General features: G+C 45.4%; 1 protein-coding gene across 8 annotated transcripts; it reads right to left on the bottom strand.

Annotated features, from left to right (window-relative positions):
- Nucleotides 1–3,927: 3,927 nt before the first annotated feature.
- On the bottom strand, nt 3,928–205,251 carry YIPF7 (Yip1 domain family member 7). 8 transcript variants are annotated; one of them, XM_063920987.1, is made up of 7 exons: nt 205,179–205,251; nt 196,883–197,071; nt 196,652–196,797; nt 153,012–153,157; nt 132,236–132,417; nt 121,988–122,070; nt 61,733–62,809 (listed from the first exon to the last, which is right to left on the bottom strand). In XM_063920987.1, exons 2-7 carry the CDS (start codon nt 197,035–197,037, stop codon nt 62,586–62,588), a joined length of 936 nt encoding a protein of 311 aa, XP_063777057.1. In that variant the 5' UTR covers nt 197,038–197,071; nt 205,179–205,251; the 3' UTR covers nt 61,733–62,585. The 8 variants fall into 8 exon arrangements, with proteins under 8 accessions (XP_063777059.1, XP_063777060.1, XP_063777057.1 ...); XM_063920986.1 differs by lacking the exon at nt 205,179–205,251 and adding an exon at nt 204,321–204,405; XM_063920988.1 differs by lacking the exon at nt 205,179–205,251 and adding an exon at nt 204,321–204,405 and having other exon boundaries at nt 196,934–197,071.
- Nucleotides 205,252–243,793: the final 38,542 nt, after the last annotated feature.

Genomic DNA, 243,793 nt, shown 5'->3' with positions numbered 1-243,793 from the left:
CATAATATACATTATATATATATATATATATATATATAATCATCATCATCATTGTACAAGTGGGAATTATGTAGATTTCCCAATTTAATGATTCATTTGTTGCATCATTTACCTACGATTTCATTGTAAATATGTGTAATCAAAATATTACTTGTCATTGTACATTGAAATGTGAAACCTATTCTTTGAAATGCATACAGCTTTCCTATTATACATGACATTATATGACTGTGCCTGTGTGACATTCCTACATATATGCTGACTGTTATACTGTATATATAATACAACTAAGTGCTATTAAAATTACGGAATTACTGTATTACTAAAAGGGTCAGAAGAATGTTTTTGACAGCAATAGGACTTATTTGCCCATTTCATCAAATTAGGGAAATCCTGTTGGCAGTAACAATTGTTGGCTTTTGTGCCTTTGAATGGTGAAGTCAATTTAATAAATATTGAGGCGCTAGTTGTACAACTACAATACCTGATATCGGTTTATTCTTTGAAGAAAATAATCAGACATATTGCAGTGACCATAAACATTTTGGCAAATGTGCCCTTATGTAAGGGCACAGACAATAGAGAGAAATTACTCTGCATATCTTTTATCCTTGGTAAAGGATATCATCTCCTTTGTGGACATTTTTTCATGTATTCAAAGGTTTATAATTATACTGTAGATAAGAGGAATTTAACATACAGCATTTCAGCTGTTTTGCAACTACACATACCAGCATACCCAGCCATAGTTTTGCTATTAAGGCATGTTAAAACTGTGTGCAGGGCATGCTGATATGTGTAGTTTCACAAACCTGGAGTGACACATGTTCAATACTCCTGCTGTACAGTCTATGTTAAAGGGATGTAATTATGGCATTGACAGTCACTATATATAATATCAACAGTTACTCTGTTGATTCCAGATTGCAGGATCCTGCATGTCGACACAATATTTATAGCATGTCTGTCAACAGGGTTGACAGTACAACTTTGAAAATGCTGTTTTATTAATTTAATGCTGATCCAGTTAACATGCATTAGCCTGTTAATCATGTCGGCATGCCGGAACCTGCATTACAGGATTGATAGTCAATATTCATTTTGTAAATGTTATTCCTATCCCATCTTTGGTCATTGATTTTATATATATATATATATATATATATATATATGTAAAAAATGAAGTGCAATAGAGCGCCTACTGGTGTTTAACAGGATTCTGGATTTATAGGATTTCTATATAGCCAGTTCACCATGTGAAAAGTGCAAAGTGTAAGTTAAGAAGGATTGACTTAGCTTCCTTGGGAACAGCTTCAGTCTGATGACACTTTTAGGACATGTAAAACAGAAATAAAAACCAACATAGTGTATACTGTTTGATTATATACAGTGTTCAACACTTTAGGGACCTTGCTAGTCCCAATATGGGTAAATAAGCTGGATGGTGGGTAATATTTCCAGTAAACAAAGGCTGGACGAATTTATAAAACAAACAATTTAATATAACAAATCCTGAAGTAAATGTAGGTAGCACACGTACAAGAATAAAATTGTATATACAGCTTATCTGTCCACAAACGGAATCACCAGGTGAGCATCAGCCCAATCCTATTGGTGGATATTAAAAATGTCCCGAAGCAAATGCAGGTAACATACGTACAAGATATAAAAATAAATACAGCTTATCTGTCCATTCAGAGAAGTCACGGGTGAGTCATAAGTCCCGGTCCCGACGCGTTTCGTCCTGTGGCATAGGACTTCATCAAGGGGATGATGAAGTCCTATGCCACAGGACGAAACGCGTCGGGACCGGGACTTATGACTCACCCGTGACTTCTATGAATGGACAGATAAGCTGTATTTATTTTTATATCTTGTACGTATGTTACCTGCATTTGCTTCGGGACATTTTTAATATCCACCAATAGGATTGGGCTGATGCTCACCTGGTGATTCCGTTTGTGGACAGATAAGCTGTATATACAATTTTATTCTTGTACGTGTGCTACCTACATTTACTTCAGGATTTGTTATATTAAATTGTTTGTTTTATAAATTCGTCCAGCCTTTGTTTACTGGAAATATTACCCACCATCCAGCTTATTTACCCATATTGGGACTAGCAAGGTCCCTAAAGTGTTGAACACTGTATATAATCAAACAGTATACACTATGTTGGTTTTTATTTCTGTTTTACATGTCCTAAAAGTGTCATCAGACTGAAGCTGTTCCCAAGGAAGCTAAGTCAATCCTTCTTAACTTACACTTTGCACTTTTCACATGGTGAACTGGCTATATAGAAATCCTATAAATCCAGAATCCTGTTAAACACCAGTAGGCGCTCTATTGCACTTCATTTTTTACATTTTATCTACTTACTGGGCACGAGCTGCCACCCATTGATCCATGGGGGGTGTCGAAATATATTTTTTATTTTGATCACATTTATCATATATTTCACTTTGTGTGTCTAAATTTAGGATTAGCCTAGGCGCTGTTCTTCATTTTTTTATATATATATATATATATATATATATATATATATATATATATATATATAGGCTGGTGCAGAGTTGGCAATAATTGAGCTCCAAAATTAATCAAAATATGCATTCACTAAAAAGCTGCAGCTGCAACTATACTGTGTATGCAGACACCAGTACACCCATACACCTAGATTATGCCAATTGTTTTGTCTGCAGAATACTTATTTCCTCATTGCTAAAACTTCAAATACTTTGGTGGTCATTCATATCTGATCACTGCTGTGTGTTTTCGCACAGCGCGTGATCAGGTCATAACTACGCATGCATTTGCACCGCAATGCGCATGTGCGTTGGACATCAACAAAGGGCATCGCTGGTCAGTGACAAGATGGTGCAAAAAATCTGATCGCATGGGCGTCCACAAGGTGATTGACAGGAGGAAGCCGTTTGTGGGTGGCAACTGGGTGTTTACTTGGAGTGTCTGTAAAAATGCAGGCGTTCACAAGCGTTTTCAGGGAGGGTGTCTGACGTCAGCTCCGGCCCCGATCAGCCTGATGTGATCGCACTGTAGGAGTAAGTCCTGGGCTGTGCACACACTGCACAAAGTGGATTTTAACAGCTTGGCGTACACATAGGATCGCACACCTGCACGGTGAATATACACTTCCTTCTGGAGGCAGCGACTATCTGAACGCAGGACAGCAAAATTAGCAGTCCAGCGATATGATCTGAATGACCCCCTTAATTTATACATCAGGCAGGGGCGTAGCTATACCTTTGGAGGCCCCATAGCACAAACCCCACAGTGCCCCCTTCAGCGCAAATCCCCTCCCCCCAATACTACTTAAAGCTCAATCTCGTGCCCCATTCCTCTCTCTCCCCCCCATCCCCCGGCAGCAGACCACTTTTGACTCAATTGCCCTCCCTCCCCTTCCCCTGGAAGACAGAGCGGACGGAGCCAGTAGGTGCGCACCTTCAGAGTCCCCTTGGCTGCTGTTTTATTTATGTGCACTGCAGGCATATCTCTGCTCTCCCAGGCTTACCCAGTCTTTCCACACTGACTGAAACATGGAGGAGGCATGGCCGTAGTCCAGGGATGTACCTACAGGCTCAGCCACGCCTCCTCCCAGCCAGAGCCAGCCCTAACATATTTGATGCCCTAGGCAAGATTTTTCTTGGTGTCCCCTAGCAGATAATCCCATCACCAAGGTTAGTATCATTATACTTCTTCCGGCTACAGGACCCTTCATTACGGCGGGTGGCGGTCAATGCCCCAGCTGCATCACCACTAGTACCCCTCTCCTAGCACACCACCCATCACCCAGCAGCTCAGATCACAGCAGCAGCCAGCAACACACAGCACCCCTCTCCCACATCAATCCTCATCCAGCACCCCTCACCCATACAGAACCCCACCCCACCCCAGCACAGCACCCCTCCCCTAGCAGCACAGATCACAGACCCTGACCTCCTTCCCAGTGCTATTCATAGCACACAAAATGTAATCATCCCCAGAGTGAGATAGGAGCAATAAGGGAAGACAGTGGAGAGAGAGAATGAATTGGGGAAGATGAGTGAGAGAAATAAAAAGAATGGGGGAATAAAAGAGGAGGAGGCAGAGATGAGAGCTGATTGAAGAGACATTACTGTTAGAATATTCATGGGATGAGTAAATATTATTCAGTTATTGTATGCTTGCCTAAAAGGTGTCAGTTGTTGCTCCCAATTCATGTGTTTTTTTTGTAATTAAACATGATATTCATATTAACTTTACTGTGAACTAGTAAAAATTAGATGTACAGCTGCTAGCGCATTAATCCCTTGTGTACCTGCATGGGGCATGTCAATAGACCTGATTTCAAAGGTCCTGGAGAGATGGCCTGATGAAGCTGGTGCTGGCTCACTTGTAGATCTGACTCAGATGCTGATACAACACGGAGTTTGAAGGCTTCCATGAAGGGGAAGCGGTTTCCATACTAGTCGGGATCCCGGAATCCCAACTAGCGCTGAAATACCGAGGCCGGAATCCCGCCGCCACAGGCTTTTCTCCCTCTATGTGTGTACACAACACCCATAGAGGGAGAATAAATCCTGTGGTGAGCGCAGCGAGCCACCGTGCATGCAGCGAGCCCGTAAGGGGCTTGCTAGTGCTCACCTCACTGCCTAATGTGCCTGGTGGCTGCTGCTCACAAGGAATCAGTGGAGATGGAGGAACTAATTGGATCCTTCCTTCCTGCAGCAGTGCACAAATCGCAATCATAGGAATGCACCGCAGGGTTGGTTGGAAGTTAGGAAGTGGAGACACGCTGCAAGCTGTTATAAGTTGGCTGGTCCCTCCTAGGGCATGCAAAAAGGCAACAAATGCCCGATCACAACTGCCACAATTACAGTATGAATCGGCCCAGCTGGGGAGCATGGGGGGGTATTAAGCAACCAAGGGGATTGCAGGGCACGGACCAAAGTCCTGCAGAAGTCTCAGAGGCCCAGTTGGGGGTGTGATTGTAATGCCAGTGTCACATTCACAGATACTGCATAGTATTTTACCCTTCTCCATCGCCCCACACTGCGCACCATCAAAGTGCCCCAAACCTCCGCCGGCCCTAAGATTGAAGGCCGGTCCCCGGAGGTAGCATGGGCCCCATAGCACCCGCACTCCCTGCACCTATTGTAGCTATGCCCTTGACATCAGGCACTGATTTCACTCAATTCATTTTAGGAAAAAATTGCTTAAACATGCATACAAGAGCACAATATATGCCCAAATTAGAAAGAAAACACTAACAAGCATCAGTAATGTATTCACAAACAGCCAATGGCGACAGGTTTGCTAGTGGTGGCAACCGTAATCATCATCATCCACTATTTGCATCTGCCCTTGACCAAAGACTGCAGCTTTCTCAGGCATAGATGCATCTGTGCCTCAAGCTGCATGTGTTCACAATTGCATGAACAAAACCTTACTATACTCAGCTTATGTGGGGACACCCCTTCCATCCCCATCATGCGTCTCTAGATGAAGGCTGTCATGAGTGCCAGAATTATGTTAATCTGCATGTGCTTGTGTCATTTATCTGGCTGAGAATAGTTTGATTTTACATAAATTGAGCTAAGCCAACTAAAGTAGTACTTACTTTGCATTAGAACCCTAGCAGAGCACGTCATCCTCTGTTGAAATCACTAGTGTTTTGCTGAAACGCGTCTGGTCTTGAGTGAATTTAAGCAGCTACAATTGCGTGGTCATCTATTATCCTAATATGGCTTTCTGTCTCTAATACTTGATTACCAGTAAGGAATCTGGACATTTGATTTTGTGAGGGCACTGAGCAGACATCCCCTATTTGGGGGAATCTACTAATTCTTGGATGTACCCCAACCTCAGATACATGCCTCTGCTAGTATTAATACCAATTGAACTATTTCTCCCACTAGTCATCACAAGGGTTAAATGTGTAATACAGTAGCCTTTCTGTAACGGTAGATAATGTCAATTTAGCAGAACACATCTACAGTGTTAGTGCTGGGTTCTCTCTTTAAGGACTTGGTAAATGTAAATCCATTACATACATCTGACCCCGATTGCAGCATCATGTCTGACAGTGGGTTTAAAGATGCTAGTGTTCTCCTGGGACAGTGTAATGTCATAAGCCGTATACTGTTGGGTACATTTAAATAACATTTATGATGTCATATACTGTACATAGAATATCATGTTCTCTTAATTTTGTTTTCCATTTTATCTGAGGCCAAAAAAATGTAATCTACTGTATGTTAGCCTTAAAAAAAGTTAAATAATATATGCAATATTGTATGTGTGTGGCAGGGAATATAGATTGCAAGCTGCACTGAGGCAGGGACAGTTGTGAATTATTAAATATTCTTTTTAAAGCACTGCGTAACATGTAGGTGCTATACAGGGGTGTAGTCAGAGCTTTATGGGCCCCATAGCAACATTTTGAAGGGGCCCCTGTCCCAATGCTTCTAGAGAGATATCTCTCTGCAGCAGTTGTTTATTGTATGCCCTATAATAGTGCCCTATTATTTACTGAACTACAATAGTGCCTTTGTTAATGTTAAGCCCCATAGTACTGCCCTTGTTTATTTTATAAACCATAATGTGTTACATTGTAGGGCTGCCAGTACACATTGGTGGTCATTCCGAGTTGTTCGCTCGTTGCCGATTTTCGCTATGCTGCGATTTGTTGCTAAATGCGCATGCGCATGGTACGCAGCACGCATGCGCTTAGTTATTTAACTAAAAACTTAGTAGATTTACACAAGCTCGAGCGACGTTTTTTCCTCACTCGAGTGATCGTAGTGCGATTGACAGGAAGTGGGTGTTTCTGGGCGGAAACTGGCCGTTTTCAGGGAGTGTGCTAAAAAAACGCAGGCGTTCCAGGTAAAAATGCAGGAGTGGCTGGAGAAACGGGGGAGTGGCTGGCTGAACACAGGGCGTGTTTGTGACGTCAAATCAGGAACTAAACGGACTGAGGTGATCGCAATCTAGGAGTAGGTCTGGAGCTAGTCAGAAACTGCAAATAATTATTTAGTAGCAGTTTTGTTAATCTTTCGTTCGCACTTCTGCTAAGCTAAGATACACTCCCAGAGGGCGGCGGCCTAGCGTGTGCAATGCTGCTAAAAGCAGCTAGCGAGCGAACAACTCAGAATGACCACCATTATGCAATACAGTACCCCTAATTCACATTACTATATACAGTGTCCCCAGTCCATATTATGCCACATTAAAGTGCCCCCACTTCATATGGTGCCACATTACAGTGCCCCAGTTCATACTACTATATGTAACATTATGATGCCCTCCAGATCATTTTAAACCACAGTACAATGAGCAGATTCAGGGGCGTAACTAGGCATGTTGGCCGAAAGGCAAAAGTTTGTAAGAGCCCCTATGTACCACCCAATGGTGAAAAATTTATATAACACATGTAACTGTGACAGGAAAGGTGGGCCCCTCTCAGCTCTGGGCCCCATATCAGCTGCACTCCCTGCACCTATGGTAGCTACGCCCTTGGTGCTATATAAATAGCTATTAATAAATAATACTTAAAACCTCCTCCACTACATGCATATACATCCATTAGCAGCACTAAGAAGTATTAGATACTCACCTATGATATTATTTATAACCAAGCTGAAGCAGCTACTGCTTGGCACTTGCTGGGAAGACAAAAGGCTTTGTAGTCCTAAGACTGATTAGCAGTGTCTGTTACCCAGAGCCAGGGCCACCGAGATCGGCCAATGGCCTGTGTCCTAAGAACTCTGTGGCCAAATCTAGGGAGGCATGACCAAGCCACCTAAAAAGAAAATGTAAAACCCTATTTGTTTATGCCCTGGCTGCACAGTGGGCACCGGCGGCCACACAGAAAGACATTTGTATTTCTCAGCAGTGCTGCAAAGAGGGTCAATGTCCTCCTAGCTGACCAAGGCAGGCCTCTGCCAGGTCTCTCCAACAAACCCGGGCCTAGGTAACTAGTACCCACTACCCATCTCCTCTCGGCGCCCATGCCTAGTGCAACTGTATAAAACTGGAATACTCCCAAAGAAGTCTAAACATTACTGTTGTTCTAAACTAAAGCTTACATGTACCATCCTATATCGGCAAATATGTATGTGTGGGATTTTACTCATCATACAGTATGGTTATAATAAAATAATATACTAACAGATAAAGATAACAAAAAAGGCCAAGCCTATCAGCGTTATTCAATTACCGTAGCTTATTGGACATAAAGATAGACATTTGTGATGTCTTTTGCCTTTTCTTTGCTCATTGAACATAGACATTTCAAAATACAGTTAACAATGCAAAAAGTCCATAAAGCAAAGCACAGGGATATGCAACAAGAAGCTGCTGTCCTTCCATTCCCAACGTAGTGATGAATATTTTTGAAGCTGAAAAACTGCACCACCCGATTATAGAAGCTGCTAAGATTGTCCCAGCAATTCCCCTAAAAATAAAGAACACAGACTTTAATGTAGGCTCTAAGTGAAAAACAGCATTCATGTTAAAGAATAATTACGTTTCAATTTTCAATACAAACTTTCTTCGTGTTGCGGTCAAGATCCCAGCGGTCAGGACCCCGGCAGTTGAAACACTGATGCCGGGAACCCATCACTACTTGGAATGCTTGGATCAAGTGCCGGGACTCTAGAGAGGTAAGCCACGGGAGTTGGGGATTGGGTGATGGATGTAAAGGTTAGGTTTAGGCTGCGGAGGGAGGGTTAGACTGCGGCCTGGGGGGGGGGGGGTAGGTTTAGGGTGGGTGGAGGATGGTTAGGGTTAGGCTGCCGGAGGGGAGGTTTAGGTTTCGGCTGCAGGGAGGGGAGGGTTAGGTTCAGGCGCCACCACCGGGTGTTAGGCTGCAGGTGGGGGGGAGGTTTAGGCTGCGGCGAGGGAGGGTTAGGAGGCCATGTGGGGAAGATAAGTATACTTACTTTCCCCTGTCGGGATTCTGATCGGCGGGATGCTGCGATCAGTATTCAGACCGCTAGCAGCCCGACTGTTGGCATTCCCTACCGAACCACTTTCTTCAGGTATTAAAATAACAGCCAAGACACTGGCCTTAACTATACAGTCAAGATCCTGCTAACCATATCCTCTCTGCCACACTAATATTGCTCCTCTCCCACACTAATAGGGCATTTCACTGTTAGTGACTTACAGGAGGTGTCTTGCATTTTCTGTATAATCCCTGAATAAACATGCTTGGAACAGACATAAGGATATCCTTACACATAAATAAGGATCAAATAGGGTTTGAGATAACAATATGGTTAAAAAATAGGCAGATTAGATGGGCCAAGTGGTTGTTATCTGCCATCAAATTCTATAAAAATTTCTATTGAAAACTACAGTATAACATTGGAATATGTACTGTATGCCGAAACACTGCAGGCAAAACAGAAAAATAGTATTTATGCCTGGTGCACACAAGGCATATAAGGGTGTAGAATTATACCATATAGTGTAGAGTTGCAGCTTGGCAGTGTTAGGAAATGCTAGCGTGACATTACCCTATTTGTACATAATATAATGATGTAATGAAGTATCATATACACAAACTGAATAGTGTCTTGACTGCTCTTTATAAATGCAAAAGTGTAATTTTAAATTTCCAAATAAAATGTAATAAAATATAAACACCTATACACCATTGTTTGACAGAAAAATAATTGGTGCCCCCTCTCCCACCATTTTTAAAGTAGGGACAATGGGGGTAATTCAGACCTCATTGATAGGGTGCATTTTTTGCATCCCTGCGATCAGGTAGTTGCCGCCTACAGGGGGAGGGTATGGAGTGTGTACAGGTATGCGATCGCATTTGTAGCAGAACTGCACAAACATAAGTTTGTGCAGTTTCTGCTCAGCCCAGGACTTACTCAGCTGTTGCGATGATCGGGCCGGAGTTAACGTCAGAATACCTCCCTCCAAACGCCTGGTCCCTCCTGCGTTTTTCCGGACACTCCTTGAAAACTTTTAGTTGCCACCCACAAACGCCCTCTTCCTGTCAATCTCCTTGCGATCGCCTGTGCATTCAGAAATTTTGCACCATCCCGTCGCTGACCGGTGCTACGGTCCGTTGTGCCTGCGCATTGCGATGCATACGCATGCGCAGTTCAGATCTGACCACAGGCTGTGAGAAAACGCAGCCTAGCGATCAGGTCTGTATTACCCCCAATGTGTTCCAAAAATATAGCGGTATGGCTTTATGAGGAAGGGGCGTGGCCACAGAATAGTAATTTAACACACTACACTACAGTAGAGTCTCTTATACACATTACACCACAGTAGAGCCCTTGATACACATTATGCCAGGTAGAGACCACATTATGCCAGATAGAGCCCCTGATACACATTATGCCAGGTAGAGCCAACATTATGCTAGGTAGAGCCCCTGATACACATTATGCCAGGTAGAGCCCCTGATACACATTATGCCAGGTAGAGCCAACATTATGCCAGGTAGAGCCCCTGATACACATTATTCCAGGTAAAGCCCACACTATGCCAAGTAAAGCCCCATATACACATTATGCCAAGTAGAGCCTACATAATGCCAGATAAAGCCCCTGATACACATAATGCAAGGTAGAGCCCACATTACACCAGGTAGAGCCCCTGATATGGATTACGCAAGGTAGAGCCAACATTATGCCAGGTAGAGCCCCTGACACACATTATGGCAGGTAGAGCCCCTGCATGTGGTGGTGGTGGTGGTGGGTGGGTAGTCTGCCTCCCTCCCAGAGCACACAACTTTACCTTACAATGTTGCAAGCACAGAACGGGAAGCCAAGGCAGTCACACCATGTGAACACAAGCTGCAGTGCTACCTGGATATCATTCTATGTAATATTGTAAAAAGTAGCCAGGCACTGCAGCTAACTAGCGCAGACACACAGGGTGGCACAGACCTTTGGATGGTGCTGGCAGTTTTGCGCCCACAGTTCATATGCGCTGTGTGCCAGGTACCGCTGGCACGGGTGTGGTTCGTTTTATCGACAGTATCTAGGTCGACAATGTTTAGGTCGATCACTATAGGTCGACAGTCACTAGGTCGACATGGATGGAAGGTCGACAGGGTTTCTAGGTCGACATGTGCTAGGTCGACAGGTCTAAAGGTCGACATGAGGATTTTTTTTTTTTTTTTGGTGTCGTTTTCTTCGTAGAGTGACCGGGATCCCAAATTAGTGCACCGCGTGCCCTCGCATGGTGCCTTCGCTCCGCTACCGCTTCGCTCGGCACACTTTACCATTCCAATCGTAGTCCACGTGGATCGTTAAGTATGAAAAATCCAAATGAAAAAAAAAATGTGAAAAACTCATGTCGACCTTTAGACCTGTCGACCTAGCACATGTCGACCTAGAAACCCTGTCGACCTTCCATCCATGTCGACCTAGTGACTGTCGACCTATAGTGGTCGACCTAAACATTGTCGACCTAGACACTGTCGATCTTCAGACCGGATCCCCGCTGGCACACACCTAATTACAGCACTGGAAACACGACTCACTGTGAACTAAAAATGCTGGTCTTTGACTTTAACTGCACAACAATTAGTTGTAACATGTATAAAGTCAAAGACGAAGAACAACGGAACTTGGCGTGAGAAAAAGCCGTGGCCGCGGCATCGTAGCACTTCATATACAGTCAGAGAAATATTGCACATGAAACTGATCCATGCAAGCAGTTGTTTTGTTGCTTCCAGTTATTTATTTCTGTGAATGATACAAACATTTTTCATGAGAAAGACGCTCTCGTGGCCGGGTCACCTGGAACCTGAGTGCCGAGAGGGGCTGTTTGCTGTGACTGAAGCCACAGTGTATGAGGACACATCTGTATCTGGAAATTTCAATACAGTTAAGCAGAAGCAAGCTAATGCCATACAGTATGTAAAGGAATCCTCCCAATCTAAAGAGCAAACATTCTATTAAAGTGGGCGATTGTTACCTGATCGCTGGGGTGCAAACTTTGCGGTCCTGCGTTCAGATAATCGCCGCCTCCAGGGTGAGTGTAAATTCACCGTGCAAGTGTGCGATCCCATGTGTACGCCGAGCTGCAAAAATCCACTGTGTGTAGTCTCTGTGCAGCCCAGGACTTACTCCTTCAGTGCGATCAGAACAGGCTGATCGGGGCCGGAGCTGAAAAACGATTGGGAATGGCTGCATTTTCCCGGTCAGTTACCACCCACAAACGGCCTCTTCTTGTCAATTGCCTTGCGAATGTCCGTGTAAATGAAATTTTCGCACCATCCTGTTGTTGACCAACGATGCCCGTTTGTTGGCCAATGCGTGTGCGCATTGCAGTGCATACGTATGCACAGTTATCACCTGATCTCCAACTGTGCAAAAACGCACAGCAGGATCAGGTCTGAATCAAGCCCAAAAACACAATATTTAAAATAAAGAAAATGGTAAATATGTATTTTTTTACTTTGATATTTTTTTGTGTCTTGGGAAAGGCAAAAAATGCACCTTGTGCTGGCCCCATCCTTGAACATGTGATGTCATGAGGGAAACAAAGACAAGCTAAGTTTCTGAATTATGCTTTGGGCGGCTGTGCGGTGGCTTGCCACCAGGAGAAGCTGAGTAAATGGAGCCTCCTGAAGGTGTCTAGGTGGCAGCTTTCTAACTTGCAGGGTACCATTCCAGGCACCAGGTACCTTGCATGCCAAATACAGGTGCCACATGGCAGTGATGGTGCTGCCCCTTATGCCCTGGATGGCGGCACCACTCGCTCACCACTATTTATAGCACTGAAAACATGGCACAAGGAGTGTAAATGAGTTTTACTCCATTATTAATGGTTGATCAGGCGCTGTGGACAGACCACTTTTATGGGGAAGTGCATAGCCAGATTAAGGGGGGGCCAATCCCCACCCAGCTGGAGTACACCGACATCACTAGCTCTGTCTCTTTTGTGGCAGCATAACCAAGTAGTCCTCCTGAGTCCTGTCCCAGTGTGTGAGTAATACAGAGGCTGCTGCTATTCTTGCAGTTAAATTATAAATGTTAATTTTCTATGTGTATTTTAAGTTTGTTTAAGTTTACTTTGTTCCACTACAAGAAAACTTAGTTGTCTCTCAGTTAGATGGAACTAAAATCAGTACCCAGGCATTATTAAACTATTAATTTAAATATAATATAGACCATTGGTTTAAATTAAATATACACAACCCATACCTCCCAACATACCCATTCCAGGAGGGACAAAATGATCTCTACCAGGACTTCCCTTGCAGATTGCAGTCACCTGTGTTGAAATACCTTTCTTATCAGTTAAATTTTGTGTGCAAAACCCAGCGCTCACATAAGCCACCAAAGTTAAATTGTTCAACACAGGTGACACCAATCATAATATTAGGAAGGAAGTCCAGTAGCAGAGCATTTTGTCCATCCTGGAATGGGTCATGTTGGGAGGTATGCACAATCTAATACGCCCCCCTTACCCCTTATTTTAAGTGCCCCGGGCCCCCCTAAGGCTTAATCCGGCCCTGGGGAAGTGAGCAGGATCTGGGAGGCTGGTCTACTGTACTATCCAGTGTCTCCTGGAAATTCCAGGTGAATAAGCAAGTAACATATTAGTAAATAATAAATATGCTAGTATTAAGGGATATTAGTAGACACACTTTGATCTGTGTATAGAGGCAGTACAGTATTTCCTTTGCCTAAATGACCTACAGTCCCTTAGTACAGATGCACGCAGTACTGTCAACTGCTCTCTGAGTAGTCATTCATTATGTGGCACTACTATGATCAATGCCTCTGTACTGAAGCAGACTTATCCAGCCGAATCCTGTGTTTAACTATCAATCCTTATCTACAGTATATGAATCAGTAAGCAACACACGTCCTTTTACACTACTCCAGTCCAAACATGTGGTCTCTCTGTGACCCTGAGGACTTAAGCATTACATTTTCATTAGTTAAAAATCAAGATGAATCATGTCTTAAAACAATGTTATTTATGTTGGCCATGCCTAACATTTATTATAATGAAGACATCTATGGTAATGCCTTGTGGAAATCATTCTCAGATTTACTACAAACATTACATTTGCTGATGCTCAAAGTACCACATGAAAGTGCTACATTTCTATGTCTCATCAAAGTCCCTATTTCCATAAGATCTTACTGCTAGGGAAATAGTCATTCACATTAGTTAGTATAGTATGGCTCTACCAGTACGTCTCTCTGTCTGCTTACAGTGCATGGCTAAGTTGCTCCAGTCACTGAATAAATGATAATGGACCTGGAGTCGCATGAAAACAGCACATGCAGCAGCGAGTATTGACGGTCGCCCATCTGCAAGTTTATGTAGATGGCCTACAATCTACTTGTGCTATGTACATACATGCGGCTGAATATGCAAAGACTGATACACCCACTAGATTGGTATATCCTTATATGCCACCATCGGTCGCACCATAGAAAATTGCACCAGCTCTATAGCAGGCGCAGTTTCTCCTTCTGACCACGACCTCCTATGCCTGCAGCGGGGCATCTGGAAATGCAGCTGCTCGCATCGACATGCTTGTAGTACTCCTATAATACGCCCACTGAATGGCTTAGTTTTGCCACTGTCCATAAAGGCCCATCACTTTCCCACCATCTCTCTGATACTGTCTGAATCAACTATAACAGCAGCTTTATGCGTACACTCTGTGTAACACATGCACCATGGGGGTTTTCAGAACTTTTTGTGGATGTATAGTTGCAGGGGTGTTTTAAGAGAGGAGGAGGCCTGTGTGCAGCCTCCTCCATCCGGGCCCCCTCCTCTCTAGCCAGCAGCGCTGTAGAGTCTGAGCACTAGGGCCTCAGACTGTAATATGTATGCGCAGATTTCTCTACTGCACATGCGCTCTTGTTGCCACCGACGGGGGACTTCAGAGAGGTATCAATTAAATGAGTGCAGTGTGGGCCACCATGCACCACACAGACTGCACTAATTATAAATACGCCAGTGCATAGTTGCAAGTAATCGCTTAGCTACATGAACATTGGCATTGAGTGTGACTCAGTATCAGGCCCTGTATGTTGTGCTTTACACAAATGGACACATGTGGAGTTATACCCCTTTTCCACCAGCCAGCATACAACATGGGTTATTGCACATGAACGCGCATAACCCGTGTTGCTGGCTGGTATAAAAGGGCTAACTTGGAATAATCCGGGTCGAGTGACCCGGTATTCCAATTTGGGTAGCATGCAGGGTTGGACACGGGTTCAACCCGAAAAGATATGCTGTGTAAACGTAAGCCGGGGCGATGCGACAGGGCTCCCATTCACACTGTATGGGAGGGCGGCGCTGGGAGATCATGTGATCTCCCAGCGCTGTCCCCACTGCGCCACCGGCAACGTCACCAACCCAGTAATATGCCGGGTTGGAGACGGCAGACGGAAAGGGGGCTGATGCGAATCGCAGCCGGGTAGCATACGTGTCAGACTCCCGGCTGTGACCCGCGTTATTAGATGGAAAAGGGTTATTAGTGGAGTTGGAAAAGATGTAGGCAAATATGCAATTAGTGTAATATGGGGAGAGATATGCCCCTTAACATGCTGCACCTATGCATATTTTGTAAAATACATATTTTTTATTATGTAGACAAATTGTGTAAGATTAGACAAATAACATCAAATATGTTAATAGCATAAGATGCGCTGTTATCAGAATTTACACTAGTAATGCATCCCTTTAGTGTATTACATAAGGGAATCCCCCTGGTCTGACATGAGACTATAGGAAAACCCCACTGTTAAAATACAAATGTTATGGCACGTATTACTCATCTTTGTCACAGGTCTGTAATGAGCAAGTCGCCTTTGTTAAGGCTTTGTCATTTTGGCGTTGATGCCTAATGGACCAAAGAGGAGATACCCTGACCCCAGAACATAGTTGAGCAGTCAGTTAGATAAAAAGGATAAATAAGACCTACATAATTCTAATAACAAAATAGTAATAATACAATGTCCATGTGTTTCTTCTACTAATATTCTTTTCAGACAGTAATGTCCAAAAATCCCGGCTTTTACCCGGCATTTCAGTGCCGGTCGCTTTGCCGGTCCCTGCCTGACCCCCCTTTCACACAGACAAGCAAATTACTGGGTCAAGAATTTCTACCCGCTAATTTGCGGATCAACATGGGTATTTCGTCTGTGTGGAAGGTTCAACCCGGGTCGAAATTCCTGGGTCTCTGACCCCGGTAAATTCCTGGGTCGAAGTCCCGGGAATTTCAACCCGGGTTGACCCTTTCACACAGACAAAATACCCGTGTTGATTGGCAAATTACCAGATAGAACTTCTTAACCCAATAATTTGACTTTCTGTCTGAAAAGGGACATTACATTTCTCCTTGGAACTAGAGGCTCCATGGTGCCCTTGATGCATTAATGCAAAGATTACTTACTTTTACGTATCCATCACCATACTAATATATTATAGGATTTTGTACATCCTCTGAAGACTGAACAATAAAGTCTTATTTTGGGGATTGGAGTCAGCATGTCTCTATGCAATACCCTCCTTTAGAGACTGGAAATAGCAAATGATCATTTCTGGATATCAGCCTAGCAAATTGTAGGGTTGCTATATTTAAAAAATTAAAAAACAGGACACATTCATGGGGAACCCACCAATGCAGTCAATCCACACTGCATACTATTACATAAACCCCATAATATGGGAATTATATCCCTGTGAATGCAAAATACCGGCTGTACAGGCCTTCATTTTAGGAAACACTTCCTATCGCCGCCCCTTCCCAGCCCCTAAACAGCCGCAGCCTAACCCAACAGGCTACAGCTTAGGGGGCCACCCAAGACCCGTTCTGTACATCCTCAGAACAGGTCCTGTACATGTGCTGTTCAGCTAACATTGGATATGTACCTAAACTATCAGTTTGCATACATCTGTGAATTAGCCCCATTGTCCTCATTGACTTATAAAGAAAAAACTTTTTGTATTGAGTATCTCAAACTGGAAGCACGGAAAAATCTTACAGTTTCTAAAAATGTTTTGCTAATGTCCAACTGAAACTACAGTTTTTTTTGCCCTTCAGAACATTTTTTTGCTGCTGTAACCACTTTCAACTTAATAAAATATGTGCCTAATTTTGCGGGGATGAAAACACAAACACTTCTGATAAAACTGATGACCACAAAGATGAAAAGGACTTCAGCAATACCATTCCTCCTGTCATCTTTATCTTCTTTTTTCAAATAACTGGTTTACAACAGGGAGTGAAAATTCAATATACAGCATTCTCCAAGCCTATATATTTTGATGCTCCATTAAACAGTCAGATACTATAGTATGTTGTTCCTTTGAAAGGGATTTAAATTAGCTTTTTTGAGAAAGAAATAAGCTAGCTCTGCTAAAAAAAAAAAAGTTCCTAATTTATTTTCTTCCAGTTTTAATAATGGCAGCGTTGTTATAAGTATTTATGATTTACAATAACTAAGAACATTTTAGATCTAAAGCCGGCTACTGCCCTCATTTGTTTTCCACTGTAAATATACAGTACAATTGAGTTTTTAACATTACAATCATATTTTTATCAATATGATTGTTTTAAGCCAAACTAGTGACTATATCACAGACATCACAATTTTGAGTTATCAGCATAGGAACATGGGCCTAATTCAGACCTGGTTGCTGCAGCGGCAGTGATCGCAGGCTGAAGCCATATGCCATGTGCACACGCGCCACAGCCGCACTGCGCTTGCACACACAGTGAGATGCAAAGGCATCTCACTTGTGCCATCGCCTCTGATTGACAGGCAGACACGGTCGCGGGCGGTCGGGGGCGTGTCAGCGGCATTGGGAGGGGCACGGTCCGGATACTCCTGCGTTTGCGGGGTGGGCCACGGCGGCTGCATCTCACACGCAGCCACAGTAAAAAAACATGGCTAGTAGCCACCTGCCTTCACAGCGCCTGCCTTCGTAGGGCCTGGCATGCGGGGCAGACTAGCCCTGTGCTGGACATGCCCCCGCATGCTTAAAATTTTGATTGTAAATGTGCGTTTGTTCGCACATCTGCAATCAGGTCTGAATTAGGCCCAGTACTGTATGTTGAGTCATTTGTAGTTGGCTTGTTGGACTACAATACACACATGTTACTTTAAATCAATCACCTTATCAGAGCCAGCCCTAGGCATAGGCAAACTAGGCAAATGCCTAGGGCATTTGGTATGCCTAGGGACACCAGCAGCTTCTGCTGATTAAAATGATATGCTGCATGCCTATATTCTGTGTGTAGCATTTCGTCTGCAGACACAGCCACAGTTGCAAACAGTATATAGGCATGCTGCATATCATTTTAATCAGCAGAAGCTGCTTGTGCACCCTAGCCACATAGCAATGCAAATAAGACGCATTTTCATCAAAAAAAGGTGTCCAACGTTATCAGAGCTGCCAGCTGACTCACAGTATCTCCTGCTGCATGGCGCATTGAGGCAAGACTAATGAAGACACATCTATATCCGAGCAAAGGCAGAGGTCACAGTGTTAGCGGCTGTGTGAGTGCTGTGTGTGAGTGGGTTGGTTGTGCAATAGTGTTTGGCATCCATAGGCCCCTTTTTAGGTATGATAAGGGTCATTGTGTGTCATTATGTGTATAAGGGCATTAATAATGTGCAGCAAATGTGTAAGGGACACTATGTGTGTCATTTTGTGTATAAGTGCATTAATAATGTGCTGCATATATGTAAGGGACATTATGTGTGTCATGTGTACAAATACATTAATAATGCGTAGCATATGTGTAAGGGACATTATGTGTGTCATGTGTATAAATGCATTAATAATGTGTGGCATATGTGTAAGGGACATTATGTGTATCATTATGTGTATAAGGGCATTAATAATGTGCAGCAAATGTGTAAGGGACACTATGTGTGTCATTAGGTGTATAAGGGCACTAATAACGTGCAGCATATGTGTAAGGGACATTATGTGTGTCATGCATATAAATGCATTAATAATGTGAGGCATGTGTGTGTAAGGGACATTATGTGTGTCATTATGTGTATAATTGCACTAATGATGTGCGGCATATGTGTAAGGGGCATTATGTGTGTCATTATGTGTATAAGTGCATAAATAATGTGCGGCATATGTGGAAGGGACATTATGTGTATAAGGACATTAATAAAGGTTGGCATAATGTGTAAGGTGCATTATGTTTATAAGGACATTAATAATGTGTGTCATATTTATAAAGGGCATTACTGTGTGGTATTATGTGTATAAATGCATTACTAATGTGTGGCATTATGTGTGTAAGGTGCTCTGCTGTGTGGCGTAACATGTAGAAAGAGCACTACTGAGTGGTCTAATGTGAATAAGGAGCAATTCAGTGTGATGTAGTGTAAATAAGGGGCACTACTGTGAGGAGTAATGTATATAAGGTAAAGTTGGACTACTGTGTGATGTAACATGAATAAGGGACACTATTGCATGGTAAAATGTGAATAAAGTTGCAGTACTGTGTGGCGTAATTTGAATTGGGGTACTATTGTGTGACCAAGCCCCTTGCCAGCAAAAACAAACCCCTTTTTGGGCTGCGCGCCGAATGTGCACAGTGTTCCTATTTAAAATACAGGGGGTAGGAACACCAACATAAGGACTGCTATGGGTGAGGGGTGATGGTACTGGGAAAGGGGTGGAGGGTCAGAGGCGGAACTAGCGGTGGTGCTAGTGGGGAACCAGCCAAAATCTTGCCAAGGGCATCAAATTGGCTAGGGCCGGCTCTGTACCTTATTAAAGCATATTTTCTGATATTGAAGTATCAATCAATCTTGCCATTCTCATGGGATTGCTAGCTGTAATGTTTCCCACGCACAGATTGTTTTTTTTTAACAAATTTAATACAAACTGATTGGACTGAAGAAATTATAAATATATGGCAGTGGTACCCAAACTTTCTTGAATTGCCCTAGAGTATAAGCATTTTTTACAGTACCTTTAGGATAAAAGTTTTTTATTGATATATTTGGAAAAAAAATATTAAGTAACTTGTGTCTACCTGTCATCCCAGAAGGAACAAAGGACCCAATTCAGCTTCTAAATAGCAGAATCTGCTACTGTTGACGATAGTATGCTGGGGGCCACCCAGCCCAGGGCAAGACCACCCAGCATGCTAATCTTGTTCCTGCGATGTGATCGCAAATAAATTGTGATCGCATTTCAGAATCAGAAATTACGTTTAACCCCTGCATACACAGCTAGGCTGCGTATGCAGGCGCAGAGCTGCCATTTTCATCATTGCAGTGGCTACGTGTGATGTCTTGCGGCCGCCCCTAAAATGGTCTGGACACGCCGATGTTATCCGGACCCCCTCCCCCAATAATACTGTGTCACCGCCCTCTTGCTGCTGTCAATCAAATTACGATCACATTCTTCAGGGATGTGATTGGAATGCGGAAGTCTGCGCACGCACACTGCTGACTTCGCACATGTGCAGACGGAATTTTAGCAATTTAACGATTGAACCTGAATGAGGACCCAAATGCTCTGTTCCTGGATTTTTCTCTTAATGTATGATTGCCATCACCTGTTTTAAACTAGTTAATTGATAAGTAAGATGTTTCAACAGAGGTGATGGCAATCATAATTTAAGAGGGAAGTCCAGTAACAAACAGGTGATAGCAATAATAAATTAAGAGGGAAATCCAGGAATAAAGCATGTTGTCCTTCCTGGAATGGGTCGTGTTATGAGGTATTGTATGTCCTTAGGTTCGGTTATGTGGTGGTGTACAGTTGTGCTTCTGATTGTCCCCATGTTTTATAATTGGCAGCCACTAGCACTTGTTTTGTTTATCACTTTGATCATAAACATTTTTATTTGCTCCTAGTCCACCAACCTGATGCACCCCTGCAAGATCCTCCCACAGTTTGGGAGCCACTGGGATATGGCAAACATAACAGTAACTACAGATGTAGCCAACTTTATCTTGACTGTTTCTCCGCCGAGACGGGCGTTTAGCCACGCTAAGGCGATAGCTGAGTTTAATCACAGGCAGGCGCGTTGAGACGATCTAGATACTCATCATGCATTACACATCTCCACCACTGTGTGGCTAATGCTCCACTAATCCAGTACTTTCGATCGTACAGTATAGCGGCGGATTGATCTACAGCTCTGGCAATACTGTAGGCGTAACGGGAGGCGGTGGAAAAAGTATGGAGTACAGTACTGTATGTGTATGGAGACGCAACTACAGTAATTGTGTAAAAGGAAGAATGTACAGTACAATGTATAAACACCGTGCTTTTAAAATATATGAGCGTCTGAGTTCGCTAATGCATAATGGGAATGGAGGACTAGCAGAAGGCGGAGGAAAACACCGTGCTTTACAAATGCGAGCGTCCGAGTCCTCTAAGGCATAAACCAACAGCAATGGGGCGGGGGCCGGGCGCTGTTTGCAGTACTTTCACACATGAAACTGGAAATCTCTCATGAGGCGTCGTGGGCTAGGGGTGAAGGCTCCCACCTCCCTCACTGGGGGTCCAGGGTTCGAGACATGATGTGCTTTCTTTCTTTTTCTTTTTTTTTTCTGTAATAATGCACTGTATTATTTTATTTACATTGTAAGACAGTCAATGGAAGGATGCACACAGGTTTCACATAAATCAAAGTACATCTGCAGGAGCGATTCTTTACGCTAAATGCAACCTACAGTACGGTACTGTAAGTGAGCAAAATAGTACTACAGTGGGCGTTTGTGTATTGCACATGACCTGCATTCCCTCCCTGTCTACTGCATGATCTGTGCAGGCTCCCATGGGGGAAGGGCAACAGGCTAGCAGGAGGCGGAGGAAAACACCGTGCTTTACAAATGCGAGCGTCCGAGTCCTCTAAGGCATAAACCAACAGCAATGGGGCGAGGGCCGGGCGCTGTTTGCAGTACTTTCACACATGAAATTAGAAATCTCTCATGAGGTGTCGTGGGCTAGGGGTGAAGGCTCCCACCTCCCTCACTGGGGGTCCAGGGTTCGAGACATGATGTGCTTTCTTTCTTTTTTTTTTTTTTTTCTGTAATAATGCACTGTATTATTTTATTTACATTGTAAGACAGTCAATGGAAGGATGCACACAGGTTTCACATAAATCAAAGTACATCTGCAGGAGCGATTCTTTACGCTAAATGCACCCAAACAGCGTGAATGAAATGAGTGTATTCTGGCGCTACCAACTAAGCAAAACAGTACTGTAGATCTTCAGCGTTTGTGCATTGCACAGGACCTGAATTTCCTCCCTGTGCAGGCCCCCAGGGGGGAAGGGCGATGGGGGTAGGGGGGAGACGATGGAAAATACTGTGCCTTTGAAATGCAATTACATGAGCGTCCGAGTACACTACGGCATACTGTAAACCAACACCAATGGGAAGGAAGTGCCAACCTTATTTTTAATGTGTTCCCGTGACATTCACTTTAACATTTTTTTTTCTCTCCAATACAGTACATCCAATGGAAGGATGCACACAGGTTTCACATAAATCAAAGTACATCTGCAGGAGCGATTCTTTACGCTAAATGCAACCTACAGTACGGTACTGTAAGTGAGCAAAATAGTACTACAGTGGGCGTTTGTGTATTGCACATGACCTGCATTCCCTCCCTGTCTACTGCATGATCTGTGCAGGCTCCCATGGGGGAAGGGCAACAGGCTAGCAGGAGGCGGAGGAAAACACCGTGCTTTACAAATGCGAGCGTCCGAGTCCTCTAAGGCATAAACCAACAGCAATGGGGCGAGGGCCGGGCGCTGTTTGCAGTACTTTCACACATGAAATTAGAAATCTCTCATGAGGCGTCGTGGGTTAGGGGTGAAGGCTCCCACCTCCCTCACTGGGGGTCCAGGGTTCGAGACATGATGTGCTTTCTTTCTTTTTTTTTTTTTTTTCTGTAATAATGCACTGTATTATTTTATTTACATTGTAAGACAGTCAATGGAAGGATGCACACAGGTTTCACATAAATCAAAGTACATCTGCAGGAGCGATTCTTTACGCTAAATGCACCCAAACAGCGTGAATGAAATGAGTGTATTCTGGCGCTACCAACTAAGCAAAACAGTACTGTAGATCTTCAGCGTTTGTGCATTGCACAGGACCTGAATTTCCTCCCTGTGCAGGCCCCCAGGGGGGAAGGGCGATGGGGGTAGGGGGGAGACGATGGAAAATACTGTGCCTTTGAAATGCAATTACATGAGCGTCCGAGTACACTACGGCATACTGTAAACCAACACCAATGGGAAGGAAGTGCCAACCTTATTTTTAATGTGTTCCCGTGACATTCACTTTAACATTTTTTTTTTTCTCTCCAATACAGTACATCCAATGGAAGGATGCACACAGGTTTCACATAAATCAAAGTACATCTGCAGGAGCGATTCTTTACGCTAAATGCAACCTACAGTACGGTACTGTAAGTGAGCAAAATAGTACTACAGTGGGCGTTTGTGTATTGCACATGACCTGCATTCCCTCCCTGTCTACTGCATGATCTGTGCAGGCTCCCATGGGGGAAGGGCAACAGGCTAGCAGGAGGCGGAGGAAAACACCGTGCTTTACAAATGCGAGCGTCCGAGTCCTCTAAGGCATAAACCAACAGCAATGGGGCGAGGGCCGGGCGCTGTTTGCAGTACTTTCACACATGAAATTAGAAATCTCTCATGAGGCGTCGTGGGTTAGGGGTGAAGGCTCCCACCTCCCTCACTGGGGGTCCAGGGTTCGAGACATGATGTGCTTTCTTTCTTTTTTTTTTTTTTTCTGTAATAATGCACTGTATTATTTTATTTACATTGTAAGACAGTCAATGGAAGGATGCACACAGGTTTCACATAAATCAAAGTACATCTGCAGGAGCGATTCTTTACGCTAAATGCACCCAAACAGCGTGAATGAAATGAGTGTATTCTGACGGACTGTGCATCTTCGGTATTTGTGTATAGCATAAGACCTGTGAAGGCTCCCAGGAGGGAAGGGCGTAGGGCAAGACAGTGGAAAATACTGTGGTCAAAGAAAGGGCATATGTAAAACTAAGGGAAACTGTCACAAAGTACAGTAACTACAGTACTGTACGTTGAATGCCTGGAACGCACGACGTCTGAGACGCACGACGTCTGAGACGCACGACGTCTGGATCGCTCATTGAGCATAAGCATGGCTGCTGTACCTGTAGTACGTGACCGTCCCTATGCTCTGGGTGAGCTGCGTCTCCTCGTTCGCTGGCGGGACAGAACTCTCGCCAGCAACGAGGAGAAAGTTAGGGCATATAGGAGGGCCAGCAGGGATATCCTCCGGACCTACAACCGGAGGAGAACGGTGAGGTCTCTCCAGAGGAGATGGAGCGACCTCGTGAGGAGGACCCCACGACGCCTGCAGGCCATAAGGGATTGTAAGTACAGTACATTACTGTAGATTACTGTACTTTAAGTTACTGTAGTTACAGGTACAGTACATTATAGCAGGGGCTGCTGTAGCAGCAGGTATCCGGTCTATACAGCACTGTACAGTATTTGTGGTAAACAAATGGTTAAACAAGGACCAAACATTAACCCGGGTCAAAAGGTCAATTTGTTTTTTTGCGTCGACCTAGATGGTGCGGCTTTTGAAATTGGTTGACACCAGTTACTGTAGGTTGACATGGTCGTTAAGTTGACATGGAAAAAGATCGACATGCGTTTTACAAAAACAATTGTTATTTTTTTAAACTTGTGTATATACAGTAGTTCTTTACAATCCAGGTGGTCTACGATTGTGCAGTGTACAGTATCATGCAGTGTACAGTATATGCAATGTATCACAGTGTATCGTGCTGCGTAATTGCAGCGTGTCATGCAGTGTACATTCAGTATATGGTATTGTGCAGTGAGTGTAATACATAGTGAATCACATCGTGCAGCAGAGCCGGCCTTAGGCATAGGCAAACTACAGTAGGCAAATGCCTAGGGCATTTGCTATGCTTAGGGGCACCAGCAGCTTCTGCTGATTAAAATGATATGCGGCATGCCTATATTTTGCGTGACTGCGGCTGTATCTGTACCTGGCTAGGGCCAGCACTGTCGTGCAGTGTACTGTATACACATGTGGTAATTGCAGTTTTTTGTGTAGTGTACATTGTATCATATTTTGCAGGGAAATGTGCAGTTTGTCATATCACGCAGTCGTGCAGTGCATTGTGTGGTTTAATTGCAGTGTGTCGTGCAGTGTGCCGAAATTTGTGTTTCAGATAGTACAGTGTTCTAAGGGATGTTACTTTGGCAGAAATTATTCTAAGGGATGTTACAGTGGCCTAATGTGTTCTGACGTGCATTACTCTTGCATAAGGTTCATGACTGGCAGATCTCTACTTTGTGACGTAATGTGGATATACTACTGCACTACTGTGACGTACAGTAACGTGAATAAGGTGCTCTACTGTGTGACACAACGTGAATCAAGGACAGTACTGTGACGTGAATACGGTGCTCTACTGTGTGACACAACGTGAATCAAGGACAGTACTGTGACGTGAATACGGTGCTCTACTGTGTGACACAACGTGAATCAAGGACAGTACTGTGACGTGAATACGGTGCTCTACTGTGTGACACAACGTGAATCAAGGACAGTACTGTGACGTGAATACGGTGCTCTACTGTGTGACACAACGTGAATCAAGGACAGTACTGTGACGTGAATAAACTGCACTACTGTGACATGACGTGAATAAGATGAATTCAGGTGAGTACTGCATCATCTGTCATGAAATCAATTTGTAATGTAATGAACAGTACTGAGATGGTTAAGGGTGGGAGGGCTGCATGCTGATGTGTGTCATAATGTTTATAAGGGCAATGCTTATGTGTGTTACAATGTCTATAAAGGTAGTGTTCTGTCTAATACCCTGGACCTACTGTACTGTAGCGATACTGTAAGTGTACTGTATGTCACATTTAGAAATGTGCCCCTTAAGTTTTGAAGACAGTACAGTACACTATGCCCTCCTGAGTGATTAGGTGCAGGGTACTAGAATGAACAATTCCATTTATTGTGATGTCATAAAGATGCTGTCAATGTTGAATTTCATTGGCTGTACAGTATGCTGCCATTATACTGTATATATATTTTTACAGGGCTGGTAGCACGACGTCACAGGAGGCGGGACAGGCGCCGCCAAGCTGGTAAGTATTGTCAAATACAGTAGTGTACAGTACATAGTGATTTCTATAGTCCCAACCCCCTGTCCTGACCATCACAGATAACTCGCTGCAATCCGTTAATGTTAAGAATGTCTGTTTACAAAACTAAATGTAAATATTAAACACAAAGTATAAATAACATTGTAGATAGCTGAATACCCGTGCTTCGCTACGGGATGAGGATGGTAAATTCCAGTGATAGTTGTTTGTTAATTTACGTTTGTTGGCGATCTAGTATATAGTACTGTATACTTTAAGCATACTGTATCTTGCTTCTCTGATGCAGATTGTTTATTGGCCGGACCCCTTTTTGGTCCTGGATACTGTGCAGTACATGTTTCAAATTGACAGCTTCACTTACAGTACTGTTATTTTTTTTCCCACAGTACCACCACCACCACCACCTGCTGCGCTGCCAGGTATTGTGTAACGAGAATTCTGGTGCTACTGTCATCGTTGTTACACTACTGTACATGTGTCCTGGATACTGTACAGTACATGTTTCAAATTGACAGCTTCACTTACAGTACTGTTATTTTTTTTCCCACAGTACCACCACCACCACCACCACCACCTGCTGCGCTGCCAGGTATTGTGTAACGAGAATTCTGGTGCTACTGTCATCGTTGTTACACTACTGTACATGTGTCCTGGATACTGTACAGTACATGTTTCCAATTGACAGCTTCACTTACAGTACTGTTATTTTTTTTCCCACAGTACCACCACCACCACCACCTGCTGCGCTGCCAGGTATTGTGTAACGAGAATTCTGGTGCTACTGTCATCGTTGTTACACTACTGTACATGTGTCTTGGATACTGTGCAGTACATGTTTCAAATTGACAGCTTCACTTACAGTACTGTTATTTTTTTTCCCACAGTACCAACAACACCACCACCACCACCACCACCTGCTGCGCTGCCAGGTATTGTGTAACGAGAATTCTGGTGTGACTGTCATCGTTACACTACTGTACATGTGTCCTGGATACTGTACAGTACATGTTTCAAATTGACAGCTTCACTTACAGTACTGTTATTTTTTTTCCCACAGTACCACCACCACCACCACCACCACCTGCTGCGCTGCCAGGTATTGTGTAACGAGAATTCTGGTGCTACTGTCATCGTTGTTACACTACTGTACATGTGTCCTGGATACTGTACAGTACATGTTTCCAATTGACAGCTTCACTTACAGTACTGTTATTTTTTTTCCCACAGTACCACCACCACCACCACCACCACCACCTGCTGCGCTGCCAGGTATTGTGTAACGAGAATTCTGGTGCTACTGTCATCGTTGTTACACTACTGTACATGTGTCTTGGATACTGTGCAGTACATGTTTCAAATTGACAGCTTCACTTACAGTACTGTTATTTTTTTTCCCACAGTACCAACAACACCACCACCACCACCACCACCTGCTGCGCTGCCAGGTATTGTGTAACGAGAATTCTGGTGCTACTGTCATCGTTGTTACACTACTGTACATGTGTCCTGGATACTGTACAGTACATGTTTCCAATTGACAGCTTCACTTACAGTACTGTTATTTTTTTTCCCACAGTACCACCACCACCACCACCACCACCACCTGCTGCGCTGCCAGGTATTGTGTAACGAGAATTCTGGTGCTACTGTCATCGTTGTTACACTACTGTACATGTGTCTTGGATACTGTGCAGTACATGTTTCAAATTGACAGCTTCACTTACAGTACTGTTATTTTTTTTCCCACAGTACCAACAACACCACCACCACCACCACCACCTGCTGCGCTGCCAGGTATTGTGTAACGAGAATTCTGGTGTGACTGTCATCGTTACACTACTGTACATGTGTCCTGGATACTGTACAGTACATGTTTCCAATTGACAGCTTCACTTACAGTACTGTTATTTTTTTTCCCACAGTACCACCACCACCACCACCACCACCACCTGCTGCGCTGCCAGGTATTGTGTAACGAGAATTCTGGTGTGACTGTCATCGTTACACTACTGTACATGTGTCCTGGATACTGTACAGTACATGTTTCAAATTGACAGCTTCACTTACAGTACTGTTATTTTTTTTCCCACAGTACCACCACCACCACCACCACCACCTGCTGCGCTGCCAGGTATTGTGTAACGAGAATTCTGGTGCTACTGTCATCGTTGTTACACTACTGTACATGTGTCCTGGATACTGTACAGTACATGTTTCAAATTGACAGCTTCACTTACAGTACTGTTATTTTTTTTCCCACAGTACCAACACCACCACCACCACCGCCGACACCATCCGAGAGCTCCGGAAGTGGTAATAATTACTTTTTGTTACAGACACACTAGTTTCCTACAGTATTACTGTAATTTTTGTATTTTACAATACTTGTCATCTTTTACACACAGACCGCCTCGTAATTGATACAGAGGAGGAGCTCATTCCCATTGATTCGGGGGAGGAAGAGGAGCCAGATTATAGTAAGTACAGTAGGATTTTCTCAAGCCCATTCTTAAAAGTATTGACCAAGTCCACTTTTATTACTTTTCAGGCAGGGAATTCCAAACATGTACTGTACAGTATTTCCCTCACTGTGAAGACCCCTTTTCGCCTCTGTGCGAAATCGCCTCTACTTCAACAAGAGTTACTGTGCACGTGTCCTCTGTGTCCATCTTATCAAAAACCGTTCCTGTGTATTGTCCCCTTACTGTATACAGTATATTTGTAAAGGTTAATCATGTCCCCTCTTAATCTCCTCTTTTCCAATGTAAACATGCCTAGCCTGCCTTTCCTTGTATTCCATCTTCTCAATCCACTTCATCACTTTGGTCGCCCGCCTCTAAACCTTTTGTAGTTCCACGATATCCATTTTGTATTATGGTGCCCAAAATTGTGCATCCGACCCACCCTCCACTAGCCTAACCCTCCAATCATACTCTGAATCCACACTCTGCATTCTGAATGTCGGGATCCAGACAGCAGGTCTTTTAAATACAGTACTGTATGTCCCCTACCGCTGGACAGTCATTCTGCTCCTACTGTATTATGAATATATCTCTGCCTCCTGTAGCACTGTACTACTGTGCAATTTTGTAGTAACTGTACTCTACTGTATTTTGTTTATAATATTTTTTTATTTTCAACTCAGTAATTATTGACAGTGAGGATGAGGATGAAAAACCCTCTCCCCAACTTGGTAAGTAAACTGCAGTATTGTACTGTACTGTACATTGTGTTAAACCAATGGGTTGGGTTTGCGTGACCAGCAGTCAGGATTCTAGCGGTCAGGTGACCGACAGTGGCATCCTGATTGCAGCAATCCCAACAGGGTGAGGTACGGTATCCTAACCCTCCTCCACTACCCCCTGATTCTGGCCTCGACATTCTCGTCTCTGTGTGCGAAATTTACTCTCCTCCTCCAATTCCTGACTGAATTTTTGCTTTACTGTATTCAACACAGAATACAAAAGTATATTTCATGGATTTTTTGCTTTCACAGGCCCTACACTGTCACAGGCGGTGGCGGAGGAGGAGGACCAGGACTCTATCTCTATGTCCATCACCTCACTGCACCCATTAAGTAAGTCCAGTCCGGTACATCGTGCCTCTGTAGAGCCAGTTTGAGCAAGGAGAGATTGATTGCTTCTTTTTTTGGTGGGGGCCCAAACCAACCAGTCATTTCAGCCACAGTCGTGTGGCAGACCCTGTTTATATAACATAAGGGTGGTTGGGAGGGCCCAATCACAATTCCATCTTGCACCTCTTTTTTTATTTATTTATCTTTGCATCATGTGATGTTTGGGGAAAATTGTTATAAGGTTTGATGTAAAAAAAAGGTTAAAAAAAAGAGGCAGATTAGATGGGCAAAGTGGTTCTTACAGTATTTGTCATCAAATTCTATGTTTCTGTATGCAGACCCTCCAACATGACCCGCCGCACTGCTCTGTTTCTAGACTTCCCTCTTAATTTATGATTTCCATCACCTGTGTTGAACTAGTTATATGATAAGAAAGCTGTTTCTTCACAGGTGATGGCAATAATAAATTAAGAGGGAAGTCCAGAACCAGAGCATTTTGTACCTAGTGGGGCGGGTCATGTTGGAGGGTATGTGTATTTCCTGGAATGAACCTTTTTTTTTTTCACATTAATGTTTTTTTTCACAGGCCCTACACTGGAACAGGCCACGGAGGAGGAGGAGGATGATGATGATGCTGCTGCATTTAGTGGTAAGAATTATTACTGACATTGATCTGATGCCATCAGAGTAGCACTTTTCATCAGATTTTTCTGGCAAATGCGTAGAAATCGGATGAAAATTGTTTTTGTTTGAACTGGTGATATTGCCCATACAGTAGCAACCGATCACATCCCACATTAACATTTACAGTATCTAGTTACACTTACAGACGATAATACAGTACAGTAGGTAATATTTGATTGGTTGCTACTGTATGGACAACATCCTGTTCTAAAAAAAACACCCATCTTACTCAATTTCTCTCTCTCTCTCTCTCTCACCCCTTGTCACTGTCTCTCCATTCATCTCTCTAGATACTGTCAGTGATGAATTTCCCATTAGGCACGAGAGGCACGTACTGTACCTAGTGGCGGCATCTGTTTGGGGGCCTCAGTTGGATGCTTACAGTATGCTAATACTGTCATCCCAAAAATTACCACTACAGTAACTGCTAAATATTTTAAGTGTACTGTACAATATGCACATACAGTACTGTACAGTATACATAATTCAAAAGAAAAAAGAGTTGCTACCTTATTCTAGTCATAATCACCGGCATACGGGTCACTCACAAATTTTCTGATGGTCTCGGTGGGGTCCCTTGGAATCACCATGCCTGTCACAAGCATACCTTTTTTTACCCACCTGACACTGGGCCTGGACACTAGTGTACTATTACTATACTTTTTACTGTATACTGTATCTTATAATATTCTTCTCTTTTACCCACAGACGACGAGCCAGAATACATTTTTGGTAAATATACTGTACAGTAGCAATAGTTGGTACTGTAATTACAGTATTTTTTTTTCTCCAACATTATTTTAAGTCAAACTGATATGACTAACTGTACTGTATTATCTTTTTACAGTCCGTCGCCAACCAGTGGAGGAGACACCTGGTAATAAAATAGAAATACATAATGCACTGTACTGTATTCTAACTTACTGTAACATGTATAACACTGAGCTGATCATCTTCACACCCTCTGACATAACCTTACAGTACAAACTGTACTTTCTCTCCTTTTTCACCCTCTTCACTCCACAAATGCATGCTGCGTTTCCTGACTACTGATATAATAGTGTGTAGAGCGTAGCGAGGCACCGTGCCCACCGCGTGGCGAGCGAAGCAAGCATGCAAGGGGCTGCTTTCCGCTCGCCGCCCCTGTCGGGATTGTGTGGTCGGGATTCCGGCGTCTGTATTTTGACTGCCGGGATCCCGTCCAGCGGGATTACGTACTGATCTCCAGTCTGAGCCTGCCCTAGGCATAGGCATACTTGCCAAATGCCCAGGGGCACAAGCAGCTTCTGCTGATTAATATGATATGCAGCATGCCTACAGTATATTCTGTGCATACAAAATGCATTACTAATGTGCAGCATTATGTGTATACAGTACTTTGTTGTGTAACATATACTGTAGCAAGGGCACTACTGTGTGGTCTAATGTGAACAAAGAGCAATATGATGTGATGCAATGTGAATAAGTGGGAATACTTTGAGGAGTAATGTGGTACTATCATATGATGTAACGAGAAAAAGAGACACTATTGCATGATATGTTGTGAATAAAGTTGCAGTACTGTGTGGCGTCATTTCAGATTGGGGAATTACTGTGTGGCCTTGCCCCTTCCCAGCAAGAACATGCACCGTTTTGGGATGCACACCGAATGTGCACACTGTTGCTATTTTAAACATACAGTACAGTAAGTTGGAGGAGCACCAAAATGAGGACTGCTATGGTTGAGGGGTGATGGTGCTGGGAAAGGGGTACAGGCTCAGAGGCGGAAATAGCATCTGTGCAAGGGGGCAGCATCCAAAAACTTGACTAGGGAATCATATTATTTATGGCTGGCTCTGAGTACAGTCCACTATTATGGATAGTACTCCCTACAACACCACCTACAGTACTGTAACCCTCTTTTTTCTGAAGCGGTCATGAAATGTCATGACTGCTAATACATACAGTAAATGTCTACAGTATTTGTACTGTGGTGTTTAATTCCTTTGACAATTTGTTTATGACCTATTGAAGCTAAACTCTTGTACAGTACTTTATATTTTGAATACCAGCAATACAGTATAATACTGTACCTACAGTATACAGTAATAATTGTTTACTATTTGAATGTGACTAAATGTTTTTTTTTCTCCAATATAGTGCCAATTATTTATGGGGGCCCCAGACAGGGGCAAGATAGGTGGGCTGGCCCAGAAGCGGGCAGGCAGCAGCCCACTTATACAAGAGGTAAACTAAAGCAATGTTTAAATTACCTCGACAGCATACAGTAGTGTTTGATTTACTGTACTGACAATACAGTACTGTACATTGTAAATAACAATATTGTCTAATATAGAGTAAAGTACTGTATTGCCATTACTACACTGTAAAGTATTCAGTATTTGTTTTGTAATACTGTCCTTTTTTTCCCACAGAACAGTTGCAGCGTGCCATCCAGCTCCTGCGGGTGGTGGTCCACCTCTTAGTGGACCACTTTTTTAATGTTTTATTAAGATTAATTTAATTTTATTTAATAAAAATTTTTGTTCTTGTACTCCATTGTATAGTATCTTTTTCTACTGTATAAGATAGGCATACTGTACACCATACAATTATCTGGCAGATAATCTGCAAGATCTGGCTGTTTGTAATGAAATTCTCTCCTAATTTAGCTGTGGTGTACAGTACCTCCTGAGTGTGCTGGGGTGCTTTCTGGCCAGTTTGGGGTGATTTGGAGCAAGTTTGGTCGGCCATCTGGCCGACATGTGCTGTCGACTGTTTGGCAAACATGTGTTTTCACTCCAGCATGTGTGTGTCAGGCATTTTGTGTGTGTCAGGCATTTTGTGTGTGTCAGGCATTTTGTGTGTGTCAGGCATTTTGTGTGTGTCAGCCATTTTATGTGTGTCAGCCATTGCTGTGTGGTTCCACAAATGTTAGCGTGTCAAAGTGCTGACCACTGACACCACTATTTCACTTTGTACCGCATGCCTTTTGTGGAACCACACAGCCCAGCATGACTTATTGCTGGGCTGTGTGGTTCCACAAATTTTCTTGGAAAACAAATGAACATGAGTGTCTTTACTTTAATACTTTTTTTTTTTTTTTCCCCCACAGATATCTATATACACAAGAAAAGAATGTAACGAAGAACAAACTACTTTTTTGTTTTAATTAACTTTCAAACTTTATTTAAAAAAAAACACCTTTTTTTTCTTCAATAAACTTTTAAAAATAGAAGTTTCCTGTGGTTTTTATTAAAATATGAAATGCAAGATGCCTAACCAAGTTGTTTTACATACAGTATACCACTCTTAATTGAATTCCCATCATACAGTAGTACTAATTTATACAGTACAGGAAGTTGGGAATACAAACATTGGAAACCACGTCATGTTTATTTTAAGAAACACTTTATTTACGGACAAAATCATTTGGAACATGTAACATCACACATACTGTACTGTATTGTAATAAAGCCAACATCACACATACTGTACGGTACTTTAATCAAAAGGTAACAGCACAAATACAGTAACAATATCAACTTTAACATTTTTATAATTTATTTTTTTGTGGTGGTGGTGCGGGGTAATGGTTTTTGTACTTTATTTTTAGGTTTTGCTTTTTTGAATTATTTTTCGTTTTTGTCTTTTGCTTTTTAACACTGTCGCATACGGACACCAGAATAGAGGACTGACAACAGCAGCCCCTGGATGGAAACGCAGCCCAAGGCCCCAGATGGACACAGCACAATGGACTCGGCTGCTACTGGATAGATACAGCAGCGCCCAAAAAATCAACAGGAATAAAAGGGGCAACTTGTAACAGGCCCTTACATTACCAGGAATGTGGTGAGCCAAGTTCATGCACTCCCCTTTGAGTAACCGAGCTGCTCCAAGTGGATTCAGCACAGTGCATGCAGCCCCAGAAAATGTACAGGTCATACAGGTACATTGACACAATTTTTTAGCTTCAGCTGTGTGAAGCTGATGTGCTGAAGCTAGGAGGTAGGTAATGATCTGGTTTCATCATAGTCGAGCTTCCAAGTCATTTTCCTCTTCGTTCTCAGCACAGAGTTTATGGTATCCCTTATCTTCCTCTTTTCTGGATCACCAATCCTCACGCGGCGTTCACACCTAGCCATGATGTCATGTACCAGATTTTTGGGCAGCGGAAGTTTGCCCTTGGAACCATCAAAGTTCACACGATTGGCCCACGTCAAGTATTTGTCGTACCGTACATGGTGCTGGAACAGAGAATATGCATATTTCTGAATATGTCCATTTGAAGCTCTGTACAGATGGTCGTCCAGGGAAGTTGAGATGACAGCCAGGGCAATATTGTTCAGAGAGCCTCCGAATGTATTGCGAAGTGGCCTGTGAGCAGGTGTGCTGGTCATCATTGGTGTTCCTGGCAACAGCACACTTGAATCCAGGCCTCTGCGGTCGTCCAGCCCTCTGCGGTCCTCCAGGCCTCCTCTGCGGTCCTCCAGGTCTCTTCTGCGGTCCTCCTGGTCTCTTCTGCGGTCCTCCAGGTCTCTTCTGCGGTCCTCCAGGCCTCCTCTGCGGTCGTCCAAGTCGCTGACTTCGTCCAGTCCGCTGCTGTGGTCCAGGCCTCTGCGGTCCTCCAGGCCTCCTCTGCGGTCCTCCAGGCCTCCTCTGCGGTCCTCCAGGCCTCCTCTGCGGTCCTCCAGGTCTCTTCTGCGGTCCTCTAGGCCTCCTCTGCGGTCCTCCAGGCCTCCTCTGCGGTCCTCCAGGCCTCCTCTGCGGTCCTCCAGGCCTCCTCTGCGGTCCTCCAGGCCTCCTCTGCTGTCCTCCAGGTCTCTTCTGCGGTCCTCCAGGCCTCCTCTGCGGTCCTCCAGGCCTCCTCTGCGGTCCTCCAGGCCTCCTCTGCTGTCCTCCAGGTCTCTTCTGCGGTCCTCCAGGCCTCCTCTGCGGTCCTCCAGGCCTCCTCTGCGGTCCTCCATGTTTCCTCTGCGGTCCTCCAGGCCTCTGTGGTCGTCCAGGCCTCCTCTGCGGTCGCCCAAGTCGCTGACTTCGTCCAGTCCGCTGCTGTGGTCCAGGCCTCTGCGGTCCTCCAGGTCTCTTCTGCGGTCCTCCAGGTCTCTTCTGCGGTCCTCCAGGCCTCCTCTGCGGTCGTCCAAGTCGCTGACTTCGTCCAGTCCGCTGCTGCGGTCCCCCAGGCCTCCTCTGCGGTCGTCCAGGCCTCCTCTGCGGTCGTCCAGGCCTCCTCTGCGGTCGTCCAGGCCTCCTCTGCGGTCGCCCAAGTCGCTGACTTCGTCCAGTCCGCTGCTGTGGTCCCGGCCTCTGCGGTCCTCCAGGTCTCTTCTGCGGTCCTCCAGGTCTCTTCTGCGGTCCTCCAGGCCTCTTCTGCGGTCCTCCAGGCCTCCTCTGCGGTCGTCCAAGTCGCTGACTTCGTCCAGTCCGCTGCTGCGGTCCCCCAGGCCTCCTCTACGGTCGTCTAGGCCTCCTCTGCGGTCGTCCAGGCCTCCTCTGCGGTCGTCCAGGCCTCCTCTGCGGTCCTCCAGGCCTCCTCTGCGGTCCTCCAGGCCTCCTCTGCGGTCCTCCAGGCCTCCTCTGCGGTCCTCCAGGCCTCCTCTGCGGTCGTCCAAGTCGCTGACTTCGTCCAGTCCGCTGCTGCGGTCCCCCAGGCCTCCTCTACGGTCGTCCAGGCCTCCTCTGCGGTCGTCCAGGCCTCCTCTGCGGTCGTCCAGGCCTCCTCTGCGGTCCTCCAGGCCTCCTCTGCGGTCCTCCAGGCCTCCTCTGCGGTCCTCCAGGCCTCCTCTGCGGTCCTCCAGGCCTCCTCTGTGGTCGTCCATGCCGCTGACTTCGTCCAGTCCGCTGCGGTCCTCCAGGCCTCCTCTGCGGTCCTCCAGGCCTCCTCTGCGGTCGTCCAGGCCTCCTCTGCGGTCGTCCAGGCCTCCTCTGCGGTCCTCCAGGCCTCCTCTGCGGTCCTCCAGGCCTCCTCTGCGGTCCTCCAGGCCTCCTCTGTGGTCGTCCATGCCGCTGACTTCGTCCAGTCCGCTGCGGTCCTCCAGGCCTCCTCTGCGGTCCTCCAGGCCTCCTCTGCGGTCCTCCAGGCCTCCTCTGCGGTCCTCCAGGCCTCCTCTGCGGTCCTCCAGGCCTCGGTCGTCCAGGCCGCTGACTTGAACCGCTTGGTGGTGTGTTGCAATGATGGTGCGGCAAACTCCAACTTGCCATTCTTCCCTCGTTTGTTCAATGACTTTCTTCATGGCTTCTACCATCTGTTCCTTTATGCCTTCTTTAAGGCCAGCCACATCGGTCTGCAGCTGATTGACCTGTCCACCAACTTCTGACTCCATATTGGTCACCTTACTGAGTAGCTCCTTTAGTAAAACAGGACAGGTACACTGGCAGTCCTGCACTTTGGTGTTCACATCTGTGAAATGCAACCTTCTTCGTGGTGAATGTGTCATGTCTTCTTGTCCAGGGGTGGCTACATGGTCCAAAAAAGAAGCTTCCTGATGCAGCGTGTTTGTCACGTCCTCTAGCACCGGTATTTCCAGATTCATTGGCTGAACACTGTGATCTGCAGGAGATGGAACAATTACATCATTTGCCACACCACATATCATCTCCAACGTATTATTCTTTGCCTTGGCATTTTTTCGTGGTTTCACCACATTTTCTTTCTGAGCCGCCTTGGCAGTTTTCTTCTTCTTTTGTGGGACTAATGCAGCAAGTTTCTGTGCCACTGATGGGTGGGTTTTGGCACTCCCGTAAAATCTGGTAGTCTGCATTCTTTGTCTTTTGTCTAAAAATATAAAAACCACAATAAGAAAACATGTAAAGCACAGCATGCTAAAAATAGCAAACAACTGTACATTTTCAAATAAAGTGCACAACAGTAAAGTGCAAATACTGTACAGTATTTGCCTTTTTTCCCTGTGCCTCCCAACAAGAACCTCTGCAGGAGGGACAGAATGCTCTGTTACGGACTTCAGTTTAAATATACAGTATGATTACCATCACCTGTGCGAACAACTATACTGTACAGTAGTTACTGTATTTGATAAGATAGGTGTTTCACCACAAGTGATAGCAATCATTCAGTACTACTGCACATACCTGTAGTACACCGGGATAAGCAAGGTCTATGTACATTACGTTATACCGAGCTGGATCGCTTAGCAACCTGACAAAATGGCCACCGACCGTGAACTCCCAGCACGTGGCAGCGCTTGGATATGGAGTGAGATACAGTATGGTACAGTCCAGGGGCAATGCTGAAGGAGCGTCACAATCCCCTAGCTCAATTACTAGAGCCATCTTAACAGCAGTGTGGGCCCCTGGACACAGCAATGCACTGGGGCCCCTACCCACTCACCAGCGGAAGGGGTGGGGGGAGCTATCAGCGGCAGCTTTGATGCTCCGCGGGGGATAGGGGGGGTTCTATCTTTCGCTCAGTATGTACAGTAGGACCTGGAGAAATAATTTCTGCTAATTATTCCTTTACTGCACAGATGGGGCAGGAAGGAGAACACTAAACTGTAGAAGGGGGCATTGTGCTGAATGAAGGGGCCCTGGTACATGACTTCCAGGGTGGTAGGGGGTGTTTAATACACAGGGGAGGAGTGGATAATGGAGTGGGCTTAATATTAGTGTTATGGACTGCAATTAGTTTCCTGTATGAAACAGATACAGTACAGTAAATAACCCTCCTTGGAAGTGCATGGGCCCTGTGAGACTTACAGTAGTGTACAGCATAAGGGTCGACTGACATGATGTACAAGCATTACATACAGTACATGTCAGTACTGTATGTAAATTCTTCAATTATTGCCTAACAACAATGCTGCTTACTGTATATTAAATACTGTAGGCCTAGAAATGTGCATCTCAATATAGTAGTTAAAAACACAGGGGCCTATGTGGATAAGCGAGTTCTATGCACACTAAAAATGGCCACCGACCGTGAACCCCCAGCACGTGGCAGCGCTCGGATATGTAGTGAGATACAGTATGGCATACATTTCACAGTTCAGGGGGCAATGCTGAAGGAGCGTCACAATCCCCTAGCTCAATTACATTGGGATAAGCGAGGTCTATGCACACTACGGTATACCGAGCTGGATCGCTTAGCAACCTGACAAAATGGCCGCCGACCGTGAACTCCCAGCACGTGGCAGCGCTCGGATATGTAGTGAGATACAATATGGCATACATTTCACAGTTCAGGGGGCAATGCTGAAGGAGCGTCACAATCCCCTAGCTCAATTACATTGGGATAAGCGAGGTCTATGCACATTACGGTATACCGAGCTGGATCGCTTAGCAACCTGACAAAATGGCCGCCGACCGTGAACTCCCAGCACGTGGCAGCGCTCGGATATGGAGTGAGATACAATATGGCATACATTTCACAGTTCAGGGGGCAATGCTGAAGGAGCGTCACAATCCCCTAGCTCAATTACACTGGGATAAGCGAGGTCTACTGTATGCACATTACGGTATACCGAGCTGGATCGCTTAGCAACCTGACAAAATGGCCGCCGACCGTGAACTCCCAGCACGTGGCAGCGCTCGGATATGTAGTGAGATACAATATGGCATACATTTCACAGTTCAGGGGGCAATGCTGAAGGAGCGTCACAATCCCCTAGCTCAATTACATTGGGATAAGCGAGGTCTATGCACATTACGGTATACCGAGCTGGATCGCTTAGCAACCTGACAAAATGGCCACCGACCGTGAACTCCCAGCACGTGGCAGCGCTCGGATATGTAGTGAGATACAGTATGGCATACATTTTAAAATACACCGGGATAAGTTGTACAGGCCATGGAGCAATGCACAGGGACATTCATCATTTACGTACAGTATATAAATAATTGTAAACCGTAAATGAAAGAATTACCGGTCAAATACTGTATGACGAAACTGTGTCAATGAGCTGGAACAGTATGGCCTGTGAAGAAGTTTTCGAAGGCAGAAACGGAGAGCAAATTATCAGGAGATTTCTGAAAGGTCGGAGAAGATCCACACAGCAAGTCTGCCTACGAGGAAACAGATGTGCAAAGTGGGTAGCGGGCGGTGACTGAGACGCTCTTTTATTCACATTCAAAAGTACAGTATGCTCTGTGATTGGTGTAAGGATGAATGCGCCTATATTGGCACCAATCACAGCGGTAAGAATTCCTTTTGTGTGAATGTGAATAAAAGAGCGTCTCAGTCACCGCCCCGCTACCCACTTTGCAAAGCTGTTTCCTCGTAAGCAGACTTGCTGTGTGGATCTTCTCCGACCTTTCAGAAATCTCCTGATAATTTGCTCTCCGTTTCTGCCTTCGAAAACTTCTTCACAGGCCATACTGTTCCAGCTCATTGACACAGTTTCGTCATACAGTATTTGACCGGTAATTCTTTCATTTACGGTTTACAATTATTTATATACTGTACGTAAATGATGAATGTCCCTGTGCATTGCTCCATGGCCTATACAACTTATCCCGGTGTATTTTAAAATGTATACCATCTCTCACTCCATATCCGAGCGCTGCCACGTGCTGGGAGTTCACGGTCGGCGGCCATGTTGTCAGGTTGCTAAGCGATCCAGCTCGGTATACCGTAATGTGCATAGACCTCGCTTATCCCAATGTAATTGAGCTAGGGGATTGTGACACTCCTTCAGCATTGCCCCCTGAACTGTGAAATGTATGCCATATTGTATCTCACTACATATCCGAGCGCTGCCACGTGCTGGGAGTTCACGGTCGGCGGCCATTTTGTCAGGTTGCTAAGCGATCCAGCTCGGTATACCGTAATGTGCATAGACCTCGCTTATCCCAATGTAATTGAGCTAGGGGATTGTGACGCTCCTTCAGCATTGCCCCTGGACTGTACCATACTGTATCTCACTCCATATCCGAGCGCTGCCACGTGCTGGGAGTTCACGGTCGGCGGCCATTTTGTCAGGTTGCTAAGCGATCCAGCTCGGTATACCGTAATGTGCATACAGTAGACCTCGCTTATCCCAGTGTAATTGAGCTAGGGGATTGTGACGCTCCTTCAGCATTGCCCCCTGAACTGTGAAATGTATGCCATACTGTATCTCACTACATATCCGAGCGCTGCCACGTGCTGGGGGTTCACGGTCGGTGGCCATTTTTAGTGTGCATAGAACTCGCTTATCCACATAGGCCCCTGTGTTTTTAACTACTATATTGAGATGCACATTTCTAGGCCTACAGTATTTAATATACAGTAAGCAGCATTGTTGTTAGGCAATAATTGAAGAATTTACATACAGTACTGACATGTACTGTATGTAATGCTTGTACATCATGTCAGTCGACCCTTATGCTGTACACTACTGTAAGTCTCACAGGGCCCATGCACTTCCAAGGAGGGTTATTTACTGTACTGTATCTGTTTCATACAGTCCATAACACTGAAGTTGTATTTTCAGTACTGTACAGTATACAATACTTAAATTTGAACATCAGGTACTGGATAGTAAACATGTACAGTATTAACTTCTATCATAAAACTCTTATGCATTTTCAGATGTGTAAATTTTAGACTACAGTATTCACAAATGTTTTCTCTCCATACAGGAATTATAGTTGGACAACATGCCAGTAACTATCAACAAAACGATGAGCAAGATAATCGCCAACATGAAAAAAGAAAATAAAACCATCAAAGAGATCCATGCATGGCTCAAGGAAAGTGGCATTATAGTCACTTTAGAAACGGTGCGCTATCATGCATTCGAGAGAACAACGCCCAGATTTGTATTTCCTACAAAATGCACATGGTACGTACTGTACACTACTGTAATGTTTAAATGACTTGCTTTATACCATAAACAATTTTTTTGAAATAAAATAAAAACTTCATCAATTGTAACTGTGATTGTGCTGTTCATGAATTCATATTTTTCATACTGTATTGTACTGTAGGAGAGTGCAACAAATTGTGGAGGAACTAACTCGTGAGGATGATGAGCGTACTGCTCTGCAAATAAAACGAATTCTCCATTCCAAGTATGACCTGGACATATCGGCCACCAGCATCAGAAGGATGCGACGGAAAATGGGATGGACCTTTGGCGCAACAAGGTAAAATACTGAAAGCAGTATAAACCATACAGTAAATGCACTGTTAATAATCCCTTGATACGTGATATAATAATGCCATAAATCATTATACAGAGTGTGTACTTTATACTATATACAGTATGTGTGTGTGTATATACTGTATATATTCTATCCCAAAAGAGATACCTACTGTATAGGCACTCAGAGACAGCAATGAAGCATTGCCGGCTTATTGTGATGATTACATACTGTATACTGTGTGTGTGTGTGTGTGTTTGTGTGTATGTACAGTATGTATATATATATATTACTCTGTATGTAACTTAATGTACTGTATGTACAGTTTAATGTACACAGTAGGTATATAATACAGTATACTGCACATACAGTCTACTGTATATACAGTAATCTGTAAATCTGTAATTTCATAACTGTATCTGATTTCATTATTTTTGGCTCTTCACAGGATATCTCCAATGATAAGAGATGTGAATAAAGAAAAGAGAGTGGAACAGGCACGGCGATGGATTGAGAGTGGTGAAACATTTGATGATGTCATTTTCACAGATGAATCGTCTGTTGCCCTTGAGCGGTTCTCCAGAATGTCATTCAGGAAACGTAACCATATCTCTTTAAAACCACGCCCAAAGCATCCATTGAAAATCCATGTATGGGGAGGCATATCACGATTAGGAGCTGGTCCCCTATTATTTTTCGAAGGTACAGTACTATACTTTATTCTGTGCCTGTGTTCTGTAAAAATACATGTTGTACTGTAGAGTACGTGTAACTGCACAATAAAAGGAGTTGCTTATTAATGAACAACATTTTTTGATTTCTGTAGGAATCATGGATAAGAAATATTTCCAAGAAACAATAGTAGAGAAATGTATGGTGCCATTTGTGAATAAATATTACCCAACTCACCATAGGATATTCCAAGACAATGATCCTAAACACTCCGCCTCAGCCAAATTTATGGAAGAGAAAGGTATGAATTGGGAACGCACACCACCAGAGTGAGTATTCTTTCAACAGTGTACAAGTAAAATTTTGGATAGCACTCTAGTACTGTAAAAAAAATTTTTGTTTAATAAACAGTACAATATTGTATGTTTAATTTTCTCTATTTACTGTAATGTAATTAATTTTTTCTATACGCTTTTTTTTTATTTTTATATAGATCACCAGACATGAACCCAATCGAATTAGTGTGGGCTCAATTGAAGAGGTACGTTAGGAGTGTTGCAAAGCCAACAACAAAACAGCAACTGGTGGATGGGATAAAGAAATTTTGGCTAGAAGTACTCACACCTGAACATTGTAATAATTATATAAATCACCTGTATAAAGTATTACCTGTTGTAGTTGAAAGAAATGGTCAAGCCACAAATATGTAGTTCTGTATTTTCTGTTTAAAATTTTAAATTGGTGCATTATTAAAAAAAATGATAAAATTGCCTTTGTCTGATTATTGCATAAACTAATGTAGAATATTATACAGTAGTAATGTTATTGATGTGTACTGTATGAACAGTTATTTTCAGTTTTATAAGTCCTGAATAAGAGTACTGTACATTTTGATCAGTGCAGTACATGGAATCGGATGTTGTAATACTTTATTTTTACATTAATATTGATGTTTTTCCAATAAATATTCAATTTTACAGTATGGTACGGTACAGTACATGAGGGTACCTGTACAGTATGATACGTCATTATGGGGGAGAAATACTGTATCCACTAAATGTACAGTAAAATGTTTTTTTCTTATTACAAACACACAAATGCATCTCAGATGGAAATATGCTATACACAGCAGACAGCTTATGGTGACAGAACTTCCCTACTGTATCCCCACCCATAGTCGTGGTATATTTTAGATTGCCTAATGAGACACTCCTGCAGCATTGCCAATGATTCATGTAAAACCTGTGTGCAAACAGTATCTGTATTGAATGCAAAGTACAGTAAGAGTACAGTATACAGTATTATCAGAGCCAAACCTGACCAACATGATGCCCTAGGCTAGATTTTGGCTGATGCCCTCTTGCACAGATGCTACGTAGTTCCGCCTCTAACCCTGCACCCCTTTCCCAGCACCATCACCCATTTTGGCGCTCCTACCCCCTATAATCTAAATAAGAACAATGTGCACATTTAGTGCCAGCCCAAAACAGTGTACAGTATGTTCTTGCTGGGAAGGGGCATGGTAACACAATAATACCCGAAGATGAAATGACACAACACAGTACTGCAACTTTATTCACATTATATCATGCAGTGGTGTCTCTTATTCTCATGACATCATATCATAGTACCACATTACTCCTAACAGTAATGCCCCTTATTCACATTACACCCCACCACATTCATCTTTATTTACATTAGACCACAGGTTCTCAAACTCAGTCCTCAGGACCCCACACAGTGCAGGTTTTGCAGGTCTCACAGAATCACAAGTGAAAAAATTAGCTCCACCTACTGTATGGACCTTCTAAAATGTGTCAGTTAGTAATGAATACATCTGTGCACTTGCTGGTTTACCTGCAAAACATGCACTGTGTGGGGTCCTGAGGACCAAGTTTGAGAACCACTGCATTAGACCATGCAGTAGTGCCCTTTCCTTATGTTACACCAGAAAATATTGTAGTACACCTTATACACATACAGTACAGTAATGCCACACATTAGTAATGCATTTCATATTTAAATTTTCTGATTTAATTTCATAGAGCCGCAGTCACTCACAGAATATAGGCATGTACTGTAGCATCTCATTTTATTCTGCAGAAGCTGATTATTCCCGTTTGGCTAGTTTGCCGCCTCTGTACAGTATATCACAATAGAAAAAAGTTATAGTGTCAGTGAAAAAAGCACCTCATGACAGATACTGTACACAAGCTCATGTCTAAATACTGTATACTGTAAGCAGTGACATTAAGGGGTACAGTACTGTATATGCAATTGCAGTCGAATTCCGGAAGGAATACGGAAAAAATGGACACGGGATCCCCCATCTTTTTAGAACCAGCACCGGGCTCTGCGCCTGGTCCTGGTGCAAAAAATAAGGGGGACAAAAAAAGCGTAGGGGTTCCCCATATTTTTTGAATCAGCACTGGGCTCCACTAGCTGGACAGATAATGCACAGCCGGGGGAGACTTTTATACCGGTCCCTGCGGCCATGGAATTAAATACCCAACTAGTCACACCTGGCCGGAGTACCCTGGAGGAGTGGGGGCCCCTTAAATCAAGGGGACCCCCCTCCAGCCACTCGATTATCTCTATCACCCCTGTGTATTGTAGCTAGGGGATTGTGACGCTCCTTCAGCATTGCCCCGTAGCCTGCAAAATCTGTGCTGTTATTTGCTCCATAGCTGAGTGCCTCCTAGGAGCTACTGTAGGAGTCACAGGCGGTAGCCATTTCAATTGAGTCTGCCCTGCTATAGAATTGTACAGGTATGTGTACATTACCGTACGGTGCATAGAACCTTTACAGTAGAAACTCTCCTGCAGCTTTGGCCTGCTTTACTGTATGTACTGTAAAACTTGTGTTTTGTCAGTTTGCTATGCGACCGAGCCCGGTGTAACGTACAGTACTGTAATGTGCATAGACCTCGCTTACAGTATCTCTGTGTATTTTGGCTAGGGGATTGTGACGCTCCTTCAGCATCGCCCCGTAGCCTGCACAGCTTATGCCATTTCTCATTCCATACCCAACTGCTGCCTGCCACGAGGTGGGGGTTCAGGAAGTGGGGGTTCATGGGTAGTGGTCGTTTTGACAGTGTGCTATGCGATTGAGTCCGGTGTACCGTAATACTGTATGCAATCCTACAGTAGCTTATCTCTCCCCTGTGTATTTTGGCTAGGGGATTGTGACGCTCCTTCAGCATCGCCCCGTAGCCTGCACAGCTTATGCCATTTCTCATTCCATACCCAACTGCTGCCTGCCACGAGGTGGGGGTTCAGGGGTAGTGGTCGTTTTGACAGTGTGCTATGCGATTGAGTCCGGTGTACCGTAATACTGTATGCAATCCTACAGTAGCTTATCCCTCCCCTGTGTATTTTGGCTAGGGGATTGTGACGCTCCTTCAGCATTGCCCCATAACCTGCACAAGGGTTCAGGGGCGGCGGCCATTTTGCCAGTGTGCTACAGTATGTCATCGAGTCCGGTGTACCATAATATGCATACTGTGTATTTTAGCTAGGGGATTGTGACGCTCCTTCAGCATTGCCCCATAGTCTGTACAATCTGGACTATTACTTGCTCCGTAGCCTAGGGCCTCTGTGGGGCAAGGAGTCATAGGTGGTAGCCATTTCTATTCAGTCTGCCCAGCTACAGAATTGTATGTGTACTGTGTACGGAGCATAGTACCTTAACCTGCATAGAACCTGCACATTATGGTACACCGGACTCGATCGCATAGAACCGCTCATGCAGCTACTGTATGCCATGGTTTACAGTATGTGAATAAAAAAAATAATAAAGTGTCTGAAAAAAACTACAGTAACATGCATTCGTACTTAAGGAATCGAACCCTGGACTCTGAGTATAGGAAGCGAAACACTTCACCACTTCGCCGCAGACAAATGTATAAATCCGTTGGTTTTGATTATGCTGTAATGGCTACGGGATTAGGACGATAACATACTGTAGAAAATTCCTAATCTTGAGAGGCAATAGTGAACTTGTAACACACATCCATTTGCGACAGTGTACACTACTGGTTTTACAGTACTGTGTTTTGTCTGCGGGACTTGGACGCTCACATACAGTATTCATAAAGTATTGTAGATGGATCATATACTGTATGCTGTACTACTGTATTTGCGTCGGTGTCGTACTGTATATACAGTACTGTATTAAATAATGCAGCATAATGAGTACAGTATTTGCTGTATGCAGCGTAATGAGACGCCTTAGTAAAGTAGTCCTTATTATGTATGTCAGTATTGTATTTTACGGGAGACCACACGCATGCGCAGTGGTGATTGTAAAAAGCGACATCTGGTGGCTGATCGCAGGTATTACACGTAAAGGTAACGCCAAACGTCAAATGTCTGTCTCCGTGCGATTAGATAGCCTCTCTGTGGCTAGGCGCGCCTCGCTACGCCACAGTACGCTGCGTATGGTCGAACGGGACAACCGCCGCGGCCACTCAAGATAAAGGTGGCTACATCTGTAGTTATAGGGGGCATACCCCTTACCGCTCATCACTAATTTAAACCAACCATTACAGTGGATATTTTCAAAAGATACCCCTCACCCTTCCTCTTGATGGTTGGGAGCAGTAATGGCATTGGATCCTTAAAATGGAGGGCCCAATGTGTGAAGAATCTGAAAACCGAGTCCTATGTTGGTTCATGTTATGCTTTCATCATTCAGTCAGTTCAGACCGATATTCTCTGAGGTTCCAGCAGTGGTACCCAGTGGCGTAACTACTGCCCCCGCAGCCCTCGCGGTGGCTTGGGGGCGAGGGGCTGCGGGGGCGCCACTGATTTACAGCAGACTGACATGCGGACGAGCGTCCGCATGTCAGTCTGCGGTCTCCTTCCCTCCGCCGCTTGTTGGAGGGACACGGAGGGCACAGCGCGCCTCCCTGTGTCCCTCCTGCATCATCTCCGGCGGCCGCGGGTCTAATAGGGGGAAGTGCCGTCCGTGAGCTCTAATTGGCTCACGAACCGGCACTTCCCCCTATTAGACCCGCGGCCGCCGGAGATGATGCAGCAGGAGGGACACAGGAGAGGCGAGCTGTGCCCTCCGTGTCCCTCCAAAAAGCAGCAGCAGCAGCGGCGCGGGGGGGGGGGGGAGGGAATATCTGGCACTGGGGCATATATGGCACTGGGGGGGGGGAATATCTGGCACTGGGGGCATATATGGCACTGGGGGGGAATATCTGGCACTGGGGGAATATCTGGCACTGGGGGGGGAATATCTGGCACTGGGGGCATATATGGCACTGGGGGGAATATCTGGCACTGGGGCATATATGGCACTGGGGGGGGAATATCTGGCACTGGGGGCATATATGGCACTGGGGGGGAATATCTGGCACTGGGGGCATATATGGCACTGGGGGGGAATATCTGGCACTGGGGGAATATCTGGCACTGGGGGGGGGAATATCTGGCACTGGGGGCATATATGGCACTGGGGGGGAATATCTGGCACTGGGGCATATATGGCACTGGGGGGGGGGATATATGGCACTGGGGGCATATATGGCACTGGGGGGAATATCTGGCACTGGGGCATATATGGCACTGGGGGGGGGATATCTGGCACTGGGGGCATATATGGCACTGGGGGGGAATATCTGGCACTGGGGGCATATATGGCACTGAGGGAATATCTGGCACTGGGGGGGAATATATGGCACTGGGGGCATATGTGGCACTGGGGGGGTATATGTGTACCTGGCACATGGGGGGGGGGCTATATTTGGCACTGGGGCATGTGAGTACCTGGCACCGTGGGGGAATATCTGGCACTGGGGACATATGTGGTACATGGAGCACAGTCCTAGCAACAAGGACTACCTCCTAGCAATGAGCATGACACCCAGTGCATGAAACACCTGGCAACGAGCATGACACCCAGTGCATGAAACACCTGGCAACGAGCATGACACCCAGTGCATGAAACCCCTGGCAACGAGCATGACACCCTGAGCATGAAAACCCCTGGCACCGTGCATGGAACCAAGAGCATGAAACCCCTGGCAACGAGCATGACACCCAGTGCATGAAACCCCTGACAACGAGCAGGTAATTGAAAAGTAATTAGAAGTCTTACTGTAGGACTTAATGTGTAATGGGCATTACGGTGTGTGGCATAATGTATCACGGACATTGCAGTGTGTGTCATAATGTGTCACAGGCATTACGGTGTATGGTATACTATATCGCGGGCATTGTGATATGTGGTATAATGTCTCAGGGTCATTGCAGTGTGTGGCATAATGTATCACGGACATTGCGGTGTGTGTCATAATGTGTCAGGCATTACGGTGTGTGGTATACTATATCACGGGCATTGTGGTATGTGGTATAATGTCTCAGGGTCATTGCAGTGTGGCATAATACATAACTGGCATTGCGGTGTGTGGCATAGGGTATAACGGGCAGGGCATTGCGGTATGTGTCACAGGCATTACGGTGTATGGTATACTATATCACGGGCATTGTGGTATAATGTCTCAAGGTCATTGCAGTGTGTGGCATAATGTGTCACAGGCATTGTATGTGCTATAATGTATCGGGCATTGCAGTGTGTGGCATAATGTATCACGGACATTGCGGTGTGTGTCATAATGTGTCACAGACATTGTATGTGCTATAATGTATCAGGGGCATTGCAGTGTGTAGCATAATGTATAACGGGCATTGCGATTCCTGTCATAATGTGTCACAGGCATTACGGTGTGTGGCATAATGTGTCACAGGCATTACGGTGTGTGGCATAATGTGTCGGGGGCATTACAGTGTGTGCATATTGTGTCATGTGCATTATTGTGTGCGGCATAATGTCTAAGGGCCATTGCAGTATGTGGCATAATGTATACTGGGCATTACTATAAGGAGGAAAAATGACAAATAATGTAAGGGGCATGAATCAGGATTATTTTTCTTTCCTTAGGTGGCCAACGTATGGGCGTGCAGGTTGCAAAACTGGGGTATAAGGTAGTCTTTTCCTGCAATGCCACGCCCCTTTATGCGAAACCACGCCCATTCCAATGAAACCACACCCCTTTTTTATCGCGCGCGCCTAAGGCGCGCGCATATTTATCCCTTTCTTGCTCCCAATTATGGAGCATGAAGGGGGGGGGGGGGGGGGCGCCGAAGAATTTTTTGGCTTGGGGGAGAAAAATTTCTAGTTACGCCACTGGTGGTACCTTAAACTTCATTGGCCCAAAGTGTCTCAATGACAAAGTCAGGAGGTGAAGCTGAAATAGGACTCAACTTGTATCTTACATGTATATCAGGCCCTTAAATGTGGGTCCCTCTTAAATCATCATTGTTGAAAGTGGAGTGTGCTACTACTCAGACTCCATGTTGCTACTCCTTCAGGGAAACGTCATTTCCTGTACCAAGATGGCCACTGAAGCTGAGCAAATGAGGAGCCATCTTGAGGCTGTGTGAGGGTGCCACAGTGGTAGACAACAGTCTGCCACTGGCTCCAGTTAGAACTCTGCGATGACCTGTTGTTTAGCTTTTAATTATTTTTTTTACAAAGGAAAAACTTTGTATTAGAAAGCACTTATCTGCCAGAGTGCAAATTGCAAAATACAAAATGCATTTGCTTGGAAATACAAAACATCCTTGCCATCATATTAGAGCTGATGCAAATTTCCAGTCTTTTGCAGAGTGGAATTGTCTGTGTGTTTCTCTACACACAAGGGGCTGAATGTAATAGGGTGTGACTAAAAATGCGAACACAAATGCGCACTTACAGTACTCAATACTAGTTGGTGGGAATTTGTACCGCAACTCGCACTATGTATTAGCCTGCAAGTTGGAGATTTCGTGGCTATTCACAGCCAATCAGTGGACTGTTCCCACGGTAATGGGTAATGATTGGCTGGCGGCTCTGTAAATGACAGAACACACGTGGGTTCCAGCATTAACACATGTATACACATATAGCTCCTCTAGGCTGGCTGGTTTGGGGTTTTTATTTTTAATGCACCGGGATGCTACTGGACAAGTGGACCGAGCACAGCAAGGGATAGGTGATCATGGATGCCCCCCCATGTAGCAGATTCTACTTGGAGAAGAGCAACGGACATTCCAGGGACAATACAGTATGTGTACGTGTGTTTATTAAATTTATACTTTCTAAGGTGAGTGTCCTATATTTATTTTAATATTTCTTTTACAAGGGGACTATAGGTATCAGTGAGTCCTGAATGCCCCACATGCTGGTACTTGTGGTTTGCCAAGTACCAGCATGTGGTGTAAACTTGCTGGGATCTGCAGTCCTCCTGTAAAAGATAATATTATTCTAACTTTCACTGAATTGCTATTAATTTGGCATCCACCATCCAGGGGTTTTGGGGATAGTCCCAGGGTTCAGGCCAGGCCTTGGGTGCCCTGCAGGGGATGGGGGGGCTTTATTGAGGGGGGGGGGGGGGTTCCTGTGACTTCCACAGGAATCCCTGGCTGGAGCTGATTAGTTATAGGAGATGAATGCTTTGGAGACAGGACCCCGTCAAGTGTGTCCCCTGGCCAGGGATGGATTAACAATGGGGCAGTGGGAGCTGCAGCTCCAGGCCCCCATTGAAAATTGGTCCACAGGAGTGCCAGTGTTGACAGGAAAAAACTTTTTTCCTGTCGCAGACTGCCAGCGTCCATTCTCTCTCCCATGCACCTCCTCTGGCTCCATCAGTGAGCACTCTCTCCTAAGATCCGTGCAGGCAGTGTGGTGGCTGCCCCTCCCCTTAAGTCTCTCTTTCATTCGGGGTCCTGAGCCTGTCACTCACAGTCCCAATCTGCACCCCCAGGCTACACGGGGAGCTGCTGCATGAAGCCTGGTAAGTTTAATGGTTTCTTGACTAGTAGCATCGATTAGTGTGTGTATACTGTATGTGTGTGTACTGTAGGTGTGGTGTGTGTGTGTGTACTGTATATATGTGTATTCTGTATGTGTGGTGTGTACTGTGTGTGTATACTGTGTGTGTATACTGTGTGTGTGTGTGTGTGTGTGTGTGTGTGTGTGTGTGTGTGTGTGTGTGTGTGTGTGTACTGTATGTGTGTGTATGTATACTGTATGTGTGTTTACTGTATGTGTGGTGTGTTAGTACTGTGCATACTGTATGTGTGTGTACTGTAGGTGTGTTGTGTGTGTATACTGTATGTGTGGTGTGTGTGTGTGTGTACTGTATATATGTGTATTCTGTATGTGTGTATTCTGTATGTGTGGTGTGTACTGTGTGTGTATACTGTATGTGTGTGTATACTCTGTGTGTGTGGTGTGTGTGTGTGTGTGTGTGTGTGTGTGTGTGTGTGTGTGTGTGTGTGTACTGTATGTGTGTGTATGTATACTGTATGTGTGTTTACTGTATGTGTGGTGTGTTAGTACTGTGCATACTGTATGTGTGCGGACTGTAGGTGTGGTGTGTGTATATATACTGTATGTGTGGTGTGTGTGTGTACTGTATATATGTGTATTCTGTATGTGTGTATACTGTATGTGTGGTGTGAGTGCTGTATGTATGTGTGTGTGTGTGTGTGTGTGTGTGTGTGTGTGTGTGTGTACTGTATGTGTGGTGTGTGTGATTGATTGTGTGTGTGTGTGTGTGTGTGTGTGTGTGTGTGTGTGTGTGTGTGTGTGTTATATGTGTGTGAACTGTGTGTGTATACTGTATGTGTGTGTAGTGTGTACTGTGTGTGTATATGTGAGGGTGGATGTGTACTTTGCATGTATATACAACTGATGCACTGGTGCATACAGCAGGGGGCGATAAGGGTGATCGCCCCCTCCCCCTGTAACATACATCTCAAGCACCCCTCCACCCTGCTGATTCTGTAGGTAGCCATGCAGCCCTGGGCAGAGTACAGGCTGAGGGTGAGCTGCACCGCACTCAGTGGTGGGCAGGATGACATCTGCCCACCAGGCCGGTATATTTTATGCATTTACGGACACTCATAGGGGGTAAATCAGACCTGATAGCTGGGCAGCGATTTTTGCAGCCCTGCGATCGGATAGTCGCCGCCTATGGAGGGAAGGTATTTTTGCTGTGCAAGTGTGCAATCGCATGTGTAGTAGAGCTGTACAAACAGATTTTGTGCAGTCTCTGCGCAGCCCAGGACTTACTCTTCAGCAAGTTCAGGACCGGAATTGACGTCAGGAACCCTCCCTGAAAATGCATGGATACGACTGCATTTTTCCAAACACTCCTTGAACATGGTCAGTTGCCACCCACAAATGCCTTCTTCCTGTCAATCTCCTTGCGATCGCACGTGTAAATGGGAACCCATTGCTGAGCGGCCATCCCCTTTGAACCCGTGCAAAGTGCCTGCGCACTGCGGTGCATACGCATGCGCAATTTGTGCCTGATCGCCAGCTGTGCCAACAGCTGTGCCACAGCAGCGATCAGGTCTGAATGACCCCTTAATCTATCTGACATCCTGCTGACCGGGCTTGCAGCTAGAAGTTACTGGCCAGGCTAGCCAAACAGCAGCTGCAGCATTGTCCCCTATCTCCTCCTCGCCGGTCAGCTATTGCACGGAACCTCTGGGCTCCATCTTCCTTCATGGCTGCATCTGGGGTGACAGGGCAGGCTCCGCAGCCCCTCTTAGAGAGGTGTGGTTACTGCCCCCAGCCGCTGGAATATCGCTGGGCTAAGTGTATCAAGCTAAAAGGGGACTATGTTTAAAAATAAATACAAATTTTCCCAATAAAATTTTTCTTTCTTGCCTAACACGGGTAATTATCAGTCACCCTCGTATATATATATATATATATATATATATATATATATTTTATATTATTTTTTTTCAACATAGTCCCCTTTTAGCTTGATACAGTTGGCCCAACAATATTCCAACGTTTTCAAGCCCGACAAAAAATAGGATTTGTCGAACTCTGTGAAATAGGCTTGAGTTTCGGCGATGACCTTCTCGTTAGATGCGAATCTCTTTCCGCTGAGCCATTTTTTCATGTTTGGAAACAGGAAGAAGTCGTATGGGGCCAAATCTGGAGAATACGGCGGATGCGGCAGCAATTTGTAGCCTAATTTCATTAATTTCGCTGTTGTGACATACGACAAGTGTGCCGGCGTATTGTCGTGGTGTAACAGCACTTTTTTCTTCGCCAAGTGTTGCCCGTTTTCTCTTCAATGCATCGTCGAATCTGCCCAATAATTGAGCATAATACTGCCCTGTGATCATTCTTCATTCTTCCAAATAGTCGATGAAGATTATGCCTTTCGAATCCCAGAAAACGGTGGCCATGACCTTTCCCGCCCTCTTTGGTGCACGTTCGCTGGGTGAAGTTTACTGTTTAAAGGTGGTGGGTGTGTTGTGTGTACTGTATGTGGTGGTGGGTGGGTGTGTACTTTATGTGTGTGTGTATATATATATGTGGTGGTTGGTGTGTGTGTACTTTATGTGTGTAGTGTGTGTGTGTCACGATCCGGGTATCTGGACGCCATTACCTGCCGTTTAGGTATCTTCTGAGACTGGCCCAGCGTTCCAAATCCGGATCTCATCTGTGTCAACACTCTGCACATCCCTCCTGTCATTCTGAGACACTACCACAGCGCCATTTTTGAATCCAACATGGCGTCTCCCGTCCTCCGCGGCCTCCGCCGCCGTTACTGTGTTATTGCTGCAGGTTCTTAGAATCATGTATCATGCCTGCCGCGGCCTCTGCTGCCCTCCAAGTGTCTCAGCATTTAACAGTCATCTGGCGTCTCCTGTCCTCATTTCATTTCAAACCAGTTTTCCCTCCAGGTTCCAGCATGGGCGCAGCCATGTTGGATTTGATCACATGCTCCAATTCCTCCAATCCACCGTCTCTGGAATCTGCATAATTGCCCAGCCAATGCCTGCATAGCAGCAGGTATAAGTATCCTGTGTCTGGGCCAGATAGATGTCAGTGCTTTGAATGTCATACCTTGTTCCAGTCTCTCTCTCCTGTGGCTTGTTTCTCCAGGTTCCAGTTCCTGTCTCCAGCATCCACAAAGAGACCCGCACCTGCTTTCCATCTTGCAGTGCAGCCTGACTCTACAGCCTTCCGTGGCTGTCCAGTTTCCAGCTATCTACTATCTGCTTCCAAGCAGCCAGCTTTCAACTGATTCCAGCTTCTACCAAACACCGGTGCTGATCCAGCGGATCCTATCTTACCAGCAGTATCCACTACCACCGGTAATCAACTATCAGCTATTCTGTTTCTACGCTCACTAGCATCTCACATCATCCATTCTATATTTCATCACCTGGCTGGTTCCATCCAGCACCCACTCCGTGACTTTAGTACCTGGCTGATTCCATTCAGCACCCACTCTGTGTTTCATTACCTGGCTGATTCCATTCAGCATCCACTCCGTGTTTTACCACCTGGCTGGTTCCATCCAGCTGATACAGCAGCTTACTCAAATTACCAGATTCACCTGTTACAACTACTGGCATGTTCCTCGGCTATCTCCACTACTACAACCAGGCCTGGTAAGGATTTCTATCAAAGGACTTTAACATCTGTTCTAACCTACCAGTGCTCTGCAATACCTTCTACGGTTACGTGTTCCAGGAACTGTGTTATTTGCCACTGTCTTTGATTTACTTTGAATGCTGCTTGTCATTTCACGGAGTCTGTTAAATAAACTTTTATTTTGAATTTTAAACTGGTTGTCATGGTCACACCTTCGGGTAATCAATCTGCACTTACATGTCCAGGGGTCTGATTAAACCTCCCAGGTTTAACTTCATCTCAGCCCCTACAACTGAGGCTTCCTCCCGTCAGCCTAAACCCTCAGTTGTGACAGTAAGCACTGACCATATGAATCCAGCTAGTGATCAGGATCAAGCGGCTAGACCTATGCAAGAACTGGCAGCCAGAGTCGAACATCAGGAGGCTGCACAAGGTCACATCATCCGCTGTCTCCAGGATCTCTCTACTCGGCTGGATGGGATTCAGATGACCCTCCGTGGACCTGGCACGTCTGGTGCGTCCACCACAGTGACTCCAGCTGTAACCCCACCCACCTTGCCCATTTCCATACCACGTCTTCATCTTCCAATGCCAGCAAAATTTGATGGATCTCCAAGGTTCTGCAGGGGATTTCTCAACCAATGCGAAATCCATTTTGAGCTTCAACCTGGCAACTTCCCCAGTGACCGTACCAAAGTTGCTTATATTATTTCTCTCCTCAGTGGCTCAGCCCTTGATTGGGCATCACCGTTATGGGAGAAGTCTGATCCCCTGCTGTCCTCCTATACTGACTTTGTAGCATCATTCAGGCGCATCTTCGACGAGCCGGGCCGGGTTTCCTCTGCTTCATCTGAGATTCTCCGTCTACGCCAGGGAACACGTACTGTGGGACAGTATCTTATACAGTTCAAAATCCTGGCATCTGAACTGGCCTGGAACGACGAGGCCCTGTATGCTGCATTCTGGCATGGCTTGTCAGAACGCATTAAAGATGAGTTAGCTACCAGAGACTTGCCTTCTAAGTTGGATGAGCTAATTTCACTATGCACGAAGGTTGATCTATGGTTCAGAGAGAGAGCAACCGAGCGAGGAAGATCATCCGTTCCTAAATCTTCTGCTCCTCCTCCTCGTCAACCATCTCCATCAAAGGATGAGCCTATGCAAATTAGTCGTTCCCGTCTATCTCCCGCTGAGCGCCGAAGACGCCTCTCCGAGTCTCTATGTCTCTACTGTGCAGCTCCGTCGCACACTATCAACGCCTGTCCCAAACGTTCGGGAAACTCCAGATCCTAGCTCGCCAAGGAGAGGGCCGGCTAGGAGTAATGATCTCCTCTCCATCTCCTCATGATTGTAACCTCCCAGTGTCGCTCCAAATTGCTCAACGTTACAGGAACGTCATTGCCCTCCTTGATTCCGGAGCAGCTGGGAATTTCATAACCGAAGCTTATGTTAAACGGTGGTCCCTACCCACCGAGAGACTGTCCTCGTCCATCTCTTTGACTGCCGTGGATGGCAGCAAGATTTTTGACGCAGTCATTTCCTTAAGGACTCTTCCAGTTCATCTGAGAGTGGGAGTTCTTCATTCTGAGTATATTTCTTTTTTAGTGATTCCAAGAGCCACACATCCAGTGGTTTTAGGCCTTCCATGGCTCCGTCTCCACAACCCATCGATTGACTGGACGACTACGCAAATACTGGCATGGGGTCCCTCCTGTGCTTTGACTTGTTTAGCCAAAGTTCTTCCTGTTTGTTCTTCCTTCCCCAGGTCATCTGATGTTCCACCTCCTCCATATCAAGACTTCACGGACGTGTTCAGTGAAGCCTCTGCTGATATCCTTCCTCCTCATAGAGAATGGGACTGCCCAATCGACCTCATTCCAGGGAAGGTTCCACCGCGAGGCCGAACTTATCCGTTGTCTCTGCCTGAGACACACTCCATGGAAGAGTACATCAAAGAGAACCTGGCGAAGGGTTTCATCCGACCATCTTCTTCTCCAGCCGGCGCAGGCTTCTTCTTCGTTAAGAAGAAAGACGGTGGTCTGCGTCCGTGTATCGACTACAGAGGTCTGAACGACATTACCGTTAAGAACCGATACCCTTTACCCCTGATTACAGAACTCTTCGATAGAGTTAGTGGTGCAACCATTTTTACAAAGCTGGACTTGAGGGGTGCCTACAATCTCATCCGGATCCGTGAGGGTGACGAGTGGAAGACCGCCTTTAACAACCGTGACGGACATTATGAGTACCTCGTCATGCCCTTCGGATTGAGCAACGCTCCAGCAGTCTTCCAGCACTTCGTGAATGAGATCTTCAGGGACATCTTATACCGCCATGTCGTGGTTTATCTAGATGACATCCTCATATTTGCTAATAATCTAGAAGATCATCGTTTCTGGGTAAAGGAGGTTCTTTCCCGTCTCCGTGTCAACCACCTCTATTGTAAATTGGAGAAGTGTATGTTTGAAGTTAAAACCATTCCGTTTCTAGGTTACATTGTGTCTTGTTCCGGACTAGAGATGGATCCTGAGAAACTCCAAGCAATCCAGAATTGGCCTATACCCTTAACCCTCAAAGGGGTCCAGAGGTTCTTAGGGTTCGCCAATTATTATAGAAAGTTTATACGAGACTTTTCCACCATTGTGGCGCCTATCACTGCATTAACCAAGAAAGGTGCTAATCCGTCCAAGTGGTCCGAAGAAGCTACGCAGGCCTTTCACCTTCTGAAGCAATGGTTCATCTCTGCACCAGTTCTGAAACAGCCCGACACCGACTCTCCTTTTATCTTAGAGGTAGATGCCTCCTCCGTTGGAGTAGGAGCAGTGTTATCCCAGAGGGCCAAAGATGGACATCTACATCCTTGCAGTTTCTTCTCCCGGAAGTTCTCCCCAGCTGAGCGCAACTATGCCATTGGCGATCAGGAGTTGCTAGCCATCAAGCTCGCTCTGGAGGAGTGGAGATACCTGTTGGAGGGAGCTTCTCATTCAATCACCATACTTACCGACCACAAAAATCTTTTATATCTCAAAGGCGCACAATGTCTGAACCCTCGTCAGGCCAGATGGGCACTTTTCTTCTCTAGGTTTGACTTTAAACTCCAGTTCTGTCCGGGTTCTCAGAATCGTAAGGCCGATGCCCTTTCCCGCTCATGGGAGCAAGAAAATGAGTCCGAGTCTGCAGACAAGCATCCTATTATTAATCCGTTGGCATTCTCCACGGTAGGGATGGACTCTACGCCCCCGCCAGGGAAAAGTTTTGTTAAGCCAGTTCTAAGGAAGAAGCTCATGCATTGGGCCCACGCTTCCCGCTTTGCTGGACATACAGGCATTCAGAAAACCCTGGAGTTTATCTCTAGGTCCTACTGGTGGCCAACTCTGAAGAAGGACGTTATGGAATTTATTGCCTCCTGCCCAAAGTGTGCCCAACACAAAGTCTCCCGCCAGTCGCCTGCGGGGCAACTGGTTCCATTATCTGTTCCCCGTCGACCATGGACCCATTTGTTGATGGACTTTGTTACCGATCTACCTATCTGCAACAAGTTTAATACCATCTGGGTGGTAGTTGACCGGTTCACCAAGATGGCACATTTCATCCCTCTCACCGGTCTTCCATCAGCTTCCAAGTTGGCTCAAGTGTTTATACAAGAGATCTTCCGACTTCACGGTCTTCCTGAAGAGATCATCTCGGATCGTGGAGTACAATTTGTAGCCAAATTTTGGCGAAGTTTGTGTCAAGCCCTCCAAGTCAAGTTAAAGTTTTCCACAGCTTACCATCCTCAGACCAATGGTCAAACCGAGAGGGTGAATCAGGACTTGGAGGCCTTCCTCCGTATATATGTGTCTTCCTCTCAAGATGACTGGGTTCAACTCCTTCCTTGGGCCGAGTTCAGCCACAACAATCAATACCATTCCTCATCTTCTTCGACACCATTCTTCATTAATTATGGATTCCACCCTAAAGTCCCAGAATTTCAACCGCTTCCCGCAACTTCTGTTCCAGCAGTGGATGTCATCTTGCGTCAGTTTTCAAATAACTGGAAGAACGTCCGCGCAGCCCTGCTTAAAGCCTCATCCAGGTATAAGAAGTTTGCCGATAGGAAGCGTAGAGCGGTTCCTGCTCTCAAGGTGGGTGATCGTGTGTGGTTGTCCACGAAGAATTTGAGGTTGAGAGTTCCCAGCATGAAATTTGCACCTCGCTACATCGGTCCCTTCAAGATTGAACAAGTCATCAATCCTGTTGCCTACAGATTACAGTTACCACCCTTCTTGAAAATACCCAGGACATTTCATGTTTCCTTGTTGAAACCGCTGATCCTGAATCGGTTTCATTCCGCACTTCCTCCAGCTCCCAAAGTTCAGACTCAACGGGGAGTCGAGTACGAGGTGGCCAAGATTTTGGACTCACGTTTCCGTTACAGTCAGTTACAGTATCTCATTGACTGGAAGGGCTATGGTCCTGAAGAACGCTCTTGGACCAATGCCTCAGACGTCCATGCTCCTGCCTTGGTCCGAAATTTCCACTCAAAGTTTCCTTTAAAGCCTAAGAAGTGTCCTGGGGCCACTCCTAAAGAAGGAGGTGCTGTCACGATCCGGGTATCTGGACGCCATTACCTGCCGTTTAGGTGTCTTCTGAGACTGGCCCAGCGTTCCAAATCCGGATCTCATCTGTGTCAACACTCTGCACATCCCTCCTGTCATTCTGAGACACTACCACAGCGGCGCCATTTTTTAATCCAACATGGCGTCTCCTGTCCTCCGCGGCCTCCGCCGCCGTTACTGTGTTATTGCTGCAGGTTCTTAGAATCATGTATCATGCCTGCCGCGGCCTCTGCTGCCCTCCAAGTGTCTCAGCATTTAACAGTCATCTGGCGTCTCCTGTCCTCATTTCATTTCAAACCAGTTTTCCCTCCAGGTTCCAGCATGGGCGCAGCCATGTTGGATTTGATCACATGCTCCAATTCCTCCAATCCACCATCTCTGGAATCTGCATAATTGCCCAGCCAATGCCTGCATAGCAGCAGGTATAAGTATCCTGTGTCTGGGCCAGATAGATGTCAGTGCTTTGAATGTCATACCTTGTTCCAGTCTCTCTCTCCTGTGGCTTGTTTCTCCAGGTTCCAGTTCCTGTCTCCAGCATCCACAAAGAGACCCGCACCTGCTTTCCATCTTGCAGTGCAGCCTGACTCTACAGCCTTCCGTGGCTGTCCAGTTTCCAGCTATCTACTATCTGCTTCCAAGCAGCCAGCTTTCAACTGATTCCAGCTTCTACCAAACACCGGTGCTGATCCAGCGGATCCTATCTTACCAGCAGTATCCACTACCACCGGTAATCAACTATCAGCTATTCTGTTTCTACGTTCACTAGCATCTCACATCATCCATTCTATATTTCATCACCTGGCTGGTTCCATCCAGCACCCACTCCGTGACTTTAGTACCTGGCTGATTCCATTCAGCACCCACTCTGTGTTTCATTACCTGGCTGATTCCATTCAGCATCCACTCCGTGTTTTACCACCTGGCTGGTTCCATCCAGCTGATACAGCAGCTTACTCAAATTACCAGATTCACCTGTTACAACTACTGGCATGTTCCTCGGCTATCTCCACTACTACAACCAGGCCTGGTAAGGATTTCTATCAAAGGACTTTAACATCTGTTCTAACCTACCAGTGCTCTGCAATACCTTCTACGGTTACGTGTTCCAGGAACCGTGTTATTTGCCACTGTCTTTGATTTACTTTGAATGCTGCTTGTCATTTCACGGAGTCTGTTAAATAAACTTTTATTTTGAATTTTAAACTGGTTGTCATGGTCACACCTTCAGGTAATCAATCTGCACTTACATGTCCAGTGGTCTGATTAAACCTCCCAGGTTTAACTTCATCTCAGCCCCTACAACTGAGGCTTCCTCCCGTCAGCCTAAACCCTCAGTTGTGACAGTGTGCATACGTGGTGGCATGGATGGACTGGGGCCAAAAAGCGTCCCTAGCATGTGCATGCATGTGTTCACGTGAAAGGGGAGCGCGCGCCCTGAAAGGGGATGCATGGAGACTACTCACGGGGGCGTGCCACGAGTCAGGGGGGCCTGGACTCACTGCATGTCCCCATATTTCTTACAAATGAGCACTTCGGGCATCGGGGGGAACAAACAGAGAGCCGAAAGCTGCGCTGTGTGTGTCCTTCCCGGCCCACCAGCACATCAGCCCTTTTGGCACCTGCCAGATGTGCCTGATGGGCAGTTCAGCCCTATGTGGTGGTGTGGGAAGATAAATATGTTAGTGGGCACTGGGATGTTGATATTGATCAATAAATGGGTATTGAGTGTTAGGTGTGGGTAGTTAATGGGTGCTACTGTGTGTGTAGCAAGGGGTGCTGCTGTATATATAGTAAGGGGTTCTGCGGTGTGTGTAGTAATGGGTGCTGCTGTATGAGTGTAGTGTATTAATGGGTGCATATATATCTTATATCAAAATAAATTAAGATATTGGGCGCAAATAAAAAAATAATATATATATATATATTATATATGTATTTCTCCATAAAACTAGGAGGACTACTGCGTCTCATTCATAGTTAGAAAGGAACACCATTGCTCTGCCCATTCCTTTCTATTGATCAGTGGCCCTGATTCAGTAAGGATCGCTTATGCGATCTTTACTGCAGTTTCGTGCACATGCGCAGAACGGGTCCTGTGAGCACATCTCAGGGATGCATATGCCTCTGCCTGATTGAATTAGGTATTCCGTTTGCAAATGTTACCATCTTGTACCACAATTCCATGCACTCTGGAATAAAACTAGATACAGAACCATTACACTGGTTTTCTGTGTTTAAACCTCTGGATTTTTAGAACAATAGTCGCACATTTAAGAATCTTTTTGTCATAATCACATGACTCAGGGCCTTATTCAGGTTTGTTAGCAAAGCAAAAAAGCCCACAACTGGGCAAAACCATGTTGCACTGCATGTGGGGCAGATGTAATGTGCAGGGAGATTTAGATTTGGGTGGATTTCTGTATAAGTCACCCATATGTTTTATATTATTACACAAACTAGAACCAATAAGCCTAGAAATAATGACACAGACAACTGTATAAATTGGAAAAATGGAGGTCACAGCCAGATTTATTAAATTCGAATCAGAATTGAAAATATTAATCACCGGTGGTGAAAAAGCAGTGTCAACTCGGCCATGGCTTAAAACTTTAATCTTTAAACAAATGGGGCGGAGTTTCCGCCCCTTGCTCAATCCGTCCTAGGTAAAACCATCTCCCCTTAATTGGCACAGTGCTGGTCCCTCCTTAAGATGGTGACCTGGTCCTCCCCTGAGGTAGTGACAACTCACCTTTTCTCTGAAGGAAAATGCTAGCCAAGCTCTGCTGCGCTAAATTAAGCCACCGAATAGCACTGCTTCCCACCCGCTGCGCCTCGCACTTGCTGGAATAATATAATTTATTATTCCAACATGAAATTTCAAAAGAAAAAAACAAAACATTTTTTTTAGCAAAGTTAAATTGCCGGGTGGGTGGCTGGGTGGGATCACAAAATGGCAAGAGGAATTTGAATTCCTCAGCCCTCACTTAAATTAACTAATATAAGCCGCCAACCTAACCCCTTCTCATTGGATACCTTATTTGATTGACAAACGTCAATGACCTATCAACTAATATCAACACAAAAAACAGATCTATCTAGCTTAGTTACATAAACAAACAGGGTACTTATATTCACTCTATCCTATGTAGTCTTTTGTTCCTTTTATTGTTCTGTGCAGGGTGAATACTGGCAGCTTTTGCATGTAGCCCACAAATGTTAGCTTTATTTTTATACAGCAATTTCGATTTTCAGTTTAATTTCAGTTTGAACATTGATTGATTGATTGATTCATTCATTATTAATTGATTACAATTAATTAATTAAATTAGATAAAACAAAATAATACAATGTTTACTGCCAATGTTTCCTGACAAGATTAAAATAAAAGAATATAATGTTGATAGCCAAGGATTCCTGATAACCAAAAGGTTTGCAACTTGAAAGAGAACCCAATAAATTAGCCCACCTGGCAGTACAGGGAAATGGAGGTGGAGTATGTAGTGGCAGGCAGGTAAAGCTTTGATTGATTGATTGATTGGATTGATTATCGGTTAAAATTGATTGATTCGTTAATTCTGAAAAAATAAAAGAACACAGTGTTTATAGCCATGGTTTCCTGACAACAAGATTAAAATAAAGGAATACAATGTTCACAGCCAAGGATTCCTGACAACAACAAAAAAATTAACTGTTGCTCTGTAGAGCTGCAATCTCCAAATCAGCCTATCTCACACTAACAAACATTAGGAGGCTGATCTGCTGTCCATACAAACACCCCCCCCCTCCCCACACCACCACCACCTTTCCTGATTGCATAACACTACTAAATCAAGTCCACAAGGAGAGAGATATTCATCTTATTCATGATCTTCACACTTACAAGCATTCCTATTTGACTGTTGTGAATAATTTCTCTTGTGCATATTACTGAATAATGCTAAATATGCTGCATAATTTTGTTCATATTTTTCTTTCGTGTGACATTATTTCTGTTTCAAAATGTGAGAATAAAATTGCAAATTAGTAATGTATTGGAGAAATAACCAATAAAAATTTTGTCTGTGCAAAAAAGTCAGTCAACTTTGCCTCTCCAAATATTATTCTAATTAATTTATTATGCGCTGCCAGTCAAGCACACACAAGACAGCATGATAAGAGCAAAGCATTAGCTGGTAAATTATCGACTTGCAAGAGACAGAAGACCGTCAACAAGGCCTCCCCAAAATACAGCCCATAACGAAAATAAAAGTGCTGCAAAATGGAATTGTTCTTGGGCCCTCCCAACCACAGATATATGGTATGTTAAAAAGGACATGCACAGTTTAACAAACCAACCACTTCAGTGACAGGAACTGTCACTTTTGTGGCTGAAGTGCTTGGCTTGTTTCAGTCCCACAAACCAAGCTACCGATGAGCTTAAGACGGCTAACAGTGTTCGTATTCATCATCATCACATTTGGAACATTGCAGACTCATCATCAACCCCCTCACTATTGTTAATATCATTGTCACCATCACACAATATTAGCTCATTCCCACTGAAATCCACAGTAACAGAATACATTTCTGTTTGCTGTATTTGGCAGCACATATCTTCCTAATAGAATTTGTAATTCACTTTAATGAACATTTTTTGAAAGTAGCCTTCTACACAGATCGTTCACAAAGTTCCAGGCTGTGCTAAAGAACCTTTTCAAATATACACTGGAGGATGGGCAGCTTCAGTACACAAGAGTGAATTTATACAAGGGGCTAGAAACTGCTTTTTTCCTTCCAGTATTCAAAGGGACTCTGTGACATGATAATTTGTACATTGTCATTAAAATAAACCTCCACCATCCTATTGATGCTTCTTGTATTAGAATGAGTCACAGTGGTAGAGCAGTCAATAATTGTGGGCAGTTCTATTAAGTCTAACCAGATGTCATAATCTTGTTTCCCTCTGGTGCACTAAGTTGACTCCTTATCACCACCAGTGGGTCCCTTGGAAAAAGGTCATATTTTTCCTGGCTGGAGTTGGAGCAGGAGAAGCTGAAGCAGGAGATATCATTGTATCATGTGCCACTTGAGGTGACAACTTAAGATCTGGGTCATTTGGAAAGATATATGTTGAATAGGTTTTAAACCTAGGTTGATTGGCAAAATTGAATGATCCAATGGCAAGATGTTTTTGACAAAGCAAAAAAAGCTTGACTACAAGTCAAACATTCTTACAGCTCTTGCTTCAGCTTCTCTAGATGCTTTTCCAGTAGTTTAATTAAGCCAGCACTATTGAGGTTGAGTCATAATGACCTGGGGCATTTTAAATTATATGTATCTTTTTACTTAGTTATGTGACATTGCTAAACCTCTCAGTAGCTGGACTTAAGACCCCTCCCTTCCCATTCCTTGCTAGTACTCAGTTATCTGGCATCAGCGCAGAGAACTAGATGGGCGCAAACTCCAAAAAGGTTATTATGACCCAACCACAATGTCGGTGTAACAATTTTGTACCATTTCAGTATGTGAAGAACAGAGGCGGATTGGGATTGAAAACCAGCCCGGAAAATTTATGGAAGCAGCCCTAATAGGGGTGGGGTACTGTTGAGGGGGTGGAGTCTATTAAGTGGGAGGGATTACTGCTCAGAAGGAATAATCACATGGATGCATGGAAAGTGCACGCCAAAGGCGCGCAGCAAAATTTTAGGGGCGTGGCTTTGTGGGGAAGGGGCATGGCCAAATAGTGCCAATTCCCATTACACCACACAGTAGTGCCACTTATACACATTGCACCAGGTAGAACCTCCTATACACACTGCGCCAGGTAGAGCATGTTATACATATTCCGCCAGATAGAGCACGGTATACACTTTGCACCAGGAAGAGCACATTATACACATTGCACCAAGTAAAGCACATTATACATATTGCACTAGGTAGAACCTCCTATACACACTGCACCAGGTAGAGCACGTTATACACATTGCACCAGGTAGAGCACGTTTTACACATTGCAGCGGGGAAAGCACATTATACACATTACACCAGGTAGAGGACGTTATACACTTTGCGCCCGGCAGAGCACATTATACACATTGCACAAGGTAGAGCACATTATACATTATGCGCCAGGCAGGGCACATTATACATTATGCGCCAGGCAGGGCACATTATACACATTGCACCAGGTAGAGCACGTTATACACTCTGCGCCAGGCAGAGCACATTATACACATTGCACCAGGTAGAGCATGTTATACACTTTGTGCCAGGCAGAGCACATTGTACACATTGCACCAAGTAAAGCACATTATACACATTGCACCAGGTAGAGCACGTTATACACATTGCGCCAGGCAGAGCACGTTATACACATTGCATTAGGTATAGCACATTATACACATTGCACCAGGTAGAGCACATTATACACTTTGCGCAGGTAGTTTATGGGAGGGTTAGGGGGCTTAATGGGGGGCTGTTGGGATTTCGATGGATGGGATGCCGCTGTCAGTATACTGACAGCTGGCATCCCATCCATCGGCAAATCATACTGAACCTTTTCAAAGAACCAGGTACTATTAATGTTGCATGAGATGACTAATAAACAATAATGACTTCTGGTTTACCATCATCTTATTTAAATGAAGACACAGGAAAAATAATTTATTGTAATATATTAACACAATATATTACAAAGATTTATTCATCCTGTGTCTTCATTAAAATAAAAGGATGGCAAACAAAATGGCCAATGAAAGGATGAGGGGACCCGGTTGGCCAGGATCTGATCCGGGGTCCCGGTGTCCCAATCCGCTCCTGGTGAAGAATCTTCAGAGGAAACACCAGCAAAACTACTAGGAGTTCTAAATAGATGTCAAGTGTGTACCATTAAAAAGATCGTAAGACCACTTAAACATGCCAAGTTACAAATGTATATGCCCGGAACACCCAATTTCATATTGCAGTCATTGTAGTGACAAGCTGGGTGAAACTGATTTTGTTTCTGTATTGCTTAATTTTCATACATCTCATACTTAAGTCAACAACATTTTTTTAATTTTAGACGAAAAGTTTATTTTTTGTTAAGTTATTAGCAATGACACAGAAGTTGTCAATTTCGCTGATTTTTTTGAATACTACTTAAATAAAAAAGTTCCTTCTCTATTCTCTAAGACTTTTTATTTTATCAAAATATCTCATTCAATAGTTAATTATTCCAAATATATTAATAATCTTCTAAAATCATCCTTAAAAGTTCAAAATCAGGCAGAATATATACAAGGGTCATAATGACCCACCTCAACATCCATGTAACAACTTTTCACCACGATGACACTGGGTTAAGGGAATCACCTGAATCAGGCTGGCAGTGTCTGAACTCACATAATTGGTTATAATTTCAAATAGTTTAAGTAGCTTGCATAAAACTGAGAGAATTTTCCACTGTGTTGGACTAAGGTAACATGTCCCCCCTTTCACTATCTCATGCTCTGATATGTACGCTTGGATGGCTTGTTGCTGTTCCTCCAATCACTAAAGCATATAGAGGGTGGAATTCTACTTGGTTACTATCGCTTGCTTGGGTTGGTGGCATGACAAATGAAACTCTACTTGCAGCCGCTGCAATCTTCTTTATGTGGTTGCTGAATTGCAAAAAAATATCCAGAAATGCTTTGGCCACAGATAGCATCTCCTGTATGCCCCTGTCATTTTTTTAGGAAACTCTGGACTACCAAGTATATTGTATGTGCAAAACTTGGTATATGTTCAAATTCATCCACTTGTAATGCTCCTACAGTCTTACTTGCTTTATCATAAATGACAAATCTTGAGGAAAGTCATAGAGGGGTAAACCATTTCGCTATGATATCCTGAATTTATCCAACAGAGTGGTATCTGTACTGTATGCCTCTTAGTGAAGCCAGTGATACAGAGAGTAGATTGCCTGTTAATGAGCTGCCGTGGTGCGTTAGATACTGCTGCTGCTGCTACTGAATGCCATACACCCACCCAGTGGGAATTTAATGTAGATCTTATGATATCATAGCCATTAGGGTTGTGCCACACATAGCGGACAAGAGGGTCCCGTTCAGCGGGACCCACTTGGCCGGAAGGAGACTGACATGGGCGTCTATGCAGGCGCCCACACATGTGCGGCATTCCCGCCGCCGCCGAATCCAACCGGTTGAGCCAGATGACAGGACGGCGGGATTTCAATGTGAACATATACATTTCAATGTATGTGTTCACACAGTGCGGCTGGATCCTGTTCTGCAGCATCCCGTAGAACAGGATCCGTGTGCACACAAAACCCCCCTCCCGTTCAGTGGGACCCGCTTGGCCGCCATGTGTGGCCCTAGCCTTATGGCCTCTGTGCAACAGGATGGCGGCTGTCATACTTGGTTCCTTTTGCAAATGCTTGTTCACAGTCAATTGTTGTTTGCAACTACTAGCCTTCTTGGTCTATTTCACCTACAGCAGCACCTGCCCTAGCGCGCAAGGATTCTTTTTGGGAATACGGGATAGTGCAGGAATCAGTTAACTTTTGAAAATAGGAGACAGCAGGACTACCTCTGCTCATTAATGAGGAAGTTGATGATCAGGGTGTTGGCGGTTGGATTGCATGTGCTGGTCTCCTACTGATCTTTATTTAAATTAAATGTGTTACCTTTGAAACCATCATCTACTATTAGTGCTCAGCCAGATATACTGCATACAATAGGCAGAAAGCACGATATCTATACAGTAGATTACATGGTCTAATTCAGTGTAGTGAAACTAGAATGTATAGAAATGCTTAGTGGAAGTCATACTATGAAGAAATATTACCTGCACATATAGAATCCATATACAGTGGTGCTGCATATAGTATTATAGCATCATATACTATATATTTATAATATCTGGGCACTAATAAAGTGGAGGTACTCTGGATACATTAATTAGTGGTGCTCTCTCGACGGAATTATCAAAATTATGGAGATTACCAACTCTGAGAGTCACTCACTATGAAAATAAAATGTTCTCACTAATCAGACCAATAATCAAACGTGTAGTGTACTCTAGAAAGAGACAAACATTGGACAAATAATAAATTATAACATCTATGTACTAAATATCAGTGCATTATATTATCACCATCAGTCCTATAATTTGATCTGCTTCAATTATAGATGCAGATAAATTCTCTATATTACAGTAAGAAAATCTAATATGAGTACACCTCAGGATAGACCGATACAGGGCAATTAATGAACTATAATATTAGTGTATTGAAACATTACTGTTAGCCCTATAAACCGTTCTATTTCAACACGGATTCATATTACAGTACCCTTGATTATTATCACTGTACTTATGACATATAGAAGAATCCTCTAACTATTTGTGCAGTTATTGGTATACACAGCACAAACAGACATCATACTGTCTATTTGATCATATACATATAATTTGTATATATATTACATCAGTGGACAGGGGATTAAAAGCGCTAATATCCCCAGGTCCGCTTTAAGGCAATAGCAGCATAAACTGACACTTTGCGGGCCATAGGAAAGATTTAGTGAAAAAGGAGGTTATTTAACCGCATAGAGGCCCTCATTCCGAGTTGTTCGCTCGGTATTTTTCATCGCATCGCAATGAAAATCCGCTTAGTACGCATGCGCAATGTTCGCACTGCGACTGCGCCAAGTAACTTTGCTATGTAGAAAGTAATTTTACTCACGGCTTTTTCATCGCTCCGGCGATCGTAATGTGATTGACAGGAAATGGGTGTTACTGGGCGGAAACACGGCGTTTCAGGGGCGTGTGGCTGAAAACGCTACCGTTTCCGGAAAAAACGCAGGAGTGGCCGGAGAAACGGTGGGAGTGCCTGGGCGAACGCTGGGTGTGTTTGTGACGTCAACCAGGAACGACAAGCACTGAACTGATCGCACAGGCAGAGTAAGTCTGAAGCTACTCCAAAACTGATACGAGGTTTGTGATCGCAATATTGCGATTACTTCGGTCGCACTTTTAAGAAGCTAAGATACACTCCCAGTAGGCGGCGGCTTAGCGTGTGTAACTCTGCTACATTCGCATTGCGACCGATCAACTCGGAATGAGGGCCAGAATACGGCCGACACAAGCAATCTGTCAGTATTGAATTCTATTCTATAACTGCTGCAAGATAACAGTATTTATATTTGATTAGAGGATTTGTATACTAAAAGATCACAGTGCAGAATATAATTAGTGCATGCTCTCCTTCTAGCTAAGATGCGATCAGCAAAAAACTATTGTGCTGTAGCAAACATTGTTTCATAATTTGACTTGGCTGACTGCCAAGAACCAGAGCTGGGCTTCAATAGAAACATTAGTTACCAATTCTTTTGAACATACTCAGTAACACATTCAGTATCATTATTTAATAATTACTAATAAAAGGATACAATAAGTATACAATATACAGACACAGTAAAGACACCAAGGCTGTTTTAATTCTTTTTCATATTTATTCTTCTCTGTATTGTCTCACATTGTCGTTATCTTTTCACACATGTTTGTAATAATAAGATTTTACTCACCGGTAAATCTATTTCTCGTAGTCCGTAGTGGATGCTGGGAACTCCGAAAGGACCATGGGGAATAGCGGCTCCGCAGGAGACTGGGCACAACTAAAGAAAGCTTTTAGGTCACCTGGTGTGCACTGGCTCCTCCCACTATGACCCTCCTCCAAGCCTCAGTTAGGACACTGTGCCCGGATGAGCTGACATAATAAGGAAGGATTTTGAATCCCGGGTAAGACTCCTACCAGCCACACCAATCACACCGTATAACTCGTGATACTATACCCAGTTTAACAGTATGAAAACAACTGAGCCTCTCAACAGATGGCTCAACAATAACCCTTTAGTTAACAATAACTATGTACAAGTATTGCAGACAATCCGCACTTGGGATGGGCGCCCAGCATCCACTACGGACTACGAGAAATAGATTTACCGGTGAGTAAAATCTTATTTTCTCTGACGTCCTAGTGGATGCTGGGAACTCCGAAAGGACCATGGGGATTATACCAAAGCTCCCAAACGGGCGGGAGAGTGCGGATGACTCTGCAGCACCGAATGAGAGAACTCAAGGTCCTCCTCAGCCAGGGTATCAAATTTGTAGAATTTTGCAAACGTGTTTGCCCCTGACCAAGTAGCAGCTCGGCAAAGTTGTAAAGCCGAGACCCCTCGGGCAGCCGCCCAAGATGAGCCCACCTTCCTTGTGGAATGGGCATTTACTGATTTAGGATGCGGCAGTCCAGCCGCAGAATGCGCCAGCTGAATTGTGCTACAAATCCAGCGAGCAATAGTCTGCTTAGAAGCAGGAGCACCCAGTTTGTTGGGTGCATACAGGATAAATAGCGAGTCAGTTTTCCTGACTCTAGCCGTCCTGGAAACATAAATTTTCAAGGCCCTGACTACGTCCAGTAACTTGGAATCCTCCAAGTCCTTGGTGGCCGCAGGCACCACAATAGGTTGGTTCAAGTGAAAAGCTGATACCACCTTAGGGAGAAACTGGGGACGAGTCCTCAATTCCGCCCTATCCATATGGAAAATCAGATAAGGGCTTTTACATGACAAAGCTGCCAATTCTGACACACGCCTGGCTGAAGCCATGGCCAATAACATGACCACTTTCCACGTGAGATATTTTAGATCCACGGTTTTAAGTGGCTCAAACCAATGTGATTTTAAGAAACTCAACACCACGTTGAGATCCCAAGGTGCCACTGGAGGCACAAACGGGGGCTGAATATGCAGCACTCCTTTCACAAACGTCTGAACTTCAGGTAGTGAAGCTAGTTCTTTCTGGAAGAAAATCGACAGAGCCGAGATCTGTACCTTAATGGAGCCTAATTTCAGGCCTATAGTCACTCCTGCTTGTAGGAAATGCAGAAATCGACCTAGTTGAAATTCCTCTGTTGGGGCCTTTTTGGCCTCACACCAAGCAACATACTTCCGCCATATGCGGTGATAATGCTTTGCAGTTACATCTTTCCTGGCTTTAATCAGTGTAGGAATGACTTCCTCCGGAATGCCCTTTTCCTTCAGGATCCGGCGTTCAACCGCCATGCCGTCAAACGCAGCCGCGGTAAGTCTTGGAACAGACAGGGCCCCTGCTGCAGCAGGTCCTGTCTGAGCGGCAGAGGCCATGGGTCCTCTGAGATCATCTCTTCAAGTTCCAGGTACCACGCTCGTCTTGGCCAATCCGGAACCACGAGTATTGTTCTTACTCCTCGTTTTCTTATTATTCTCAGTACCCTTGGTATGAGAGGCAGAGGAGGGAACACATAAACTGACTGGTACACCCACGGTGTCACTAGAGCGTCCACAGCTATCGCCTGAGGGTCCCTTGACCTGGCGCAATATCTCTCTAGTTTTTTGTTTAGGCGGGACGCCATCATGTCCACCTGTGGCCGTTCCCATCGATTTACAATCAGCGTGAAGACTTCTGGATGAAGTCCCCACTCTCCCGGGTGGAGGTCGTGCCTGCTGAGAAAGTCTGCTTCCCAGTTGTCCACTCCCGGAATGAACACTGCTGACAGTGCTAGTACGTGATTTTCCGCCCATCGGAGAATCCTTGTGGCTTCTGCCATTGCCATCCTGCTTCTTGTGCCGCCCTGTCGATTTACATGGGCGACTGCCGTGATGTTGTCTGACTGGATCAGTACCGGCTGGTGTAGAAGCAGGGATTTTGCCTGACTTAGGGCATTGTAAATGGCCCTTAGTTCCAGAATATTTATGTGTAGGGAAGTCTCCTGACTCGACCATAGTCCTTGGAAGTTTCTTCCCTGTGTGACTGCCCCCCAGCCTCGAAGGCTGGCATCCGTGGTCACCAGGACCCAGTCCTGTATGCCGAATCTGCGGCCCTCTAGAAGATGAGCACTCTGCAGCCACCACAGCAGAGACACCCTGGTTCTTGGAGACAGGGTTATTAGGCGATGCATCTGAAGATGCGATCCGGACCATTGGTCCAACAGGTCCCACTGAAAGATTCTGGCATGGAAGCTGCCGAAAGGAATTGCTTCGTAAGAAGCCACCATCTTTCCCAGGACCCGCGTGCAGTGATGCACCGATACCTGTTTTGGTTTCAGGAGGTCTCTGACTAGAGATGACAGCTCCTTGGCTTTCTCCTCCGGGAGAAACACTTTTTTCTGGACTGTAACCAGAATCATACCCAGGAACAGTAGACGTGTCATCGGAACCAGCTGTGATTTTGGAATATTCAGAATCCAACCGTGCTGGTGTAGCACCTCCTGAGATAGTGCTACTCCCACCAACAACTGCTCCTTGGACCTCGCCTTTATTAGGAGATCGTCCAAGTACGGGATAATTAAAACTCCCTTTCTTCGAAGGAGTATCATCATTTCCGCCATTACCTTGGTAAACACCCTCGGTGCCGTGGAGAGTCCAAACGGCAGCGTCTGGAATTGGTAATGGCAATCCTGTACCACAAATCTGAGGTACTCCTGGTGAGGATAGTAAATGGGGACATGCAGGTAAGCATCCTTGATGTCCAGGGATACCATGTAATCCCCCTCGTCCAGGCTTGCAATAACCGCCCTGAGCGATTCCATCTTGTACTTGGATTTTTTTATCTATGTGTTCAAGGATTTCAAATTTAAAATGGGTCTCACCGAACCGTCCGGTTTCGGTACCACAAACAGTGTGGAATAGTAACCCCGTCCTTGTTGAAGTAGGGGCACCTTGATTATCACCTGCTGGGAATACAGCTTGTGAATTGCCGCTAGCACAGCCTCCCTGTCTGAAGGAGTAATCGGCAAGGCAGAATTTAGGAACCGGTGGGGTGGAGACGCCTCGAATTCCAGTTTGTACCCTTGAGATACTATTTGCAGGATCCAGGGATCCACCTGTGAGCGAGCCCACTGATCGCTGAAATTTTTGAGGCGGCCCCCCACCGTACCTGGCTCCGCCTGTGGAGCCCCACCGTCATGCGGCGGACTTGGAAGAAGCGGGGGAGGACTTTTGCTCCTGGGAACCTGCTGTTTGTTGCAGCCTTTTTCCCCTACCTCTGCCTCTGGACAGAAAGGACCCGCCTTTTCCACGCCTGTTTTTCTGAGTCCGAAAGGACTGTACCTGATAAAACGGCGCCTTTTTAGGCTGTGAGGGAACATGGGGTAAAAATGCTGACTTCCCAGCAGTTGCTGTGGAAACTAGGTCCGAGAGACCATCCCCAAATAACTCCTCACCCTTATAAGGCAAAACTTCCATGTGCCTTTTTGAATCTGCATCCCCTGTCCACTGGCGAGTCCATAAGCCTCTCCTAGCAGAAATGGACAATGCACTTATTTTAGATGCCAGCCGGCAGATCTCCCTCTGTGCATCTCTCATGTATAAGACTGAGTCTTTTATATGCTCTATGGTTAGCAGAATAGTGTCCCTGTCTAGGGTGTCAATATTTTCTGACAGGGAATCTGACCACGCAGCGGCAGCACTGCACATCCATGCTGACGCAATAGCTGGTCTAAGTATAATGCCTGAGTGTGTATATACAGACTTCAGGATCGCCTCCTGCTTTCTATCAGCAGGTTCCTTGAGGGCGGCCGTATCCGGAGACGGTAGTGCCACCTTTTTAGACAAACATGTGAGCGCTTTATCCACCCTAGGGGGTGTCTCCCAACGTGACCTATCCTCTGGCGGGAAAGGGAACGCCATTAGTAACTTCTTAGAGATTACCAATCTTTTATCAGGGAAAGCCCACGCTTCTTCACACACTTCATTTAATTCTTCTGATGGGGGAAAAACTACGGGTAGTTTTTTCTCCCCAAACATAATGCCCTTTTTAGTGGTACCTGGGTTTATATCAGAAATTTGTAACACCTCTTTCATTGCTTCAATCATGCAACGAATGGCCTTAGTGGACATTAGACTAGACTCATCGTCGTCGACACTGGTGTCAGTATCCGTGTCGACATCCGTGTCTGCCATCTGAGGTAGCGGGCATTTTAGAGCCCCCGATGGCCTTTGAGACGCCTGGACAGGCACGAGCTGAGAAGCCGGCTGTCCCGCATTTGGCATGTCGTCAAATTTTTTGTGTAAGGAGTCGACACGTGCACGCAATTCCTTCCATAAGTCCATCCACTCAGGTGTCTGCCCCGCAGGGGGTGACATCCCTTCTATAGGCATCTGCTCCGCCTCCACATCATTATCCTCATCAAACATGTCGACACAGCCGTACCGACACACCGCACACACACAGGGAATGCTCTAACAGAGGACAGGACCCACAAAAGCCCTTTGGGGAGACAGAGTGAGAGTATGCCAGCACACACCAGAGCGCTATATAATGCAGGGACTAACTGAATTATGTCCCCTATAGCTGCTGTTATATATACTGCGCCTAAATTTAGTGCCCCCCCTCCCTCTCTTTTTTACCCTTTTCTGTAGTGTAGACTGCAGGGGAGAGCCAGGGAGCTTCCTTCCAGCGGAGCTGTGAGGGAGAAATGGCGCCAGTGTGCTGAAGGAGATAGCTCCGCCCCTTTTTCGCGGACTATTCTCCCGCTTTTTTATGGATTCTGGCAGGGGTAATTATCACATATATAGCCTCTGGGGCTATATATTGTGGTATTTTTGCCAGCCTAGGTGTTTTTATTGCTGCTCAGGGCGCCCCCCCTAGCGTCCTGCACCCTCAGTGACCGGAGTGTGAAGTGTGTATGAGGAGCAATGGCGCACAGCTGCAGTGCTGTGCGCTACCTTGGTGAAGACTGATGTCTTCTGCCGCCGATTTTCCGGACCTCTTCTTGCTTCTGGCTCTGTAAGGGGGACGACGGCGCGGCTCCGGGACCGAACACCAAGGCCAGTTCCATGCGGTCGATCCCTCTGGAGCTAATGGTGTCCAGTAGCCTAAGAAGCCCAAGCTAGCTGCAAGCAGGTAGGTTCGCTTCTTCTCCCCTTAGTCCCTCGCTGCAGTGAGCCTGTTGCCAGCAGGTCTCACTGTAAAATAAAAAACCTAATTATATACTTTCTTTTTAGAAACTCAGGAGAGCCCCTAGTGTGCATCCAACCTCGGCCGGGCACAAAATCTAACTGAGGCTTGGAGGAGGGTCATAGTGGGAGGAGCCAGTGCACACCAGGTGACCTAAAAGCTTTCTTTAGTTGTGCCCAGTCTCCTGCGGAGCCGCTATTCCCCATGGTCCTTTCGGAGTTCCCAGCATCCACTAGGACGTCAGAGAAATTTCGCATAATGTTTTTGGATCTAGTATGATAGATTAACTATGTTTTAGGACACTAAATAAAAGTTAAATTTTAAACCTAGTGCACCACCTAACAGATCGCCTTTTTTCTTTTTGTTTGTGCATGTGCTGGTCCATACAGCTGATAGATGATACTGGTTTGCTTTTTATTATTTTACAGGATTTTTCTGATTTTGATAGATAACTTGCATGAACTTACTGTAAATGACACAAAAGAAAAGAGATGCCTAGATGGTTAATGTCCCTACCTCTACTAACTTTGGCATCACAAATAATATAGATGCATTGACAAACATTGTCAGGAATTGGGTAAAAATGGTTCCTCATCAAAGAGGTGGATTTTTTGGTCCTTTTTCTTCTTTTTATCATCATTGTCAAGAACTGCTGCCACTGGTGGCTGACTTACTTTTACACAAACAACATGCTCCTCCTTATTTTGATCAACTTCTTGTCCAATACTTTCATCATTAACAACCTCAATAACATCAGATACAGAAATACACCCCATCATCCTATCACACGTCCACAGAATTTCCATGTCTTAACTAGTGATGTGCACCGGACATTTTTCGGGTTTTGTGTTTTGGTTTTGGATTCGGTTCCGCGGCCGTGTTTTGGATTCGGACGCGTTTTGGCAAAACCTCACCGAAAATTTTTTGTCGGATTTAGGTGTGTTTTGGATTCGGGTGTTTTTTACAAAAAACCCTAAAAAACAGCTTAAATCATAGAATTTGGGGGTCATTTTGATCCCATAGTATTATTAACCTCAATAACCATAATTTCCACTCATTTCCAGTCTATTCTGAACACCTCACAATATTATTTTTAGTCCTAAAATTTGCACTGAGGTCGCTGGATGGCTAAGCAAAGCGACACAAGTGGCCGACACAAACACCTGGCCCATCTAGGAGTGGCACTGCAGTGTCAGGCAGGATGGCACTTCAAAAAAATAGTCCCCAAACAGCACATGATGCAAAGAAAAAAAGAGGCGCAATGAGGTAGCTGTGTGACTAAGCTAAGCGACCCAAGTGGCCGACACAAACACCTGGCCCATCTAGGAGTGGCATTGCAGTGTCAGACAGGATGGCACTTCAAAAAAATAGTCCCCAAACAGCATATGATGCAAAGAAAAATGAAAGAAAAAAGAGGTGCAAGATGGAATTGTCCTTGGGCCCTCCCACCCACCTTTATGTTGTATAAACAGGACATGCACACTTTAACGAACCCATCATTTCAGCGACAGGGTCTGCCACATGACTGTGAATGAAATGACTGGTTGGTTTGAGCCCCCACCAAAAAAAGAAGCAATGAATCTCTCCTTGCACAAACTGGCTCTACAGAAGCAAGATGTCCACCTCATCATCATCCTCCGATTCCTCACCCCTTTCACTGTGTACATCCCCCTCCTCACAGATTATTAATTCGTCCCCACTGGAATCCACCATCTCAGGTCCCTGTGTACTTTCTGGAGGCAATTGCTGCTGGTGAATGTCTCCACGGAGGAATTGATTATAATTCATTTTGATTAGTGATGAGCGGATTCGGTTTTACTCGGTCATCTCTAATTTTGATGAACATCATCTTCTCCACATTTTCTGGAAGTAACCTCGTACGCCGATTGCTGACAAGGTGAGCGGCCGCACTAAACACTCTTTCGGAGTACACACTGGAGGGGGGGCAACTTAGGTAAAATAAAGCCAGTTTGTGCAAGGGCCTCCAAATTGCCTCTTTTTCCAGCCAGTATACGTACAGACTGTCTGACGTGCCTACTTGGATGCGGTCACTCATATAATCCTCCACCATTCTTTCAATGGTGAGAGAATCATATGCAGTGACAGTAGACGACATGTCAGTAATCGTTGGCAAGTCCTTCAGTCCGGACCAGATGTCAGCACTCGCTCCAGACTGCCCTGCATCACCGCCAGCGGGTGGGCTCGGAATTCTTAGCCTTTTCCTCGTTCCCCCAGTTGCGGGAGAATGTGAAGGAGGAGATGTTGACGGGTCACGTTCCGCTTGACTTGACAATTTTCTCACCAGCAGGTCTTTGAACCTCTGCAGACTTGTGTCTGCCGGAAACAGAGATACAACGTAGGTTTTAAATCTAGGATCGAGCACGGTGGCCAAAATGTAGTGCTCTGATTTCAACAGATTGACCACCCGTGAATCCTGGTTAAGCGAATTAAGGGCTCTATCCACTAGTACCACATGCCTAGCGGAATCGCTCTGTTTTAGCTCCTCCTTCAATGTCTCCAGCTTCTTCTGCAAAAGCCTGATGAGGGGAATGACCTGACTCAGGCAGGCAGTGTCTGAACTGACTTCACGTGTGGCAAGGTCAAAGGGTTGCAGAACCTTGCACAATGTTGAAATCATTCTCCACTGCGCTTGAGTCAGGTGCATTTCCCCTCCTTTGCCTATATCGTGGGCAGATGTATAGGCTTGAATGGCCTTTTGCTGCTCCTCCATCCTCTGAAGCATATAGAGGGTTGAATTCCACCTCGTTACCACCTCTTGCTTCAGATGATGGCAGGGCAGGTTCAGGAATGTTTGGTGGTGCTCCAGTCTGCGGCACGCGGTGGCTGAATGTCGAAAGTGGCCCGCAATTCTTTGGGCCACCGACAGCATCTCTTGCACGCCCCTGTCGTTTTTAAATAATTCTGCACCACCAAATTCAATGTATGTGCAAAACATGGGACGTGCTGGAATTTGCCCAGATGTAATGCACGCACAATATTGCTGGCGTTGTCCGATGTCACAAATCCCCAGGAGAGTCCAATTGGGGTAAGCCATTCTGCGATGATCTTCCTCAGTTTCCGTAAGAGGTTGTCAGCTGTGTGCCTCTTCTGGAAAGCAGTGATACAAAGCGTAGCCTGCCTAGGAATGAGTTGGCGTTTGCGAGATGCTGCTACTGGTGCCGCCACTGCTGTTCTTGCTGCGGGAGGCAATACATCTACTCAGTGGGCTGTCACAGTCATATAGTCCTGAGTCTGCCCTGCACCACTTGTCCACATGTCCGTGGTTAAGTGGACATTGGGTACAACTGAATTTTTTAGGACACTGGTGACTCTTTTTCTGAGGTCTGTGTACATTTTCGGTATCGCCTGCCTAGAGAAATGGAACCTAGATGCTATTTGGTACCAGGGACACAGTACCTCAATCAAGTCTCTAGTTGCCTCTGAATTAACGGTGGATACTGGAATCACGTTTCTCACCGCCCAGGCTGCCAAGGCCTGAGTTATCCACTTTGCAGCAGGATGACTGCTGTGATATTTCATCTTCCTCGCAAAGGACTGTTAGACAGTCAATTGCTTACTGGAAGTAGTACAAGTGGTCTTCCGACTTCCCCTCTGGGATGACGATCGACTCCCAGCAGCAACAACAGCAGCGCCAGCAGCAGTAGGCGTTACACTCAAGGATGCATCGGAGGAATCCCAGGCAGGAGAGGACTCGTCAGACTTGACAGTGACATGGCCTGCAGGACTATTGGCTTTCCTGGGTAAGGAGGAAATTGACACTGAGGGAGTTGGTGGTGTGGTTTGCAGGAGCTTGGTTACAAGAGGAAGGGATTTACTTGTCAGTGGACTCCTTCCGCTGTCACCCAAAGTTTTTGAACTTGTCACTGACTTCTGATGAATGCGGTTCAGGTGACGTATAAGGGAGGATGTTCCTAGGTGGTTAACGTCCTTACCCCTACTTATTACAGCTTGACAAAGGCAACAGACGGCTTGACACCTGTTGTCCGCATTTGTGTTGAAATAATTCCACACCGAAGAACTGATTTTTTTTGTATTTTGACCAGGCATGTCAATGGCCATATTTGTCCCATGGACAACAGGTGTCTCCCCGGGTGCCTGACTTAAACAAACCACCTCACCATCAGAATCCTCCTTGTCAATTTCCTCCCCAGTGCCAGCAACACCCATATCCTCATCCTGGTGTACTTCAACAGTGACATCTTCAATTTGACTATCAGGAACTGGACTGCGGGTGCTCCTTCCAGCACTTGCAGGTGGCGTGCAAATGGTGGAAGGCGCAACCTCTTCCCGTCCAGTGTTGGGAAGGTCAGGCATCGCAACCGACACAATTGGACTCTCCTTGGGGATTTGTGATTTAGAAGAATGCACAGTTCTTTGCTGTGCTTTTGCCATCTTAACTCTTTTAAGTTTTCTAGCAGGAGGATGAGTGCTTCCATCCTCAGGTGAAGCTGAACCACTAGCCTTGAACATAGGCCAGGGCCTCAGCCGTTCCTTGCCACTCCGTGTCGTAAATGGCACATTCGCAAGTTTACGCTTCTCCTCAGACGATTTTGATTTAGATTTTTGGGTCATTTTACTGAGCTTTTTTGGGGGGGATTTTACATGCTCTCTACTATGACATTGGGCATCGGCCTTGGCAGACGACGTTGATGGCATTTCATCGTCTCGGCCATGACTAGTGGCAGCAGCTTCAGCACGAGGTGAAAGTGGATCTTGATCTTTCCCTATTTTACCCTCCACATTTTTGTTCTCCATTTTTTAATATGTGGAGTTATATGCCAGTATCAATAGCAATGGCCTACTACTATATATACTGCGCACAACTGAAATGCACCACAGGTATAGAATGTAGATGGATAGTATACTTGACGACACAGAGGTAGGTACAGCAGTGGCCTTCCGTACCGTACTGATATATATACTCGTGGTCACTGTGTCAGCAAACTGCAAAACTTAAATGCACCACAGGTATAGAATGTAGATGGATAGTATACTTGACGACACAGAGGTAGGTACAGCAGTGGCCTTCCGTACCGTACTGCTATATATACTGGTGGTCACTGTGTCAGCAAACTGCAAAACTAAAATGCACCACAGGTATAGAATGTAGATGGATAGTATACTTGACGAAACAGAGGTAGGTACAGCAGTGGCCTTCCGTACCGTACTGCTATATATACTGGTGCTCACTGTGTCAGCAAACTGCAAAACTAAAATGCACCACAGGTATAGAATGTAGATGGATAGTATACTTGATGACACAGAGGTAGGTACAGCAGTGGCCTTCCGTACCGTACTGCTATATATACTGGTGGTCACTGTGTCAGCAAACTGCAAAACTAAAATGCATCACATGTGTAGAATCTAGATGGATAGTATACTTGACGACACAGAGGTAGGTACAGCAGTGGCCTTCTGTACCGTACTGCTATATATACTGGTGGTCACTGTGTCAGCAAACTGCAAAACTAAAATGCACCACAGGTATAGAATGTAGATGGATAGTATACTTGACGACACAGAGGTAGGTACAGCAGTGGCCTTCCGTACCGTACTGCTATATATACTGGTGGTCACTGTGTCAGCAAACTGCAAAACTAAAATGCACCACAGGTATAGAATCTAGATGGATAGTATACTTGACGACACAGAGGTAGGTACAGCAGTGGCCTACTGTACCGTAATGCTATATATTATATACTGGTGGTCACTGGTCAGCAAAACTCTGCACTGTACTCCTCCTATATATATATTATACTGGTGTTCCCCAGTCCCCACAATAAAGCAGCACACTGAGCACAGATATGGAGTGTTTTTCAGGCAGACAACGTATACTGGTGGTCACTGTCAGCAAAACTCTGCACTGTACTCCTGCTATATAATACAGCTGCTCCCCAGTCCCCACAATTAAGCAGTGTGAGCACAGATATATGCAGCACACTGAGCACAGATAAGGAGCGTTTTTTTCAGGCAGAGAACGGATAAAACTGGTGGTCACTGATCAGCAAAACTCTGCACTGTACTCCTCCTATATTAATATAAAGCTGCTCCCCAGTCCCCACAATGATATAAGCAAGCACAAATATTTGCATCAACTCAACAATGAATAAACGGAGAGGACACCAGCCACGTCCTCTCCCTAACATTTACAATGCACGAGTGAAAATGGCGGCGACGCACGGCTGCTTATATAGAATCCGAATCTCGCGAGAATCCGACAGCGGGATGATGACATTTGGGCGCGCTCGGGTTAACCGAGCCATACGGGAGAATCCGAGTATGCCTCGGACCCGTGTAAAAAGGGTGAAGTTCGGGGGGGTTCGGTTTCCGAGAAACCGAACCCGCTCATCACTAGTCTTAACCATCACCATCCTTACTTTTACTAGGACTCATTCTGACATTTGCAGAGGGTTCAGAAATGGTGGAAGGAGGCTTTTCTAGGATTACAGTGTCAGAATTAGACATACAGTAGCTAACATTTACACCTCTAGATTCTCTGTTTTAAAGGTGACACATCTAGGTGTTGAATGAGAGGTTACAGAAGACACCTGACTGTGTCTGGTCCTGGATTTTGCAAATTCCACAATAGGACTAATTTAATCCGAATATGAAGAAAAAAAGGATTACAGACTATTATGAATTTTGAAAGAGCAGGAACAATTGGTCAACTTCAATAATAAGAATTATTTTCTAATAGACAGATATGCAGTATCCATCAGCCAGGCCTGGCACTCAGTATGTATTATGTAACACAACCCAGCTAATATATGATATGCTGCGTCACTTGTTTTAATTTTTAATAACAGCAGCAGGAACAATTGGTCAACTTCAATAATAAGAAATGTTATTACAAATTATAATACCTGAGATATTTTCACTGATATACCAGTTTTATTTTATGAATACTGCACATTGTTTGCCGTCTGCTGTGCTTGAGACTGTCTTGATTTGAGAGAAAGAATTCACATGACGAAAACAGTCTCTCCTTAATATTTTCACCACAGGACGAATTCTACGTCTATTATTTATATAACTGTCTTGATATAAGAGAAATAATTCACATGACGAAAACAATCACATAACGAAAACAATTTTTCCTTAATATTTTCACCACAGGACAAAGTCTACATCTATTATTTATATTCATTTTTATGTGTAATAATACAGTATCTTCTCTTTAAATTACACAGCCACGGATTTTAAAGAAGGTTTAAGAATAAAAGTTATATTTTAATATCATTTCATCACATCAATCAAAGAGTGCTCCACACAAAGATTTTTTTCTTTGCTTTGGCCTAGGCCAATCAAATCCGATATTGCCTGACATTACCAATTCCTGGAGCACCTCCAACCTCACATTGTCATTCCATTTAGGATACATTTATTCTAATAGGTTGGTTACACAATACATTCTGTCTGTAGTTGAGTAATCCGATGCAGGATCAAATCCCAGTATTCGTACCCCTAGATTCTCCTCAGGGGTTTGTGAAGTGTCTGAATTCATAGTTTGTTCTTCAGCCCTAGTATTGTCATTTATTTTTTTCCTTGGGGGGGTGTGGGGGGTGGGGGTTGGGCACTGATTTGCCTGTTCTAAAGGTGACACATCGAGGTGTTGAATGAGAGGTTACAGAAGACACCTGACTGTGGGGGTGATTCAGATCTGATCGCTAGGCTGCGTTTTCTCACAGCCTGCGATCAGATCTGAACTGCGCATGCGTATCCACCACAATGCGCAGCTGCAACGGACTGCAGCAACGGGGATCATGCATTGCGATGGGATGGTGCGAAAAAAGCGATCGCACGGGCGATCACAAGGTGACTGACAGGAAGAGGGCATCTGTGGATGGCAACTGATCACTTTCAGGGAGTGTCTGGAAAAACGCAGCCGTGTACAAGCGTTGGAAGGGAGGGTGTCTGCGTCAATTCTGCTCCCGGACAGGCTGAATGGATCGCAGCGGCTGAGTAAGTCCTGGGCTGCGTGGAGACTGCACAAAATCTGTTTGTACAGCTCTGCTACACATGCGATTGCACTCTTGCACAGCTAAAATACCCTCCCCCAGTAGGCAGAGATTATCTGATCATAGGGCTGAAAAAATCGTTGCCCAGCGACCAGGTCTGAATTAGGCCCTGTGTCTGGTCATGGCTTTCGTAAATTCCATAATAGGACTAATTTAATCCGAATATGAGAAAAAAAATGATGACAGACTATTATAAATTTTGAAAGATCAGGAACAATTGGTCAACTTCAAAAATTAGAACTATTTTCTAGTAGACAGATAGGCAGTACCTATCAGCATGTTATATTCCGGTTTTATTTTTTAAATATATATATATTTTTATATATATTTACATACATCTCAGCATATGTGTAGCAATACTATGGATATATGCAACTTTTCTAACTGGAAATTATGTCCATCAGCTCAGCATCAGGCCCATCAAACCTTCTAAAGAGAAAAGGGGAGAAGTTGCCCATAGCATCCAATTAGCTCCTAGCTAGCATTTAGCAAGTACATTCTATAAATTCATAGCTAAAGACTGATTGTTTGCCATGGGCCACTTCCCCACTTGTCCTCTTTAGAAGGTTTGATACAGCAACCCTAGGGGCCCATTTATTACATCCCATATTTTATATGAGGATGAGAAGGGGTTAAAGTGAGCCAGAATGGGGCGGAACTGCACTTCGTCAGTTCCATTTGGAGACGGAACCAGTTCCACCTCCTCCAGTCTGTCTATCCCAGGATGTAAGCCCGGCGCTGCAGGGAGATGCCGGGCGCCCGCTGAGATTTTGTTACCAGCGAGCACCCAGCTCCTTTCCCACAGTGGCAGCCAGAGGCTGGAGTTCACTTCTAAGCTACGGCTTCCGGCTCCCGCAGTGTGCACTATGGGAGAGACGTCATGATGTCTCTCCCATAGTTCCGAGGAGCAGGCGGCCAGATGGACAGGAGCAGTTGGATGCAGGAGCGGTGCTTAAGGTAAGTGTTGTGTTTTTTGGGAGGTTTTGTGTAAGGGGCTCTACTATTGGGGGCATTATTACTGGGGGCACTACTACAGGGGGCATTACCACTGGGGGCATTACTACTGGGGGCATTACTACTGGGGGCACTGCTACATCGGACATTACTACTTTGGGCACTCTACAGGGGGAATTACCACTGGGGGCACTACTAAGGGGGGCATTACTAATAACTGCTTAGTGAGGAATTCAACTGGCTATGGTAAAATACTGTGGCTAATTGATCCCCAGTGGACTAGCCTGGAAAGCCGGCAATATCTGGGATGGCAAAGCAAAAAAAAATACCCTGATAACTGACCTGTGCGATCACGGCTGCGAAAACACATGGATCCAGAAACTTATGCAAGATTCATGTGTTTTCACCAAAAACAGATCCGTTTTCGGGTGAAAACAATGGTCTTCAATTAAGTTGCCCTATAAACAACATCACAAATCGCAAAAGCAGTGGGGTTTTTGCCCCAAAAATTTACAGGCACAATTGAATTCCCCCCTATATTTACAAAGTGACAATTAAAACTTGCTATATGAATTTAGTATTATTCTCTTGCTAGGACACGAGCTAGAAATAAAGAGCCTGTACTGGCGAAGAGCTGCGCCGTCATCACAGGGGACCCAAGGCCGTGCATAGGCAGTACCTCGAGATTCCACTCTGGAAAACGTTTTCAATGTGTAGACTATAGGATACATTGGGCTAACTCCATCTTCACATGCGTCACATTCCAGAGCTTGGTAAATCTTACAGCTGAGCCACCCCCATAGAAAGTACTGCTTTTGCAGTTAATTCAGGGGATCCTTAATATTTGCAGGTACCCCGCCTCCCTCCCCTAAAAAAGATGCTTTCGGAGGATATCTTACAAGTATTCTTTAATAAATATCCCCCCTAATCCCTATTATTTATTATTTATTTATTTATTAACAGTTTCTTATATAGCGCAGCAAATTCCGTTGCGCTTTACAATTTGAAATAACAATAACAAACTGGGTGATAACAGTCATAGAGGTAGGAAGGCCCTGCTCGCAAGCTTACAATCTATAGGGAAATAGGCATATGTACACAAGGAAAGGTGCTATCTATTGCATAGAATGAACAGACATGTGAGGATATGTGTGGACTGTACAGAGTGGATGTAATTTGATAGGAAGGTTTATGAAAGTTATGTGGGCGGTTCAGGAATTTGATACGCTTGCCTAAAGAGGTGAGTTTTGAGGGAACGCTTGAAGGTTTGGAGACTAGAGGAGAGTCTTATTGTGCGTGGTAGGGCATTCCATAGAGTGGGTGCAGCCCGATGAAAGTCCTGCAGTCGTGAGTGGGAGCGAGTAATGAGTGTGGATGATTACAGACTACACACATGTGTATCCTGATCTAATTAGCCATGCACAGTTATAAAGTTTTTTTTCTCTGCTCCTGTTTATATTGTTTAAAGCATGGAAGCATACTGTAACTTTATTCCATTTGCACCAAGAACAGAGTTTATAGTGAGATGTGACATATTCCAGAAGATCAGCCCCCACCAGAAGCTATAATCTGATTATCCCCTGCAAACTGCCAAAACCTCCTAGTGAGAAGTTTCCATCTACAGTACGTGTATGAATTTATAGTACCTGGCTGATCTGGTAACAGTGACAGAAAAGCCAAGGATGGAGAGAAATGCAGTCAGGATTTTATGCCTTGTGCGCCACTGACTCTGAATGTTCTCTCCTCTTCAGCACATTCACTTCTATTACATCTACTATTTATTTACAACTAATACATTCAAATAAAGGAAGACTAGAACCACATAGGAATATTGACATAAAGTGCATGGTTCTGAGTTGGATGTATTTCCGTTTTCTGACACGTGAACCTTGTGACTGCAGCAGTGAGATGGGGAAGGGAATAGGCAGGCTGACTACAGTAAGGTCAAGTCTGGGTGATTTTAAACAGATTCACACATGCACAAAGAGGCATATAAGCAGGGGAGTCTAAAGAGAGGAAGGGGCCCGTGTGCACACTCTTGGTGGGCCCCCTCCTCTCCACGGCACCATAGGCACCGGCAATATGCAACACGGCGCCATAGGCTCTGGCAACACGCTCCCGCCATGTTTTAGAGACAAAAAATGAACTGCGCATGCACTGCGGACATTTTTTATGTGTTTTTGGCCGCGACGGCTGCCACTGCAGCGCCCGGCGGTGGACTAAGTGAGTATGAAAATATGGGTGCAATGTGTGCGGTGTGGGCCCCCCCCTGGACCCAGTGGCCCGTGTGCACCGCACACATTGCACCCATGATAGAAACGCCAGTGCATATAAGTCTGTAAGTGGTTGTATCACTTGTGGGTGCCTAAAGCCGCATACACACTGGCAGATATGAACTAACGATAACGATACGATGTGATCGATATATAGTTCATAATGGCCAGTGTGTATGGATTAACGTTGCTTAGCATCTACAGGTCATTCTTGTTCATCCATCATCTACCGAACTCACAGCTCAATGTTAACAATGGTGGTTATTCCAATTTCCAAGTTGATCGCTAGCTGCATTCGTTCGCTCTGCAGCGATGAGGCAAAAAAAGGGCACTTCTGCGCATGCGTATGCGGTGCAATGCGCACGCGCGACGTACTATTACAAAGAACGATGTCGTTTCACACAAGGTCTAGCGAAGCTTTTCAGTCGCAGTGCTGACCGCAGAGTGATTGACATGAAGTGGGCGTTTCTGGGTGTCAACTGACCGTTTTCAGGGAGTGAACAAAAAAAATGCAGGCGTGCCAGGAAAAACGCAGGCGTGGCTGGGCGAACGCAGGGCGTGTTTGTGACGTCAAAACAGGAACTGAACAGTCTGAAGTCATCGCAAGCGCTGAGTAGGTTTTGAGCTACTCTAAAACTGCACAAAAAAACTTTGCCCCCGCTCTGCGATCCTTTCGTTCGCACTTCTGCTAAGCTAAAATACACTCCCAGTGGGAGGCGGCATAGCGTTTGCACGGCTGCTAAAAACAGCTAGCGAGCGATCAACTCGGAATGACCACCGATATCTTTAAGCTGCATGTTCGGAGAGTGAGGGGGATGACGTCACTGATCGATGTCGTACATCGATATCGTTCAGTGTGTATGCACTGGCGATCGCCCCTAAGTAGCAATCAGTGATATAGCACTGATTGCTAACTAGCTGAAGTGTAACAATTACTGTATCTTATAGAGATTCTGCTTATACAAACAATGTTTTGTGGGGGGTTTTCGTGAACACGTTTTGCATTATTTTTTACACATATGCATCAAACTTTGCCACAGCCCCTAAATGCCTAATATTCTATTCAGATATGAGTATTTTAGTAATATTTTATCTTTAGTGTTGATTGTAATTTGATAGTGATATTCAATGAATGAGTTAAATAAGTGTCAATGATAAAGTATGTGTCAAGTTAATATCTTGGTAATACTAGCAGCACACAGGTTAATACAGCTATAATCTGGTTTTCCTTGGTATAAATGACATTTTCCTTTAAAATGCAGTTTAATCCTTCTATCAGAAAATGTGTATCTATGACTGCAGTCCTCTGACATGAAATCTCATTAAATAATCTCTTTTGGTCCATTTCCTTTATTTAAAAACCTATCAAGCATCATGTGGTCACAGTCTATGATGTGAAAGTAGATCTTTATCCCCTAATTGAAATGGTGACACACGGGCACAGTGGGGGAATGTATAATAGAGGACAAAAAGTGTTTTCAATCTGCCCATCTTATTTAGTTTCCTACATTATAGCGTAATGTTGCTTTTATATGGCCGCATATTAAAAAGAAATGTGAATCCAATACATTTGCCCATGCCTTTAAAAATGTGTTTGTATAATGTGCCCTAATTACCTTCAAATTTTTTACATCGCAGTTAATCTTCTGCACCACAGTAAAGGTCATTTATAAACATGGAAATATATAGGCCTGCAGCGCAAGCATAATTTTGCTATTTTAGCTATGTTCCTACTTTAGCATAATATTTTTGCAATCATAAGTACAGCCATGGGTTACCATATATATATATATGACATCAACCTGGGAGAACCTGTCTTCTCTGACTATTGTGTACACACACGGTGAGATAAGATTTTGCTATATAGTCAAAATCTTATGAAAAGTTACTGCATATCTCAAAGTGCAGCCTTGTGATACAGATTCCATCCCGATGCGCGCTCCCATGGGGTCGGTATCGTAAGGCTAGATAGACTGTGCAGGCAAGTCAATCTTAACTATCTAGTGTACTATCTAGTATAGTCAAAATTGTCCCTTAGTCAAAATCATACATAGATAAAATACCAAGCACAGATAGTAGAGATGTGCGGCTGGTACGTTTCGTGTTTTGTGTTTTGGTTTTGGTTCTAATTCCACTTTCGTGTTTGGGTTTTGGCTTGGTTTTTCCAAAACTACCCTTTCGGGTTTTGGTTTTGGATCTGGATGATTTTTGAAAAAAAACATAAAAACAGCTAAAATCACAGAATTTGTGGGTAATTTTGCTCCTACAGTATTATTAACCTCAATAACATTCATTTCCACTCATTTCCAGTCTATTCTGAATACCTCACACCTCACAATTTTGTTTTAATCCTAAAAGTTGCACCGAGGTGGCTGTACTACTAAGCTAAGCGACACAAGTGTGCAGCACAAACACCTGGCCCTTCTAGGGGTGACACTTTTCAAAATTTAGGCCCCAAACAGCACCTCATGCAAAGATGTAGAAGAGGTGCAATGAGGTAGCTGTATGACTACGCCAAGTGACACAAACAATTGGCCCATCTAGGAGTGGCACTGCAGTGGCAGACAGGAGGGCTGATACTTTCACAAACCTCTGACACCCACATTTATCTCTTTCTTCTGCTTCTGATAGCTGGTGACATTTCACCAAATCCAGGACCCTGCCACTTGCATCACTCACATTCACCTGATTCACAGCAACATAGAAATCCAGCTAACCTCATAAACATAACATGTCTTCCATTACCCTCCAGATCACTAAAATGTGCCTTATGGAATGCACGCTCTGTTTGTAGCAAATTAACATCCATCCATGACCTCTTCATATCCAACAACATCAATCTGCTGGCTATAACAGAAACCTGGCTCACACAATCTGACACAGCCTCCCCTGCAGCACTGGCACATGGTGGTCTCCACTTTACACACACCTCCAGACCCGATAACCGTAAAGGAGGAGGAGTTGGACTTTTACTTTCCCAATCTTTTGCATACACTGTTCTACCACAGGTTCCATCACTCACATTTACATCATTTGAAGTACATTCCATTAGGATTTACTCTCCTTTCTCTCTGCGTGTTGCAGCTATCTACCGCCCACCTGGGCATCCAAAACAATTTTTGGAAGATTTTTCTGCCTGGCTCCCTCACTTCCTATCCTCTGACATCTCCACCATTATCATGGGTGATTTCAATATTGCTATTGATTGTCCAAAATCTGCTGCGCACGCCTCCAAACTACTCTCTCTAACCTCCTCTCTTGGCCTCTCCCAATGGACTGACTCCTCTACTCATCAGGCGGGCCACTGCCTTGATCTAGTATTCACCAGACTATGCTCCATCTCTGAACTCACTAACACTCCTTTCCCCCTCTCAGATCACAACCTTATCTCCTGCATGCTCTCCTCTGTTAATTCAAACCCTGTGTTGCTGAAGTCCTCCAATCTTCCTCAAACCCGCATAAATATTAACACAATTAATCTTCAAGAACTTTCCACTTCACTCCAACAACTGCTTTCCCCTATTTCTGCATTCACCTCTCCTGAGATGGCTGTATCACACCTTAATGAGACTCTAGAACTAGCCTTTGATGAAGTGGCTCCAGCTACCCATCACACTCCACGTAGGCCTAGATGTCAACCATGGCACTCCAAATTAACAAGACAACTACAAAAACTCACACGAAAACTTGAACGTCAGTGGCGTAAATCTCGTATTTCAAGTGACTTCCTCACATATAAGACTGTCTACCATTCTTATAAAAATGCCCTGGACACTGCCAAACAAACATATTTCCAAACTCTTATCTCTGCTCAAGCCTCTAACCCCAAACGACTCTTTAATACATTTAAATCACTTCTGAATCCTCCCGCACCTACCCCACCTGCCACTATCAAGGCACAGGATCTTGCTTCCTACTTCAAGGAGAAGATTGATAAGATCCGAGATGAAATGGTATGCTCTTCGGCAGCCAGTGACCTGCTCCGTTCTTTACCTGAACCCTCTGGCACTCTTTCTTCATTTGATCCCACAAATGAAGATGAAGTATCATCACTCTTCTCATCCTGCTTCTCTACTACCTCTCCTCTTGATCCTTTACCCTCACAAAAAAGTAAAGCTCTGTCTCTGGTGCTCATCCCAACCTTAACTAACATCTGTAATCTCTCTCTCTCTACTGGTATTTTTTCTTTACTCTTCAAGCATGCAGTGATTACTCCCATTTTAAAAAAACAAAATTCTGACCCTAATGCTCTCTCAAACTACCGCCCTATCTCTCAGCTCCCTTGTCTCTCTAAGCTACTTGAGAGACTTGCCTACACTCGACTCACACACTTTCTTAACTCATACACTTTGTTGGACCCACTTCAGTCAGGCTTCCGTTCCCAACATTCCACAGAGACAGCACTGACTAAAGTGGTTAATGATTTGGTCACTACGAAGTCTAAAGGCCACTACTCACTACTTATTCTTCTAGATCTATCTGCTGCATTTGACACTGTAGACCACTCTCTTCTCATACAGACACTACAATCCCTAGGTCTTAAAGACACAGCCCTTTCTTGGTTCCTATCATAGCTATCTAATCGCTCCTTCAGTGTTCGCTTCTCTGAATCTACCTCCTCTTCGCTACCTCTTTCAGTTGGAGTACCGCAAGGCTCAGTCCTCTGCTTTTCTCTATCTATACCTCATCTCTTGGTAAACTAATCAGCTCTTTTGGTTTTCAGTATCATCTGTACGCAGATGATACTCAAATCTACCTATCCTTCCCTGACTTGTCCCTATCTGTACTGGACCGTGTCACTGAATGCCTTTCTGCCATTTCATCTGGATGACATCTTGCCACCTCAAACTGAATATTTCAAAGACAGAGTTAATTATATTTCCACCGGCCAATAGTAGGTACCAATCTATATCACTGTTGAAAACTCGACTATCTACCCTACCCCACAAGCTGGCTGCCTAGGCGTCATCCTTGACTCTCATCTGTCCTTTGTTCCCCACATTCAGTCTGTCTCAAGATCATGTTACATGCATCTAAAAAACACATCCAAAATACGACCATACCTTACACAAGACACTGCTAAAACTCTAATCCACGCTCTCATTATCTCCCTCATTGATTATTGCAATAGTCTCCTAACCGGTCTTCCCAAAACGAGACTCTCACCACTACAATCCATTCTGAATGCAGCGGCGATGCTTATCTGCCTCGCTAGACGTTCATCGTCTGCAGATCCACTCTGTCAGTCCCTCCATTGGTTACCTGTACTCTACCGCATTCAATATAAAATACTTTTACTCACACACAAGGCCATTAACCAAACTACACCAACGTACATCACTTCGCTTATCACAAAATATCTCCCAAACCGACCTCTTCGCTCTTCACAAGACCTGCGTCTCTCATCCACACTCATTACTCGCTCCCACTCACGACTGCAGGACTTTCATCGGGCTGCACCCACTTTGTGGAATGCCCTACCACGCACAATAAGACTCTCCTCTAGTCTCCAAACCTTCAAGCGTTCCCTGAAAACTCACCTCTTTAGGCAAGCGTATCAAATTCCAGAACCGCCCACATAACTTTCATAAGCCTTCCTATCAAATTGCATCCACTCTGTACAGTCCACACATATCCTCACGTCTTCTCATTCTATGCAATAGATAGGCATATGTACACAAGGAAAGGTGCTATTTCCCTATAGATTGTAAGCTTGCGAGCAGGGCCTTCCTACCTCTATGACTGTTATCACCCAGTTTGTTATTGTTATTTTAAATTGTAAAGCGCAACGGAATTTGCTGCGCTATATAAGAAACTGTTAATAAATAAATAATAAATAAATATAAAAAAAGGCCTCAAACAGCACATGATACAAAGAAGAAAAAAAGGTGCATCAAGGTTACTGTATGACTAAGCTAAGTGACACAACCACTTGGCCCATCTAGTAGTGTTACGCAGTGGTTGAATTTCAAGAGTGGGCCACAATTGTTCGGTCCACTGACAACATCTCTAGGACGCCCCTGTCATTTTAAAAACATTCTGCAATTTGTGGACTTATACGGGAGTACCCCAGGACTAATACGGCAGTACCCCTGGACTCATATGGCAGTGTCAGACAGAATGGCACTTTTCAAAAACTAGTCCCCAAACAGCACCTCATGCAAAGATGTCGAAGAGGTGCAATGAGGTAGCTGTATGACTAAGCCAAGTGACACAAACAATTCCCACTGGAATTATACGTCCAAATCACTGGAATTATACATCCAAATCACTGGAATTATACATCCAAATCACTGGAATTAAATGGCAAAATCACTGGAATTATACGTCCAAATCACTGGAATTAAATGGTAGTACCACTGGACATATACGGAAGTGTCAGACAGGATGGCACTTTAAAAAAAATAGTTCCCAAACAGCACATGTGTTAGGCGCTGGGGTCCGCTCGTCTGCGTGGCCCGGCGCCTAGCAACTAGGGACGCCGTGCGCGTACAGCCGCCGGCTCCCTAGCAACGCTAGACGCCGGGCGCGCTGAGCCGCACGGACCCTAGCAATGGGGACGCCACTGGCGGACCGCGTTCCCCGTTGCTGGGTCCTGTTTAATTAATAGGTGCACCTGATCTCTGGCCGTGCAGCAAGGCAGCTGCACGGCATTCATTCTAATCAGCTCTGTCAGCAGCTGATTGGGGGACTCCTGTTTAAATACACTCTCAGGGCTTCTCACAGACGCCGGTAATAGCTTCCTGCATGCTGTCTTTGTTTGCTGAGAGTCTGTTTTCCAGTCTTGCTGTATCCGGTCGTTCCAGTCCTCTGAAGTCCTGTACTCGGGAGTTATCATCTTGTCCCTGGAGTCCTGACCGATCACCGTTTAACATCCAGTGGTGTTCGTGAGTCGCGGCTCTGCCATGTGTAGCGGCTCGGCCGCTTTACCCTTTATTATTTGTGTTTGGAGCATTTTGCGGAGGGTTCCGCTTCCACGGGTCCACTCTGGTATCCGGCGGTGCCGTGTAGGAGTATTGGACAAGTGGATTTTGGTTGTCCTTTTCCCTGGCGGTTTTTCCGCACATACTTTAGGTTTTTTAGTTAGCTCGTAGCCCCTGGCCTGTTGTTAGCTAAAGGTCCTCTTGTTATCATCCTGCCTCGGATTTCCCTTTGTCTCTCATTAAGACCGGGGGGCATCGGAGTTGGGCAGACATAATCCGCCCTTCAAACGTGGCTGCCAAGGGCTCAAGAAACCATAGTCTCGCAAGGGATTTCCGATAGCACGGGTGAGACAACAGAGTTAGGGCGCCAGGGGTTATTATTCTTTCCTGCTCCCGTTCCCAGCATTCCATTCCAGTGCTCCGGTCATTGCCATAAGATCTCCTCTGGCCAGGAGTGCTGGAATCATAACAACATGATGATAAGAAGAAAAAGAGGTGCAAGGTGGAATTGTCCTTCCCACCCACCCTTACGTTGTATAAACAGGACATGCACACTTTAACAAACCAATCATTTCAGCGACAGGGTCTGCCACATGACCGTGGCTGAAATGACTGGTTTGTTTGGGCCCCACCAAAAAAAGAAGCAATCAATCTCTCCTTGCACAAACTGTCTCTACAGGGGCAAGATGTTGACCTCATCCTCATCCTCCGATTCCTCACCCCTTTCACTGTGTACATCCTCCTCCTCCTCACAGAGTATTAATTTGTCCCAACTGGAGTCCACCATCACAGGTCCCTCTGTACTTTCTGGAGGCAATTGCTGGTAAAAGTCTTTACAGAGGAATTTATAATTAATTTTGATGAACATCTTCTCCACATTTTGTGGAAGTAACCTCCTATGCCAATCGTTGACAAAGTTACCGGCTGCACTAAACACTCTTTCAGAGTACACACTGGAGGGGGGGCAACTTAGGTAAAATAAAGCCAGTTTGTGCAAGGCCATCCAAATTGCCTCTTTTTCCTGCCAGTATGCATACGGACTGTCTGACATGCCTACTTGGATGCTGTCACTCATATAATCCTCCACCATTCTTTCAATGGTGACAGAATCATATGCAGTGACATGTCAGTAATCGTTGGCAGGTTCTTCAGTCCGGACCAGATGTCAGCACTCGCTCCTGACTGCCCTGCATCACCGCCAGCGGGTGGGCTAGAAAATCTTATCCTTTTCCTTGCAGCCCCAGTGGCGGGAGAAATTGAAGGAGGAGCTGTTGACGGGTCACGTTCCGCTTGAGTTGACAATTTCCTCACCAGCAGGTCTTTGCACCTCTGAAGACTTGTGTCTGCCAGAAAGAGAGATACAATGTAAGTTTAAACCTAGGATCGAGCACAGTGGCCAAAATGTAGTGCTCTGATTTCAACAGATTGACCACCCTTGAATCCTGGCAAAGTGAATGAAGGGCTCCATCCACAAGTCCCACATACTTTGCAGAATCGCCCCGTCTTAGCTCCTCCTTCAATTTCTCCAGCTGCTTCTGCAATAGACTGATGAGGGGAATGACCTGACTCAAGCTGGCAGTGTCTGAACTGACTTCACGTGTGGCAAGTTCAAATGGTTGGAGAACCTTGCACAAGATAGAAATCATTTTTCCACTGCCCTTGAGTCAGGTGCATTCCCCCTCCTTTGCCTATATCGTAGGTGGATGTATAGGCTTTAATGGCCTTTTGCTGCTCATCCATGCTCTGAAGCATATAGAGTGTTGAATTCATCCTCGTTACCACCTCTTGCTTGAGTTGATGGCAGGGCAGGTTCAGGAGTGTTTGCTGTCGCTCTAGTCTTCGGCACGCGGTGGCAGAATGTCGAAAGTGGCCCGCAATTTTTCGGGCCACCGACAGCATCTCCTGTACACCCCTGTCATTTTAAAAAAAATTCTGCACCACCAAATTAATTGTATGTGCAAAACATGGGACGTGCTGAAATTTGCCCAGATGTAATGCACGCACAATATTGGTGGCGTTGTCCGATATCACAAATCCCCAGGAGAGTCTAATTGGGGTAAGCCATTCTGCGAGGATGTCCCTCAGTTTTCCGTAAGAGGTTGTCAGCTGTGTGCCTCTTATGGAAAGCTGTGATACATAGCGTAGCCTGCCTAGGAACGAGTTGGCATTTGCGAGATGTTGCTACTGTTGCCGCTGCTGTTGTTGCTGCGGGAGGCCATACATCTACCCAGTGGGCTGTCACAGTCATATAGTCCTTAGTTTGCCCTGATCCACTTGTCCACATGTCCGTGGTTAAGTGGACACTGGATACAACCGCATTTTGTAGGACACTGGTGACTCTTTTTCTGACGTCTTTGTACATTCTCGGTATCGCCTGCCTAGTGAAGTAGAATCTAGATGGGATTTGGTACCGGGGACACAATACCTCCATCAATTGTCTAAATCCCACTGCAATTAATGGCAGATACCGGACGCATGTCTAACACCAACATAAGTGCCAGGGCCTCAGTTATCCGCTTTGCAACAGGATGACTGCTGTCATATTCCATCTTCCTCACAAAGGACTGTTGGACAGTCAATTGCTTAGTTGAAGTAGTACAAGTGGTCTTCCAACTTCCCCTCTGGGATGACGATCGACTCTCAGCAGCAACAACAGCAGCGGCAGCAACAGCAGGCGTACCACTCAACGATCCTCCGGAGGAATCCCGGTCAGGAGAGGACTCCTCAGACTTGACAGTGACATGGCCTACAGGACTACTTACGTTCCTGACTGAGGAGGAAGTAGACGTTGAGGGAGTTGAAGGTGTGGCTTGCAGGAGCTTGGGTACAGGAGGAATAAGGGATTTAGGTGTCAGTGGACTGCTTATGCTCTTATCCAAAGTTTCACAACTTGACGGTGACTTATGATGAATGCGCTGCAGGTGACGTATAAGGGAGGATGTTCCTAGATGGTTAACATCCTTACCCTACTTATTACAGATTGACAGAGGTAACAGATGGCTTGACACCTGTTGTCCGGATTTGTGGAGAAATAATTCCACACCGAACAGGTGGTTTTTATGGTAGTTTGCCGAGTCATCACAATGGGCTTCTTCATCCCACGGACAACAGGTGTCTCCCCCCAAAAAAAGAATAGATTGCAGCCTGGCGCTAATTAGTGCTGCTGGTAACCAAGTAGAGGGAAAACACCAAAAAATCTCCCAAACAGAATCTACACACATACAACAGAATATAACCAGGAACCAGCGCTGTTATAGTGGCTGATAGAGCAAAAGCACGTGACACAACCGGCTGCAGTCAGGTAAGTGTCAAGTATCCGAGCATTCGAATCACCGTCTGACTTCTTGACAAAGGGGAGTGAACTCCCTGAAACGCGTTGAAGCCGTCCTTCACTTTGATGCCAGGACTTGGAGATACGGTGATTCGAATGCTCGGATACTTGACACTTACCTGACTGCAGCCGGTTGTGTCACGTGCTTTTGCTCTATCAGCCACCGGGATTCTTTGTCCTGTGAAGTGTGTTTTTTACCTTTTTATGTATTAAAAAATCCCTTTTCGGATACGAGTTTGCTGAAATCTCCTTACTTGGAAGCGTACCAGTGAGAAAGATAAAGCTACCTTTATGGGAACGCGAGAAAGAAAGTATATGTAAGTGTCCATTATCTCAAGGGGTCTGTTTAGATGAAAATTAGAAGCCCGTTTGCTGTGTAAAGATACCTTTATGGATATGCGAGACTGAAATGTCCTGTAAGTGTTATTCTTAAGAGAGAGACAAAGCAGGATATCTTCTTACTCATAGGAGTTTGTCACCTTCACTATAACAGCGCTGGTTCCTGGTTATATTCTGTTGTATAGGTGTCTCCCCCCGGTGCCTAACTTAAACAAGCCACATCGCTATCAGAATCCTCATTGTCAACTTCTTCCTTAGCGCCAGCAACACCCATATCCTCATCCTGGTGTACTACAACAGTTACATCTTCAATTTCAATATCAGGAACTAGACTGTGGGTGCTCCTTCCAGCACTTGCAGGGGGTGTGCAAATGGTGGAAGGAGCCACCTCTTCCCGTCTAGTGTTGGGAAGGTCAGGCATCACAACCACCTACACACTTGGACTCTCCTTTGGGATTTGTGATACTATCTTAGAACCCACAGTTCTTTTCTGTGCTTTTTCCAGCTTAACTCTTTTAATTTTTCTAGCGGGAGGATGAGGGTTTCCATTGTCATGTGAAGCTGAACCAATAGTCATGAACATAGGCCAGGGCCTCAGCCGTTCCTTGCCACTCCGTGTCGTAAATGGCATATTGGCAAGTTTACGTTTCTCCTCAGACCATTTAAATTTCTTTTTTTGGGTCTTTTTACTGAACTTTGGCTTTTTGGATTTTACATGCCCTCTACTATCACTTTGGGCATCGGCCTTGGGAGACAGCGTTGATGGCATTTCATCGTCTATGTCATGGCTAGTGGCAGCAGCTTCAGCACTAGGAGGAAGTGGTTCTTGATCTTTCCCTATTTTATCCTCCAAATTTTTGTTCTCCATTATTTTATTGGAGTTATATAACACAATATGCGGCACAGGAATGACTGATGGCTGATGGCCAGGACACTACCACTGGTCTGATGCAGCACAACACAGAAACACTGTAAGGGACTTGTTTTTGTTGTTGTTATTATTATTATATGGCAGCAGTGGACATATAGCAGCAGCGTATACCACTGTGACTGCCTGGTCACTGGAATAACTGATGGCCAGGACACTACCACTGGTCTGATGCAGCACAACACTGCAAGGGACTTGTTGTAGTTGTTGTTGTTGTTGTTGTTGTTGTTGTTGTTGTTGTTGTTATTATTATTATACAGCAGCAGTGGACATATAGCAGCAGCATATACCACTGTGACTGCCTCGTTACTGGAATGACTGATGGCCAGGACACTACCACTGGTCTGATGCAGCACAACACAGGAACACTGTAAGGGACTTGTTGTTGTTGTTATTATTATTATTATTATTATTATTATTATTATACGGCAGCAGTGTACATATAGCAGCAGCGTATACTACTGTGACTGCCTGGTCACTGGAATGACTGATGGCCAGGACACTACCACCGGTCTGATGTAGCACAACACAGAAAAACTGTAAGGGATTTATTGTTGTTGTTGTTGTTATTATTATTATTATACAGCAGCAGTGGACATATAGCAGCAGCGTATACCACTGTGACTGCCTGGTCACTGGAATGACTGATGGCCAGGACACTACCACTGGTCTGATGCAGAACAACACAACAACACTGTAAGGGACTTGTTGTTATTATTATTATTATTATTATTATTATTATACGGCAGCAGTGGACATATAGCAGCAGCATATACCATTGTGACTGCCTGGTCACTGGAATGACTGATGGCCAGGACACTACCACTGGTCTGATGCAGCACAACACAACAACACTGTAAGGGACTTGTTGTTGTTGTTGTTGTTGTTGTTATTGTTATTATTATTATTATTATTATTATACGGCAGCAGTAGACATATAGCAGCAGCGTATACCACTGTGACTGCCTGGTCACTGGAATGACTGATGGCCAGGACACTACCACTGGTCTAAGACAAAAAGGAGTGGACCACCAGCGCTGTTTCTCTAACACTATACACGAAGGATGTCTTCAAATCTAGATCAACAGATTTCACTCTTCAATTGACCATCAAAAGGTGGTTTTAGATAAATTGCTGCTTAGTTGGATATACCTTACTCACCGACGCACAGTGAGATTTCCCCATATAAAGGTATCTTTGCTTATAACATAGAAATCGGCATCACAAGGGCATATGGAAATTAACTCACCATTAGCCTGAGCCCTATGTTCATCAAAAGGTTTCTTTATAGCTGCACCACCAGTCTCTTCCAACAGAAACACAAGGTTTCTCCTCCAAGATATTTATAATTGAGATACTGGGTCTTCATAAAAATTGTTTTATTCATAAAACAATGATAACAAACAAATAAAATCCATTAAAAAACAGGTGTTACATCACTCCACTCCATAAGGACCTCAAACCTTATCAGTCGCCAATTTAGTCCCAGGAAAAAAAGAGGAGATAAGATAAGTTTGAAAAAAAGAGAAGATCTTACTCCCTATATGGATCACTGTGTAGCATTGGTTAGGGATCACATGGTTAGGTTTGTTTGGTATAAATGTCTGTACCAGGCTTACACACTTCACACCCTGAGGAAGGAAACATTTCCGAAACACGTTGGCGGTTAGAGGTACAGGTAGTTTACATCCCCATCCATATAGGGAGTAAGATCTTCTCCTTTTTTCAAACTTATCTTATCTCCTCTTTTTCCCCCGGGACTAAATTGGCGACTGATAAGGTTTGAGGTCCTTATGGAGTGGAGTGATGTAACACCTGTTTTTTAATGGATTTTATTTATTTGTTATCATTGTTTTATGAATAAAACATTTTTTATGAAGACCCAGTATCTCAATTATAAATATCTTGGAGGAGAAACCTTGTGTTAATGTTGGAAGAGACTGGTGGTGCAGCTATAAAGAAACCTTTTGATGAACGACTCAGGCTAATGATGAGTTAATTTCCATATGCCCTTGTGATGCCGATTTCTATGTTATAAGCAAAGATACCTTTATATGGGGAAATCTCACTGTGCGTCGGTGAGTAAGGTATAGCCAACTAAGCAGCAATTTATCTAAAACCACCTTTTGATGGTCAATTGAAGAGTGAAATCTGTTGATCTAGATTTGAAGACATCCTTCGTGTATAGTGTTAGAGAAACAGCGCTGGTGGTCCACTCCTTTTTGTCTTTGTTCTAAAGTTTGTCAAGTGTTGGTACCCTTGAGAGTCGGCACCTCAGCTGCAGTTTGTGTCAAGGCGCAAAGAAACATCAGTCTGTTGTATTTTTGACTACCACTGGTCTGATGCAGCACAACACATCAACACTGTAAGGGACTTATTATACAGCAGCACTGGACATATGGCAGCAGAGGACACCACCACTGTGAATTGTCACTGGACTGACTGATGCACAGGACACTAGTACTGGTCTGATGCAGGACAATACAGATAATTATACAGCAGCACTGGGCATATGGCAGCAGATGACACCACCACTATGACTGATGCAGCACAACACACCACCAATGAACTGATGCAGCACAATACACCACCACTGGACAGCACTGGACATATGGCTGCAGAGGACACAAGCACTGTGACTGGACAGATTCAGCACAAGACACGGACACTAAGGAAACTGAGAGAACGGAGACACATCCTATCTCTACACTCTCCAATGCCGGAGTGAAAATGGCTGGGACGCTTGGCTCCTTATATGGAATCCAAAACCCGCGAGAATCCAACAGCGGGATGATGACGTTTTGCCTCGTTCTGGTTTCCGAGTCAGGCGGGAAAACCCGAGCCTGGCACGGAACCAGACTCTAATGATGACGTTCGGTACAGTTCGGTTCTCTGAGAACCAAAACCGCTCATCCCTAACAGATAGTCAAAATCTGTACTACCTGTGCTATATGGGCTATGGGGTAGTTCAAGAGAAATCACATAGTCAAAATCAGGCATAGCAAGGATCTCACCATGTGTACATACCTGTGACTATTCTCTGACATCTTTTGATACTGTATTTGTCTTCTCTGACTTTCTCAGTGATTGAACTCAGAATCATTGAGTACCCCTTTTAGACTGCCAGCTTTAAACACGGGTTATTGCATATAAGTGCGCATAACCCATGTTGCTGTGCGGTCTGAAAGGGCCCAATTAGAACAATCTGGGTCAAGAGCTCCAGTATTCCAACTCGGGCTAGTGAGCTGGGTTGAACGCGTGTTCAACCCGACACGCTGTGTTGTGTGAACGGGAAGCCGGGTCGATGTGACACGTTTCCCATTCACTCTGTGTGGATGGGAAGCACTTGGAGATCATGTGATCTCCTAGCACCGCCTGCGTCAACTCTGACGTCACCAACACGGTAATATGCGGTTTGGAGAGAACGGCGGCAAAGGGGCCTGAGTGTTAGGATTCTGTTCAGTATGTATCTGGTGTCAGCTGATCCATCTGTGTGTTCTGTTCCTTTGGCTCTGTGTACATGCAGCTCAGCAGGTGCACAGGGTTTGTAATTAGAGTTAACACTCTCAGCCTGGCCTTGTTCATTGGTTAGTGTGGCTGTTAAAAACCAGCTAGCTGAGTTCTCCCACAACGGTGATATTATACTACTTTTCTACCTGAACTATCTGCATTGCCTGGTGTCTTAGTCCTAGCTCCTGTTCATGCCGAGAAGCCTGGTCTGCCAGTTCATGTTATCCAGCAACAACCGTTCTTGCCAGTTCATGTACCAGTACTACCTAGCTAAGTATTATGGACTTTTACTGTGCCCTATGGATTCTCTAGTATTTATTACTTGTGTTACATATTACTATGGACTTCCTCTATGCCTGCATGCTGTTCTGCTTTATTGTGCAAGTCCTGCAATCTGAGTTCCGTGGATTATATTACTCTGGTTCCTTGATCAACTATCTCATTACTCTGCTGCAAGTCTCATTCTGGATTACCATTTACTCTCTGCTCATATTGTACCCTGGATTGTTACTGTGATTCCTCTGCCATACCTTATTATACCACTGCTATAATAAAGTACTTAGTATTCCTGCACTTCTGTGGACATTCATTACCTGCAACAGTGATTGTGATACATTCTAGTCCTGTATTCAAGCCCTGGCTCATAGCTGTGTTATTATTACTCATCTGCAGGCCATAATAAGTGTAAAGTGTGGTGCTGCACATCCCAGTATTAAAGGGAGAGTCCATAGTCTGCTAAAACTTTAATTCTGCTACAACTCGCTCAAGTTATTACAGTATTCCACAGTCAAGTCTGGTTAACCATTTCTATGTCACTCTGCATCTGCCTACACCTCCAGTAGTAATCCTCTCCTTGTAATTCACTTAACAAACATTCGAGGCAGGTGAATTGTAACATTATCACCGGCCAAAAACACACACTACTGCAGTAGTATGCTCAGAATGGACCCTGTCATGTCAAGTCCAGTCCAGATCTCAGCCGGTCAGACTCATGTCACAGATCCAGTTCCGGGTCTTCTGAGCAAGCAGCAGAACTTTGAGACTATACAGACATTGCTGTTGCAGGCCTTTTTAGGAATGTCTTCTCGTGTGGATGTGCTGCAGCAGCAGAGGATGTCCTGGATGCAGTTAATCCTTGCCATAATCAGCCTAGTGAGGACAATTTTGTTGGTACATTTTCTTGCAACTGTTCCAGGTCCTCTCAGTCCCATGGTGGGGTGAATCCTGAGCGACTGAGTATATTGTTTGTGAAAATTGAGCAGTTATAAACATTTTTTACTGGTATAACTCAATTGATACCATAAATTTTTGGGAGTTTTCTGGACATTTTCAAAGCTTACTCTCAAGTTTCTGAGACCAACGTGACTACTGACTCTTGGTCTCCCACTACTGAAATTTCCTCGCCAGATTGGAATGAAGGGAGATTTCGGAGTTACCTGCGACCCAGGCTCTCTGAAGCCAAGCACCAGCGGCGTATGGAGAATGGTCTATGTCTCTATTGTGGGAGTGCTGAACACCTGATTAAAGACTGTTCATTATGCAAGTCCAGAAATCATGAAAAACTTCAGCATTCCAGGGTTCAAGCTGATAAATCACTCAATGTTCTTCCAGACCCTATTACTCCCAATAAGCTTGCCCAAAAGAAAACGCTTACTTACAATTGGAGACCTGTGACGAGGGGCTCAGAACTTAAATTTGGGAACCAGCAGGAGATGATTAAGTCTCTCATCAGCAGTGAGGTGTCTGGCCAAGCGACCCCAGGAGGGGTATCTGGCCAAGCGACCCCAGGAGGGGTGTCTGGCCAAGCAACCCCAGGAGGGGTGTCTGGCCAAGCGACCCCAGGAGGGGTGTCCAATGCCCCTTCTGCCCTTGCCTCACGGCATGAGAACCCATCTGCCCTTGCCTCACGGCATGAGGTTGCTGTTTTCCCTTCCATCGGGCAAGTGAGGACTGCCGTGTCAACGGTCAGTCCAAATGTTGTCTTGTCTTTCAGGGTCACTCAGTCATCCAAGTCTGCCTTGCCAGAGGTCCGTGAGGTGTCTGCCTTGCCAGAGGTCCGTGAGGTGTCTGCCTTGCCAGAGGTCCGTGAGGTGTCTGCCTTGCCAGAGGTCCGTGAGGTGTCTGCCTTGCCAGAGGTCAAGCCAAGGCCTGTCCAGCCCCAGGAGGGGGCTCTGCCTGTCCAGCCCCAGGAGGTGGCTCTGCCTGTCCAGCCCCAGGAGTGGGCTCTGCCTGTCCAGCCCCAGGAGGGGGCTCTGCCTGTCCAGATTCCAGAAAGGGTATTTGATGGTCTGTCACCAAAAGGGTCATGTCGAAGTCAGAAAAATGTCTCAATGCACGTTGCCATATTTGCACCGCACACTGGTCCGCGCTGCGCGTGCGTACGCTCTCCCGTGAAGGCGCATACCCGCAATAGCGTGCACTCGCAGGCGCGGTATGCGTATTTACGGTAGAGTTTACGTAGTCGTAGCGTGCGACTCATTCGTTACATATTTTCACAATTAATGTAGTTTATAGATCATGGTCCCTTGGATAGATTCTGAAAGTTTGGTTAAAATAGAATGTCCCTGAGCTGAGGAGTCCCTCTTTGCATCGTACGAAGGGTCTAACAGGAATCATACAGCAGTGTTTGGTACCCATCGGAAGAGTATTTAATTAGCAATATTCCGGTGTTGGTTTGGAGCGTATTAATTGCTCGTGCGAATAGTTATGGACATAAGAAGTTATGTCCATTTATTTATTATTATTTGTTCTTACTTAGTCATGCATCTGAACAGTTGGAGACAGGCATCAGTAGGTCTCAAATGTCTCTTTGACCTCAGAGATCCCCCAAACAATAGTTTGCATGTTAAGAGGGCCTCATATCTACACATGCATAAGGTAAACACAGGAATAGTAATTGAAGATCAATTGTACTCCAAATCAGTATCTTTCCCGCAGACGGAGTACAATAGCCTTTAATTACACTGAGCTTTTGAGACTCAATAAGGAGGGCCAACACCTGTGTTTACAAATGGGGCTGGATTTGTATACAGGAGAATGAGGGCTGAGATGTCATTGTCTCAACTGAAAGTGGACATCATGAATATAGAACAAAACCCAGACAGGATTCTGTTTTGTATTCGCCAAACAATAGCTTCTCACTAGACAGGAATGTGTTGGTCATCACCCATTGTGTTACATAACCAAGGCCACTGATGCAGCTGGCTCACATGCTGGGAGGGACACACACTTCCTGTGGTTGACACACCCCCACAGCTGGAATGCAGGTATGATATACCCACTGGAGATCACAGGGCTGACTGACACTCAGAACTAAGCTAGCATCAAGCAGCATGGCGGCTACATCCCCAGGACAGAATTCCTTCCCAAAGGCTAAGTATAGAATCACATGGCTATAGAAGGAAATATAGACATATTGCTTTCTGGTTTAAATAGGATATTGTAACTTGGCTGTGATGATTGTTGGGTGTTAGTGTTGGTGCCCTGTGGAATCTGTGATGGTAGCTGGGATCTTGTTAATCATAAATACCACCATGCAGTACTTTTGAATATGTGCTGGTAGCAATGGCAGGCTGATACTTGTGAGTACCTGGTGGTCTGGTCTTGTGATAACTCATATGCTCTGGTTATAGAGATACTGTGTTTGCTTGAAATTGTGAAAGGTGATTTAGATTGTTTGGAATTGTAAAATCAGAACATATGCATTGTTTTGAGGCTTGGACATTTTGGAATAAAATGGAGTCTAGCTTCTGCCCCATGCGGCATTGTAGGGACGATTGTGTAGCTGGGTGTTGTGTATATAGGGACAGGCAGCATGGGTAAGCTCAAGTACTTTCTAAACAAAGATTCTCAGCATTGATTAACTGCGCAGCGATTGTTCCTCACATGTGTAAGCTTCGCTGCAACCATATTGTCTTTTAATGTTATTGTGAGCCAATCTCTCTCAAATCTCTCTCTCTCTCTTGTCTTCTCATCTTCTCTTATTTCTCCTTAAACTTAACTGTATTGTATTGTAGTGTGTTTCCTGTATAGTTATCTGGTTAGGTGGTTTATGTTATACTGTAGTGTATCATTTGTACTGTGATTCCTTTTTGCAAGTATATTAGTTATAATACATAGTTAATAGGCTTTGGAACCTAAACCAGTATCTGTGTATTTTCTATAGTGTTAAGTGTTCACTTGAGCGTCGGTGACGCTCAAGCAGCTTTGTAGTTAGTCAGGTTACACAAGGTTGCACTTACACCCTGTACTCACATTAAGGTATTCAGTGTATTTCATTGGTATAAGGTTTTAACATAAAGGTATAGTGTTGTGAGCGTCTGCATCGCTGGTGACCTCCTCGTGGTCTCGAGCGTAGGCTACGCTACAGCGAATCATTCCCCTAGACATAACCAATAACGTGTCCTGTGATCACTGGGCCGTGAGCGAACGTGACGCTTGAGCGTCTCGCCTACGGCTTAGCGATCGTTACGCAGATAGCGTACCCATACGGTATTTCTTAAGCAAACAGCGTACAGTGTTCTTAGCTTCATAAAGGGTTGTTTATACGACAAAAGTATTTAGTATTGTCAGTCATCAGACCCTGAAGCCCCAGGAAAGGTTCCAGTTTTCGTGTCCAGTTCTGAAGTCCCTGGTGGGGCATCTGATCCTGCAGCCCTAGAAAGGGCGTCTGATTCAAGTTCTAGTATTAAACATTGTGCCTCAGAGTTGATTTCCAGTGTGAACACAGCTTTCTCAGACTGTATCCAAAATGCCTCCAAACACTATCATGTCGCATCTGTTAGCTTTAGTTCCAAGAAAGATCTCCATTGTAATACTCCAGGGAATATTGTCTTTGAAGGAGATCTTGCTCAATTCCGTGCCCTGGCTTGTCAGTATCTCATATACATCGAATCAGACTCGTCAATCAGCATTACTCCTGCCAATGCAGTTAATTATTTCCTTAGATCCTTCAGAGGGGAAGCTTTGGACTGGGCCAAGTCCTTCATAAAGTCCAAAAATCCATTGCTCACTGATCTTCCTGCCTTCATTAAAGCGGTACAACAAAGATTTACCCCAAAATCAGACTGTCCAAAGTTATCTATAGATTCAAATTCTGTCGTATCTATTTCCAGTCAAAGTCTGCCTGTTCCGGTCCATAAAGTTAATTTAACTGTTTCTGTTAATGAGTCTCCATGTCTTGCTGATCCTAAAGAGAAATTTCCTGCCCTACCGGTTCCTGGGAAGAACCTTAAGTTTCGTAAGTCTCAAGTAGGGGCTTCATGTCCTGTTGGTCCTGAGAAAGTTCTTCCTTCTGTCAAGCCTGAAAAGAAAGTCCAGTCTGTTGGTCCAGCTAAAGACTCTCATTCTGTTGATCCTGACCAAGACCCAGACCCTATTATCTTTAATGGGGGGATGGAGCAATTTCGAGATCTGTTACTTCAAGTTCGGGAATTGCGTCCATGCCTTTCCTCTGATGCTGAGATAATTCTATTCTTGGGCATGGCCTTCAAGGGGGAGGCTCTGGAATGACTTAAACCACTCATCTCTTCCAACAATCCTGTTCTTCAAGACTTTGAAAGCCTTCAGTAATGCTGTTACTAAAAGATTTAGTGGTCCTGAAATAGATTTTTCTGAATATTCTGGGAGTCCTGCCTTGTCCACGAATGAAACTTCTATTACTGAAGTCGGATCACCTTTGAGGAACCAGCGCACGAATGACTCTTCATCTCAGAAAATATGCAGTCTTCCTAAATCTTCTCCAAAACAACAAACCAAGTACATAACTTCTGGCTGTATGTCATTCTCCTCTCCATACAAATGGTCTTCTGAAAATTCCTGTCATTGGAACCCATCATCTGCTCAGTCTGTCAAGTTTTTATCTCCTGCTAAGAAAGCTGTGGTTTTGCCTTGTGACGTTGACTCCAATTCGGATTATGACTCAGTAGCTGAAGAAGCTCTGTTACTGGAGTCACCTGTAAGCTATGACAATGTCTTTATGCTTCCAGGGGTAAAACCAAAAAAGGTCCCGTAAGAAGAAGCATCGTCGGAGATCTTGAATTTATGATTTATCTGTAAGACTTTTTGTTTCCCTTAGCCCTGTTTGGGTGTAGCACACCATACCCATGGAGGAACCATCGGAGGCAGCAATGTGAGGCGCACTGCATAGGTTGCCGCTGGTAGGGTGTGCATTCAATGGAGGTAAACATTACAGGAATAGCACACAGTGGGGTGGAAGTACGCTATAAGAAGAAAAAGAAGAGAAAAACACAGTAGTGTCTGTTATTCACATTACACAGCACAGTAGTGTGTTATTCATGTTACACCGCACAGGCCATATACATGTTACACAGCACAATAGTACCCTGGCCCTTATACACATTACACCGCACAGTAGTACACCAGCCCTTATACACATTACACCGCACAGTAGAGCCGCTTATACACATTATGTCACAGTAGAGCTCATCATCTACATTCCTCCTCTGCATTTATCCTCCTCCCCAGTGCTTCACCTCCTCATCATCATTCCAATGCCTCATTCTTCATCATCAATCTTCCTCATTCATACACACAGTTCCTCCTCCTCCTCATTATTCCCCCCCCCCCAGCTGCTATGAATCATCATCATTCCTCCTCATTATTGCTCCTTCTCCTCCTCATCATTCCTCTTTCCACAATCCTCCATTTCCCCTCATTTTCTCCCCCAGGAGTTTCTGTGCTACTTGCAGTACCTTGCCTGTTGCACTGTCCATGGAGCAGCTTCACTGCTCACTATTCTCTCTGCTAACTCTCTATTAAAATTTCCCTCCTCTAACTCTCTATTAAAAACTGTTCTACAGGATAGTGTCCTCTAGGGAAATTAAGGCAAGGAAGAGTAATACTTAGCATCTGGAAAGTATTATAGATCAAGATTAAAATCCAGTAAGGGAAGGACAGTAATCTAAACCAGACACTACAAGGCTATTGTCAGGACATGGCAGCCGCGCTGGTCTTTGTTGCTGCATGCCGGCTACAGCGGCTCCGGCTTCCTTTTGTATTTTCCCCACAGTCCCTGCTGCTCTCCCGTTGGCATTCCACATGTGATGATCCCGCTGGCTCCATGCTGTGGGCGCCGCAATCTTGCCATGAGTCAGTTGACCTGAACTGACCAGTCGTAATATAGTAAGAGATCACCTGTCCAGTTTCACCAATCACAGCACAGTAAGGGGTATAAAGGGGCTGCCTGGGCAATCCAATTCGCCAGAGCAATGTAGCTTATTCGGCCACATCCGTAGGCTCCTGACTACTGGCGGTCAGTGGTCCAGAATCCAGGACTTGTGTTTGTGAGAATTCTGTGTCCAGATATCAGTGTTCAGCTCACTCCTTCAGTGGACTCCCAAGCAAGTCTAGGGAATCACTAGCTCAGTTTTGCTGAAGTAACCTTGTGCATTTCCTAATTTACACCAGCTATTAGTATACTTCAGGCCTCAGCCAACTCTCAGCCTTAGCACAGAGGTTCCCATGTTGCCTCAAGAACCATTGCCAGTTCCAGCCTGGTCCAAGAAGCATTGCCGTTCCCAGCCCAATCCAAGCAGCATTGATGGTTCCAGCCTGATCTAAGAAGCATTGCCAGTCTCAGCCTGGTCCAAGTAGCTTTGCCGGTCCCAGCCCAGTCTAAGAAGCATTGCCAGTCCAAGCCTGGTCCAAGTAGCACTGCTGGTTCTAGACCGGTCTTAGTAGTATTGCCAGTCTCAGCCTGGTCTAAGAAGCATTATCCTTTCCAGCCCAGTCCAAGTTGCATTGCTGGTCCCAGCCCAGTCAAAGAAGCATTGCTGGTCCCAGCCCAGTCCAAGTAGCATTGTCCCATCCCAGTCCAAGAAGTATAGCCAGACAAGAACCTAGTTAGTTCCAGCTTAGCACCCGAAGCTCAGCCAATCTTTCCTATCCAGTATCCTAGTCTCCTCCAGTTCTGTTCTTACCTTAGCCTATGATAGAGAGATATATCCTTCTGCCTCAGTTCCTGCATTACAGCACTGCTACCAAAGACTCGCCGAAGTCTACTCCGGGAACACCCAAATCAACCTTTGTGACAGCAATGAAACTAAATGAAACAAATACACAGCACAATTGGACATGTCAGTGGGATAAAGTTGTAAGCTAGTTTTTTCCTTTTTCAAATAGACAATTAAGAATATTCATATTCTATGTTTTTGATGCTAATGAATCATGACAAGAGATTTGGCAGGTAAGATATGACCTCTGTTTGAGCAACTGTCATAATAAATATGCCAAATGTATCCTAAATTATGACATCACTTCAAGATACCCAGATAAGACAAATAAGGGTGAACCCCAGTCAAGTAATAGATGTTTTTTTTTTTTTTAAAGACAATGAAAAAAATACAATGAAAAATAAATGACTGTCTTGTGCAAATGCTGGGAATAACATCATTCATTTGCTAGATGTTATTAAAGAGGCATATTATAGCACAGAGCAGCAAACTCATAATCAGATATTTGTTATTTGTTGAAGTTCATTTTGAATAAACTGTTAATGGAAAGTTCTCAATAACAGAGAAAACACTTGAGGTTCATAAATATCTGCCTGGTTTTAAATATAATAGATTATAGTAGATAATAGATAACTGTATTTATAAATTTATTTTATTTATGTAATTTTATTTATTATCCTTTATTTATATGGCACCACAAGGCATCCAGAGCACCCAATTACAGAGTATATAAACAAATAATCAACACAGGAAAACAGTGACTTAAGGTGGGTACACACTGGCCGATTTATCGGCCGTTCTCTTGAATGGCCGATATATCGCGGGTCCGTCGGCCAGTGTGTACGGGCGATACATCTGTGAACTCCGTCGTTCACAGACGTATCACGTCGGCCCCGCAGCATAGCCGACGGCCAATATATCTACTGATATATTGGCGCATCGCTGTGTGTGTATGGGCGGTCGGCCGACCGCCTGTACACATGCTGCGGCAGCCGGCGGTGATTGACAGCTGAACTGGGTGTGTGTGTGTACACACCCGCCCAGTTCATGACGTCAGTCCCCGACAGATTGGCCAGGGTGTATGCACAGCACACTGCCCGATCCGTCCACACACTACAAGTGTGTACCCACCTTTACAGTTGAAGACAATAGGACAAATACAGGGTAAATAAGCAGCTGCATCAGCAGATGACACTGAAATAAGTATCAGGTGGCAGAAAACCACATGATTTGGTGCAGTCGAAGATTATTAAAGTGCGAAAAGGATAAGCACATGAGGGAAGAGGGCCCTAACCATGAGAGCTTACATTTTAAAGGGGAGGGGCAGACAGAAAGGGGTGACACAGATGGGGTAGACAGAGAGCGTAGAAAAGAGGGTTAGGATGAGATTTGGCTGGGTTTGGTAAAGAAGAAGGTCTTGGGAGCCCATTTGTAGTTTTTGTAGAGAGGTGGAGTGTCTGAGGGGGAGAGGTAGAGAAATCCAGAGAAAGGGAGCAGCACGTGAAAAATCTTGGAGGTAGGAGTGGGAGGAAGTAATCAGTTGGAAGAAGACTGTAGACATACAATGAATTTATCCATTAGGACACTATTGTATCCCAAAAGTGTTCTACAATTAAGGATTAAAGAAGGGTTGTTTAAGAGAGATGGGGGATGTGTACAGTCTCTGGGAGGCCCCTTTTCTTGCCAGCGCATGTTCTGAATTGACTCTGGCACTGTGCCAGAGTCTACTGCTAATGCACAAATCACCAGTAAAATCACACTGCTTCATTTTCTCAGTGATTTCTGTAGTGCTTGGCGGAGAGGTACATATAGTCTGAGTGCAGGGTGTGTAGTATGGGTCCTTCTGCACCCATTATACTAGTCAACAAGGTTTCATCAACATGGAATCATTGGATCTTGTATACAATGGATCCGACAAAATACAAAACATACTGAGTGCACATACCTGACCAGTTTGGATACTTATCACCTCATGGGATATCAGATATACACTTTATTTGCTTTTTAATATTGTACATGCATTTCTTATAATTACTTGGATCATTTCTAATAATGATTAGGATTTTATTATGTTTTATAAACTGAATTACATATTTTGCAGGTGGTTGCGGCATGGAAAGATGCAAGTAAAGCAGTGGTTCTCAAACGCAGTCCTCAAGGCAACCCAATGATCCAGGTTTAAGTTTATCCATGCTTGGCCACAGGTGACTTAATCAGCACCTCACTCAATTTGATTTAACCATCTGTGCTGAGCCATGAATATGCCTAAAACCTGGACCGTTGGGGTGCTTTGAGGACCACGTTTAAGAACCTCTGAAGTAAAGTAATGATCGCAGAGAGATGTAAAGAGGATAGCACTAGAGAGATAGGGTAATGTCACTGGAGAGATGCCTGGAAAGGGAGTACAGCGCTGGACAGGGGTAGTTTAGGAGAGGCGAGATCCCATGTGCATGCTTCATGCAGACCCCTCCTCTCTGGCAGCAGTGCTGTAAACTCTGACAGTCGTGCGCAGGGCACTGGGAGCATGGCACAATGCGCCTTGTCCCCAGGGCACCTCTATTGCCATGCGTAAAGCTCCAGGAAAATGGCTACCATGCCATTTTCATGGTGACTTTTATCTGCAGTGCTAGCATCCGCTGCTGGACTCCAGAGGGGTAAATACAATTATATGGGTGCTGGGTGTACGATGTGGGCCCCCTGGACCCATGTTACCATTCATCCAGCATTAGTGCTGTACTTCATAACCTATCCCGAGCTGACTGGAGTAACGTGCTAGACTCAGCATTCCAACTTCTGCACCAACCTCCCAGATAAATCTCTTTCTATTATTCTCTTATGCGATCCCCCCTCTTCTCGTGAATATAACACAGGTATAGTGTTTTGGCAGGAGCAATTCCCACATCTCCATACTTCTTATATACTGTCCATTCTCTCTAACTCCTTAAATGCTCTATCTGTGACATCATACCGAGAGATGGAGTATAAAATATTTTATAGCAGATACCTATCTCCATCTAGAGCTAATGTGATTGGAAATGCTGAATCCTCTAAATGCCTTAAATGTGACATTACTCCTGCTACGTTATTTTGCTGCCTTTGAAGCTGCTGTTCGATCAAATGGTTTTGGGTTCAAGTCAAACAATATGCTATTTTTCAACCTTCATTGAACTACTCCCATTGACCACTGAGTGGGCAGTTTTAGGCTAAGTGAGTCCTGATAGCTGCATGACTCCAGGTAATCAGAACTTCTCACTATCGTTACTGCAGTCACCTGCAAGAGTGGCTATCCCCTCACCCTCCATCCATTATTCTCTTTAAGCGAAAACTTTTTTGTACATTTAAGATGAATTGGATCAAGACCTCCTTAAACAAGGAAGCTCGGGTCTCAGGTTAAGAAATTCTTTAATATCTGGGACAGATTTATCATTTCTCAATCAGACACCATTAAATCTCAGATACATGCGTGTTTTCAAAATACACAATAGTATGAAACCCGACTATTGATAGGTGATGCTCCAATACACAGGGCCGAAACTAGGATTTTCATCACCCGGGGCAAGGCAAAAAATTGGCGCCCCCCTCCCAAAAAAACACAATCAAAAACAAACCCTGTCAGACTAAAATAATCATATTATCAAAAAATGCGAAAAAAGAGGATACTATTGGACAATATTCCCCTATGTGCCTCAAAAACCCTATGTGTCACATGCCCCGCCAGCGTGTTCAACTACATGCTCCTTTGTGTGTCCCCATACATTGCACTATGGGGGTAATTCTGAGTTGATCGCAGCAGGAACTTTGTTAGCAGTTGGGCAAAACTATGTGCACTGCAGGGGAGGCAGATATAACATGTGCAGAGAGAGTTAGATTTGGGTGTGGTGTGTTCAATCTGCAATCTATATTGCAGTGTAAAAATAAAGCAGCCAGTATTTACCCTGCACAGAAACAAAATAACCCACCCAAATCTAACTCTCTCTGCACATGTTATATCTGCCCCCCCTGCAGTGCACATGGTTTTGCCCAACTGCTAACAAAGTTCCTGCTGCGATCAACTCAGAATTACCCCCTATATCATAACACTTCATCACTGCACTACATTCCCCTATCCACTGCACTACATCACTATACTACATATTCTACACGCTGAACGACATCCCTACATTACATGCCCCTATGCACTGCACTACATCACTATACTACATCCCCTACACGCTGAACTACATCACTACACTACATGCCCCTATGCACTGCACTACATATCCTATATGCTACGCTACATCACTACACTACATCCCCTTATATGCTACACCACATCAGTGCACTACGTGCCCCTATATACTGCAATACATCACTACACTACATACCCTATAAGCTACACCAAATCCCCCGTCTGGGAGGCAAAGTGGAGGTTGATGCTGCTAACTGGGAGCACAGTGCGCTTCTATAGCTTGTAAAGTGCACCGCACGCTAGTCGCAGCACTGCATGGCAAAGAAGAGAGTTTAAGACAGTAGCCGGCATAGGAGATATTCCAGGTAATGGAGCTCACCTGCACAGCACCGGAGACAGCTGCGGGCAGACAGGTGGGTCAGAAACATTGCCCTGGGAGCTGTCTGCTGTCTCACAGGTGCAGCACAGCACTGCCGTTTAAAAAAAAAAAACCTTCTCCTCTGTAACTCCATGGCGCCCCCTCAAATCCTGCACCCGGGGCGCATGCCCCCTTAGCCCCCCCCTAGTTACGGCCCTGCAATACAAGCTGATGACCCTGAGAATGTAACGATCATACGTGTACCAATAAGTTGGAAGTTGCCCCCCCCCTCTTCCAAGGCTAACCGCCTCTCTCTGTTCACTCACTTTTCTATCACTTCTTATCTCTTTTCCCCTCCCCATTCCTTCTTCTTTTCTTTATAACCTTCCTCTATTCCCTTTTCCCCCCTTTCTCTCATTTATAATAATTTCTTTGAAGTATTCCTTATTCAGTTATATTTACAACTTTTGTAATGACTACTATTTTTGACTATTATATACTGATGAAAAATATGGAAAACTGACAGCTGGATCGCAGATACTTATATGAACTATCCTTTGACGCGTATCTGGGACCTTTTTTGTATATTCTTCTTTATAGCACCTCATACCTCTTTTGAAAACCTATATTGTGAAATGTTTTAACACACTTTCATTCTATCCTTACATTGTAATTTCATTGTATGGTGACTCCAAAGCTGTAAGACCTTCTGTATATAAGAACTTTCATTGTAAATCTTGATCACTTTATATGCTCGTCACCTACTGTCTCAATAAAAAAAACAGTGCTAAAAAAATGTGTTATGTGTTCCTGGGTGGGTACAGGATGTTGGCTAATCAGATGCAGCTGTAACATAGTATGGGTGTGTTTTGGAGTGACATGGGCATGTTGCTGAAGGTGGTTATTTGGTTGCGTACAAAGACACTGAATCACTCACATTGGGGGCCAACTAAAACGATGAGCAGGGGCAACATCTGTAAACACAAAGTGGGTGTCTCAGTCCTTGCACATTTGGATTCACAAATGTGCACTAGGGAAGAGTTTTGTAGCAGCATTAGCAAAGAGTTGCAGCCCTAACTTCTACAAAAGACACAAGGACTCAGTAGCGGATATTGCTACAGGCACACAGGATTTTTGCCCAGGGCACCGCCTTCCGTAGGGCACCGCAGTCCGGAGGGCACCGCCGCCATAGCAAGATCTGCTACTGGTGGTGCCCCCCCGTTGCTGTGCAGTGCTGACTGTGCAGTGCGCGATTAAGTCATCGTGCCCCGCACTGCATTGTGGGAGTGGCACAAAGACACTAGAGGTCATGATTGACCTCTAGTGTCTATGCGGTGCTATGGGAGGCACGTCATGACATCTCTCCCATAGATCAGAGGAGTGGCGCCGGCGGCCGGACACGGAGGGCAGCAGTGGTCGGGAATCAGGATCGAGGATGGTGAGTATTAATTTTTATTTTTTTATTTTTTTTGTAAGCGGCACAAACTAGGGGGCACAACTCTACTGGGGGCAATACTACTGGAGGCACAAACTAGGGGGCGCAACAACTCTACTGGGGGCATGACTGACCATGCCCCTTCACGAAGAAACGCCCCTATTTTTTCACGGGGCACCACAAGGGCTAGATCCAACCCTGCAAGGACTGCAGTGACTGCGTAATCAGGCCCTATGAGTAGAAAGTATCCTGCCTCCATTCCAGATATTTCCCTGGCTGGTTTTCCATCCCAATCTGCCCCTGCCTCCACCCCTGGTGAATGCCATCCTGGTCAACCAGTAATGACAATGAAAAGTAGGGGAAAGAAACAACCTAAAATCACAGGACCAGAATTTCTGACAAAGCTAGAAGGACCAGAAGATGAAAATCTAGTGATTTAGAGTACATACAGTATATCCAATGTCTTTTTAAAATCCCTGAAAAAGTCCAAAATCTCTAATCTTTAAGAAGATGGCTAGGCTAAATAAGAATAAGTTATCTATGGTCTGAATATGGAATAGTCTCCATCAAATTATGATTTAAAATGGTAATTGATTAAATGTTTACATTTCAAACTTTACAGGGAAGAGTTACATGATTTACATAAATACAGGAAAAGATGAATAATGTCATGACTGGCAGGAGGTGGCAGCTGCCCAGCTGGTAGCCTCCGGCAGCACTGTGCGCCCCTGAATACTATGAACACTCTGTGTTTATATTATTACTGAACAACTATATCTATTCTATAATCATTCAAAACATATTACAATCTATTAAATATTTGCAGACATGGGGGGGGGGGGGGGGGGGGGGGGTTTAGTTTTGACTGCCCTAATACAGTATGTCTGGTTTGATATAGTCATACACCAGTACATGTACTGTAGTGGAGAAAACATAAAACGATAGAAAACATGAGGTAAATGAGGGTGATGAAGCATGTAAAAAGCAAGAGTCCATGCAGCTATGGCTCATACATTAATTAGGCAAATAACATCCCAGCATGCTTGGGGGTCATGCATAAAAGTGCTGAACTATAATTATGGCTAACATGGCAGCACAAGCAGGCCTCTGTGACACTGAGGAGGAGTGATTGCTGAGGTACATTTAGCAGCAGCTTCAGTAATCATTTCCTAATGGTGTCAGCATGGAACTCAGAGGGCAAATAATCAGTAGCAAAGGGTAATGGCCCTCATTCCGAGTTGATCGGTCGCAAGGCGAATTTAGCAGAGTTACACACGCTAAGCCGCCGCCTACTGGGAGTGAATCTTAGCTTCTTAAAATTGCGACCGATGTATTCGCAATATTGCGATTACTAACTACTTAGCAGTTTCTGAGTAGCTCCAGACTTACTCTGCCTGTGCGATCATTTCAGTGCTTGTCGTTCCTGGTTGACGTCACAAACACACCCAGCGTTCGCCCAGGCACTCCCACCGTTTCCCCGGCCACTCCTGCGTTTTTTCCGGAAACGGTAGCGTTTTCAGCCACACGCCCCTGAAACTCCGTGTTTCCGCCCAGTAACACCCATTTCCTGTCAATCACATTACGATCGCCGGAGCGAAGAAAAAGCCGTGAGTAAAATTACTTTCTTCATAGTAAAGTTACTTGGTGCAGTCGCAGTGCGAACATTGCGCATGCGTACTAAGCGGATTTTCACTGCGATGCGATGAAAAATACCGAGCGAACAACTCGGAATGAGGGCCAATATTAGGTGAAAGTGCAGTACAGACCAATATATCTGTGCATTACTATGAAGTCCAAGTTGACGCTCCCACTTGGCAGTATCCCCCTCCTCAATTACTATTATATACTATGGTACTATATGGCTGTTGGACACTTTACTAAGATTGGTAGATAAGTTACTAATCAGTTTCTTTACTATACATGCATTATTTGTTGTGTTTTTAATGAAATATGTGTTTTAAACAGTATTTTACTATGTGGTATTATAATATATTTCTTATATAGTCCTATGTTAACATCGAAGTATCCCACATCGATTAAGCGTGCACTGGATGATGTTTCTGTTCCTCCAAAGGAGAGCTAAACTACAGTCTTTTCTCATTTCCTGTATGCTGTTGCTCTTTATTATTATCATTATTATTATTATTACTACCAGTTATTTATATAGCTCACACATATTCCGCAGCGCATTACAGAGCCTATTCAGCCATTCACAGCAGTCCCTGCCGTAATGGAGCTTACAATCTAAATTCCCTTCCATCAAATCGTTCCGTGTGTATGAACGAGGACAATGATGATGTGTGCACCTGCGGGTCGCTAGCGACACCCTCAGATCTTTTGTACATGCAAAAAAATCTGAGGCTGTCGCTAGCGATGCGATGCTGCTGAACGCAATATGGCCCCAGATCCACCCCCTGCCATCATTCGTCGCAGCCGACATCGGCAAGTGTGTATGCACACTTTTGAATCATCATGTGTGTACCCACCATTACAGTATATTTTTGGATTGTGGGAGGAAGCTGGAGTACCCGGAGTAAACCAGTTAGGGCCATAGTGGGAATCGAACCCATGCTAACCATTACACCATCCATGTATTGCTTTGTGCACATTAGTATCATGTGGAACCTAATATGTGACAGTCATACACTTCACATCCCTCTTCCCCCTCTATTTATTAACTTTTTAGACTTTTGCAATTCTTTTTTGCTGGTTTAAATCCATGAAACCCACTACCTCTGTGGAAGTCATTCTCTGTTACATTCCCAGATCAAAGCTACTGAACTACCATTGCAGTGATATATTCCATTAAAGGAGATGCAAAAGATACATAGATGAGCTATGTATAATGTTAAAATTGCTGAATACCATTATGTAAACTCCTGAGACTTGTAATTGCTAATCACATGATTTGAATGCTGTAGCAGGTGATTACACATTATACAAATTCTAGGGGTTTACAGCTGCTGATTTTTACTTTGCATGTCACAGCTGATGAATCGTTTCTTTTACAGAACAAGCTTAAATATAGAATTAGTTTATTTTAATAAGTGATCCACTCTGCCAACTACTGTATGGGATAACTCTGAACTTCCTGCATCTTCCAGCAACAGGCATCTGCTGAGTGACGTGTGGTAGAGTCATGTTACATTTTCCTGCACAATTCCATGGTGGCTCATATATATACTTAGTGACTTTGGACCTGAATCCCAGGTGGATGCAAATTCTGTCACAGCTGCATCTTTGTATGCAGCGGAATTGAGTAGGTAGCTAAAGCCGCAGCCACTGTCTTTTGTATAGCAATGCACACAGTCAGCTCCTCAATTCCACCGCATGTGTACGCGGCACTGGTTGTACATTAGTCACACCATCAAAGTTTTGAGAAATCCTATGTCCGTCAGAACTAAGACGCCGGGGCCAATAACAGTAGACCTCATTCAGGTCCAGTTGTTACTATTCATGCCGCAAAGTACTTTGCACATGTGCAGGACCTGTACTGCATGTGGGCAAATGGGTCCTGCGGTGTAGGAAGCAGGACGGCAGCAGTGATTGACAGAATGTTGCTGTTGGGGCAGGGGTGGCAAGGCAGTGCTGGATTTCCCACTAGGCATGTGAGGCACGTGCTTAGGGATGGCACTTGCTGGGGGCGGCATGGCAATCCCCCCCAATTAGAGAAGCTGATGTCCGCCATGTCCCCATTGTGCAGCTGCTGCTAGTGTGCTGCACTGTGGGTTCCGTCCTCCCGTCCACCTCCCCGGCCGACATTGAGCTAGGCTGCATTAGCGCCCCGGCTACCTCTTCTCACATAGGTAGCCGCGCAGCGCTACAGCTTCTGTCTCTGTCTCTGGCTCTGCCCCTGCCTCCCTCTTCACCCCCGCAATCAGCGTCTTCTGGGGAGCCAACCCCATCCCACGCACATTGGCCTGCGCTGCTGCAGCATTAGGAGGACAGAGGCAGCTGGAGAGGATGGAGCCAAACGTAAGAATAACACACTCCACTTCTCTCTCTCGCACATTGTAATATGTGCTCTGCCTGCCACAATGTGTAAAAAGGGGTACTATGCCTGCAGTAATGTGTAAAAAGAGGAACTCTGCTGCTGTGGTGTGTTAAAAAAGGGGACTCTGCCTGCAGTAGTGGGTAAAAAGTAGTGATGAGCGGATTCGGTTTTACTCGGTTTTATTCGGTTCTCAAAACGGCATCTTATTGGCTCACGGATGTCACGTGTTTTGGATAGCCAATAAGATGCCGTTTTGAGAACCGAGTAAAACCGAGTAAAACCGAATCCGCTCATCACTAGTAAAAAGGTGGGCTCTGCTACTGTAATGTGTAAAAAGGAGGACTCTGCTGCAGTAGTGCGTAAAAAGGGGACTCTACCTGCCGTAGTATGTAAAAAGTGGGACTCTGCTGCCGTAATGTGTGAAAGGAAACTCTGCCTGCCGTAATGTGTGAAAAGGGACTCTGCCTACCTAATGTGTAAATAGGGGGACACTTCCTGCCGTAATGTGTCAAAGGGGACTCTGCCTGCCGTAATGTGTTATAGGGGCTCTACCTGCCGTACAGTGTAAAAGGGGACTCTACTTGCCGTAATGTGTGATAGGGGCTCTACCTGACGTAATGTGTAAAATGAGCTCTACCAGGCACAATACGTATATAAGGGGTAATACTGTGTGGTGTAATGTGACTGCTGGACACTACTGTGCGGTGTAATGTGAATTGATACAATTCTGTGGCCATGCCCCTTCCCATGGTGGTGGTGGGGTGCGCCAATATCATTGTGCCTAGGGGCGGCCTGACCCCTAAATCCAGCTCTGTGGTAAGGACCTCTTGTTTCCCAAAATGGAGGCATGTCTCTGCCATTCAGAGGGGGGGGGGGTGATCACTGTTGTTGGATGCAGATATCCAGGCCTCTGCAATGGATGGCTTGTGTGTCCCCATCGGTGAGTGAGTCATCCGATGCTGTATCCTAGGTTGCTGGTGGGATCACTACTATAGCAGTAGGTGGCACATCCTGCTGCATTACCATACAGTGTTATCGCTGTTTCCAAGGAAGCAGCAGCAATAGCCACTCTAACCACATTGGGATTAGGCCCACTGTGCACAAGTAGGAAGTCACTGACTCCGACACTCCCCCCCCAAAACAATTACGACACACCTGCATTCTACTCGCTACCGGTCACCTCCCACAAACACTTACTACCTGTTAATCATTCTGCATCTAAAACCACACTACTATCACCGTCTTAAATCCATAGGGTAGCACGTACGCAGTAGAAAGATATTGTCCAGCTGCAAAACCATTGGCATTGTGTCCAGCTCTCTTAATAAAGTACTATGTATTGGAACTTGTTATAAAATATCTAACTTCTACACTTTTACTGAACCAGGAGATTTATTTCCTGTGTGTCTGTAGATAAGATAGTGCCAGGCGTTTCTTGCTGATTTAATATAACAATATTTCATGTTGCCTTGAAAATATTTTATCCACAAACATTGTTTAGCCGGACAGATGGTGCTGTATGCTAAGGCTCCCGGTTGTGATCGCTCCCTCAGTATAGATAATCTACCTCTGACTCCAGCTGTTTTGTTTTTTCTACAACATCATGGTCACAGGGCACAAATGCCTTCATGTGGCCATAAAGCACTATGTAAAATAAAGCATACCCATATCTTACACACTTGTACCCCTTTCTACTGACGTAATAACCTGGGTTATTGCAGGTCTACCCGGATCACAGCTTGATTTAAAAGAGTGCTTAAAAAAATAACTACTAGGGTTGGACCCGGGATAGACTGGGGTAGCCTGCTGTGTAAACAGGTGACCGGGCTTGGAGAGTTGGATCACTGGCACTTGGAGATGATGTTATCTCCAAGTCCTCACAGAAGGAAGATCCACCGCTAACCCAGGTCCAGCCTGCGGTGTGAATGGAGTTTCAAACCGCTGTGACATGGCTTGAAACCATATTCAATTACACAGGTCGGACCCGGGTTTTTGGTGGATAAGGGGTATTAGATTACCACACACAGGGCCTGAATTAGATGTGCACTGAAATGATGCCTCTACTGCGTCTTTGTACACAACAGCTGTGTGAAAATTTGCAAAAGCCGCAGGAGGTGTCTTGTTAGCATACAACTCAGAATCAGGCCCATTATATCTGAAGCCAGCATTTTGCAATACACATGGCAGCCACCTGACCCCTGGCATTCACATGTGTCCCTGGTAGCTAGAGAAATCTCCCCTCTGTGATGTCCTTCCTAGAGATGCTATTAGAGAGCAAGCAGCCGGCAGATCAGTCTCAGGGTTTCTTACCAGTTTAATCAGCCAAACATGCATTTATTCACTTCTAAAATTGTGTAAATACTTTCTGATGGTTCTAGTATTTTATGACATGATGCTTCTCCCCAAAGGTAACACAGAAACATAGAATTTGATGGCAGATAAGAACCACTTGGCCCATCTCGTCTGCCCCTTATTTTTTTTATTTTTTTTACCTTTAGGTAACCTTAAGCCTATTTAATCTTTACTTATTTGCAGGGATATTCATATGCCTATCCCAAGCTGGGTACACACCTACTGTATACAATTGTTGGTCCGTTCTTTCAATTCCTGACCTGTTCACGAGATATCTTAAAAGTGTGGATGGACCTTCAATCCTGTTTTATTGGAAGAAAACAGATTGCATCTGAAGATCAGGTTTTATGTACAGTTTAATTTTTATCAGATTTGATGGAACAATGGGCCTAATTCAGACCTGATCGCAGCAGCAAATTTGTTCTCTAATGGGCAAAACCATGTGCACTGCAGGGGGGGCAAATATAACATGTGCAGAGAGAGTTAGATTTGGGTAGGTTATATTGTTTCTGTGCAGAGTAAATACTGGCTGCTTTGTATTTACACTGCAATGTAGAAGTCAGTTAGAACACACCCCACCCAAATCTAACTCTCCCTGCACATGTTATACTTGCGCCCCCCCCCCCCCCCCCCCCCCCCCCCCCCCGCCCTCCACTCCTTCTCTGCAGTGCACATGTATTTGCCCATTAGAGAACAAATTTGCTGATGTGATCAGGTCTGAATTAGGCCCAGTGTTGGACAAAAAGTGAAGTGTGTACACACTACCAACCGATTTGTCCGATGCTTTTCCAGCAGAAGCGCTGTCTTTGTTTTTTCAACATATACAGTATTTTAAATGAGTTTCATGGATGGAAAGTAGATTGAAAAGGTGTGTACACATGAATCAGAACTTTAATTGGGACTTAACACATGATCAGTACACAATAAAAGTATACATAATCTACTGTAGATGTTTCATTAATCACATATATTACTATATTCCTATTTGTCCCTATTACCCCCTCTGCATAGTTCATCATTTACTGTTACAACTTACTGATAGCAAGTTAGTTGTTTATGGAGGATAAAGGAGAATGGGAAAGGGATATCTTCTGCACTAGTCAACCATATACTTTATTTTATTACCCTAATTGTCTGCAAAAAGTCCCCAATTTGTAATCATGAGATAATTTTTCATTCATCAACAGGGGGTGATGCCATGGACAATAAAAATAGGTATACAGGAAAAGGATTGTCTCTTGGTTGGCACACTTATGAAGAGAAATTGTATCTAAAATGTAACTTTTATTAACATTGTTAAAATGCCTTAAGATGTGAAAAATAAAGAACAGAAAATAAAGGTGAAAAATAAAAATAAAGTATTAAAAATGATTCACTGTGTATTATTTCGCTTTGGGGTGGTCTTCAGTATGCCGGCTGTCGGGATCCCGGCACACAGTATACCGGCGCCGGGATCCCGACAACCGGCATACCGACACTTATTCTCCCTCGTGGGGGTCCACGACCCCCCTGGAGAGAGAATAAAATAGCATGGCGCGCGTAGCGCGCCACCGCGCCCGCAGCGTGGTGAGCTCAGCGTGGCGTGCTGCGAGCCCGCAAGGGGCTCATTTGCGCTCGCCACACTGTCGGTAAGCCGGCGGTCGGGCTCCCGGCGCCGGTATGCTGGTCGCCGGGAGCCCGACCGCCGGCATACCATACTACACCCTTCGCTTTGAATTTTATTAGTTTTCTCTACACCCATGTAGTTGCCTTTGGGATTGCTTTCAACAATCAATTGGTAGTTGTATCTGAAGTTACTGATAGTCTAAATATGTAAACCTTTACTTTCAACCTTGAAGGTTTAATATATATTTAGACACTGAGATCAATAGGATATATATTCCGACAATCATATTACGTGTTCTCAATATATACACCAATATAGCTACTAGGCAGTGGCGGATCCAGGGGGGGGGGGGGGGGGCACGCGGACCCGTGCCCCCCTGTCATGTCTGGCACTTACAAAAAAATACAAAAAAACAGTCCCTTTAAAAAAGAAGCGGCGGCGCAGTTCACTGGCGCCCGCCGCGATGAAGGGCCCAGTGGCGGCGGCAGCAGTATTAATGAGTCAGAGTCAGGGGCGGATCCAGGAAAAAATGACAGGGGGGGGCACCACTTGCACGCCTTCGGCGTGCGGTCCCATGAAGGTGCGCGTGGCCTCACAACAAGGGCATGACCTAGCAACAATGGTCATGGCCTCAAAGGGAATGTCATATTCGTAAGACGGGAGGAGAGTGACACTTTGGAGAGGCAGAGAGTGACAGAAGAGAGAGGGTGATGGGTTTACAGTGACTCAGGGGAGAGGAAGAGGGTGAGGCAGTGGGTGAAGGAGACATAGTGGGAGACGGAGAGGCAGTGGGTAACAGAGAAAGGGTGACAGTGAGAGGCAGTGTGGGTAACACTGGGGAAAGGGTGACGAGAAAAAAGTGGGTGATGCCAGGGGGAGGTGGCAGTGGGTAATAAGGAGAGGCGGACAAGGAGAGGCAGTGGGTACCTAAGGTCTCTGTAGGAGGGAGTAGTGAGACATTTGTAGTAAGGTTTACAGAAACATGAAGGGAAAGTATCACTGGGGAAACAGACAGTAGAAAACATGGAAGCTTAACACAATAACTGAGAGGAGAGAGAACAAGAAAGAGAGAGAGAGTGGGGGGGGGAGAGAGAGAGAGAGAGAGGGGGGGGAGGCAGGGGCTCCTGAACCCAGCAAACAGCCTAATATATCCTATCTAAAGGTGGGTACACACTGGCCGATATATCGGCCGTTCTCTTGAACGGCCGATATATCGCGGGTCCGTCGGCCAGTGTGTATGGCCGATACGTCTGTGAAGTCCGCCGTTCACAGATGTATCGCGTCAGCCCCGCAGCATAGCCGACGGCCAATATATCTACCGATATATTGGCTCGTCGCTGTGTGTGTACGGGCGGTCAGCCACATGCTGCCGGCGGTGATTGACAGCTGAACTGGGCAGGCGTGTGTACACCCCCGCCCAGTTCATGACGTCAGTCCCCGACGGATCGGGCAGTGTGTATGCACAGCACACTGCCCGATTCGTCCATAGATATATCTGCCTATCAATTGATCGGCAGATATATCTTCCAGTATGTACCCACCTTTAGAATTAATAAAGCACAAGTGCATCCCAGCGCTGCAACTGAGTGCCCAGGTAACTATATATATATATATATATATAAACAGTATGTGTGTGTGTATATATACTATATATATATATATATATATATATATATATATATACATACACACACACACACACACACACACACAGCATGTGTGTGTGTGTGTGTGTGTGTGTGTGTGTGTGTGTATATATATATATATACATACATACATACATACATGCATGCATACATACATACATACATAACTCTATTTATATGGCTGCACCAGATTCCCTCTCATTAAACGCCCACTCACTGACCTTATGCCCATGGGGCATGCTGCTGCCCCACCAAGTCCAGGTGCTGGCGAGTTGCCTGCTTGATTCATGCGCAAGCCGAGCCAAGCACCAGCGGCTGCCGATCGTGGAGGAGGGGAGGAGAGAGAAGGGGAAAGCCTCCCCTCTCCTCCGAGTCTTCCGGCTTTACTACAGCCGGCTGCCGACTGCCTCTCACTGTCACCCTTTCTCTGTTACCCACTGCCTCTCCGTCTCCCACTATGTCTCCTTCACCCACTGCCTCACCCTCTTCCTCTCCCCTGCGTCACTGTAAACCCATCACCCTCTCTCTTCTGTCACTCTCTGCCTCTCCAAAGTGTCACCCTCCTCCCATCTTACGAATATGACATTCCCTTTGAGGCCATGACCCTTGTTGCTAGGTCATGCCCTTGTTGTGAGGCCACGCGCACCTTCATGGGACCGCACGCCGAAGGCGTGCAAGTGGTGCCCCCCCTGTCATTTTTTCCTGGATCCGCTCCTGCCACTAGGTAAATGGTAAAGTATGTTATGTGAATGTGTTTTCGTAACACCAGACGTATCACTTATTATTAAGTATTGTAGCTCCCAGAGGATTGTTAGGATTATGCATTAAGGGGTCTATTTACTAAGCTTTGGATGAAGATAAAGTACCAGCCAATCAGCTCCTAACTGTCATTTTTCAAACCCAGCCTTTGACATGGCAGTTAGGAGCTGAATGGCTGGTACTTTATCTCCGTCCACTTTATCTCCACCCAAAGCTTAATAAATAGACCCCTAAGTTTACTTGGGATATAAATAAATCCACTAGTAGAGTCTACTATGCAGACAGTAGAATGATATGAGTAATAACAAAAAATCAGTGAACACAAACACTCCCTAAAATATGTCTGCTTGTTTATGCAGTCAGGTTGCAAAAACATTTGAGAAATATTATTTAAAGGGAATACAATAACCAAAGGCTCTCCAACATGGGTGTAGCATGGTATACCGGCGGCCGGACTCCCGGCGACCAGCATACCGGCGCCCAACTGCCGGCAAACCGACAGCGTGGCAAGCGCAAATGATCCCCTTGCGGGCTCGCTGCGCTTGCCACGCTGTTTATTCTCCCTCCAGGGGGGTCGTGGACCCGCACGAGGGAGAAAATCTGTCGGTATGCCGGCTGTCGGGATTCCGGCACCGGTATAATGTGCGCCGGGATCCCGACAGTCGGCAACCTGAAGACCACCCCTCCAAGGGTGTAGTATGGTACCAATGCCCTCTATCAGTTCTATTATGGAGTCAGTAAGTACAGAAAGCTGGAATCAATACAGGAGTAAAATAATACCATTTATACCTATATAGCCTTTCCTGTAAGTAGAGAGAAGGAGCGTGTAATGTGCTGTGTCTCTGACTGCATACTGCTGGGGATCAGAAATGTAAGAGCTGAATAAAGATAAACACATTTTCTTTTCAAACATAGTTCTAGCTCTTCTCATTATCCAGCCCATACTATACCTCCATTACCGTCTGATTCATGTATCAGGCTGCCAGCCATATGAACATAAATCAGTCACATTGTTGCCAATCCCTATGAAAAGGTTACACCTGACAGATCTATCAGCTTCATGGGATGTGAAATTGGTACAAATGATATTACTGACAATGCTGAGATTGATGGGGCAGCTTTGTCATAATGTTGCTATATTTATTTTCATACAGAAAAATAAATGTTTTGCTCCAGAACATATTCATATCCAGATCAGTAAATGTAATAATTTATGTAATAAATTAAATATTTCTGAAAACATTCAATTATAATATTTCTATATTTTGGATTGTATAGTAGCAATAAAATATTATATGAGGAACAGCCAGTCCCTGACAGCTCCAAATATTTCTCATCTTTTTTTCAGATGGATTACTAATGTACGACCAAGGTAACAGCAGACTGGGGAGCACAATTACGCTTGTTCAAACCGATTAGTAGTGTGGCAATTGCATATATATATATATATATATATATATATATATATATACTGTGTATATATATAATCACATTATTTTTGTACTTTTTCTTTAAACTAGCATTTCAATACATTACACCTGGATAAATGTTCATCTCCAGATGTTTTCACTTTAATAATAATAAAGTGGTTACGGTACTATGGGGGCAAATGTATTAACCTGGAGAAGGCATAATGAAGTGATAAACCAGTGATAAATGCAAGGTGATAAATGCACCAGCCAATCAGCTTCAATATGCAAATTGACAGTTAGGTGTGTATCACCTTGCACTTATCACTGGTTTATAGATTCCTTATGCCTTCCCCAGGTTAATACATTTACCCCTTTGTGTTTTGGACCATGAGAAAGTGTATTATTTACTGTCAAATGAGGTATAACAGCTCAGCCGACAACCCTGCAATATACTTGCCACAATGGTAAGATATTTTAACTTGGAAAGTGAATGATAAGGTCTGCCCAGCTATTTTCATGTAATTAGGAAATGTTTGTGTCTCTCGTGAATGCACAGCACACTGTTTAGTCACCTTGTGAAGATCTTAGGAAGAGGCTTGAAATGTTATACCAACTACAATCTTAATCTTGGCTGTGATGTTATAGCCTCTGATTCTGCAAAAGTAACTGGTTTCTAGTGCTTTCAAATAGCTATATGTTATAGCAGTGCCGTAACTAGACATTTTAGCGCTGTGTGCAAAAAACAGCACCGGCGCCCCCCATGTACAAGACAGGGCCAGTACGCGCACAAAAAATGTAGGGGTCTGGCTTTATGGGGAAGGGGCGCAGCCACAGAGCTCCCTTTTACACATTATGGCAGGCAGAGCTACCTTTTACGCAAACATAACTTATGATTGAGGAGGGACTCACCACAGCCAGTCCCTGTGTTGAGACGGACAGTGTAGTATGGGGGCTGCGGGTTGTTGTTGCGCTTTGTATGTCCCCCACAGACTCATGTCTGGTGCTGGCGGGAGGCTGGGCAAAAGTATTGCTGAGCTGGCTGGGCTCCATAGAGTGCGCTGCGGTGGGGGACAGGGAGAAGTGTCCGGCGCAGCACAGCTTCCTCGTCATGCCCAGAACCACAGGGAGGGACTGGACTGGGTAAGGGAGAGGAAGCTAGGAAGGTGGTAGGAAAGGTTAGTTCGGCCAGCCGTTTTTTTGTTGACAGTCAACTTTAAAAAATATTAAAAGGCACTGTCCCCAATCCACGGATCCCTCTGTCCCCAGGGACCTATACGTTTATCCCCATTAATACCCGCCCAACCTGTCGCCGGGTCTGCTCCTCACAGGTCTCAGGAGTCTGGACAGAGGGGGCGGAGCGTGCAGGCATTCAGCTGCAGCGCTGCCCAGCTACATGTTATCAGCGAGAAAGGGAGCCGGGGCTTGTGTGCTCCCCTCCTGGGGCAGCCGCAGTGCTGCAGATAACTGTCAGTGATGGCTGGCTGGCAGGCGGTAGTGATGCAAGGCCAGTTGGGTGCATGCAGAGATTTTACTGCCACACAGCGCATTGCACTGTGTGCAACGCACCTCTCGCCCATAGCTAGTTATGGCCCTGTGTTATAGAGTGCAAATAGCTGCAACATTTTTCAAGGTTTAAAGTACAAGTTGTCAGATGCACAGTAATAGGTTACAAGTTTTAAAATTGCCCAAAATACTCCATTTGTGAAGTCCCAGCCCGTTCAACACGGGGCTGGATTTTCTGCAAAAAATATACCACACTTAATTAGAGACATGAATGCTCTACCTTAGTGTGGAACAGCAACTACAGAACATTCGCCAGGCTTTTTCTAATGCATGTTTTTCACTTAGAGTATCCTGGCTGGGTAACACAATACAATATATAACACCTATCCATTAGCCTGGTTATTTTGCTGGGTATAGCCATGTGATGTAGTTGGCATCCCGACATACAGGATACCACTGGTCAGGAGACCAGCACCGGAATCCTGAGACCTTTCTGAATCCCAACACCAGAATCCCGACATCTGGAATCCTGAACATTAGTATGCCTGGGAAGGTTAGCCTTAGGCTTAGTAGGGAGGGTTAGGGATAGGTTGTGGGAGGGAAGTTTAGGCTGTGAGAAGGGAAGGTTAAGGTTAGGCTGTGGGGGGAGAGTTAGGGTTAGGGTGTGGGGGGGAGGGTTAGGCTTAGGTTGTGGGAGGAAAGGGTAAGGGTTAGGCAGCAAGGGGGTTATGGCTAGGCTGCAAGAAGGGAGGGTTAGGCTGCAGAGAAGGAGGGTTAGGGTTAGGATGCAGGAGGGAGGGCTAGGTCTATGCTGCAGGAAGGGAGGGTTAGGGTGGACTGTGTGAAGGGAGGGTTAGGATTGGGCTGCAGGTGGAGGGTTAGGTTAGGCTGCGGGGGGAGAGGGTTAGGGTTAGCCTGTGGTGGGGGAGGGTTAGGCTGTGGGAAGGGATGGTAAGGGTTAGGTTGCTGGAAGGGAGGGTTAGGTTTAGGCTGCAGGATGGGAGTGTTAAGGTAAGGCTGTGGGAAGGGAGGGTTAGAGTTAGGCTGTGGGAAATGAGGGTTAGGGTTACTTTAGTTGCATGATCCCATCGGAATTATGGCAGTTGAGTTGCCGGGGTCAATATTCTGACCATTGGCATCCTAAATGCCGGCATCCTGTACCCAATCCATAGTCATGCAGTCTCTGATGCCTTATTTAACTAGCTATCCCCAAAGAGTTAGGGACACAGGGGCCTAAATATAATTGGTCATACAGATATGTCCTCATTCACCTAGTGTTTCTACACAATATGGTGTGAGATGTTTGGCCTGACTTACACCACAGGCATTATTGTGTACTTTTGCATACATTTTCCATCTCGTCGCACCATAGCTGCACACAAAGCTGCCCTGAGTGTACCAGGGACACTAGATTAGTACTTTTGTTGCCAAAAAAAAAATGGTATAAAACGTGTGGAAAAAGTTGCAGTTTACGCTCAACGATACGTGGCTAAAGGCAGGGTGCAGCCACTCGTATCAGAAACCAATCTTCTGCCTTTTTTACCCAGATTTATGACTACATCGCACACATCAGTACAAGTAATGTCAGCCTCAGTAGTCAGTGTACCCCTGTAATCTACTTTTGTTGCATTAGCAAGCAATGGGCTGATTCAGGTCCAATGGTTCTATAGCACATGTCGCAAAGTACCAATGTTCGATAATTTGCATATGCGCTGGACCTGTACTGTATGCAGTATGGGACCTTTGTTGTCGGATGCAGAATTGCTGCAAATGTCAAGAGACTGACAGTCTGCAGATGTTTGGGGAGGGGGTGGCTATGGCCTCCATTTTCCAAAAATGGAAGTATGTCGCCTCCATTCTATGGGAGTTCTGAGGCCAGGATCACCGTCAGAAGACAGAGATTTCCTGGACTTTTGGTACAAGCTGCGGCAGCTGCCTTGCATGGCACCATGGGTCACTCAGCCAGCCGATGGTGTTGCGGGTGATCCGATACTGCCTCCTTGGATGCAGCACTTGATCACACATGCATGAAAGAGGCGTCTATTTATAGCAGACGCCTCCTGCACATTAGCATATGTGTGCATCATTGTTGCTTCCAAGGAAGCATCAGCGATGCTCCCTCCAACCACATCTGAAACCAATACTCGGAAAGAAAAAGATGCTAGGTGCACCACACCACAACACAAACACACCACACCACAAACTTTGCGACTTAGCTTTGAACAAGTGTTATGTGGACACATCTGTATTTGGTTTTTGAACATATGTTGGTTAAGATATACACAAAGTACAGTGCATTTAGATATACAGCATATTTTCAATTGGCTGGATCGTAAGTCAACTAATCCTTTTTTGTTGCACCAGTCCTCCTTACTACCATGTGTCTAGAGCTAAAAGTGTGCTAGTCCCATCTGGGGAATGCAGGGCATACTCTACCCTGGGCCCCCCTCTGTATAGGGCCCCCCGCCCGCCAGAGCACACTGACATCACTAGCTCTCCCTCTTGTGCAGCAGCAGAACCAGGCAGCCAGATTGTGAGCAGGACAGTATGCATTGCAGTCAGAGACACAGGAGTATCAGATTTCAAGAGATACCGAAGGAGCTTCCTGACCAGAGGAGAGATAGCAGAGGGGAGAGAGCTGGAAGTTACCCAGGGATGCCAGCTTCTCCTCCTTCCGCCTGGGTGTCAGGGTTCTGTGTAACCTCTTATCTAATGAGAGCATTCATGTCTAGAGAAAGACACACACAGATCATTCTCCTGAGTCCTGTCCCAGTGTGTTAGTAGTAAAGAGGCTGCTGCTGCTATTGCATTTTTGCAAGACAAATTGTAGATTTTATTTGTATTTTAAGCTTAAATTGTCTTTGTTCCACTACAGGAAAACATTATAAAATAGTTGTCTCTCTATTAGGTGGAGATATAAACAGTACCCAGGCCTTATTAATCTATTAGTTTAAATCTAATATACACCATTGGTTTATATTTAATATACACAATCCATACCTCCCAACATGACCCATTCCAGGAGGGACAAAATGCTCTATACCTGGACTTCCCACTTTATGTATGATTGCAATCATCCCTTATTTATCAATTAAATAGTTCAACACATGTGATGTCAATCATATATTAAAAGGGAAGTCCAGGTAGAGTGCATTTTGTCCCTCCCAGAATAGGTCATGTTGGGAGGTATGCCCCCCTGTCCTAAGTGCCCTAGTTCCCCCCTCCCTAACCCCCCCAACCCAACCCTAAAGACTTAATTCTGCCCTGCTCCAGAGGCAGAAACAAACCCAAGTAAGGATCATTGTCAGGGCCATACTGGGTGTAAAACCTGCTTCTGGTCCTATACTGTAAGTATAAAGTAAATGATTGCAATTAAGAATTGTAGTGGAATTATTGTAAAACTGGCCAGTGTTGGTGCTGCACTCACAACTGCAATACACACACATACGTTGTAATTTTGTACATAATTAGATATTGCACATGACTTGAATAGCAAGCCAACAGCACCATTTGTAAATATGAATAATACAACAGTACTTACTGTAAAGAAAACACTATGGCAAAGCAGGACAGTATCACCATAGGAAGAAGGCAGTATCCCAAGACACTGGCAACACATCCATGTGTGACACCTGTGACACTCATCAGATTTAATAAAGCATGAATTCCCAGGCAGCCAAATATACTCATCGTGTACACGTAGCCAAAATGAATCTTTCCTGCCTGCAGACAAAAGAGAAATATCACTGAATTGATTTGTTCGGTAATAAAACAAAAAAAAAATGTTCTCTTATTTGTTCCTGGTCTTTCCTGTTCTGACCTACTGTATTGCTTATTGATTGCAATATTGTAGTTGTTAAAGTCTGTTTTCCCCAATATACTGTGCAAATATTTGTGTATACTCAAAATTTAGGCATTAACAAAATGATTTTCCTAAACTGGCATTAATATTAAACATAACTTAGCATGAAAGACTGAATGAATGTATTTCATCGTATAACTTAGCAGAACTTCTTTGATGAATTGTTTCTAAGACAATAGAAATTGTTTATGTTTGATTAGATTCTTTCAAAATGCTAGTTTTCCAGTGAATAAAATAAACCACCAAGCAGGGGCATAGCCAGAACTTTTTTGGCCCCATTGCAACATTTTGAAGGGGCCCCCATCCCAATGCTTCTAGAGAGACACCTTTTGCAGCAGTTGTTAGTTTTATGCCCTATAATAGTGCCCTAGTTCATTTTCTGAACCATAATAGAGCCTTATTTAATGTTATGCCCCATAGTAGTGCCCTAGTTTCTTTTATGAATCGCAGTAGTGCTTAAGTTCTCCCTATGTCACATTTCAGAGCTGCCAGTACACATTATGCCACACAGTACCCCCAATTCACATTATGATATATAGTGTCCCCCATTCATATTGTGCCTCATTTCAATGCCCTGGTTCATATTATATAACATTACAGTGCCCTCCAGTTAATTTTATACCACACTGCAATGAGCAGGTCCAGGTGCATACCTAGATGTATTGCAGGCCCCAAGGAAAAAGTTTGAAAGGACCCCTACATACCACCCAATGGTGAAAAATGTACATAGCACATGTAACTTTGACAGGGAAGGTGGCACCTCTCAGCTCTGGGCACCATAGCAGCTGCACTGCCTGCACCTATTGTAGCTATGCCCTTGCCACCAAGTAGCCCCTGAAGGTTGTATATATTAAAGATGTGAGTAATTCTGCTAATATTTTGTTCAATATCAGTTTTATGGCAGAAGAGGTTGTACCAGGCATAGGAAAACACAGCTGGAAAAACCCCTTCACCACAGCCTGGCCAGCGGCCACTACAAGCAGTACAAGAGGCTGAATGGAGCGACTGCACATACCCAGTGGCAGCAGATATTACTACCAAATCTGCTGTGTGTTTGTGTCTATGGATCTGAGTGCTCAAACATTGCACAAGAGAGAGAATCAGGTAAGTGGCTTGCCATGACCATTGGGCCTGCATATGTCTGTATTACATACACTGCACTTTGTTTGGGGCACACTATATCTTGTTACATGCTGATTATGCATCCTCCATGGGCTGGTGACATTCACTCTAAAATCAAACATTTGGAAACCCCCCTCCAGAATTTATGCGTTTGCCCCTGCCATGGATACAATCTTTGTGTTCCACTTTGAACTTAACATGCCACACTATGACTTTACTAATCTCCTGTTCCACATCTCTGGTCCCACACATTGTTTTTGCAGGCCTTACTCCCCTGTGGAAACCAGCCCTGGTGACAACTGGATGAGGGCTGGTGGAATCATGGTGCAGGAATTCCCATGCTATGGGTCTCCCCTCTAGGGTGCCTCTCGCCCTGGCTTGTGACCCTACCTCCACAATTTTTCCAATATCAGCCTAGGCAGAAGCACTAGTGCTGGTTATGTTTAAATGTGGGAATCTGTCACGGACCTGACGGTCACTTCTCCAGATACGCAAATCTGAGAAGCGCCGCCTGTGATGTGGGGATCACTTTGGACATACGGGGTTATACACATTTGCTGCCACTAGCAAAATACTCATTTAGCACTGTGCGCAAGTTACGCTTTTGCATTTACCTGCAAACACACCACAATACTTATAAAAAATAGGTAGATGTAAGCCACATTAGGCCTTAGGTTTTAAGAAACAGAATCAGCACTAGAATTTAGATTTTAATTCCAAGAATAATTCAGAGCTTTAGTTACAAAAAGTGTTACAAAGATTATTAAGAATATTTTTAAAAATACACAGAGTACAGTACAATCTCAAACAAAAATAAAAGGAGATAATAATTCAGAAGCCTACACTTACACACAAATCTAGGATCTGGCTGGGATGACACATGTGAGTTTATCGGTTCACTTCTAGTCACAGCTACATCCCGTAAAAAATGAATAAACATTGTACAGTGGGTGAGATAGTTATACCCTTCAGCTGCACTCACTCCCCCCCCCCCCCCCCACCCTTTGGATTTTTAATCAGCTCAATGCTGTCTCACAAATACATTGTAGAGGGGGACACAGACACTGCTCTTTGCTTTATTATCTGACCCCAGGTTGGTTAAAAAAGCGAACTGACTGATGCAGTCTTCCCCCCAAAAAAACATTTATGATTGGATGAGAGACCAGAAACTCGAACATACATTTCTACTCCTACTTTATTGATGAGTTTTGAGCTTGTCACTACTAAACACATTTATGGCCTCAGGACATAGTGGCCTGGGGAAATGCACTTAGTGATAACCTCCTAGCCCCCCTGAGGTTACGGCCACAGTTTTTAGAACCTAGCAGGGGAGTATGACAGTCACTTCACAAAAATAACATTTTATATTACACAATAGGAGAAATATCCTATTCTGGGATCTGATCATGTGATGGATCCTGACAGAACCCTATGCATTTTCTTCCTTAAAATTACTCATACTTGTCTATATAGACATCATCCTCTATGGGAGATGCCCAGAGAGGAAAAGCAGATGGGCGGTGATGGGGGATGGGGACAGGCTAATTGTGTCATTAGGCCTCGACCCCACACTGGGAAAAGTCTGCAATTGGACCATTTTTGCATAGGGTGGGGCTAAAACAATGCAATTAGCAAGCATAGAATTACATCATAAACCCTCATCTCCTCCACAGGTAAGTGGATTAATTGTATTTATATCCTTATTCTGGCCACACTTTACTAGGAAGTGGGCAGAATGCGGGACAGGTGCCCACTCTTCTGGGGGTGTGGGGGACTATCCAAAAAATCGGCAGAATAGGCAAATATAAAATTACTTGTTTAAAACATCACTAAAACAGATAAAGTACAGCAAGATAGTTTCATTATTAAGTTATTCTGCATTAACGAGTTATTCTGGCAAATTTACAACTCACTATTACATCCAGTGTGTTGTGTGTTTAACATAATAACATCTGGAGATCATGTTGTGTCTCAGAGAGAACAGTTGGGGAAAGATTCTGATGAGTTTGGCTGTAGTCACTTTCTTTTACACACAGCAACTAGAAACTTGCTAGAATCATGCCGCTTTACTAAACTTGCATGTTTTACATAAAAAAGTAGTTTTTGTTTTGTTTACAGACAGTACAGCACTTGCTAGCTGTTACTTTCAATTAGAGATGAGCGGTTCGGATTACTTGGAATTCCAGCCACCTCGAACTTCTGGTATCCGAGTCAACCTGAGCCACGGCTCGGATGTTCCCACAAGACTCATATTCCAGATTGAGGCAAAACTCCTGGTGTCGGATTCTCATGGGTTTTGGATTCTATATAAGAGGGCCACTGTGGTGATTTGGTGCCATTTCACTTCAGTCTAGACATGCTGCTGTATGCTGTGTTCTGCTCTGCTGATTTAAGTGGCTGTGCGGTGTCCAGAGTTTCTAATACAGGTAGCTGTACTCAACTTGTACAGGGTACGCTGCTGTATGTTGAACTCTGCTCTGCTGATTTAAGTGGCTGTGCAGTGTCTAGACAGAGTGACTAATAAAAGTGGTGTTTTTAACTTATAGAAGGTATGCTGCTGATGTCTGCGCTCTGCTCTGCTGAATTTAGTGGCTATGCGGAGTCCAGACAGAGTGACTAATACTCTGCAGGCCCCACCCACTGTGTTCACATAAGCAGTGGGTTAAAAAAAGTTGTTAAAAAAATTGTAAAACTATATTGTTCTGCGCCCCCAGTACGTTGCACCCCAGTATGCTCTGTATCCCAGTGCACGTGTGGGAAAAGTAGTCTGACTCCATACAGTGTAAGCTGAGCTGCCAGTTAAAAAAATAAGAAATAAAAAAACATATTGTTGTATAATTTGTTTGTACACTGCACCCAAGTATGCTGCAGCCCAGTACGCTCAGTACCCCAGTGTGCATGAAGTGTGAGCCGAACTGCCAGTTAATAAAATGTAAAAATATTATACTGTTGTATAATTTGTACTGCTCTGCACACTGCACCCCAGTACCCCGTACCCCAGTGAGCATGCAGAAAAGCAGTCTGACTCCATACAGTGTTAACCAAGCTGGCAGTTAAAAAAAGTTAAAATAATTTATATTATTGTATAAGTTGTTGGTACTGTTCTGTGCACTGTAACTACCCCAGTATGCTCTGTACCCGTGTGTTTTTAGTCACAATCCATTGCAACTGATGTCAGATACATGGTCCGACAACAGCCATAATCTACCTCTCGGCGCTGCTGGACAGTCCCCAGACTCTCCTGGAGATGGCAGAGTCTGTGGATGATGGGGTACATGTGCCCATCATCCATTCTCTGCTGCTTAAAAATGCAAAGTAGCGGTGTCAGACTTAGAGGGTCCTCCCTAACGTGGCATATTGAGGCAAGATGTATGAAGACACAAAAAATTGTTTTGTGAGGGCCTAAACAAACAAAGCACTTCAACCACAAAAGTAGCAGTCCCTGTCGCTGAAGTGCTTGGTCTGTTAAACTGTGCATGTCCTTTTTAATATCCAACACAAGGGTGGATGGGAGAGCCCAAGGACAACTCCATCATGCACCACTTTTCATTTCATAGATGTGCTATAAACTTCTGTGTGTTTGTGCCTTGCTGCAGCCTATTGCCTAAAGCGGATGAAAACAATATTGTAAGCTGTGAGGTGGTCAAAATTTACTGGAAATGAGTGTAAATTAATGTTATTGAGGTTAATAATACTCCAGGAACAAAAAAAGGCAAAATTATGTGATTTTAGCTTTTTTTGTAACATTTTTGGAAAAAAATATAAAACCAAAACCAATAACAAAACCAAAACCAGTCACGTCAGAAATCCAAAACCGAATCCAAACCCAAATCTGGACAATGAATTAGAACCAAAAGCAGCAAAAATGGTCCAGTGCACAGCTCTACTTTCAATAGCGCTAAAATGTAATTTGAAACACTTACAAAATAGTTTATTCTATGACAAGTAAAGCAGCTACATATCTGGAATACTGGATTTTTAGCAGTATTTAGAACCATTCATAATTGGTTTCATTGGGATATGTAATAGCTTCACACTTCTATTATTTAGTGTTATTTCCTCATCTTTAGCATACAGCATTCATTTCCTGTGTGAAAAAGTAGAATTTGATGGCAAAGAGAGACCAATTTGATGTGTTGCTTGCTTAAAAGACAGTTCAATATGCAGATGCTCAGTGCATTTAAATGCCCAAATGTTGCTTCTTGACTTCCTAGAGCATAAATAGAACACCTACTTCCAGGTTTGGGGAGTGCTCTATTTATTAAGTAGTGATAACATTGGGACTGCTTAGGAGGAAGATGGCCTAGGATCTCCATTCATTGCTAAACTTTCCATATTTCATTTACCTTCCCTATTTTCAACCAAGCAACAATTGAGCTTAGGACATGAGCAGCAGCATGCAATGAGTTCTATAAGAGGAGAGGGGCAGTCTGCCACCTGCGCAGATTCTTTTGTGGTTATCCCAATTTTAGTCAGGACTTTGTTCCCAGAGACTTATATCCAGTACTGCTCTGCTCATGAATGGAGTGCACGGTAGTCTACATAGTGGGATAGTATTGAGGATCTCGGTGCTTGGGATGCCAGCAGTCATAATACTACCAGAGGAATCCCGACGCCCAGGATCCCGACACCTAGTAGGTAAGTATTCTATCCCTAATCCCCAAACCCCCTAACCCTAATCTTCCTTTTCTGCAGCCTAACCCAAACCTCCTCCCGCAAGCTAACCCTAAACCTCTCCAGTGGTGCATAACCCTAACCACCTCTTCTCGCAGCCTAAACCTAACCCTCCCTCCCCTGCAACCTAACCCTCCCTGGAGGTGCCTAACCCTAAGTCCCCCTTTCCACAGTCTAACTCTAACCCTCCCCCCTCGCAGCCTAACCGTACCTCTCCTCCCACTGCCTAAACTTAATATCCTTCCCCTCCCTCTGCAACTTACATGTCCACAGCCCCGGCAAACCCTTGTTCTGGAACCCAGAGGTCGGGATGCTGGCACTGGGATTGTGATCCATGTTGGGAAGCTGGCGTTGGCATTCCGAACAGTGTTGGAATTACGGCATCAGTATTTCTACTGCTAGGAACCTGGCCGGATCCCCACATAACATTGATTGTGTATTTGAAGAGTATAGGAAGAGAAGTTTGCACTTGGTAAAAAGCTAGCCACTCCCCTTACTAGATAATCATTCTCCTTCTTGCTGCATGGCATGGATATCTACATCTAAAATCCTGCCCCACTCTTCATGAGTCCCATGTGGTATGTTGGAAGGAATTGAGTCACCTGAGTAATTATTCTTCCCTGTAACACTGTGCCAGTGAGCACTGGCGCAGAGAGAGGGGCAGGTATTAATTACTCAGGGTCATGGGCATAACCAAAACTTTGTTTACCCCATAGCAACATATTGAAGTGGTCCCTGTCTGAATGCTTCTTGAAAGACACCTCTCCACGGCAGTTATTAATTTTATGCCCCATAATACACAGTGTCCTAGTTTATTTTCTGAATCATAGTAGTGCCCTAGTTAATATTATGCCCCATAGTAGGGCACTGCAGGGCTGCCAGTACACATTATGCCACACAGTATTCCCAATTCACATTATGACATATAGTGTCCCCAGTTCATAGTATCTTACATTACAGTGCCCCAGTTCATATGCCACACTATAGTGCCTCCATTTCATAGTGTGCCACATTACAGTGCCCCAGTTCATATGCCACACTATAGTGCCTCCATTTCATAGTGTGCCACATTACAGTGCCCCAGTTCATATGCCACACTATAGTGCCTCCATTTCATAGTATGCCACATTACAGTGCCCCAGTTCTTATTATGTAACATTATAGTGCCCTCCACATTACAATGAGCAGATCAAATGATGCTACATTACAGTGCCCCCTTACCATCATAACATCCACTACACATTTGGCCCTGCACTCCCCATACAGACCCGCAATTAATGGCATTATTCTCCCCATCCTACCCCCTTCACTAAAAGTGAGTGGGATGCAGGAGAAACACCCACTCTTCTGGGCGTGGGGGAGGGGGGAGCTACCCGGATAATCGTGAATCTCTCGCATGTTCCAGGAGAGTAGGTAAATATCATACAAGGAAGGGCAGAATTTTCCTGATCCTTCAAAGGTGGAAGCCACAAGATTGAGAGATGTGGCGAGTAAAGGAGGGAACAGAGTCAAGGCAGAAGATTTGGGGGAAAGAAAATAGGGTGATGTTATTAACAAGGAGAGAGGGGGATTTCAAGGGACCCTTGAAGTGGAAAACAGTGAGCTCAATGTTAAGTTCCATGCAGAGTTGGAAATCTAGGGGGAGATGACAGAAACACAAGAGAGGACTGAGGGAGAATGGTCGACCTGAGCGCTTCATCTCCAAGTACAAAAATTGTGTCAGTTTGCAGGCAAGAAAGCCTAAACTTGGAATTTACCTCCATGTCCACTAAACTTGGAATTTCCCTCCATGCCCTGGATGTAGAGTTGGATGTATCTGTCTTTGTTTTACATAATATATGTATTACTGTATCCTGCAAGAAAGCTTACGCATCTGTTCATATACAGAGTATGTTAAATCCAATGTGTGCGAATCCTTACAATTGAAGAGGCAGAAGGCGGGGGTAGTCAATCATACGCGAGTACAGTAAGTGCATATTCCCATAGACATTCAACCAAAGTACACCTGGACACAGATACATACATCTGTTAGAAGTAGTATCTCTCGTAGGTGCTTCACACCTGGTGCAAAGTCCACACTGAGGATGATGATGATTATGATCAGTAGTTTCTTTTAATTGCATTTGGACCCCTATCACTGAATCACTTGTGTGGCTGCCATATCATTTGTAGACGCGGACATCAATTCACATTACTCAATTTTTATTTATGTTCAGAATGTGGCAGTTAATTATGGGATGTAAAGGGCAAGACAGTGGATGTTTTTCTATTTAATTGAATTTCATTTGTACTTTTATTTTGTATTTGGGTCTATATTTAATTATATTTCACATGGTATATGTAATTTTCACATTTACCAAGTGATACTAATATTATCTAAACAATATTCTATGTGAGGTACTGTATATGAAAATCTGTTACAGTATTATATTACAATATGGGCAAATTGGTTCCATTGACTTTATCATTTACAAAATATAAACACTGACACCATCAAGCCACATCTGGCATAAATCTGATAATATGCATCTGTTGCAGAGATAGAAGCTTCCAACTCCACATGTGCACACTCTCTACCTTATAAGGGGAGGCAGATGGCCGCTCCAGGGCTTGCGCAAGTTTGTTCTGTGCCCTAGGCACAAGCATCTGCCTATCCCTGCCCTGCAACAGCTCATCTCCATCTTTGTGAGTGTCCTCTGTTGATTATGTGTACCTTTATTAACCTCATTTTTGTTATTGCAGCCTTTTCTTTTTTTCAAGATTGGTTCAATGTTCACAATATACAGGAATTGTAGTTTAACAGATAGAAAATACAATATAAGCAGTGATCAAGTAGTGCCAGTATCAGTGCAGAGGCGCGTCTGTGATAGGAGGAATGAAGAGTGCTGGAGACAGCACCAGAAGGTCACGGAACATTGCCAATGTGAGAACACCTTGCCATCTTAATGTATAGGCACTTTGAGCAGGGGCATATAATGGTCACACAATAAAAAGGGTATCCGTTTGGCTGGTCGACCATGATATGGTCGACAGTCATTGAGTCGACATTGACATAGTCGACATGGACACATGGTCGACACATGAAAATGGTAGACACATGAAAAGGTCGACATGAGTTTAAAAAAAAATACTTTTGTGGAACTTTTCCATACTTTACAATCCACGTGGACTACGATTGGGAACGGTAATCTGTGCCGAGCGCAGCGAGGCACCTTGCCCGAAGCATGGCGAGCGGAGTGAGCAATGCGAGGGGACGCGGTGCACTAATTGGGGTTCCCCGTCACGTTACGCAGAAAACGACACCAAAAAAGTAAAAAAACTCATATTGACCTTTTCATGTATCGACCATTTGCATGTGTCGACCATTTTCATGTGTCGTCATTTGTCCATGTCGACCATGCCAATGTCGACCAATAGTGGTCGACCTAATGACTGTCGACCATAAAATGGTCAACCATTCATACCGGAAGCAATAATAAGCAACAAGGCAGAATTCTCTATCTGCCTCCCAGCCTGCAGTCAGACAGTGAATGGCTGTCAGCACGCTGATTGGTGGATGGCAGAAGGGTTGGGTGTGGTATAGAAGATCTAAAATGTCTGCTTAGACAGTCATTAGGTCGACCCGTAATGGTCGCCATGCATTAGGTCGACACTGACAGAAGGTCAACACAGGAAAAGAACAACATGGGCAAAAGGTTGACATGGCAATGATCGACACAAAAATGGTTGCCACTTTTTTTTGCATTTTTGGGGTTAGTGTGGACAGTTTTCCATCTGGGACCACCATTTATAGAAATGTGTCGCCTTGGGGCCTCACTTCGCTTGCCACACTTCGGGCACGGTGTCATGCACTGCTTCACTTCGCTCAACACAAGGTTACTAAAGGTTATGATTTGTGACATGGATAATCAAGGATGCAAAAAGTAAAAAAAAACCTGGAAAAAAAAAAACATGTGTTACCATATGTGTGTCAACCATTGCCATGTCGACCATGTAGACCTTGTATAGGACAACCATTTGTCCATGTCGAAATTTTGTCTGTGTCGACCATATGGGGTTGATCTAATGACTGTCAACCTATACATTGTCTGTCTATACATTGGAACCCCAGGAGGGGTAACATGATTTTTTTTAAATAAATGGTTCCCATAAATGGTTGTGTAGGGGGCCCAGTGCATTGCTTTTGCCCAAGGCCTACAATGCTATTAAGACAGCCCTGCCATCTTTGGGTGTAAGGGTGGCTGTGCTATTTAATAATAACAACTAGTGATGTACACCGGAAATTTTTCGGGTTTTGTGTTTTGGTTTTGGATTCGGTTCCGCGGACGTGTTTTGGATTCGGACGCGTTTTGGCAAAACCTCCCTGAAAATTTTTGGTCGGATTCGGGTGTGTTTTGGATTCGGGTGTTTTTTGACAAAAAACCCACAAAAACAGCTTAAATCATAGCATTTGGGGGTCATTTTGATCCCATAGTATTATTAACCTCAATAACCATAATTTCCACTCATTTCCAGTCTATTCTGAACACTGAACACCTCACAATATTATTTTTAGTCCTAAAATTTGCACCGAGGTTGCTAGATGACTAAGCTAAGCGACCCAAGTGGCCGACACAAACACCTGGCCCATCTAGGAGTGGCACTGCAGTGTCAGACAGGATGACAGATTTAAAAAATAGTCCCCAAACAGCACATGATGCAAAGAAAAAAAGAGGTGCACCAAGGTCACTGGATGGCTAAGCTAAGTCGCTTAGCTTAGCCATCCAGTGACCTTGGTGCACCTCTTTTTTTCTTTGCATCATGTGCTGTTTGGGGACTATTTTTTAATGATGGGCCGACACAAACACCTGGCCCATCTAGGAGTGGCACTGCAGTGTCAGACAGGATGGCACTTCAAAAAATGGTCCCTAAACAGCACATGATGCAAAGAAAAAAAGAGGTGCAATGAGGTAGCTGTGTGACTAAGCTAAGCGACCCAAGTGGCCGACACAAACACCTGGCCCATCTAGGAGTGGCACTGCAGTGTCAGACAGGATGGCAGATTTAAAAAATACTCCCCAAACAGCACATGATGCAAAGATAAATTAAAGAAAAAAGAGGTGCAAGATGGAATTGTCCTTGGGCCCTCCTACCCACCCTTATGTTGTATAAACAGGACATGCACACTTTAACAAACCCATCATTTCAGCGACAGGGTCTGCCACATGACTGTGACTGAAATGACTGGTTGGTTTGGGCCCCCACCAAAAAAAGAAGCAATCAATCTCTCCTTGCACAAACTGGCTCTACAGAGGCAAGATGTCCACCTCCTCCTCATCCTCCGATTCCTCACCCCTTTCACTGTGTACATCCCCCTTCTCACAGATTATTAATTCGTCCCCACTGGAATCCACCATCTCAGGTCCCTGTTTACTTTCTGGAGGCAATTGCTGGTGAATGTCTCCACGGAGGAATTGATTATAATTCATTTTGATGAACATCATCTTCTCCACATTTTCTGGAAGTAACCTCCTACGCCGATTGCTGACAAGGTGAGCGGCTGCACTAAACACTCTTTCGGAGTACACACTGGAAGGGGGGCAACTTAGGTAGAATAAAGCCAGTTTCTGCAAGGGCCTCCAAATTGCCTCTTTTTCCTGCCAGTATATGTACGGACTGTCTGACGTGCCTACTTGGATGCGGTCACTTATATAATCCTCCACCATTCTTTCAATGGTGACAGAATCATATGCAGTGACAGTAGACGACATGTCAGTAATCGTTGGCAGGTCCTTCAGTCCGGACCAGATGTCAGCACTCGCTCCTGACTGCCCTGCATCACCGCCAGCGGGTGGGCTCGGAATTCTTAGCCTTTTCCTCGCAGCCCCAGTTGCGGGAGAATGTGAAGGAGGAGCTGTTGACGGGTCACATTCCGCTTGACTTGACAATTTTCTCACCAGCAGATCTTTGAACCTCTGCAGACTTGTGTCTGCCGGAAAGAGAGATACAACGTAGGTTTTAAATCTAGGATCGAGCACGGTGGCCAAAATGTAGTGCTCTGATTTCAACAGATTGACCACCCGTGAATCCTGGTTAAGCGAATTAAGGGCTCCATCCACAAGTCCCACATGCCTAGCGGAATCACTGTTTTAGCTCCTCCTTCAATCTCTACAGCTTCTTCTGCAAAAGCCTGATGAGGGGAATGACCTGACTCAGGCTGGCAGTGTCTGAACTGACTTCACGTGTGGCAAGTTCAAAGGGATGCAGAACCTTGCACAACGTTGAAATTATTCTCCACTGCGCTTGAGTCAGGTGCATTCCCCCTCCTTTGCCTATATCGTAGGTAGCTGTATAGGCTTGAATGGCCTTTTGCTGCTCCTCCATCCTCTGAAGCATATAGAGGGTTGAATTCCACCTCGTTACCACCTCTTGCTTCAGATGATGGCGGGGCAGGTTCAGGAGTGTTTGCTGGTGCTCCAGTCTTCGGCACGCGGTGGCTGAATGCCGAAAGTGGCCCGCAATTCTTCGGGCCCCCGACAGCATCTCTTGCACGCCCCTGTCGTTTTTTAAACAATTCTGCACCACCAAATTCAATGTATGTGCAAAACATGGGATGTGTTGGAATTTGCCCACATGTAATGCATGCACAATATTGGTGGCATTGTCAGATATCACAAATCCCCAGGAGAGTCCAATTGGGGTAAGCCATTCTACGATGATGTTCCTCAGTTTCCGTAAGAGGTTGTCAGCTGTGTGCCTCTTATGGAAAGCGGTGATACAAAGCGTAGCCTGCCTGCCTAGGAATGAGTTGGCGTTTGCGAGATGCAGCTACTGGTGCCGCCGCTGCTGTTCTTGCTGCAGGAGGCAATACATCTACCCAGTGGGCTGTCACAGTCATATAGTCCTGAGTCTGCCCTGCTCCACTTGTCCACATGTCCGTGGTTAAGTGGACATTGGGTACAACTGCATTTTTTAGGACACTGGTGACTCTTTTTCTGACGTCTGAGTACATTCTCGGTATCGCCTTCCTAGAGAAATGGAACCTAGATGGTATTTGGTACCGGGGACACAGTACCTCAATAAATTCTCAAGTTCCCTGTGAATTAACGGTGGATACCGGAAACACGTTTAACACCACCCAGGCTGCCAAGGCCTGAGTTATCCGCTTTGCAGCAGGATGACTGCTGTGATATTTCATCTTCCTCGCAAAGGACTGTTGGACAGTCAGTTGCTTACTGGAAGTAGTACAAGTGGTCTTCCGACTTCCCCCCTGGGATGACGATCGACTCCCAGCAGCAACAACAGCAGCGCCAGCAGCAGTAGGCGTTACACTCAAGGATGCCTCGGAGGAATCCCAGGCAGGAGAGGACTCGTCAGACTTGACAGTGACATGGCCAGTAGGACTATTGGCTTTCCTGTCTAAGGAGGAAATTGACACTGAGGGAGTTGGTGGTGTGGTTTGCAGGAGCTTGGTTACAAGAGGAAGGGATTTAGTTGTCAGTGGACTGCTTCCGCTGTCACCCAACGTTTTTGAACTTGTCACTGACTTCTGATGAATGCGCTCCAGGTGACGTATAAGGAAGGATGTTCCTAGGTGGTTAACGTCCTTACCCCTACTTATTACAGCTTGACAAAGGCAACACACAGCTTGACAAATGTTGTCCGCATTTCTGTTAAAATAATTCCACACCGACGAGGTGATTTTTTTTCTAATTTGACCAGGCAAGTCAATGGCCATATTCGTCCCACGGACAACAGGTGTCTCCCCGGGTGCCTGACTTAAACAAACCACCTCACCATCAGAATCCTCCTTGTCAATTTCCTCCTCAGTGCTAGCAACACCCATATCCTCATCCTGGTGTACTTCAACAGTGACATCTTCAATTTGACTATCAGAACTGGACTGCGGGTGCTCCTTCCAGCACTTGCAGGGGGCGTGCAAATGGTGGAAGGCGCTACCTCTTCCCGTCCAGTGTTGGGAAGGTCAGGCATCGCATCCGACACAATTGGACTCTCCTTGGGGATTTGTGATTTAGAAGAACACACAGTTCTTTGCTGTGCTTTTGCCAGCTTAAGTCTTTTCATTTTTCTAGCGAGAGGATGAGTGCTTCCATCCTCATGTGAAGCTGAACCACTAGCCATGAACATAGAACAGGGCCTCAGCCGTTCCTTGCCACTCCGTGTCGTAAATGGCATATTGGCAAGTTTACGCTTCTCATCAGATGCTTTTAATTTTGATTTTTGGGTCATTTTACTGAACTTTTGTTTTTTGTATTTTACATGCTCTCTACTATGACATTGGGCATCGGCCTTGGCAGACGACGTTGATGGCATTTCATCGTCTCGGCCATGACTAGTGGCAGCAGCTTCAGCACGAGGTGGAAGTGGATCTTGATCTTTCCCTATTTTACCCTCCACATTTTTGTTCTCCATTTTTTAATGTGTGGAATTATATGCCAGTAATATATCAATAGCAATGGCCTACTGTACCGTACTGCTATATATTATATACTGGTGGTCAGCAAAATTCTGCACTGTCCTCCTACTATATATACTGCGCACAACTAAAATGCACCACAGGTATGGATGGATAGTATACTTGACGACACAGAGGTAGGTAGAGAAGTGGACTACTGTACCGTACTGCTATATATTATATACTGGTGGTCAGCAAAATTCTGCACTGTCCTCCTACTATATATACTGTGCACAACTAAAATGCACCACAGGGATGGATGGATAGTATACTTGACGACACAGAGGTAGGTAGAGCAGTGGCTTACTGTACCATACTGCTATATATTATATACTGGTGGTCAGCAAAATTCTGCACTGTCCTTCTACTATATATACTACGCACAACTAAAATGCACCACAGGTATGGATGGATAGTATACTTGATGACACAGAGGTAGGTAGAGTAGTGGACTACTGTACCGTACTGTTATATATTATATACTGTTGGTCAGCAAAATTCTGCACTGTCCTCCTACTATATATACTGCGCACAACTAAAATGCACCACAGGTATGGATGGATAGTATACTTGACGACACAGAGGTAGGTAGAGCAGTGGACTACTGTACCGTACTGCTATATATTATATACTGGTGGTCAGCAAAATTCTGCACTGTCCTCTTACTATATATACTGCGCACAACTAAAATGCACCACAGGTATGGATGGATAGTATACTTGACGACACAGAGGTAGGTAGAGCAGTGGACTACTGTACCATACTGCTATATATTATATACTGGTGGTCAGCAAAATTCTGCACTGTCCTACTACTATATATATACTGCGCACAACTAAAATGCACCACAGGTATGGATGGATAGTATACTTGATGACACAGAGGTAGGTAGAGCAGTGGACTACTGTACCGTACTGCTATATATTATATACTGGTGGTCAGCAAAATTCTGCACTGTCCTCCTACTATATATACTGCGCACAACTAAAATGCACCACAGGTATGGATGGATAGTATACTTGACGACACAGAGGTAGGTAGAGCAGAGGTAGGTGGTCACTGGTCAGCAAAATTCTGCACTGTCCTCCTATACTACAGTGCAGCACAGATATGGAGCATTTTTCAGGCAGAGAACGTAGATATTTTCAGCACACTGAGCACAGATATTTGCAGCACACTGAACACAGAAACTGAGAAAACGCTGCACGTCCTCTCCCTATCATCTCCAATGCACGAGAGAAAATGGCGGCGACGCGCGGCTCCTTATATAGAATACGAATCTCGCGAGAATCCGACAGCGGGATGATGACGTTCGTGCGCGCTCGGGTTAACCGAGCAAGGCAGGAAGATCCGAGTCTGCCTCGGACCCGTGTAAAATGGGTGAAGTTGGGGGGGGTTCGGATTCCAAGGAACCGAACCCGCTCATCACTAATAACAACCAACCAAAGTAGAATAGTCTCTCAGTTTCTTCTACACACAGCAGCTGCTCTCCAAAGTTATATTTGAAAGAAAATGCAAAATAAACCCTTTATTCTAAAAGGAAAATGTAGTTGATAAAGATAACTATGCCACCCATATTTTGTTCTCCCCATTATTTTTATGCTAGACAGCCTCAGTGGTGCCTGCTAGATGCCGGCACCCTAGGCAGCTGCCTAAAGCTGACTATTGGTAGAACCGGCCCTAGGCAGCTCCATGTTCCAGCGACAGCACTGAGCCTCTGCCTCAGTGGGAGGTGGTTGATAGACAGTTAAAAGGTCGACAGTCAATAGATCGACACCATGGGATCTACAGTCAAAAGGTCAACATAAAAAAAGGTCAACAAATTAGAGATGAGCGGGTTCGGTTTCTCTGAATCCGAACCCGCCAGAACTTCATGTTTTTTTTCACGGGTCCGAGCGACTCGGATCTTCCCGCCTTGCTCGGTTAACCCGAGCGCGCCCGAACGTCATCATGACGCTGTCGGATTCTCGCGAGGCTCGGATTCTATCGCGAGACTCGGATTCTATATAAGGAGCCGCGCGTCGCCGCCATTTTCACACGTGCATTGAGATTGATAGGGAGAGGACGTGGCTGGCGTCCTCTCCATTTAGATTATAAGAGACTGAGGGGTAGATTTATTAAGCCTGGAGAAGTGATAAAGTGGAAGGTGATAACACACCAGCCAGTCAGCTCCTAACTGTTATTTTTCAAACCCAGCCTGTAACATGGCTGTTAGGAGCTGATTGGCTGGTGCGTTATCACCTTCCACGTTATCACTTCACCAGGCTTAATAAATCTGCCCCAGGGAGAGATTTACTGGAGCTGACTAGGAGGAGTACTGTTACTGTAGAAGTGTAGAGACTGAGTGGAGAGAGTTTACTAGTGAGGACAGTGCAGTTTACTTTATAATCCGTTCTCTGCCTGAAAAAAGCGATACACAGCACACAGTGACTCAGTCACATACCATATCTGTGTGCACTGCTCAGGCTCAGGCCAGTGTGCTGCATCATCTATTATCTATATATAATATTATATATATCTGTCTGACTGCTCAGCTCACACAGCTTATAATTGTGGGGGAGACTGGGGAGCACTACTGCAGTGCCAGTTATAGGTTATAGCAGGAGCCAGGAGTACATAATATATTATATAGTGAGTGACCACCAGACACACAGTGCAGTTTATTTAATATATCCGTTCTCTGCCTGAAAAAAGCGATACACACAGTGACTCAGTCAGTCACATACCATATCTGTGTGCACTGCTCAGGCTCAGGCCAGTGTGCTGCATCATCTATATATATTATATATCTGTCTGACTGCTCAGCTCACACAGCTTATAATTGTGGGGGAGACTGGGGAGCACTACTGCAGTGCCAGTTATAGGTTATAGCAGGAGCCAGGAGTACATAATATTATATTAAAATTAAACAGTGCACACTTTTGCTGCAGGAGTGCCACTGCCAGTGTGACTAGTGACCAGTGACCTGACCACCAGTATATATAATATTAGTAGTATACTATCTCTTTATCAACCAGTCTATATTAGCAGCAGACACAGTACAGTGCGGTAGTTCACGGCTGTGGCTACCTCTGTGTCGGCACTCGGCAGCCCGTCCATAATTGTATATACCACCTAACCGTGGTTTTTTTTTCTTTCTTTATAGTCATACTAGTTACGAGTATACTATCTCTTTATCAACCAGTCTATATTAGCAGCAGACACAGTACAGTGCGGTAGTTCACGGCTGTGGCTACCTCTGTGTCGGCACTCGGCAGCCCGTCCATAATTGTATATACCACCTAACCGTGGTTTTTCTTTCTTTCTTTATACATACATACTAGTTACGAGTATACTATCTCTTTATCAACCAGTCTATATATTAGCAGCAGACACAGTACAGTGCGGTAGTTCACGGCTGTGGCTACCTCTGTGTCGGCACTCGGCAGCCCGTCCATAATTGTATATACCACCTAACCGTGGTTTTTTTTTCTTTCTTTATACATACATACTAGTTACGAGTATACTATCTCTTTATCAACCAGTCTATATATTAGCAGCAGACACAGTACAGTGCGGTAGTTCACGGCTGTGGCTACCTCTGTGTCGGCACTCGGCAGCCCGTCCATAATTGTATATACCACCTAATCTTACTAACTTACTAATCTTACTCACACAGCTACCTCATTGCGCCTCTTTTTTTCTTTGCGTCATGTGCTGTTTGGGGAGGGTTTTTTGGAAGGGCCATCCTGCGTGACACTGCAGTGCCACTCCTAGATGGGCCCGGTTTTTGTGTCGGCCACTAGGGTCGCTAATCTTACTCACACAGCTACCTCATTGCGCCTCTTTTTTTCTTTGCGTCATGTGCTGTTTGGGGAGGGTTTTTTGGAAGGGACATCCTGCGTGCCACTGCAGTGCCACTCCTAGATGGGCCCGGTGTTTGTGTCGGCCACTAGGGTCGCTTATCTTACTCACACAGCGACCTCGGTGCAAATTTTAGGACTAAAAATAATATTGTGAGGTGTGAGGTATTCAGAATAGACTGAAAATGAGTGTAAATTATGGTTTTTGAGGTTAATAATACTTTGGGATCAAAATGACCCCCAAATTCTATGATTTAAGCTGTTTTTTAGTGTTTTTTGAAAAAAACACCCGAATCCAAAACACACCCGAATCCGACAAAAAAAATTCTGTGAGGTTTTGCCAAAACGCGTTCGAACCCAAAACACGGCCGCGGAACCGAACCCAAAACCAAAACACAAAACCCGAAAAATTTCAGGCGCTCATCTCTACAACAAATATGGTTGACCCATGGTTTTTACAACTTTTGCTGCATTTACTATCCATGTTTCAAACTCTTACCTTTAGTAACCGAAGCGTGGCGAACAAAGCGAGCCTGCAAGGGGACGCATTTCAACAAATTTACAATCCATGTCACAAACTATTACCTTTAGTAACCTTGAGGTGAGCGGAGTGAGCCAATGAGCCCGAAGTGAGGGGACGCCTATCAACAAATTTGGGTAAAAAATGTTTAACAAAACAAAATAACACCCAAAATGAAAATAAAATAATTGTGTTGACCTTTTGACCCTGTCAACCTTTAGACTGTCTACCTTATGTCCCTGTCGACCATTTGACTGTCAACGTTTTGACCCTGTTGACCTTATGACTGTAGACCCTATGCTGTAGACCTAATGACTGTCTATCTTTTTAATGTCTATCTTCTGTATCACATCCGCCTCAGCCTGGCCCACTTCACAAAAACTAATAGAAAGCAATTTTCTGATTAGGTGGCAGGAGTAATACATCTATTTTATACATTCTAACCGCCCCTTTTCGTCACACTCGCTGCAATAAATGGGTGTTTTTACACAGTTAATGGCAGCCTAGCACGTCAAAAGTACAAGGCACACTCCTGTCAGTTGTGCCACTCTCTAACAGGAACACACTCCTATTTCAGAGGCACTCTGTGACAGCGCACTCCAACTGTCTTATATACTAAAAATCTGAAAATCTAGCTAATATGGTTGTGAAATATATATTACCATGGCCAATGGGGTTTTTTCATTAATTAGTGTGCACACATGCCTGTATTTCTGTATAAATGTAATTCTATTGGTTCTAGAGTGCAGAAAGTATTAAGTTCAGATTTGCAACATGTTTAACAGTGTTATAACTGCCTTAAACAGAAGTGAAAAGAACGACAACATACTAACTCCAAACTATTACCAACATTCACAACAAAATAAGGTCTGCTTTGGACTGGGGCACAACTGGAGCAGGTAAGTGGGCACTAAGGAGCAAGTGCACCAAAATTATGGGGGCATAGCCACAATACTGAAGTTACATTGTCTCCACCTACTGTCTCCCTCAGGACAGGACGTGTCTCCAACCCCCTCCCCCTCCCAATGCCCTGCTTGTGTCCTTGGTATCTCCTGCTGTTTTGTCCACCCTCCGCTCAAGCCCCACCTCCTGCCCTTCAGTACCGGGACCCTGTCCCAGCTCAACCCTGACAGTGCCCTGGGCCATTAGCCAGATACCAGCAACCAGCCGCTGAGTCCAACCAATTCACTGCCTTGTCCTGGGTGACAACAACCCTAGTTTTGGCCCTGCTTTGGATCAACAAATGCACTCTTGCGACACTGTGGCTTTGACATTTTCCCGGAGGCACCTCCTTTCTGGTAAGGTAAGGTAAGGTGGCTGCTGACCTGTACACAGGTAAGCTGAGCTCTGCTTCTTTTACATTTCCCCAGTCAGCAGTGAATGGCTGCACAGCAGGCACAGGGGACTTGTATTACATATTGTTATGCTAAAGGAGAACACAGTGTGACTAATACCATCTATCACCTATAATTACCATTCTGCAATTCCTAATTAAAAAATATTTATTCGCTTGAAAGCCACAGAAATGTGTTTGAAAAAATCCTTTTGATTGGTTACTATATTTTTTTTTTCACAACAAAACATGATTGTTCCCTGAATTATTTCACACTTGACATGTTTTCCAAAGACAAATTCTTATATACCAATAAAACATAGTAATATTTCTAAGTAACAAGGGTGGCCAGACAGGAGTAGAAGATGGAGAACTATATTATCGCCTGGACATTGTTTCAAACACTGTATTAGCATATTGTAACACATACATACGTAAAATAATGATGTATGATAAACTGCTATAGTTGATACATGAAGCAATTATCAGTAATAAATGCATGATTATACCAGCAAGAGCGTGGCGCCAAGAGCAAAGCAGAACATCAGAGGGCCTGTCAGGTCAGTTTCATTCATAATACTGCCATCTGCTGGCTTCCATGGGTTTAGCACTGTTAATGTCTTCTGCCAGATGTGATCAAAATTAATGCCCAGTTCTGCAATAAAAAAAGAAAGTGTTACACTTTATACTATAGTTCTCTAGTTTTGCGGTCTTCTTTCTTTATTATAAGTATATAAAGCTGAATTTTTGGAAGAAGAAAGCATACATTGGTCATTGAAAAAAGTTAATTCAATATCATCATAATAGAAATATATTATGTTCAATTAAAAATAACTGAATACTACTATTTCATTTTTCAGAAGAAAATGCATGTTTGCCATAACTTCCAGCATGTCGCTTTGCTGAAACGCTGGGCTAGATGCAGAACAATGATTCGTTCACACATTATGAAAAACTTTTTGCAGCTATTGGTTTGTACACAAGCTACTAGTGTTGTATAATCAGTGATGCTGTGACACCGTGGGGATAATGTAGAGCTGCTCTTTGAATCTATGGTGGTAATTCCAAGTTGATCGCAGCAGGATTTTTGATAGCAATTGGGCAAAACCATGTGCACTGCAGGGGAGGCAGATATAACATGTGCAGAAAGAGTTAGATTTGGGTGGGTTATTTTATTTCTGTGCAGGGTAAATACTGGCTGCTTTATTTTTACACTGCAAATTAGATTGCAGATTGAACACACCCCACCCAAATCTAACTCTCTCTGCACATGTTATATCTGCCTCCCCTGCAGTGCACATGGTTTTGCCCAATTGCTATCAAAAATCCTGTTGCGATCAACTTGGAATTACCCCCTATGTTCTGCTGAGAGACGTCCTTCCACGGGATACGTTTAGTATCCCGATGGACAGGATGCCAGCGGTCATGTGATCAATGCCGGAATCGTAACACCACTCGGGATACTGGAGCTGGAAGACCGGCAACAGCCAACCTCCTGAAGGTAAGTATCAGGGTTCAAGTTAGCGTTAGGGACTGGGGGGGGTTAGGGTTAGGCACTGGGGGGGTTTAGGGTTAGGCACTATGGGGGGGTTAGACCTAGCCGCCAGCCTCTGAGGGTTAGCCCTAGCCACCACGCCACCTCCAAAGAGTTAGCCCTAGCCACCACGCCACCCCCAAAGGGTTAGCCCTAGCTGCCACCCCGCCAGCATCCCAACGAGCGCTATTTCATACCGAACCCCTTTCCACACTACACATAGGTCATATGCAGATTTTGTTGCATATTGCACTTAGGGCTTTGAGAAGAGTTACAAGGGAGGGGAGGGGAGGGGAGGGGAGGGAACAGGCAAGCACAGGCTGTAGTATACAGTAAGGACTTGTACAGATAAATGCAAGCAAGCTGCACCTGGAAACAGATGTATAATCACCTTTCAGTATGCATTTTACTTGCAGTTGCTCCAAAAATGGTTAATAATGTGTTCTGATGATTATCTACACTTGTTTCCAATTAGCTGATTGCACCTAGACCACTTTCATTGTACATAAATCATTCATTATATAAATTATTAATATAGTGGATATATTTCTGGATTTGTGGCAGCTTAGATCACAATTTTATTTTTAAAGGGAGAGGCAGCAAATATTTGTATTTAATTACATTAATATATACATTTATTTTGTATTTGTGCAAATACTATATATATATATATATATATATAAATATATATATATATATATATATATATATTCACCTTCATGCAGATCCTACACTATCACAGAGTCTTAAAAATTAAAACCTGGCAACTGTATCACACATAATATAACTGCAAATATGCTTACTTGGTTTAATGTGTACCTGCCACATACCTTATGGCTTTTACAGGTACTCTAGTCACCTGACACTGGCTGATAAATTACTAAGGAACAGCTGACACAGGTTTAGGACAATTGAGTTTACATAGGGGTGCATGAAAAAGCTTGTGGCCACAGTTAATAAATAACCCTGCAAGGTGGGGTACCTTGGCGATCGGTTTGCAGGCTTCCGTGCATTGGACAATTCACTAACTAAACACCCATTATTTATTTATTGATGTTGTGAGGATAAGTGAGCTTGCTATGGTGAGTGCTGAATTTTCTGTTTGTATATATTTAAGTAGGTGGCCATGGGCTACATGCAACCCACCCTATGAGTGGTGAGTGCAGACATTGCACACCGCTTCTGGGGTGGCGAGTGCTGTGGTTTTATACTTGTTTTTATTAGAGATGAGCGGGTTCGGTTCGTCGAGATCCGAACCCCCCGAACTTCACCTATTTTACACGGGTCCGAGGCAGCCTCGGATCTTCCCGCCTTGCTCAGTTAACCCGAACGCGGCCGAACGTCATCATCCCGCTGTCGGATTCTCGCGAGATTCGTATTCTATATAAAGAGCCGCGCGTCGCCATCATTTTCACTCGTGCATTGGAAATTGAACGGAGAGGACGTGGCTACGTTATCTGCCTGAAAAGCTCCGTAATCTGTGCTCAGTATGCTGCAAATATCTGTGCTCAGTGTGCTGCAAATATCTGTGCTCAGTGTGCTGCAAATATCTGTGCTCAGTGTGCTGCAAATATCTGTGCTCAGTGTGCTGCAAATATCTGTGCTCAGTGTGCTGCAAATATCTATGTTCTTTGCCTGAAAAGCTCCATATCTGTGCTCAGTGTGCTGTAATTATCTGTGCTCAGTGTGCTGCATTTTGGTGACCAACAGTATATAGTTGTCCAGTACAGTAGGCCATTGCCAGGCCCGAACTGGCCATAGACTTTACCGGGGAGATCCCCGGTGGGCCGAGCGACGCGCAGGCCGTCTGTCATCCATAGCCCCGACCCCGGCTTTTGTGAATGAAAGGCAGCCGAGGCCCACTGCAGGGAAGGGACCGGCAGCTGTGCAATGAGTCAGATTGACTCATTATATGCTGCCGCACGCTGCCAGTCCCCTTAGTGTGCCCTGCTGTCTGTGCCGCGCCACGGTTCAAGCCTGAGCGTGGAGCAATCTGGTCACAGTGGGAGGAGGTGCCGCCATCCCCGCTCCTCCCCTTAAGGAAATATAATTGGTTGCCGGGTCAGGTCTGTGAGGAGAGCGACCGCAGCAACTCTGCAGGGGGCTGTGTGAGGCGGCAGATAAAAGCAGCGGCTGTGGAGGATGAAGTTTCACTACAGGCATCAGGGTCCAGAGCTCCGGAGGAAGAGGCTCATGCAGGACCTGTTTTGCGCCAATAAGGTGCTGGGTCCTTTAGGGGTATGTACCTTGTGAGTTCTGTTATTGGGGTTCAGGGGAAGCCTTGGGGTATGGGGTATGGGCATTGTTTCAACCCTGGATGGGACTATATCATACTGTATTACAGTATGTGGTATGCCCTCTATGGCACCCAATACAGAGGAGCAGGGGGTTTGGTAATGGTGTGTTAGCCTTAAAGGTGGGTGTCAGTAAGTGCTAGGAAGACACTGGGGAGACAAACAGGGGGATAGCGCTGTCGGATGTCGCTGTGGAGACACACAAGAGGATTGTGTTGGGGAGACGCACAGAGGAATGGCACTAGGGATACGCACAGGGGAATGGCACTAGGGAATGTCACTAGAGATACTCACAGGGGAATGGCACTAGGGAATGTCACTAGGGATACGCACAGGGGAATGGCACTAGGGAATGTCACTAGGGATACGCACAGGGGAATGGCACTAGGGATACACACAGAGGAATGGCACTAGGGATACACACAGAGGAATGGCACTAGGGATACACACAGAGGAATGGCACTAGGTATACGCACAGGGGAATGGCACTAGGGAATGTCACTAGGGAATGTCACTAGGGATACGCACAGGGGAATGGCACTAGGGAGACACACAGGGGAATGGCACTAGGGATATGCACAGGGGAATGGCACTAGGGAGACACACAGGGGAATGGCACTAGGGAGACACACAGGGGAATGGCACTAGGGAGACACACAGGGGAATGGCGCTGGAGAGACATGGGGATGTCGCTGGGGAGACGCACAGGGGAATGGCGCTGGGGAGACGCCATTCAGAGACCCACAGGAAGATGGCGCTGGAGAGACACACAGGGAGATGGCATTGGAGACACGCACAGGAAGATGGTGCAGGGGGGAAACACAGGAATATGGTGCATGGGAGACTCACAGGGGATGGTGCAGGGGAGACACAGGGGGATGTCACTGGGGAGACACACAAGGGGATGAAGCTGGGGAGACACACAAGGGGATAGCACTGGGGAGACACACAAGGGGATGAAGCTGGGGAGACACACAAGGGGATAGCACTGGGGAGACACACAAGGGGATGAAGCTGGGGAGACACACAAGGGGATAGCACTGGGGAGACACACAAGGGGATGAAGCTGGGGAGACACACAAGGGGATAGCACTGGGGAGACACACAAGGGGATGAAGCTGGGGAGACACACAAGGGGATAGCACTGGGGAGACACACAAGGGGATGAAGCTGGGGAGACACACAAGGGGATAGCACTGGGGAGACACACAAGGGGATGAAGCTGGGGAGACACACAAGGGGATAGCACTGGGGAGACACACAAGGGGATGAAGCTGGGGAGACACAAGGGGATAGCACTGGGGAGACACACAAGGGGATAGCACTGGGGAGACACACAAGGGGATAGCACTGGGGAGACACACAAGGGGATAGCACTGGGGAGACACACAAGGGGATAGCACTGGGGAGACGCACATGGGGATAGCACTGGGGAGACGCACATAGGGATAGCACTGGGGAGATGCACATGGGGATAGCACTGGGGAGATGCACAGGGAAGATGCACATGGGGATAACACTGGGGAGATGCACATGGGGATAGCACTGGGGAGATGCACAGGAAAGATGCACATGGGGATAGCACTGGGGAGATGCACATGGGGATAGCACTGGGGAGACACACAAGGGGATAGCACTGGGGAGACACACAAGGGGATAGCACTGGGGAGACACACAAGGGGATAGCACTGGGGAGACACACAAGGGGATAGCACTGGGGAGATGCACATGAGGATGGCGCTTGGGAATCACACAAATAGGACCACTAGTAGGATCAGAGAAAAGGCTCGGGATAATAATTTTCTGTAGGACACCAATTCTAAAGAAAACATATTAATGATACAAATGGTACTAACTGAGCAAATATATTTTATTAATATAATATTGTTTGATCAGGCAAACCCACATTTTGCACTCCCCATAAGCTTCTGTTGCATTGTTTTATCTGATTGAACCTCTGTTGCATGATTATGACATTCACTTTATTCCTACGCAACCAGACGGCTTCCGGACCAAGGGGGTAATTCCAAGTTGATCGCAGCAGGAAATTTGTTAGCAGTTGGGCAAAACCATGTGCACTGCAGGGGAGGCAGATATAACATGTGCAGAGAGAGTTAGATTTGGGTGGGTTATTTTGTTTCTGTGCAGGGTAAATACTGGTTTCTTTATTTTTACACTGCAATTTAGATTGCAGATTGAACTCACCACACCCAAATCTATCTCTCTCTGCACATGTTATATCTACCTCCCCTGCAGTGCACATGGTTTTGCCCAACTGCTAACAAAGTTCCTGCTGCGATCAACTCAGAATTACCCCCCATGTGATCTCCTACATGAAAAGTGAATAATGACTCAAGACACTGCCTGTCAAGGAAGGATCAATGGCCCTCATTCCGAATTGATCGCTCAATAGCTGCTTTTAGCAGCAGTGCAAACGCTGAGCCGCCGCCCTCTGGGAGTGTATCTTAGCTTAGCAGAAGTGCGACCGAAAGGTTCGCTGAACTGCTTAAAAATATTTTCATGCAATTTCTGAGTAGCTGCAGACCTACTTCTAGCTTGCGATCACTTCAGACTATTTAGTTCCTTCTTTGACGTAACGAAAACGCCCTGCGTTCGGCCAGCCACTCCCTCGTTTCCCCAGGCACGCTTGCGTTTTTATCTGACACGCCTGCGTTTTTTAGCACACTCCCTGAAAACGGTCAGTGACCCCCCAGAAACGCCCCATTCCTGTCAATCACTCTGCGGCCAGCACTGCGACTGAAAAGAGTCACTCGACCTTGTGTGAAACTGCATCGTTTTTTGTGAAAGTACGTCACGCGCGTGCGCACTGCGGCCCATACGAATGCGCAGAAATGCAGATTTTTAGCCTGATCGCTGCGCTGCGAACAACGGCAGCTAGTGATCAACTTGGAATGACCACCAATATCTTGAGAGATTCCCTGTTACAGAGAAAGTAAGAAAACACTCATTTACATGTGTGCTGTTTATACATAGGTGAGAGGTACTGGAGGCATGCCCTGCTGCTCCCGGAGTGCTGAGCATGCCTCCAACGTGACTAAACTTGGGAATATGGCTAGCGGCATGGCCAATCCAACTTTTCTGCAGCGAGCTGGCTGACTAAATTAAGTGTCAGAGCAGCGACACAAGCACACACTATACACAAGAGCCTAATTGCACTAGATGGCAGGTGCTAGCTAGTATCTGACAAAAAACATACACTGTTACAAAGATGCCTGCAGTTATTTAGACGCTACCCTCCCATTCTACCTACAACTCACTGATGTACAGTAGAGTGATGCAGTGTAGACATGTAGTGTAGCATATATGGGGTAATGTCGTGCAGTGCTGTTGTAGGAACACACTGGTGTGGAGGGGGTATGTCAAAATATGATGATGATGCTATCTTAGTTAGAGATGTGCACCGGAAATTTTTCGGGTTTTGTGTTTTGGTTTTGGGTTCGGTTCCGCGGCCGTGTTTTGGGTTCGAACGCGTTTTGGCAAAACCTCACCGAATTTTTTTTGTCGGATTCGGGTGTGTTTTGGATTCGGGTGTTTTTTTCAAAAAACCCTAAAAAACAGCTTAAATCATAGAATTTGGGGGTCATTTTGATCCCAAAGTATTATTAACCTCAATAACCATAATTTCCACTCATTTTCAGTCTATTCTGAACACCTCACACCTCACAATATTATTTTTAGTCCTAAAATTTGCACCGAGGTCGCTGGATGACTAAGCTCAGCGACCCAAGTGGCCGACACAAACACCTGGCCCATCTAGGAGTGGCACTGCAGTGTCACGCAGGATGGCCCTTCCAAAAAACACTCCCCAAACAGCACATGACGCAAAGAAAAAAAGAGGCGCAATGAAGTAGCTGTGTGACTAAGCTCAGCGACCCAAGTGGCCGACACAAACACCTGGCCCATCTAGGAGTGGCACTGCAGTGTCAGGCAGGATGGCCCTTCCAAAAAATACTCCCCAAACAGCATATGACGCAAAGAAAAAAAGAGGCGCAATGAGGTAGCTGTGTGAGTAAGCTCAGCGACCCTAGTGGCCGACACAAACACCTGGCCCATCTAGGAGTGGCACTGCAGTGTCACGCAGGCTGGCCCTTCCAAAAAACACTCCCCAAACAGCACATGACGCAAAGAAAAATGAAAGAAAAAAGAGGTGCAAGATGGAATTGTCCTTGGGCCCTCCCACCCACCCTTATGTTGCATAAACAGGACATGCACACTTTAACCAACCCATCATTTCAGTGACAGGGTCTGCCACACGACTGTGACTGAAATGACGGGTTGGTTTGGACCCCCACCAAAAAAGAAGCAATTAATCTCTCCTTGCACAAACTGGCTCTACAGAGGCAAGATGTCCACCTCATCTTCATCCTCCGATATATCACCGTGTACATCCCCCTCCTCACAGATTATCAATGTGTCCCCACTGGAATCCACCATCACAGCTCCCTGTGTACTTTGTGGAGGCAATTGCTGCTGGTGAATGTCTCCATGGAGGAATTGATTATAATTCATTTTAATGAACATCATCTTCTCCACATTTTCTGGAAGTAACCTCGTACGCCGATTGCTGACAAGGTGAGCGGCGGCACTAAACACTCTTTCGGAGTACACACTTGTGGGAGGGCAACTTAGGTAGAATAAAGCCAGTTTGTGCAAGGGCCTCCAAATTGCCTCTTTTTCCTGCCAGTATACGTACGGACTGTCTGACGTGCCTACTTGGATGCGGTCACTCATATAATCCTCCACCATTCTTTCAATGGGGAGAGAATCATATGCAGTGACAGTAGACGACATGTCCGTAATCGTTGGCAGGTCCTTCAGTCCGGACCAGATGTCAGCATCAGCAGTCGCTCCAGACTGCCCTGCATCACCGCCAGCGGGTGGGCTCGGAATTCTGAGCCTTTTCCTCGCACCCCCAGTTGCGGGAGAATGTTTAGGAGGAGATGTTGACAGGTCGCGTTCCGCTTGACTTGACAATTTTCTCACCAGCAGTTCTTTGAACCCCTGCAGACTTGTGTCTGCCGGAAAGAGAGATCCAAGGTAGGTTTTAAATCTAGGATCGAGCACGGTGGCCAAAATGTAGTGCTCTGATTTCAACAGATTGACCACCCGTGAATCCTTGTTAAGCGAATTAAGGGCTCCATCCACAAGTCCCACATGCCTAGCGGAATCGCTCTGTGTTAGCTCCTCCTTCAATGTCTCCAGCTTCTTCTGCAAAAGCCTGATGAGGGGAATAACCTGACTCAGGCTGGCAGTGTCTGAACTGACTTCACGTGTGGCAAGTTCAAAAGGTTGCAGAACCTTGCACAACGTTGAAATCATTCTCCACTGCGCTTGAGACAGGTGCATTCCACCTCCTATATCGTGCTCAGTTGTATAGGCTTGAATGGCCTTTTGCTGCTCCTCCAACCTCTGAAGCATATAGAGGGTTGAATTCCACCTCGTTACTACTTCTTGCTTCAGATGATGGCAGGGCAGGTTCAGGCGTTTTTGGTGTTGCTCCAGTCTTCTGTACGTGGTGCCTGTACGCCGAAAGTGTCCCGCAATTCTTCTGGCCACCGACAGCATCTCTTGCACGCCCCTCTCGTTTTTTAAATAATTCTGCACCACCAAATTCAAGGTATGTGCAAAACATGGGACGTGCTGGAATTTGCCCATATTTAATGCACACACAATATTGCTGGCGTTGTCCGATGCCACAAATCCACAGGAGAGTCCAATTGGGGTAAGCCATTCTGCGATGATCTTCCTCAGTTGCCGTAAGAGGTTTTTAGCTGTGTGCGTATTCTGGAAAGCGGTGATACAAAGCGTAGCCTGCCTAGGAAAGAGTTGGCGTTTGCGAGATGCTGCTACTGGTGCCGCCGCTGCTGTTCTTGCGGCGGGAGTCCATACATCTACCCAGTGGGCTGTCACAGTCATATAGTCCTCAGTCTGCCCTGCTCCACTTGTCCACATATCCGTTGTTAGGCGCCGGGGTCAGCTCGTCGGTGCGGCCCGGCGCCTAGCAACCAGGGACGCCGTGCGCGTACAGCCGCCGGCTCCCTGGCAACGCTAGACGCCGGGCGCACGGAGCCGCACGGACCCTAGCAACGGGGACGCCACTGGCGGACCGCGTTCCCCGTTGCTGGGTCCATTTAAATTAATAAGGGCACCTGTTTCCTGGCCGTGCAGCAAGGCAGCTGCACGGCATTTAGTCCAATCAGCCTCTAAACAGCTGATTGGAGGACTCCCTGTTAAGTACACTCCCAGGGCTTCTCACAGACGCCGGTAATAGCTTCCTGCATGCTGTATCTGTTTGCTGAGAGTGTTTCCAGTCCTGCTGTACCCGGTCGCTCCTGTCCTCAGTTGTCCTGTACTCGGAAGTTGTCATCTGTTCCTGGAGTCCTGACTGAGCACCTTTAAACATCCAGTGGTGTTCGTGAGTCACGGCGTAGCCGTGTGTTGCGGCTTGGCCGCTTTATTACTTATTATTTATTATTTGTGTTTCGGAGCTTTTGCGGAGGATTCCGCTCCCACAGATCCACTCTGGTATCCAGCGGTGCTGGGTAGGAGTAACGGACTAGTGGATTTTGGTTGTCCTTTTATCTGGCGGTTTTTCCGCGCATACTTCTGGTTTGGTTAGTTAGCTTGTTGCCCCTGGCCTGTTGTCAGTCAGAGGTCCTCTTGTCATCATCCTGCCTCGGATTTCCCTTTGTCTCTCACTAAGACCGGGGGGCACCGGAGTTGGGCAGACATAATCCGCCTTTCAAACGTGGCTGCCAGGGGCTCAAGAAACCATAGTCTCGCAAGGGATTTCCGATAGCACGGGTGAGACAATAGAGTTAGGGCGCCAGGGGCAACTAGTCTTTCCAGCTCCCGTAACCAGCATTCCCTTCCAGTACTCTGGCCATTGCCATGAGATCTCCTCCGGTCAGGAGTACTGGAATCATAACATTATTACCGGCCCAAACCAAAACTTAAAATTAAACAGGGTTTAATTTTTTACTTATTCAGTTTTGTAAGAGTTATCGGCCTCATGAATCCCACAGGTTTAGGGCCAAATCCTGGTCAGCTCCTAGTCAGCCAGATTCAAGAACTTACTCAGATGGTTCAGGATCTTTCCCTTCGGGTGAAGTCGCAGGAAGATCTTTTACGAACTTCCCCGAGGGTAGTCCCTGAACCAAAAATGCACTTGCCTGAACGTTTTTCTGGTGATAGGAAGGAGTTTTTTAATTTTAAAGAATCCTGTAAACTTTATTTTCGTTTAAGACCGATCTCCTCAGGTACTGAATCTCAGCGGGTCGGAATTATTATTTCTTTGCTCCAGCGGGATCCTCAGACCTGGGCATTCGGTTTAAAAGCAGAGGATCCGGCGTTGTTGTCAGTAGACGCCTTTTTTGGGTCTTTAGGGCTTTTGTATGATGACCCTGATAGAGAGGCATCCGCTGAGAGTCAGTTATGCGCTCTCAGACAGGGTAGAAATCCTGCAGAGGTTTTTTGTACAGAGTTTCGTCGTTGGTCGAACGACTGTGGCTGGAATGACCCAGCCCTGCGCAGTCAGTTTCGCCTCGGCTTATCAGAGTCTATAAAAGACAGTCTCCTTCAGTATCCCGCTCCTGAGACTCTCGATAAACTCATGGAGCTTTCTATTAAGATTGATCGTCGTCTCAGAGAGCGGAGGGCTGAAAAAGGAGCGCCTGTCAGGTCTACTCCATGTGTATTTTCCATTCCTGAGGACGTAGAGGAGCCCATGCAGATGGGTCTCTCCCGGCTGTCTCCAGAAGAAAGAGCCAGAAGGCAAAACTCTGGTCTTTGTTTGTACTGTGGGGGTAAGGGACATTTTGCCCGTAATTGTCCGAACAAGTCGGGAAAACGCCTCGACCAAGTGAATTGTGAGGGGGTTCACTTTGGTCTGCAGCTTATCTCCTCGAATAACTCCCTTTTAGTCCCAGCTAAAGTTTCCTTTGGCAGCCTCAGTTCTTCGGTGTCGGCTTTTGTTGACAGTGGAGCTGCAGGGAACTTTATGGACTTAACGTGGGCCAAGGCCTTAGGTATTCCTCAGTTAGCCTTGGGTAGGTGTATCACCATGCATGGTTTAGATGGGAGTCCCTTGTCCAATGGGGTTATTTCCCTCTGTACACCCCCTGTACTACTTACGGTAGGAGCTCTTCATTCCGAAAAGATCGAGTTTTTCCTTACCCATTGCCCAGCAGTTCCAGTGGTTCTGGGTCACCCTTGGCTGGCCTTTCATAATCCCATCATTGATTGGCAGTCGGGGGAGATTTCACAATGGGGTACCATCTGTAATAAGGAATGTATTACGTTTCCCGTCAGAATAGCTGCTGCCATTCCCGAACTCATTCCCGTGGAATACCAGGACTTTGTTGATGTGTTTTCCAAGGGCAATGCGGACATTCTGCCTCCCCATCGGCCTTATGATTGTGCTATTGAGCTAATTCCTGGTGCCACATTGCCAAAGGGAAGGTTATATGCATTATCCGGGCCAGAAACTGCGGCCATGAATGAGTATGTTAAGGAGAGCCTAGGGAAAGGATTTATCAGGCCATCTAAATCCCCTTTAAGTGCAGGCTTCTTCTTTGTGGAGAAAAAAGATGGATCACTCAGACCTTGCATTGACTTTAGAGCCCTGAATAAGATCTCAGTTAAAAATACTTACCCTCTGCCGCTGATTTCTGTCCTCTTTGATCAGCTGCGTTCGGCTGTGATTTTTTCTAAAATTGACCTGAGGGGAGCGTATAACCTCATTCGAATCAAGTCGGGAGATGAGTGGAAGACGGCTTTCAGTACTCAGTCGGGTCACTACGAGTATCTGGTGATGCCGTTCGGCTTGTCTAACGCTCCGGCAGTTTTCCAGGATCTCATTAACGATGTGCTCCGTGATTTTCTAGGAAGATTCGTGGTCGTTTACTTAGACGACATCCTGATCTATTCTGATTCAATTGAACAACATGTTACCCAGGTGCGTCAGGTTCTTCAAAAATTACGTGAAAATCATCTATATGCCAAGCTGGAGAAGTGTGAGTTTCATGTAACGGAGGTATCCTTTTTAGGGTACATTATTTCCCCTCGGGGATTCTGTATGGAACCTAAGAAGCTCCAAGCCATCCTTAGTTGGGCGCAACCCACCAACTTAAAAGCAATTCAGCGCTTTTTAGGGTTTGCAAATTATTATAGAAGATTTATTCATTCTTTTTCCGACCTGGTTGCTCCCATTGTGGCACTGACTAAGAAGGGAGCGGATCCTACCAACTGGTCACGTGAAGCTGAGTTATCCTTTCAGGCCTTGAAACAAGCTTTTGTCTCAGCTCCAGTCCTCAGACATCCCAACCCAGAATTGCCCTTCATTGTTGAGGTTGATGCCTCGGAGGTTGGAGTGGGGGCTATCCTATCTCAGAAGGATCCGGACTCTCTGGAACTACATCCTTGTGCCTTTATGTCCAGGAAATTCTCATCCGCTGAATCCAACTACGATGTTGGTAACCGGGAGTTACTGGCTATTAAATGGGCTTTCGAGGAGTGGAGGCATTGGCTTGAGGGAGCAACACATACCATTTCAGTATTGACTGACCACAAAAATCTTCAGTACATCGAATCAGCTAAGCGGCTGAATGCCCGGCAGGCTCGTTGGGCTTTATTTTTTACTCGTTTCAAGTTTATTATCACTTTTAGGCCAGGTTCCAAGAATACCAAGGCGGATGCCCTGTCACGCAGTTTTCTTCCAGTTCATAATAACAGTCCTGTTACTCCCATACTTCCGTCTTCAGTCATTTGGGCAGGCCTCACACAAGATTTATTTACCCAGTTAAAGCAGCTTCAACATCAAGCTCCTGGAAATACTCCTGCTGGTCGTCTTTACGTCCCTGAGTTTTTGAGAGCTACTGTTTTGACTGAGTTTCATGATAGCAAAGTTGCCGGGCATCCGGGGATCTCTAAGACTTTGGAATTAGTCTCCCGCTCAGTATGGTGGCCTGGTCTTTCTAAAGACATTAAGGAGTTTGTTTTTTCTTGTCAGGTCTGTGCACAGCATAAGGTTCCCCGTTCCTTGCCTATCGGGCAACTTATGCCCTTAAATGTTCCTCTCAGGCCATGGTCTCATATTTCCATGGATTTTGTGGTAGACCTCCCTCTGTCAGCCGGATTCCGAGTCATATGGGTGGTAGTGGACCGTTTTAGCAAGATGGCCCATTTCATTGCTCTTCCCCGACTGCCATCTGCCCAGGGATTGGTTGTTTTGTTTCTCCGCCATGTTTTCAGACTTCATGGGTTGCCCACTGATATTGTTTCTGATCGGGGTCCACAATTCATTGCACAATTCTGGAAGTCTTTTTGTGCCTCATTAAAGATGAAATTGTCTTTAACATCCGGCTACCATCCCCAATCCAACGGGCAGACCGAGCGAGTTAATCAATCATTAAAACAGTATTTGCGTTTGTACTCAGCCAAACTCCAGAATGATTGGTCCGAGTTTCTTCCTTTGGCGGAGTTTGCTTACAACAATTCTTGTCATTCCTCCACTAATGTGTCTCCATTCTTTTCAGTTTTTGGTTTTCACCCCAGAGTTAATTCTTTTTTTCAACATTCTTGTGTTTCCTCGCTAACCTTAACCTCTCATCTCAGAGTCATTTGGAAAAAAGTGCACCTTGCTCTCAGAAGAGCGGCATTTCGAGAGAAAACATTTTCTGACAGGCTCCGGCGTCCTTGCACTTTTAAGGTGGGAGACAGGGTATGGTTGTCGACTCGTAACATTAGACTTCGACAAACCTCAGCTAGATTGGGCCCCAAATTTATTGGACCATTTCATATTATTAAAAAAATCAATCCAGTTGCTTTCCGGTTACGTTTACCAAGAGCTCTCCGGATCGGAAATACGTTCCATTGCTCCCTGTTGAAACCATACGTTTCTTCCAGTAGATTTCCTCGGAAGATCTCTCAGGGGAAATCACCAGTAGATGTACAGGGACATCAGGAGTTCTTGGTGGAGAAGGTTCTCGATTCCAAATTGTCCCGGGGTCGGCTTTATTTTCTGGTGCACTGGAAAGGCTATGGTCCAGAGGAAAGGTCTTGGGTCCTGGATAAGGATCTCCATGCCCCGAGGCTCAAGAGGGCATTTTTTCGGGAATTTCCTCGGAAACCTGGCTTTAGGGGTTCCTTGACCCCTCCTCAAGGGGGGGTACTGTTAGGCGCCGGGGTCCGCTCGTCGGCGCGGCCCGGCGCCTAGCAACCAGGGACGCCGTGCGCGTACAGCCGCCGGCTCCCTGGCAACGCTAGACGCCGGGCGCACGGAGCCGCACGGACCCTAGCAACGGGGACGCCACTGGCGGACCGCGTTCCCCGTTGCTGGGTCCATTTAAATTAATAAGGGCACCTGTTTCCTGGTCGTGCAGCAAGGAAGCTGCACGGCATTTAGTCCAATCAGCCTCTAAACAGCTGATTGGAGGACTCCCTGTTAAGTACACTCCCAGGGCTTCTCACAGACGCCGGTAATAGCTTCCTGCATGCTGTATCTGTTTGCTGAGAGTGTTTCCAGTACTGCTGTACCCGGTCGTTCCTGTCCTCAGTTGTCCTGTACTCGGAAGTTGTCATCTGTTCCTGGAGTCCTGACTGAGCACCTTTAAACATCCAGTGGTGTTCGTGAGTCACGGCGTAGCCGTGTGTTGCGGCTTGGCCGCTTTATTACTTATTATTTATTATTTGTGTTTCGGAGCTTTTGCGTAGGATTCCGCTCCCACAGATCCACTCTGGTATCCAGCGGTGCTGGGTAGGAGTAACGGACTAGTGGATTTTGGTTGTCCTTTTATCTGGCGGTTTTTCCGCGCATACTTCTGGTTTGGTTAGTTAGCTTGTTGCCCCTGGCCTGTTGTCAGTCAGAGGTCCTCTTGTCATCATCCTGCCTCGGATTTCCCTTTGTCTCTCACTAAGACCGGGGGGCACCGGAGTTGGGCAGACATAATCCGCCTTTCAAACGTGGCTGCCAGGGGCTCAAGAAACCATAGTCTCGCAAGGGATTTCCGATAGCACGGGTGAGACAATAGAGTTAGGGCGCCAGGGGCAACTAGTCTTTCCAGCTCCCGTAACCAGCATTCCCTTCCAGTACTCTGGCCATTGCCATGAGATCTCCTACGGTCAGGAGTACTGGAATCATAACATCCGTGGTTAAGTGGACATTGGGTACAACTGCATTTTTTAGGACACTGTGAGTCTTTTTCTGAGGTCTGTGTACATTTTCGGTATCGCCTGCCTAGAGAAATGGAACCTAGATGGTATTTGGTACCGGGGACACAGTACCTCAAACAAGTCTATAGTTGGCTCTGCAGTAATGATGGATACCGGAACCAAGGCCTCAGTTATCCGCTTTGCAGCAGGATGACTGCTGTGATATTTCATCTTCCTCGCAAAGGACTGTTGGACAGTCAATTGCTTGGTGGAAGTAGTAAAAGTGGTCTTACGACTTCCCCTCTGGGATGACCATCGACTCCCAGCAGCAACAACAGCAGCGCCAGCAGCAGTAGGCGTTACACGCAAGGATGCATCGGAGGAATCCCAGGCAGGAGAGGAATCGTCAGAATTGCCAGTGACATGGCCTGCAGGACTATTGGCATTCCTGGGGAAGGAGGAAATTGACACTGAGGGAGTTGGTGGGGTGGTTTGCGTGAGCTTGGTTACAAGAGGAAGGGATTTACTGGTCAGTGGACTGCTTCCGCTGTCGCCCAAAGTTTTTGAACTTGTCACTGACTTATGATGAATGCGCTGCAGGTGACGTATAAGGGAGGATGTTCCGAGGTGGTTAACGTCCTTACCCCTACTTATTACAGCTTGACAAAGGCAACAGACGGCTTGACAAATGTTGTCCGCATTTCTGTTGAAATACTTCCACACCGAAGAGCTAATTTTTTTGGTATTTTCACCAGGCATGTCAATGGCCATATTCCTCCCACGGACAACAGGTGTCTCCCCGGGTGCCTGACTTAAACAAACCACCTCACCATCAGAATCCTCCTGGTCAATTTCCTCCCCAGCGCCAGCAACACCCATATCCTCCTCATCCTGGTGTACTTCAACACTGACATCTTCAATCTGACTATCAGGAACTGGACTGCGGGTGCTCCTTCCAGCACTTGCAGGGGGCGTGCAAATGGTGGAAGGCGCATGCTCTTCACGTCCAGTGTTGGGAAGGTCAGGCATCGCAACCGACACAATTGGACTCTCCTTGTGGATTTGTGATTTCGAAGAACGCACAGTTCTTTGCTGTGCTTTTGCCAGCTTAAGTCTTTTCATTTTTCTAGCGAGAGGCTGAGTGCTTCCATCCTCATGTGAAGCTGTACCACTAGCCATGAACATAGGCCAGGGCCTCAGCTGTTCCTTGCCACTCCGTGTGGTAAATGGCATATTGGCAAGTTTACGCTTCTCCGACGATTTTATTTTAGATTTTTGAGTCCTTTTTTTTCTGATATTTGGTGTTTTGGATTTTACATGCTCTGTACTATGACATTGGGCATCGGCCTTGGCAGACGACGTTGATGGCATTTCATCGTCTCGGCCATGACTAGTGGCAGCAGCTTCAGCACGAGGTGGAAGTCGATCTTGATCTTTCCCTATTTTTGGAACCTCAACATTTTTGTTCTCCAGATTTTAATAGGCACAACTGAAAGGCACCTCAGGTAAACAATGGAGATGGATGGATACTAGTATACTTATGGATGACGAGTGACTGCCGACACAGAGGTAGCTACAGCCGTGGACTACCGTACTGCGTCTGCTAGTATAGACTGGATGATAATGATATAAAAAATATATATATATCACTACTGCAGGACAGGTATATATTATATAATGACGGACCTGCTGGACACTGTCAGCAGCAGACTCCTAAACTACTAGTATGAAGAAGATAGAAAAAAAGAAACCCACCACAGGTAGGTATACAATTATGGACGAGCACTGCCGACACAGAGGTAGCTACAGCCGTGGACTACCGTACTGCGTCTGCTAGTATAGACTGGATGATAATGATATAAAAAAAATATATATATCACTACTGCAGGACAGGTATATATTATATAATGACGGACCTGCTGGACACTGTCAGCAGCAGACTCCTAAACTACTAGTATGAAGAAGATAGAAAACAAAAAACCACCACAGGTAGGTATACAATTATGGACGAGCACTGCCGACACAGAGGTAGCTACAGCCGTGGACTACCGTACTGCGTCTGCTAGTATAGACTGGATGACAATGATATAAAAAATATATATATATCACTACTGCAGGTATATATTATAATATAATGAATGACGGACCTGCTGGACACTGTCTGTCAGCAGAATGCGTTTATAGAATAAAAAAAAAAACACCACACGAGTGTTTAACTTTTTCAGGCAGACAATATACTGGTGGTCACTGGTCAGTCACACTGGCAGCAAAAGTGTGCACTGTTATGTACTCCTGCTATAACTGCTCCCCAGTCTCCCCCACAATTAAGCTGTGTGAGCAGTGAGCACTCAGCACAGTCAGATATACATAGATGATATTATCATGCAGCACACTGAGGCTGAGCACAGATATGGTATGTGACTGTGTATCGTTTTTTTTCAGGCAGAGAACGGATTTTAAATAATAAATAAAACTGGTGGTCACTAGTATAACTATCAGCAAAACTCTGCACTCTCTGAGTACTCCTAATGCTCCCCAAAATTACTAAAATTAAATTACTAGTAAATCAAGTGTCTCACTCTCTATCTAAACGGAGAGAGGACGCCAGCCACGTCCTCTCCCTATCAATCTCAATGCACGTGTGAAAATGGCGGCGACGCGCGGCTCCTTATATAGAATCCGAGTCTCGCGATAGAATACGAGCCTCGCAAGAATCCGACAGCGGGATGATGACGTTCGGGCGCGCTCGGGTTAGCCGAGCAAGGCGGGAAGATCCGAGTCTGCCTCGGACCCGTGTATAAAGGCTGAAGTTCGGGGGGGTTCGGATTCCGAGGAACCGAACCCGCTCATCTCTAATCTTAGTGGCAGGTCTGGTGGTGGTGGTAGCAGTAGCGGTGGTAGGTCGGGAGGAAGTGCTAGTGGCGATGGTATTCCTTGTTTCTAATAGAGCACAGGTTCTCAAATTCAGTCCTCAGGACTCCAAACAGTGCATGTTTCCAGGTCTTCTCGCAGAATCACAAGTGAAAGAATTAGCTGCACCTTTTAAAAATGTGTTAGTGAGAAATGAATACACCTGTGCACCTTCTATGTGACCTGGATAACATGAACTGTTTGGAGTCCTGAAGTCCGAGCTGGAGAAACACTGTAATAGAGCATAGCATTAAGTAGCTATAATTGCTTTAAAATGTATTTAGTAAATGTGCAGTGGATTAAATGTCACCACAAGTTTAATTTCTTAACTAATTCTGCTACAATACAATACTTTCTAAACTTTTTAATGTGTTAGGTCCAGCTAATATGACATGCTCTGTCTTTAGGTTTAACTCCGCCTACATTACATTTTAAAGTAATAATCCCGCCTACTTTGGTATTGGTTCCGTCTACTGTTGATTTGATGCCGCCCACATGAGGCCACTTCTAGAAATTTTTCCAGGGCCACTTTTATTTCCCAATCCGCCCCTGGCCATTGCTGTATCTTGCAGCTCCGTGTCACTGCAAGTATCCATTCCATATCTGTGCTGCATTTTTGTGAGCAGTATATATAGTAGTACGGTGCAGCATTTTGGTGACCAACAGTATATAGTAGTACAGTACAGTAGGCCATAGCGTTATCTTGCTGCACCGTGTCACTTCTAGTATCCTGATCAGTGCTTAATATCTGTGCTCAGTGTCAGTGCTGCATTGTGGTGACCAGTATACTACAGTACAATAGTCCAGTGCTGTTCTCGCTGCTCAGTGTCAGTTCTCCGTAGTTTCATCAGTGATCAGTATAATCAGTGTTCAGTAAAATCAGTGCTCAGTAAAATCAGTGCTCAGTAAAATCAGTGCTCAGTATAATCAGTGCTCAGTATAATCAGTGAACAGTATAATCAGTTCTCAATATAATCAGTGCACTGTTAGACGTGCGCCCGTTTTCCGCCATTAGTGCATTGGGATTTAGACAATGGATGAAGTTATTGTGTCCCTGGTACAAAATCCCATCTAGATTCCACTTCACTAGGCAGGCGATAGCAAGATTTTACCAATTAATATCAGTGATTTATAATTATTAATTACAGTGATCTTGCCAAATAATTCCAGTGATTTTGTCATTTTCTTCCAGTGATTTGGACCAATAATACCATTGATTAGAACAAATAATTCCTGTGATTTTGTCATTTTCTTCCAGTGATTTGGACCAATAATACCATTGATTAGAACAAATGATATTGAGGTGTTTGTGTCGCTTAGCTTAGCCATCCAGCGACCACAGTGCACCTCTTTTTCTCTTTTCTTTGCATCATGTGCTGTTTGGGGACTATTATTTAAGTGCCATCCTGTCTGACACTTCCGTATATGTCCAGTGGTACTGCCATTTGATATAATTCCCGACATTACTGCCCTTTAATTCCAGTGATTTGGTCATTTTCTTCCAGTGATTTGAACCAATAATACCATTGATTAGAACAAATATTTCCAGTGATTTTGTCATTTTCTTCCAGTGATTTGGACCAATAATACTATTGATTAGAATGAATAATTCCTGTGATTTTGTAATTTTCTTCCAGTGATTTGACCAATAATACCATTGATTAGAACGAATAATTCCTGTGATATTGAGGTATTTGTGTCGCTTAGCTTAGCCATCCAGCGACCACAGTGCACCTCTTTTTCTATTTTCTTTGCATCATGTGCTGTTTGGGGACAATTTTTTAAGTTCCATCCTGTCTGACACTGCAGTGCCACTCCTAGATGGGCCAGGTGTTTGTGCGGGTGGTATTCATGTGACCGCCGGTCTGCTGACCGACAGATACATGACTTCCTCCACCATCCCGCCGGCTCAGTATCCCGGTGGTTGGCATGCCGACCAACAGGGACTATTTCCACTCGTGGGTGTCCACGACACCCATAGAGTGGGAATAGAACCCGTGGCGACCGCAGGTCGCCACCGAGCCCGCAGCGTGGCGAGCGCAGCGAGCCCGCAAGGGGCTTGCTGCACTTGCCCCTCCCCGCCGGTGTCGGTAAGCTGACCAGTGGTCAAGAGACCGCTTGTCAGCCATACTACACCCGTTTGTGCCGCCCACTTGGGTTGCTTAGCTTAGTCATCCAGCGACCTCGGTGCAAATTTTGGGACTAAAAATAATATTGTGAGGTGTGAGGTGTTCAGAATAGACTAGAAATGAGTGGAAATTATGGTTTTTGAGGTTAATAATACTATGGGATCAAAATGACCCCCAAATTCTATGATTTAAGCTGTTTTTGAGGGTTTTTTGAGAAAAAAAACACCCGAATCCAAAACACACCCGAATCCGACAAAAAATTTTCAGGGAGGTTTTGCCAAAATGCGTCCGAATCCAAAACACGGCCGCGGAACCGAATCCAAAACCAAAACACAAAACCCGAAAAATTTCCGGTGCACATCTCTAGTTTATATATATATATATATATATATATATATATATAATATATAAAACACTCACTTCTCCAGCGATGCAGAAAAAGTAGACAAGCCAGCACTCACGTGTAAATGAAAGAAAAGCAGGATTTGTTCCTTAACTAAACGGCATGGTGAAGTACAGCAAATACAGCAAACACAGCCCGACAGCTGTTTCAACCTACTGGTCTTCCTCAGGGGCTAACCGCACTGTTGTCAGAACATGAAATATAAGCCTCAAATGGCACCAAAATCAACCCTGCAGCATCAGGACGTGGGCGGAGTCAAGTCAGGGCATGCCTAATGCATCCTCTGCAAGGACGCTGTATATCAAAACAGCAGTGAATGAAATAAAGTGAACCCTGTTCTGCTGAGCTTCAGCACTATTCTTTTTACTCTTTTTAAACACATCACTTTATTTCATTCACTGCTGTTTTGATATACAGCGTCCTTGCAATTCCCCTCACTATCAGCATGCCAGTTAACTAGTCAGGCTGCTGAGACCACCCGCCGCACGTTATGCCGCGCTCCGGAGCCGTTGCTATGCACGGCACCGGGTTTGTTTAACTTAGTTACCAGTGTCATGGAGCGGGAGGAGACAGCAGAGGATGCATTAGGCATGCCCTGACTTGACTCCGCCCACGTCCTGATGCAGCTGGGTTGATTTTGTCGCCATTTGAGGCTTATATTTCATGTTCTGACAACAGTGCGGTTAGTCCCTGAGGAAGACCAGTTGGTTGAAACAGCTGTCGGTCTGTGTTTGCTGTACTTCACCATGTCGTTTGGTTAAGGAATAAATCCTGCTTTTCTTTCATTTACACGTGAGTGCTGGCTTGTCTACTTTTTCTGCATCGCTGGAGAAGTGAGTGTTTTATATTTATTGCTGCCTTGCACCACCATTTTTTGCTTTATATACATAGGCTTTGAGTGCTGTCGTGATTTCTTATATATATATATATATATATATATATATTCTTGTCGGGGGCAGCCTTGGTTTTTGACCAAGCAGCTGTTAGAATGGAGATAGTCTCCTAAAACAGTATTAACAGAGTAAAGGTATAACAGCGCTAAATTACTGAAAAATAAGGTGTTGTTTAGTATAGAATAATAATTTAACAATCATATAAGTAATGCATAATAAAATAAACTTTTGATAAAGCTGTATATCAGCTGCGAAATGCGTCAACTGACCGGAATCTGGCCAGTGGGCATTGCTAAAAGGAGCTCCTCCATCTTTATCTTGGACACTGTTGACACTCGGGATTGCCAGCATATCATCTTGCCAACTGAGGGATAAGGATACCATCTGCTTTGCGTTGGATACCAGTGCTGCTTTGATCAATCGCTAATCTGGATCCCAACTAAGAACAACCACAGAGCCTTTAATATCTATCATAAGATTGACTGCTATTGCTATTAGGCAGAATGTCTATTGATTGAACTGTCCATTATCTCCCAATTTGGGATTATATACAACCTGCCCAAAGACTTGTTATTTGCACTGACCATGAATTGTTTTTAAACCTGAGACCCTAATTGGTAACTTTTTTTACCGGAGTACCCGGAGGAAACCAACGCAAGTACGGGGAGAATATACAAACTCCACACAGTTAGGGCCATGGTGGGAATTGAACCCATGACCTCAGTGCTGTGAGGCAGTAATGCTAGCCATTACACCATCTGTACTGCCCAATATTATGTATTATGTATTACTTATATGATTTTTACATTTTTATTTTATACTACACAATACCATTTTTAGTATTTTAGCGCTGTTATACCTTTGCTTTGTTAATATTATTTAGTATTTGTGTCTGTATATAATTGCATTTTACTTCGTAAATGTAACTATAGCATTTCTAAATAACACTACCCACACACTTAATTTCAGTATTATATTATCAAGCCTGGCATAAACTTGGCAGTGGCACTAATGCATGCAGCTGAGCATACCCACAGAATTGTGTCTTTATTTCAGATGCATTTTTAACCTGCGCTTTTGACATACAGGGGCAGATGTACTAAACTCTGGAAAGTGATAAAGTGGAGAGAGACAAAGCATACCTCCCAACTGTCCCAATTTTTGTGGCACAGTCTCGTTTGGTCCCTTGGTGGGGAGGACAGTTGGGAGGCCACATGTCACTCTCTGCTCTGCGGTGATTAGATGATGTGCATATGCGCACAGCATCTATTCGCGAGAGACAGAGGGACTGGAGGCATGCCAGCAGCTCATAGAGCGCTGGGCATGCCCCCACAGTGACGGGAAATGGGAAGTGGCTCACGATTGCTGTTTTCCCGCAAAGCCACAACCTGTTTTGCAGAGGCCATCCCCCTCTTTCGGCATGCAAGAAGTCCCAAGTCCGTGGTGCAAGATACTGGGAGGTATGGATAAAGTACCAAACAATCAGCTCCTAATTGCCATTTTTCAAATGCAGCCTGCAACATGGCAGATAGGAGCTAATTGGTTGCTACTTTATCTCTCCACATTATCACTTTTCCAATTCTAAGTACAGCTCCCCAAAAATGTTTCCAATACAACATGAGTGTCAGTGTTGCCAGCAATTTAATTTTTTTTACCTGCACTACTTTGTTGTTGAGATGGTGCTGCTAAGCACATCATGACTAGAGGCCTTATTAAGGTTGCAATGCAAACTCTGACTACAAATTCTGAGAGTGGTGGGCAGCGCAGCTTTAACTATGAATGCCTCTGCCTGATTGACAGGGGCGGGCAGCATTCGTTGACCATTGCTGGGGCACTGCAGGGGAAACGGGTGGTATTCGTCTGCGTTTTTGGGGCTTTTGCGCGTCGTCACATGCAGCCGCTCTGATCAAACAAATGGCGAGCAGGAGCCTTCCTTAATCTTTGCAACCACGCACTAATTGTGGTGCGATCGCAATTAGCGTGTGGTCGCAGTTGGTGGGCTGTGGGTAGCATGCTGGGCGGCCTTGCCCTGCGATGGACGGCCCCTAGCATGCGAAAGAACGGACTGTAAATTCTGCTTTTTAGAAGCATTTGCAATCCGTACTGAGGAGGGTCCTAAACCTTGGTGGCTATTTGAGCACTATATTTATGTTTAATTTGATTTTTTTTTCTGCAGTGTAAATATTCATCATTAAAAAAATAGGATAAGGACAAATTGTAAACATATATATGTGACACGCAGTAAAAGAGCAATCCATGTGCAATTGGTCAATACTGAAATATTGGGGCATTTATTTCCAGGGACAAGTACTTGAAACCTGGGGCTGCTTTTTCAAATTAGGGGCAATTGAGAACTGTGTACAGTATGTGTTGTTAATAAAAGTGCTATTTTACCACCTGGCTGTGCATAGACAAAATAACATTATTAAAAAACAACATCATATGGTGAGATAGTCTATTAGTGTTCTACACAACCCATTATTATCAAAGAATGCTTCTGACTCAATCAAATTAGGCAACCGTTGTCTGTCTTACCATCAGCAACATTCATTTGGTATAATATCTATTACATTCTCTTTTTATGAGTCTCAGAAATGTATTAGAAATGTGTTGAGCTAATCTGAATAATTATAATAAACTCTGCAATCTAATATAGAGTAAAATTGAGGTGCTTAGCATAATTTTGGGCAAAAATATAGGCCCACCAAACGCGACCAGGTGACCTCATCTGGTGGGCCCCTAACATTCCTAAGGTTCAACTCCAGAGCACAGGAGCCCCAGGCCAGCACAAGCCAGGTATCACACTAGTGAGAGGTAGCAGTGTAAGTGTGAAGAGGTGTTACATTAGAAGCAGTGTTGAGAGTGTTATATAGGTAATAGGTAATAATAATTACGGTGTTAAAAAGAGTTGGAAAGAAATACAAGAAATACATTGGTAAGAAATACACGAAATACATTGCTAAGAAATACAAAAACAATAGGTGTGAAAAAGTGCTAGAGTAAGTGAAATCTGGCACTTTCGCCATCTAATTTTTTTTTTACAGAGTTTGCAAAGTTTATTATAATTATTGTGATTAGCAGCGTTTAGTATTTAGAGTGTGCTCCTGCATTTCTCATTTTTTTATGTGTTACATAAATGTTGCAACCTCAGATGCTTAATTGGTCATGCTGTAGGCCATACCCTGATGGTGCTGCACCTATCATGAAGCTGGTGCATTCGATGGTTGTGTCTAAAGATGCAACAAGCCAGATTGTTGCGTTTAAAGTGGTCATCACAGTCCTTATACATTCAGACACAAGGATGTACACCAGGGAAGGGCTAATACTAATATTAGGATAGAGTTGCAGATGAAAATGCAGCAAAAAATGCAAACACTGACAATGCTACTTCTGACTCAGATTCAGGCCCTTTATTTGGCTGCATTCCACATGTGGATAATGTTAACTACTGTAAATAATTTTCATGGATCAGCAGGGGATGAAGATTTATCAGGGACTTGCAGTGAAATAAATGGCTTAGGAGGCACTGGTTATTGCCAGATGTACACACAAATTATGAGCCAAAGGGTTCATGTGGGTATTATACACAATTACAGCATTATATACTGATGGAATTTTGGTGAGTTTTGATCAGAGTTGTGTAAAAAAGATAGCATACTTGCCTACTCTCCCGGAATGGCCGGGAGGCTCCCGAAAATCGGGTGGCGCTCCCGGCCCCCGGAAGAAAAGGCAAGTCTCCCGGACGAGTGCCCACCACCCGCAACCCACCCGCATCACCTACATAACCCCCAGCGGCGCTGCTCAAAGTGCGCGGTCCGGGAGTCATGACGCGATTCACGTCATCCTGGCTCCGCCCCCTGCCTTGCAATGTCAATATTAACGGCATTGCTAGACAGTGAGCGGGGCCACGATGACGTGATTGTGCAGCCACGCCCCCAACCCCGCCCCTAAGCGTCATCAAGACGCATCTCCACACCCCCGCTGCTCCGACCTGGCTGCCTCCTCCCGGAGGGGGCAGCCAGATTGTCGGTAAGTATGAAAGATAGGCCTGTCATAGACTTTTTACTCCTGAGTTTGAAAAATTATTAGACGTATACAAAGTAGGGATGTGCGCTGGGCCATTTTTGCTGGATTTGGTTCTGATTCGCCGGCCGGCTCTGGGTTTGGATTTGCCAAACCGTTTTGACTGGCTTTGGATTAGGATTTTTGGGAAAAACTGACACAAAAAAACGAAAATCATGTAATGTGGGCCTTTTTTTGTTCCTAGAGTAATATTAATCTCAATAACATTAATTTCCAGTCATTTCCACTCAATTTTGACCACCTCACAGTTCACAATACAGTTTTCACCAATACTGGCCAAAGGCTGGCTGGCTTAACTGCGGTATACAGTGTGGATTGCAGGACAGGTTGAATACATTGCGGAATACAGTGTGGGTTGGTTACAGTGCTAGTTGGATACTGTGTGGGTTGGATACAGTGCGATATATAAAATGCTGGTTGGAAACAGTGCAGGATACAGTGTAGGGTGGATACTATGTGGGTTTGATACAGTGCGGGTCGGATACAGTGCAGGTTAGATACAGTGAGGGTTGGATACAGTGCGGCACACACTGCAGGTCGTATACAGTGCAGAATACACTGCGGGTCGGATACAGTGTGGGTTGGATACTGTGTGGGACGGATACAGTGCTGCATACATTGTTGGTTGGAAACAAAGTGGGATACAGTTTGGGTCGGATACATTGCTGGATACATTGCTGGTTGGATACGGTGCAGGTTAGATACAGTGAGGGTTGGATACAGTGCGGCATACACTGCAGGTCGTATACAGTGCAGAATACACTGCGGGTCAGATACAGTGTAGGTTGGATACTGTGTGGGATGGGTACAGTGCTGGATACATTGCTGGTTGGATACAGTGCGGGTTGGATACAGTGTGGGATATTTTACTGTTTGGATATAGTGTGGGATACAGTGCGGGTCGGAAACAGTGCAGGTTAGATACAGTGAGGGTTGGATACAGTGCGGCATACACTGCAGGTCATATACAGTGCAGAATACACTGCGGGTCGGATACAGTGTGGTTTGGATACTGTGTGGGACGGATACAGTGCTGGATACATTGTTGGTTGGATACAACGCGGGATACAGTTTGGGTCGAATACAGTGCTGGATACATTGCTGGTTGGATACAGTGCGGGATACAGTGTGGGTTGGATATAGTGTGGGATGGATATAGTGCGGCATACAGTGTGGGTCGGATATAATGCAGGATACAGTGCAGGGCGGATACACCAATAGTGCACTTGCTGTGACAGGGGATGCCAGTGTTGGCAGTGCAGGGGTGCTGGCAGAATCCTCAGTGTGGGGCTGCCATCAATGTCTGTACTGCTGGGGTGCTGACAGTGTCGGCAGTGACGGTTGTGTCCTCATTTTGGAGTTGCTCGTGGTGTTGGTACTGTTGGCTGTGTCAGCAGTGCGGGTATGCCAGGGGTGACTTCATTGCAGTGGTGCTAGCAGTATTGGCAGTGCTGGCAGTGCCCTCAGTGTGGAGTGTGGAGTTGCTGGAAGTGTCCATATTGCAGGGTACTGGCAGTGTCAGCAGTGATGGTGTTGTCCTCAGTGCGTGGGTGCCGGAAGTGTCCTCGGTGCGGAGTTGCTGGCGGAATCGGTACTGTTGGCTGTGCCGGCAGTGGGGTAGTGCCAGGGGTGTCCTCACTGCAGGGGTGCCAGCAGTGTCGGCAGTGCTGACAGTGTCCTCAGTGCCGGCAGTGTCAGTACTGCTGGAGTGCTGGCGGTGATGGCAACGTAGGAGTGCCGGTGGTGTCCTCAGTGGTGGGGTGTGTCAGCGGTGTCGGCACTGTGGGGGTTCCAGCTGAGTCAGCAGTGTGGGGTGCTGGTTGTGTCGGCAGCAGTAGCATAACTAGGGGCCCATAGCCCCTGCGAATGCTTGGGGGCGCGCAGGGCTGCGGGGCGCCTTAGCCGCCACCACTGATTTCTGCTGGGAAGGAGGGACATGGAGGGTACAGTGCGTGCCTTCCCTGTGTGTCCCTCCTGGGTCTCCGGCGGCAGCGGCGTGTCTGTTAAATGAAGTGCCCGGCACCTGGCATTTGGGGAGCATAATTAGCACTGGGGGTGGGGGGGGTGTACCTGGCACTGGGGGAGCATATTTAGCACTGGGGGGCAGTGTACCTGTCACTGGGGGGCATATTTAGGGTGTATGTTCCTGTCGCTGGGGGAGCATATTTAGCACTGGGGGGGGGGCAAATGTGGCACTGGGGGAGGGCATATTTGGCACTGGGGGAGGGCATATTTGGCACTGGGGGAGCATATTTGGCACTGGGGGGTGTATGTGTACCTGACACTGGGGGGGGGCAGGGTTCTTATTTGGCACTGGAGGTACTGTATATGTGTACCTGGCACCGGGGGGGGCATATTTGGCACTGGGAGCATATGTGTACCTGGCACTGTGGGGGAATATATGGCACTGGGGGCATATGTGGCACTGGGAGCACAGCCCTAGCAACAAGCATTACCCCCTGTTTACAAGCACAATACCCAGCTCATGAAATCCCTGGCAACAAGCATTACCCCCTAGCAACGAGCATGACACCCAGTGTATGAAACCCCTGGCTACGAATATTACCACCTGGCAACAAGCTTGAAACCCAGCACATGATACCCCTGGCAACAAGCATAACACCTACCGCATGAAACCCCTGGCAACGAGCATGACACCCTGAGCATAAAAACCCCTGGCACCGTGCATGGAACCAACACGGCCCTTGAGCTGAAACTGCAAGATCTGACAGTGGGATCTCGTGGTTTTTCGCCTCGGGTCGGGATTCGAGGCAGCCAGGGCAGATCCGAGCACCATCTCGACTGCCTCGGATCCCGGAAGTTCAGAGCGGTACGGATTTCTAAAAATCTGAACTGCTCATCTCTAATACAAAGAAGATATTTCTAATATATTCTTTGTAATTTTCAAATACTTTACATAGTCAAAACTCTGACTTATACATCAGTATGACAGGAAAGACTCACCTGCCTCACCCCACTGCACGTCACTGAGATTTATGTTCCAGATAGATAGATATATATATATATATATATATATATATATATATATATATACACAGGGGCGGATTGGGAACTAAAAGTGTCCCTGGAAAAAATTCTAGAAGTGGCCCCCATCTGGGCGACACCAAATCAATGGTGGGTGGAGACAACACTAAAGTAGGCGGCATCAGTTCACATGGCCATAAATATGGGTTGCGAGCAGTTCCGCCACGAAAGGGCCCCGGGGGCAGCACCGTTACGGTGTCTCAGAATTTAAACTTTTTTTTCCATGTGCCTCCAGACCTGCACTGCACTGCACTGTAAGTGTATGTATTATAAAATCTGCTTTAAGTAAACTAGAAGAATCCCATTAAGTTTATACTAAAATACTCTTCTGCTTGCCATACATTAGTACGACTCGCATTAGATGCATGTTGTCTGCCGACCTTCCCTGCCACCTCCCTGGTGTACGATAGATCGTAAGGTGCTTTTGCACCTTACGATCTATCATACGATCCGCAATTGACCCCCACCCGGATCGACTGATCATATATGCGGCACACATGATCAGTTGATATGACGTGTGACCCACGAGGACGCGCATCGCATCGTAATCGCACCCAAAACATACAATGGGTCGATCTACGTGTCAATTTTGTGTATTCGTACCTAGTGTATGGCCAGCATTCCTCTGCACCGATGACCTGTAATTCACTGTGCTGAAATGAATAGGATATCCTATCCGGTAACGCATATGTTGCAGCCTCAGGGTAACCACATAACCAAAATATTGACAGGGCACACCAAAGGTGCGTGGCAAAAAATATGGGATTGTGGCCACAGAATAGTTCCAATTCACATTCCACCGCACAGCAGCATCTGTTATTCACATTACAGCATACAGTGGCATCACATAACACTGCCTAGTGGCAGATACAAGTATGCCTTCAGTGCCAGATACACATATGCCCCCAGTGCCAGATACACATATGCCCCACAGTGTCAGATACACATATGCCTCACAGTGCCAGATACACATATGCCCCACAGTGCCAGATATACACATGTGCCAGTGCCAGATACAAATATGCCCCACAGTGCCAGATATACATATGCCCCACAGTGCCAGATACACATATGTCCCACAGTGTCAGATACACATATATCACAATCAATATTCCGCCCCGCCCCCCACCTCCCTCCACCCACTGCTCACCCACTGCTGCTGTGTCAGGGAAGGAGAGGAGAGTGCAGCGTGGTCCCTCAGTGATCAGTCAGACTCTGGTTTCCAGCGGCGGCGTGTATCTTCTCAAATGAGGAGCTGGTTTGTTAGCCAATCAGAACTCGCGGACCAGCAGCCAATTAGGAGCCGTGGCTGCTGGTGTGCGAGCTCTGATTGGCTAACGAACCGGTGCCTTAGTTGAGAAGATACACGCTGCTGCCGGAGAGAGACCAGAGTCTGACTGAGCATGCCACTGAGGGGCCGCGCTGCACTGTCCTTCCCTGAAACAGCAGCGGGCTGCAAGCATGGCAGTCGGCAATACTGCACATCGGCTGTCAATTTCTTACCACTACGCAGTACCACCCCGTACCGCCATACTTGCAGCACTGTCCATTACTCACATTACAATGTCCAGCAACATCCGTTACTCACATTACACTGCCCAGCGTTGTCCGTTACTCACATTACAGCACCCAGCGACGTCCGTTACTCAGATTATACCGCACAGCGGCATCCACTATTCACATTACATCACACAGCGGTGTCACATTATTCACATTACAGTGAACAGCGCGCCACAGCATCGTCCATTACTCGCATTGCACCACACAGCGGCATCCGTTACTCATATTACACTGCTCAGCATTGTCTGTTACTCACATCACACCGCCCAGCGTTGTCCGTTACTCACATTACAGAACCCAGCGACATCCGTTACTCACATTACAATGCCCAGCGGCATCTGATACTCATATTACACCGCTCAGCGTTGTCTGTTACTCACATTACACTGCCCAGCGTTGTCTGTTACTCACATTACAGAACCCAGTGATGTCTGTTACTCACATTACAATGCCCAGCGGCATCTAATACTCACATTTGACCACCCAGCAGCATCCGTTACTCACATTACACCACCCAGCGGTCTCCGTTACTCACATTATACCACACAGAGGCGTCCACTGTTCACATCACCACATTACAGCACACAGCGGTGTCACATTATTCACATTACAGCGTACAGTGCGTCACAGCAGTGTCCGTTACTCACATTACAATGCCCAGTGGCATCCCTTACTCACATTACAGCACACAGCTGCGTCACATTATTCACATTACAGCGCACAGCGAGTCACATTACAGCACACAGCGGCGTCCACTGCTCACATTACAGCACATAGCGGTGTCACATTATTCACAGTACAACGCACAGGGCGTCACAGCGGCATCCGTTACTCATATTACACCGCTCAGCGTTGTCTGTTACATTACACCATGCAGCGTTGTCCGTTACTCACATTACAGAACCCAGCGACGTCCGTTACTCACATTATAGCGCACAGCGGCGTCCACTGTTCACATTACAGCACACAGCGGTGTCACATTATTCACATTACAGCGCACATCGCATCACATTATAGTGCACAGTGGCGTCACATTACAGCACACAGCGGCGTCACATTACAATGCCCAGTGATGTCCATTACTCATATTACAGCGCACAGCAGCGTAACATTACAGTGCACAGCAGCATCACATTACAGCACACAGCGGCGTCATATTACAGTGCACAGCCGCGTCACATTACAGCACACAGCGATGTCCGTTACTCACATAACAGCGCACAGCGGCGTCACATTACAACACACAGCAGCATCACATTACAACGCCCAACGATGTCCGTTACTCACATTACAGCACACAGCAGCATCACGTCACAGCACACAGCAGCGTCTCATTACACAACGTACAGCGGCATCACATTACAGCACACAGCGATGTCCGTTGTTCACATTACAGAACACAGTGGTGTCACATCATTCACATTATAGCACACAGTGCGTCACATTAGAGCGCACAGTGCGTCACATTACAGCACACAGTGCGTCACATTAAATTGCACAGCGCACCACATTTAAGTGCACAGCGACAACCGTTACTCACATTACAGCACACAGCAGCATCACATCACAGCACACAGCGGCGTCACATTACAACGCACAGCGGCATCACATTACAGAACACAGCGATGTCCGTTGTTCACATTACAGAACACAGTGGTGTCACATTATTCACATTACAGCACACAGTGTGTCACATTAAAGCGCACAGCGCATCACATTAAAGTGCACAGCGACAACCGTTGCTCACATTACAGCGCACAGTGGTGTCACATTACAGCGCACAGCGGAGTCACATTACAGCCCACAGCAACAACCGTTACTCACATTACAGCACACAGCGGCGTCACATTACAACACAAAGCGGCGTCACATTACAGCGCACATCAACATACGTTACTCACATTACATCACCAGCGGCGTCACAATATAGCGCACAGTGACAACCGTTACATTACAGCGCACAGCTGCATCACATTACAGCGCACAGCGACAACCATTACTCACATTACAGCGCACAGCGACAACTGTTACTCACATTACAGCGCACAGTGGCACCACATTACAGCGCACAGCGCGTCACATCATTCACATTATAGTACACAGTGCGTCACATTAGAGCGCATAGTGCGTCACATTACAGCACACAGTGCGTCACATTAAAGCACATAGTGCATCACATTAAAGTGCATAGCGACAACCATTACTCACATTACAGCACACAGCAGCATCACATCACAGCACACAGCGGCGTCACATTACAACGCACAGGGGCATCACATTGCAGAACACAGCGATGTCCGTTGTTCACATTACAGAACACAGTGGTGTCACATTATTCACATTACAGCACACAGTGCGTCACATTAAAGCGCACAGCGCATCACATTAAAGTGCACAGCGACAACCGTTGCTCACATTACAGTGCACAGTGGTGTCACATTACAGCGCACAGCGGCATCACATTACAGCGCACAGCGACAACCATTACTCACATTACAGCACACAGCAGCGTCACATTACAGCGCACATCGACATACGTTACTCACATTTCAGTGCCAGCGGTGTCACATTACAGCGCACAGTGACAACCTTTACTCACATTACAGCGCACAGCGGCATCACATTACAGCGCACAGCGACAACCAGTACTCACATTACAGCGCACAGTGGCATCACATTACAGCGCACAGCAACAATTGTTACATTACAGCGCACAGCAGCATCACATTACAGCACTCATCAACTACCGTTACTCACATTACAACACACAGCGGCATCACATTATAGCGCACAGCGGTGTCACATTACAGCGCACATCGACATACGTTACTCACATTACAGCGCACAGCAGCATCACATTACAGCGCACATTGACATACGTTACTCACATTACAGCGCACATCAACATACGTTACTCACATTACATCACCAGCAGCGTCACAATATAGCGCACAGTGACAACCGTTACATTACAGCGCACAGCGGCATCACATTACAGCGCACAGCGACAACCATTACTCACATTACAGCGCACAGCGACAACTGTTACTCACATTACAGCGCCACCACATTACAGCGCACAGCGCGTCACATCATTCACATTAAAGTACACAGTGCGTCACATTAGAGCGCACAGTGCGTCACATTACAGCACACAGTGCGTCACATTAAAGCACATAGTGCATCACATTAAAGTGCATAGCGACAACCATTACTCACATTACAGCACACAGCAGCATCACATCACAGCACACAGCAGCGTCACATTACAGAACACAGCGATGTCCGTTGTTCACATTACAGAACACAGTGGTGTCACATTATTCACATTACAGCACACAGTGCGTCACATTAAAGTGCACAGCGCATCACATTAAAGTGCACAGCGACAACCGTTGCTCACATTACAGTGCACAGTGGTGTCACATTACAGCGCACAGCGGAGTCACATTACAGCGCACAGCAACAACCGTTACTCACATTACAGCACACAGCGGCGTCACATTACAACACAAAGCGGCGTCACATTACAGCGCACATCAACATACGTTACTCACATTACATCACCAGCGGCGTCACAATATAGCGCACAGTGACAACCGTTACATTACAGCGCACAGCGGCATCACATTACAGCGCACAGCGACAACCATTACTCACATTACAGCGCACAGCGACAACTGTTACTCACATTACAGCGCACAGTGGCACCACATTACAGCGCACAGCGCGTCACATCATTCACATTATAGTACACAGTGCGTCACATTAGAGCGCACAGTGCGTCACATTACAGCACACAGTGCGTCACATTAAAGCACATAGTGCATCACATTAAAGTGCATAGCGACAACCATTACTCACATTACAGCACACAGCAGCATCACATCACAGCACACAGCGGCGTCACATTACAACGCACAGCGGCATCACATTGCAGAACACAGCGATGTCCGTTGTTCACATTACAGAACACAGTGGTGTCACATTATTCACATTACAGCACACAGTGCTTCACATTAAAGCGCACAGCGCATCACATTAAAGTGCACAGCGACAACCTTTGCTCACATTACAGTGCACAGTGGTGTCACATTACAGCGCACAGCGGCATCACATTACAGCGCACAGCGAGAACCATTACTCACATTACAGCACACAGCAGCGTCACATTACAGCGCACATCGACATACGTTACTCACATTTCAGTGCCAGCGGTGTCACATTACAGCGCACAGTGACAACCTTTACTCACATTACAGCGCACAGCGGCATCACATTACAGCGCACAGCGACAACCAGTACTCACATTACAGCGCACAGTGGCATCACATTACAGCGCACAGCAACAACTGTTACATTACAGCGCACAACAGCATCACATTACAGCACTCATCAACTACCGTTACTCACATTACAACACACAGCGGCATCACATTATAGCGCACAGCGGTGTCACATTACAGCGCACATCGACATACGTTACTCACATTACAGCACACAGCAGCATCACATTACAGCGCACATTGACATACGTTACTCACATTACAGCGCACAGCGGCGTCACATTACAGCGCACAGCAACAACCGCTACTCACATTACAGCGCACAGCGGCAACTGTTACTCACATAACAGCTCACAGCGGCATCACATTACAGTTACAGCGCATAGTACTGTCACATTACAGTGCACAGGGGCATCACATTACAGCGCACAGCGACAACTGTTACTCACATTATAGTGCACAGCGACAACCATTACTCACATTACAGCGCACAGCGGCATCACATCACAGTGCACAGCAACAACCGTTACTCACATTACAGTGCATAGCGGCATCACATTGCAGCGCATAGCGGCGTCACATTACAGCGCATAGCAGCGTCACATTACAGCGCACATCGACATACATTAATCACATTATACTGCAGGTGGGTGTGGGGGTGCCACGGGTGGGGAAGGGGGGTGCCGCGAGTGGGCGATGGGGGGTGTCGCGGCTGGGAGAGGGGGGTGCCGCAGGTGGGGGAGGGGGTGCCGCGAGTGGAGGTAGAGGGTGCCGCGGGTGGGGGTGGGGGGGCATCGCGGGTAGGGGAGGGAGTAGATGAGGCTGGAGTGTGTGTGAGAAGTGGTCGGGAGTGTAGCAGAGAGAGCAGGAGAGGAGACCTGTGTGCACCACTGTGGGGCTGCCGGGAACTGTTACTGGTGACTGGAGGAGCTCTGTCACGTCAGATGACAGACTATCCAGTGTCAGAGCTCCCCCAAGCTGCGGCCTCTGATAGGTTCTGGTAGCTGCCAGATATAGTGCTGAGTGACGCGCTATATGGGGGGCGGAGCCACATGCGGCAATCGGCCCCACAGTGCAGTCGGCCTCCCGGGAACCTCATTGGCCAATTCGTCCCTGTGTGTTTATATATATATATATATATATATATATATATAATTTCCAAGCAGTCCACACTCTGGCCTTTTAAGTGTATGTTGGGGTGACTTCTATATAATGATAGATAATAACCCATCAATTTCCAATGTAAATCCACAACAGAGGAGCACTCACCAGTCTTCAAAGCAGTTTTTCTTTATTTTCAATAGATCATAATAGAAGGGGGTGTATCGACGTTTCGGTCCCAAGTGCTCCTCTGTTGTGGATTTATATATATATATATATATATATATATATATATATAGTATCTCTGCCTCTTGAAAAAGCTGCCCGGTGTGCGGAGAAACGCGTTGAAGGCACAGAGAGAGGGATCGCTGATACCTGCAGTGCTCACAGAAGAAGATATTACCTCCAATAGCTGATGGTCCACCAATTGCCGGTAAATTTTAAATTAACATCGTGGAGAGACTGCACCATCTGTTCCTCCCCATTCCTGCTAAGTCCAGACACTGTGCTGCTGTTACAAACCAAACCCGTGCTGGGAGTACGAGACAGTAGCTTTGCGCATCCACATTGCACTGCACGACGGGGAACAGCTCATAGCAGACCGTGCCGCTCACAGCCTCTTCACCCGTGTAAAGGGTGATACGGAGTGGGTCTGCATTATCAACTTTGTGTCGCAAGGACTACCAATACTGGTGTAGTGAGTACTAACTACCATCAAATTAATACATATGTAAACTCACTTTGTTGTTACAACGGAACTAAGCGGACAGACAATTATATATGTAGATAGATAAATCTCTCTCTCTATATATATATATATATATATATATATATATATATAGCAAACGTGGAGACTGCGGCACTCAAATTTAAATAGAAGTTTTTACTGAAGCATATAAAAGAATTACAGAATGCCTACGCAAGGCCGATGTTTCGGAGCTGCAAGCACCGTTTTCAAGGCATTCATGAAATGCTGAATGAAAGTAGCTAACCAATATATATATATATATATATACACTATATACACTAGTGATGAGCGGGTTCGGTTCCTCGGAATCCGAACCCCCCCGAACTTCACCCATTTTACACGGGTCCGAGGCAGACTCTGATCCTCCTGCCTTGCTCGGTTAACCCGAGCGCGCCCGAACATCATCATCCCGCTGTCGGATTCTCGCGAGATTCGTATCCTATATAACGAGCCGCGCGTCACCGCCATTTTCACTCGTGCATTGGAGATGATAGGGAGAGGACGTGCAGCGTCCTCTCAGTTGTGTTCAGTGTGCTGCAAATATCTGTGCTCAGTGTGCTGCAAGTATATGGGCTTAGTGTGCTTGCAAATATCTGTGCTGAGTGTGCTGAAAATATCTACGTTCTCTGCCTGAAAAACGCTCCATATCTGTGCTGCATTGTAGTATAGGAGGACAGGACAGTGCAGAATTTTGCTGACCAGTGACCACCAGTATAGCAGTATGGTACAGTAGTCCACTGCTCTACCTACCTCTGTGTCGTCAAGTATACTATCCATCCATACCTGTGGTGCATTTTAGTTGTTGTGCACAGTAGTAGGACAGTGCATAATTTTGCTGACCACCAGTATATAATATATAGCAGTACGGTACAGTAGGCCACTGCTCTTCCTACCTCTGTGTCGTCAAGTATACTATCCATCCATCCCTGTGGTGCATTTAAGTGGTGCGGTGTATATATAGTAGGACAGTGCATAATTTTGCTGACTACCAGTATATAATATATAGCAGTACGGTATAGTAGGCCACTGCTCTACCTACCTCTGTGTCGTCAAGTATACTATCCATCCATCCCTGTGGTGCATTTAAAAGTGGTGCGGTGTATATATAGTAGGAGGGCAGTGCATAATTTTGCTGACTACCAGTATATAATATATAGCAGTACGGTACAGTAGGCCACTGCTCTACCTACCTCTGTGTCGTCAAGAATACTATCCATCCATCCCTGTGGTGCATTTAAGTGGTGCATTGTATATATAGTAGGAGGACAGTGCATAATTTTGCTGACCGCCAGTATATAATATATAGCAGTACGGTACAGTAGGCCACTGCTCTACCTACCTCTGTGTCGTCAAGTATACTATCCATCCATACCTGTGGTGCATTTTAGTTGTTGTGCGGTGTATATATAGTAGAAGGACAGTGCATAATTTTGCTGACCACCAGTATATAATATATAGCAGTACGGTACAGTAGGCCACTGCTCTACCTACCTCTGTGTCGTCAAGTATACTATCCATCCATACCTGTGGTGCATTTTAGTTGTTGTGCGGTGTATATATAGTAGAAGGACAGTGCATAATTTTGCTGACCACCAGTATATAATATATAGCAGTACAGTACAGTAGGCCACTGCTCTACCTACCTCTGTGTCGTCAAGTATACTATCCATCCATCCCTGTGGTGCATTTAAGAGGTGCAGTGTATATATAGTAGGAGGACAGTGAAGAATTTTGCTGACCACCAGTATATAATATATAGCAGTACGGTACAGTAGGCCACTGCTCTACCTACCCCTGTGTCGTCAAGTATACTATCCATCCATCCCTGTGGTGCATTTAAGTGGTGCGGTGTGTATATATAGTAGGAGGACAGTGCATAATTTTGCTGACTGCCAGTATATAATATATAGCAGTACGGTACAGTAGGCCACTGCTCTACCTACCTCTGTGTCATCAAGTATACTATCCATCCATAACTGTGGTGCATTGTAGTTGTCGTGTGCAGTATATATAGTAGTAGGCCATTGCTATTGATATATTACTGGCATATAATTCCACACATTAAAAAATGGAGAACAAAATGTGGAGGGTAAAATAGGGAAAGATCAAGATCCACTTCCACCTCGTGCTGAAGCTGCTGTCACTAGTCATGGCCGAGACGATGAAATGCCATCAACGCCGTCTGCCAAGGCCGATGCCCAATGTCATAGTAGAGAGCATGTAAAATAAAAAAAACAAAATTTCATTAAAATGACCCACAAATCAAAATTAAAAGCATCTGATGAGAAGCGTAAACTTGCCAATATGCCATTTACGACACGGAGTGGCAAGGAATGGCTGAGGCCCTGTCCTATGTTCATGGCTAGTGGTTCAGCTTCACATGAGGATGGAAGCACTCATCCTCCTGCTAGAAAACTTAAAAGAGTTAAGATGGCAAAAGCACAGCAAAGAACTGTGCGTTCTTCTAAATCACAAATCCCCAAGGAGAGTCCAATTGTGTCGATTGAGATGCCTGACCTTCCCAACACTGGACGGGAAGAGGTGGCGCCTTACACCATTTGCATGCCCCCTGCAAGTGCTGGAAGGAGCACCCGCAGTCCAGTTCCTGATAGTCAAATTGAAGATGTCACTGTTGAAGTACACCAGGATGAGGATATGGGTGTTGCTGGCGCTGGGGAGGAAATTGACAAGGAGGATTCTGATGGTGAGGTGGTTTGTTTAAATCAGGCACCCGGGGAGACACCTATTGTCCGTGGGACGAATATGGCCATTGACATGCCTGGTCAAATTACAAAAAAAAATCACCTCTTCGGTGTGGAATTATTTCAACAGAAATGCGGACAACTGGTATCAAGCCATGTGTTGCCTTTGTCAAGCTGTAATAAGTAGGGGTAAGGACGTTAACCACCTAGGAACATCCTCCCTTATACGTCACCTGGAGCGCATTCATCACTGACAAGTTCAAAAACTTTGGGTGACAGCGGAAGTAGTCCACTGCCAACTAAATCCCTTCCTCTTGTAACCAAGCTCCTGCAAACCACACCACCAACTCCCTCGGTGTCAATTTCCTCCTTATACAGGAAAGCCAATAGACCTGCAGGCCATGTCACTGTCAAGTCTGACGAGTCGTCTCCTGCCTGGGATTCCTCCGATGCATCCTTGAGTGTAACGCCTACTGCTGCTGGCGCTGCTGTTGTTGCTGCTGGGAGTCTATCGTCATCCCAGAGGGGAAGTCAGAAGACCACTTGTACTACTTCCAGTAAGCAATTGACTGTCCAACAGTCCTTTGCGAGGAAGATGAAATATCACAGCAGTCATCCTGCTGCAAAGCGGATAACTCAGGCCTTGGCAGCCTGGGTTGTGAAAAACGTGTTTGCGGTATCCACCGTTAATTCACAGGGAACTAGAGAATTGCTTGAGGTACTGTGTCCCCGGTACCAAATACCATCTAGGTTCCACTTACCTAGGCAGGCTATACCGAAAATGTACACAGACGTCAGAAAAAGAGTCACAAGTGTCCTAAAAAATGCAGTTGTACCCAATGTCCACTTAACCATGGACATGTGGACAAGTGGAGCAGGGCAGACTCAGGACTATATGACTGTGACAGCCCACTGGGTAGATGTATTGCCTCCCGCAGCAAGAACAGCAGCGGCGGCACCAGTAGCAGCATCTCGCAAACGCCAACTCGTTCCTAGGCAGGCTACGCTTTGTATCACCGCTTTCCATAAGAGGCACACAGCTGACAACCTCTTACAGAAACTGAGGAACATCATCGCAGAATGGCTTACCCCAATTGGACTCTCCTGGGGATTTGTGACATCGGACAACGCCACCAATATTGTGCGTGCATTACATCTGGGCAAATTCCAGCACGTCCCATGTTTTGCACATACATTGAATTTGGTGGTGCAGAATTATTTGAAAAATGACAAGGGCGTGCAAGAGATGCTGTCTGTGGCCCGAAGAATTGCGGGCCACTTTTGGCATTCAGCCACCGCGTGCCGAAGACTGGAGCACCAGCAAACAGTCCTGAACCTGCCCTGCCATCATCTGAAGCAAGAGGTGGTAACGAGGTGGAATTCAACCCTCTATATGCTTCAGAGGATGGAGGAGCAGCAAAAGGCCATTCAAGCCTATACAGCTACCTACGATATAGGCAAAGGAGGGGGAATGCACCTGACTCAAGCGCAGTGGAGAACTTGCCACACGTGCCACACGTGAAGTCAGTTCAGACACTGCCAGCCTGAGTCAGGTCATTCCCCTCATCGTGCTTTTGCAGAAGAAGCTGGAGAGATTGAAGGCGGAGCTAATACACAGCGATTCCGCTAGGCATGTGGGACTTGTGGATGGAGCTCTTAATTCGCTTAACCAAGATTCACGGGTGGTCAATCTGTTGAAATCAGAGCACTACATTTTGGCCACCGTGCTCGATCCTAGATTTAAAACCTATGTTGTATCTCTCTTTCTGGCAGACACAAGTCTGCAGAGGTTCAAAGACCTGCTGGTGAGAAAATTGTCAAGTCAAGCGGAACGTGACCCGTCAACAGCTCCTCCTTCACATTCTCCCACAACTGGGGCTGCGAGGAAAAGGCTAAGAATTCCGAGCCCACCCGCTGGCAGTGATGCAGGGCAGTCTGGAGCGAGTGCCGACATCTGGTCCGTACTGAAGGACCTGCCAACGATTACTGACATGTAGTCTACTGTTACTGCATATGATTCTGTCACCATTGAAAGAATGGTGGAGGATTATATGAGTGACCGCATCCAAGTAGGCACGTCAGACAGTCCGTACGTATACTGGCAGGAAAAAGAGGCAATTTGGAGGCCCTTGCAGAAACTGGCTTTATTTTACCTAAGTTGCCCCCCCTCCAGTGTATACTCCGAAAGAGTGTTTAGTGCAGCCGCTCACCTTGTCAGCAATCGACGTACGAGGTTACTTCCAGAAAATGTGGAGAAGATGATGTTCATCAAAATGAATTATAATCAATTCCTCCGTGGAGACATTCATTAGCAATTGCCTCCAGAAAGTACACAGGGACCTGAGTTGGTGGATTTTAGTGGGGACGAATTAATAATCTGTGAGGAGGGGGATGTATACAGTGAAAGGGGTGAGGAATCGGAGGATGAGGAGGAGGTGGACATCTTGCCTCTGTAGAGCCAGTTTGTGCAAGGAGAGATTGATTGCTTCTTTTTTGGTGGGGGCCCAAACCAACCAGTCATTTCAGTCACAGTCGTGTGGCAGACCCTGTCGCTGAAATGATGGGTTTGTTAAAGTGTGCATGTCCTGTTTATACAACATAAGGGTGGGTGGGAGGGCCCAAGGACAATTCCATCTTGCACCTCTTTTTCTTTCATTTTTCTTTGCATCATGTGCTGTTTGGGGACTATTTTTTTAATCTGTCATCCTGTCTGACACTGCAGTGCCACTCCTAGATGGGCCAGGTGTTTGTGTCGGCCACTTGGGTCGCTTAGCTTAGTCAAACAGCTACCTCATTGCGTCTCTTTTTTTCTTTGCATCATGTGCTGTTTGGGGACTATTTTTTAAATCTGCCATCCTGTCTGACACTGCAGTGCCACTCCTAGATGGGCCAGGTGTTTGTGTCGGCCACTTGGGTCGCTTAGCTTAGTCACACAGCTACCTCATTGCGTCTCTTTTTTTCTTTGCATCATGTGCTGTTTGGGGACTATTTTTTTAATCTGCCATCCTGTCTGACACTGCAGTGCCACTCCTAGATGGGCCAGGTGTTTGTGTCGGCCACTTGGGTCGCTTAGCTTAGTCACACAGCTACCTCATTGCGCCTCTTTTTTTCTTTGCATCATGTGCTGTTTGGGGACTATTTTTTTAATCTGCCATCCTGTCTGACACTGCAGTGCCACTCCTAGATGGGCCAGGTGTTTGTGTCGGCCACTTGGGTCGCTTAGCTTAGTCACACAGCTACCTCATTGCGCCTCTTTTTTTCTTTGCATCATGTGCTGTTTGGGGACTATTTTTTGAAGTGCCATCCTGTCTAACACTGCAGTGCCACTCCTAGGTGGGCCAGGTGTTTGTGTCGGCCACTTGGGTCGCTTAGCTTAGTCACACAGCTACCTCATTGCGCCTCTTTTTTTCTTTGCATCATGTGCAGTTTGGGGACTATTTTTTAAATCTGCCATCCTGTCTGACACTGCAGTGCCACTCCTAGATGGGCCAGTTGTTTGTGTCGGCCACTTGCGTCGCTTAGCTTAGTCATCCAGCGACCTCGGTGCAAATTTTAGGACTAAAAATAATATTGTGAGGTGTGAGGTGTTCAGAATAGACTGGAAATGAGTGGAAATTATGGTTATTGAGGTTAATAATACTATGGGATCAAAATGACCCCCAAATTCTATGATTTAAGCTGTTTTTGAGGGGTTTTTGTAAGAAAACACCCGAATCCAAAACACAACCGAATCCGACAAAAAATTTTCAGAGAGGTTTTGCCAAAACGCGTCCGAATCCAAAACACGGCCGTGGAACCGAATCCAAAACCAAAACACAAAACCCGTAAAATGTCCGGTGCACATCACTAATATACACACACATACACATATCTGGAACATAAATCTTCATCCCCGGCTGATCCATGAAAATTATTTACAGTAGTTAACGTTATCTTTTTACTGAGGTTTTTAACTAAGCTAGTATATATGTATAGGGAAATTTATAAATGTATAAACTATGATGTCCTCTATGACAACGATCGCATGAAAGTGTTTTAAGACAGTGAAAACTAAAAACACAATAAATGTAACTCGCCAGCTGGGTCCACCAGTCTGGTTTTACATATTTGACCCTCTAGCTTCTGTTGCTGTAACGCCTCCAATCCAATATCCCATAACTAAGAATTCCATGAAAAATTATGTATGGAGGCAAGAGAAACATCCATAAAGCAATGTGTCATCCACTGTAATGGAAAATAGCTTCAAATGTATTATATACATACATGTACAGTTACAGCCAGCAACTGTACCTTCCAACAATGGCAGTTCCTCTTCGAAGCTGTCACTCTTCTGGAATTTATAAAACGAGTTATATGACTGTTCTTCATAAACGTACCCTGTTTGCTCCAAAGGAGATGATATCATTCCCGTCTGCATAAATTCTGCCTCTCTTGGCCTACATAATCAGACAATACGTAGAATTATTAAACAGCTATTATTCACTGTGGCATTTGTTAACAACCCAGTCTTAAATTCGTTACCCTATCATTTTTGGTGTGAAGGCAGTTACACCCTGTTTACAGCTTACGCACATGTTTCCCCCAGATACGCTGCTTCTCCCACTAAGATAAGGTCCTTCACCAGTGTCCTCAATAATATAATCTGATTGATAGAAGTCTGAATCAAATTGATCCATTGCTGTGACTTTTATTTTATGATACTTGATTTACCTGGGGGAAAAAAGAAAGAAGAACCTAACTGTAGTACAGCAAATTCAATTTCATGACATTTTCAGTGAATATACATTTTGGTAGGTAAGTACATGTACAGTAAGTACAACTGTTTGCCTGCAATTTTGTCATCAGCCTTAGTTATAATCTTGGTTATCATTGGCTGCTGTGCTACTGTATAAGAGAAATCTTTCTGTTATACAAATGACTTCATTGTCCAAAACAGCGTTTTTGCTGTACAGAATTGTGCATTAGAAAATGGATTGTTATATTTATTTTTTATGTATTATTTTTATTAACAGATTTTAGCCCTGAAATAGAGTTGGGAAGACATAAATGTTTCTGGGATAAATATATACATATTTTCATGCTGCATACTGTATGTGCACGAATAGTGTACGTATTTAGATTTGTGTGTATCTCAGATTTGTGACCCTGTATGGCTGAAGAGGTTGAATAGAGGCAACAATACTTGTTGTAAAAGATAAGCCACTGAAACTTCTGAGGAAGCCGCTGAAAGATATAAAAAAAGGTGGAGAAATGCGTTGTCATACAGGAGCCTGCCCGGGGAGGCATTCTGTATGGCTTTAAAACCACTGAACAGCTAAGAATACCCAGCCAGGACTGCAGTATGAATCTTTTAAAACAAGTATTGCTCACCTCAATTGGAGCCTCACAGGACTGCAGTGTGTTTGATGTGGGAATCACACATTTGAGACTGAGAAATTATTTTCTTCTTTTCAGGTGAACTTTTATATAAACTAGCGCTAGTGAACAGTCCTTAGATATATGGAAGTTGCAACTTAACTTTGAATGAATTAATGGTTTTATGTGCACAGTGAAATTACACATGTGATGTTTTACAAATAAATCTTGATCAGGATAATTTTAAGCTTTAGAGTAATAATGAATTGTGACTAGGTGGTGTATTTAATGCATGTCGGATCCTTTCCGACAGAAAGTATCCAACAATGCAGTATTCAATTGTTTTAAAGTCGGATTGACATTGTCGAAAAACTGGGCTAAAAGCTGTCAGATTTGGCCGCAAATTCGATAAAACACCTGGATCTGCGGCTAATCCGGCGATACACATGTTTTCCGACAAGTCGGAATTGTTGACCTGTTGGGAAAATGGCAGCCCCATTGAATAGGTCGAATCACTATTCGACCTGACAAAGTCAGAAACTGCCGTATTTCCGACAAGACGTCAGTTAAGACAAGAATTTAAAACACCTATAGATCATTGGTTTATAATTGGTATAGCAGTGCTTGAACTTTCAGGATTATTCCTGTGTCTTTCTTTATGTGCAGTTTTAAAACAAGGTCTACAACTACAGTACCTCCAGAAGTGATAGCTGCAGCTGATCCAAGTCTAAAACATTCTCTGAGTAATTTTTCAAAAACAATTTTATTGAGAAGTGAAGAAAAAAACACATGCATCTATGATGGTGCGAGATAAACAGAGAATACAGACAAAAATTGACAACACAGAGCAATAATCAGGTAAAGCAAAACTTACTTTGTAAATATGCAAGGCAATGCATACAGACAATTGACTTCTTCATTTTACATTTTCATCAAAAGAAAGAAACAACAAAAACGATACATTGAATAAAGAACACACAACTAAAACATATTCTCTGAGTAATGTATTTCCACCAGGAGACCAGCGCCCGAATATTTGCTTGTGTGTTTTGAGACTTCAAACAGACTAGTAGTAGTGGCAGGGCCATATAGAGTCACGCCGGGCCCCAGTAAAGGGTGCATGGCTTAAAAAAGGGTGTGATGATGGCCATTAGTATGAAATAAATATTATACTAAAATCATTGCGAGGCCCCGTGTGCTCTATGGGGGAAGCAGTTTTAACACAGGAGCGGGGGGGGGGGGGCAGGGGAGGGCACCCACTTCCTAACTTAATTCAACAGGAAGTGGGTCCCTCCTTCCCGGCCAGCGTCATCTTCCCAGTGATATTTGGGAAGATGACGCTGGCCACTAGAGAACAATGCGGTGACATCTTCCCAAAGAAATCACCGGGAAGATTATGCCGCAGTACAGTGGCACAGGTATACTATACTTATACTTTTTCGAGGACCCTTTCACACTAAGTGGCCGATTCAGCATGAATCGTAGAAGTGCAGAAATAGCTATTTGGCAACTTCCGCACTTCTGTGCATGCGCGCATGTCGCCGAGAGCATGTGCAAGGGCTTAAATTGTGACCGCATGCGACTGCAGTCTGAGGGGTCTATTTACTAAGCCTTGGATGGCGATAAAGTCGCTGGAGATAAAGTACCAGCCAATTGGCTCCTAACTGTCATTTGTCAAACACAGCTTGTGGTATAGCAGTTAGGAGCCGATTGGTTGGGACTTTATCTCCAGTGACTTTATCTCCGTCCAAGGCTTAGTAAATAGACTCCTTAGTCCCTTCTGGGGGCATGGACAGAGTGTCCCTGTGGCATTTTGGGGGCGTTGTGGCGGCATTCGGAGGGGGGGGGGGGGGCTGGCACGAACAAAGGAGGCATGTCTGGACCATTTGTGGGGCATCACACGCAGCCACTGCGACCCAAAACATGGTGGCCCGGCATCTTGCCCTGTGCTGGGCGGCCGCCCGCATGCTAGAGAAATGAGTTTTGTGACTTCTTGCAAAACTTCAACTCATGCTGAATTAGGCCCTAAGCAGCAACCTGCACTAATAACTCCGATTATTGTGGCGATGTAAAAGGGGTCTTACTTAACCCCTTCACAGAACTCTGTATATTTTCCTCTTCTCTTAGGTATGTCACGTCTCCCAAGCAGTGGATGTCACAGCTCTCACTCTGCATGCATGTTGGAGACAGGGCAGACTTTACAGAATTATTATATAGATTCTTATTAAATATAGCATGGATGGTGTAATGACTTAGGTCTCAGGTTCGATTCCCACATGAACCTTAACTGTGTGGAATTTGTATATTCTCCCTGTGCTTGCGTGGGTTTCCTCCAGGCACTCTGGATTCTTCCCAAAGGAATGGCCCCCAACAAATCATGAAGCCTAATGTTTGTGTCTGTGTATAGGGGGGTACGCATGGGAGATTTCTCCCAGAGATGTGTGCTGAGCGATCTATCACATACCACTCAGCAAACATCTCTCCCCTGCACAGCACACAGCGCGATGTGTGCTGGACAAAAGGGGGGGGGGGACCACTCACTAGATTGGGCGTGCATGCATACCCAATCTAGAGCCGGCGATAGCGACACGCGGAGCCACGCTTCGCTGTCGCCGGCACCCCTACACATGGAGCAATGTGTTCTTAATTTCTAAGCAATCTAGTCAGATTGCTTAGAAATTAAGTGAACATCGCTCCGTGTGTACCCCCCTTATGTTTGTACATGTGGTTTGGAGCATATAGGTCTATGTACTAAGGGGGATGTGAGGAATTGAGAGGTCTGTGACAATTAATATACTGTAGTTATGCCTCATTTCCCACGTCAAATATGTACTTTTTATCCCCCCCTATACATTCAGTTTGTCTGTTTGTTTATTCTCCATAACATGTCCCTGCTCAGCCCCATACTGTGTCTGAATCAGCCTTAATAGTGTAAAAAATGCACTTGTGTTATGTTATCTGTTACACTAGGTAATGTAGTCATGTTAGCCATAGTTTTCTATTGTTTTTTTACACCACAGTAGACACTCAAGGGTTAAGTCATTTAAGGTACCATTGTCCATTTTGTTTATCCCTATTGTCCAACAGTAAGCTGACCAGACAGGGTGACTCATTGGCTGATGTAATCACCTTGATTAGAATGTGTATTGTATTCCAATGTCTTAAGATCCTAAAACAAAGAAAGTAAAACACACCCCTGCAATATGAAGCTTCTGGGGTTTAAGTAGAGCTATTGATAATGTCGATATTATCTTAAACCGCAAGGCTATACCTCTAAATACACTTTTACCGTGGAGCCGCTATGGCCACTAGACTGAATACACGTGCTACGCACTTTGTACGCTATTTGCGTACAGAGTCCCGTACGTGGTACGTACTTGGCGTACACACGCCGCGCTGAGTGTACAGAGTACGCACAGCGCGCGCACACACAATTGATAACCTTTAAACCTTATACGTAATTCAATGCAATGTTATTCTTACACTCTAAACCATGTGCCGCAAAGCACAGTAAGGATGTTATACCTTAAACCTTAAGTAGCGCTAGCGGTATAATTTACCCGCAGTGCATACACCTTATCAATACTTATAAACCTTATACAGTTAAAATACACTTTAAACCCTTGCAGGAAAGTGAGGACACAACACCGTTTTGTAGTTGAACCACAGGGTTTCTAAGGCCACAGTGGATTATTCAAAAAGGTAAAACAGTACAATTTATACACTACAGGCTAACAAGATAAGTCTAAACAGAATAATGGCTACAGAGAATGTACATACGTGAGAATGTTCGCAAGCGCAACCCGGCCGGTCCTCCGCTGGTCATACAGATAGCGTTCAGTGTCTTCTGACCGGCCAGGCAACAATGGTCTTCTTATACACAACTTACATACACAATACAATGGTCACTGTAATCTCATTGTCCATTGGGAGCAGAGATGTGTCTTTTCATTACAGGTGAGGTCATAGGTTGATTTGAAAAGGTGGGCGATGTCTTTCTCCAACTGCTCTTGTGGGTGGTATCCACTGGATTCCCGCCGCATACATAATATACAGTAAATACAGTTAATATCTATATTCTACTTCTGTACATAACTATACGCAGGAACATGCGATCTTTCTCTAACTAACACCGGAATGTTACCCTTAAAATACCCTACAGCTGGATACTAGACATCACCTTCTAACCTTTGTCTGACCCTTCCTATCATGCAAAGGCGAATCCCTTAGTCCTGGAACTGTTTAAACTATTGATACTCGCTGATGCGGTCTAGGGGAACTATATCTAAAATGTACACCTTTTGGGTTAAATATGTAATGTTCTAATAACCCTCTATGCGCTCACAAACTCTACCGTAAATGCGCATACCACGCGCTAAGGCGCATGACCGTGGAAAGCTACTTTACGCAAATTGCGGATATGTGAACGCACGGCAGACCGAGTGCACGCGCAGCGGGTATGTGCATGGGGTTAGTACATGGGGCATGCATTACAATATTTTTCGACTTTGACACTACCCAGAGAGCTGATGGGAGATTCTCTGCTCCTAGACTAAAGGGGCTTACACACAGAGATATCCGTGCTTAAAATTTAAGCAATCTGACTAGATTGCTTAGAAGTTAAGCACAGATCTCCCCGTGTGTAAGCCCCACAGCGATAGCGATGTGCAGCCCCGAGTGGCGCTATCGCCGGTGCTAGATTGGCCTGCACACTCTAGCACATTGCTCATTTCACCCGTTGGGTGAAATGAGCGAGCCCCACCCCCCCGTCCGCCCCATCGCTCAACACACATCGCGCAGTGCTGAGCGGGGAGAGAGATGTGTGCTGAGCGGTCTGTGCTAGATTGCTCAGCACATATCTCTCCCAGTGTGTACGGGGCTTAAGAAGTAATGTTCTCTCAGGAGTTTGTGGTGGGAATTGTCGTGTGGAATTAGATTACAGAAGTGTGCTGAACTGTTTAGAACCCATTATGTTCAATAAATCACTGTTGGTTTTTCATCTACCACCGTGACTGAGTGATTTGGAACCCTGTATCTTCACAGGGGAGGAGAGGAGTAAATGAAAATCCCTGTGTATACAGTATCACATCTTAATAAGTATTATAGGGATGTGTCTGCCTTCTGGCTGCTAGCACTAATAGGTTAATATATTGCATTGTCATATGCACCTTTGGCAGCTCTAAGTGACCCAGCTATCACTAAGGACAAAGGTAATTTACCATCAGTTGTCCAGCAGCAACTTTGTCACCTGTAGCTGTCAGTATCTGCTTATCCTCACTGGAGAAGTAGAAAGTAAAGCTGGGTAGCGAGGCTATTCCAAGTAACTACCGCAGTAATCACCTCCCGCTTTGCACCAATTACAGGTGAAGTAGAAGCGGCATTAACTACATTATTGATTGTAAGCTCCACTAGGGAAGGCACTGCGCAATATGCGTATGCTATATAAATATCTGGTAATTAATAAATATATAAATATTACAGAGATAAATAGTTGAAATTAAAGATAGCCATCACATCATAGTTTTGGAGATAAGGTGAATTTGATGTGGAAGTTGAACTAACCAAAAAAGTTTAAAACCTGAATTTTAGTGGTATTTTACAGCTGGATCGGCTTCCAGTTTCGGTCACATAGATTTCCCGCACACTTTGGCGGATTCTCTCATATGCATATGAAAGTTACTTGAATACCATGGGAGCATGGAAAGGCGATCTCACATTCGTCCGACTCAGAATCAGCCTTAAAATATTTGCAACACGAGGAAAGGACCTTCCTGGTCAGTGGTCACCTATAGATTCAGCAACAGGCATTCGTTGCAACCAGAAGTAGTCTGGACACCTGAGAAGCAGCTAGCCAGACACAATGAAAATAGGAGCCTGGCCTTCCATTAAAAGGACAATGCCCTCATCAGGTGTAAAGTAATGGTATTGTTTTGTAAGTGCAGTGTAGTGCGTCTGTCAGTCATTACCTCAGTAACCATTTAAGTTATTTTCCTATCACTCCCTTTAGCGTAGATAAATGTTATTTTTGTTTATATCCTCAAAACCCATTTTAGCTTAAAGGTTATCTAAAATATTTATGTGTTTGCAGTTTCAAACACAACTAGGAACAATGGCACTGTATCAAAAGTATTTAACGCTAAATAAATACATTAATAGTCAAATAGAACTACCCAGTGCACCAATACATTATGCATAGCTTATGACATTTCCCACTATACTACAGCAATACATATAAGCACATTCAAGATTGTTAGAAAGTAAAGGTGAAGATAAGAAACAGTATTAATATTTATTGATTGGATAACAATGTAGAAAGGGAAATGACTAGACTTGGAAAACAGCTGCTAGGCGGATTGTCTTCCAACTTTGATCACTGAGAAGCAAAATAGTCAAAGAGTGAAATGTGCTACAGATAAAAGGCTGGAAGGGTGGAAGGAAGATTGTTGTGGGTCTTATACATTAACTAATACAGAAGCTGCAGTAGAATCTATTACTACTGGTGGTACACAGAGCACTGAAGCAGGCCAGTATTCTGATAATATATAGGATTACATTCAATTTAAAATGTTAACATGCCTTAATCTGACAGTTTCCTTGCACATACCTTAAATGAAGGCTAGACTTTAGAAGTGCAACAGTTGTTTTGCAGTTCCTATACTGAAGATCAGTGTTCTATTTATAATGGTCTATATTTGGTTGAAGCACACGTGCTTAGACAGGAACATCGTCTAGTTGCCGACTGTCACTGCCCAATTTAGACACATGAAGAAACATACACAGGCATACAGACAGACAGACAAACAAATGGCGCTTAGGCAAATGCAGGTTGGAGAGTGTGACATCCAGGTACCGAAAGCTTCATACAGTCCAAACATACTGCAAAGTATGGAGAGAAGATGCTGTATTGTAACTAGAGGCATTTGCACTTTTTTCAAGGTGGTGTGAGACTTTTCCAGAGCAAGATATACATTCTACATGTATATAATGTTTGTGATGCCATGATAGATCCATTGTTAATGACAGAGAATGTTCTATTTTGGCACAGATACTAGAATTGTAAATTTAAATAAGTTTATTTAAACCTATTGCTGTGCGCAAAGAATGATTTTTCAGAGATCATTGGCCATTATCACAATGGCCCAGCATCTTTTCTACTTCATAAATAACTTAATTAATAATAAAGTAAAACAACTTTAAGTTTAGCCAGTCAAGAAAGCCATCCTAAACACATAGAATAATTCCATATATACTAAAGGTCACAGGGTCAACATTTAAAAGATAAGAGCACACAAATTTAATTTGTTTGAAGTCAGCATGTACTAAGCAATTCAAATCCAAAAGTATATACAGTATTTAACTTCAAAGTTTAAAAAATATGAATTTATGTATTTAAAAAATGAAATGCTCCATTTGCATTCAGCTTGACACCCACATTCAGGAGGATCAGTTTCAGATTACTCACAATCTTGTGTTAGCTCAGCAGCCACCAGTTCCATGTCCTGTCAGATGAGATTGTAGTATCTATGAAGATAGTTTATGTGCATTAGCTAGATGAGGTAGTGTACCTTTAAGAATCTGGCTGCACAGATGAACATGTGATCAGGAAGTAGAAGGAAGTAGGAAGTAGAAGGAGAGTAAGGAGAAGGAGAGCAGCATGTGGAGTTGATGTCTATCTGTAACCATGCAAGTACTACTTACCAATAAGAAATAAAATACATAATCTTCATACTGAATGATTCATTGAAGTAAAGAGCTGTACATCAGGATATAACAACTGGCGACAAGGATAAACTTTTAACTACTTACACTCAGCTACTGTACATTCCTCTTAGTCACCATGCTATCATTAATCCCTCAGTTTCTGCATACTGATGCCCCTCATGCAGCAGAGTTATGGAGAAAATGGCTTGCCCAGTTTGATCAATATATTGAAGCTATGGGGGTTACTTCTGATAGCAAAAAGAAAAGCATGCTTCTTCTCAGTGCTGGCTCCAAGATTATGAACTGTATGATACTTTGCCAGGGATTATAACAAATGTAGGGACTCTCTGACTGCCTATTTTGCCCCAAAATGCAGCCTGACACATTCAAAATACCTATTCAGGACAGCTATGCAACTGCAAACTGAATCTGTTGATGCATACATTACTAGATTACGGATTCTTGCCAAAACTTGTCAGTTCCATGTTGTAGAGGATGAAATTAAGCAGCAGCTAATCGCATTTGGCACATGTGGAAAGTTGCGCAGACGTGCTCTTAAATCTGAAATGCCGCTGACTGAGCTGCAGCAATATGCTAGAAGTCTAGAACTTTCAGAGACACATGCTAAAGACATGGAGAGGGGCATGACCCAGCTGCAAGTGTGCAATAAATTACACACTGACACAAGTACCATTCTGGAGACAAGGAAATCTAGATCATGTTACAGATGTGGACGCTCCTATCCACATTCAGGAGACTGTCCTGCCACAGGTAAAATTTGCACTGCATGTGGCAAAATGAATCACTTTTCCTCTGTTTGTAAATCTAAGGAAATCAAGTCTACACCTAGACAATCTTCACAGCAGTTTAAATCCAGGCGAAAGACAGTTGGTTGTGTGGATCAACATTCTACAGTGGATCCGCCTGCAGAATCATCTGACAGTGATGACAAGTCAGAAGGATTTATCAACATGATTCATCAAGTTGGGAAAAACAAGGTCAGTCCAAAAACTGCCATCACTCTAGAACACACTTCTGTTGACTTTCTCATAGATTCCGTTGCTTCTGTAAATATAATGGATGCTACCAGTTTCAAGAAGCTGCATGGCAGAGTAATTTTGAATCCAACATCTGTGAAAATATTCACCTATGGTAATAAACAACCTCTTCCACTAAAGGGTTCTTTTGACATTATTGCACGCAAAAATGACAAAATGACAAAAGCTGTATTTAACGTCACTAAGTAAGCAAGAGGTAATCTTTTGGGATTGAATACTGCATCAGAGTTGGGTCTTATACAAATTGTGGCACACACTCATGATTTCGCTCATGTCTTATATGACGCTCCCAATCTCACTCCTGTCCTACATGACCCAAAACCACTACGAAGTGATGTGGATGTTTTACTAAGGGAGTATGATCATCTTTTTCATGGCATTGGAAAACTTAAAGACTATCAAGTTCATCTTCACATTGATCACTCAGTTATCACAATTGCTCAAGAACATCGGCGTATTCCTATCAACATAAGGAAGCAAGTGGAAGAAGAAATTCAGGCCCTTGAAGACTTAGATATAATTGAAAAGGTAGAGAAATAGAGACCTATGCGCTACAGTACAGACGTGCGGTGGAAACAGTAATAAAGAAAACACTCGTTTAACCCTTTTAAGAGTAGCAGCTCGTAATAAAGATTAGTGTATGGTGTACACGTAGAAAAAAATTGGATAGTGAAGAAAACAAGCGCTAATGAGTGTAGTGACAATTATAACGGAAACACTCAGGTGGGTTAAAAAATTAGTATGGCCTTGGGCACTTATCTGGTGAATAAAAACTTCCAGCCGATGTTCATCATTTTAGGATTAACATGTAAAAGAAGAAACAGCAAACATAGTGTGTATCGTTCATAGATTAAAATAGTGCTTTTCGCAATATAGGGCACGAAGTTAGGGAACTAGCTTATTCCCAATAAAAATGTAATCTGTAACTTCACAACATAAAATACAGATTTTAATGAACAATACAAAAACGGCTAGACAACACACGTACAAGATTTAAAATCATAAAAGCTTATCTGTCCATTATGAGGATAGGGAAGTCAGCAACAAACTGTCCCAGGGACACAAGATAGCCAAAGGTTATGCGTACAGGATAAAAAAGTTCAAACGCTTATCTGTCCATCAAGGGGAGTTTCAGCAGCAAACAGTCCCAACGCGTTTCGTCCTTCAGGGTGTGGACTTCTTCTTGAAGAAGTCCACACCCTGAAGGACGAAACGCGTTGGGACTGTTTGCTGCTGAAACTCCCCTTGATGGACAGATAAGCGTTTGAACTTTTTTATCCTGTACGCATTACCTTTGGCTATCTTGTGTCCCTGGGACAGTTTGTTGCTGACTTCCCTATCCTCATAATGGACAGATAAGCTTTTATGATTTTAAATCTTGTACGTGTGTTGTCTAGCCGTTTTTGTATTGTTCATTAAAATCTGTATTTTATGTTGTGAAGTTACAGATTACATTTTTATTGGGAATAAGCTAGTTCCCTAACTTCGTGCCCTATATTGCGAAAAGCACTATTTTAATCTATGAACGATACACACTATGTTTGCTGTTTCTTCTTTTACATGTTAATCCTAAAATGATGAACATCGGCTGGAAGTTTTTATTCACCAGATAAGTGCCCAAGGCCATACTAATTTTTTAACCCACCTGAGTGTTTCCGTTATAATTGTCACTACACTCATTAGCGCTTGTTTTCTTCACTATCCAATAATTGAAAAGGTATCTGGTCTGACACCATGGGTATCCTCTATTGTGGTAGTGCCCAAACCAGGTCAACCAATTGCAGTGAGAATATGTGTTGATATGTGTCGTCCTAATGTTGCCATTAAAAGAGAGCGCCATATTACTCCTACTATGGATAATATCATACATCGACTCACAGGTGCAAGTTTCTTTTCGAAATTGGATTTAAATAAAGGTTATCATCAACTGGAACTTGATGAAGAGTCACGGCAAATAACAACATTCTCAACTCATGTTGGGTTACGACGATACAAACGGTTATCATTTGGAATCGTATCTGCAGCAGAGGTGTTTCAAAATGCTATCCGTCAGGTTATACAGTCAGTTCCAAATGCCATCAATTACAGTGATGATATCCTGGATTTTGGAGCAACACGCCAGGAACATGATGTAGCTCTGCGTCAAGTGTTGCAGTGTCTTCAAGCCAAAAACTTAACACTGAATAAAGATAAATGCGTCTTTCTTCAACAGAAGCTCAATTTTTTGGGGCATATCTTTTCTCAAGATGGAGTTGGTCCTGATCCACAAAAAGTCCAGGCTATCACAAATATGTCCAAACCTGCTAATGCTGGTGAGGTCAAGTCGTTTCTTGGGATTCTAACTATTGCTCCCAATTCATTCCAAATTACGCTACTCTGACTGCCCCACTTAGGGAACTCACAAAGAAAAATGCAAAATTCATATGGACTTCCTCTCAATCACAAGCATTTGATGACATAAAACGATGTCTGCAGGATAGTGTCACAATGTCATATTACAACACTGACTGGAAAACAGAACTTATTGTGAATTCCAGTCCTGTGGGGCTCGGAGCTATCTTGACTCAGGTGAATACACATGGGGATCATCATATTGTAGCATGTGCAAGTCGCAGTTTGACAGAGGTGGAAAAACATTACTCTCAACCAGAAAGGGAAGCTCTTGCAGTAGTCTGGGGTTGTGAACGCTTTCATCTCTATCTATACGGCATTGACTTTACCATCCAGACTGATCATCAAGCCCTAGTGACACTTTTTGGAAATCCAAAATCCAAACAACCAGCTAGGATACAGCGATGGGGCTTACGTTTGCAGGCATACAATTTCTCCATCATTCATAGAGCTGGTGCTGACAATCCCTTAGATTACATGTCCAGACATCCTCTGCCTTCTGACATATCGCAGTCTACTTCAGTGGAGGAATATGTGTACTTTATTATTAACAATTCAATTCCTGATTCACTTACTAGTGCCAACATCAAAGAGGCTTCTTCCTCAGATAAAGTTTTGTCAGCAGTAAAACACTGCATTATTTCCAATGATTGATGACTGGGACAGTTTTTATTTTCAACTGATGAGGAACAAGAATTCCGAACACTTCATAAACATTGTCAAGAACTTACTGTACATGATAATTCAATCATTCTCAGAGGTGACAAAATTGTTATTCCAGCTGTTTTGAGAAAGAGGGTAATTGATTTTGTCCATGCCAGTCATTTAGGAATCATAAAGACCAAACAACTTTGACGTGAAAAGGTATGGTTTCCCTCCATGGAGCAACTTGTTGAATCGGAAATCCGTAACTGTATGACATGCACCCTTCTGTCTACGCAAACTAGCAGTGAACCATTGCGGATGACTAATCTACCTGACATAGTCTGGGAAAATGTTGATGTTGATTTCTATGGCCCATTATACAATGGTAAATACATACTAGTGGCTGTGGATGAATATTCAAGATATCCTGTTCTTGAAATAATATCTTCAACGTCTGCCACATCTGTCTTACCAGCGTTGGATAGAATATTTACTACTTATGGAATTCCAGGAACAATAAAGACTGATAATGGTCCGCCATTTCAAGGTGATGATTTCAGCAAATTCATAAAACATTTTGGAATTCGACATCAAAAAATCACTCCCCTGTGGCCACAGGCTAATGGTCTTGTTGAACGTTTCATGCGTAATCTGGGAAAGCAAAAAAGACTTGTAAAGTATCCCAAATTTCAAGTCAACAATCTCTAACTCAATGTCTCAGACAATATCGCTCAGTGCCTAATTCCACAACAAATGTCCCTCCTCAGACATTAATGTTTCAAAGAAAAGTAATCAGATCCACTCTTCCAAAAATCCATTTGACTCCTTCATCTAGAGATCATCAGGTTAGACAGAAGGACTCTGTCAATAAACAAAAGGCTAAACAATATGCAGACCGGAAAAGGAGAGCTATTGTTTCAGACTTACAAGAAGGAGATCGTGTTCTGGTGAAACAAAAAATAAGATTTTACTTACTGGTAAATCTATTTCTCGTAGTCCATAGAGGATGCTGGGGACTCCGTAAGGACCATGGGGAATAGACGGGCTCCGCAGGAGATAGGGCACTTTAAGAAAGCTTTGGACTCTGGGTGTGCACTGGCTCCTCCTTCTAGGCCCCTCCTCCAGACCTCAGTTAGGGAAACTGTGCCCAGAGGAGATGGACAGTACGAGGAAGGATTTTTGTAAATCTAAGGGCGAGATTCATACCAGCCACACCAATCACACCGTATAACTTGTGATAAACTTACCCAGTTAACAGTATGAACAACAACATAGCCACGGTACCACCGAAAACTATAACATAACCCTTATGTAAGCAATAACTATATACAAGTCTTGCAGAAGAAGTCCGCACTTGGGACGGGCGCCCAGCATCCTCTACGGACTACGAGAAATAGATTTACCGGTAAGTAAAATCTTATTTTCTCTAACGTCCTAGAGGATGCTGGGGACTCCGTAAGGACCATGGGGATTATACCAAAGCTCCCAAATGGGCGGGAGTGCGGATGACTCTGCAGCACCGATTGAGCAAACAGGAGGTCCTCCTCAGCCAGGGTATCAAACTTATAGAACTTTGCAAAGGTGTTTGTCCCCGACCAAGTAGCTGCTCGGCACAACTGTAATGCCGAGACCCCTCGGGCAGCCGCCCAAGAAGAGCCCACTTTCCTAGTGGAGTGGGCCTTAACCGATTTCGGTAACTGCAATCCTGCCGTAGAATGCGCCTGCTGAATCGTGTTACAGATCCAGCGAGCAATAGTCTGCTTTGAAGCAGGAGCGCCAACCTTGTTGGCTGCATACAGAACGAACAAAGCTTCAGTCTTTCTGATGCTAGCCGTTCTGGTCACATAAATCTTCAAAGCCCTGACTACATCCAGGGACTCGGAATCCTCCAAGTCCCGTGTAGCCACAGGCACGACAATAGGTTGGTTCACATGAAAAGAGGAGACTACTTTTGGCAGAAAGTGAGGGCGAGTCCTCAACTCTGCCCTATCCACGTGAAAAACCAAGTATGGTCTTTTATGTGATAAAGCCGCCAATTCGGAAACACGTCTTGCCGAAGCTAACGTCAACAACATGACCACTTTCCACGTGAGGTATTTCAACTCCACAGTTTTGAGTGGTTCAAACCAAGGTGACTTGAGGAACCGTAACACCACGTTAAGATCCCAAGGCGCCACCGGAGGCACAAAAGGAGGCTGAATATGCAGCACTCCCTTCACAAACGTCTGTACTTCAGGAATAGAGGCCAATTCTCTTTGAAAGAAAATGGATAAGGCCGAAATCTGGACCTTTATGGACCCTAATTTTTGGCCCAAAGTCACTCCTGTTTGAAGGAAGTGGAGTAGACGGCCCAAACGGAACTCCTCCGTAGGAGCGGCTCTGGCCTCACACCAAGAAACATATTTCCGCCATATACCGTGATAATGTTTTAACGACACGTCTTTCCTAGCCTTGATCAGGGTAGGAATGACCTCCTCCGGAATCCCTTTTTCCGCTAGGATCTGGCGTTCAACTGCCATGCCATCAAACGCAGCTGCGGTAAGTCTTGGAACAGACAGGGCCCCTGCCGCAGCAGGTCTTGCCTTAGAGGAAGAGGCCACGGATCCCCTGCGAGCAACTCTTGCAGCTCCGGATACCAAGTCCTCCGTGGCCAATCTGGAACAATGAGTATTGTTCTGACCCAGCTTCTTCGTATTATTCTCAACACCTTGGGTATGAGAGGAAGAGGAGGAAACACATAGACCGATCTGAACACCCAAGGTGTCACCAGAGCGTCTACCGCTACCGCCTGAGGGTCCCTTGACCTGGCGCAATACCGCTTTAGCTTTTTGTTGAGACGGGATGCCATCATGTCGATTTGAGGCAGTCCCCAACGATCCGTGATCTGTGCGAAGACTTCTGGATGAAGTCCCCACTCTCCCGGATGCAGGTCGTGCCTGCTGAGGAAGTCCGCCTCCCAGTTGTCCACCCCCGGGATGAACACCGCTGACAGCGCGCTTACATGGACTTCCGCCCAGCGTAGAATCCTGGTCGCTTCTGCCATGGCCATTCTGCTCCTTGTTCCGCCTTGGCGGTTTATATGAGCCACTGCCGTGACATTGTCTGACTGAATCAGAACCGGTTTTCTCCGAAACAATTCCTCCGCTTGATGCAGGGCGTTGTATATGGCCCTCAACTCCAGGACGTTGATGTGGAGACAAGACTCTAGGCTTGACCAGAGACCTTGGAAATTTCTTCCCAGTGTCACTGCTCCCCAGCCTCGGAGGCTTGCGTCCGTGGTCACCGGGACCCAGTCCTGAATGCCAAACCTGCGACCTTCTAGTAGGTGAGCACTGTTCAGCCACCACAGGAGAGATACCCTGGTCCTGGGAGACAGTGTGATCTTTTGATGCATTTGTAGATGGGATGCGGACCACTTGTCCAAAAGGTCCCATTGAAAGGTCCTCGCATGGAACCTGCCGAAAGGGATGGCCTCGTAGGAAGCCACCATCTTCCCCAGGACCCGCGTGCAATGATGCACTGAAACCTTTTTTGGTTTTAATAGGTTCCTGACCATGGCTATGAGTTCCTGAACCTTTTAGATCGGAAGAAAAACCTTTTTCTTGTCTGTGTCTAGAATCAGCCCCAAAAAGGTCAGACGCGTTGTAGGGACTAGCTGGGACTTCGGTATATTGAGAATCCAGCCGTGTAACTGCAACGTCTTCATGGACAGACACACGCTGTCCAGCAACCTCTCCCGAGATCTCGCCCTTATGAGGAGATCGTCCAAGTATGGGATAATTGTGACCCCCTGCCTGCGCAGGAGCACCATCATTTTCGCCAATACCTTGGTGAAAATTCTCGGGGCCGTGGAAAGCCCAAACGGCAACGTCTGAAATTGGTAGTGACAGTCCTGCACTGCAAATCTCAGGAACGCCTGATGCGGGGGGAATATCCGAACATGAAGGTAAGCATCCTTTATGTCCAGGGACACCATCCAATCCCCCCCCCCCTCCAGGCTGGCGATGACCGCCCTGAGTGATTCCATTTTGAACTTGAACCTCTTCAAGTACAGGTTCAGAGATTTCAGGTTTAAAATGGGTCTGACCGAACCGTCCGGTTTCGGGACCACAAACAGGGTTGAGTAATATCCCTCTCCTTGCTGGAGATGAGGAACTGTGACAATCACCTGTTGAGTATACAATTTTTGGATTGCTGTCAACACTAGCTCCCTCTCTGACGGGGAAGCCGGCAGAGCTGATTTGAAAAATCGGCGAGGAGGCAAGTGTTCGAATTCCAGCCTGTATCCCTGGGAAACAATCTCTAATGCCCAGGGATCCACCTGCGAGTGAACCCAGACGTGGCTGAAAAATCGAAGACGAGCCCCCACCAGATCTGCCTCCCCCCGGAAAGCCCCAGCGTCATGCGGTGGACTTTGCCGACGCGGGGGAGGACTTCTGCTCTTGGGAACTAGCTGTGTGCAGCTTTTTACCCCTGCCTTTCCCTCTGGCAACAAAGGATGATCCACGTACCTTCTTGTTTTTATTGGAACGAAAGGACTGCATTTGATAATGAGGTGCCTTTTTTGTATGTTGCGGGGGGACATAAGGTAAGAAATTTGACTTACCAGCCGTAGCCGTAGAGACAAGATCTGAGAGGCCGTCTCCAAACAACTCCACCCCCTTGTAAGGCAAGGACTCCATATGCCGCTTTGAATCGGCATCTCCTGTCCACTGTCGGGTCCACAAGAGCCGCCTAGCAGAAATAGACATAGCATTTATTCTGGAGCTTAATAAACAAATGTCTCTCTGAGCATCCCTCATATACAAGGCAGCATCTCTGATATGCTCTATGGTCATTTGAATGGCGTCCCTATCTAAGGTGTCAATTTCCGTAGATAAGGAATCTGTCCATGCTACAACCGCACTACAAACCCAGGCCGACGCCCTAGCCGGTCGAGCAATAGTACCGGAATGATTGTAAATGTGCTTTAAGGTAATTTCCTGCCTGCGATAAGCAGGTTCCTTGAGGGAAGCCGTATCCTGAGAAGGCAGTGCCACCTTTTTGGACAAACGTGTCAGCGCCTTGTCAACTTTTGGCGAAGATTCCCAGCGTATCCTATCAGTTTGTGGAAAAGGATACGCCATGAGAATCCTTTTGGGAACTTGTGGTCTCCTATCCGGAGATTCCCAAGCCTTTTTGCACAAGTCACTTAATTCAAATGAGGATGGGAAAGTGACCTCAGGCTTTTTCCCTTTATACATGTGTACCCTTGTGTCACAATTACTTGTTCCTCAGTAATATGCAAAACCTCTTTAATGGCCATAATCATGTACCGTATACCCTTACCCACCTTTGGCTGTAATTTTGCATCTTCATAGTCGACACTAGAGTCAGTATCTGTGTCGGTATCTGTGTCATCGATCTGGGATATGGTGCGCTTCTGAGACCCGAGACCTGGCGCCCCAGGGACAGGCATGGACTGGCTACCTGACTGATCCCTAGCTTCTGCTTTGTCTAATCTTTTATGCAATAGATTGACATTTGCATTCAAGACATTCAGCATATCCACCCATTCCGGTGTCGGCGTTGCCGACAGCGACATGACATTCAAGCACTCCCCCTCCACATTAAGCGAGCCTTCCTCATCAAACATGTCGACACATGCGTACCGACACACTTCACACACACACAGGGAACCCCTTTCCTGAAGACAGTATCCCTGTCAAGGCCCTTTGGAGAGACAGAGAGAGAGTAAGCCAGCACACACCCCAGCGCAATAACCCTGGAGACCAACACAAATTGTTTTCCCCAGCAGCGCTGTATAATATGTAAACCGCCAATTATGTGCCCCCCCCCCTCTCTTTTAAGCACCCTTTCACCGTGTGTAAGCAGGGGAGAGTCCGGGGAGCATCCTCTCAGCAGTGCTGTGGAGAGAAAATGGCGCTGGTGAGTGCTGAGGGAGAAGCCCCACCCCCTCGGCGGCGGGCTTCTGTTCCGCTCAAACTTAGTGAAATATGGCGGGGGCTCTTTTATATACATGTACAGAGCCCACCTGTACATGTATATATTCTTTATGCCATGCAGAGGTTTATATTGCCGCCCAGGGCGCCCACCCCTGCGCCCTGCACCCTTACAGTGACCGGAGTATGTGAGGTGTATGGGAGCAATGACGCACAGCTGCAGTGCTGTGCGTTACCTCAGTGAAGCTGAAGGCTTCTGCCGCCTGACGACTTCTGTCTTCTGTACTTCTAGCTCTGTGAGGAGAACGGCGGCGCGGCTCCGAGGGTTGACGCCCAGTAAGAACCTGCGTTCACCCCCTCTGGAGCTAATGGTGTCCAGTAGCCGAGGAAGCAGAGCCTATCTTTGACAAGAAGGTCTGCTCCTCTCTCCTAAGTCCCACGATGCAGGGAGCCTGTTGCCAGCAGTGCTCCCTGTGAAAAAGTAAAATGTAGAAAGAAAAAATCCAAACAAAAATGCTTCTAGGCAGAGAACTCTGGAGAGCTCTCTGCAGTGCACCCATCTTGCTCTGGGCACAGTGTAAAACTGAGGTCTGGAGGAGGGGCATAGAGGGAGGAGCCAGTGCACACCCAGAGTCCAAAGCTTTCTTAAAGTGCCCTATCTCATGCGGAGCCCGTCTATTCCCCATGGTCCTTACGGAGTCCCCAGCATCCTCTAGGACGTTAGAGAAAGTAGTACGTAAGGACATGACTGCTTTTCACTAGTGATGAGCGGGTTCGGTTTCTCGGAAACCGAACCCCCCCGAACTTCACCCATTTTACACGGGTCCGAGGCATACTCGGATTCTCCCGTATGGCTCGGGTAACCCGAGCGCGCCCGAACGTCATCATTCCGCTGTCGGATTCTCGCGAGATTCGGATTCTATATAAGCAGCCGCGCGTCGCCACCATTTTCACTCGTGCATTGGAAATGTTAGGGAGAGGACGTGGCTGGCGTCCTCTCCGTTATTGTTGAACTTGATTGTGCTGTGCACTATTGCTTAATTGTTGGGAGGGCTTGGGAGCAGCTGCATAATATAGGAGGAGTACAGTGCAGAGTTTTGCTGACAGTGACCACGAGTTATCCGTTCTCTGCCTGAAAAAAACGCTCCATATCTGTGCTCACAGTGTGCTGCATATATCTGTGCTCACACTGCTTAATTGTGGGGACTGGGGAGCAGCTGTATTATATAGCAGGAGTACAGTGCAGAGTTTTGCTGACAGTGACCACCAGTATACGTTGTCTGCCTGAAAAACACTCCATATCTGTGCTCAGTGTGCTGCTTTATTGTGGGGACTGGGGACCACCAGTATAAAATTATATAGGAGGAGTACAGTGCAGAGTTTTGCTGACCAGTGACCACCAGTATATAATATATAGCATTACGGTACAGTAGGCCACTGCTGAACCTACCTCTGTGTCGTCATTAAGTATACTATCCATCTACATTCTATACCTGTGGTGCATTTTAGTTTTGCAGTTTGCTGACACAGTGACCACCAGTATACTATATATAATAGCAGTACGGTACGGAAGGCCACTGCTGTACCTACCTCTGTGTCGTCATTAAGTATACTATCCATCTACATTCTATACCTGTGGTGCGCCTCTTTTTTTCTTTGCATCATGTGCTGTTTGGGGACTATTTTTTTGAAGTGCCATCCTGCCTGACACTGCAGTGCCACTCCTAGATGGGCCAGGTGTTTGTGTTGGCCACTTGTGTCGCTTAGCTTAGTCACATAGCGACCTTGGTGCGCCTCTTTTTTTCTTTGCATCATGTGCTGTTTGGGGACTATTTTTTTGAAGTGCCATCCTGTCTGACACTGCAGTGCCACTCCTAGATGGGCCAGGTGTTTGTGTCGGCCACTTGTGTCGCTTAGCTTAGTCACACAGCGACCTTGGTGCGCCTCTTTTTTTCTTTGCATCATGTGCTGTTTGGGGACTATTTTTTTGAAGTGCCATTCTGCCTGACACTGCAGTGCCACTCCTAGATGGGCCAGGTGTTTGTGTCGGCCACTTGTGTCGCTTAGCTTAGCCATCCAGCGACCTCGGTGCAAATTTTAGGACTAAAAATAATATTGTGAGGTGTGAGGTGTTCAGAATAGACTGGAAATGAGTGGAAATTATGGTTATTGAGGTTAATAAAACTATGGGATCAAAATGACCCCCAAATTCTATGATTTAAGCTGTTTTTTAGGTTTTTTTGTAAAAAAAAACACCCGAATCCAAAACACACCCGAATCCGACAAAAAAATTTCGGTGAGGTTTTGCCAAAACGCGTCCGAATCCAAAACACGGCCGCGGAATCGAATCCAAAACACAAAACCCAAAAAATGTCCGGTGCACATCACTACTTTTCACCCAAGTCCACTGACTGTAGTGAAAAGGAAAGGAACAATGGTTGTTGCAGGAAATGACCATCACACTGTGACAAGGAATGTGTCCCATTTCTAGAAGATATTCCCATCATTGTCTTCTGATGCACCAAGTCAAGATGATGTCGACATACCACCTATAACATCCTCAGCACCAAGTGATTCTATTGTGTCTGTTCCTTTGAGTGAAGGATCATATACTCAGACGAAAGCAGGCAGAGTCATTAAACCTCCTACAAGGCTTATTGAGCAGATATGACTTTCATCTTAAAGCTCATACATAATTTGTTGTTCAAAAATCTTTTCCAGTTTAATGTGTATTGTATATTGTGGGTTAATGTTCATGCTCAGATTTAGTCAGCATATTGTTGTATGTTTAATTGGTTGAACGTGTTTTAAAGAAATATATTAATTTACATATATGAAAGGAAGGGGGAGATGTAGTATCTATGAAGATAGTTTTTGTGCATTAGCTAGATGAGGTAGTGTACCTTTAAGAATCTGGCTGCACAGATGAACATGTGATCAGGAAGTAGAAGGAAGTAGGAAGTAGAAGGAGAGTAAGGAGAAGGAGAGCAGCATGTGGAGTTGGTGTCTATCTGTAACCATGCAAGTACTACTTACCAATAAGAAATAAAATACATAATCTTCATACTGCATGATTCATTGAAGTAAAGAGCTGTACATCAGGACATAACAGAGATGAGCACTAGAGGATTGTCTATATTGTAGTGGCTGAGGCCACTGGAAGAAAGAGGGCCCACAAAAGGAAATATCTAAGCTGTTGTTGTATATATCACCTCCTCCCTGCATTTGCGATGCAATTGCATCTAAGATGAACATCGCGACCATCAGTCTAAAGTTTCTCAACCTTGCTGTTGCAGTGCGGCTTCCGAGGCCAAGGAAACTGCATCTCGCAACGCAGTCCTTGGCCTCGCCACTCCAAGCGCCGTCCGCTCCTCCCTCCAAATGCCTCTGCATTTGCATTCCTGTGCCGAGAATGCAGGACATGAGCAGAATGGGTCCTGTGCCGACCATCAGGGAGATGCAGTAAGGATCGCATATGTCATTCTTATTGAATCACCCCCATAGAGGTTTAATAGATGTCTCATATCATGGTAACCCCAAAGGCACACCCCACTCATAGGTGAAATAGACTGTGATCCCCCCTCCCCCAACAGTGCATGCGCAGTAGACCAGCTGGGATGGCAAAAGAGTTAGTAATGTGCCAGTAATCCTGTCAGTAGAGAAAAATCTCCAGTCACTTCCCCCAGTTCTCTTCAGCCTCACCCCAAACCGTATTTCTGCAGCCCCAGCCCTACAGTGTCTCTCTAGCTCCAGTCAGCCCCCTTCTGTCTTTCCAGTCAGCCCCCCTTCTGTGTATCCAGCCAGCCCCTTCTGTGTTTCAGCCAGCTCCACTTCTGTGTCTCCAGCCAGCCCCTTCTGTGTTTCAGCCAGCTCCCCTTCTGTGTCTCCAGCCAGCCCTTCTAATGTCTCACCAACCAGCCTGCTTCTATCTCTACAGCCAACATTCTTCTGTCTCTCCAGCCCTGTCTGTCTTCCCAGTCTCCAGCAAGTGCCCCATTGGTCTTTCCAGCCAGCCCCCTTTGTGTCTTTCCAGCCAGTCGTCTTCTGTCTCTCCAGCCAGACCCTCCTGTAATCTTCCATTCAGTGTCTCCAGCCAGCCCCTCTTCTGTCTTACCAGCCAGCACCCCGTCTGTATCTGCAGCCAGCCCCCTCTGTCTCTCCAGCCATAAAGTTCTGTCTCTATAGCTAGCCCCCCTTCTGTGTCTCCAGCAAGCACTCCTTTTGTCTCTTCAGCTAGACCACCTTCTGTGTCTCTAGCCATCCCCCTTCTGTGTCTCTTCCCCCTTCTTTGTCTCCAGCTAGCTCCGCTTCTGTCTCTCCAGCCAGTTCCCCTTCTGTCTCTCCAGCCAGTTCCCCTTCTGTCTTTCCAGCCAGTCCCCCTTTTATGTCTCCAGACAGCCCTCCTCCTGTATCTCCAGCTGCCCCCCTTCTGTGTATCCAGTCGGCCCCCTCATCCAGCCCCCACAGGCCACAGACACTTACCATCTCCTGTGTCTTCTGGCTGGGGCTGTCCTCCTCTTCTTTGTGAAAGTGCTGCAGCATGCGTGACATGACGTCATGCGTGCCTTGTCTCAATTAATAATACAAAAACTTCATTGTACTATACCAGGCAGCTACCGGCATACGGAAGTGGCTGCCTGGCCCCAGACCCCAGTCACCCACACACCACATTAATAGATAGCTCCATCCATTACCAGGGCGAGTCCCCCTCTTTTTTTCAGCATGAAGTTGTTTGGTTATAAAGGGGAATCATTTTATTTTATTTTTATTTTTTTTATTTTGGGGGAGGGGGGGAGGCTATTCCTCCAAAGAATCAGCACCAGGCTATGACTGTGACATTATGACATGCTGCAGATTTCCCAGTCTACCTTTCATAACCTAGTGCTGGTACTGGTAGTGGCTTTTTCAGGGGTAAACTTTGCTGTTTGTCCCTCTGATTTGCTGTTACCAGCCTATGGAGGTCATTCCGAGTTGTTCGCTCGTTGCCGATTTTCGCAACGGAGCGATTAAGGCAAATATGCGCATGCGCATGGTACACAGCGCGCATGTGCTAAGTATTTTAGCACAAAACTTGGTAGATTTACTCATGACCGAACAATGGCCCTCATTCCGAGTTGATCGCTCGCAAGGCGATTTTAGCAGAGTTACACACGCTAAGCCGCCGCCTACTGGGAGTGAATCTTAGCTTCTTAAAATTGCGACCGATGTATTCGCAATATTGCGATTACTAACTACTTAGCAGTTTCAGAGTAGCTTCAGACTTACTCGGCATCTGCGATCAGTTCAGTGCTTGTCGTTCCTGTTTTGACGTCACAAACACACCCAGCGTTCGCCCAGACACTCCCCCGTTTCCCCGGCCACTCCTGCGTTTTTTCCGGAAACGGTAGCGTTTTTTCCCGCACGCCCATAAAACGGCCTGTTTCCGCCCAGTAACACCCATTTCCTGTCAATCACATTACGATCGCCGGAGCGATGAAAAAGCCGTGAGTAAAAATACTATCTCCATTGTAAAATTACTTGGCGCAGTCGCAGTGCGAATATTGCGCATGCGTACTAAGCGGAATTTCACTGCGATGCGATGAAAAATACCGAGCGATCAACTCGGAATGAGGGCCAATGATTTTTCATCGTTGAAGTGATCATAGTGTGATTGACAGGAAGTGGGTGTTTCTGGGCGGAAACTGACCGTTTTATGGGAGTGTGCGGAAAAATGCAGGCGTGCCAGCATAAAACGCAGGAGTGGCTGGGGAAACGGGGGAGTGGCTGGCCGAACGCAGGGCGTGTTTGTGACGTCAAACCAGGAACGAAACGGGCTGAGCTGATCGCAATGTAGGAGTAAGTCTCGAGCTACTCAGAAACTGCTGAGAATTATTTATTCGCAATTCTGCTACTCTTTCGTTCGCTATTCTGCTAAGATACACTCCCAGAGGGCGGCGGCCTAGCGTGTGCAATGCTAGCGAGTGAACAACTCGGAATGAGGGCCTATATTCTAAGGGGATCCATTACATTTCCCGGCTGTCGGGATCTGGGCGGTCAGGATACCGATGTCGGAATCCCACCAGCTGGCAATGCCAACAGCCGGAAAACCCGCAGTACAGGGCTATTCTCATTCGTGGGTGTCCATGACACCCATAGAGTAAGAATAGAACCTGTGGCAATAGTAGCGAGCCTGAAACGGGGCTCTTTGCACTCACTCCACTGACAGGTTACTGGCAGCCGCGATGCCGCTGTCGGTATATCTGGCAGCCGGCATCCTGGCATATCATACTGAATCCATTCTGAGCCCTGGTGCTAGGGACACTTCATTACTATTTATTGATTGTTAGTTTTTAGACTTGTTCTATGATGACAAAACTACATCATTGTGGACATGCAGGCCAAGCTGGTCAGAGTGGATAAGGGAAATCACTAGTTTGAGTCAACATTTTTGTGTGAATGAAATTTGCACCTGCATTTGTCGATGCAAATGCATCCAACTCAGCATCAGTCCCAAAGAGTTTAAATCTCTCACCTTCAGCTACAGGTAGAAATGATTTCTGTATGACCAATCCTGCCTTCCGCTTAGTCAGTGGCTTAGTCAGAACTTTGTGGGCCCCACAGCAACACTTTAAAGGGACCCCTGTTCCAATGCTTCTAGAGAAACCTTTCCGCAGCAGTTGTTAATTTAATGCCCCGTAATAGTACAACACAGTATCCCCAATTCATATTATGACATAGGGGGTCATTCCGAGTTGTTTGCTCGTTGCCTGATTTTTGCTATGCTGCAATTTGTTGCAAAATGCGCATGCGCTTAGTTACCGTATATACTCGAGTATAAGTCGACCCGAATATAAGCCGAGGCACCTAATTTTACCACAAAAACCTGGGAAAACTGATTGACTCAAGTATAAGCCTAGGGTGGGAAATGCAGCTCTAGCCGTACACAGCCCTCAGTGCCAGATATGCCCTCATACTGCCAGATATGCCCCACAGTGCCAGATATGCCCTCATGCTGCCAGATATGCCCCACAGTCCCAGATATGCCCCACAGTGCCAGATGTGCCCTCATGCTGCCAGATATGCCCCACAGTGCCAGATGTGCCAGATATGCCCTCATGCTGCCAGATGTGCCCTCATGCTGCCAGATATGCCAGATATGCCCCAGTGCCAGATGTGCCCTAATGCTGCCAGATATGCCCCACAGTGCCAGGTGTGCCCTCATGCTGCCAGATATGCCCCACTGTGCTAGATGTGCCCTCATGCTGCCAGATATGCCCCACAGTGCCAGGAAGGGTACTTACCCTCCATCGCTCCCGCGTTGTCTTCTGAAGGAGGGACACGGAGGGCACAGCGCGCGGCTCTCCTGCATCCCTCCTGCGTCTCCGTCTCCGGCGGCGTGTGTGTATTAAATGAGGTGCCGGTTCGTGAGCCAATCAGAGCTCATTTAACACACACACACGCCGCCGGAGACGCAGGAAGGACACAGGAGAGCCGCGCGCTGAGCCCTCCGTGTTCCTCCTTCCACTGACTCGAGTATAAGCCGAGGGGGCTTTTTCAGCACAAAAAAACGTGCTGAAAAAGTCGGCTTATACTCGAGTATATACGGTATTTAACTAAAAACTTAGCAGTTTTGCTGTGGATCCTGCGGCGCTTTTCAGTCGTACTGCTGATCGGTGAATGATTGACAGGAAATAGGCGTTTCTGGGTGGTAACTGAGCGTTTTCATGGAGTGTGCTAAAAAACGCAGGCGTGTCAGGAAAAAACGCGGGAGTGTCTGGAGAAACGGGGGAGTGGCTGGCCGAATGCAGGGCGTGTTTGTTAGAGATGAGCGGGTTCGGTTTCTCTGAATCCGAACCCGCCCGAACTTCATGGTTTTTTTCACGGGTCCGAGCAGACTCGGATCCTCCCGCCTTGCTCGGTTAACCCGAGCGCGCCCGAACGTCATCATGACGCTGTCGGATTCTCGCGAGACTCGGATTCTATATAAGGAGCCGCGCGTCGCCGCCATTTTCACACGTGCATTGAGATTGATAGGGAGAGGACGTGGCTGGCGTCCTCTCCATTTAGATTAGAAGAGAGAGAGAGAGAGATTGACCTGATTTACTGGAGCTTAGGAGTACTGTAGAAGTGTAGAGAGTGCAGAGTTTACTAGTGACTGACCACAGTGACCACCAGACAGTGCAGTTTTATTTAATATATCCGTTCTCTGCCTGAAAAAAACGATAAACACAGTGACTCAGTCACATACCATATCTGTGTGCACTGCTCAGCCCAGTGTGCTGCATCATCTATGTATATATCTGACTGTGCTCAGCTCACACAGCTTATAATTGTGGGGGAGACTGGGGAGCACTGCAGTGCCAGTTATAGGTTATAGCAGGAGCCAGGAGTACATATTATATTAAAATTAAACAGTGCACACTTTTGCTGCAGGAGTGCCACTGCCAGTGTGACTGACCAGTGACCTGACCACACTGACCACCAGTATAGTTAGTAGTATACTATATTGTGATTGCCTGAAAAAGTTAAACACTCGTTGTGTGACTTCACTTGTGTGGTGTTTTTTTTTTTATTCTATAAAAAACTCATTCTGCTGACAGACAGTGTCCAGCAGGTCCGTCATTATATAATATATACCTGTCCGGCTGCAGTAGTGATATATATATATTTTTTATATCATTATTTATCATCCAGTCGCAGCAGACACAGTACGGTAGTTCACGGCTGTAGCTACCTCTGTGTCGGCACACGGCAGTCCATCCATAATTGTATACCACCTACCCGTGGTTTTTTTTTCTTTCTTCTTTATACATACATACTACTACATCTCTTTATCAACCAGTCTATATTAGCAGCAGACACAGTACAGTACGGTAGTCCACGGCTGTAGCTACCTCTGTGTCGGCACTCGGCAGTCCGTCCATAATTGTATACCACCTACCCGTGGTTTTTTTTTCTTTCTTCTTTATACATACATACTACTACATCTCTTTATCAACCAGTCTATATTAGCAGCAGACACAGTACAGTACGGTAGTTCACGGCTGTAGCTACCTCTGTGTCGGCACTCGGCAGTCCGTCCATAATTGTATACCACCTACCCGAGGTTTTTTTTTCTTTCTTCTTTATACATACATACTACTACATCTCTTTATCAACCAGTCTATATTAGCAGCAGACACAGTACAGTACGGTAGTTCACGGCTGTAGCTACCTCTGTGTCGGCACTCGGCAGTCCGTCCATAATTGTATACCACCTACCCGAGGTTTTTTTTTCTTTCTTCTTTATACATACATACTACTACATCTCTTTATCAACCAGTCTATATTAGCAGCAGACACAGTACAGTACGGTAGTTCACGGCTGTAGCTACCTCTGTGTCGGCACTCGGCAGTCCGTCCATAATTGTATACCACCTACCCGAGGTTTTTTTTTCTTTCTTCTTTATACATACATACTACTACATCTCTTTATCAACCAGTCTATATTAGCAGCAGACACAGTACAGTACGGTAGTTCACGGCTGTAGCTACCTCTGTGTCGGCACTTGGCAGTCCGTCCATAATTGTATACCACCTACCCGTGTTTTTTTTTTCTTTCTTCTTTATACTTATACATACTACTACATCTCTTTATCAACCAGTCTATATTAGCAGCAGACACAGTACAGTACGGTAGTCCACGGCTGTAGCTACCTCTGTGTCGGCACTCGGCAGTCCGTCCATAATTGTATACCACCTACCCGTGGTTTTTTTTCTTTCTTCTTTATACTTATACATACTACTACATCTCTTTATCAACCAGTCTATATTAGCAGCAGACACAGTACAGTACGGTAGTCCACGGCTGTAGCTACCTCTGTGTCGGCACTCGGCAGTCCGTCCATAATTGTATACCACCTACCCGTGGTTTTTTTTTCTTTCTTCTTTATACTTATACATACTACTACATCTCTTTATCAACCAGTCTATATTAGCAGCAGACACAGTACAGTACGGTAGTCCACGGCTGTAGCTACCTCTGTGTCGGCACTCGGCAGTCCGTCCATAATTGTATACCACCTACCCGTGGTTTTTTTTTCTTTCTTCTTTATACTTATACATACTACTACATCTCTTTATCAACCAGTCTATATTAGCAGCAGACACAGTACAGTACGGTAGTCCACGGCTGTAGCTACCTCTGTGTCGGCACTCGGCAGTCCGTCCATAATTGTATACCACCTACCCGTGGTTTTTTTTTTCTTTCTTCTTTATACTTATACATACTACTACATCTCTTTATCAACCAGTCTATATTAGCAGCAGACACAGTACAGTACGGTAGTCCACGGCTGTAGCTACCTCTGTGTCGGCACTCGGCAGTCCGTCCATAATTGTATACCACCTACCCGTGGTTTTTTTTTCTTTCTTCTTTATACTTATACATACTACTACATCTCTTTATCAACCAGTCTATATTAGCAGCAGACACAGTACAGTACGGTAGTCCACGGCTGTAGCTACCTCTGTGTCGGCACTCGGCAGTCCGTCCATAATTGTATACCACCTACCCGTGGTTTTTTTTTCTTTCTTCTTTATACTTATACATACTACTACATCTCTTTATCAACCAGTCTATATTAGCAGCAGACACAGTACAGTACGGTAGTCCACGGCTGTAGCTACCTCTGTGTCGGCACTCGGCAGTCCGTCCATAATTGTATACCACCTACCCGTGGTTTTTTTTTCTTTCTTCTTTATACTTATACATACTACTACATCTCTTTATCAACCAGTCTATATTAGCAGCAGACACAGTACAGTACGGTAGTCCACGGCTGTAGCTACCTCTGTGTCGGCACTCGGCAGTCCGTCCATAATTGTATACCACCTACCCGTGGTTTTTTTTTCTTTCTTCTTTATACTTATACATACTACTACATCTCTTTATCAACCAGTCTATATTAGCAGCAGACACAGTACAGTACGGTAGTCCACGGCTGTAGCTACCTCTGTGTCGGCACTCGGCAGTCCGTCCATAATTGTATACCACCTACCCGTGGTTTTTTTTTCTTTCTTCTTTATACTTAAACATACTACTACATCTCTTTATCAACCAGTCTATATTAGCAGCAGACACAGTACAGTACGGTAGTCCACGGCTGTAGCTACCTCTGTGTCGGCACTCGGCAGTCCGTCCATAATTGTATACCACCTACCCGTGGTTTTTTTTTCTTTCTTCTTTATACTTATACATACTACTACATCTCTTTATCAACCAGTCTATATTAGCAGCAGACACAGTACAGTACGGTAGTTCACGGCTGTAGCTACCTCTGTGTCGGCACTCGGCAGTCCGTCCATAATTGTATACTAGTATCCATCCATCTCCATTGTTTACCTGAGGTGCCTTTTAGTTGTGCCTATTAAAATATGGAGAACAAAAATGTTGAGGTTCCAAAATTAGGGAAAGATCAAGATCCACTTCCACCTCGTGCTGAAGCTGCTGCCACTAGTCATGGCCGAGACGATGAAATGCCAGCAACGTCGTCTGCCAAGGCCGATGCCCAATGTCATAGTACAGAGCATGTCAAATCCAAAACACCAAATATCAGTAAAAAAAGGACTCCAAAACCTAAAATAAAATTGTCGGAGGAGAAGCGTAAACTTGCCAATATGCCATTTACCACACGGAGTGGCAAGGAACGGCTGAGGCCCTGGCCTATGTTCATGGCTAGTGGTTCAGCTTCACATGAGGATGGAGGCACTCAGCCTCTCGCTAGAAATATGAAAAGACTCAAGCTGGCAAAAGCAGTAGCACCGCAAAGAACTGTGCGTTCTTCGAAATCCCAAATCCACAAGGAGAGTCCAATTGTGTCGGTTGCGATGCCTGACCTTCCCAACACTGGACGTGAAGAGCATGCGCCTTCCACCATTTGCACGCCCCCTGCAAGTGCTGGAAGGAGCACCCGCAGTCCAGTTCCTGATAGTCAGATTGAAGATGTCAGTGTTGAAGTACACCAGGATGAGGAGGATATGGGTGTTGCTGGCGCTGGGGAGGAAATTGACCAGGAGGATTCTGATGGTGAGGTGGTTTGTTTAAGTCAGGCACCCGGGGAGACACCTGTTGTCCGTGGGAGGAATATGGCCGTTGACATGCCTGGTGAAAATACCAAAAAAATCAGCTCTTCGGTGTGGAGGTATTTCAACAGAAATGCGGACAACAGGTGTCAAGCCGTGTGTTCCCTTTGTCAAGCTGTAATAAGTAGGGGTAAGGACGTTAACCACCTCGGAACATCCTCCCTTATACGTCACCTGCAGCGCATTCATAATAAGTCAGTGACAAGTTCAAAAACTTTGGGTGACAGCGGAAGCAGTCCACTGACCAGTAAATCCCTTCCTCTTGTAACCAAGCTCACGCAAACCACCCCACCTACTCCCTCAGTGTCAATTTCCTCCTTCCCCAGGAATGCCAATAGTCCTGCAGGCCATGTCACTGGCAATTCTGACGAGTCCTCTCCTGCCTGGGATTCCTCCGATGCATCCTTGCGTGTAACGCCTACTGCTGCTGGCGCTGCTGTTGTTGCTGCTGGGAGTCGATGGTTATCCCAGAGGGGAAGTCGTAAGACCACTTTTACTACTTCCACCAAGCAATTGACTGTCCAACAGTCCTTTGCGAGGAAGATGAAATATCACAGCAGTCATCCTACTGCAAAGCGGATAACTGAGGCCTTGGCATCCTGGGTGGTGAGAAACGTGGTTCCGGTATCCATCATTACTGCAGAGCCAACTAGAGACTTGTTGGAGGTACTGTGTCCCCGGTACCAAATACCATCTAGGTTCCATTTCTCTAGGCAGGCGATACCGAAAATTTACACAGACCTCAGAAAAAGAGTCACCAGTGTCCTAAAAAATGCAGCTGTACCCAATGTCCACTTAACCACGGACATGTGGACAAGTGGAGCAGGGCAGGGTCAGGACTATATGACTGTGACAGCCCACTGGGTAGATGTATGGACTCCCGCCGCAAGAACAGCAGCGGCGGCACCAGTAGCAGCATCTCTCAAACGCCAACTCTTTCCTAGGCAGGCTACGCTTTGTATCACCGCCTTCCAGAATACGCACACAGCTGAAAACCTCTTACGGCAACTGAGGAAGATCATCGCGGAATGGCTTACCCCAATTGGACTCTCCTGTGGATTTGTGGCATCGGACAACGCCAGCAATATTGTGTGTGCATTAAATATGGGCAAATTCCAGCACGTCCCATGTTTTGCACATACCTTGAATTTGGTGGTGCAGAATTATTTAAAAAACGACAGGGGCGTGCAAGAGATGCTGTCGGTGGCCAGAAGAATTGCGGGACACTTTCGGCGTACAGGCACCACGTACAGAAGACTGGAGCACCACCAAAAACTACTGAACCTGCCCTGCCATCATCTGAAGCAAGAAGTGGTAACGAGGTGGAATTCAACCCTCTATATGCTTCAGAGGTTGGAGGAGCAGCAAAAGGCCATTCAAGCCTATACAATTGAGCACGATATAGGAGGTGGAATGCACCTGTCTCAAGCGCAGTGGAGAATGATTTCAACGTTGTGCAAGGTTCTGCTGCCCTTTGAACTTGCCACACGTGAAGTCAGTTCAGACACTGCCAGCCTGAGTCAGGTCATTCCCCTCATCAGGCTTTTGCAGAAGAAGCTGGAGACATTGAAGGAGGAGCTAACACGGAGCGATTCCGCTAGGCATGTGGGACTTGTGGATGGAGCCCTTAATTCGCTTAACAAGGATTCACGGGTGGTCAATCTGTTGAAATCAGAGCACTACATTTTGGCCACCATGCTCGATCCTAGATTTAAAGCCTACCTTGGATCTCTCTTTCCGGCAGACACAAGTCTGCTGGGGTTGAAAGACCTGCTGGTGAGAAAATTGTCAAGTCAAGCGGAACGCGACCTGTCAACATCTCCTCCTTCACATTCTCCCGCAACTGGGGGTGCGAGGAAAAGGCTCAGAATTCCGAGCCCACCCGCTGGCGGTGATGCAGGGCAGTCTGGAGCGACTGCTGATGCTGACATCTGGTCCGGACTGAAGGACCTGACAACGATTACGGACATGTCGTCTACTGTCACTGCATATGATTCTCTCACCATTGAAAGAATGGTGGAGGATTATATGAGTGACCGCATCCAAGTAGGCACGTCACACAGTCCATACTTATACTGGCAGGAAAAAGAGGCAATTTGGAGGCCATTGCACAAACTGGCTTTATTCTAGCTAAGTTGCCCTCCCACAAGTGTGTACTCCGAAAGAGTGTTTAGTGCCGCCGCTCACCTTGTCAGCAATCGGCGTACGAGGTTACATCCAGAAAATGTGGAGAAGATGATGTTCATTAAAATGAATTATAATCAATTCCTCCGCGGAGACATTGACCAGCAGCAATTGCCTCCACAATGTACACAGGGAGCTGAGATGGTGGATTCCAGTGGGGACGAATTGATAATCTGTGAGGAGGGGGATGTACACGGTGATATATCGGAGGATGATGATGAGGTGGACATCTTGCCTCTGTAGAGCCAGTTTGTGCAAGGAGAGATTAATTGCTTCTTTTTTGGGGGGGGTCCAAACCAACCCGTCATATCAGTCACAGTCGTGTGGCAGACCCTGTCACTGAAATGATGGGTTGGTTAAAGTGTGCATGTCCTGTTTTGTTTATACAACATAAGGGTGGGTGGGAGGGCCCAAGGACAATTCCATCTTGCACCTCTTTTTTCTTTTATTTCTCTTTGCGTCATGTGCTGTTTGGGGAGGGTTTTTTGGAAGGGACATCCTGCGTGACACTGCAGTGCCACTCCTAAATGGGCCCGGTGTTTGTGTCGGCCACTAGGGTCGCTTATCTTACTCACACAGTCAGCTACCTCATTGCGCCTCTTTTTTTCTTTGCGTCATGTGCTGTTTGGGGAGGGTTTTTTGGAAGGGACATCCTGCGTGACACTGCAGTGCCACTCCTAAATGGGCCCGGTGTTTGTGTCGGCCACTAGGGTCGCTTATCTTACTCACACAGTCAGCTACCTCATTGCGCCTCTTTTTTTCTTTGCGTCATGTGCTGTTTGGGGAGGGTTTTTTGGAAGGGCCATCCTGCGTGACACTGCAGTGCCACTCCTAGATGGGCCCGGTGTTTGTGTCGGCCACTAGGGTCGCTAATCTTACTCACACAGCTACCTCATTGCGCCTCTTTTTTTCTTTGCGTCATGTGCTGTTTGGGGAGGGTTTTTTGGAAGGGACATCCTGCGTGACACTGCAGTGCCACTCCTAAATGGGCCCGGTGTTTGTGTCGGCCACTACGGTCGCTAATCTTACTCACACAGCTACCTCATTGCGCCTCTTTTTTTCTTTGCGTCATGTGCTGTTTGGGGAGGGTTTTTTGGAAGGGACATCCTGCGTGACACTGCAGTGCCACTCCTAAATGGGCCCGGTGTTTGTGTCGGCCACTAGGGTCGCTTATCTTACTCACACAGTCAGCTACCTCATTGCGCCTCTTTTTTTCTTTGCGTCATGTGCTGTTTGGGGAGTGTTTTTTGGAAGGGCCATCCTGCGTGACACTGCAGTGCCACTCCTAGATGGGCCCGGTGTTTGTGTCGGCCACTAGGGTCGCTAATCTTACTCACACAGCTACCTCATTGCGCCTCTTTTTTTCTTTGCGTCATGTGCTGTTTGGGGAGGGTTTTTTGGAAGGGACATCCTGCGTGACACTGCAGTGCCACTCCTAAATGGGCCCGGTGTTTGTGTCGGCCACTACGGTCGCTAATCTTACTCACACAGCTACCTCATTGCGCCTCTTTTTTTCTTTGCGTCATGTGCTGTTTGGGGAGGGTTTTTTGGAAGGGACATCCTGCGTGACACTGCAGTGCCACTCCTAGATGGGCCAGGTGTTTGTGTCGGCCACTAGGGTCGCTTAGCTTAGTCATCCAGCGACCTCGGTGCAAATTTTAGGACTAAAAATAATATTGTGAGGTGTGAGGTATTCAGAATAGACTGAAAATGAGTGGAAATTATGGTTTTTGAGGTTAATAATAATATGGGATCAAAATGACCCCCAAATTCTATGATTTAAGCTGTTTTTTAGGGTTTTTTGAAAAAAACACCCGAATACAAAACACACCCGAATCCGACAAAAAAAATTCGGTGAGGTTTTGCCAAAACGCGGTCGAACCCAAAACACGGCCGCGGAACCGAACCCAAAACCAAAACACAAAACCCGAAAAATTTCAGGCGCTCATCACTAGTGTTTGTGACGTCAAACCAGGAACTAAACGAACTGAGCTGATCGCAATCTGTGAGTAGGGCCCTCATTCCGAGTTGTTCGCTCGCAAGCTGCTTTTAGCAGCATTGCACACGCTAAGCCGCCGCCTACTGGGAGTGAATCTTAGCTTAGCAAAATTGCGAACGAAAGATTCTCAAAATTGCGAATAGAAATTTCTAAGCAGTTTCTGAGTAGCTCGACACTTACTCTGCCACTGCGATCAGTTCAGTCAGTTTCGTTCCTGGTTTGACGTCACAAACACACCCAGCGTTTGCCCAGACACTCCCCCGTTTCTCCAGACACTCCCGCGTTTTCCCCAGAAACGGCAGCGTTTTTTCACACACACCCATAAAACGGCCAGTTTCCGCCCAGAAACACCCACTTCCTTTCAATCACACTACGATCACCAGAACGAAGAAAAAACCTCGTAATGCCGTGAGTAAAATACCAAACTTCTTAGCAAATTTACTTGGCGCAGTCGCAGTGCGAACATTGCGCATGCGCAATTAGCGGAAAATCACTGCGATGCGAAGAAAAATAACGAGCGAACAACTCGGAATGAGGGCCTAGGTCTGGAGCTACTCAGAAACTGCAAAGAATTATTTAGTAGCAATTCTGCTAATCTTTCGTTCACTATTCTGCTAAGCTAAGATACACTCCCAGAGGGCGGCGGCCTAGCGTGTGCAATGCTGCTAAAAGCAGCTAGCGAGCGAACAACTCGGAATGAGGGCCCTAGTATAGTGCCCAGCTTTTATTAAGCTACAATACAATGCCCCAGTTCATATTATGCCACATTGCAGTGCTCCAGTTCATATTATATAACATTAATGCCTCCAGTTCATTTTATACCACATTACAATGAGCAGGTCCAGTGTATACCTGGATATATTGTAGGCCGCAAATCAAAAGTTTGTGAGGGCCCCTATATACCACCCAATGGTGAAAAATGTGTAACATATGTAACATGTATGTAACAGGGAAGATGGGCCCCTCTCAGCTATAGGCCGCAGAGCATCTGCACTCCCTGCACCTATGGTAGCTACGGCCTTGTGCGAAGTTAAATTTCAAAATTAATATAGTGTCAATTAATAATAAATGACATATAGATAATAGGCAGCTGGCTAATGCTACCTGACAATGGCCCTGATCCAGAGGTGCTGGTAGCTGTGTGCACAGCTTATGTAATGCGCGCAGAGAACTTGCGACTGTATGCTAGGCGCAGCTGCCATCTTGTGCACAGAGATGCCCACTGCTGGTCTCTCACATATGCTGCTTACATACGTAAGCGGAGACCATCGGTAACCTCAGGTGCACATCAGTTGCACCATCGTATCTCTGAGTAACCCTAGGCTGCCTCAGTCAAAGCAACTCTCTTAAGACACCGGAACTCTCCAGCTGCGAATTTGCAATGGCTGACTAGGGAATGGTCATAAATCAGTCCCAACACGCCTGCGTTCTTCTAGCAACCCCCTGTTACCTCCACCAAATGCTGACTGGGTGTGCTATCGCTATCCTATTGCTGCATGTGCGCAGTTAGACTTTGGTGCATTTGCAGTAGCAAACATCTGCATCTAAACATCGACATTGCGTAAATCTCTGAATCAGGACCAATATCAATATATACTTAGGTGTCATTAGAGGTGCCTGCAAGGAAGGCAGTATTAAGGCAGGGGCTACGGGGGCAGATGTTCCGGGGCCCCCCCACATTAGAGGCACCCACACACTGCTTCAATTAGGAATCCCCAGAGACAGTATTGACTGCAATCCGCCTGCTTGTGCTGCTCGGCCAGCGATACTAACAGTGGGGACCCCCACAACCTCCATTGCCCTGGGTCCCCGCCAGCTTTAATCCGGCCCTGCCTACAAGCAAACAGGATAATACTTCAAATGTTCTCTAACTCCTCCAGCTCTCAGTAGTATTACCCTAACAGTTGAGTTTATTAGCTTTTAATATGACTATTATACTAAGTTTTGCTAGCACAGGCAGATAAATATTTTCTTATGACTACTGTACTTTAGTGACTATGACAGCAGAGAGGAACAAGTCATTTTTTCTCTAAAAGCCTATTTATGTACCTTATGGGTCCTAATATTCTGAACTGCAGACAGCCAACCCAGACTGGTCTCAGTCTCCAGAGCTGGCACTCCACAGTTAATTGTGAGCTTCGCTATTTCTGCTGATAGCCTTAATGTACTTCTGAATAAAAATATCTTCCTTTGAAGACTTTTCATCACCTGCAGTTCAGCAGTCCAACCTCTGTGCTTTCCTAGAAGTGCTTGGAGATGTAGCAATACCCTGTTCATGTACTGCAACATTAAAGACAAGTTTAAATACTGCAGTAGAAAAGCAGAATAAAATAAACAACATACGTGGTTGGGATTTTAATGCAGCATCACTAGTTGCTGTTCAAATATTACTCATACTTATTCATTTTCCATGTTTCCACATAAAAAATAATCTTCAAGGACTAAAACAATCTTCAAGGACAAAAATATAACTGTAATAAAAAGTCTAGATGTTAACATGAAGGCAGATAGGCAACCGTAAGTGTCTCAGTGACGTGTGGTGAGGCAGTGAGGCAGAGTCTTTCCTGTCATACTAATGTTTGTGCCAGAGTTTTGACTGTATAAAGTATATGAAAAATACAAAGAATTTGTTTGAAATATCTTCTTTGTATTGTTCTAATCATTTTTATAGCCACAACTCTGGAGTAAAAAGTCTATGGCAGGTGAGACAGTGCCGCACCTGTGTATCCTTTCCGCACATCTCTGATCAAAACTCACCAAATTTCCAGGAGTTTATACTGCTGCACCTGTGTCTAATGCCCAGATGTACCCTTTGGCTCATATATTGTGTGTAAATCTGGCTCTGGTGATAGCCAGTGCCTCTTCAGCCTTTTAGCTCACTGCACTTCCCTGGTGTCTATAGGTGGCAGTACAGAGGGTAAGATGTCAATGAGAAAAATGAAGGGTCTGCCATTGGGTTATAGAATGTTATTATAATTCAAATGTATTTTTATAGCACCATTGAGTTTATAAATTGATGAGGGAAAGTTCTACATAATGATCCAGGATCTGGTCAGCATACCTGCATTAGGTTAGGCAGTGGGGTGTGTGTGTGTGGTGGTGCTAGGTTTAGGCTGTATAGGGTAGAGCAGTGTCGGACTGGGGCATGTAGGGCCCACCGGGGGAATGCAGTGGTAGGGGCCCATGTTAAGGGTGTTGCCAGTCTGCAGAGAGGGTGTGGCCTGACACCTCATTGGTTTGGCTAACCATTAGAGAGTGCAACATCTGGGCCCCTTCATAAATACAGGTATATACAGTAAATTCAGCCATTGCATGCATGATAATGTACCAGATTAATAACAGATTAATAACAGCAATGCACTGTAGAAAATACACCATAGTCCAGTATAAGGTAACATATGTATAATGTATAATTCAAGTGCACAGTCTGGAACCTGATCCTTAGAGCAGGAGGAGGGGCCCCATGCAGTGGGGCCCACCGGTGGATTCCCCTGTATCCCTGTGGGCCTGTCCAAGCCTGGGGGAGGGTTAGCGTTAGGCTGTGGGGGGGAGGGTTAGGGTTAGGCTGCGGGTAGGAAGGGTTAGGTGGTAGGGTGTTAGGGTTTTTATACCTACCTAGCAGGTGTTGGGATTCTGACCCCGAGCATCCCAAGTGCCGGGATCCCGATATCATCCCAAGTATCTGCACTCTTTTCATCTGCCTACTCTAATACCTCTCCCCTTGACTCTATACCCTCACAAATTAGTAAAGCTCTGTCTACTGTGCTCATCCCAACCTTAACGAAAATCTGTAATCTCTCCCTGTCTACTGGTATCTTTCCTTTTCTATACAAGCATGCAGTGATTACTCCCATTCTGAAAAAAACAAAACTCTGACCCAAACTCTCTCTCTAACTACCGTCCCATCTCTCAGCTCCCATGCCCCTCCAAGCTACTTGAGAGACTTGCCTAGACTCGCCTCACACACTTTCTTAACTCACACAGCCTACTGCGCCCACTTCAGTCAGGATTTCGTGCCCAACACTCCACAGAGACAGCACTGACTAAGGTAGTGAATGATTTGGTCACTGCTAAATCTAAAGGACATTACTCTCTACTTATTCTCCTTGATCTCTCTGCTGCTTTTGACACTGTTGACCACTCTCTTCTCATACAAACACTACAATCCCTAGGTATTCAGGACACAGCCCTTTCTTGGTTCTCATCCTACCTATCTAATCGCTCCTTCAGTGTTCGTTTCTCTGATTCCACCTCTCCTTCACTACCTCTCTCAGTTGGAGTACCGCAAGGCTCAGTCCTAGGTCCTCTGCTTTTCTCTATCTATACCACATCTCTTGGCAAACTAATCAACTCTTTCGGATTTCAGTACCATCTGTATGCGGATGATACTCAAATCTACCTATCCTCCCCTGATTTGTCACCATCTGTATTGGGCCGTGTCACTGAATGCCTTTCTGCCATTTCATCTTGGATGACATCTCGCCACCTCAAACTTAATATTTCCAAACAGAATTAATTATATTTCCACCGGCCAATAGTAGTTTCCAACCTGATATCTCTATCACTGTTGAGAACTCTGCAATCACCCCTACCCCACAAGCTCGCTGCCTAGGTGTCATTCTTGACTCTGAACTGTCCTTTGTTACCCACATTCAATCTGTCTCAAGATCATGTTACATACATCTAAGAAACATATCCAAAATACGCCCTTATCTTACACAAGACACAGCAAAAACTCTAATCCATGCTCTCATTATCTCCCGCATTGATTATTGTAATAGTCTCCTGACCGGTCTTCCCAAACATAGGCTCTCACCACTACAATCCATTTTGAATGCAGCTGCGAGGCTAATCTTCCTTGCCAGACGTTCATCGTCTGCAGATCCGCTCTGTCAGTCCCTCCATTGGTTACCGGTATTCTACCGTATTAAATATAAAATACTTTTACTCACATACAAGGCTATTAACCAAACTGCACCAACATACATCTCTTCACTCATCTCAAAATATCTCCCTACCGACCTCTCCGCTCTGCACAAGATCTACGTCTCTCATCCACACGCATTACTTGTTCACACTCAAAATTACAGGACTTTATCCGGGCTTCACCCACTCTGTGGAATGCCCTCCCACGCACAGTAAGACTCGCCTCTAGTCTCCAAACCTTTAAATGTTCCCTGAAAACTCACCTCTTCAGACAAGCCTATCAAATTCCAGACCCACCCACATAACCTTCAGTGCTTCCCTATCTAATTACATCCTTTGTAGAATATTCATAACATCACATATCTTGTCTTTCTTTAGTCTCACACCCTCCTGACACTTGGATAACTTTGTGGGGTATCATCATACAACCCATTAAGAACCTAGCAATCTGGTGGACCATTATGCAATAGGTAGCATCTATCCTTGTGTATCTATGCCTATTTCCCTATAGATTGTAAGCTTGCGAGCAGCGCCTTCGTACCTCTGTCTGTCTGTTTTTACCCAGTTTTGTTCTATTACTGTTGTTCTAATTGTAAAGCGCAACGGAATATGCTGCGCTATATAAGAAACTGTTAATAAATAAATAAAAAATAATCCCATTGATCCAGCCAGATTGCAAAGATACTTGGTGGGTTATATGTGTAGAAAAAATGTAGAAAAAGAACGGATGTAATTTTGTGTGAACTGTAGAATGGAGTTACTTGGGTAGCATGGGTGGTATTCATGTGACCGCCGGTCAGCCGACCGACAGTCACAAGACCTCCTCCACCAGCCCGACGGGTCACTGTCCCGATGGTTGGCATGCCGACCAACAGGGACTATTTCCACTCGTGGGTGTCCACGACACCCATAGAGTGGGAATAGAACCCGTGGCGACCGCAGGTCGCTACCGAGCCCGCAGCGTGGCGAGCGCAGTGAGCTCGCAAGGGGCTTGCTGCACTCGCCCCTCCCCGCCGGGATCCCGGCGTCGGTATGCTGCCGGGATCCCGGCGTCGGTAAGCTGACCGGCGGTCAGGAGACCGCCGGTCAGCCGTACTACACCCGGGTAGCATAGCAATAAAATGTTTCATTGCAAAGTATTCTATTGCAACATTAGTGCCATTTAACCAGTAAAGCAATGACTCCCATGTAACTGGCTGCAGATAGGCCGGGGTTTGTGCAAAAGCTATTGGCTGAATAACAAAATTGTCATGTGCCCCTTGTTTAGTCATTATAACTTTTTTGTATGGTACGTCTGGCAGCATAAAAAAGAGATCATTTAATTTAGTGGCAGAGAACATTTAATGCTTAAGGGGGGCATGTACTAAGCATTGATAAAAGTGGAGAAGTGAGCCAATGGAGAAGTTGCTCATGGCAACCAATCAGCATTGACATAACATTTATAATAAGAATTTACTTACCGATAATTCTATTTCTCGTAGTCCGTAGTGGATGCTGGGGACTCCGTCAGGACCATGGGGATTAGCGGCTCCGCAGGAGACAGGGCACAAAAGTAAAAGCTTTAGGATCAGGTGGTGTGCACTGGCTCCTCCCCCTATGACCCTCCTCCAAGCCTCAGTTAGGATACTGTGCCCGGACGAGCGTACACAATAAGGAAGGATTTTGAATCCCGGGTAAGACTCATACCAGCCACACCAATCACACTGTACAACCTGTGATCTGAACCCAGTTAACAGCATGATAACAGCGGAGCCTCTGAAAAGATGGCTCACAACAATAATAACCCGATTTTTGTAACAATAACTATGTACAAGTATTGCAGACAATCCGCACTTGGGATGGGCGCCCAGCATCCACTACGGACTACGAGAAATAGAATTATCGGTAAGTAAATTCTTATTTTCTCTGACGTCCTAAGTGGATGCTGGGGACTCCGTCAGGACCATGGGGATTATACCAAAGCTCCCAAATGGGCGGGAGAGTGCGGATGACTCTGCAGCACCGAATGAGAGAACTCCAGGTCCTCCTCAGTCAGGGTGTGCCCCTGACCAAGTAGCAGCTCGGCAAAGTTGTAAAGCCGAGACCCCTCGGGCAGCCGCCCAAGATGAGCCCACCTTCCTTGTGGAATGGGCATTTACATATTTTGGCTGTGGCAGGCCTGCCACAGCATGTGCAAGCTGAATTGTACTACACATCCAACTAGCAATCGTCTGCTTAGAAGCAAGAGCACCCAGTTTATTGGGTGCATACAGGATAACAGCAAGTCAGTTTTCCTGACTCCAGCCGTCCTGGAAACCTATATTTTCAGGGCCCTGACAACATCTAGCAACTTGGAGTCCTCCAAGTCCCTAGTAGCCGCAGGTACCACAATAAGCTGGTTCAGGTGAAACACTGACACCACCTTAGGGAGAAACTGGGGACGAGTCCGCAGCTCTGCCCTGTCCGAATGGACAATCAGATATGGGCTTTTGTGAGACAAAGCCGCCAATTCTGACACTCGCCTGGCCGAGGCCAGGGCCAACAGCATGGTCACTTTCCATGTGAGATATTTCAAATCCACAGATTTGAGCGGTTTAAACCAATGTGATTTGAGGAATCCCAGAACTACGTTGAGATCCCACAGTGCCACTGGAGGCACAAAAGGGGGTTGTATATGCAGTACTCCCTTGACAAACTTCTGGACTTCAGGAACTGAAGCCAATTCTTTCTGGAAGAAAATCGACAGGGCCGAAATTTGAACCTTAATGGACCCCAATTTGAGGCCCATAGACACTCCTGTTTGCAGGAAATGCAGGAATCGACCGAGTTGAAATTTCTTCGTGGGGCCTTCCTGGCCTCACACCATGCAACATATTTTCGCCACATGTGGTGATAATGTTGTGCGGTCACCTCCTTCCTGGCTTTGACCAGGGTAGGAATGACCTCTTCCGGAATGCCTTTTTCCCTTAGGATCCGGCGTTCAACCGCCATGCCGTCAAACGCAGCCGCGGTAAGTCTTGGAACAGACATGGTACTTGCTGAAGCAAGTCCCTTCTTAGCGGCAGAGGCCATGAGTCCTCTGTGAGCATCTCTTGAAGTTCCAGGTACCAAGTCCTTCTTGGCCAATCCGGAGCCACGAGTATAGTTCTTACTCCTCTACGTCTTATAATTCTCAGTACCTTGGGTATGAGAAGCAGAGGAGGGAACACATACACTGATTGGTACACCCACGGTGTTACCAGAGCGTCCACAGCTATTGCCTGAGGGTCTCTTGACCAGGCGCAATACCTGTCCAGTTTTTTGTTCAGGCGGGACGCCATCATGTCCACCTTTGGTCTTTCCCAATGGTTCACAATCATGTGGAAGACTTCCCGATGAAATCCCCACTCTCCCGGGCGTCGGAATGAACACTGCTGACAGTGCTATCATCTGATTTTCCGCCCAGCGAAGAATCCTTGCAGTTTCTGCTATTGCCCTTCTGCTTCTTGTGCCGTCCTGTCTGTTTACGTGGGCGACTGCCGTGATGTTGTCCCACTGGATCAATACCGGCTGACCTTGAAGCAGAGGTCTTGCTAAGCTTAGAGCATTGTAACTTGCCCTTAGCTCCAGTATATTTATGTGGAGAGAATTCTCCAGACTTGATCACACTCCCTGGAAATTTTTTCCCTGTGTGACTGCTCCCCAGCCTCTCAGGCTGGCATCCCTGGTCACCAGGACCCTTCCTGAATGCCGAATCTGCGGCCCATTAGTAGATGAGTACTTTGCAGCCACCGCAGAAGAAACACCCTTGTCCTTGGAGACAGGGTTATCCGCTGATGCATCTGAAGATGCGATCTGGACCATTTTTCCAGCAGATCCCACTGAAAAGTTCTTGCGTGAAAACTGCCGAATGGAATCGCTTCGTAAGAAGCCACCATTTTTCCCAGGACCCTTGTGCAATGATGCACTGACACTTTTCCTGGTTTTAGGAGGTTCCTGACTAGCTCGGATAACTCCCTGGTTTTCTTCTCCGGGAGAAACACCCTTTTCTGGACTGTGTCCAGAATCATCCCTAGGAACAGCCGATGTGTCGTCGGAAACAACTGCGGTTTTGGAATATTTAGAATCCACCCGTGCTGTCGTAGAACTACTTGAGATAGTGCTACTCCGACCTCCAACTGTTCTCTGGACCTTGCTCTTATCAGGAGGTCGTCCATTTTCTTTGAAGAAGAATCATCATTTCGGCCATTACCTTGGTAAAGACCCGGGGTGCCGTGGACAATCCAAACGGCAGCGTCTGAAACTGATAGTGACAGTTCTGTACCACGAACCTGAGGTACCCTTGGTGAGAAGGGCAAATTGGGACATGGAGGTAAGTATCCCTGATGTCCCGGGACACCCTATAGTCCCCTTCTTCCTGGTTCGCTATCACTGCTCTGAGTGACTCCATCTTGATTTGAACCTTTGTAAGTGTTCAAATATTTCAGATTTAGAATAGGTCTCACCGAGCCTTCTGGCTTCAGTACCACAACATAGTGTGGAATAATACCCCTTTCCTTGTTGTAGGAGGGGTACTTTGATTATCACCTGCTGGGAATACAGCTTGTGAATTGTTTCCAATACTGCCTCCCTGTCGGAGGGAGACGTTGGTAAAGCAGACTTCAGGAACCTGCGAGGGGGAAACGTCTCGACTTTCCAATCTGTACCCCTGGGATCCTACTTGTAGGATCCAGGGGTCCTGTACGGCCCCAGCGTCATGCTGATAAACTTGGCAGAAGCGGTGGAGGCTTCTGTTCCTGGGAATGGGCTGCCTGCTGCAGTCTTCTTCCCTTCCTCTATCCCTGGGCAGATATGACTCTTATGGGGACGAAAGGACTGAGGCTGAAAAGACGGTGTCTTTTTCTGCAGAGATGTGACTTAGGGTAAAAACGGTGGATTTTCCAGCAGTTGCCGTGGCCACCAGGTCCGATGGACCGACCCCAAATAACTCCTCCCCTTTATACGGCAATACTTCTTTGTGCCGTTTGGAATCTGCATCACCTGACCACTGTCGTGTCCATAAACATCTTCTGGCAGATATGGACATCGCACTTACTCTTGATGCCAGAGTGCAAATATCCCTCTGTGCTTCTCGTATATATAGAAATGCATCCTTTAAATGCTCTATAGTCAATAAAATACTGTCCCTGTCAAGGGTATCAATATTTTTAGTCAGGGAATCCGACCAAGCCACCCCAGCTCTGCACATCCAGGCTGAGGCGATCGCTGGTCGCAGTATAACACCAGTATGTGTGTATATACTTCTTAGGATATTTTCCAGCCTCCTATCAGTTGGCTCCTTGAGGACGGCCCTATCTGGAGACGGTACCGCCACTTGTTTTGATAAGCGTGTGAGCGCCTTATCCACCCTAAGGGGTGTTTCCCAACGCGCCCTAACTTCTGGCGGGAAAGGGTATACCGCCAATAATTTTCTATCGGGGGAAACCCACGCATCATCACACACTTCATTTCATTTATCTGATTCAGGAAAAACTACAGGTAGTTTTTTCACACCCCACATAATACCCTTTTTTGCGGTACTTGTAGTATCAGAAATATGTAACACCTCCTTCATTGCCCTTAACAAGTAACGTGTGGCCCTAAAGGAAAATACGTTTGTTTCTTCACCGTCGACACTGAAATCAGTGTCCGTGTCTGTGTCTGTGTCGACCGACTGAGGTAAATGGGCGTTTTAAAGCCCCTGACGGTGTTTGAGACGCCTGGACAGGTACTATTTTGTTTGCCGGCCGTCTCTGTTGACATTATCACGTAATTCCTTGAATAAGCCATCCATTCCGGTGTCGACTCCCTAGAGAGTGACATCACCATTACAGGCAATTGCTCCGCCTCCTCACCAACATCGTCCTCATACATGTCGACACACACGTACCGACACACAGCACACACACAGGGAATGCTCTGATAGAGGACAGGACCCCACTAGCCCTTTGGGGAGACAGAGGGAGAGTTTGCCAGCACACACCAAAAACGCTATAATTATACAGGGACAACCTTTATATAAGTGTTTTTCCCTTATAGCATTTTAATATATATAGTCATATCGCCAAATAAGTGCCCCCCCTCTCTGTTTTAACCCTGTTTCTGTAGTGCAGTGCAGGGGAGAGCCTGGGAGCCTTCCCACCAGCATTTCTGTGAGGGAAAATGGCGCTGTGTGCTGAGGAGAATAGGCCCCGCCCCCTTTTCGGCGGGCTTCTTCTCCCGTTTTTCTGAGACCTGGCAGGGGTTAAATACATCCATATAGCCCCCAGGGGCTATATGTGATGTATTTTTAGCCAGAATAAGGTACTATCATTGCTGCCCAGGGCGCCCCCCCCCAGCGCCCTGCACCCTCAGTGACCGCTGCTATGAAGTGTGCTGACAACAATGGCGCACAGCTGCAGTGCTGTGCGCTACCTTATGAAGACTGAAAAGTCTTCTGCCGCTGGTTTCTGGACCTCTTCACTTTTCGGCATCTGCAAGGGGGTCGGCGGCGCGGCTCCGGGACGAACCCCAGGGTGAGACCTTTGTTCCGACTCCCTCTGGAGCTAATGGTGTCCAGTAGCCTAAGAAGCCAATCCATCCTGCACGCAGGTGAGTTCACTTCTCTCCCCTAAGTCCCTCGATGCAGTGAGCCTGTTGCCAGCAGGACTCACTGAAAATAAAAAACCTAACAAAACTTTTACTCTAAGCAGCTCTTTAGGAGAGCCACCTAGATTGCACCCTTCTCGGCCGGGCACAAAAATCTAACTGAGGCTTGGAGGAGGGTCATAGGGGGAGGAGCCAGTGCACACCACCTGATCCTAAAGCTTTTACTTTTGTGCCCTGTCTCCTGCGGAGCCGCTAATCCCCATGGTCCTGACGGAGTCCCCAGCATCCACTTAGGACGTCAGAGAAAATTTGCATACTATAAAAGTATACCGAGCAGCTGATTGGTTGCAGTGGGCAACTTCTCCACTGGCTCACTTCTCCACTTTTATCACTGCTGATTGGTTGATGGGGAAATATCTCCACTGGCTCACTTCGCTCTTATCACTGCTTAGTAAATGTACCCCTTAGTCACATAGCGCCTGCGCATGGGCCTCAGAAAGCATGTTTCAGTGCTGTTCAAGCAGGATAAGATAAGTGCTCTGAT

The sequence above is a fragment of the Pseudophryne corroboree genome, chromosome 1, assembly GCF_028390025.1.
Source record: "Pseudophryne corroboree isolate aPseCor3 chromosome 1, aPseCor3.hap2, whole genome shotgun sequence".
Taxonomy (NCBI): Eukaryota; Metazoa; Chordata; class Amphibia; order Anura; family Myobatrachidae; genus Pseudophryne; species Pseudophryne corroboree.
Note: the sequence above shows the minus strand (reverse complement) of the source record. Positions and strands in the feature narration are given on the sequence as shown.

Coding starts and splice junctions, on each gene's coding strand:
- YIPF7 (XM_063920987.1), bottom strand. CDS start 197,037: ATGGATCAATTTGATTCAGACTTCTATCAATCAGATTATATTATTGAG. Junction 132,418..153,011: donor TTGGCGCCACGCTCTTGCTG/GTATAATCATGC, acceptor TTTTGTCTGCAG/GCAGGAAAGATTCATTTTGG. Junction 62,810..121,987: donor CCAACAATTGTATACAGTAG/GTGTGTACCCAG, acceptor TTATTTTTTCAG/AATTAACGAATCAATCAATT.